Below are 288,358 nucleotides of genomic sequence, written 5' to 3'. Positions count from 1 at the left end.
TTGCATCATTTTTGAAGAGCAAATATTCATTAGATTTTGTGAAGCAATTTGACTGCTACTGTGTTAATAAAAATGAAAACTTGAGGTTCCCTAGATCACCTAGGTGACCAGAACTGATTAACTTCTAGTTCAGAACAACTCTGTGGCTGTAACCCATCGCTCTTAGCTTACTGTAGAGGAGGATATAAACTGATTCTCTATATTGGGTACTCTCTGACTCTCTGAGATTTGTTCTATTATTTCCAAAAGGCCACCAGAACCAGATCTTAACTTAGTAGCTGTACTGATAAGTAAATGCTTTTAAAGCAAAGACGTTTTATGTAAGTAGACTTACATCTCTAGAGTATCGCCTTTATTCAAATTGTGAACTCATATTCTTCCCTGTCTTTTCAGTCTCCTTTAAAATATTAATATATATTTCACCTACAAAATTGACCCCCAATCAGAAGTTCCTTTTAAATGATCTCCCTTGCCGCAAAGCAGGTGTTAGCTCAAATATTTTTATTCTTAGCACTACTGATATTTGGGGCTGGGTAATTCTTGTTGGAAGGCTCTGGACTGTGCATTATAGACATGCATCAGTATCTCTGACTTCTTCCAGCTAGATCTCAGTAACATACCCACTGTCCAACATGATAATCAAAGATGTCTCCAGACATTGCCAAATTGGGGGTGGGGTGGGTGGATGGATCAATTTGAGTTGAGAACCACTGCCCTACAATATTGATATTTAAAACTAAAGTTTTACCAAAATATTTGTAGTATGTTATAAACTAAGAGTAATCACAGTTTTTTGTTTGTTTATTTGTTTGTTGTTCATTTGCTTCAGATTTCAGCTTTACCATATTGAAAAATCAGGTCTTTAAAATCCAATGGGATATTACGGCAATGGGCAATGCTATGATAGGGTGGAAAGAACACTAACTTCAGAGCCAGACAGAACTGGATTCTAAACTACCTCAGCTGCTTACTTTGACAGACTACTAACTGTACTGCCTGAGGCAAGTTACTTTACCTCTTCACCCTCACTTTCTACCTCTGTAAATTATGATTTTTCTAGTGTTGCTGCTGGTGAGTAATTTCTTTTTCATTGAGTCAATTATTCATTTGGTGCGTACAGTATGTAATGCTCACTTTTTTTTTTTCTTTCTTCCAGATACTTTTTCAAATACAGATTAGATTCTTTCACTGAAGGCTCTGTTGCCAAGTTGAGGTGGCAGGAGGCGGGGATGCCGGGGATCCATTAAACTACACACATTAATCCACAAAATATTTTGTTTAATTTGGATTCTTTAAGATATTCCAAGTAAAATTCAATCTTATTTTGGGGTTGGGGGAAAAAGACAGATAAAAATAGTGCTTCAGATTTTTTTTTGTGTGTGTGGTTTATGTTGTCACATTTTTGTGTAAAGATTGAAGAGATGGAGTATCAGAATGTTTTTGCTGTTAAGACAAATAACAATCTTATAACCTTTCAGTTTATAATTTTAATTTTCCATATCAACTCGAATCAGAGAAATAAATATCCTTTTTATTTCTATAGTTCTAAAGGAATATTCACTGAGCAGCAGTTGTCAGAATCCATGGTGTTTTTTCAACATGTTCTCTCATTTGGCTTTCACAAGAAAGTCTGAGGTTTTTCCATTTTACAGATTCAGGAATCTCAAGTATTTTGAAATAATATGGATCCATATTCATTGAGTTAGAAGTAAATAATCCTAACTCTGTTTTTAACCATGATGTTGTGCTACCTCTGGTAGCCAAATGCAAGAGGAGAAATGAAGATTCTAGAAACGCCAGAGGATACTGTACTATCAGAGGAGCATGATATAAAATAGGAAGGAATCTTGAAGAAAGACAGAGGTTCAGGATGTGAAAAATAAGAGATGGAAATAAATGACAGAAAACAGGGAGTGGGATCAGAGGCCTGGATTTATAGATAATTCACAACACTTATCAGATTAAAGGAAACGTCTTTATTTTTAATTCAATAGAAATTCCTATAACATCTATTGAGTAGTACATGTTTAAATACAGGATTATAAATGATACCCTGCTGTCCACTCAGAGTTTACTTATGGGAAACAAACCACTCTTTGACACAGACACAAGCTTCTTAATCATCAGACAGTTCTAGCATTTGGACATTTATGGAACCAGGGAATTATATTTTAAAGCTTCTGCTGAGTACAGGAATGCTCAATGGCCATTCTGTCTCCGTAAGAAGCATAGATCTTGGATCATAGATCTTGGATGGAAAAGGCCTTTGAGACTCTCAGGTGGATTTTTCTGCCAGGGCAGAAGAAGTAATGAACACTATTATACAGAGACTCGGAAGGCCATGCTTCAGTGATGACTGCTTAGCAATGCCTAACACTTCATAATGCGTTTGTCCAGTGAAGACTGAGTGTATCCTAAGCCATTTTAGTGCTTGGCTCCCACTTAACCATCAGCTCTGTCCTCGCTCTCAGATTTATAGCCCACACTTTCTCCCAAGAATGGGGGGAGAGGCAGCAAGGGGAAAGGAAAGTTGTGAGCATTTGTTCAGGTTATATCATATTTCCTTCTAGGTAGCTTTTTTTTTATTAAATAGTCGGGGTTTGCATATCGAGGTGTTATTCACAGCAGGTATTAGATGGAGTGTAATCTTGACTTTGAGGACTTCCAATAGGGGCTAAATGTATAGTCCATAAACAGGTTTTAAAAAATTCTCAAGGAAAGCCAAAAATTTATATTTTGATGTCTTTATCTCACCTGTGATAATGATTTGCAACTGCTGTAGTATTTGGAAATACTCTACACTTCACACAAAGTTCTTCTGTGGTCTAAATAGATCTGAAAGCTGCCTCTTTACTCCCTGTGAAGACAAATTCAAGTGAAATCAAGCTCCTTTGGGCTAGATATTACACGGTGGAAAATGAGAAAGGAAGAATGAGGTTTGGGGTCAACTATTGTGGGAATGAATGGTTATGTGTCTCTGAGATAGCTAATTTTTATCATCAGCTATTTCATTATTGGACAAATAATATACTGGGATCTGTCTCACTGGGTTGTTGTGAAGGATGAATAAAACAGTTCTTGTAGCCCAGAAAAGGGTCAATGACTGTCAGCTCATACCTGTTTCCATTGTCCTAAAGAGTTTCAGAGTTTATCAGCGTGATCAAGTCTTGTTTTGGCAACTCAAATCATGTGGTGCCTATAGGAGTTTTACACACAGAGGGAGAAAGATGTTGGAAGAAACATGGTTCGAGAACATGGAGAGTGTCAGGGGTACTGGAGCACTCATTTCAGGAATCAAGTCACCTCTGCCCAAATCCAGCCATGTATTTGCTCACTTCTCATTGACTTCCCTGATCTCACCTTGCTTAAACTTCTTGTCTTATTTATCTCTTTAGGGGTTTAGGATTTGATGGCTGACACTTCAGAACTCCTGCCTTCCCCAGGGCAGAGCCCAATCTGCCACCCATTTCTGCAGCCTTTTCCAGACTGCTTTGAAAAGCACCATGTAGCCTCTATGGCCCTTGAGTCCCACGGAAGCATAGGGAAGCTCATGTTGTTAGCCCCTCCTCTGTCTGGCCGTGCATGACTGTTTTGAAGATTATTAAGAACTCTGCATCTTTACTTAGTTTCCTATTGAATGTGAAGGAGCACAATGAGAAAGCTGGTTTTTTTTTTTTTTTTTGAGACTTAATTCAAAAGAATTGGGGGCAGATGTTTTTCCAAACTAGGTCCCCAGCTTAGAAACAGTAAGGTGGAAGTTGAAAAATAAAATTGTGAATGCTGCTTTTTAAATGGTCATCTTGATTTCATAAGACCTCAACACTTTAAGGTAACATAATAGCAGGAATTTATTTGAATGCATATTTTATATTTGAAGAGGAAAATAAGCACATGCAACATCAACATATTTCACTGTCATATTATAGGATTCAGGTGTACTATAGTATATCTAGGAAGTCCATATTTTACTGGATGAAAAACCAATCCAAAATATAGATGCTGCCTGGAATTCAAATCTATTTCAGTTAAGCAAATCAGATGATGACTGAAAATCACTCAAATGTAACTATAAATAGTATTAAAATTCAATTTGCTGCAAAGCAAGTGAGCATATTTATTTGCTGCTTTAAAAACCAAGTTTTAAAATAAATTTGAAAGTAAAATAACTGATATTTAAAATATTTTTCATGGTACTGCCTCTAAGTACTAAACTGAGGTTTTGATCATACCCCCTTGACTTTGGTCCAGGGCTAAATGTCCTGCAGAACTTCCCTGAACTACCCATTTTAATGCTTCAATACTACTGTCATTTTTAACATTAGTTGGTTCCTGTTAGCCTATCAAGTGTTGACTGGTTCACAAAATTTCAAGGAAATATTGCTTTGTTCACTTATGGCTTCCTCTGCCTTAGCTCCAGAATGTTCTTGGCTCAAAACATTCTGTCAGTTACAATGTGTTGAGAAGCAGTCAAGAAAGGGCTTATTTGGAAAAACCTCTAAGTGGCTCTCAGAGAACCAGTACCTATTGTGGTGCAGGAGTGGAAGGCACTTCCTTCAAAAGTCATTTGAGATAAGCAGGTTGTTTATTTTATACATATAAAAAATCCCACTCTTCCATATAGAATTAAATTGAGTAAATACAGAAAAGATGCCTTTATCTTATAATAAGGGAATTGACTTTAATTTCTGTAACATACCTCTTTTAAACACGTGGAAAGGGGATGGGGATGGTTTAATAATACATGGGATTGTAAAATTTGGAAACATGATGTTTCTAATTGCAAGACCCATTTTCAATTGAAATAGAAAACAAAAAAAAAAGCTTGTTTTGTTTCTGAAAGCTGTCTGCATTTTCTATATTTCAATAAGTCATAAATTTAAGAAGAAAATTCTGCTGTGAATTTGAACTTTGTACTTTATGTTAAAAATCTTCGCTGGTGACACATTACAGATGATAAGATTTGGTCTTCTTCTTCCAAAGCATATACACACTCCTCTTGCAACTCCTTTGGCTGCTTTGTCCCATTTTATGGCAGAGTTGAAATATTTCAAACTAAGATAGCAAAGTCAAATTCAAGGTCTTCCTAGCACAACTTGGTAAACTGCCAAGCAGAGCAGCATGCTCTTGTCAGGTACAACTCCATCAGTTTCTTAAAAGAGAGGAGGATTTTCAGGATATGCCATAAAGAAGTAGAGCAAACTCTTTATATATAATATTGAATTATATTCCTTGACACATAGTGCTTATATCTTTTATAGAACCACTAAAAGAAGATGACAGGACTGAAAATCAAGTGCAAATCTTAGTCGAAAGCCTTCTATCTGATCAGTCAATATTATGAGCGAGTAGAAGATTTGGGGGACTTGCCCCAGATAAACACAGCAGTGCGTCGTTCCATGTGAATACTACTACTTGACCTTCTCTCTTGGCAGCCAGCAGGCTGCAGCCTCAGCCAGGCGTTGGACACTGCCCTTCAAGTTTCCAATGTGCATTTTTATTATGCTACTATCAAACTCTGTGGCTCATCTTTGGATGTGGGCTCATTGCTTATGAATGTGTTATATGAAGTTTAAGTATGTGTGTGTCATCATCAGGCAGAGCAGAAAATCTCCAGGGATACAGCCTGAATTATTTGTCAATCAATCCTCAACTTATCTAAGGTTTTTAAGTGAAAACCTGCAAGTTAGGAAATCAGCAGTGTTTTTCATTGTCGTAGCTTCCTAAGACTGCTCAAGAAAGCAGAAAATGCTGGGAAAATATCAGGGTTGATCCAGCACACCATTTACTTTTTTCTTAAAATGGGATCAAGGTAGCTTCTAGGCAACAAGGCAGCTTCTAGGCAACTGTGACCAACAAATGGGAATCTAGACTCTAAACTGGTGTGTTGCTGAGAAACATATTAGTTCACAGCTGCCCATTTACCTAGTGTGGATTATTTGTAATATCTCTTCTAATGCGTTGGATATTACATTGCACAGTGTCCGAACACAAGCTTGCCATCTTAATTACATATAATGATCGGAGAGAAATATTTTTTAAAGTAAGCATTCATCCCTAGGAACTATTTTGAAACAACCAAATGAACGTATATGCATACACTCTTGAACAGTGGGTTGAAATATTTAAAATTATTATTAAAGCAACCTACAGAATCTGAGTTAATTCTTGGAGAAACTGTACACAAGGAAAATGGTAGGAGCAAGGTGAGAAGGCACCGTGTTTGTAGGTGTCTTGCTTGAGCATGGGGCTTGGCAGAAGGGGATATGGGCATCTGCTTCCTTTCACAAATCGGAGATCAATCCATTGTATCTCGGTCAAAATCCTCAAGACAATGTTCTCTATAGGGTATGTTTCCTAATCAATTGTCCTTAAAGACATTTGTGAATAGATTCATAGTTTCTGATTCTCTACCCAAGTCCATAAAATGACTCTGTTCACAAGAGGAAAATTCTAGTAGCATAGAGGAGAGTGGGATAGGCTTTTGTTAATAACAAGATTTGTTAAACTGTCCTAGGTAATCCCTCAGACTTTACCTACTTAAGGCTTACATTCTCCATAATCTGTAGCTAGAAACCTCTTCTTTCATTAGTTAGTACCCTTAGCATTGAATGAAACATATTTTATATTCATAAATCATCATGCATGTGTTCTGAACTGTAAATAAGTCGTTAGCATTAGACAATTAAAGCAGAGGAAGACACAAAGTATAAAACTACCCTTGCATAAAAGTCATTAATCCAATTTGTTGCGTACATACAATTTGCATAGAAAAATATGCCTGACTAAAATGCTGTAATCCTGATTATCCTGACATTGCTTCCCCTTTTTTTGGAAACTTAACTTTGGAGATGGACTACCTGACTTGGATTCAAACCACACGTAGGCAACAGATAAGAAATATTAAAGACACTTGGTTTAGGGGACAAATAGATCTGGCTTGAAAAAGGGTTTCTTCCTCTAATTTGTACCATAACTTCTGGCATGTCACTTGGTCATTTAACGTCATTTTCCTCATGGAAAGTTAATCTTCATTTTCTTGTTTTCCTGATGTAATAACTTTTAGCTTGCACTGTTGATATTAAGATTCAAGGAGTAGCATCAAGTACGTAATCAACTCTTTGCAAGGCAATTGGGTATACTGGCTAAGAACCTAGTCTAGTTTGGATCTTACATCTGCCACTTTTAGTTCTGTCCTTGGACAAATTACTTCACTTTTCTGTGTCTCAGTCTGCTCACTGTAACAGAGGAATAATAGTCATAACTAGTGTTGCTTCAGGGATTAAATGAGTTACCATATCCAAAGTGCACAGAATAGTATTGGGCAAGCAGAAAGCAAATGCTGCTTCTTTTAAAATAAAGAGAAACACTTATTACTATGGTTTGGATAAATGTCTCCCAAAAGCCCATGTGTTAAAGGCTTGGTCCCAAGGGTGATGCTATTGGGAGGTAGTAGAACCTTTAGGAGATGGGGCCTGGTGGAAAGTGTTAAGGTCATTGGGGTAGCCTCGAAGGGGATGGAGGGACTCTACTCCCTTTCTCTTCCTCTTTCTTTTCCCTGCCTTGGTGGATTGCCACTATGTGCTTCCACCATGATGTGTCAGAGAGGCTCCAAGCAATGAGGCCAGCTGATCATGGACTAAAATCTTCAAAACGATGAGTCAAAATAAACTTTTTCTCTTTATATTTATTTATTTATTTATGAATGATACCAGGATTTATTTATTTATTTATTTATTTTTGATACCAGGAATTGAAACCAGGGACACTCAATCACTGAGCCACATCCCCAGTCCTTTTAAAATATTTTATTTAGAGGCAGAGGTTTGCTAAATTGCTTAGGTCCTCACTAAGTTGCTGAGGCTGGCTTTGAACTCATGATCCTCCTGCCTCAGCTTCCCTCCAAGCCCTCACCCAGCCTGATCTCAGGTGTTAGTTATATTGACAGAAACCTAACGCACTTATTATAATTAAGCCTTATGAATCTTAACCTAGGAAGGACAAATTGAACTATCAGTAGGCAAGAGTCACTAGTTCCCCATCTTGGAATTCCATCCAGTATATTCTGGAGCCACCCTGCACCATAATTCTCAGCTTAACTGTAAAGTTGAACAAGATGCAGAGAAAACACACTGTGATAACAGAGGGAAGTTTAGAGAGTTTCATTTAAAATTATTTATTTATTTTTCCCTTTTAACCATTAGAATTAATCTAAAAAGCTTTCTATTTGACAAAATATGTATATCTAAAAGCATTTATTCACTATGTAAGAATGAGCAAATGTATTTGAGATCTACTACATAGAGGCATCATGCTGACCTCTGGTACATAATTGGAAAAAATGGTTCTAGTGGTGATCATCGTCTGGTAAGGGAGAGAAATAATGTAGGAGAAACGAACAAAAGTGACTATGAAATTTTATAGCTTCTTTGAAACAGAAAGAGGGTGAAGTCTCTGTGAGGAGATCCTTCAAGGTGAAACCTGAAAGATGAGAAAATTTCAATCCTGCAAGCAACAAGAGGAAGAGAATTCTAAGCAAGAGAGACTGCATGAAACCCCAGAGTGGGGATATTGATATGCAAAGAAAATCAAATGCAAGAGCTCAGGCTAGACCATGATGGAGAGCGGGAGGAGCCTGAAATGCAGATCGAGGGGATATTGGTAGGCTCCTGTGAGCCATCAAAGGAAGAATTAGTTTTATTAAAGATAAAGCTGAATCCATGGAAGGATTTTACACAGGGGGATGACATGAGCCAATTCATGTTTAAGAAAAAAAAATAACAACAAAACATTCAGGTAGCAGAGATAAGAGTTGATTGGATTGGGCAGGTTGGAAGTGAGAAGACCAGTCTCCTATCTGGGCAGTGTGGTGGTCAGAAAGGGGGATATTTTTTCCTGTGTAAGAATGGTGGCAGGAGAGATGGAAAGAAGAGGAGCAACAAAAAACACACTCTCCCTAAATAGCTTCCAGGCCTCACTCAGCTCTTACTGTAATGTAATTTCACTGCCTTAAGAATTCCTGCCCAGAATAGATCAGGAACCACCTCCTCCTCATTATTAAAGTCTTCATAACACTTAACCACAGTGTGGTGAGTTATAATCCTTCAGGGCAAGGACTTGGCCTAGTTTGCTTAGTATTGTATCTCTGAGATCTAGCAGAGAACCTGGCACCTCATTCTAACTCAATAGGATATTTGTTGAAAGAGAGAATAAAATGAGGGCTGTATAATCTTCTAGGAAAGAGATAAAAGTCCCAATTTCCAAAGAGATGAGAGGAAATGGAATGTTCAGAGACTAAGAAACCCTTTGAATTGGTGATTCAAAGTTTGTTGAGACAGAAATTCTAGAAACATAAGGTCAATAAGGTCATCTGGAATCGATAAGGTCATCTGGAATCAATAGAGCTCATTCTGATCCCTGAAGCACCCCCCACCACCTCCCCTTCCCCCTGTGTTGTGAACAAGCACAGTATAGCTGGCCTCACTAGGGAGCTGTCTTTGATCCACTTGTGGAATGTTACTCAAGTCTGCAAGATCAGAAGGTGGCAGCTTGTTGAAAGCACTTCAGACCTCATTTCCCTCTCCTTGTAATCCCCTCACACTCCAGCCATGACCAGCACTGTCCAGTTACATGGGATACACCCAGCCAGGCCAGGGAAGCATGAGGGAGGTCTACCATCTAAAGCTTTAGGGAGAATATTGGAGAAAAATATCCTCAAGCAAAGCAATGACAATGCTGTGGCTCATGCATGCAACATTTTCTTTTTCTTTTTGTACCAGCTGCATTTCTTTGATTTAGGTTTTGCCAACTGTCAGGCTGTAGACTAGTCTCTGTTTCAATTACAAGCAGGGAGTCTTAAGGATTAAGAGTATATTTAGCTATCAACTTCTCACCTATGAGTTAGGGGGGGAAACACATCAAGTCTACCTACCATGGGTGAGGATTTATGGGGCTTCCGTGTGCACTGTTTGAACTCCTTTGACTGGTTCACCCAAATAACTTGTAGGAATGATTTATTTTCCACCAACTTAACCAGTAGTTTGAGTTAGGCAAAATGACTTTTGGTTTTTATGTTATGTAAACACAGACAGTTTTTGAATTATGAGTAATCAGTATGAAAACATAGTTCACTGAGATTAAAAATAAGTGTTTGAAAAAACTGCATGATAAAAAAATATTTTAAAACCAATCTTGCAATCACCCCCTTCTAAGAAAAACAGAAATCTCAACCTGTTATCAGCATCGTAGCATCTCATAGAACAGAAAAGAGATACATGCAATACTATCCACAAAAACTCAAACCCAGAAATGACCCAATGTAATTTAATAGGAAAATGGATAAAGGTCATATAAAAGAATTATATAGCACAGAAATAAAAGCACTGTGGTGGTATGTGACATTAGGAATGAATCTTAACAAGATATCCTTAAGTATGAGGTTAAAAATGAATGACATTTGTCTATGTTCATTTTAGGAATCTATATCTATCATAAAGTTACATAAAAATGAAAGTAAGAGACTCAGGATGATGATTGCCTCAGGTTGGGTAGGAGCAGAAAGATAGAATGGAGTCAGGAAACTCTAAACCCAAGATTAGAGGTAGACTATTGTCTCTCCTTAGATTTGCAGAGTAGGGATTTGCAGGTAAAAATGATAATTACTTTATTAGGAAGGTAGAGAGGAAGGAAAGAGAGAGGGAGGGAGAAACAGGAAAGTAGGTAGGGAGGTAGAAGGTCCTTACATATACTGATTTTTAGAATAGGTCATAAAATATAATTAATCAAAATTTGTGCTGTGGGAAGCCACTCCTGAGCTATTTATCGTCTTTACTCGGCCTTGAGCCAAGGAGATTTTGGTTTGGCATGCCAGGTCATTTTGTGGCTCCTCCCACTTATTGGATGATGCAATGCAGGTGACCTCAGTCTTTGCTCTCTTGGCTAGGGAGACTGCTCATGTGGCTCTGAAATTGTGGGTGACCCACTGAGCCTCCACAGCCTCCCTCCTACCTTATTTGGCAAAAGAACATTCTGTAGAAAACCTTTGAAGTTTCCCCCATATAAATAAACTAAAGGCAGGCTCTCTCTCTCTTCCCAGTGTGGAAGCTCAGCCACTAGAGCCGTACTGCCCTTGCTTTCTAAAATTACTTTCTGGGTAGTGTGTGTGTGTGTGTGTGTGTGTGTGTGTGTTTTCCCCACCTTTTTTTCTTAGCTTTATTTCCAAGCCAGCTCACCCCATGCAGAGGAAACCTAAATCCCACAGATGTGCAGGTTACAGGCAGGATTGTGCATCTAGGTAAAAAAAAAAATGTACAGAGACAAAAAAAGGGAAGGGGAGGAAAGAAAGGGAGGAAAAGGGGGGGGGGAGAGAGAGAGAGAGAGAGAGAGAGAGAGAGAGAGAGAGCGCGAGCGAGCGCACATATAGTAGTTGAACCAAAAGTCTTTCTTGGAACATGAGGCAAATGATGTCTCTTTCTCGGGTCATTTGGGGTATTTTTCCTGACTCATCCTTTTATCAGTAGAGTTAGAAACACCAACCTTAAGAAAAATAGTTTTTAAAAAATTTAAAAAGAAATCACAATGACCTGTCACTCCACCTTCCTCACTTCTATCTATGCCACACCCTCTATGCTCTAGCTTCTCGGAATCTCTCAAAGTCGACCCCAGCTCCTCATGTCTTGGGTCATGAAGCAGCCTCTTCACTGCTGTGTTTGCTTCTGGTTTCTGCTCCTAGGTTTGTGTTCAAAAGCTCATGCATAATTTTCTCTCCAATGTAAACTTTGGCACCAAGTCCTGATCAAACCCTTTCATGAAAGTGTAAGACAGTCAAACACCCTGGAATACCAACTCGGACCTTACATAATTTGGTTGTTTCATTCCTACTACTCCCCACGTTGACAGTGAATAAATTATCTTACCCAAAGGACAAGATTGCTCATGTTCCTGTATTTCTTCTTCTTTTTCTTTTGCTTATGTTCTTTTCAATTCTTGGTCCATGACTTTGGCCATCTTCCCTCACAGGATGAACTTCTGAATAGTGTACTTCATGTTTCCATATGCTATGGTGTAAGGGTCCAGCGAACGTCGGAGGAAGAGACCACCAAGAGACCAACTCATGCAATCGCAGAAGGGGGTTTCTTGAGAATCCAGCGCACTGGGCCTCCATGCTCACTCAACAAGGGGGAGCGGCCCAGACCCCAGAGCAGGGGTTGAGCAGTGCTTAAGTACACTTTTTGGGGAGGGCAGGAACTTTACATACGTCATGGTCCCCTTTAACAAATCATCATACACCGCGGGAAAATCAAACAACAATTTTTGAACATGATTAGTACATTCATTGGCGGGAACAGGTCGGGCGGGGGTGATAGGTCAATCCTAAGGAGGGGATACATTCAAACTGATTGGTTTGGGCCCTGAATGCCTACATGCCAAGCTGCAGAGGGTCCTAGGTTATTAAACAACTACATGGTCAGGGGGAATATCTACTGGGCAGTCCCAGGAATTGTCCTAACAGCTACAGGAATTTCAGGTTTTGGGGTGTAGCATAGGAACTTAACAATACCTGGTCCTTTACATTTTAACTCAGGCTCTGCAGCTTAGAAACTTTACAATACCCAGTCTTTTACACTTTAACTTCAATTTCTTTTACTCTTACAATGGGAAGCTCGTCCTGTTTCTGAGCATCAATTTTCCTTCTCCATCAATGCTGTCTGAGGTTGCATTACATGTTCTTGATGTCCTTTAGGAAGGATCCAAAGTTTGTACAAGCTTGGATTTTTCAGGCTGCAAACATACTTGCTCAGTTTGGAGACCTTTTATTTGCCTTGCATTTTTTTTTTTATTTTATTGTTGGTTGTTCAAAACATTACATAGTTCTTAATATACCATATTTCACAGATTGATTCAAGTGGGTTATGAACTCCCATTTTTACCCCGTATACAGATTGCTGTGTCACATCAGTTACATTTCCATTGATTTACAAATTGCCTTTCTAGTGACTGATGTATTCTGCTGTCTATCCCATTCTCCACTGTCCCCTCACCCCTCCCCTCCCCTCCCCTCCCCTTCTCTCTCTCCATCCCCTCTACTATAAATCGTTTCTTCCACTTATATAATTTTTCTCCTGCTCCTCCTTTCCTCTTATATGTAATTGTGTATAACCCTGAGGCTCACCTTCCAATTCCATGCAATTTCCCTTAACTCTCACTTTCCCTCCCGCCTATCATCCCTGTTTAATGTTATTCTTCTTCTCCAGCTCTTCGTCTCTACCCTGTCCTTGGTTACTCCCCTTATATCAAAGAAGACATTTGACATTTGTTTTTTAAGGATTGGCTAGCTTCACTTAGCATAATCTGCTCTAATGCCATCCATTTCCCTCCAAATTCTATGATTTTGTCATTTCTTATTGCAGAGTAATACTCCATTGTGTATAAATGCCACATTTTTTTAATCCATTCATCTATTGAAGGGCTTCTAGGTTGGTTCCACAATCTTGCTATTGTGAATTGTGCTGCTATGAACATCGATATAGCAGTGTCCCTGTAGCATGCTCTTGTTAGGTCTTTAGGGAATAGACCGAGAAGGGGAATAGCTGGGTCAAATGGTGGTTCCATTCCCAGCTTTCCAAGAAATCTCCATACTGCTTTCCAAATTGGCTGCACCATTTTGCAGTCCCACCAACAATGAACAAGTGTACCCATTTCCCCGCATCCTCGCCAGCACTTGTTGTTGTTGGACTTCTTAATGGCTGCTAATCTTACTGGAGTGAGATGGTATCTTAGGGTGGTTTTGATTTGCATTTCTCTGACTGCTAGCGATGTTGAGCATTTTTTCATGTACTTATTGATTGATTGTATGTCCTCCTCTGAGAAGTGTCTGTTCAGGTCCTTGGCCCATTTGTTGATTGGGTTATTTGTTATCTTATTATCTAATTTTTTGAGTTCTTTGTAATCCCTTTCTCTCGCCATGCACAAAAGTTAACTCAAAATGGATCAAGGAGCTCGATATTAAATCAGAGACACGGCGTCTGATAGAAGAAAAAGTCGGCTGTGATCTACATACTGTGGGGTCAGGCCCCAAATTCCTCAATAGGACACCCATAGCGCAAGAGTTAACAACCAGAATCAACAAATGGGACTTACTCAAACTAAAAAGTTTTCTCTCAACAAAAGAAACAATAAGAGAGATAAACAGGGAGCCTACATCCTGGGAACAAATCTTTACCCCACACACTTCAGATAGTGCCTTGCATTTTTTTAAATTTGTTTTTAGTTGTAGATGGACACACTACCTTTGCTCTATCTATCTATCTATCTATCTATCTATCTATCTATCTATCATCTATCTATCTATATATCTATTTATTTCTATGTGGTGCTGGGGATTGAATCCAGTGCCTCACATATGTTAGTCAAGTACTCTACTACTGATCCACAACCCCATTTCCTGGTCCTGCAAATTATTAATTAATTTGATTTTCTTCAAGTAAATTTTAAAAATATATTTCTTGTTCTTCTCCTTCAAGTTCTTTAAAGGAAACATCTACAAAACAGCATCAGTAAGTTTCTTCAAACCATGTTCTGGTAGACTGGGCCTGCCTGTTTGCTCTCCTCCTTCCCTCTTGGCTTTTTAGTGCTGGGGATTGAACTCAGGGCATCAGACATGCTAGGCAACTGCTCTACTGCCAAGCTACACTCCCGGCCCCTCATCCCTATTTTATAACTTACTCTTTTTCTCTAGTTCCAAGTTTCCATTATCCATGTAATCTCCTAAAACATCACAGAAATAAAATGTGTCAAATTTAGCCAAAAGAAGACCCAGACTCTCCACAAAGGCACACTTTTGAAGAGGACTCTGCATTGCAGAAAAGCCCTCAAAAATCCCAGGAAGGCATGTGCTGAAGATGCCAGGGCCACATAAGTCAAGGAGCCTTGTCACACCCAGAGGAGTCACCCCCATCCAAGAACAGTTGGGTTGAATGAGGACAAACTAACTCTCCAGAAAACCTATGAGATTTTAAGACCTTGACAGCTTAAGTCAGCCTCCCCTGAGTGCTTACAATTGCACTTGAGGTCTCTTAGGCATATTTATGATCTTTAGCATAGTTTCACTCAGAGATTTTAGCTGGCTTTCTTTAGTATTCCCAACCTGCTGCATTCAGGTTCTTGAGTTTTCAGGCGCTTGTTCTGCTCCTTAAACACCCCTATTCTTTGAGTTTCTTGGGCAAGCAGCTTCAGGCTTAACTGAATTTATCTGTTGTCATTCAGATTGTACATTATTTCCTCCTGAAGTTATTCAACATTCTTTGGAGGTTCTTTCAAGATCTGTTTTGCATCTATCACTTGACATAGGAGAGATCTTGATGCCTCTCTGAGTCAATTGTTGGAGGTAAACACCCAGCAACAGCACAGGAAATGAACTTTTAAGGGGGCCTGGCTTTTCTGCCCTTTCTCAAGGAAATCTGCTGTATCCTTAAGTGAAGCCCTGTGTGGAGTTTTATTAAGTGCTTCCAAACACAGAGTTTTTACCTTTAGAGGACCAGCCCCCCACCACAGACAACTTGAGGGGCTTCATAGTTTTCTGTAATTAGTCCAACTTTTCACTAATCTGTGATATTCTAAAACCTGGGCAGAAAATTGTGTGGCTAATATCCCCCATGCCCCTCCCCTGGTTAAAGCATATTGACTCTTAATAACAAAAATAACCACAGCAAGACATGCTAGGATCTCCCAGGGAAAGCTAAAGAGACCTGGGAGTTCTCTCAAGTATGAGGACAATACCAGCCAAGTGCCCCACAATTGCTCCAGGACCAGCTAGGAAGACTGGATGATGGGCCATTTGCATATTCTTTTTTTAAAAAAAATTGTAATTAATTATACATGACAGTAGAATGCATTTCAAACACCATACATAAATGGAGTATAACTTCTCATTCTTCTGGTTGTTCATGATGTAGAATTACACTGGTCCTGTAATCATACATGTATATAGAGTAATAATGTCCGATTCATTCTGCTATCTTTTCTACCGCACCACCCCTCCCCTCCCTTCACCCCCCTCTGCCTAATCTCAAATACCTCTATTCTCCCCCGCCTCCTTATTGTGAATTAACATACACAATGGAATATTACTCACCTTGAAGAAGTAGGAAGATGTTTTTGAGACAAACAGCAGGTCCCCTGTGGTTCCAAAGTACATCATAGCTCTACCTCTGATTCTCAGTATGTTGTGGGCCATGAATGACTTCATGGAATCCTGCAGAATGTTCTTTAAGGCAAACAAGTGCCTGGCAAGCAGAAGTGAACATCTGTTGGGCTGTTGGGCAGGAGGTAGCTGCCAGGTTCTATAAAATAGTACTTTCTAATTTTCTCTATTCACTGTTCATATGGAAAGTGATGGTCCTTATATAGCCATTTGAGGAAGTAGAAAGGGCTGATTGTGGCCAGAGACCAGCCTGGAGCTTGGGCCACCCTGGACCCCATCTGGCTTTGCAGCAAACTTAAGGGAGGAAAGCAGAGTGCCACTGCATACCCACTTTTGTGCACACAGACTGCAAAGGCATAATGGAATTGCATGTGGGGCACACTGCAGTAGGGGGTTCACATGCCTACATCTCCAGGTGAGGCCAATGCTCTTGAGTTAAATTCTCTTCTGCAGCAGAATAGGATGATTCCACCTACACACTTCCCAGGATCTCCCTGCTCCTGAGGTTCTCACTCAACATTGTATATGGTCAGTGTAGGCAGGCAGTAGAAGAGGACTGAAGGGTTTACCAATGGTATTAACCAAGACACCGCAAGTGCAATCATAAGAACTCAGGTGAAGTTAAACTGTCAAGGTCTTAAAATTTCTTGAATTTTCTGGGGGAGCTAGTTTGTCCTCATTTGATTCAAGTGTTTGTGGATGGGGTGACTCTCCGCTGGGTGTAACCCTGACTCCTGTCTTCTGTGGTATTGGCATCTTCAGACTTGTCTCCCTGGGTTGCTCTGAGGCTGTTCACCAAAGCACACAGTCCTCTTCAGAAGTGTGCCTCTGTAGAGAGACTGGACCTTCTTTGGGCTTAATTGCTACCTTTATTTCTTCAAACACCTTGTTCTCCTAGTGTCTGCCTAGCATACCCAGGTCCATAACCTCTCATCTATTACATGGGACTCTACTACGAACAGAACAGCTTGTCTCCAGGATGACTCCCAGGAGTCCCTGTCTGTGCTCTGTCCCAATTAAAAAATAGTCCTCTGGGTGGCCTTCTGTAGGTTCCACTCTCAGTTTGTTTTTTTCTGGTGGGAAAATGGCTGAGTGTTAAGGCCTGTGCAGGAGACAGTCCTGCTCACAGTGACTCCTCCTGCTGCTGAAATAAAAGGTTGGTGATCTAGACAACCTGAGAAAGGATGTGGTGCTCCTGGTGAGAGGGGAGATGCACAGCAATGCAAGGATGTTCTTTTCTCAGGGCATTCCAGACCTGAGGGCACCATGTCTCAGGCATGTTGAAAACTAGAAGTTGCTGGAACACGGACAAGTGAATGTGCCTGGACCAGCAGAGATGCTTGGAGGGAGCTTCCAGAATCCATGGCCTATGCTCATGTCTATTTACGGGGAACTGTTTAACCAACCGTGTGGAGACAGTGATGATTATAGTGGCTGGCAAATCAAAAATCCATAGGGCAGATCAGCAAGCTGGAGATTGAGGTAGGAATTGAACTTGTAATCGTGAGTCTGAAATCTACAGGGCAGGTAAGCAGGGGGAGGATTCAGGGCATGATTTCAATGTTAAAATTTTGAGGCAGAATTCCTTCTATTTTTTCATGTATAATTTTATTTCAAGTATACTAAAATGAGGAGGACTTTGTAAAGAAGACCAAAGGGCTTGGGAGATAGCCTGGTGGTGAAGCACTTGCTTGGCATGCACAAGGCTCTGGGTTTGATCCCCAGAACTTCAGAAAAAGAAAAAAAAGCGGGGGAGGAAAAAGAAGAAGAGGAAGAAGAAGTAAATAAAATGTGGCTGATATATATATATATATATATATATATGTAAATAATATACTTTTCAGAATTGACAAAGATTTACAATTCAGAGGTGACATACAGATATCTCAGAAAGCAACAGAGACAAATGCCTTCACTTGACCCAACTGGAAGCAGAGCTTACAATTCAAAGACCAGCACATGAAAGTTTTTATAGACTGCCAAACTCTGCCTGGGGTAGAGAAAATGATTAAGATTTTCAATCGTTAGAATTCCTGCATGTTTAAGAAAGCATTGCCATCTCCCCTGATTTTGGAGTAGGTGCTGTCCTGCAGCATACCTTATTTTAACTCTGAACCCGAGAATAGGGATTTCCCAGCACTATACCAGTGTGACAGAGGATTCACTCTGACGCAGTTGTTGACCTGGTTGGCCCCTAGGCTCACTTGGGGCAGATTTCCTGCAGGGAATTGAGTCAAGGAAAGTTTTTCATTGCTGCCTAATTTGTTTTATATTACCACATTGCCTATTTTCTTTTGAGGGGAGTGCACTTAACAAACTATTCCTTAGCAATGCCAGGATGACATTCACTGTCCCACCATGAGGATATTCTGTTTCTTTGTTTAAGGTAAGTTTGCCTGTTGAGATGTTTTGTTATTTCAGCAGTCTTCAAACACAGACTAAATAAATTTCCATTGGGTTGGCACTTCCTCTCATTTCCTGAAGGAGGGGCTGATTGTTTTGACAGCTCCCCAGGGGTATTACAAGCTCTCTCTAAATGAAATTGAATGACTCCCCTATGCATACCAGTCACATTGAAAACCCAAGGAAGGTCATTTACAGTATCAAAATGGAGGCTGGGGCTATCTACAATAGAATTTCTGAAGCAATCAATGGAGTTAGCACAGAAAATGGTAGAAAAAGTTTGATCCTGTTGAAATGCTCTTGCAGAATACTTTGCTTGTGTAACATCTGCAGACAAAAGAATAGAAAGGTTTGACTACTTCTGAAGAGAATGAGAACAATGTGACTTTTAACACAAAGAGCAGATACTTCTGCTCAAGACAGGGCAAGAACTATTAATCAGATAATCCTTGCAAAGATAATGGATGTTTCTGAAAGATGATTACTTCTTTTTAGGGCTTGCACTGCAATTAGGTTTGAGTGTATATGAAAAAGAAACAAGCAGAGGTACTAAAGCTGTATTGCAACCCACTCAAAATGATTGAATGATTATGTAAAAGAAAATTCCTCAGAAGCGTGGGATGATCATAACTCAATTGCTCCAGTCCTGATATAAGAAACTATAATTTGACAGTCACTTAAATTGATATTTGTTTCAATAATAATGAATTGCTCATTTTGTAAATGAACCCTAAATCGTTGGCCCTGGTAACTTACTAAAGTTTCCTAACACCCAAATTTCAGGGATTCAGTCATAATTAAGAAATGATCAAGGTAAAGCCCAAGAAATTAAGTATAAATTATCCTGAGGTTCAGTGAGTCTATGTAAAAATGGCAACATTATTGGGATAATCATTAAAATGGATTTATAAAACACTTAATTTCATAAGTGTTCCAAATCAGTGTGGTCTTTTAATCTAGGGAAAGAAATAACAAAAGAAAAGGGGTGGGGGCGAAAGTCTCTTCTTATTTCTTTTCTATCCAAAGCTTTAGTTGATCTGGTTTTTCAAGATTCATCATTTGTGAATGTTATACTCTCTCCTGTCAAATCAAATGTTATTCTATTCCTCTCTTCTTATGCCCATTGTTCAAAGATCTTCTAGCTTTCTTAGAAAATTTGTAAAGATTAAAGTACAAAAGCAAAATATCTTGATATACCAACCCACTATTGTGAAACATCAAATTCTATGAAAATAAACCCTGGTCCAAACATTAAATTCTGCAGATATCCATTGCAGTATATTGGTGGCTCACTCTTAGACCAATAAGTGTATTTGATGTAAGATTACGTGGATTTATTTGAAAATATGATTTATTCTGAAAGCAGCCATAGGAGTAACACTGACTGGGTCAGACATTTGGTTTCCACAATCACAGCTGTCTGTCCGCTGGCAAATTACTTTTCCCTGCCTCTCTCTTTAAATCTGACTAAGTGTGGATTATGGTACACCTACTCCATAGGATCACGGTGAAGATTATGTGAATGAGCAATTGAAAGCACTTAGGATACTGCTTAGCTCATGCTAAGAATTCAATAAATATTCACTGCATTGATATTGACAATAATTGTAATGTGCGGTAAGACACTTAAACATGTCAGTGGATAAAGACAGCTAGAAAATATCTAATTCTTTTCCTTGATGAGTTTATATTGATAAGACAATAGATAGATGATGATAATGGAAAGAGGAATATTCTGAAGTGCTTGATGTCACATCAAGTTTAAAGACTCACTAATACAGTACAGGATTCATACCTTCATTTCTACTTGGTGATCTATTAATTATAATTAAAAATAAGTAAACCTGTACTAGCTAATTACAATGAAAATGTCTAATACTTAACAGTTAGCAAGCCAGAATGCTCCCAAATTTATGATATTTAATATGAATAACTTTCAGATATTTTAAGGATAAAAGTTTTCATAATTTTCAAAGTGTGTTATCTTTGCTTTTCATGGTGGTTTAGTTTCAGCCTAATTTCATATAAGTAAACGTGCTTTTGTTTCTTAAATTCCTTTTTCCACATATCCATCAACCGATGATATTTCTTGAAAATCTCCTGCACAATTTTTACTATAACTGTCACTCAAAATAAATAGATTTTTTAAGTATAATAAGATAAGAACCCATAACAATTGATATTGAATGCTCCTTATTACATAGTCAGTAAAAGAACTTTTCTAGAGCAAATTATAAATAAATAAAGCAAAGTGGAAATATTCTCAATATTCATGACTGAAAAAAGTTAGCATCTTAGTATATTTTAAGAGCCATTTCAAATAAATAAGGAAAATATTTATAATGAATAAAAGGGAAAATACAATTCACATTTTAAAAATGCAGAAATCTTTAAGTATATCCAGTATGCTCAATTTTATTAGTAATAAAAAGTGCCAGTTTATTTTTCACCTATTATATTTGTAAATATTATTAGTAACCAGTGTTGGTGAAAGTACAAGAAAATGGACATTCCCATTCATAGCTGATTGAACCAGGAATTAATCCAACCCATTTTAAAACCATACTTTTGGGAATTTCCATAATAAAATAAACATCAATGTATATAACCACAGGGAAATTCTTTAGAGAATAATAAGGGAAGTAAGTCACTTTGAAGGCTACTTACCCTTGGCCCTGGATTTTCCACTAATGAGGCTGTGGCTTTATGTAAACCTCCTCATCTGTCTTCCACTATTAGCTGATTCCCCTGGGTCCTCCAGGCCACATAAGGAGAGTCCAGAGGAGACTCAAGAGTCCAGTTTTTCTATTTGAAATCTCTCCTGGCTTCCACATCATCACTGTCAAGAGGGCATCAATGTGAAGAGAGCACTGCAGAAGTGCACACTCTTCTGAACAGAATGACCCTCTTCTTCCACCTAAAAATCCAGGTGTTATGGTTTGGATATGAGGTGTCCCCCAAAGCTCGTGTGTGAGACAGTGCAAGAAGATTCAGAGAAGAAATGATTGGGTTGTGAGAGTCTTAACCCAATCAGTGAGTTAATCCCCTGATAGAGATTAACTGAGTGGTAACTGAAGTGGTGGGGTGTGGGTGGAGGAGGTGGGAATTGGAATTGGGGACGTGGCTTTGGGGTATATATTTGTATCTGGCAAGTGGAAATCTCTCTCTGCTTTCTGATCATGATGTGGGCTGTTTCCCTCTGCCATACTCTTCCACCATGATGTTCAGCCTCACTTTGAGACCGGAGGAGGAATGGAGCCTGTTGTCTATAGATTGAGACCTCTGAAGTCATGAGCCTCCAGATAAACTTTTCCTCCTCTAAAATGTTCTGGTCAGATCCTTTTAGTCACAGCAGTGAAAAGGCTGACCAAAACACTAGACCTCACTATCATTTCTGTGCCCTGAAATTACGAGAAGTCATTTAATCATGCCCTTTATCTTCTCTCCACAATAATTCAAGGACTTCCTGACCTGAAATGCCCAAGACCTTAATCCACATTGCCGTTTCTGATTCCCCTTTCCTTTCTTCCATCACACCTAAAATGCTTTCCCACTGTAATCAGAAAAATCCCCGGCACTTTAAACTCATTCTGTCTTCTCATGAGGAGCAAGGCTTCCTTAGCATCTATCTCAAGAGGTAACTGTTTTCCACATCCCTGGTGCTTCCAGACCAGGAGGGATCTTCCTCCTTAAACAATCTTCTCTTCTGCTACCTTCAACTTCCCCAGCTTTGATTATGTGTCACCAGATGCTCCACGACAGTCATCTACTGAACTCCTAATACAGATGTTATTTCTTGATGATTCTTACTCTTTCCAACTCTATATTTCCAACCCCAAAAGTCATATAAATCATGTAATATTCTGTCTTCTTGATTTGTTGATCTTATTTCCTGCAACATTTAATTGATAAACAAATGATTGATTTCATTCTCTGCCCTATCTCGTCCTCTCACTCCCACACCATGTGCTAGGCCTCATCATTATCAATATCTGCAATTTGTCTATATTCTCCAATGCATAAATGCTACTCTGAGATGTTTCCCGATTACTCCCTCTACTTACACCTAGTTTTTAGTTTATTTGAAAGTTACTATTCATTAACTAACCACCTCTTCATTACATTATGTCCCTCTGATGTAATTTAAATTTCATAGTTATTAATTATAATCCATCCTTTGTTTCTGATCATTATTTCTTCACAAAAACTGTAACTCTGGCTAAACCCAAGTTTCTAACTACTATTCATGTTCACACAAATACCTCTTTCAAGGTGGGAGTATCAACCCCTTGAAAATAGCCATATTCAACAAATTAGGAATCTTGTTTTTGTAGTGAGGTAGTTGTGAAATACTTATCAGCACATACTGGTTCCTCTTTGATCCACTTCTGGCACTAGCTGCCTTGGTTAGATTTCTGGGAAACAGACTCTAAGATGGAGATTTGTCTGTAGAAAGTTTACTGGGTTCTTGAAAACAACACTGGTGAGTGAGTGAAGAAAACAAGACTGAAGGAGTTGAAACAATGTCATCTTGCAGAAGGTGTCAGACAGTCTCTTGATGAGTTTCAGAGTTGGATGGCCCTACAGAGTGGTCCAGAATTGAAACTGGGAAGCTCTTCTTTCTGTACTTGCGTTGGTTTGCCAAAGGATGCCTGAATATTTTTGCTGAATAACCATGGCGAGGGCTCTCCTGTGAATTGTAGATTACTTAGGAGCACCACTGACCTCTACAAGTTTGTTTCTAGTAGCATCCCATAACCACCACCACTACCATCAATTGTGACAACCAAAAATATCACTGGACATTTGTTCCTTAGGGGCAAAAATGATCTCTAGTTTAAAACCATTTATGTAGATATGGATGCTACTCAACTTACAATAGGGTTACATCCCAATAAACTCATGGAAAACATCATTAAGTTGAACATTTACTCTCTGTCTCTAACCTACAGAACATCATAGCTTACGGTAGCCTACCATAAATGTTCTCAGAACACTTCTATTAGACTACAGTTGGACAAAATTATCTAACATAAAGCTCTTTTTAAAATATAATATAGTGTTGACTGTTTTGTTTGTTGATTACTGTATTGAAAGAGAAAAATGGAATTTTGGGATGATATAGGAGGCACAAATGGGTATTTTGTAGACAAAACAGATTGTAAAAATACAAAACATAGTATCCCAAATGGCTAGTAACACAGTACACTGTACAGTATCAGTTGTGTTGTCATGACTGTGTGTCCAACTGGAAGTTGCTCTTGATGTTCAGCACCATGAGAGAGTATATTAGGGCATTTTCCTATCCCAAGATAAGATCAAAATTCAAAATTTGAAGTATGGTTTCCACTGACTGTGTTGTCATTTTGCACCAAAATAACTTTGAAATATCATAACTTGGGGTCTATCTGCACATGTAAGAAATCCAGAGAGCACAGGAGACAGAACACTACATTCATTTGCCTACATTAGTAAAGGCTTCAGACATGCTGGGTTGTGGTTCAATGGTAGAGCACTCGCCTAGCACATTTGAGGCACTGGGTTTGATCCTCAGCACCACAGAAAAAGAAATAAATAAAATAAAAGTTATTATATCCATCTACAACTAAAAAAATTAAAAGGGAGGGGGGGAAGAAAAGACTTCAGACAAGAAGTAAGGTTTAATATTATTAAAGATTTTTTAGGCAATTGGAACATTTGGAAAAGGAGCCATAGAAAGCCATTATTAAAAGATACTCTGTACTGCTATTGATTGAGCTAACTGAATCATCAGGTGGGGCAGCTTCCAAATGAGTCATTATGTAAACTGAGGACTTTTATGTGGGTTTAGATTTGTAAGATGTGGACATTATAAAAAAATTAAAAAGTAATAATAGCTATCTCTTTATATCTAAAATGAAAAGTCCTACATCTTGCTTAAATTACCCCTTCTGGTGACCCTGAAATGTCAAACTACTAGAGGAAAAAAAATAAGACACAAATCAATTAATGTGAAAATGTCATAAGAGTGGAATTTTTCTCACCATTAGATTTGTGACTGCAAACAGATGGCAGCAAAGCATGAGAATGACTCTTGTTCATTGTTGCAGACATATATTCCAAAGCATATGCAATCTTCACTCAAAGTCTGATTCTAAGTCATATTTTTAGAAAATATTTGATCTCTTTTAATGTTACTTTTCACATTTCCATTTTTAGTTTCCTCTTTCATGTGTCAGTGCATTTTTATTTTTTGCATCTCAAAATTGATGTTAAACTCAAGGCATTGCTTATATAAAGTCAAACTGAGATAATCAGAAACAACTACATGATTGATTGTTCAGATATTTTTTTATTCAGCATCTTGGCCTCAATTAAATGTAGTACAAAATATGACTTTTAAACAAATTATGACTTTTCAGACTTCCAACACTGAACAACAAAATATATACAATGGTTCCTCCCCAATCACATTTTTTAATACTTGGGATCTGTTGTTGTTTATTTATAAACATTTATTTTCTTTTTGACATGATAACTATCTAACTTTAAGAAAATAGCATGGAATAAAAGTATCTTCTTATCTGGAGTGCATATAATTAATAGATACAGTGATATGGCACAAGTTTTGGACTTCTTATGACTCTCAATACACAGCTCTGAATCTTTTTCCCCCTGGAATAGTTCTCTGAATGATTATTACCTTGATAACTTGATTGACATAATCAGAAAATAACAATGATCATGTCCTGAACAAACTGTGGGAAAAGTCAAGTAGTTCAAGCTGATGATACACAGGAATTCTTCATATCGTATGGTTTTCTTCTTTCCCATAACAATGATGAGAGAGAATGACCATTTTGGAGTAGTCTGCCAACATTGTTCTGTTCTGTAAATAAATTTTAGGAAATTAGAAATACATGAACATGTGGGGTTATTGTATATGTTAACATACGTTTAATCATAAGAATATTATTAACAGTATTTTCCACACAAGGTTTTCCAAAAATAATTTTTTTTCATGAAGATTTTCCAATCGTAATTTCAATGTGTGGTTAATATTATGCTATAGAATAATCAATATAGGGCACTTTTCCACTCATACCTTAAATAAAATATCTATTAAAACTCACACCTTAGAACTTAAATTCTAGGAGGAAGTAGACACGTTTCTCACCTTTCTTCATCTAAGAACATTTAAAAACAAGAGCTCCTCTATATAAAACAAACTGAAAATTGTAGAGAAGGAAAGGTAGGGGACTTCAGGACTGGAGCTTTTCTTAGCCTAATATATCATAGACTTGGAGAGAAAGAAGCCAGTAACCAAGACCTACCAACTGCTGCAGATACAGAAAAGAACTCTAATAAAAGCTTGCTCTCTCTAGCCAAAGGACCATAAAAAGTGAAACCAAGCATAAAAACTTTCAGATAATAACCCTCCACTCTAGCAAAACTCCAGAACCCACTGATGCCAAGAAGGCTATGTGGTGAGCCTAGCATGACTTCCTCACCAGGCAGTTATGAGATGCCCCAGTCCACCACCAGGGTGGCAACAGAGGGGACAGAGTAGGGATTTGGAGATTTCATCCTTGCTGAATGGTAACCAAGCACCCCTCCTCCATGCACAGTCAGTGGAGATGTCATGGTGATCTAGGACTTCCAACTGCATCTGTCAGTCATGAGGCGCCTTTGCCTTCCCCACTGGGATGATGTCAGTAGACATCTCCTGGTGGATTTTTACTACAGCTCAGAGGCAATGAGACAGTGGAGGATACATGAAGAAGGTTAAAGAAGAAATTCTTACTCCTCTAGGCCAGGGTAGTTTCAGAAGATGATTAGAGGGAGGAAAGAAACTCACTTCTCCCCCAAGAGAATCAAGGAGCCTCTCCCATTCTGGTCTCAATAGATAGCGAGCAGGGGACTTGGCTTTCTACCATTGCCTTTTAATAATAAGGTGGTACTTCCCGTTTCCCTTGTTGAGAAAGGTATCAGAGGATAGAAGCTGAAAGAAAACATCTAAATAAGGTTCTGATTCTCATAACATAATGCACCACATAATCAGGTTTTCATTGAAAAATCGTTTTTCATAACAAAATATAGCAAAAATACATTTTGAATTTAAAAAGACAATTAACAACACAAACACTAAGATGGTAGCTATGTCAGAATGACCAGATAATGACTTCAAAGCAGATACCATGAAAATGTCAACAAGTAATCATGAATATTCTTGAAATAAATGGAAAGAAAGAGAAAATATTGTTAAAAAATATATAGAAGCTATGAAGAACCAAATGGAAATTTGAGAACTTAATACAAAAAGCAAAGTAAAAAGTTAAGTATATGTTCCCAACAGCAGAATGGAGGAGACAGAAGAATCAGCCAATGGGAAGACAGAACAAGAGCAATTACAAAATCATTAAAATGAAGAAAAACAAATAGAAAAAGAAAATGAACAGAGCTAAGGGATCAGAGGAATTATAACAAAAGGTTGACTACTGTGTCATCAAAGTAATGGAAGGAAGAAAACAGGGTACTGAAAAGTATTTGAAGAAATTATGGTTTAAAACATTTTAAATATATCAAAAGATGCAAAGACTACATTGGATGGAATTATTTTACCCAATTTAGTGACCTATACCTACAGTAATGAAGACTTTGTTCATTGATAGATGAATAGATGGAGAGATCCAATAAAACTGACCCAGAAATGGACCCAAATCAATATGACCAACTGATTTCTGGCAAAGATATGAAAGCAATTAACTAGAGGAAAGATAGACCTAGAAACCCAAAGAGTATTGGAGTCATTGGACATTCATTGGAGGAAAATCATCTCTCTAAACCTCACAGTCTATATAAAAATGAAATCAACGTGAACCAAAGACTAGTAAAGCACAAAACTATAAAAATTTGAGGACAAAATGAGAAATCTTTAAGATCCAAGGCTAGGCAATCAATTCCTATATATTCCCCAAACACTATAAATTTGATAAATTGTATACTTCATTGAAATTGCACTAGGAACGCTCCTATGAAGAGGATTGAACCATAAACTGCAGATGAGGAGAAAACATTTGCCAAATACATATCAGACATAAAATAACTAATGCCTAGAATATATAAAGGGCACACTCAACATTCAACAGTACAAACCACAAACAAATAATCCTATTTAAAAACGAGCAAAAACAGAGACTGATGATGAGATACAGATGGCAAATGAGCACCTGGAAAATATTCAACATCTTTTGTCATTAGGGAAATGCAAATTAAAGCAATCAGATATTACTACACACCTAGCTAAATGGCTTATATTTTTAAATAATTGTGACAGCAGAAATACTGGCAGGATATAGAGGAACTAGATCACTGCTGGTGAGGATGTGAAATGGTCCAGCCACTCTGAAAAATAATTTGGCATCTTCTTAGAAAAATAAACCATACGAGTATAGTGCAACAGAGCACCTGGTCTCAAGAGCACTCACCCTAGAGAAATGAAAACTTGAATTTTCACCAAAACCCTGTACACCAATGTTCATTGCTGGTTCATTGAGAGTTGTCCAAAACTGGAAACAACCCAGATGTGCTTCACGATGTGAATGGTGAACAAATTGTGGAATGCTACTCATTAATAAAAAGCAATTAACTATTTATGCACCCAAGCCTGGATAATCTGCAGAGAATTATACGGAATGAAAAAAAGGTTACAGATTTTTTGGTCCTATTCATAAACTATCCTTACAATGACAAAATCACAGAAATGGAGTATTTGTCAGGGGTTCTGGATGCAGATGGAAGAGGAATGGGGTATGAGGGAAGACAAAGTGAAATAGATATAGCTCTAAAGAGTGACATGAGACAATGATGGGAATGTTCTGAATCTTGCTTGTTTCAATGTCAACATCCTGGTAATGATAATGTACTGTAGTTTTGGGCAAAGCTGGGTAAAAGTTTGTAGAATTTCTTTATACTATCTTATAATTGCATATGAATTTATGCATCTATCTTAAAATTCATAAAGTCTGTAATTATTGGGCAGTTTTACTTTAGCATAATAGCAGATAAAATGATTATTTTACATTTGTGTATCTATAGATGTATTAACCATTGATGTTAGTTACACTGAGTATGTTCTAGAAGAAACTATTTGATTTCTCTAAAAAGTTTTTTTGTTTGTTTTACAGAATAAGGATGTATTCTAGGGAAAAAAGAAAGGAAATGAGATGGATTATTTTGGAGAAAATTCATCATTAAATTAATTCTCTACCTTTTTTCCCATTGACATTTTTGTCCTACCTTATAAAAGTGAATTATACTTGTGTATTATACACACTGACCAAGCTTCTGGGAAACTGAGAACTTGAAATTCTACTTTACCTAAATTCAATTGAATATTCTCTTTCCCTTGAAAAAACTTACTTATTTTACTTTACTTTCTTGGGTCCTTTAAAAATGATAAAAAGAGATTTCACTGAGCAAGCAAAATGTCTAAAATTTGTCCTCACAACTTTATTTATTAAAAACCTAATATTACACTGTTTCTTTCATTAATTTATTTCTCATCTTGGAAGTTTACAGGTCATTCATTAGTATACACTTCCTGTTTTCATTCACCAAAGCTAGAGTCCTTCCAAACCCATTTTCTTCCTCATGGATTTATATGGAAATATGCACAAAATGTGTACAAAACATTCCCCAAATGTTGTTCTTCTATATCCTAGTTAAATACCAAAATCATTCATGCTCTTATGCATTCATGGAATGTCTATGTTATACAGCAGAGATATCAATTTTTAAAGGAGAAGTAATATTGGAGAAAGGTTTATAGCTTAGAAATGATCTCAAAAACACTAAATTTATTTAGACCTGTTGAATTGTCACGTAAAAGAAAGAAATATGAACTGCTGCCTGGGCACTCATTAACTATCTGTTACTTATAAGCAACTGCTTGAAGCTGCACAATATTTTGGAAAGAAAACAGAAAAGTTTCAGGGAACCTATTTTCATTGTGCCCCTCCCACTTGCCTGAGACTGTTAGCTCTTAAGTAAATCCTTGTGATTCAATTTCCCTATCTTGTAAAAGCGTGATAATATATGCTTTGGTAATCTCCCACAGATTTTAAAATAAATCAGTGCTTATTATCTAGTTGCCATTGTACTGAGTACTTTACATTCGTGGCAGAATAAAATGATACACACAATGTCTTTTTCACTTCTAGAATTTAGAGCTCCCTCTCTGCTGTTTCCCACCTACTTTCCCATTTCAGGGAATGGCAGGGGGCGGGACCAGCTACACTTACTGTCCTCAGGGTAGCATTCTTCCACAAGCAAAGCAAGGAATCTGATGAGCTTTTTGCTGCTGCTGTTCTTGTTTTAAAATAGAATTTTCAGCCTCGTGGTGGAGTCCATGTCGCTGAGGAAATGCTTTTTTGAGTTTATCATGTATCTTTTGAATAGCAAAGTCAAGTTTCCCATACTCCACCAAAAAAAAAACAACAACAACAACAAAAAAAAACAGCGAATACAAAGTAAAAGCTGGGCTTTCTCTCCAACTACTTAGATCATAGTCAAGATTCTACTGGCTGGGAAGAGGAAGACAAACTGGAGAAGGAAGAAGGGCACAGTGAGTCTCTCTCTACACAGGCACCATGTTGAAGAGGATGTGGAGAAACTGGAACCCAGTGCACTGTTGTGGGGGTGCAACATGGTGCAGCCACTATGGAGAACAGTGTGGACATTCCTCAAAATTAAAAATAGAATCACTACAGGATCTAGCCATTTTGCTTCCCGGTATATATCCAAAAGGAATTAAAAGCAGACACTCAGAGATATCTGGACCCCAATGCTTAGAGCACCATTATTCATAATAGCCAATAGATGGAAGTAACGCAAGTGTTCATCAATGGTGCATAGATAAACAAAATGTGGATTATACATACAATGAATATTTTTCAACCTTGAAAAAGGAATGAAATTTGGACACATGTTACAACACGAATAAACCTCAAGGACTATGCTAAATTAAATAAGCCACTCATAAAAAGACAATTTATGATTTCACTTACATGATATATCTAGGATAGTCAAATTCATAAAGACAAATAGAAGAGCAATTGCCAGGGACTGGGAAAGGGAGGAGGAAATAAGGAGTTATTGTATAGAGTTTCAGTTTTGCAAGATGAAAAATTTCTGGAGTTTAATTGCACAGCATGACTATATTTAAAATTACTGACTACACTCTTGAAAATGATTAAGATGATAAATTTTATGCAATGTATATTTTGCTATAATATAATTATTTACTTAACATTAGATTCTAGGACATATGTAACATGTTCGAATACACATAATATGTTCAAATACATATAGGATTCACTATCTAGAAATCTTGAGTAATACATTATAACTGAGTCATATGTCATTTTATTCCTTCTGGATATCTATAATTATAAGTAAAAACTTAAGCATTTTTGAAAATAGATCCATTTTAACTACTTCATTTCCCCCACTTATTCAATGTCTTCAAAATACTATTATAATATTATTATAATCTTTCAGTGTATATTTTTTACAATTTTTTTAATGTCTAAATACTATGTACCCTCACCCATGATGCAACTTGTTTGTAAATTACACATAAGTTTCACCACTGTGAAATGGTAAAAGTCAAATTCATTTCTGAAAATGAGTAAAAGTGTATATGACTACAGTTATTAATCAAGATAGTCTGGGCCTATGTTGCAATAATACACCTCCCTCAAGTCTCAGTAGCTTAATACAACAAAATTTTATTTCTAAATCCACTGTGAGCCAGGGTAAGCAACCACCCTTCTTTCTTTTTTCTGGCCGATCACCTCAACTTAAAGCATCTTAAATAATTAATGTTGAAGGGCGTATTAACTTGCTATCACTGCTATTAAAAAAACCACCTTTGACCAGGTCACTTATAACATCAAAAACATATTGTCTCACAGTTTTCGAGTCTAGAAATGTAAAATCAAGTTGTTGGAGGAGCCATCTTCTCTCTAGGCTCTCGAGAAGTGTTAGTTCCATGTCTTTCTCTTAGGTTCTAATGTGGCCAATGGCCTAACTCCAGTACCTACCCTCATGTCACACGGTTCTATCTCCTAGAGTATTTCACATCATCTTTTTGTAAGGACACCAGCCACATTGGACAGGAAATCTATTCTCCTCCAGTATCACTTCAACCTAGCTTCATTACTTTCATCTGTAACAAACATTTCAAAATGAGCTCACATTCCATGGTACAGGAGATTAGGGCTTCAAGAGATCATGCTGGGTTGTATAATCCAAGTTACAACAAAGAGCAATAGAGTAGTGGAGAATCATGCAGTGGCCCCTCAATGCTTTGGTCAAATTGATACATATTGCTTCTTCTCACAAACCATTGGCTGAAACTGGTCACATGGTCCCATCTAACTACCAGGGATGGAGTCCAGTGGGAGAAGAAGACTAGATGTGGGAAAACTCCAGAAGTCTTTATGACTTTAAATTAACATTACACAAGGAAGAATGGTACACTATAATTTAGATATAAACATTCTTCATCTTTTAAACATTTTTAGTAGTTATAACTGGCATTTTCTAATGAAACTGATCTGATATGTATCAAGCTTAGTGATTTTGGATTCTATTGTGTGGTTTGATCTGAGAAATGCTGTCTGCCTCCACTATGGCTGTTTCATAGCATGTCTACAAATTACTTTGCCAAAAGGTGGCATCTCAAGTTCTTCTCTCTTAATATAAACCTGCTTCTGTGATTCACTTCTAAAAATTAGAATTTGAAGATGTGATGCTGAAAAACTCTAATGCAAAGCTTAGTCAGAAAGAGGGTGCATTTTCCACATGGCTCACTCTTTCAGGGCACTAGCCTCAGATTCCCTGAGCAGATATATCAACGCCCTGCTATCCCACATCCACCATGTTGGAAAGGCCCTGTGTCAAGGCTACAGAAACTACAGAGATGTGCTATGGATCACCACTGATGCTAGAAACTAGCTATTTTACGTTTCCTAGGCTCAGTGATCCCCCTCGTGATTCTCACTCCCAGCATTCATGTCTTCCATTTGAGGCCAAAACATTACGGAATTGTGCTGTACTCAGTCTGAATTCCTCACCTGCAGAATTAGAGCAGAAGAAATGTGCCATTGAGAGTTGGGTCCATTGGTTATATCTCCATAGTAGGGGACAGCATCATATTTGCATTTCTCTAAAGTATCAGTATTTGACAAAAGGGGTAAGAATAAAGGCACATGCTTCTCTTGTTTTCCCCAGAGGTGGAATGGTGGACTCTATGAAGAGCTGAAAACAAGAGACTTGCTTCTTATATTACTTAAAGATATTTGAAAACCATGTGAAAAGCTAATCTGCTATTTTTACAAATCTCTGCTAAAGGTATTCCAATCCTTCTCTTTTGTAAATAGTTTTTAGTATTAGGAAATGGTACATTATATGTTGCCTACTTCAATAAGGAAAATTAATCACATCTTCTGCAGCATTCTGACTTCAAAAGAAATATAGAACTGTTGCTTGCTCTTTTTACATGGAAATTTATCTTCTGTTTCAAAACAGTTATTATTTTCTCAAAGGGCCACTTATCACTTCAAAAAGTTATAATTCTAATCCCTTATCAATTTTTTTCTAATATTTTTTCTCCAAATTCTGTATAAGTTAACCATTTGAAATTTAGTTCCCTGAATTTACGGTTTTATTATGAAAAAAATCTCCAAATTTCATTCCATTCCTGTGGTGAACTTGAAATGGAAACCTTATTGTCAAAAACGTTGTTGGGAAACAGGCAGAAACATTGGAATACATGTGTAGAGTTTCTAAGTTATATTTTATAACTCTTAGTGGTTATTTTACTAGGTTATTTCTATTTGCTTATCTGAGCTGCTTAAAGTAGAGGCTGTGTCTTTCTCACCTTAGAGACCCTGTTTTCAGCAGTTTCTGATGTAAAGTGGGATCCAATGAATACTTGCTAAATAAATGAGAAAAGGATATTTTCATCAAGTGCCACTAGTTCTCAGATGCAAACATATTCCATTCCTAAACTCTAATATATAACATTTACATTATATATAAAAGTTTTGGACAACTTATATAAATTTAAAAAAAATGGTCTCATTGAATGTAGACTAAACATATATTTTTTGTTTTGTGACTGTGTCCTTATCTGAAGTTACATAAAATTATTCTCATTTAATGACTTGTACAAATTTGAGGTTTTGATGGATTGTGGTAATATTTTACAAGTCCAAGTTGATTGCTAACGAAGACTCTGCTCACTTTTAAAAATCTCTTTAAAAGAGACACTGTATTATTTCTTATTTGTTTCTTCCTTACTATTTTCTGTGGAGACTATTTCCTGTGAAATAAAAATTCATGTAATACTAAGAGAAAATCATCGTGGTTTCCTGTTGATAAAATATTAGTGCATTGATATTTTCTGTAATACCTTAGATAGAAAAGCGAAATATATGTTACGTTAATATTTTTCAAAGCTAATTTCTAAATGAAAATTTTGGCTGAGGAAAGAGCTAAATCTGAGAGAACTCCAAATTAAGCCAAAGTGCTCATAGCAATATCCTTTTGCTGTTCCTACTACTAAAAAGAAAAACAAAATTAAAATGCATTACATAAAATAGATTTGGGGGGGGTTTACTGAGAATCCATTTGATATTTTCACAGTGACTGAGAAAATTCGAAACATTTAATTTACTATCTTTTAAATTGTATTAATTATCATACCGCACAAGGTTGGGAATAATTTCATTACCTTTGCTATATCTGTGGCTGTTTTTCTTATATTATTCATATTTTATTTTATCTAGCAATGTTAATGCAGAAACATAAATAAGACATAAAGTATGAATTGAAATCTGCAGTCCTGTAGTAGTTGTTAGGAGATCTTGAATAGACCTACATTCTTCACCACTTTCCTCTAATATAATAACTTTTCTGTTATTGAAATATAAAAGTGCTAGGATTAGAGTCTGGGGAATGGGTTTGGTTGAGGAAACTGGCAAACAAAGGTCAAAGAGTAAGGAAAAGGAAAGCAGGTGTATATTCTTTAACCATAGTGAACAGTTGCTATCTATGTACACAAATATTGCCAGTTTCAGTTATGGTATCCCCTGGAGCTGTTCTTGCAAACAATCGCTTAGCTTGCCACCTATATTATTTCCTTTGTAATGGGAAAGCCATTTGTATTCCCCAGCTGAGCTGGAAATCATACATATCAAACATGTGAAAGTTTAATCATGCATGTGTCTTACTGTACTCCACAAGAAGATTGTGTCAACACACCAGATGCTTCTGACTGGTTCACTCCTTGTATGTACCCATTTAAAAATCAGAAAGCAGTCAGAGAAATGCAAATCAAAACAACCCTAAGATACCATCTCACTCCAGTAAGATTGGCAGCCATTATGAAGTCAAACAACAACAAGTGTTGGCGGGGATGTGGGGAAAAAGGTACACTTGTACACTGCTGGTGGGGCTGCAAAATGGTGAGGCCAATTTGGAAAGCAGTATGGAGATTCCTGGGAAAGCTGGGAATGGAACCACCATTTGACCCAGCTATTGCACTTCTCGGACTATTCCCTGAGGACCTTAAAAGAGCGCACTATAGGGATACGGCTGCATCAATGATTATAGCGGCACAATTCACAATAGCTAGACTGTGGAACCAACCTAGATGCCCTTCAATAAATGAATGGATAAAAAAAATGTGGCATCTATACACAATGGAGTATTATGCAGCACTAAGAAATGACAAAATCATAGAATTTGCAGGGAAATGGATGGCATTAGAGCAGATTATGCTAAGTGAAGCTAGCCAGTCCCTAAAAAACAAATGCCAAATGTCTGCTTTGATATAAAGAGAACAACTAAGAACAGAACAGGAAGGAAGAGCATGTGGAAAAGACTACAGTAAACAAAGACGAATGGGGGGAGAGAAACGGAGAGAGAAGGGAAAGCATATGGAAATGGTAGGAGACCTTCAAGGATACATAAAATTATAAGAGGCTATGAGGGGCAAGGGGGAGGGAAAAAAAAGGGAGAGAATTGAACAACAGCAGGAGAGATAGAGAGGGAAGATGGGAGGGGAGGGGAGAGGAGGGGGGATAGTAGGGGATAGGAAAGGTAGCAGAATACAACAGACACTAATATGGCATTATGTAAAAATGTGAATATGTAACAGATGTGATTCTGCAATCTATATTTGGGGTGAAAATGGGAGTTCAAAACACAATTTGAGTCTAATGTATGAAAGATGATATATCATGAGCTATGTAATGCTTTAAATAATCAATAAAAAATTAAAAAAAAAATAAAAATCAGAATCACTTTCTTAAGCTGGGAGTCAGAGTCTATGAATCCACAGATGCAGTTTCATGGACAAAGATATCCATGCCCTTCTTTAACTTGGGTTCTCTGACTACAGTTTGAGACATGCTCATGGATCAGGTAGAGATTTTCCCATTTGTCAAAATCATGCCTTTGATATCTATCATAACCCCCTACTCTTTTGTCAAAAGGATCATTTAAAAGATATTAACAAAATTTGTTTTAGAGAAACTTTTCTCTCTCTGGAACATCTTCCTTTCTAAAACTTTTTCTGATTCAATTTTTTTAAAGACAAACATTTATTTAAATATTTATTTACATGATAGTACAAATATATGCTATTCAATGTATGCTTGGTTATTTATATGACAAGTTTACTCATTTGTTTTTCTTATATGAAACAATATAAAAAATTTAACTAAAAGTCATTAAATATGAATGAACTTGGTTTTACTCTGACAGTGGTATATAGACAGAAGTTGCAAAAACACAGTATATTGTTGGTTACACATTGCTGTGTCCACATCTCACACTCAGTATTGGTGCAGGAAAGTCCACAAAGATGAATTACACACAACTTCAGAGAACTCATCAAGGAATGGGATGAAAAGGTATTTAAAAGTGTATTTATAATTTACTAGATAATAAAAATGCAGTTTTTGATATATTTTATATGATACCTTTTTAAAAAGTCTACAAGTATATTATATCAAAATAGAGATTATCTTTTGATTGTAAAAATAGTGATTATCTTTTGATTGTAAAATTAAAGTGGACATGCAATTTTATCCTTATATTTATTTATTTTCTGAAATTTTAGAAAGAAGTTATATTCTCTTTATAACTCAGCTTGAAATGAAAATAGTTTTAGAGAAAATTTGGCATAGGTTATCAATAAATGGAGGAGGAACAGGTTGACTACTCCAAAGGGAAACAGAACTAAAAAAGTATAGAGTTGAGAAAAGAGAAGGATTATTTAGGGAGAATGGAGAGTCCAGTCCAAATTTACTAAAAACCAGGAAGTAGTGGGAAACTCCATGAGGATTTTTATGACATGCTTTGAAAGTTATGAGGAGGATTCTTGTATGATTTGGAAGGAAATATTGCAAATATTTAGGTAGGTAACATAATGAAAGTAGTGTTTCATTAAGATTACTGTATTCCTGGTGCTTAATGTAATTATGATATATTTTATATGATACCTTTTTAAAAAGAGTGAAAAATGGAGGAGAGAAGAATAAAATAATGCAGAATTGTTTGCTCCTTGATTCCTAGAAAAAAAGAGTCAGGCCAGCTTTACTGAGGGTCAAGATGAACAATCTTAAAAGTAAGCCTAGCCTTACTGTATGTATCTTGGGAGAAAGAACCACACGTTCCTCTGTAGATTCCATAGAAATAATCTTGTTTACAAAGGAGTTAGTTTCTATATAGTACATTTTCCTTACTTAATAGCTTTACCAAGTAATAAGAACTAGAAAAAAAATTACTTATTAACTTTTTAATTGAAAAGTTACTTTTATGACTGGCACTTTTTATTACCAGCTGATTTGGCAATGGAAATACAGCTCCCAGTTCAAAAGAAGTGTTAGATAGCCTCAGTGCTTTTACTGGAAATATGCTGGGCAATTGAAAGGAATGAACAACAAATCAAAGAGAATTTAGAGAAAATATTTAAATGGGAAAATAATTTTGTTTATCTCTGAAAACTAGTTTTAAACTTTGTCTTAATAAGTGTGACACTTCAATCTATCAATTGACCATTCACCACTTAACAATCATAAACCTAATCTTCAAATCCACCTACATTTCTAAAAAAAAATATTTCTGAATTTAGAAAACTTTTTCTTAATTGGGGAATAAAAGTGTACAGTTCTCTGTGTTATATTTCCAAAATCCTTTCAGCTTTTTTTGTCTTTTCCTTTCCAAACTTCAATGATAGAAACCAGCTCTGTGCTTCCAAATTTCTGGAATAGTTGCAGATGAGTCCATATAAATGCCAACTTTCTGGTTTGGTCTACTGTCATTATTTTGGTAGTAACTTTTGATACTTGATGCATTTGAATCCATTTATAGGAGAAATGAAGTTTTTCTCTTTTGTTTTTATGGAGAAAATACGCTCAAGCAAGGCATGTTTTTCTAAGTTTTTTTTTTTTTCAGTGTCAGAGAAAAGAACCAGTAACATCTGTTTTCCTTCAAGTCTGTATGATTTTCCATGTCCATTCCTCAGTTATTACCAACAACTGATTGAAAAATGGGTGATTTTTCCTAGGATGTATTCTAAAGAACAGGAATAAACTTGGGAATATAATGTTTCTAAACCTATATAATTTGCATTATGGCAAGCAATTAGCTTGTAACAAATCAAGCTATGACCTGAGTTAACTTTCTATTTTAGTCTGGGTTTCGCTTAACTCATTTCATCATGGATCAAGGTCTCTATGTTTCTGGTAGTAGGAAAATGTGAAAGACACAAGAATGACATTGAAGGTAGCATTAAGGCCCCAAGGGTCTATGTAAGACTTGAGTTTTGGTGTCCAGTAGAAGACAGTTTTTCTAAAATCTTCATTGTCCTGCCATTAACTTATTTAAAATCCTGAAGAAGATATCTAACTTGGGTTTTAAATTTTATTAGCTTTGAGAGTATATATATGTATATACATTATTGGTATTTTCTGAACCTTAACAAATTTATATATTAGTAATTTACTGTACAAATTCATAAAAATGTGATTTACACTAGAATCCACTCTCCTAAAAAATAAGATCATAATACAATCAATAGGACATTTCTAGAACTTATCAGTATTGCATGTGAACTCAAATTTTCCAGATTTTCAATTAATTTTTCTCCTATCCAGATCACATTCTTCCACTAAATGTACATTGACATTAGCTAGTATAGCCCAAGTTTGTAACTACTGCTATATGCAGTATTAATTTTACTTATTCATCTATTAATGGTCTGTTGTTCTGTTTTATTTAGGTGTTGTGGAAACGAAGGTGAAGACACAATAGATACTTCATAAAAGGGTACTCATAAAAGAAACATGCTGAGTACCTGAGGTAATAGTGATTGAAGTAAAACCCTGTGCTTATAGCCCACCTGCAGTTTTGCAGAAGGTAAATTAGAGCTTGGGGATTTGTTTTGAGGCCCCTGTGGGTATAAAGCACAGTACTAGACACTTTCATATTTATTTGCTCAATTAATTCTCAAAATCCTTACGGAATGTTTTACTTCCTCCTATTTTTCCAGATGTAGGAGTTGAGGTTCCGCATGATGAACGGCTACATCTTTAATCACAGATGTGTTTGGAAGCAGAAGTGGAACTTAAAAATTCTCTTCCTGACTCTAAAACTCCAACTCAGTGCATAGACCACTTTCAATTCCTTAAGAGCTGAAATTAGCTCTCTAAATTGGAAAGAATAAAAGTTAATTGATGGATTTTGTTTGAAGTTTTAGCAAAGAGATTCCCTTGATAATAATGAGTAAGGCAGAACTAAGATGATCCTGTATCCTTCTTCCACTGGTCTTCCTCTGTGATTATGTAGGAGACAGAAGATTATCTATGTGGGCCTAAGCTAATTACTTGAGCCTTTCACAATTTTCTTCAGAAGAACTAAATCTGAGAAGTCTATATGAGGGAAGTTAACCACTGATGCGTCAGAGGATCCATGGGGTGAGACCTGAGAGTGGCTTCTGTTTGCTCCAAGCATCCCTTGGCCAACAGTCAGCAAGAAAACGGGTCCTCAGTTCTCCAACAGCAAGCCACTGAATGAAGTCTGCCAGCAATGGGTGGGCTTGGAAGTTGATTCTTCCCCAGCACTCCCAGGAAAGAGCCCAACTCAGCCAATATCTTGAATTCAGCCTTGTAAGACTTTGATTAGTGGAATAAACCTTCTGAACTTCTGACTGCAAGTATGTAAATTAATCCATGATTGTTGTCTCAAGTTGCTCAATTTCTGTAATTGGTTATGCAGCAAGCGAGAACTAGCTCATTGAGTTATGGTGGTCAATGGAAGATTGCACATAGTTACACACGTTATTGCTCTTGACACAATTCTTAATCATGAACTTGGTTGTCAACTTGGATAACTGGATTCATTTGTTATTGTTTTCTTTTAGGAAGAGATTTTTTTTTTCCACCGGAAGTCTTGTTCTCCTTTATTCAAGCAGGTCAACTTATTTTAAGTCAGAATAATGAATTGATTCTGTCACCTTTTAGATTTTAAAACATCATTACTTTTAAAAGAGGATAGAATTTTGTCTAAAACATAAGATTTTCTATATGCACAAATAATGGGTCATATTTTTAATAAGGGAAACAAAAACTTACCATCTAGTAAAAAAAACTGCTGTCTATAAAATATCTGTTTGTGGGGGAAAAAACAAGTTATCACAAATGTCTGGTGCATGGTTAAGAATTAAAAATGTTTTAAATCCACTGGAATATCTGGCAACTTTACTATAAAATCTTGTTTTCATTAAAATGGTTTGGGCTGGACATTTCTTTGATAATTTAAAATTCCTTTCCACTCTCCCTCCTCTTTCCTGATCCAACCCCCATGCTCAAAACATCACTGGTATTTTGGCAAATCAGGAAAACTTGAAAACAAATGACTTGCTTACATTTTGTCCAGCATATGTCTAACAATCACATAAGAGCATGTTGATGGCCATGTTTCTTCTGTGTTGCTGTTGTGCACGTATTTGATTTTGCCCTTAAATCTTCAAGAGCTGTTTATAATGCATATAGCACTAACTGATCTCATTATCCCCTTCCAGTAGCTTTACATCCCATGAAAAAACTAATTGCTGAAATGCTCTAGGCTTATAAACAATAGCAGTTGTAGTATTGGTGTCTAGTCACTTCTCCAATGTTTCTTTAGTCACTTCTTCCTTCACTTTTGTACTCTTTATTCTTGTTTTGGTAACTAGTGCTTTGTTAAAAAAAAAAAAATCCTAAAACTTAGTCCTATAAGACTGCAAGAATTGTATCATACTCACTGATTCTGTGGGTCAGGAATTTGGATAGGGATGGCTTATGTCTGCCCCATAATGTCTGGAGCTTCAACTGCAGTGGATTTGAATATCTGAGAGCTGAAATCATCTGGAGACTTTTTTCACACAAATTTCTGGTATCTGAATTGGCATGACTCAAAGGCTAGACTCAGCTGGGACTGTTTACTGGAGCACCTACCCATTATCTGTCCATGTGGTTTAGGATACTCACAATAGAGTGGCCAGAACTTGGTGGGGGATCATACCAAGGGGCAATATCCAGGGTGAGTGCTTCAAGTGACCAGACCATAAGAGAAGTTGTGGTATTTATGACTAGTATAAAAAAATCACATAGCAGCATTCCTAATGCACTCTATTAGTTGAAACATCTGAAAGTTCACTTTTATTTAACAGAAGAGGACATAGACTACCCTTCTTTATGGGAGATTAGCAATGAAGATACATTTTAGAAAAGCATTTTGGATGGGATATTTTTAGTGACTATCTTTCAAAGATACAGTGTGTCACAATTTGTCCTCTGGCCACAGTGAATAATATCACACCTGAATACAAATAAAACTATCCTCTCTCAAAGCTTCCAAACTCTCATTCTGTTTTGGTCTTCATCTCATGCTCATGGTCCATAATTCTGTCATCTAAATTAGGTGATATGTAGAAGAGATACCCCATGTTTATTTCCTCAAGCATGAGTTCTTTCAATCTGACCTGTGAATGTAAGAAAGAGGTTATATGTCTCCCAAACATGAAACTGAGAAACCAGCCTCTAACTCAGAGCAAAGCCTGCCCAAGGAAGGGAGTGTGACCCTTGTCCTTGGAAAAACCCACAGAGCACTCCTAAGCGCATACCCACCCTGCTGAGTTGTTTATCTACAAATAACAGGAGAGATCTGCAGCACCAGGTGTCCCTGACTCAGTCAGGCTAGGTGAGGACCCATAGCAACCCCCTAGCAACAACCAATCAGCATGAGATAGGGAAAATACCTGGGATGCCAGATGACCCTCCCAGTAGTTGATGGTGGTTGATAACATGTTGGGAAACCATGTAGTTCAGCATGTACACCCCTTGTGGCTTAAACCAATCAGTTCAAAGGAATCCCCCTCTTGTACTAACCAATCACCCCTACCCAACTTCCGGCCAGTGAATGTGCTCATCATGTTTTAGAGTTGTTTTATGATTTTTCCGAGGTGTGTGATGATTTGCTAAGAGATGCTATGATGTATGTGAAGTCCCTGCCTTCCCCAAAGAGTGTATAAAACTGCTGCAAACCCTGGGCTCGGGGCCTCTCAGCATCATTAGTTGCTGTGAGTGAGCGGAGGACCGAGCTAGCTCGAAATAAACGCCTCTTTGCTGCTTACATCCATCTTGGTCTCTGGTAGTCTTTTGGTGGTCCCGAACTTGAGCATAACAAAACATATAACAAACTCCAGTTCAAAATGGAATCACTGTCTCATAGTAATCCTGAAATCCAGCAGGGAGCATGCTACCAGTTCCTTGACTAAGACATGGAGATCTGTGTCACAAGCTGTCCATGGGTTGCATGTGGGACTCTGTGCATTGAAGACTAGTGAATAGAAACATCTGGTATCTGGAAATGACCAGTAGAAATTTTCTCTGGTTGATTACCCAGGGAGACTGTGAATTTCTATCCCTTTCTGCTATGTCCCACACAGCACCTCAGGTGGGTGTGACCTGCCAAGGTGCCAATCAACCTGCTGACTGAAAGACATCACAAAGCAAGACTAGGCCCTTGAAACCTTATCCCTGCCTTTGGTGTAACCCCTTAAATAAGCCACCAGAACCATCTTTCCTTTGCCTAGTTCCAGCTCTTCTGTGGACTGGATGTATCAGGGGCTCTACTTTTGTAAATATATTTCTGACTCCTTAGTCTTTTGTTCTTCACTAATTATTTTAGACTTTAAGTTTTCAAATGGCTGACATCCTCCTCAGCAGGAAGAAGAACCCCACAATGAGATACTGTTAGATCTACACCCAAAGAGATGCTCTCTATGACTCTTGGGATCATTCTGGGTTCTTTCTTGTACTGCCTACTCAGTCTTCCTTTTTATAGCCCAATGCTGCTATGTGATTTTTTTTATAAAAGTTGAGAAGATTTGTATTTGTTTACTTCTTTATTTTTTTTTTCATCCTATATTTTGCCTGTAGAAAGTGGTACTGTCTCTGTCCTTTTCCATCTCAGCTGATATAATTTCTTTAAAAGTCTTTACAGATGAGTGGTGTATCAATTAATAAATCTATTCATTTAAACCAAATCCAAAACTGACAAATATCTTAGAGATAAATCCATTTCTACTTTGGATCCCTTCTGGACTTCTGTGGAATAACATTCTTAAAACCTTAAGAAGCCCTAATATATTAGTCTTAACAGAAGCAGACCTTGAAGACTGTGGGAAAGCTTTTTGTTTTTTGAATGTGTCCACAAGGCACATGCACAAAAATTTCTGAGGTCTCTATAATAGGGATTGGAGTCTCCTATGTTTCATCTTGACTCTAGGACAATGTTTTTCTGCTAGCAGTCTGTATTTAATATTTGAGAAGTGCTTTCTATATGAGAAGACAAGCCTAAGCCCTCTATAGTTGTATCTGAAAATGAATAATTTGTTTTTTTTATCACCCTCTGCTCTTATATTCTACCATACCCAACTGGAGCAAGCCACGTGCACCTGAGTTCCTATTCTCAGATGCCCTTACCTACTTGCTGAGTCCATCAGTACATCTCTTGCTTTTCACATCACTGTGGGCATCTGTGTTGTCAATCATTCTACCATTACATATGCAAGTTCGTTTCCTTTAGCTTCCAACAGCAAAAACCCCATTCTCATTCAAACCTTTGCAGACTTTCCTATGACTGCAATAACAAACTACTACAAGCAGGATAGTCTAAAGTAACAGAGTTATATTCTCTCATAGTTCTGGAAGACAAGTCTAAAATCAGTTTCACTGGGCAAAATCAAGGTATTCCCTCTGAAAAGTATTTAGTGGAATTACGGATTAGATATGAGATGTCTCCCAAAATCTCATGTGTGAGACAATGCAAAAAAGTTTAGAGGTGAATGATTGGGTTTTGAGAGCCTTCGCCTAATCAGTGTATTAATCCTCTGATCTGGATTAATAATGGTAATTATAGGCATGTAGGGTGTGGCTGGAGGTGGTGGGTCCCTGGGGGTATTCATTTGACATATATATTTTGTCCTGTTGAAATGAGTTCTCTCTCTCTCTCTCTCTCTCTCTCTCTCTCTCTCTCTCTCTCTCTCTCTCTCTCCTTTCTAGTTTCCACCCCACTCTACTGCCATGATATTCTGCCTTACCTAAGGCTCAGAGAAATGGAGTTGGCCATCTATGGATAGAGGCCTCTGAGACCATAAGCCCCCCAGAAAACATTTTCTCCTCTGATTGTTCTTGTCATGTATTTTGATCACAATAGTGGAAAAGCTGACTAAAACAGCCTCTTCCAGTTTCTGGTGACTGCACTGCTCCAATCTCTGCCTCTGTGTTTTTATTACTTTTTTCTCTCCATCAGTATCTCATCTCCCTTTCCCTTTCTCTTTTAAAGACATTTCGGATGGCATTAAAAGCTTGCTTGGATAATTCCCCTATCACAAAATACTTTATTGAATCACATCTACAAAGAACTTTAAATCAGGTAACAATCATGAGTTTCATGTATGAGAATGTAGAAAGAGTTTGAAGGAAAATTCTTTATGCTACCATGACATCTTTTGAACATTTACTTGACACATAATCCAAAAACAAAAAATGTCCACCTGTTTTTGGTATTGCTTTGGCAGTGTTTCATCACTGAGTATGCAATTCTATTTAACTTAACCATTACTGCACAAAGAAAGCACCCCAAACTTTGTTCATTAAGAACAAAAAAGTTTATTCTCCTCATAAGTGATGTGGTTCAGTGACAGAAAGATGCTTTGTCACTGGTCCATGACAAACTGCATTGATTTGAAGATCAGTGGCTTGGTATCAGTGTAGAGGCTTCTTCCTGCATGTCTAGCACCTGGGCAGAAGTGCCTTTCAGCCTGGGCTCAAGGGAGAATGTCAACCAGAGCATCCACGTGTGACTTCTCCATGTTGCCTAGGCTGGTCACTCCACGGAAGCAGATTATAAAGTGAAGCATCCTAAGAGTGTGCTCCACATCCACTGAGCTTCCTTGATTGGAGCAGTCACAGTGCCACCTTCTCCCTATGGAAGAAGATGAGACTTTGATGGGGCAATTTCAAAGCCTATACTCCTTACTGTAGTATGTGAGGCAAAATACGCTAACTTCAAAAAACATACCTTTTACAACTTTCTAATTTTTTTTGCTTGTGTTTCTAATAAGTGCTGAGTTTAGGATATTTCTTTAAAATTTGCTTTTGTTGTTTTGTTTGGGTTTTTGTTTCTAAGCCATTACCTAAAGTCTATCTTTTTAGGAAAAAGGACCACAGAATCAGCAGATTCAGCATTCACAATGAACAGGTGTAAACAGCCTCTAGGTTAGCACCTTGAGTCTGCCTTTAAGGAGTACAGAAGAATATTCTGTTTATGCTTTACACTCAAGAGTCGGATAGTTAAAAGAGTAAACTCTGAAGCCAGCTGCCCTAGGTTGAATTCCAACTATAAATATACTCTTAATTTTTTGTTGTTGTTGTTTTAGTGGACACAATACCTTTGTTTTACATATTTATTTATATGTGGTGTTGAGGATTGAACCCAGTGCCTCACATGTGCTAGACAGTCACTCTACCATTGAGCTACAACCCCAGCCCCAATTACATTATTTATTAATCTATAATTTAGGGATTTTTTAAAAAAACCTTTCTGTGTCTTAGTTTCCTCATTTATGTAATGGAGACATTACCAACATTACATATCATAAAGATTAAATTAATACCTGTATGTAAAACACACAAAATCACCTCAAGAAATAGAAAATAGTCAACAAAGATTTTATTTAAAAACTCCATTTTTCAACTCATCTTTCTTACTAAATAGCTAAGAATACACCCACACAGAGACACCCCAAATATACACACTAAATATATGAAACCTTGAATCACTGTCCTGTGAAATAAATGGCTAAAGAAAAGTGTGGCGCTGTCCTGAGTGTTAATGCCTGAGAGTTCCGAAAAACACTCTATGACACAAAATTGCAAAGTCACTGAGAAAAAAGGAAATGTTTTTATAATACCTGAATCTCATCATCCTTTTTTGTTTAATAATTCTCTAAAAGTTGAGTGCTTTGGAAGATGTAAATAACTTCTCAAGATGTCTGGAAGAATTTCCCCTCCGTTATTTCTTCCTCAGAATCAGTTTTTCTCTATTTAAGGACATGGATTCATAGAATTATCACAGCTGCATGTTTTTAAATGAAATACTTAACGAGGGTTTGAATAGTGTGCTCTATAGTTATTTCTCAGTTTGTGCCTGTGGAAAATATGTTGAGTTTACAGTAGAGAGAACAGGGGTCTCTCACAAATAGATAATTATTTATCTTACTGTTTTTCATGACAAATTTTAAGTCATCTTCCTTTTATGGACTGAAACTACAAGATTGTTTTTGTCATATTTTTTGTCTCTGTGAGGAAAACACCTTACAAGAACAGTTATGGAGGAGCTCACAGTTTCAGGGGCCTCAGTCCATAGACAGCTGATTCCATTGCTCTGGGCCCAAGGTGAGGCAGGACATCATGAAGGCAGAAGGGTGTAGGAGAAAAAAAACTCAGTATGACAATCAGGAAGCAGAGAGAGCTCTGCTCACCAGGGACAAAAGATATAAACCCCAAAGACATGCCCCCAGTGACTCTCCTCCTTCAATCACACGCCACCTGCCCACAGTTACCACCTAGTTAATCCAAATCAGTGGATTAATACACTGACTAGGCCAAGGCTCTCATAACCCAATAATTATACTTTCTTGTATTATCTCACATATGAACTTTTGGGGAACACCACATATCCAAACTATAACAAACATTCTAATAAAATATAATCATTTTGAAAGTGAGGAGTGAAAATTATGATGATACAGGAATATAATTAATGAATGAATTAAAGAAAAAAGTGCAGGTTGGGAAATATTGGAAATGGTAAATCCTGGAATGTAAAAATGCAAGACTGACTCTCTAGATAATTAGGTTAAAATTTCCCCCTTATAGGAAATTGGCTGCAAACTTTTTTAGGTATAGTTTTGAAGTATCAACCCTTGGATACGTAATTTGGGGTTTTCTCATGATTTTTGATCTCTATCAAACTCACATTATTCCAACGCTTCCAAAATGGCATATTAATGTCATCAATGTCCTTTCAGGGAGGAATAACCCTCGTTCCTCAAATCTCCTCTACCACTGACTAATATATGAATATTTTGCTATTTGGAAGTCTTCCAGTTTCTTCCTGAAGAGCAACTGGCCACCTTATCTCTCTGACTGCACTCTCAAAGTGAAGTAATTCAGAGATTTGTGGCTAGAGGAAACTCTGAAACTTATTATTCTTTTTTGGTGGCAGATGGCAGGAGTTCTGTGGCTACCCAGGCTCTGGGTGCCTTTATTTCAGCTGTGGTGGCTTTGGTAGTCACCTGCATGCATTCTGAATTTTATCTCACTACAAGCATTGTGGTTTTATTTTCCTTTTTTGACATGTATGGACGCCATTAGAACCATAATTTGATCTAGTAGTTTGTGACCCTTGAAATGTTCTTTGTGTATTTTTCTGTCAAAATTCTGTCGGGTTGAAACTGAACATTGTTTTCTGGGATTTGTAATGGCATGGGAGGGAGATTAGATCTCTCACATAATTATTCAGGATCTGGCAGATTCTTGAGCAGAATTTTAAGTGATTAGAAGTGAAAAAAAGGCCTTTTTGAGTAATATAATGCTTCATTATCCTGATTTTAGAGTACATTTGCACTCAGGGCAGATAAAATATGTATGTGAACAAAATGATGTAGTCACCACTTCTGAGGTATTGAAAACTCCCACCTATTTGTCCTAAGTTTTTGAAGAAGACTGTCCCAAAGAGCATTAGACTTTCTGTTTGACATATGCCGTAACTCTAACCCCAGTCCTAATCTCTCCTCCTCATGCTTTCCTCACCACTAAAAATAAGTTCCTGCTTATTCTCTACTTCAAAATTTATATTCTTTAGGAGAGCTATAAAATAATTTGTGCCCTCCGCCAATATTTTTTTAAGATAAGACCAACCACAGGCTTTATTTTATTTATTTATTTTGAGAAAGAGAGAGAGAGAATTTTAATATTTATTTTTTAGTTTTCGGCGGACACAACGTCTTTGTTTGTATGTGGTGCTGAGGATTGAACCCGGGCTGCTCGCATGCCTGGCGAGCACACTACCGCTTGAGCCACATCTCCAGCCCCCAATATTCTTATTTCAGGCAAAATTTTGATCTTGTTGGCCTATACTTTGAATGACCACCACAACCTAGAGGTAGTTGCAATTAGTATGTTCATCTAATAGATTTAAAAAAAAAAGAGACAGATTCAGAAAGGAGGATTAACCAGCATTTTCCAAATCTATAAATGGGAAAAATTATAGCAAAATTGTTAGCATTTTGGAGAATTAAAATAAATTGGTCTAAAGTACTAATGTAATGCCTATAAATCAAGAATGATTCATTCTAAAAATATAAATACAAACAACTTTATTGAGATGAAAATCTCTCCAGATTGAGTATGATTCTATATCATTTGAAATGGACTCAATTTATCCCCTTACATATTAAGTTTTTAAGAGCTAGAAAAATTCAGGTTCTAGAATTCCTTTCCTTTTTTGGGGGGGGGGTGCTGGGAATTGAACGCAAGGCCTTATGCATGCAAGGCAAGCACTCTACCAACTGAGCTACATCCCCATTCCCTATTTTTAAAAGATGGAATTCTTTTCAACAGAAAATAGCTTGTTATTCTCTATGTAGTGATTGCATGATACCAATAGCCATATCATTTATTAAACAATGGTTTGTATATATTATGACTTTCTATTTTCAAGATAGAAGTTTTGGTATACAAATATATTTTTTGTCTAGAATTTGGCTGTGAAAATAATATTTGAGTCACTTCTCTTCTGCCAATCTTTAATTCCAAGCTTTTTGTCCTGATTTGGCTAAAAATCATTGAAGTATACACAGAAAAGAATGGAAGGCAGGCTTTGGCTCCTCTGCCCTTTAAAGTGGTGAGGGTTTATCATCTGTTGACCAGTCGAGAAACTGAACAGCAACATCTTAGAAAAACACTGAAAAGCAGGATATGGAGAGAGTGCCTTAGCTTTCTGAGATCTGTGGAGACCTGTAGGGAGACCTCTGTCAGCCTCAGGTTCTTGATCTGATTCTCAAAACCCAGGAGAGGGGCCCAGTGCACAGGCTGAAGCTTCACCATGTTGAATTTAGGGAAAGTAGGATTCCTTCAGTTATTTCTGCAGAAATAGACAACTTCCTATCTACCTAAAATGTGTCACAGGGATTAAACAGGAATATGATTTCCCAATTAAAGAATTTGGAGATAATTTGCAAGAGAGGTCAATCACCTTGAAAGCTTGAATTAATCAGGAAAGCTTGAATTGATTAAGAGAAAACATAGTACAAAACCCAGGGGAAATGTATTAAAATGCTGAGAATCATGAGGGAAAAGAAAAACACATTTAGGAGGATAGACTTAAGAAGCCAAATATCTGACTAAAAGGAATTCTAGAGAAAATAAAATTAAGACACAATAAGTCTACAAATAAGATTGTATTAAATAGCTGTTGTTATGTTACAAATTATGCCCAAACTAAGAGGTGACAATATACTTCTATTACACTATACTTTTATTATCTCATAATTTCTCTGGGTCAGGAATCCTGGTTCTGACTCCAGGTCAAAGACTGAGATCAAATTCTTGGCCCAGGCTGTACTCTCTGAACCTGCCCATTGTTTAAGTATCCACTTTCAAGTTCACTCAGTTCCTTACCTTATAGGCTTCCCCATAGAATGCTTCACAGCATGGCTTTGCCCAGAGCAAGTGACCTAAGAGAGAAAAAAGGAAAATGTGTACAAGAGTCCTCAAGGCAGAAGCCAAAGACTCACAACATAATCTTGGGAATGTCATACAAGCACTTCTGCTACGTGCTGCAACAGTTCAAACTTGGTACAAGGTTTGAGGGGACTTCAGGAGAAATACCAGGAGGGAGGAATTGTCGGGATTCAACTGAGAAGCTTCCTGCCACAAATATTAAGAAGGTGTACCTGTGGAACTGAATAATGTGAACCTGAAATTTCAAAGCTCTCACTCAATTCTAGGCAAAAACAATAAGAAAATATGTGTACAGATTCTATACAAATGTCTTGAACACTAAATATCAAGTGAAAACAAAATCAGCTTTAAACTCACTTGTTACCACCACGGGGAAAACATCAAACTGGCATGAGACTTATCTCTGCAAGAACATTAGCCGGAAGACAGTGGAACAATATCTGCAGACTAGTGCAACAAAAGAATTGCAACTCAGGAATTCTAGATCAAGCCAATCACATATACCTAAAAAAATAAGCAGGAGTATAGAATGGGTATCGTTCATCTACTTCATGACAAAAATAATTGATAAAAGACATTAACCAACCATCTAACCTTATGAGATAAAGAGTCTAAGACAGGGAAAGATAAGAAATAGACATAACCAAGAAATACTTTATTTTTTCAGAATTATCAATTTGTTTCTAGGGTATGTGAACAATGGAAACCTTAAGGGAGAATGCAATAGTTAGTGAGGTATTAAAAACAGTTATATAACTAATAAAAACACTAAATCAACTTAAAAAAAAAGAAATAGACATAGCATAGGGGTATGCATATTCATGAGAAAATACAACACAAATGATAAAATATTTTCTTAAAAGGGAAGGATAGCTAGACTATATTTGGTAGCAAACAACCCTCAAAATACGGTGGCTTTTTATTACAAAAACTTACTTCTCATGTGCTCATACCAATCCTCTTTCCACTGGGGAAACTCTACCAGAGACTCAACCTCCATAGGCTTTTAAGATTTTAAGCCACTTAAATTTTGTGGCTGTACCATCTTAGGACAAGAGTTCCTTGGAGATCTTGCTGGGAGAAGAAGAGAGAGGTTGTAAAATTGCAGAAAGGCTTTTTACCACTGCCTCAGCCCAGAAATCACCCACAGGACTTGTATTTCCAGGCCATTGTCCAAGACCTCCACTGAGTGCCTGGGAGCTAGGAAGTGAAAGACAGAAAATAAAGAACTTCATTTGGACAAGATCTAAAGTTATCTACGGTGCTGTGAAATAATCACAGCAAACCTAGCAGTAAGAAATGGCCATTGACATGAAGGAAGTTCACTTCTGCCACAGGGAAAGAGGAAAACAACACATAAAATCCTGTCACTTGTGTTTGGATAAATGAATCAGGAGAACATCAGGTGAAGTGGAATAAGCCAGGCTCAGAAAGACAAATGCCACATGATTTCACCATTTGTGGAATCTGAAAAAGCTGAGCTCTTAGAAGTGCAGAGAGAAATAGTGATTAGAAAAGGCCTGGAAGGGTAGTGGTGAGAGGGAAAAGGCTCTTGGTCAATGGGGAAAAATTAGAGTAGGAAGAAGTTCTGGCTAGTGTTCCGTGCAGTAGGTGGACTACACTGAGGATTATTACATTGTGTATTTCAAAATAACTAGAAAAGACAATTTCACAGGTTCTCACCACAAACATGATAAACATTTGAGGTGGTGTATGCTAAATACCCTGATTGATTTGATCATTACATAATGATATATTAAAACATCCCACTGTAACCCATAAATATGCACAGGTATTATGTATCAATTAAAAATAAAATAAGACTTAACTGAGGTGGGCAGGAGGATTGTGGGTCTTCCTAGAGAAAACAGCTTTTACATTGTTTTATGGAATAGCAGAATCTCTGTTAGAGAATAGAAAATGAAATTATCAGTAAGGAGGCTGGACATTGGAAATAAATTTTGATCCTACCAAAAAAATAAGGAAATAAGAAATGATATAAAATAAATGTTAAAAGGAGGTGTTAAATAAAATCCATTTTACAAGACATTGAAATAAATAGGATCTATTCAAATTTTGTTTTTCATAAGAAGACAAAACTTACATGTCATTTTCAAGAAAGTTGATTAAAAATGGATGAAGAATGATTTAAAATAAAGAGGGAACTGCAAATCAAATTGAAAGAGTAGAGGGATTAACATCAAAAAATATCAGTCTATAAAATTTTTAAAAACTGAATGGAATAAAGGGGAAATTGTATAAAACATTTTCATTCTCAGTTATACTTAAAGTACACCACTCTAATAGGCAAAAATATATTGTTTATAATTCATCAAGTTGTTGAAGTCTGAGGAATTAACACTGTGTGCTGGTTGTAGATACAAAATAGAACTAGATGCTTCTGTTCAAATTGTACCCTTTTTGCAAATATTCAGATCCTAAACATTCTGATATTATGGTATTATGTTTTCCATCTTGGTAGATGCCTTTTGCTATAATATTTCCAATATATAAATATATGATTATTTATACAATTATTTCAATTTGTGTGAGGTACTAACTTATAAAACTAAAACAAATTTCTTCATTTGCCCTTTGAGCTCTGCCTCAAATTAACTCATCAATCCCATGAAAAAAGGTCCAATAAATCAATATAAAACTGGAACCTTCCAAATAAGAATAATAGTAACCTTCTCCTTCTATGTGTTCAACATTCTCAAACTTTTTCTATAGCTTTGAACTGAAATTCAATTGTGACTACTTAATTTCTAGTTGAGCCAGACTTTGTGTTACACATATAGTTCTATCAGGCAATGTATCAAAACCAGGAAACATTTAAATTGAACCCATTCCTTTTGTATGAGGCAGTTAAATTTTTTCTTTTAGATGTTATCAGCAAAGCTAGCTTGCTGAGTTACTTGATGATGAAGAGAAGGTTTCAGAGGATATAAAATTACATGAAAACGTCTGGTTTAACATAATTAGAACTATGTGACATAGGACCTTATGAGGCTATGAGAAAATAAAGTTATCTTGGTTTTGAAAACAGGCTAGGTCAACAGGCTGCACATAGGAAAGAACAAAGTCGGTTAGGAAATTGGAGGATTGAAATGACCTTGCAGGGCCCAACAGGACTCAAGATGAGAAAGGTGCTGTCTAAAGTCCTGAAATTCTGTGTCATCTGTAGAAAACTTGTGGGCACAAAAGTCATAAGATTTCCTTGGTGGTAAGAAAACAAATTAGCGAACAACGTTAATATCTTTAAACTGAGTAATTAAGTTAAGCTTCGGATATTTGGTCTAAGGGACACACAATGATATAATGGTTAGAGATTTATTAGGAATTTTACCTTAAAATCAAGCTTAGATGGCTTAAGACTACTTCACATAAAGGCTTGGTCTCCAGGCTACTGAAATTTGGAACTGATGCAACCTTTGAGAGGTGGGGCCTATGCCCAACCTGAGATCAACTGGGGTGTTCCCTTGAAGGGGACCCTGGAATCCTGGCCCTTTCCTTTCTTTGTTTTGTTTCCTGAAGACGAGGTAAGCGGTTTTGCTACACCAGGTGCTCCTACCATGGTGGGTTGACTGACCACAGACCCTAATCAACAGGACCAACCCATCATGGACTGGAATCTAAATCTGTGAGCCAAGAGGGGAATCTCAGTTATTTTATTATAGTGACACAAAATTGACTAATATAACATTAAAATACAAAAAGAGGAGGGCAACAGGTAAGAAAGAAAAATAAAAGTTCAGAGTATTTCTGTCCTGGTTTTTCTCGTTAAATATGACTGTTTTTTATGGCATTACATGGAAGGCTGTCAGGCATAATGTTTTAAATCCACTCTGTTACCTGAAACTTTATTTGACTTCTGCTTGAAAAATATTGATGGCATCATCACCTGAAAAGCCATTTTGTGGTTTGAAGATGTCAGAGGTTACATTCCTGTTCCTGAGATATTTTTTATCCTGAGTAGTCTGAGCATTGCTTTTTTTCTTTTTGCTTGGTGCTGAGGATCAAACCCAGGGCAGGAGAGCTCTGTCCCTTCACCCACCCCACCCTCCACAGAGACCCTCAGAATCTAAACAGATATATTCTTTTGAAACTTCCTAGACCTGCCACTTAGAGGTTGAGTTCAGAAAGTACATGTGAAGGAAAAGGAGAAAAGATTGCAAGTTAAAAGTTTCAGGGAAGGCCAATATGTTAATCTTCAGCATATCTATAGTACTGCAAAGTTATGGAAAGGAATATAATGAGAAAATACAGAATGCATGCTTGCATATTCAAAGTTACGCTACCTGTTTCGTGTTCTCTTTTTGCAAACATTTGACTTGACCTTTTTGTTTGATTTTATATACTGAGGGCTGTCTCCTTGAAAAGAGAAAAATTGAATTTTTGAATCATCATAGCTCACATGGCCTTTTGAACCCTATTAATAATATATTGGTCTACTGAAGTTACCAAAAACTTACTTTTGTTTTTCAAACCTGTGAAATTATATGAGCCAACTTGGTCCTCTCAATGTTATGTTATTATGCAAAATGAATGAGTGCATATTTACTTAATGTTCCCTTCATATGCAGTGACCCTGTGGACAAGAATCACATGGGAAAATTTACTATGAACTCTAAGAAAAATGACAATGCTTTGGAAAATCTTGGTAAATAAGAATAAAAAAAATATGAATGATTTTCCATTTAGGTCTGGACAAGCCAACACTCAGTTTTTAGAGGAAACATAATACAAGAATTTTTTTCAGATTTTTTGTTTTGCCATTGACTTAACTCTTTAATCCACTTTAGTGAAATAAAAACTTAAAAGCTGACAAAGAACTATTCGTCTTGTATCTGCAAGAATATGTATAATACCCCACTTCAAAGACAAGGTCTTGCTTCTACAATGGAAGTCTAGTGTGTATATAAATAAAATTACATACAATAAAAAATGTGTATATAAAATAAAATTATATCTAAAGCAAGATTCTATTTTGCTTAATGATCCTTGCTTGTTATTCTGATTATTTAAGTTATTCTGATTATTTAAGATGGGACTCCTCTGTTTCAAAAAATTTCAGTCTTCCAAGCTACACAGAGCTTAACAGAATCTAAAAGCATTTATTTTAGTCTTCAAATATGGACAATGAAAATTTCATTACTTATTGCTGAAAATGATGCCAAGTGGTATATATCTATGTGGTTAGACAAAAAAATACCAGTTGAGAGTCTGTAATGACTGTCACTCATGCAGAGCCAGTCTCTCTCCTTTTTTTATTCCTCCTCCCACTCTATGTTTGAATCTCAATTAAACGTGCGCACACTCTTTGGTCTGTGTTTTAATTTTAAATTATCACCTCCCATCCACCGAGCTCTCACAATTCTACACTATTAACCTTTTACCCTTTTCAACAAACTGTGCTTTGAACCACTTTGATTGAGGCTTCTATTCATCTTCTAGAAAAGTTGCCCTGGATTTCAGGAGATCCCTACATCTTTGTCTTTTTGCGATTGGGAAAGAATAAAAAAATTAAGTTCAAATATGCTAGAAATGAATGAGAATTCCCAGCATAGCTATTCCTGAGTTGTATTATTTTTTTCTAACGACGTGTAATAGCAACATCTGAACTTATGAGCAGCTTATATATTAAGGACACAACACTGCTGGTTGTGCAATGTGGAGCACAGGGATTCTAGGAATTGCTCAGTGATACTTTCCAGACTCTGTTGCCTTTAGATTTCCTCCATAGTGGATGTCTGGAATGTTCTAAATTAAACTGGATCTGTAAGGGTGAAGAACAAATTGTGTTTTATTAAAATGAAGGAAATGTCTTCTTAATCAAGTAGAAACTTGAATATAAAGTTTATTTCTGTCTTACTATCATTAGTATTCAGATGCTTTAAAATTTTTCATGTTTCCTTTATATTTAATTTTTTTAATTGAGTCAAAACTGACCCCATTCTTGAAATATTTATCTTAACCTTTCATAGCTATCTTTCAGTTTCTGTGTGCCTTTTCACATATTAAAAAGTGAAGAGGTGGGATTGACATATTTAAAATACAAAGTTTCATGACCTAAAAGTATGATTGAATTCCAAAATGCATTATACTATTGTTTTGTATAACCACAGTGGTGATAAATTCAGAAATTAAATTTTAAAATGTGATATTTGGCTTAATCTAATATTTTCTCAAGTTTCTTCCCCCCACCTCAAAATTTTCTGTTGGAATTTGCAAATAAGGGTGAATTTAATTCTGGTTAGGAAGAGGATTTGACATTTGAAACTGCCAAAGTTTATGGAAATTACATATTGTGGTCTTATTATGAATCAGGCACTGTTTGAATCTTTAGCATATTTGCCAATTTTGTAACCAGTTACCAAGGAATTAAGGGATTACTCTTTGAAATCAATCATATCTTTGTTTTCTTGGTCACCTGTAAAACCCCCATCAACATAAGATGGAATCATTAACTTGTACCTTTTGCTTGAAACATCATTTATAGATTACCACAGCCATTTCCAGAGTTCCTTTCACTAATTTAATAATTCTAATGGCAATGTATAAAAGCATAAAGTGATTGTTCTGAGTTCAATATAAGCTCATTGCAATATGAAGTATCTTGGTGTACAAAGTATACAAGCAGACTATTTTAATCCAAGTTGAATGTAAAATCCAGCTGAGCCACATTCATATTATATTGTTTTTACTTTCAGATCAGTAAGGCTGTTTTCCAACAAACTCATGCTGGTAAGGTTCCAGTATAACATAAAAGTTCTTGAATTAATTATTTTTTCTGCAGCCCCCACCAGATGATGAAGTTCTTGTTTACTTTTCTCCAATTGTAGGATCCAATACAATTCAGATACTGTATCAGCTTCGGAATACTTTCTTTGGTTTAAAGATGTTTGGTTTATATTTGACCATCTCTTGCCAATTAAAATTTGCACGTAGCCTGGCACAGTGGCTCACGCCTGTAATTCCAGCAACTCAGGAGGTTGAAACAGGAGGATTGTGAGTTCAAAGCCAGCCTCAGCAATGATAAGTTGCTAATCAACTCAGTGAGATCCTGGTTCCAAACAAAATTAAAATAGGGCTGGGGATGTGGCTCAGTGGTTGAGTGCCTCTGAGTTCAATCCCCAGTTAAAAAAAAAAAATTGCAAATATAGAGGAGCTTCTACAGACCTAATTTCTGGGATATTCTGTTACAGCAATTCAAGTAGACTAATACAGGAGGAAAGCATGTTTGAAAATGAGCGGAAAACAAAATTCAACTCAAAGTTTATCAAGGAACTAGGCATTAGACCAGAGACTTTGCACCTCCTGGAAAGAAAATGAAGGCCAAAATTTCCATCATGTCAGCTTAGTAACTGACTTCCTCAGTAAAACTCCTAAAACACAAGAAGTAAAATCAAGAATCAAGAAAAACCAAAAAACTTTTTCACAGCAAAGGAAAAAATCAAAAAGGTGAAGAAAGAGCCTACAGAATGGGAGACAATCTTTACCCCATGCACCTCAGATAGAGCATTAATCTTCAGGATATACAAACATTTAAAACCAAAACACAAATAACCCAATCAATAAAAGAGCAAAGGAACTGAAAAGACATTTCACAGAAGAAACACGAATGGTCAACAAATATATGAAAAAAATGTTCAACATCTCTAGCAATTAGAGAAATGCAAATTAAAACTACACTGAGAATTCATCTCACTCAAGTCAGAATAACAATTATCAAGAATACAAGTGACACTAAATGTTTGCAGGGATGTGGGGGGAAAGATACACTCATACATTGCTGGTGGGACTGAAAGTTGATGCAACCATTCTGGAAGGCAGTAATGGAGATAACTCAGAAAACTTGGAATAGAACCGCCATTTGACCCAGCTATCCCACTCCTCAGCATATAGCCAAAGGATTTAAAAACAGCTTACTACAGTGAGGCAGCCACATCAATGTTTATAGCACCTTAATTTACAATAGCTAAGCTATGAAACCATCATAGGTGTCCTTCAATAGATGAATGGATAAAGAAAATGTGGCATGTATACATAATGGAATATTACTCAGCCACAAAATAACTTTATAACTTTTGGATGGGGCTGGAAACTATCATGTTAAGTGAAATAAGCCAGTCCCCAAAACCAAAGGCAGAATATTCTCTCCAATATGTGGATGCTAACACAAAATGGCGGGGGTAGGGACAGAAGAATAGAAATTTATTGGGTTAGACAAAGGGAAATGAAGGGAAGGGAGAGGGTACAGCAATAGGAAAGACAGTAGAACAAATCCAACATAACTTTCCTATCCTGGTTCCTAGCCTAGAACTTTATGGGACATATACTGAATGTCATTGGAGGAGCAAAGAAAATATGACTCAAGATCATTTTCTCATGAGCTCTGCCATTCTCTGCCCAGGTGGTTCTAGGAAAACATTTAGGAATTCAGGGCTATAGATACTTTATTTGTAAAAATGAGAGATCGACCTCTACATTTCTAAAACCCCTTCTAGTACTAATCCACATTTCCCAAATAGCATCAGAAGCAGAGACGAGACAGGATTTTTCAAATGAACTTTGCAACGTCCAGTATCTTTTCATATATTGAAGCTCTAAATTCATGCAGCACAGGGAAATACAAGTACCCACATGATTCAGATGAAGTAAGACTTCTCTTTTCTACACGCTCTGAAAAGTGAATCGTGAACCTGGTTGCACACCCAGATGTTACAGGCACACGAGAGCTTATAATCTCACATGGAGGGCAAACAGTTATATAACTTCTTAGAAAAAAAAATCACAATGAAATTCTCACATGATCTGAAATGTCATGTAAAAACATCTGTTTTAAATCCAGAGATGAGGAAATTTTTTATTTCCCTTTGACCTTCTCAAAAGTAATGGACTGTTATTTGATTATGAAGGAAGTGACATTCAGAATATCCATGTGCACAAGTGAAAGACTGAAGCTAATTTATTCCAAGTATTTATCTGTGCTTTATTTCAGAATTTTAGTGTTGAACTCTTCACATAAACTATGATGGCATTTATCTCACTCACTAAGGAAGTCCCATAATCCGATTTCAAAACCGCTCAGCAGAGAATGTGTTTGCCTTTGTCATTTTCTTGTTTGCAAATTGCAGAAATGTTTCTATGTCTTTCAAGAAGTCTCCACATTTTGACTATCCCTGTCCCAAAGAGGTTATGAGACGTCTTCATTTTTTTTTCTTTCAAGTCTAGTGTTCCCACTTTTTCTCTCTTATTTTTCCTTTCTCACCCTTTCTCATTCACTCCTATCCTTTTCTTCCCCACTCTTTTTCTTGATTTCCTTCCTCTCTTCCTTGACTCCTCCCTCTCATTAGCAAATGCATGTGTGAGTCTATGATCCTTTTTTTTTCAGTGTGTGCTCTATGAGAAGCATAAGCTTCCCAAGTATCATCAAAATTAAGAATCAAATGAATATCAATCTGTCAGTCCAAAGCCCAGGATAGAATTGGAGATAGCTGGGGATGTTGGATCTTATGTACCAAATCCCAAATGATTCCTGCTGTGCCTCTCCTTTCTGTGATAGCATATGGCATTGCAGCTTGCCAAAAAAATATGGTGGAGCAGAAACCTCAGAGCATGAGAGTAAAGAAAGACATAACCAGGGGTTAAAGGTTGTTACTTAAGATGAGTAGATGATAGAAAAATGTAGTGCTTTGAGAAAAACTGTGATACAAAGGAAATATGAAGTCTGGAGAATGAAGTGTCCTAGAGGGCTCGTTCCACTGGAGAAAGAGCTCTCTGATCTCTGTGGACACTTGCTCCAAACAAAAGAAATTCTTCATAAATTGAATGAACCTCGTTACATTTTCATAGGTGTAATACTATTCCTAGTAAAAAAAAATTCTACTGAACCTACATGTGTACATTTGAATACATGGAAGATTAATTTTCAAAAAATAAAATAAGATGTATGGCTTCCTTGAAATGATAATAAAGGTTTCCCACATGATTGTAACTACACACTTCTTAACTTTTGGTTGTAAAGTCACTGTGTGTGAACTCGTGAAAACCTCTTTCTCTGTTTAAAGGTATTGAGGTAAATTACATCTTTAAAATTAAATAGTTCTGTTTGAGACCATTTGGAATTTTTTTTAGAGGCAACCACTCATTATTTAGTAGATTTTAAAGAAGTTTCAAATGGTGGTCTCACAGTCATTTTTATAAAATCTAAACAGTGATAAGCTGTTTCAAGTCTGCTACATAATCAACCCGGTTGGTGTTAAGTCCAAGACAACACCCAACGATTTTGACAATTATGCTTACAAAATTGTTGATACCAGATCCTGGTGATGGAGGCCCGCAACACCTAATCAAATCCTCTCATTGGAATACCAGATGGTAAGAACTTTTGAAGCAATTTCTGCCTCAAAGCCCTTTTCTGGATTAAGTACTACACATAGGCATCTGACTAAACTTTGGGAGGAGTGCACAATAAATCTTAATTTTTGCTATTTTATGAAAACTGCATGTTTTTTTTCCCCTCAAGATGTGTAAAAAGGAAAATTTTCAGTCTCCATATGGGACCACCTTTGATATAAAGGAATCAGGGAGAATGATACTCTGAGCTATCTACATTTGTTAGGATTTAAGTAGAATTAGAATGAAAAGCCTAAGGGAGACAGATTTTTCATTTATAATTTCTAACATGAAACATAGTTCCTCTTAATGGGGTCACCAATCTCAATAATCGTGCTTCCCTGAAATTCTTTTAAAATGTACTTTCTGGTTTTGATTTCCCTTTGTATGTAGTTCAGAACAAATTTTGGAACTTCAAAAATGAGACTGTATACACAGTTTTAACCCAGTTCTTTCCTTTCACTGTTAATGTGCTGAAACTCAGGGGGTTTGGTGATTTGCTCAGGGACACAGCAGAAATGTCAATTTAAAATTTGGGCTTATGACTTCTAGTCCAGCGTTCATTTGCATTAGATCCTTCTACTGCATTATGCTTCTTCAAGCAATGAGTTGTTGACTATGGAACTTGAAGAAGTCATATGAAACCTTGGTTTATACTTCAAGAAGTTAACATGGTTGCTCCCTACTTAAACATATCCAAGATTTCAACAATTCAAACACAAAGACAGATTAACTAGTAATGACATTACAAGCAATTATTACTTTCCATTTTGCATGTCACAGACTTAAATAGCTCTTTGGGTATACTACATGCAATTTTAGTATAAAATAATGTTTTATTCAGAACTTTCTAGAATTCACCTATATACAAAAATCAAACCCCTCAAAAAGTGTCCTTTGAAAAATCTAATGAAAGCTCCGACCCCGGGCGACAGCATAGTAATGTAGGAAGTATGAGCCCAGAGACCTATGTTCACTCTGTGCTAGCACAGACAGACATACCAGTTGGGGGTGTTCACAAGCTTTGGTGCTGTGTTAAAACAGTCACTGCAAGGTGAACTCTCTCGCCTGACATATCTCCTTCTTCTCCCTCTCCCATTGAATGAGATTCCTGCAAGAGGATCAAGATGTCCTTGGAGAGAGCCTACAGTGCTAGCGTTTATGTTCATGACCTTCCATCTTCCCTTGAAGCACACTGTTGGTGAACTAGGTCTCACATTCACACCACTCAGACATTTGTTCTTAGTGGTGTTGATATGGAGGACAGAGATTATTTTTAGAAATTCTAATAATGGAATTTGTTTCACTTAAGCACTTAGTAAATGTCATATAATCTCCTTCCCCCCAAAAAAAAATTGAAAGCTAAATCTTAAACAACCGCTTACCAAAACATGTTTTCCCCTCTCTCAACTGAATGTAGAGTATTAGGTTTCTGGACATAAAATTCTATTTATAAACTTTCCAAGTTGTGGAAATATTAACTGTTGCTTTGGGCTTCCAGTGTTTTCTCAACTTTGTCCATCGACTGCATTGGTGTCTGGGGACTCTTTTACAGAACTTACGCAAATTCCTACTGTGTTTTTTCCCTTTTTGCTGAATCATATTTGCTAATATTATAAACAACTGCTTAGCTTTATCTCTATTCCAGCTTAACAGGCTACACAAAAATCTCATTCATTACAATGTGTTGAAGTGGGATTTTTATGGTTCACCTAAAATTGTTTGCAAGGATCTGGCAATATATTATTCTTGTCCATGCTACTCTTTCTTTTGAGTCAAAATTTATTACACCTCTAGGGACAAATTTTAATGTTATTTTTTTGGCATGTTTCTAGATTTAAATTTTGGCCTACAGATTTAATTTTTTTTGTTAGCTTATACATTTCAGAAACAGAATTTGGATTATTTTTTGATCTAACACATAATAGTCATTCTAGTATTTGTTGCATGGTCTCAGGAGGCTTACTTAGAATTTCTTTTTTTTTTAAATCAGGCAAATTATATTTCAAATGTATTAAATCTAAAAAAGGATTTGCCAGACTGATGGTAAAGATTAAAAGGATTGTTTTCTTTCCTTTTTTTTTTTCACTGAAATGAGTGAAAAATAATTGTACTAAAGAGTAGCTGAATTTTAAAGGTAATCATTTTGTGTTCATCCCATCAGAGAAAATGTTATTTATATTGATCCCAACTTTCCTTCTGTAATTCCCCTTGAATTTGTTTTTCTTTTGAAGAAATTTTAAGAACTCTTTTGTTAACTTTATTCTTCCTCCTTCCCTCCCCTTTCCTATCTTAAGTTTGAAAACTACCTAGACCTTAGTAAGTACATTGAATCTATAATACTTTAGAAGATTCAGAGTAATCTTTACTAAAAAATTGGAATAGTCCATAAATGTATAATTAGATAATTTTGGAAGACTGTTTTTGTTTGTTTGTTTGTTTTCTAACACATGAAAAAGTCTGACTTCATGAACTGAATGTTGTATGGAGTATGTTACTGGAATTCTGCAAATACCACTTATATAATCTGTCTTAAAAGTTAGTATGGAAATTGCTCAGGATTATTTGTAGGCATTGACCTCCTATTTATACATCTTGGTAAAACAACACACTTTTTTTTTTAAACACAAAGATACTAATATTTTGTATTGCACTGATTAGTCATCCATCCACACCAATTAATGATGTTTGGTATATTAATTTTGCTACCTTCTAGAGAGTTCTTTATATAACTTGAGTAAAATAGTTTCTTCTTTAAGGACTAATTTTTTATATACAGAAGCTATGTCACACTAATGTGTAATTAATTCTCTGTCAACATACATATTATTTATTTGGATGTATTTTTGCAAGCAAAATATTTGTCTCCACAGCAAAAAGTACTTCAGTGTGATGCCCTTTTGGAAAAATGAAAACGTGCAGACTACATGGCTGAAATGTTTCCTTTTTAACCTATATGAGTATTAAATTTTATTTCTAGTTTAGTTTAAATGTATTCACCAGGAGCACTTCAGTTTGCAAAAAAAATATTTTAGCTGGTCAAAATAAATTAAATATTAAAAAGAAAAGATTCCTTTTGATTTTAAGGTAATTTTAAGATGTACTGAAGGATTTTATACCAAACTAAGAGACTGAATGCTTCCACTGCACTAAATAACTATCAATCACATGGACAAGCTAAGCAGACTTATTTCAAAAGATGTTCTGTGTTGATTCATTTAATCCTATAAATTCAAAAGTTTCATGTGCTGAAATGTTTATAATTATTAACTATATTTAGATAAATTTAAACAAAATGTAATAGCATATTAGTGTCCCTCTGAAACTTTCTTTTACATTTTTTCATAGCAATCAAAATTTGATATCTGGTTATAGACAAGAACAAGGGCAGCAGAAGATCAATGTTCTCCTATCAGTTTGTGCTTTGAATGTATGATGGCAATGAACTAAACTTACCAACTTATAATACAATTTTCATTTTATTTTAAACATATTTTTGCATGTTATAAAAATACTGATCACAGTGAGCTTTACCAATTGTTATTGCTATAAAAATGAATGCGAAACAATATTTTTAGTGGAAATAAATTATATAGTCATTCTTTTTTCTTTCTTTCTTTTTTTTTTAAATCACAAGAGAAGAACCTCAGGTGGTTGGTCATTGGCAGAAAACCAGTCTTTGAAAGAGGCATTTTATAGGTGAGCTCCAGTCTATTTCCGTGAAGTTATCCACATGGTTCAGGAACACAGACTTCTGTCTTTGTCACCCCGGCCCCATAGGGTCTCTCTGTTCATAGACAGTTCTAATGTGAAGACAGTTTTTCATGATAGAAAAATGATGAGCTGGAAAACAGGACAGTCTTAGTTCATATGTGGTCTTTTCCAATATGAAGGGACACAGCGACACACTTCTTCACTAAATGACAGTCCCTGCTCACAGTGCTTCAGTCGGTTGCATGGCCTTCTGTAACAACTAGGAAAACAAAACGGAAAACATTCATCAAAGACTGAGGCAATGAGTTCATTATGCTACTAATGTACTAAATTATTTTTGACTAAGTTTTCTAAATTTAAACAAGAAAAAAAAAGCTTACTATTTTTTTTTTTCAAAAAGTCATTCATAGGTTGATAAATGTTTAAGTTTGTGCTTATAATCACAAAATTTTAGAGGAATGGAAAAGCCTTTAAAAACATGTCTTGCTTGCTGATGTAATAAATGGAAGGATGGGATATTGTAAGCATTAGTTCTTTTGAAGTGCCTTCTGCTTTGTGGATGAAAGTAACATAAGACAGAAATTATGAAAGTGAATATTTAAGGTCTGCTGATTTACTGTGATCATATAAGCATAGCAGAATTCACAAAAGTCTGGGACATGTATGGGACCCAGACTTCCAGGCAATTAAACCCAGCCATCTTGGCAGAACTGAGGTCCTCAATGAGCAGCCCACCCTCACTCTTCTGTTTCTACTCGGCAGCTGGCTGCATGATGGTGGTTAACTCTCCTTTCTCCTCCTGGGCTCCATGTGAAACAGATTAGCCCCAGGCAAAGGAGGAAGAGGGGAAATACTGACCGTTGGGGGTCTCTCTTTTTCCAGCCTAGATTTCCAAATTCTAGTGGTGGTGAAAGAACAAATTACCAATCCATCAATCTGCTGGAAGCCCTGCTGCTCAAATAAACTGCACTGTCTTTGAAGAACTTTTTGGAAGAAGAGTATGCCTAATACGTGGAATGGGTACATAGGAAAAAAAATGCAAGACAACTTGAGGTGGAAATCAAAAAGGCACTCTAAGACTATGTAGACACTTAATACTGAATTGTGTCTCTTTTGTTGTAGAAAAGAAAGCATATCTAGTTAACATTTTAAAACACTTCTAAAACCCAAATTCATAACCATAAAATCACTGATATTCTTTTACTACAAAGTGATGCAATTCTCAATGACTAGTGAATTTTGCTGATTAAAGCTGTAGATGAAAGAAAACATGCTCTGCCCTCCACACTTTTGGAATGCATATGCTCCATTTGCTACCACAAAATCTGGAACGGTACCCTTAGAAAGAAAAATAAGCATATGAAATAGTTGCAGTAAACAGAAAGTCATCAGACAGGATGCATCCTATTTAGAGAAATATGATGATAGAAATCTTTTCTACAAAATTAATATAAGAAATCTGCAGGAAAATATGATTGCTGGTTTTATAGACATAAAAACTGTAGGTTTTTTTTTCAATATGTACTAGACCCACTTAAGAAGGATTCAATATAAAATATAGTTTAATAAGGTTAAAAAAAGTCTTAGTATCTATATTCTTCTAGGATAGTAGTGTAATTTCAAAATCTCTTTCTGGTAATTAAAGTAGAAATACGAAAGTAAAATTGGAACATAATTATTGCTTAAGATAGTCTAAAGTGCCTTATAAAAGCCCCATAAGGCACTCTGCAACAATAAGAAACGGAAAAATATGATCAGTGAGATACATAGATTCATTGATACCTCTTATTGCTGTCACTAAAATGCTGGGGTAGACAGATCTTCAGAAATGTAAATTAAAAAGAGAGCACAAAACTCTTTTATCTGTTGAAAAGGCCATTATCAACCCATATTTAAAGAATGAATAGAAAAAAAAAAAAGAATCCAGTGAAAGCAATTAAAACAAATGGTCTGAAAATGTAGTGGACAACCAGGAAAGCACAAACCACATGCCAGACAAAGAGGTGAGCTTAAGAAAGAGGTAACAGAAAGGCTGACTACAGAAAGACAAAATTATCCACTGGATCTGGCAACTAACAGGCTACTGGTGGCTTAAACATAACCTGAACACAGAGGGCGTTAATCAGACTGAATAAATGGGAGATGAAAGTGGTGAAAGCCAGGGCCACATGCTTAGCTTCTGAGAAGCGCTGAAGCATGCTCAGCATGGCTATAAGATGCTGGTAAAATAGAAGGAACTGCAGAAGTTTCACAAATGAGGGAAAAGGAAGATAGAGTTGAAGATATTAACATATGGAAGCAAGGAGGCAGGACTAACGTGGCAAAGCTGAAGGAATTTGGGAGAAAATGTCAAAAGTCTCAAGCCTGTTTTAAACAGCAGTTCACCATGTTCTCTGAGACTAAAGAAGAATAAATTCATAGATTAACATTGTAAGTCCTTGAGTGCAGGAAGCTCATTTATTTCTTGATGAAGAAGAAAACAAAACCAAGGCCTAAGAAATGAGTCTTGAGTAACCATTAATAATATATTAATTCATTTCTCAAATTCTGTTAAATACTTAGTGTAAATATTTTCATTTCTGGATAAAATTCTACCCTAGATGGTACCATCATATCCCTTATGTGTAAGTTGTTTTCTTTTTCTTTCTTTCTTTTTATTTTTTACTTTTTGGTACTTAAGTGACATATCTTTTTTAAGAAGACTTTTTTATTAGTGCATTATAGTTATACACATTAGTGGGCGTTGTAATTACATACTCATACATGCACACAACATAATTTACATCAAAACTGTACCTAAAACAGTTTGTTCTAAATTACATCTTAAAGATTTCATAATTTCTGGCAGGGGAAGGTCTGGATGGTCCAGTTACATTTTTTAAAAATACTACACAAGTCCTCTGACTCATGTTAAACAACACTACCTTAGCCTCTGGGGCAAGGATTTAGTGTATTCTGAGCTTGGATCTGCTTTTGGTCTCCAACATAATGGTCTTCCTTTTTTGGGAGCAAAGTCGGTCCTATGAAAGTTTAGCATTGGATAAAAAATATTTTTATTTTTAGTTGTAACTCTGCCAATATGTCTACCTAGAGGCCTGTTACCATTTCTGTCTTCAGTGAAACTTTTGTCCCCAATAAAGAATTACATTTTTTTTTAACAGGTTGAGTTGCTGTCGTGTATTCCTGGTTATCAAAAATAGTCATGTAGCTTTGGGATTTTGAATTGGTGAATATTCATGACATGTGGAAAAGCATCATACACACACTATGATCTCAATAACACAAAATGGGATGTTGTATCTGTCTACACAGGACCTGGAGGGATATGTCCAACTAAGCTGCTTTTGACTAGATAACTTTGTTCTTTGCTTGTGTTTTTATTTTTCCTGTAATGCACACATTAACTTAAAAAAATCTATCTAAACATTTTTTTAAAAATCATAATTTGTCTTCCAGACCTTATTGGCTTCATTCTCATAAACAAGTGCTAATTTGGTTAGGAAAGGTGCTCTTGGTTGAGAACATGTTTCTAGTTAAGAAGAATTCATGCTGTTTATGAAGATCTCTTACCTGCACGTCTGATGTTGGAACTTCTTTCCTTTTAAGAGGCATTTCTGGGGATTTTCTGTACATTCACAGGCACATTTTCCAGGATTTAGGGGTTGATTTCTTGGGCAGGTTCTTTTACATACACACTGGCATGTGTTTTCATCAAATTCTCTGTTGGCCCCACATGAGCTGGGGGAAAGTTTGTTTTTACAGACGCACTGGCAGGAGTCTCTGTCTAGTTCTTTATGGGGTCCACAGCTGGCAGGCTGAAGCCCCCCTTTGCAGACACACTGACAAGTCTCTTCATCCAGCTCCTTGTTGGGCCCACAGATGTCGTGGATTCCATCTGCTGAGTCTAGACAAACACAGGACATCTTCACTCTACCTTATTCAGTTCTGGGTGTGATGTGAAACAAGTGTATTTAAAAACATTTTCCTTTTATGGTTTTCATAACAAAAATGTGCACAAACATGGGTATGTTCCTTTACAAAGAAGCTAAAAATAATACTAATATGAAGTAGGAAGTGTCTTGTTTCATAGTCTCTTATTTCAAAGAATGATGATCTGAATATTGTACATGAGGTTTTAATACTAAAGTGTGTTAATCAAAATATAGACCATATATGTACCAAAATAAGATTCTACTTACCATCTCCAGCATTTGAGGAAAAAATGAAATCTTGCTGAGCTAGGCATCTACAGATGTGATTATTCCATATATAATTTGTGGGGCAAGTCTTGTTGGTTGCTTGACACCTTTGGAAGAAAGAGGTAAGGGTAAGCAATAATCTAACCAGATCATTGAAAGGATTATTGTATCTTTCTCACATACATATTGCTAATCAATACATGCTTATTAAAAAGATTTAAAATACATAAGAATATATAAAATGAAATTTGAATGTTTCCTCTCAAAAACTAACCCTAATGACATATACTGTCAAATTCTAATACCAACGGTGCTCATTGTTAGTTATGTAGTCTTAAATGCTTCCAAACTTTTATCTTTTTAAGACAGATACATTTATTTGCATAATCACATAGTACTTTGGCTTCTGGAAAAAGTATAATAAAAACCTTTTATATCATTCTGAATTCTCCCTTTTGTCCCACTAAACAATATGAAATAGACATCTTTATGTCATTTCATAAAGTCTTCTCCATTACTTTTAGTGGCTGCATAATAATCCATAAATAGGCTGCACTGTTATTTATTTAATTAATCGCTTAGGATAACTATTTAAGTTATTTCCAGTTTGGGGCAATCTCAATGCTGCAGGACGTAATACCCACACCCATACTTGCTTACTGATTTACTTCTGAAGCAGAGATCTCCATGGGTGTAAAATTTCCCTTAATGCAAAACTTCAACTCTATATTCCCACCAAAAAAGTATCCATGTTCATGTTTTGCTTTGTCATTGTTGTCCTGGTCCTCTGCTTCCTTCTGTCTTCCTTTTGTCCTACTCTTCCACCCACCTGCCCACCTGCCTGCCTGCCTGCCTTCCTTCCTTCCTTTCTCCCATCTTCCTTCCTTCTCTCTTATCTTACTTCTTTGTTTTAATAAAATTATGAACATGAGGGCTTCAACCAAGTACACCAGTCACTCCTTTGATGTTCCAGCTGTCCCACTGTTGGCTCATTGGGACCTCTGCAGGTAGGTGCCTGTACGACGTGAGCCCTTCAGTTCCACAGGTCTGCTCTCTGGGATGAACAGATATTACAAGCTCATCTCACTTATTTTTTCCCCCATCCCTGTAATCAACCATTCCTTCAAGGATCTCTTATTATCTTTTCTTTGGAAAATAGCATTTAGAGGTTATCCTTTGTGATTGGGTGTGTCCAGTGCCATCAGATGACATTACTTTTAGATCTTTTCAGGGAGGCAGAGCTAGAAAATGCAGGTATGTTTCCAGAATGTTTCCCAAGTTAATGTTTATGCATTAGAAGGATTCTTGGCTGTTAGTATTCTAACTTCAGCGTATATACAAACTTCTAACTACATTGTCATGAACGTTGGTGTAGATACCAAGTGGAAACACTTATTTATCCTCTTGAATCTTTCATCTCAATACAAAGTCATAAACAACATGATGTCATGGGAGAACGTTGAGTTGCCCTGCAAGTTGGCAGAACACAAGGTCACATGTAGACCTCTTACAAAGTACACCGAGTGTAAACAAGCACACTACATGCTTTGGATGTTGCTAGGAAAATGTGCACAGAGTCAGATTCCATGTGATTATACGCCTTTCAAAAAAGATATCTCTTACAGCACAATACAAAGGAATTTTTGACGGAACTACTAAGCCAATCTGCCTTGTGTAACCTTGTCTTCCTTCTGTTTGAACACCACCTCTGAGGGTTTATCAAAGTTTTATTGTTCATCAGTCTCTACAGCAGCTCTAAAACACACAGAATCTCCATTCATTCCTCTCAATTTCTCTTTGCCTAAAACTGTCCCTTTGTCCTTCCTGCACACGGTCACCTACAACAAATGGCAATTGCTGCTTTAATCCTCACTGCCTACTCCCTTCTTCACTTTCGTCAAGAGACATGTCTCCTTTGGTTTGATAGTCTATAAGAGGGTGTTTTCTTGAATTTATTGCTATGTGGTCTTTGCCACACTACATCATAAATAGCTTCTCATATGGCATTCAAACAACATAAGTAACTACCTACAAAGCAACTGTGTTTTAGTGACAGTCATAATTGCTGGGTGACTAGGAAACAACGTTTAAATATTTTAGATCCTACTGTGATAGTTTGTTACTCTTCCATAGATATCATTGTTTTTGTTGCTTAATAGAAAATCAGTGCTGTTTGGAGTTAACTTACAATTTATTATAATTTTCCCATTTAAAATGATAATAAATGTACTTGCAATGCATGTTTTTGGGAACAGATTATTGATTTTAAGCAAGAGAGTCTTATTCATATTTTTTGGGGGGAGGGAGAAAAGAGCTCAGTTTGTTATTTCTAAGTCAGATTCAATATGACTGGTATTTTAACTGTATTCCTTTTACTGATAAGTTCCATATAAATTCTGATTTATAACAATTGTCATATAAACATGTTTTCCATATCATGCATATATTATTTCACATTTTGTCTTTAATTTTAATTTCAAAACTGTAAGATATTTATGTGATTTCAGAGTTAAGACTATGAGAGAATATATACTGAGAAAAGTTCATATGCTCCATATCCCAAGCATGGGTTCCTTTGTCTTCACTATTTCTTTTTGAATAAGAAAATATAGTATGGATATATGTGTATTTTTGTCATTTTGTTACATATAAGATGATATTATGCATCTATTGTTTTAAATCAATCTCTCTCTTTTTACTTAACATTTCCTGGAGAATATTATACCTTCTTAAAAAATTCAGGTAGGAGCTGGAGGTTGTGGTTCAGTTGTAGAGTGCTCACCTAGCATGTGTGAGGCACTGGGTTTCATCCTCAGCACCACATAAAAATAAATAAAATAAAGGTATTGTGTCCATCTACAACTATAAATAAATAAATAAATAAATAAATAAATAAATAAATAAATAAATAGAATTTTCAGGTAATCCCAAGGGCAAGTGCCTATTCATTACAGGATTTTGCCTTTATTTTCTGGGTTAATTGTGAACATATATTGTTTCAGATAAATTTACAAATACTTATCACTTTCCACAGTTTAATATGTATATTCTTTATCATCCTTCCATCAAATATGAAGCAATTTACAATTAGTTTTATAACAGTAATTCAATGAATTCTGGTGGCAAAAAAAGGTCCTTTAATTCTCCTATAGATGGTGGTAAAACAATTTTGGCCATATTGCCTCGGTGTTGACCTCTACATGGCTTAAATAACACACTGCTGCACTGGCTTTGGGTGGGCACAATATTATGGTGGTGGCAGTAGCAAGACATTATTCATTTTGCCAATGCTTAATTTTATTGCCATTGCCTGAGGCAGTGTTTTTCAGTTGTTGCTTGTAACCCATTTAGTGGATCATGAAATCAATTACATGAGTTGGGAAATACATTTTTATCGTAATAGAATAACATATAATAAAACTCAAGCTACTAGACTTTATGTGGTAAAGAATTCTCTGAAATTTTTTTCAATTATACATAAACACACACAAACATGCTTTGTAAACACTACATACACACCCTCCCTGTCTTCCACATGTTGTGCATGTGTATTTGGCGCAAGATCAGATCCACTTATTTTTTAGTTGTAGTCTTGAAAACTGAGAAAACACAGATCTAAGCTATTCAAATGACAAAAAAGTGACGAGAATTATCTCAGTTGCTAGCCTATGTGATACTAGTGAATAATGAGATCCTCTACTTCAGGAATATTTATTAATATTCCTGAGTTTAAATATGCATAATTTTTTTCCTAAATAATATTGAAAATAAAACAACTTCCTGACTCATACACAGGAACAAATACCAAATTTCAACATCTTCAATAGCATAAATTAAAAAGCAAGAACTTTGTGTGTAGAAACAAATATAGGAATCTAATTCTAGAAATGTTATACTAACCAGCAAGATATCTAGTTTTATGGTATTATATAATGATTTCATGGGGTTATACTAACTCTTTTGTCTTTGCATGTTCATGTTGAATAGAAATACAGACCTCAGAGCAACACTTCCAATTATTACTCAAACGTTTTTGGCAACACAAACTTTACATTACCACCTAATTATAGTTTGCTCAAAGGGAAATAAATATTTTAGTCACTAATAGACTTAAAACTTAATTTGAATTTCTAGAAAAGTATGACTCTAGTGGCTTTGCCAAAAATGGGAAACTATTGCTCATCAATATTAAAACATTTTAATGTTGAAATTGGAAACCCTGCTGAATTCTATTGAATTAAAGAAACATGTATTTATGTAGAATACATTTTCATAATTTCTAAATGAAGCTCTCTGCTTCAAGAGTAGCAAGTTATTAGCATTTATGCTTCTAATGTTAAAAAAAGGGAGTCAAAATTTCTAAAATATTGCTTTTTCAAAATGAAAGGAAATGTTTTCATAGTGGGTAGAAGGTTTAGCACAATGTGCTTACCACTTGTGTGCTTTAATCTCCAAAGAATTCTCATGCTATTGAAATTTCTATTCAGAAGAAATTATTTATATGTTTATACATATCAACATTTTTTATAAATAAGTTGCTTTATACATCATATTTATAAAAGTATACTGACTCAAAGATGCATTTTTATTTGCAAAGCAAAGGGTTGCACAACTATTTGCAAAGTAGATCTATGCTGAAAATCATGTTAACAAATAAACTTTTGTATTTCTTCCCTCTGAAACATGATTGTGATTTTTATGAAGGATAAGCTAATATTAGAAGACTTATCTCAGTAATTATCTCAAAACTTTATTCAACTTTGGTTTGGTAGCTACTGATTTTGCTGATTAAAATCAGAGGACAAGAATTTAAGGGTATATGTATTTCTCAACATGGAGAACAATGCATTCAATAATAAAGTCAATCTTATTTTGCCATTTATCTCTCTTTTGTTAGATCATTTTCTAAATGTTGGATAATAATTGCTAGTGTTTATCCTTTGAAACTTGCAGTAGACTATTTCTTGCATGATATTTTTATGACTTTCATATTCTCTACTTTTGTCACTGGGGTTTTTAGATACTTGGATTCTCTGGCTCCCCAAATCCACATCTAAGGAATAAAAACACACTACCACCTTTTGATTGGCACTGATTAACACTGAGCTGGAACGTTACTCTTTTTGAAACAACTATAATCTTTGCAATATAGTTCCTTTTAAATGAATATGTTTTTTTCCAACTTTGTTGAAGCACAATTGACAAATTGTATGTACTGAAGTGATGGTTTGACATGTATATACAGTGTGAAATGATGACCACAAACAAGGTCATTAATATGCTTATCACCTTATATATTTGCCTTTTTATTTTGGAGGATGAGAATGAGGAGATCTACTCCTTTAGCAAATTTTATTATCAACACATTATTATTACCTGTCATTATCATGTGGGAGATAACTGGCTTCTAGAGCTTATTTGTCTTATAGCTAATTGCAAGTTTGTACCTACTGATTAATATCTCATTTTTTTCCCCATTCTCTGAACCCTGGTAACCACTCTTTAATTATTTTTTTCTCTAAATGAAATAAGGTCTACTCTTTTAAATTCATATATAAACAATATCATGTAATATTGGTCTTTCTGTGTTGGCTTATTTGACAAAGCATTACATTATGTAATAGCATTAACAGGATGTGGCAAGATCTTTTTAATATTTCTAATTTAAAATATTAACTGCAAGTTGATTTATGTTAAGCTACTTATTGATCTATGTTACTAAATTGCTCCTTAACATACATCGTTAGATCATCAAAATGAATGGTAACATAAATTTAATATGAATTTAACCTGTAACACATAATGACTTCAATAAGAAAATGATTTCTCTGGATATGAACTGTGTTATTAATCAAGTACTTTCTATTGTGGTTCTTTTAATAATATATTTTCATAAGAACCCAACAGATTAAAATTTTACTGACTGGGTGTCACTATAATCCAGTTATGATCCTCAAGTAGCTATACTACCCTAAAGCTTATGAAATGTGGGATGTAATCCATTAACATTAATGAAACCATGTTTGAAAGCAGCTACTACTCTTGAGCTCTGACACCCTCCTTCAAAGCATCCTCACATCAATCTAATAGGATATTAAAAAGATGCTCTGTATTTCATCAAGAAAACACATATAGGGAACAACAGCTTTGTTCAAAATGTCTTTGAATTATTCTGTACATTTTGAATTTGTTATGCATGGCTTTTAAACACATACTGATTTGCTTATATTTTTACAATTTTCATTATCAGTGAATAGAAAGTAGTTAAGCAAAAGTTGCCTTTAATTAGGGGCTTTAGGTTTAGTACCTCAGTGGTAGAGCATGTGCTTCACATGCATGAAGTCCTGGGTTCAATCCCTAGCACCAAACCAAACCAAAGAACCACAACAAAAACCTTCTTGGTACTAGGCATAGAAATCAGAAATACATTAATCTTGAAGTTCTGTATAAATAGTTAAAAATAAAAAGGTACAATTTTAACAGAAATTTATCAAAATAAAATGCATATACTTTTCTTGACTTGCATTTAATTTTATTAATTTTAAGGAGCTTGTGCTTATATGTTTATGCTACTGTTAGCTGTGTATCATTAGTCTATGAACAGAAAAAATGGTGGACAGAGCTGGGCTTGTTTGGATTAAAAGGAAGAGATGGGGGTTAAGACTAATTATGAAAATTCTGATTTTAGGAATTTCACTAGACTTAATACTAAAATGTCTAATGAAAAAGTTACACTAGTTTTAAAAAGTTGATTGATATATCTAATATTTTCCTTTTTGTATGATTCTAAATGACTGTTTTCAAGCAGGAAGCTGCCACTGAGAAGCTTACCCACTGTCTGAAACTTGGATACAAAACATGAGTCACTGTGGGGTCACCAATTTGTCAAGTACAGAGCTGCCTGAGTCCTGAACTGGATGGCCACCAAAACTGGGGCATGGGAGAACAAGGAGAGCAGGACAAATATAAAAGCCTATATTTTTCTGCTATTTTTTATTTGCTTAAATATATAAGGTTAAGAGAAGTGTTATTTGGTTGAAACAAATAAATCTAGTAATTGCTGTATTATCAGCTTGTTAGTTTTTATTTCTGCATTTTAATTCAAGGTAACAGTTTTAGACCAGCAGAGTTGTCTTTACCACATCAAAGCCACACCTCATGAAGAGGAAAACAAACCTGAAATGACAACAAAAGCATTAGAGGGCATCAGAGTGTTGACCTGACATTTAAATAACTGGCGCATGCCAGGAATATGGGCAGAGGAGAAATGAAGAGGTGAATGCAGGATTTTTACAATAGTGGAATGATTCTTTATGATACCTTGAGGGTGTATTTACATTATTAGACATTTGTCCAAAATTTATAGAATGCATAACAAAATAAGGAACTTTAATGTGATCATATCAGTATTGGCTCATTAACAGTAAAAAAATACTAAACTAATGCAAAATGTCAATAAAAATGGTGAATATATTATTAGACCAATTCCAGCAGTCGTTTTCTAAATATTTTAGTAGACATTATTTTTTGAGCAGTTTCAGATTTATGGAAAAATTGAGTGGAAAGTACAGTGAATTCCTGTGCACACCATTATAGACTCACTGCTCCCAGTTTCCCAGAACTTTGTTGTTCTTTCTCCAGTCTATCAGCAAGCCATGGGACTGTTGAGATCTTAATGATCATCTTTTGAAGGTAGAAACCAGACAAGCCAAAGGTAGGCACACTACATTGCAATTACAAAACAATATAATGCTTCAGGGTCTAAAATCTCTTGCATGAGTTCCACTGGTAAATCTATTTATATCAGAGGATTGATAAGTGTGAGACAATATTTACAAAAAAGAGCTTTGTGGAAAAGAAGATGAACAGACACCAAGTAAGATTTCAAAAATAACTGCACATGAACTTAGGGATTTTAAATTTGCAACGAGGATATTTTAGGACCAGAATTAAATGTACATTACAAAGTGCTGGAAGTGAAATCGTTTCTGATCAACAGGAGTGGGGCCATCTCCTGATTTAGTTATGGCAGCTCTGTTCTTTCTACATTTGTGTTCTGATATGCCTCAGTAAATTAATGTTATCAAGCTATTCTGTTCATTTCTATTTTAAGAAAAACAATACTGTATCATCTTCAAATTGAAAGAATGGAAAATTGAAATGGGCAAAAGAAAACTCATGGATATTCAAGCTTCTAAGCATTTGGAATGAGAACGCTTTACAGATTGACAGACACTGAACACTCAGTTCCAAACCTAAGGTTGGCTATAAATCCACTCTAGTTCTGGGAAGAGAGATGCAACCTTATAAGAACAATGGTTTCCTTAAACCCCAGTCAGTATAACTTCTTCTTTTTTTTTTAATTATTTTATTGTTGGTTGTTCAAAACATTACATAGTTCTTAATATACCATATTTCACAGATTGATTCAAGTGGGTTATGAACTCCCATTTTTACCCCGTATACAGATTGCTGTGTCACATCAGTTACATTTCCATTGATTTACAAATTGCCTTTCTGGTGACTGATGTATTCTGCTGTCTATCCCATTCTCCACTGTCCCCCCTCCCCTCCCCTCCCCTCCCCTCCCCTTCTCTCTCTCCATCCCCTCTACTATAAATCGTTTCTTCCACTTATATAATTTTTCTCCTACTCCTCCTTTCCTCTTATATGTAGTTGTGTATAACCCTGAGGCAATAGTGTGTACATTGTTATAAGAAAATGAAAATCAGCAAACAAAACCACAAATTAACCTTCAGGACAGATTTACCCATTTTCCTCATCTTTCTTCACCCCTTCCTTTTCTCTTTCTCACCAATATGACTCTTCCCTAGAGACAGACCTAATTCATTATCAAGTTGAAATAACATGTCTTCTGTTTTTATATCAGTAAGTTGGATTGTTAAAAACAATCCAAGACACTGTAGCTGTGCTGAAACTTGTCTTGTCTCTCCTCCACCTGCAAAACTTCCTAAGCTACCAAATCCTCTGCAAAAAAAGTTAAATTTCCCAGGCTGGTGCTCAAAGCTTCAGAAACATAGTCTTAGCCTTTTAAAATTTAACACCCTTTTGATTTTTCACTTTAAAACTCAATTATATTATGCTGTCCTGTTAATTGTCCTTAGAATGTATTATTTTCTTATGTTTTTAGTCACATTGTCCATACTAACCAATGAACCCATCAATAAATTTACCATCATTAGTTTCAAGGCACTTGTCTCCTATTCCTATGTGATATGTCTATATGTCTATTGTTCCCTCTCTCCTTTGACTGCACTCTTTTAATGTGCAGCAGATAGACTTCTGTACAGTATATTCTCATAGCAAAAATAAGTAAATAAATACTTATTTAGTTAATGGAATATTAATAGCCACCAAATGAACAAACTAGATCTACAAATAGCAATATGATTACATCTCCAAAACATAATGTCAAGAGAAGAAAAACGATAGAGATATTTTAGCATATAATTTGGAACATGCAAGTCCCTATTGTATAATCTCTTGTGTTAAGATAATTCACTCCTCTGTCATAAACACAGAAAATAAAGAAGGAGTGTAATATTATTTCAGTTTAGGGGTGACTTCTGGGAATAGATGAATGATGACTTGGGGTTTGTGTTATATGTTAAATAAATATGAGGAAATATTTCTCTTTTAAAAAGTTTTATTCTAATTTATTACATATGTAGAATGCATTACAATTCATATTATACATTTAGAGCACATAAATATGATGAAATATTTCTTAAAATTTCAATTTGGGATGTAATGATGCTTTTTTTTTGTCTTTTTGTACTTTCCTATGATCATTTTTTTTAATTTAAAGAAGTTAAAAATGCAGTAATGACCAAATCTCCCCCAAAAGTGGATTATATGTAAAAAAAAAATTTAGTTTGAATCTCTGCTTTGCTACTTTTTTAGTTGTATGTTGTTGGGGGATATTTACTTTCTCCCTCGGATACAGTTAATTATGTAATAGGAATAAATAGAAATTTATCTCTGCCCCTCTACTTTGCCTCTTTCCCAAAATGCATTCTTCCTCTCTGAACCTAGTGTGGCAGGTTATTAATAAGCAAACATCATCTGCATTTCATGCCCTTCAACTAATGGAGATGGTCCTTGTCCTTCTTGAACTTTCTGAATATCTGACCCCTCTCACCACTTCCTCCTTCACGGATAGTCTAGCTTTTTTGCCTCAATTGGCTTTCATAGGATCTTCTCTCCCAGTCTTTATCCTGTCTGCTCTTTCTCAGTCTCCTATCACTCTTCTCAGTCTCCTGATAGAACCCTGCTTCTATTTCTTAAATATTGATTTTCTCATAGCTTCCTCTGCTGCTGTTCCTCTTTTCTTACTTCCTCTATTCCCCTCTACCATTCAGATTTCTTACAGATACTGCAAGCACTCAAACTATGCATGCAACAACTTAATTATTTTTTTTCAAACTGTTTTTTCCTACTGCTACTGGTGAGTTGTGTTCCCTGTTATTTTGAATGTCACCTATATGGCTTCATTCTCAGCTTATGCCCTTTGAGTACTCCCCATATGTAGCTCCTAAGTCACAGGCTCTCTTACATTTGAAATGTCTTTTCATCCTCAATCCAACTGGCTAGGCCCATGTCTTTATTACTTCTTTCTTGTATTATTTTAAAAGTTCCTTCACTAATTTTCCTATTTCCTGTTTAGTTCCCTCTAATCCATATATCACACTGTTAGCAGGTTGTCCTTTTTCAAATAGTAAAGTGCAGATTCCACACTCTGACATGTATTTTTTAGCAGTTCTCACAAGACTTGAAGGAAAGGCATGCCCTCAGAGTGGCATATGTGATGGTGAGTGAAGACCTCTTTACACTCAGGTACATCTTCTCTCTCTCATTTTACTATGGTAGCAAATCCAGCATGCTTCCTTTACCTCACTCATTTCAGTTGTATGTTTATATGGCTGAGTTGTGTGTGGGATTCCTGAGTGGCCATCTTACCTTTCTATTTTTCCATTTCTACAGTCTTGCACACCATTATCCTCCAGCAGGCTCACAAACATTGCGTGTTGAATGACTGAATGAAACACAGCCTAGGGTTTTACACATTGATTATGCTAGAAATATCTGTGTGTTTGTACTCTGGTACATGAGTTCTGTTAGCTAATAAATTGCATTATTCATTTTTCAAGACCCAGCAGTTCCTAGTACAATGTTAGAAGGATGGAAGACTCAACATAAATATCTAATGAACAAATGAATACTACTTCTATTAAGTAGAAAAATTCAGGATATTACTGCTTAATTACACATGGCTCCCTCTTAAAAGGAGAGTCTGTGTGGAAGGGGCCATGGAAATACATGGAACTATTCAAAGAAAAACACGAGGAAAGAATTGGAAAGAGAATTACCTGTGAGAATCTCCATATGAATATTAATATATATATGTATAATGTTATATATAATATTTGTAATTATATGCAGTTTTATAGGTGAATAAAGTTTAGTCACAAAAAGGGTTATAGAACTTATTAAAATCTGAAGATCTAGTAATCCAAGAATGAATTGTCCAAACAGTGAGTTGCTACAGTGTCTATGCACTTAAAATGTGCTCTGTGGTGTGTATCATGAATGAAGCCACTGCCAGGACTTATAGGAACATGAGATAATATGTGGAAGAAGCTTGGTGCTTACCAGTATTTGGCAAAATACAACAGTTATAACATAAATATAATACTTATCATCCCCCTTTGACTGGGAGTGCTCTGAAATTAGAGGAAGGCAGACCAACACATCTTAGTTTTCTCACAGTAGCTACTATATTTGTCTATTTCAGTGACTCTACAAATATATGATTAACTAATTTTATGAATGATTCTTTTAATTATATAATTTTGCTTCATAAATAATGCAAAACAAAAGGTGTGCTACTCATTTAATTTCATAATAATGCAATTAATATTCCATACACTTGAAAAGGCATGTTTTGTCTTCCTCCTGACAATGGCTGGTAAGAGCAAAGGATATTGCAGAACTGGGACTCAGTCTATACAGCATGGAATTTCAAACACTACAGAAGGGACTTCTCGGAAACCCTACACACACCAAAGGAATCCCAAGAGTCTTAAAGATTTGACTTAATGTCTTAAATATGTTTGATGTGAAGATTTTACAAATCTATAATGTAAGCCTAAATTAATTTCAAAATTATAGTTAATAAAAGGGGAATTTTGCTGGGTGCAGTGGTACATGCCTGTGATCCCAGCATCTCAGGAGGCTGAGACAGGAAGACTGCAAATTTGAAGTCAGCCTCAGCAGCTTAGCAAAGTCCTAACCAACTTAATGAGACCCTGTCTCAAAACAAAACAAAAAGGGCTTGGGATGTTCCTCAGTGGTTAAGCACCCCTGGGTTCCATTCCTGGTACCAAAAGTGGCAGGGGAGTTCCTCTTGGTTTTTAAAAATCAAATTTATTTTTGATAAATAATTCTTACATATTAAAATGCTCCAATTTTAATTTCACAGTTTAATTAAATTCATGTAGCCATATAACGATGGTCACAATCAAAATACAGAACACTTCTATCAGCCCTCAATGTTCCTTGCACCTTCTAGTCATACCCACTATCCTAGTCATACCCACTGAATTTCTGTCAACCTACATTATATTTGTCTTTTCTAGCATTTCATGTAATTTAAATCACATAGCACATACTCCTTTTAGTCTATCTTATTTCACTAAACTTCATATAATTGAGGTCCATATTATGCATGTCAACAGTTCATTCTTTTTTATTGCTTAGCAATGTTCTACTATATGGATATACTGTAATTTGTTTATCCATTCATTTTTATAGACATTTGGGTTACTCCTTATTACTGAAAATAAAGATCTGTGTACAATTAATTGTGTGGTTTTTCTTCTTAACTCTTAACCAAGGTTAGTATTTTATAGACAGCTATTATATATTCATTGTAAATACATTATTATGGTGCTTTTTAAAAATTAAATTGTGGGCTACAGTTCACAATTGAATGAGGGCACTATTTTAAAAAGTGAAACAAGAAAAAATATTTGGATGAATTATGGGTAATAAAGCAGGCACTCATAATGAGAGTAGAATCCCTAGGGATAAAAATCAGGCATAGGGGGAATGGAAACCTTGAGATTACAATGAATTTTGGTCTCCCCAAACTATTCCTTAGTATTTAATTTACATTGGATTTCATTGGCTATTGAATAAGTATTATTGGCATTGCAAGACAGATACCCAAGTGTATGGGGAGAAAACTGCAAAATGATGGTAAATAGATGACTGTTGTTGGAGAACTTTCTCTTGACCAACTACACAATCCCAAAGCTGTACAGTGGGAAGTACCTGTGTGTGCCACTGTCTGCCATTGGCTGCCTTGTGGGTATTGCTTGTGCTTAGTCCTTTGTGCCTTCAAGTGTGCCTTGAATTTGGAAGTCAAAACAGTCCATATTTTATTATTAATTCTACAAAGTTATGCACACTATCATTAGAAAAAGTTTGACAATATCTAAGTTAATGTCCACCAGCTAAGTTAGTTGTTTTCTCAGATCAAGCAAAATTAAAAGTTAAGTTCACTAGAATGCTTTTTAAAGAGTAATTAGTTTTAAGATTATTTTACTTCTTCTAGAAAATTAATGATTTTAAATATTTTTAAAATTGTATTTGTATTATATATTCATATCATTTGCTACTTTGCACATGTAATTTGATATGATCTTAATGTTTCTTAGTAAATTAGTTATGAAGTTACACAAGCTATTAATAGATTTGAAAATTTTAATTTAACTTTTAGCTGAAGATTTTTATTTTGTCATTTTAAATTTACACTGAATCAAAAGTAAGTTTGATACTTCCTTCTTATATATAAAACACAGATATCATACAGTACACAAAGAGATATATAGTATTTTTGTGGTATTAAAAATTTAATGGTGGTGGGGCTGGGGATGTGGCTCAAGTGGTAGCGCGCTCGCCTGGTATGCGTGTGGCCTGGGTTCAATCCTCAGCACCACATACAACAAAGATGTTGTGTCTGCTGGAAACTAAAAAATAAATATTAAAAAAAATTCTCTCTCTCTCTCTCTCTCTCTCTCTCTCTCTCTTTAAAAAAAATAAAAAATAAAATAAATATTTAATGGTGGAACTATTAGGAAAAAATTCTAAAAAATTCAAAAAAATCAAAGAAGAATCCTTAGGGGCTCATTATGAAAAAGGTTGAGCAATATCACAATAAGGGAAAATAATTTCAAACAATGTAATTTTATATTTATGTAACTAACTACATGTACAATTATATAGTTGTCTATTTTAAAACATTATATACTATATATGTTACATACATATAAAATACTTGTTTGCATATGTATATATTTATACACATGTACAGATTTATCTACATACTTGTAATATTACATGTATTTCTTACTGTAGGTGGTGCTAAACACACAAACACACACACACACACACACACACACACACACGAAAACACAGGAACCAGGAGATAAATCAGACCTGGATCATAATGATTACAATAAATCTGCTCTTTATGACTGCCATTTGGATGCCAGATACTATGCTAAGCACTGCATAAGCATTCAGTATTTCACTCAATCCTCGCTACACTTTTACATCGACAATCTGTAGTTCAGAGATATGAAAAACCTACCAGTCATCAAAAGCCAATTAGTGGCAGACCTGATTTCTGATTTCTATCTGGCTTACTCTAGAGTCTTCTTGCTATAACTTTCTGTCTCTTCTTGATCTCAAATAGTGCCTAGCATAGTAGTTATATGAACAAATGATGATGAAAGCATGAGTAACACTTGCTCAATGCTTAAAATGAATATAGACAAATAAGTTTTTTCAGCTAACAAGCATTTATTGGTCAATATAGAACACTGTTAATTTCACAGCTTTGAAGTGTGCTGCCTGTTTCATCTGTCAAATAAGATGATACTACTGACAGATAATTTTTGAACTACTGACAGATAATTTTTGAGAGATCATGTATGTAAAGGTCTCAGAACACTGCCATGACTCAGTTATTCCTGAGTATTAATTATCAGGTTATTAGTGGGATATAAACCTACCTGAAAGGTTCTCACAATCCAGTTTCCCATGCAACATTCATAGACCCTGATACAGTCATGTGAGGACAAAGTAAATCCAGTAATTGCTATGGGTATTCAAGAAGCAAAGGTGGCTGTGGTATTTTGATGAGACAAATGCAGGAGAAAAGACCTTGACCTGAACTCTGCAAAACAGATTGGGCTTTGGAAAGGCAGAAAAGAAAGGGGACTCATTTGAAGCCAGGGCCAGAATAGAAACAAGATACAGAGCAGGAAATGAGCTTGGTATTCAGGGAATAGGACTTTGTGAAACACAGACTTGGTGAATAACGGAAGACAAAATGAGGAGGAAAGGCCTTTAGCAGGAAAGGACGGTGCAAAATTTGAGTTCAATTCTTTGAGTAGTGGACAATCACTGTTTCTGGTCAGATGAATGAAACAATGCCTTTAAAAGTTTACTTATGGTATCATATAAGAACGGGAGAAAGTCTTAGTACTAAAAACTGGTAACAACACTGCTGCATTAAATTAGACATACAGGCAGAAGAAAGTGGATGCGGGATGAAAGTAATGAAAATGATATATGTTTCCCTTCAAAATAATCAATTATGTTTGGAGGGATAAAAGAAGTCACTAATGACAAAAGTGTATTTCAAGACCTCAATGAATATGAGAGAGAACACTGCTATGAATAACAGAGAAATAAAAGGAATTTAATAAATCTTTAATTTTGTACTTGCAGCTCGTATACAGCAATGTAAGGTAAGTTTAGACAAAGTTATACAAATCAAGAATATGGCCAGAGCTTCAAATGCAACTTTGGAAAACATGAGCACAAAGATAAAGGCCCAAGCTCTCAGAATGAATGAGCTGCCAAGGGAAATAGGGCCAAGACAATTAAACAGAAGTCTTAGGATTTCAAGGATGAAATCACATATAAAACATCTGCTTTAATTCAGGTGGTAGTGGTTCCTGCTTGTATCAGCATGAATTTATTCACAAATATAAGATCTAAAAGATCTATAAGATCTTTTCTTACATGTCAAGGAGGACAAATATCTGTCAATCAAATGAAGCTATCCCAAAGTGTCCCTAGACAGGGCCTATTATCTGGCACACTAAGAACTGTAAAGAGATTCAGTGGGGAAGATTCCTCTTAGCATATTATGATTGCTGTTGAGTCACCTATGGTGCAAGGTTTTCTGAGATTATTTGTAATATATGTGTTTGTCCACTGATTTACTTATCCTTTTGTTACCAATGTCAGAAATATGTAAGTTTCATTTATATGCACGTTCCCCATGCACTGGAAATCCTAAAGTACAAAGAGCCACATTCCTATTTTGGGGTGGAGAGTTTCTAGGTTTCAAATGGCAGTGCATATTGATTCAACATAAACTATTCACAGAGTCAGGAGTGATGCTCTATCCAGATCCTTCTTATGATGAAATACTGCTATTTGCCAAATTTAAAAATAAGATGGAAGGTAACTTGAATAATAAATAATAGTCTGAATGTTAATTTGAACAAAATGATGAAAAATTCTTTCAATTAATCCAGCACTATTTTAGTCAATCTTTCCTGGAATAAGAAATTGGAATTACATATTTCAATTAAATTATAACTATATATAAGAAATTATAAAAAAGGTAACTGAATGCAAATAGATGTTCATTTATTTTTTATAATTATCCTTTGCTTTGGACATAAGTCTTATCAAGGATTAAATGATTTGAATTTTAACATCATTTATGAATTAGTGCATTTGATTTCATGAACATTAAATCAGTTCAGCTACCTTACTCCTAGAATGAACAATTGTGGGATGTATGTTACTCTATGGAACTATTTCTTTATTTTGTGAACTATTTTGCCTATAAAATGGGATTCCCTGTTTCTACTTAATTTTATTTTCAGAGCATATTATAGAAAATTTTGTCTTTGTTTTGTATTTGATGCAGAGTATAGCAAATTTCACAAAAACTTCTTTTAATAAACTTGGGTTCACTTAAAAATAATTTTATATTAGTAGAGGATGCAAAAAAATAGATTTAATTCATACTCACTGTGGTAATGTTGCTGGCAGGGAACGTCTAATAATTGAGTGAACTTGTCTGTAAACATCCAGTTTAGACATGCATCGGCAGGAAGTGTGATTGGCAAAACTGATTGTTACTGGTTTGGGGCCTTGAGAGAGAGGCACTGTAATTTCAAACAACTACAAAGAAGGGACAAAAAGAAGAAAAAATTATATAGATTGCTATAAAGCACTTTTATGGTAAATGTTGGTGTCCAAAAAAAGAGTGAGATTAGTTCTTTATGATTAGGTGGTACTGCATAGCATGCAGGACACCACTACTGCTTTTTATGATTACAAAGTACAAATTGTTTTGCTCCTAAAAAGTATCTTTTATCAGAATAATAAGTAGTTTATAGGTTTATCTCATGTTACTACTAGTTATAAAGCATATTAGAATTATGATAACCAATTAATTATTATAAAGCAGAGATGTGACAGACCAATGAATATGTTCAAGGAAAAAAATTATTCCAGAATCCAAGATTATTCAATATCCAAGTTCAAAATATTCTAGGGATTTAAAAAAAAAATGGCACAAATCAACTTTAGTAAATATCTTTGTGATTTAAGAGCAAAGTTATTGGCCACACTACCTAGAAATGCCTGGCTAAGTCCTATTTTATGTAAACTGAACACACAGACATAAACTACATAGATGTAAAATTAATTTTCATTCCATATTAAATTTCTCCCTCCAAGTAGATTTACGTGTCTCAGATCTCTTATTGAATTTATTATGTTTAAAAGAAAAACAAGCACATTTATTATTAAATAAAGCTGTGTTTCTGAAATCTTGACAAAGGTCTTATGAAAATCAGCTTACAATAAGGTAGGGAATTTATATGATTCCAGATTAGAGTCTTAAAGTTCAGTCTTATCTATAGGAACATCACTTGTTCTCCAAAGAAGAAAGAATTCTAACAACAAAAACACCCAAAAGTTTTTAAGTGAACACACTAATTATTAAGTAAAACTAGTGGACTTAAATTTCTAAGATTCTGAAATTCCAAATAATTATCAGTAAAAAATGGTAAAAGAGAAATCATGTCCATAAATGCTTGAGGAGATCAATTTGTAGTAATGTAAGGATAGGTAAGCCAGGTATTATTTGGTGATTCAATGGCAGTCTGAGCAGTGCTAAACAGAGGATATATACTGAAGGGGTCTTGAAACTTGGCTCCTTGCTATAATTTCATACTATCAGTTGAGGATCATTGAAAATACTGAAGGGACATAACTGGTTGTCAATTTTGTCCACACCAGTAGGGAGACTTTTTAAAAGAATATGACATAAGGAAAGACTGTCATTTGCTACAACATGGATGGAATGGAGATCATGTTAAGGGAAATAAGCTAAGCAGAAGGACAAGTACCAAATGATTCCACATATCTGTGGAATATAAAATAGCTGAGCTCATTGATTACCAGAGACTGGGGAAGAGAGGGGAGAGGAGGAATAGGGAAAAGCCCATCAATGGGATTAAGTTACAGTTAGGTAGGAGCAACAAGTCATGGCGTGACATGGTATAGTGAAGTGACTATAGATAGTGGCAGTGTATTGTTTATCTCAAAAAGCTAGAAAGGGAGTTTTGAATGTTTTTGCCATAAAGAAATGATATATGAGGAAATAGATAGTTTAACATGATTACGCAATGTGCACTTGTATTAAAACATAACATGGTACAGCATTCATATGTGTAACTTTTGTTTTTACATACCATTTTTTAAAAAAAGTATAATAAGGGGCTGAGGTTGTGGCTCAGTGGTAGGCGCTTGCCTAGCATGTGTGAAGCACTGGGTGTGATCTCCAGCACTACATAAAAAATATACTAAATAAAGGTGTTGTGTACATTTATAACTAAAAAAAGTTTTAAAAATAAGTATAATAAGTGGAAATACCTAAATCTTTAAAAGCACCACATTTTATTCATTTGAATTGTATTCATTACATATTCATTAAAAAAAATCAATGACTTTATAAGCATAAGGACAACAGGTTTCAGGAGAAATTGGCACAGGGTTATACACAGGCAGGGTACTTTTATTAGCTCCCACACATATAAATTTTTGAATTTGGAAAAGTAATTCAACTTTTTTTCTGCTGTATTTTCCCTTAATAATCAGTAAACCAAGGATAACAATCCTGATGCATTACTTCATGGGATTATTATAAATATTGTATAACCTAATGTATATGAATGCAATGTGTACATTGTTTGCTATAAAGATGAGAGTTGTCATTATTAACACAAATTCTCAAGATACTATGCATTTTCCAGAATACTGTCTATAATACACAGATAGTCTCAATGTATGACTGTAATCTATGCCAGAATTATGATTTTGATCAGTTTGTTCTAAAATAACATTTGTTCATGTGGTTTGGATGAAACCTTTTATTGGTGAAATGATGCAATGGCAGAAATCTTTTGCACTAAAAATAACTATTTTATGAGAAGGAACTCTGGAGGAATTATATAAACTGCAATTTTTCTATGTCTTAGGACATCTATAGAACCTACATTAAGAACTAGTACTATAGTAGATATATAAAGCAACTTATAAGAAATTTCTAATATACTTATAAACTTTTATTTATTCTTTTTTTTTTTTTTTTTTTTGCAGGGCTAGGAATTTACCTCAGGGCCTTGCACATGCTAGGCAAGCATTCTAACACCAAGCCACATTCCAAGCCCTTAACTTTTGTATTCACATAATTTATGATTTGCGTTATTTATGCCTTGAAATAGTGTAAATGGCAGGAAGGTGTGCAGGTCGGCAAATAAAACCCCAAGGATTTGTCTACTAGGCAGTTAGATATATGTGTCTAGAGCTATAGGAGGCATGTAAGTGTCATAAACATTGTTAACTGAAGTCTTGGACATTGGTGAAACTACTTAGTGAATCTTTGGAATGAAAAGTGTCTAAGAATAGAAACCTGGGGCAGAGGAGCATTTAAAGGTTGAGAAGAGGCAATGAACTGGTAAATATGTATGGGAGAGAACATGGAAGAGCAGGGTGGGTGCTGTTAAAGATACGGAAGGCAAAAAAGAGAGAGGAGGGCTTCAAAAAGGTGTCACAGGGTCAGCTGCCTCTGGGAAACCAAATATATAAAAAGCTGAATGGAGACAGGTCCCAGAAGTGGCCCTGAGGGTTGTGGCTGAGCCAAGAGTGCAGGAGAGGAGTGGCAGTGGGAAAGGAGGGATGAGGAGGGAGGCCCCATATGATGGGACGGAAAGGGCTTAGATGGCTCAGACAATGAGGAACGGTTTTGCTTACAAGAATTCTTGCAATCACTGCAAGATCTGGCATTGTCTCCTGTGACAGAAGACCATGCAGGGCCTGAGAGTGAAGGATAAGGCATCATTTGAGATAACAGTGACTGCAGAAGAGTTGATGTTTTCCTATCCCTAACCCTGACAGCATTACTTCTGCTCCCAGGGATATCTCCCATTCTCAGTTCTACCCTGGCCTGTTTTCCAAAGAGGAAAGAGGTCACGATGAGTAGTATCAGTGATCATGGGTAAACATCATCCATTATAGTGTGGATAACGTCTACAATCGGGATCTTCCCACAAGTATCAAGTATGTATGTAGGAACAAGAGCTTTGAAGAATGTTCTAGTGAGATGGAAAACAGTTAGCTATATATCAAGAAAACATATTCCTGGAAACATAAGGCCGTCCTTCGCTTTTAAAGGTTGGAAGAGATTATATTGGTGAATTCACTGAATAAAAGGATACAGAGAGAGATAAAGAGGAATTAAAAAGAAATCACTGTTCAGAGGTTAAGTTGAAGGGATTTTATAAGCTTAAAACTATAATACAGTTTGAGAGAAAAATTTACTTGCAGGCTAATTAAAATTAGGGAAAACGGTCTTAATTACTGATGTCTAACCTCTTATTTGGCTCTACACAGACAATTGTCCAACTCAGTTAATTTCATCCAAAGGAATAAATAGGCTGCCAAATTAAAATAACAGTCTTTTTTTTGTGTGTGTGTGTTGAAACATCCTCTATCCTCAAGTTCTGACCTGAGTTTTTCAAGCTATCTTTTCAATTCTCAGTTTAATTATGTCAGTGTGGAAAAAAACTAAGGGTCCAGAGAAAGATGCCTTTGACAAATATGAAAAGTGGAAATATTCCTGATAATTGAGTTTTGTTCATCTATTTACTTCAAAAGATTGTAAAAACACGAACTTAGAGTACAACATATGTGTGTGCACTAAGACATAACGGTGCCTATGCTAGTTGCTGGATAGTCAAGGAGTCACTTAATTTTCCAATTTTTGTTCTTCCCTGGTCTCATTTGTATAATTGACTGACTTGTTTTTTTTTTCACCACTGAATTTTTTTTTGTAAATAAAATTACTACTCTTTTCAATAAGCATAATAAATTCCATTTTGTTGTTGAAAGACCAATTTGTTGAATTTTGTATAGCTATAATTAAATACTAATGTTACTGAGAAAGTGTCCAGAGGTATTTTTTCCTAATCAGATAACATAAGATTAGGAAATATAAACTTTTTTAGAAGCCATAAAATAATTAATAATTAGGAGTGTCCCCCTTTTCAAATAACTGTCAACTTCTCTACTTGGTTATTCTCTACTCCAGAAGAAGAACTAAGAACATGGTTTCAAGAAACAGATGACTTTAGTTATGAGTCCTGGATCAGAAATTTTTCTAACTTCTCTAAGCTTCTGTCTAAAATTGGCATAATCATGGTGGTGACTTCAAAGTGGTAATGTTGGGATCCCTCCTCTTCTACCTCTTCTTCCTCCTCTTTATCACAGGATCATCATCACAGGCCAAGATTAAGTTGAATCTTTGTTAAAGGAATTCTGAGGTTTTAAATTTGTTTAAAATCTTTCCTGTGTAGTTTTTCAGTGATTATTTACAGAATACTTAGAAGTACCAAGCTCCTTGCCAGAATCTGAATAATATTTATCAAGGACTCTTGTCCTTATGCAGCTCATAGTTTACAAGAATGACAATGACAGCTAGGGTGAATTAGATATGCATGCACACACTCTTGCAAGCACACATACACACAGATAGATATGATGTTAGAACTTTTAAAATACCACATAGTTTAAAATAAGTGCTGTTTATTAGGCAAGAACCTGCAATTTAACTTCCATATGAAATGTATTCTTGCCATTATATGAAAATCTGAACCAAAACCATAACTAATTTTCTCTCAAAAGAGTTAAGATCTATTCAAATACATTGGTATTCAAAATAATAAGGAGATTATTTTATATTTTAATAAAATATGAATAATTATGTTATTGTCAGACTGTCTTTTGCTTTAATGTGTGCACAATAGTATTTTCTATTGTACACTTAAGTTTATAGAGTACATAAATTATATTTTATTTTCAGCATTAACTTATAATCTCATATGTTTATTCAGTAAATACTGATGTTGTAATTGACTTGATAAATCAATTATAATATGATATTTTGAAATATTTTCCTAAAATGGTTTTTTACTATAAAGTGAGTAGTTCTTAACCAATACATGATATTCACTTAGGATTTAAGTAATAAAAATATAATTTATTATGGAGACTAATTACATATTTTTCTATTCTAAGAGTATATGTTTATTCAAATAGTTTTTGCTTTGGGAGCAGATCAAAAAGATTTATATAAAGAGGGTATTTTCAGTTGGGTACACTGGCATATGACTCAGGAGGGTGAGGCAGGAGGATTAGAAATTTAAAGCCAGCCTCAGCAATTTATGGAGGCCCTAGGTAACTTAGTGAGATTCTGTCTCAAAAGAAAAAAAAGGCTGGGGATGAAGGTCAGTGGTTAAGTGCCCCTGGGTTCAATTCCTGGTACCAGGAAAAAAAAAAAAAAAAGCACTTTCAATGAGGCTGGAAATTGAAAAAAGTCAGATTGTTTTCTCTGTAAAACTATTATAAAGAAGAGGAAATGGAAAGTGTTTCCAACAGTAGTTTCCCAGTTGTTACCCACTGGCACTCTTTAATACGAATATTTAATAGTCAGTTCTCATCAACAAAAATGGACTTTAAATAAAATCGTGTTATAAAACAATAGGTTGTTTACCCCAGCATAGCAATAGCTATAAAACAACAATTCCTGTTTCTACTTATTTTATAGGCTATTCAAGAAAAAGGTGTGCAACTCACTGAGAATATTCTAGGAAACAGTGTAACTACTAAATTCAAATGTTTGTGTGGAGACAAATATGACCACCAAATTCCTGCCTTTAAAACATCTTTATACCTAAAATACAATCAGTTTATCTTCTATAATATTTAATTTTAACTTAAATCATCATAAATTAATTTAAAATCAATTTAAATATTCGATCCAATTTCCTAGATATGAAAGAGTGAAAAATATAAAATAAAAATAAATATCCCAACTTTGAGTTCATTAGATATAAAAATATATAGCCCTTTGAGGGTGTGATCAGTAATTCCATAATTTGATGAAAAGATTATAAAATATTTAAAGAAATAATCCCTAAAAAATGGAAAAGGTAAAACCTGAGGGTTCATGTAGTATTTCAACTGGACAGCACATGGACAGCCATCAGGGGCCTATGGAACTCAGACTGGGCCTGGAAATGAAAAATTTTGCCATTTTTTTTTTTGGTTTTATCTCCTACAAATACAACTTTTCATAAGAAAATGCACTTACTACATGTGTTTATGGAAGAGGTCAAGAAGACAGCAATTTCAAAGTCACTCATGTATTAGTTGTGGGAGACTTTGAAGCAGTTGTTATCGATTACTTCACTTAGGAATGCTTAGTGCATATGGTTTTACTTTTCAAATAATGGCTGGCTTCCTCACACAGTATGATAACCTGCCCTTCACTGAGCCCCATAAAAACATTTTTATGAAGCTTCTATTAAAAAACAACAACTTGAGTTTATCATTACTTAAAGTACAGTGTCCTTAAAATTTATTTGATTCCAATCGATGACTGTTGGTTAAAAAAATGTGTCTGGGACTTCTAACAACAACAAAAAAAATAAATAAAACAACTTTTTTTCATTGACTTCAGAAAATTTAATAGTAGGAAAATTCTTTTATAAATTTGAAGAAAATCCTCACATACTCTCATTTAAACTACAATATAATAATTTGAAAAAAAAACTTAAGCATGAGCTTTTTTGAGTTGCTGAATTAGTAAAAATGGAAACATCAATGAACATTGCCTTTGGGAGTTTCCTACCTTGCTTTATAAATCTCCTTGAATGCAGTTCCATAAACCTTTGTATTTCTCTTTTACAACACTTAGACTACTTTTAATTATTTTATTAATGTTTATTTTCTTGGATAATTTGCAAACTCCATTTACCTACTGCAAAACATAGTATGAAACACTACTTAATCAAATTCAAGTTATAATTTTTCTTTTATTATTAACAAACACATCTGAGTTGATTGAAGAGAGGAGCATGATATCACAAAATTCAAAGGAAGAAATGACTGATAAATATTGGCTCTCCCTTGGCATTACCTTTTGCTGTTCTGAGGTATGACTTCTCTGTTAACAAGCACACAAGGGCTTCGAATAACCTTTATCAATATGATGCTTCCTTCTAAATCGAAACTGAGAGACCCATTCACTTAGCCAAATTCTATAATTATGTGATCAACATTCTTCTGGGATCTATACCTAAATAGATTCCAATTCTCAAAATCAGCATATTCAAAACCCAACTTTTGATGTTGAATTAGTTGCCTTTCACTCAAGCATTAATTCTAAATTCTCCAAATCTTCACTATGTACCAATGATTGCTGTTGCTCACAATAATAACCAAACATAGTGTTTTCTTTGATGTGATTTAGAATCTAGGGAATAAAACTATCTGACAGATGAGGTAATGATGCTAAAATGTGAGCAATAAAGGGTAATATATGAGCATGAATGATGACTTGGAGGTGACGTTTATATCTAGGTCTAAGGATGAGGAGAAATTAACAGGATAAAGGAAGATATGGGGATCATTTCCACAAAGCAAAGCTTTGTAAGAATGTGGAAGTGAGAGGTGCTGACATAACATAAGAGCTAAGAATTTGGGAACTGATGAAAAGTAGCTTTTAAAGAGAAGAGCAGTAACAAATGAGGCTGGAATTTAGGGAGCAGCTAGATCATGAACCACCCAATAAATATAATGTAAAGGAATTTTATTTTACAGAGGGTGCCATTCAAAATGTTTAGCACCTAGTGTGTTTGCACCAATCAGAACAATCAGATTTCCTGAGCAATCCAATTAGCAAACACTAGCTAATCAATACACTGGCTGTGTGCTAGCTCAGTTTCAAGCAAGCAATGCTATGGAAAGTTTTAGAAAATGAAATCACTATTAAAATATGGCTAACAGATTGGATTGGAATAGAATGACATTAGGGACCAGTTATCAGACTGGTCCAGGTCTAGGTGAGGGATTAACATTAACGTGGCCTATGTCACAGTGGGATCAGCAGAATGAAGACACGAGATGCATCCTAGAGATGTTTGGAAGGCTTTTTAAAAGAAGATCAAGTTGGTTTAACTAAATGGATGAATGACAATGTCATTTTCAGACAGAGACTCTGGAAAAAATGAGATTCATTTACTTGTTTGCTTGTTTGAGGAGAAGGGGCTTGGATGTAACTCCGGTGTGAGACAGATTAGTGTCAAAACTGTTTAGGCAAAAGCCAAATCACAAATTCAAGTAGGTAGTATGGTTATCTGGAGAGCAGTCTACTAAATAATACTTGGGAGTCTTCAAAATGAGTAGATGAAGACGTATAATGTGAGTGTGCAGAATTGGATGAGAGGTGTCCTGAGAAAAATGTTAATTTCCACCCCTAGTACCTTCAATCTCCAAGTCCACAAATGTAACGGAACTCGAAAATGCCTCTGATGCTTCTTCCAACTGATGAAATAACATCCTCTCTGTTCCCCTTACTTCTGTTTCTCCTCTTCCAAATCTGTCCTCAAAGCTGTTCCCAGCTTGATAGTATAACAAATCTGAATAGTCAGTTTCTACAAAACATCTTATCTTAGCCTTGGATAGCTGGCTTGTTTCTTCCTCTCCAGTGTCATCTAATGTACAGAGCCCTTGACCTCACTTTTTGTGCTTCCAATACTATGAGCTTCTTTAATTGTTGGGAACCAATACGCATTCTCTGTCCCAGGGTCTTTGCATACACCTTTAAGTTAATTTTAAATACTAATTTACAACTACATGGAAAAATGCAGTCAAAGGAACTGAGGCAGTAATTTTAACTTTCAGTCCCATTAATATTATATTAAAATAAGAGTAGGTTTAGCTAGCTATGATCAACTAAGATGTACATGAAATTAAAATGTGACTTGCTGTCATTCCACATCATACAAGCAAATTTAACATCACATTTTTCAAAAATTCCATTTTTCATTTTAACCATCAAAACATAGTTTTGAATGTAGTCAGAATACTATATTCAATGATAGTCCACTTATCATAAGAATGGAAAAGTCTTTAAAGCAACTACAGTTTTGTCTTTCTGGGATATGCTTGCATTAGGCCAGCCCACAGTACTGCCTCTGTGCAGGCAGTCAGCACCCACATGACTTCAACCAACACTTTAACATCATATTGGATGGACTTTATGGATTATTCAAAATATTTGAGATTTAGTGTCAGAATTATTTTCCTTGCTTTTGAAAGGAACACAATAATTTTTTAAATGTAATGGCTTATTTCAACACTATGCCACTGTTTCACAGAACACATGGATATAAGTATACATTTTGGATAGGTAATTTATGTTATATACAACCAGAAGATATAACCATTTAAAAGAATTTTAGTTTTAAATGAAAATGCTTATTCTTGAAGGTCAACACATGCACACACACATATCCATATATTGTACACACATGCATAAATTTATACATATATATAGTACATACACACACACACACACACACACACACACACACATATATATATATATATATATATATATATATATATATTGCCCACACGAATCCACACACATACACACACATATATAGTGCACACATATATATCCACACACATATACACATACTGTGTACACACACACACACACACACTGCTATTTATCATTTTCTTCACTAGGTTTTGATTCCACTATATATGAACAAAGTTCATACAACATCAATTACTTTCTTCATGATACTGTTTTATCCCAAAACAAAATATTAGACCTTTACTTCATTCCCCTAAGAAATATTAAAAACTCTGACTTGAACAAAACTACTTCAGTGGGACCAGAAGTTTTAGTCCCACGTTCCCAGAGTCAAAGGCTCTTCCTGAGAGGGCTCTCAGAGCTGAAATAGGAAATACCTACCGTCTTGCTGAGGTAGCCTGTGCTGGTGTTCATGCACTGTAGCCCCTCACTGTTGCAGCAGCCCCCACATCTGTAGACGGACACACATGGAGGTTTAAAGAAGGTGTTTGTTGCTGCTCCAAACTCCTTCCCCACATCTATACACACCTCACGTGGCATGCATTGAGTCTTTCTCCACTCATTATCAATACCTGTCGAGTCACAGGGAAGTCTGTAAGTTACACAGAAGCCACCAAGGGGGAAAAAGCCCACAGCAGTTGGAAGCTATTCACATTTGATTTCAGATTTTATGCTTTAAGTACAATATATAAATTTAGGGAAATAGCTGCCATGATCCTAAATTGCCCTGTAAATAGGAATATGATCTAGCTCATACCAGCTAAGGATATTTTCCTAAAAAAAACCTCATTTCTAAAGCCATGTAACAAGCAAAGTTAGGACTGCACTTTTTAAAAAACATTAAATCACTATTCCACAGCAGTTATGTTTGATTTTTCTTATTTAAGAGAATGGGAATTTAATATATGGATGCTTATATGATTGCAGAAACAGAGACATGTTCATTTGCTGTTATATACTGCTTTTGTGGTCTTGAAGCAGATGTAAATGATATGATTTTATTTTCTTTTTAAAAGGAAATGTAAAAGGAAATGTAAATGAGAAGTTGGCTATGGTTTTGGATTCAACTCAAAAATCATTTTCAGGCAGGCTACCTGACAATTTGGGGTAAAATCATGGCAATAGCTATGTGAAATTCAAGGTTAATTTCCACCCATCAGTCTTTGTATCTAAACTAACTTTATTTTTTTTCCCAGGAAAATCAAATTTCCTATTACTTTCTTGCTTTTTCTTGGAATTTTTACCATTTTTTTTAGTGGCTTCCTATAACACTGTTGACTCTTTTACTGTACTACAAATGATGTATTTCCTAAGTGATCTAGTTTATTTCTCCCATATTTTCCCTAAAATAAAATTTTGGGAAAAAACAACTATAAAAAGACATAGACTATAGGTTATTCAACCATGAAGTCATTTTTGTTTGTTTTTGCTCTCAAAATACTTTGTAATATCAAACCTTTCAAGTAATGTCTAACAACTAAAGGGAGCTATTTTTTAAAATTAGCTCATCAATTGATAACATGCTCTTTTATGCAATATTGCAGTGTTTTGTGAGATGTATGCTAGATATCCCATCAGCTTCACAAAATCCAGCTCTGACCCAGCCATCTATCTACAAAGTGGGAGACAACAAGTAGCATTTGAAAAGGTGATCTGGGTTTGTTTTCAGAGAAATTAAGCATTTCTAAGTTCAAATAAGAAAGAAAACTTAGGTAGAGTTATTTTGTAAGATATAATATACTTTAAATGATTAAACTTGCCTAGTGTGTAAACTGTATCTAAATGTTTTAAAATTTATATTTTATTTTTTGGTACCAGGGATTGAACTCAGGGGCACTTGGCACTGAGCTGCAGGCCCAGCCCTATTTTGTATTTTAATTAGAGACAGGGTCTCACTGAGTTGCTTAATACCTCACTGTTGCAGAAGCTGGCTCTGAACTCACAATCTCCTGCCTCAGCCTCCCAAGCTACTGGGACTACACCACATCCAGCAGTTTTTATAATTTGACAATGGGATATTACCCCAATTTTAAAAAATGTGTTGATACACCTGTGCCTTTCTAGCTTTGAATTTCAAGAAAACTCAACACTCCAAGTGAAATTAAATAATGTTGTATATTTAAAGTATTTTTAATTTTCTATTTTCTTGACACTCATGCCATAAGGTATAAATGCTGAAATTCAAGAGCCATGCTGGCAGCCTTAAATAATTTGATATATGAGGCTCAGTATATATTTTCTTTCTCACACTTACTTTTCAGGATCTCTGCATTATAATGTGCTGCAGCAAATTTTTGTGTCTCTTCTGTCCTTGTGTTGAGGTTGGGCTGTTCTTTACTGTGTTGCCAGCCTCCTTTCCTTAACTGACACTTGTACATTTTCCAGTATTCTGGGTAGAGAACAGTCATGAGCTCATCTACACTCGACACGGACCGCAACTGTTCCTCCAGGTCTTTGCCTGCATATGCCTGTCAAGGAAAAATGCAAGATCAATTACTTATCAGACTCAGGATATGGAAACAGATACATTAAAAAAACCTTTAGGCTTAATGTTATTTATGCTATATTTGCTAATAAAAATATTGTCAATGACAACTCACCTACTTTAATTTCTTGGTAAAATTATATTTATATTTTAATTAGTCTGAATTGCAATTAGCAATATATACTTTTTTTAAGACAAAATTTTTGATATGTGATTTTTTTGGAAAGCATTACAATTCTTATTACACATACAGGGCACAATTTTTCATATCTCTGTATATAAAGTATGTTCACACCAATTTATGCCTTTATACATGTACTTTGTTGTTTTTTTGCATTAAAATTCTTAATTGATTTTAATAATGATTTTCAAAGTGGCTTATTTTATTTATCATTCTTTTACATAATTGGCAAATTTGTTAGCTTGAAAATGTATTCAAGTTTGTACTGTCCATTTACATAAAAACTATACTGAAATTTATTGTTTCCTTTTTAGTTATAAGCATTGATAAAATATAATTAAGTAGGATGCTAAAAACTTAGGGATCTTACTTACATGGAAGCTGTTGAAGAATAAAAAATCACATAAAATAAGATTTCAAGAGTAGTGCCACAATAAAATTTATATTTTAGCAAAACCTCCCAACATTTCAAAAAAATTTTGTAAGCAAAATTAATTTTGCTGTGAAAAAAACATGAGATAGTTTAAAGCAGACTAAATCCACTTATAAATTGTTGCTTATTATAAGTATATCCAATTAGGGAGAAAATTCCATTGCATTTAATTAATTAGCATATCTAAGAAAAAATTAATTTTTCTAACTTATGCTTTAAAATGAGAAAAAGTGGAACTTTTTTTGATTTATCTATCTTTGAAGTAAAATTCAACAGTAACTCTTTATTTTATATTGCCATTATCAGTCTATATTTTTTTTAGCAAGCACAGGAATCCATTGGAGAATTGTTAAAATTGCAGTTAACTGCTTTCACCTCCCCATAAATTTCTGGGTAGGAATCAAGACTCTATGTTCATTTCAACAAGTTATAGTTCTCCTTTTCTAACTTTTGAAGAATAAAATTAACATATTTTTCTTAACAACTGAAATATTATTTAATTGAAAGTTTCTCGCACTGCATTTTAAGTAATTCAAATTATCCTTATAATTTTTGTAATACATTTTCTTACATAATTACAAAACCTCCTAAAAATAAGGCAACAGATTATGAAATGTGTTCCTTTCTATTAGAGAATGAAGTTGGCAATTAATATTGGGTGTCCACTTTCTCTACCATTTACTGTGTGATTTGAGAATGTCATTTAATTTCTTTTAGTTCTACGTTATTTATATTATAAAAGTGCTGATATCAATCCATTACTTTCTGTAATATGTAGGAGGGTTCTTGATACACCATACAATTCTACAAAATAGTAAATGGAGAGGAGATCTTAGTAAGTAACATAATATCATATCAATTTCCCAATTAAATATTTATGAAATATTTGCCTGAAGAAAATCTTACATATTACATAAGACACAGGAATCAAAAGTGTTTCAGAATCTAAAAGAATAACTACTTTAGAGAAAGATTATAAAAGTAGAAGTTTATAAAAATAACACATGTGAGGTGATGAACATGTTGACTGTGGTGATCATTTCACTATATATAAAAATATATATTTATATATAAAAACATGATATTGTATAGCTTGTCTTTAAAGTGTACATTTTTATTGTATAAATCACATCTTAAAGCTTATATTTAAGGCACATAATTTTTTTTTTATCCATCATACCTCAATAAAATGGGGTGGGTGAGGGACAGCTATATTTGTGGTCACTGCTACCTTCTGTAAAACATCATGGCTGGGTTTTGTTAGCCTTTGCTTGTTCAATAGCCTCAAAACACAAGAAGCAACAGAGGACTGCCTGTGAGTGGAGGGTTGCTGGAGCTCTTGCCTTTAATACTCAGCTAAGATTAAAGTTAGGCTGTGGCCTAAGATAATCACATCAATTTCCAGAGTAGGGCTGAGTGCTCCCTCCACCTAGAGGAGCTCCAACACAAAACCAGCACACAGCTCAGATCAAGATAACATGGAACACTAAGAAATGGGATGGTGATGAAGGATATTCAGCTAATTATTTCTTGAAGTTTTAAGATAGATAAATTACTCTTGTACTTAAAAAATAAAGAAATGAAAAACACCACTATAATGTTTATATCTTATAGAGAAAACAATCTCCCTCAAAAGGTCAACAGGAGAAAAATATGCACATAAATTCATGAGAGAGACAAATGTAACATAAAAAATGAAAAAAACAATAGAAGATAAACATTAGCATATCTATATTCTTGGGCTGAAAAAAGGTCTTCCTAAAGGTGGTTATTAAAAATGTATAATTTGTGTATGGTGGAAAACATGGTTGAAAAAAAAAACAAAGAAAATGAAATAAGAAAACTTTGCAATATATAATAGATAGAAAAGATTAAGTTCTTAATATATCGCAAAAACATGTTAATGAAAAAATTAACTAAAATTAATAGAAAAATGGGCAGAAAATTTGAACAGAATAATCATAAAGAAAAAAGGTAAAAGTAATATATATTGTATAACAACAAAAGTGAAGGAACTATAATTCTTTCCAACTCTTGTAGTAATATACATGAGTAAAGTTATTCATAAAAAATACTGTATTGCAACTTAAAAGGACTTTAAACATGCCCAATTAAGATAGGAAATTCATTTTAGAATTAAACTTCCCATACAAAGAAGTGATGAAATTCTTTTAGATATATGTAAAACTCATTGTGAGGCTGTTTATATGATGATGATGACTATGACAACTACCAATATAAACAATAAAAAGTGATCAAACAATTTACGGAAAAATATAAATTAGCAGAGAAATTAATATAACAGTATAAAATGAAAATAACAGTTTTATATTATAGCCGTGAAAAATTGTTCACAACAGATTCTTTGAAAAAGCAGGGAACACAACTTATAAATTACACACACAAACAAGGATCAGACATAGAGTTTCATATTGGTACAGTCTTTACAAAAAACATATGGATACATTGTCTTGAAAGTAAAAGCTAGTTAGCAATAAAAATTATTGTCTTCAAATTGTAGGATGGAGGAAATTATGCTCTTTTTATGTACTTCTGTATTTAATTTTAAATATAATTTTATAATCATAATAAAATGTTTAAAGTAATCATCTCTAAGCATATTGCATGGAATTAGTTCTCATTTCACCCTTTCACACACATATATATTGTTTGCTGCTCTTATATTTGCATAGAGCAAGCATCTGACATATTATTTAAGTTACAACATTCATTGGCAAAAGCAGAGATTATGATATTGAATAAAAATGTCTTGAAGACTAAGTAATTCATTATTTTTTTCAAACTAGATGATAATTACTGTATTATATTTATGTGAAATAAAAACAAGTTTTAGTACCAAGAGACCCAGATTTCTATCATGAATGAGAATATCATATTTAATTGGGAACCATCAGACGTCATATCTTCAAACCTCATTTTATTCTATAAAATAGAAATAATGATATCTCTATCATATGAGTTTTTGTAATGATTCAAATATAAATTTGATATAGAAGTATAATGTATGTTTATTTTGAGTTCTTTTGGATAAATACAAAGGAGTGAGACAGCTGGATCATATAATAGGTCCATTCCAGTCATTTGAGGAATCTCTATACTGCTTTCCATAGTGCTTGTACTTATTTGCAGTTCTACTAAAATGTATAAATACACCTTCTTCCCCCACATCCTTGCCAGCTTTTATTATTACTTGTATTCATTTTTAATTAATTTTTATTTATATATGACAGTGGAATGTATTATAATTCTTATTACATATACAGAGCACAATTTTTCATATCCCTGGTTGTATACAAAGTATAGTCACACCAATTCATGTCTTCATACATGTACTTTGGATAATAATGTCCATCACATTCCACCATCATTTCTAACCCCATGCCCCCTCCCTTTCCCACAACTCCTCTGCCCTATCAAGAATTCCTCTATTCCTCCCATGCTCACCCTCACTACCCCACTATGAATGAGCCTCCTTATATCAGAGAAAACATTTGGCATTTATTTGAGATTGGCTAACTTCACTAAGCATTATCTTCTCCAACTTCATCCATTTACCTGAAAATGCCATGATTTTATTCTCTTTTATTGCTGAGTAATATTCCATTGTGTATATATGCCACTTTTTTTCCATTCATCTACTGAAGGGGGTCTATGTTGGCTCTACAGTTTAGCTATTGTGAATTGTGCTGCTATAAATATTGATGTGGCTGTGTCCTTGTAGTATGCTGTTTTTAAGTCCTTTGGGTATAGACTGAAGAGAGGGATAACTGCATCAAAAAGTAGTTCCATTCCCAATTTTCCAAGAAATCTCCATACTGCTTTCCATATTGGTTGCACCAATGGGCAGTCCCACCAGCAATGTATGAGTGTGCCTTTTCCCCCACATCCTTGCCAACACATGTTGTTTGTATGTATAATAGCTGCCATTCTGACTGGAGTGAGATGAAATGTCAGAGAGTTTTGATTTGCATTTCTCTAATTGCTAGCGATGATGAACACTTTTCATATATTTGTTGATTGGTTATAAATCATCTTCTGAGAAGTGTCTGTTCAAGTCCTTGGCCCATTTATTGATTGAGTTATTTGCTTTTTTGGTGTTTAGCTTTTTGAGTTCTTTATATATCCTAGAGATTAGTGCTCTATCTGATCTGTGAGGGGTAAATATTTGCTCCCAAGATATAGGTTCTCTATTAACCTCATAGATTATTTCTTTTGATGAGAAGAAACTTTTTAGTTTGATTCTATCTCATTTATTTATTCTTGATTTTAATTCTTGTGCCAAAGGAGTATTATTAAGGAAGTTGGGACTTAATCCCACATGATGGAGATTAGAGCCAACTTTTTTTTTTTTTCTATTTGATGAAGGGTCTCTGGTTTTATTCCTAGGTCCTTGATCCATTTTGAGCTGAGTTTTGTGCATGGTGAGAGACAGAGGTTTAATTTCATTTTGTTTCATATGGATTTCTAGTTTTCCCAGCACCATTTGTTGAAGAGGCTACCTTTCTCAATGAATGTTTTGGATGCCTTTGTCTAATATAAGATAATTGTAATTTTGTGGGTTAGTCTCTCTGTCCTCTATTCTGTACCACTGGTGTACCAGTCTGTTTTAGTGACAATACCATGCTGTTTTTTTGACTATTGCTCTGTAGTACAGTTTTTAAGGTCTGGTATAGTGATGCCACCTGCTTCACTCTTCCTGCTAAGAATTGCTTTAGCTATTCTGGATCTCTTATTTTTCCAGATAAATTTCATGACTGCTTTTTCTATTTATATGAGAAATATCATTGGGATTTTGACTATAATTGCATTAAATATGTGTAGTGCTTTTGATAATATGGTCATTTTGATAATATTAATTCTGTCAATCCAAGTGCAAGGTAGGTCTTTCCGTCTTCCAAGGTCTTCTTTGATTTCTTTCTTTAGGATTTTATTCTTGATGGCTGCTATTCTAACTGGAATGAGATGGAATTTCAATGTAGTTTTTATTTACATTTCCCTGATTGCTAAGGATATTGAACATTTTTTTATATATTAATCGGTCATTTGCATTTCTTCCTTTGTGAAATGTCTGTTTAGTTCTTTTGCTGGTTTATTGAATTTGTGTGTGTGTGTGTGTGTGTGTGTGTGTGTGTGTGTGTGTTTGTATGTGAGCATGTGTGCATGTGTATTAAGCAAAAAAGAATAGCAGGCATATTTTCTTCTGTTCTGTAGGTTCTCTCTTCATGCTTTTTTTTGTTTGCTGTGCAGGTGCTTTTTAATTAGAAGTCAACCCACTTATTTATTCTTGATTTTATTTATTGGGCTTTAGGAGCCTTCTTAAAGAAGTCAGTGTTTGTACCAACATGTTGGAGAGTTGACCCTTTGAATTGAAGAACTAAAATCAACTTACTATAGTGATACATGCATACTGCTCTTTATAGAAGCCCAATTCACAATAGCCAAGATGTGAAACCACCCTAGGTGTCCCTCAATAGACTGATGGTTTAAGAAAATGGAGTTTTACTCAGTCATAAAGCAGAATAAAATCATGATATTTGATGGTAAATGTATGGAACTGGAGAACAGCATGCTCAGTAAAATAAGCCAGACTCAAAAAGTCAAGGGTCAAATGTTTTCTCTTAAATCTGGAATCCAGAGAGCAATATGGAATTAAAAAGGGCGGGGGATTCTCATGAAAATTCAAGGGAGAACAGTGGAGCGAGAAACGAGAATGAAGGAGAGGAAGAAGAGATGGAAAAAGGGAGAAGCAAACTAAAGAAATTAACCAAACTATGACATGTGTACGGATGAACATCACAATGAATCCCACTTTTATGTATAATGCACCAATTGTAAAAATAAATCAATTAAAAACCAAAAACGGAAAAGATTACTACTTTCTGGGTTGGCAAAAATTAAGAGTGATAACAGACAGAAATGTGGAGACAGGGTTTTTTTTTTAATGTGGAGAAAGGTGTACTTTCAAAAACTATTGTAGGAAATGCAATAAGGTATTACTAACTCATTAAAGCAAAAATTAGCTAATGTTTATAATACATAATGATCAATCCCCCCCCAAAAAAAAGAAGTAGAATCTACTTTTGCAGTCAGAGAGGGAATTATTTTCCAGTATAACATTCTTAGAAAATAACAGCTCATTACAGAGGTTGTTTTTTTTTTAAATAGCTGAAATTTTTACGCCATTGTGAACTAAGTACTTCATATGTTCAGGTGCAATATTTCTTTAGATCTCTTTTCTGCATTTTCAAAGGACTAGTCACCTAGGAATTCATCATTGTCAGCTAAGTCATATGGCTGTGCAGTGAATAAAGCTAGAGCTGTTTAGGGATAGACAGTAGTAGCAAGCCACGGCAAATTCACTTCATATTCTACTTTTCAGGAATTTGCAAAGGCTCTATTAATCCAGAAAGAGTTCTGACGAGGGACATATCAAAATCTTTCAAGTAGAAGAGCTTGCACATGAAAGTCCAATTTCTTCTTAATGCACTTCTGAGTCTTTATCTTCAATAATGTTTTCTAAAATGGTGAGGTCCTTTGTTTGAATATTAAGAAGTATTAAGAAGTATTCCTTTTATGTTCCAAAGGGGTTTGTTATAGTTCAAAAGAGAAAATGCCTTACAAATGGATATTCAACTGGCATCAAGCCTGGAGCAATATAAAACTGAATCTAATTTTTATTCCAATGTGGATGAATCAATTAGGTGGTACTAAAAATAATTGATATGTGACTTTTATGACAATGAGGGAAGATGCTATGGAAGGCAAAGATGAATGTGCAATGTCATCAGCCAGAAGATACAGAGAATCAGAGATAATAATTGATACAAGGTGATGTCTTGCATTCTCTAGTGAAAGCTACTTGTTTGGCTTTTATTCTGAAATTAAATTCTGTTGACTTTATTTTCTTGCACAATGGCAAAATGATCTCAGAAATATTAATGCTATCCTTTTCCCAGATATTATTGCAAAAACGACACTGAACAATTGAGACCAAAATTAACAAATGCAATTGTTCTACCCAGGGATGACTTTCCACTCCCTGACTCCCATTCCCCTGAGATGGGAACAGAAATTGTCACATTTTTTTTTGTTTTCATAACTGTGCCAGGCCTGCTGCTAAACACGCTGTAACACACAGGACAGTCTCCTACAGAAAAACAACTATCCAATCTAACATGTAATGGTGCTGCTGTTGGTTAACAGTGCAGTTGAGTAAGAGTGGGTTTTTCCAGGATAATTTAATTATATATGTCATTTATTAGCCTCTGAAGAATAGGCCAGAAGGTTGAAAATTTGCAAGAATTTCACTCGCAAAATACCTTACAGACATTAGAATGACTATATGAATGAATTTAAAGTATCACTAGCAGTTGGACTTAGTAACTGTAATATTCTTGGTGAGATTTATGTATTGGTCAGGGTAACATATCATTTTCTTTTTATATAGGCATTTCTCAACAGTGTTTCATTGTTTCGTGAGAATTTGATACTTGATATATAGTATTCCTAGGTAAGTAAAATCAATGTGTTTCTCAATTATTTTCATTCCATGGTTTATTATTTCAAAACAAGTTTTACATGCTTTTAAAAATATATATTTAGAAAATCATTTTGAAATTAAAATATGTAAGTGATTATTAAAATATTTATGTTTTAGCAAAATTGCTTTTCTTCTTGGATATTTTAAGCTTATGCTATTTTCTACTGAAAGTAATATTAATAACGTGATTTTTAAAAATTTAATTAATGAAAACTATTTATTTAAAAAGGTGAGTAAATCATACATATCCAGTTTATGAATTTTTACAAATTGAATTCTTATAATCAGACCCAGGTCAATGTATTGAATCCTGACTATATCCAAGCTTTCTTTATTCCCTGTCTCTTCTAACGCTCCACCAAACGGGAGAGGGTAGCATTTTTTGATTTCTTCTAATGTAAGTCTTTAAAAAAAAAAACAAACTCCTTTTCTAATTCACACAGATGGAATTACAATATGCAGTCTTTAGGTTTGGGCTCCATTTCTCAACCTTGTATTTCTGAAATGGATCCTTATTGAAGCAATTAGATTTGCTGTTCTCTGGTTTTCCATTGTATGAACTACTGAAATTGATCTAGTCTAGGCATCATGTATCTTTTTCTGAAAGTATCATGCATTTAGGGTATTTATTATCACAAATGGAGTTGATGGCTCATGGAAATAAGCATATACTTAACTTTACAGATATGGCCAAGCCATTTTTCAAAGTAATTTTGCCAATTTATATGAAGAATCCCCTTACGCATATCTTTGCCTATAGCTGGTATTATTGTTTTTAATTTTCATTCATTCCAATAGGTACATTGTGATAATCATTGTGTTTAATGCATAGCTCCTATATTGAATACTCTTTCATCTGTTATTTGGATATTTGGTTTGTCTCTTTTAAGAAGTGCCAACTAAAAGTTTTCATTCATTCATTTCTATTGGTTATTCTGTTATTGATTTGTTGAGTGTTCTTAATATAGTCTGGATTTAAGTTTTTCTCAGATGTGGGTATATATGTTGAAAACATGTTCCTCTATTGTTAAGTTGTATCGTTACTCCACTCAGTAGTGGCTTTTGATGACCAAAAGTTCTTAATATTAATGATGTCTGAATATGTTCTTTATGGTTAATGCTTTTGATATATTCTTTTAAAACTCTTCAACTATCTCAAGGTAATGGGACATTCATCACAAGGTAAATATTATCCTACATTATCTTCTAGGAGCTTTATAATTTTACTTTTCATATTTGGGCCTACTATAAACTTAGAACTAATTTTCTTAGTATAGTGTGAGGTAGGGGTCAAGATCCTTCTTTTTCTCATATTTAACTCGTTCACCATTATTCACTGAAAATTCTCTCCTTTGGCCACAGCACTGAACTGGTCCCTTTGCTGTGAAACACATACTGAATTTTTTGGACTTTTAAATTTCTTTCTTTTATCTTTTTTTCGACCCTTATGCCAGTGCCACACTACAACAGCTTTATAATTAACCTTGATATTAAACATATTATTTGGTTTATACCTGTAGTGCCCCAAGTTTTAATAATGTCACTGACTTACAAAATTTTGAAATTTCATTTCCTTTCTCTTATATGACTAATCTGTTATGGCTTCTGAAAAAAAAAAACTTGAGGAACTTGTTGGTACTAATTAATATAAGTAAAATAAAAATCCTAGTGCCTTGTATATGCTGGGTGGTGGAGAACAGTTACACAGTAGTTTGTAATATAGTAATAGTAGCAAATACATGGAAAATAATTACATTAAAGAAAATTCACTTGACTTTAATAATTACATTAAATAATATCCATAACATGTTCAATTCTGTAAGTATAATTTATTATTATTTTTTAAAACCTATATTCCTTGTGAAATATTAATTTTCCCAACCATGTGTACATGTTATTTAAAAATGACATCTAGCATACCCCAAAATACATTTCTAACACAATGTCTGGCTGAGTTATGAGTTTTCTCAGAATATTATGAACATATATTTTGGGCATAGATACACCTGCATTTGAATCTTAGCTTTTTCTACTTACTCTGTGTGTGTGACTTTTGAGGTTCATCTCACCTGAAATATGGGGAGAAATGTAACAATTAAATGAGCTACTGTGAAATAAGGTATGGGAATAGCCAAATGCTTATTTACGGTAAGACTATTTTTAAAGTTCTTTTCTATATTTATTTGTATTTTAAGTTTGTCTTTTTCCTTTTTTTCCTCCCCTGGTTAAGGTTGAGCTGAATGTACTAAATCAACCACTTTATATAGACGGAATTTTCTTCTCTAATTTTCTATTTTTTTTAAAAAAATTATCAGTCCTCAATTATTTTTATTTAATTATGTCCCTTTATACAGACAAGCTGTGTCTGCTTGCTGAAAAGATTCACACAGGAGACATGTAATAAATATGCCAAACACTTGAACTTTTTCTCAGATGGGTATAATGTGATCAAAGACAAGGTAATTTCAAGAAATCATTGGGCTCCTCATTATCGCCAAAGGGTCTTCTTTGTGGGATCTAGAGACCTGGATAATCAGGGGCCATTACGCCTATGAGGATGTAGGAGAAAGAATACAGGCAAAAAAATTAATAGAGAAAAAAATATACTGGAAAAACATACCCTGACTTCTCAAGAGAATAAATAGACAGAATCAAAAGATTCAGAAACTGGAACTGCAGCTCCTGATTTTTAGTGATTTCTAAAGTGGTTGTCATGCGGCCACTCTTGTGCAAAGTGCTGGGCTAATACAAAAATGCTACAGCTTCCACCATTTCTGCACCTGTTACATTTTGGCAAAAGAATCAGATGCACCCTATATTGAGACATTCCTAAGTCCTCTATAGTCCACAGGGATTGGTGTCATGAACATACTTTTTTTTAAAAAATAAAAATGACAACAGTAAATACCATCTTATGCATTTAAATACAATGAATGCATTTTAACCAAAAAGCAAGAGCCTCCTCAGGAGTTTTCCAGAGTTTACTGAGAGTGTCTTCAGTGGTGGTCAAGATCAAAATAAGAGCTGTCATAAGACCTGGCATAAATGGTGATGGTGAGTGAGATTAGAAGCCTACACACTCTTGAAGTTTACGCTTTAATTACCTTGTAGGAATTTAAGGTGACACCTGTTTTTCTTATTATTCTCATTTCCAATGCATCCTATGCCCACATTTCCAGGCATCTTATGTATCTTATTGTTAAAGCACAGTTATAACCACTTCCTTAATTTCTCTAAAGTCTCTCTTGGTATCCCATTAACTAATGAACAAAGCCCATATACATTTTGTTGTTTGGGATTTTCTTTTTTAAAATAATTTTTTTAGTTGTTGATGTACCTTTATTTTCATGTAGCGCTAAGAACTGAACCCAGTGCCTCACACATGCCAGGCAAGCACTCTACCACTGAGCCACAACCCCAGCCCTGGAAGTCTTAATAAGTTTTTTTAAAGTGTAGATGATGACGATGATGATCAAGATAACCCCAAGCTTAAGTTTCCCTGTTAATAAAATGTAGATAATGAAATGTACCTTGAGAAGCTGCTGTTAAAATGTTTACAATGATATTTGTAAAGCATAAAAGAAGGTGGCAGCAAAATAATCAGTCACCTGCCTCTAATAAAATATTTTAATTAAATGTCAAAGGAGAGAAATATTATGATTTTATGACTTTTAGTTAATGCCAATATGTGCCAAGGAATGTTCTAAGCATGTTATTTGGAAACACAGCCTCTTTTCTCATAAAGTTTATAAGTTAGGCATTATATGTTTATTTTGAAAGCTGAAAAAATGATCAGTCCCTTGAATTCATTCTTTCCAAGGAATTTGCAAATTTTAAGGCATACCTGTTTTGTATGTTGCAATTAATTACAGATGAATTTCTTGTTTCTTATGTGCTTCTGTGTCTAAAGGATTCCAGGTTAGTTACTAAAGTGGCAGAGAGGGGAACTTGTTGCTACGAAACAATGTTGAGTAAAACAAAGTTGATTATTTAACCAGAAGTACTTTGTCTAAAAACATAAAAGTTCATTTTTGGCTTTCTAATAACCACTGAGCTATGAAATTTCTCTGCAGATAAAGTCCATTTAGTAATTTTCTTTCGAATTAACAAAAATATAAAGTCTCTATATAATTTTCTCCATAAATTAATTTACTCATCTACTTATATTCTATAATACGGGCTTCAGACCACAATTATACTCTGGTTCTGGAAGGAATGTGTGTGTGTGTGTGTGTGTGTGTGTGTGTGTGTGTGTGTGTGTGTGATGTGCAGTTGTAGGCAGCTGGAATATATTTAAGTTATATATTTAGTAAATAAGCAAGCTAGAAAAATTGAAGATTGCCACCATATCTAGCTCATCATTAAGAATTTTAAAAATTCTTTCTTTTGTTTTGGGTAATGGGGCACTTCACCACTGAACTACATCCCCAGAACTTTATTTACCCCTGTGGTAAGTATATCTTATTATTTTTAAATTCTTTTTAGTTATATATAACATCAGGATACATTTTGACATAATCACAATCACAGAAGCATGGAATGTAACTTGCTTTAATTCAGTCCTCAGCACTTCCCACTTCCTCTCTTCTCCCTCCCCTTCCCCTCTTCCCTCTAATCTACTGTTCTATAATTCATAGTATTTTTATCAGATTTTTTCAGGCAGGATATTACTAAGTTTCTGAGATTCTTGCTAAATTGTTGAGGCTGGTCTTGAACTTGCCTTGCCTTAGTCCCAAATCCTAGGATTGCAGGAACTGGGAATACAGGTGTGTGCCACCATGCCTGGTTTAAAAGGTTTTTGTTTGTTGTTGGGTTTTCTTAATCCCCCAGCCCCATGTTCACCCCATGTCAGTATCACTTAGGCAGTTTTGGCTAAAGAAATTACCTTCGGGAAACCAGACACTCCTTCATCAAGCCAGGTTCTCCTAAATCCTTACCTGCTTACTTCAGGAACAGCTTCACAACCCTCTGTCTAGTGTCAAGATTGCTTTATGGAAACACCCTGTCAGGATGTATTTCTCAATTTTGTGCTACTTCTAAGTTAACCATGATATCTCAGTTAGCAATGCTATTTAAGTTAATAATGATTCCTCTATGCAATTTGCCTTTTATATTTCCAGCAGGTATATCCTTATAGATAACAGTACAGATAGGGGGAGCATAACGGAAGAAAATTCCTCATTTAAAAAAATGAAATGTTTAAAAACATGCTGATGAATTCTAGTAATGAGTATTTGCTGCAAATATCCTGGTATTGACAAATCATAATCTAGATAAATAAGTACTAGACTGAAGACTTAGCTCACCTTTAACACCCTCACCTACCTCTCAGAAGTATGTAGATGAACAAAAGTGCATTCACATTAATGAAACTTTTGATCAGTCTTCATAACCTGAAGCTTATATTTCAGTTTATGGACAATGCAATTGTAGGCCAAATGTTATTCCAATTTTAAAGTAATCTCTGAATATAAGTGTTAAAGTTAAATATTTGCATTCTATAACACCGTGTATCAATAAATTGAACTCCTGTTTAAAGTTTCACTAGAAGAAACTATCCTTTTAAAGGATACAAAAACTTTAAACATTTGACTCTCTTCTACTTCTGTATGCAATTAGCTTTGTGACCCTAAAATATGACCGCAGCATTAGCGAACTCAGTTAATCTAATTCAGGTAGTTACATTCAATGTTATTACTAATGTTTGTTGGAACCTTTCTGTATGTCAAGTGCACTTAACCAAACTCAATTTCATTTTATGATAAATGGAACTAATGTTCTTTACCTTTTTCCCTCCCTCAAAAACAAATATACTCTCAAAAAATCAAGGGATCTAGTTGACTTCATTGAGAGAGGGGGTGGTGGTGGTGGTGGTGGTGGTGGGTATCTGTCCAGGGGAAAAGTAAGCCAATCATATTTACTCACCAATGAAATTAATATTTATTGGATGTTTAAATGGAAGAAGTGCCATGAGAAGTCTAGAATGAAATCAGAAATACTTCCTCAAAAAGGGCATGTGACATGCACAAAATACAAGCAGAGAGACAGTAGTAGGTACCATAAAGGAACGACAGTAAAGTTGTTTGGGATTTCTGAGGAAGGGCAATATTTCTGGTGATGGCAGTCAGGAAAGGCTCTTGAAGCAGCTCACTCTGGAGTTCTTACTTCTAATACAACAGAGACCAGCTGTGTGCAGGTGAGGAGCAGAGGCGCATACACCAAACAAGGCCATTTTCATACAAGTGATACGACATTATTGTCAATTGCTCTGAAAATATATGATTTTTTGATTTTTGAAAATGGGTATATAAAAATTTAGAAATCTTGATTGTAGTTAGTTCCATGCTGACAATGTCTCTTTTCTGGGGCAAACTGTAGGCAGGCTCCTCTGAGGCCTTTTCTTTGGACTTCAGTGTCCATCTATGAAGAATTGAGTTGCTGCAGTTTGGATGCTGATGTTCCCCAAAGGCCCATGTGCCAAAGGTCTGGTCTCTGGTGTGGTGTTCTTGGGAAGAATTGGGCCTTTGAGAGAGGGGGAATCTAGTAGGAGGTCTTTAGGTCATTTTGGGTATGACCTTAAGGAGAATTGGGACCCTGTCCTCTTCTTCATCCTGTTTTGCTTCCTGGCTCATGATGAAGTAAATAGTTATCTTCTGCAAAGAGATTCTGTCATGATGTGCTGCCTCACTACAGGCCCAAAAGCAATGGAGCCATTTGGTCATGGACTGAGCACCTCTAAAACTATGACCCCAAATAAACCTTTTTTCTTTATGTTAACTTCCTCAGGCCTTTTGCTATAGTGATGAAAAGCTAATACATCACTATTAGCATGAATCCTAATTCAGTTGAGAGAGACTCTTGCCATCCTTGATATTTGACTGCCCTGAATATCTGATCAAATCATCCAAATTCCTCAGCTCCCCAGCTTCCAGGTGATATGTGATCCTGCTGACCTGCCTTCAGAAAGTCACTAGTTAAGTACACTTATCAAGAATTCCCCTACTCTTGATGTCTCCTGTTAGTAATTTTCATCTGTACCCAAACTGCTTCTTGACTATAAATTCACTTACTCTTACCGTATTCAGAGCTGAGCCTGATCTTTCTCCCCTGTAGCAATCAATACTCTGACACGTACTGCAGTAGTCCTAAATGAAGTCTTTGTTTCCATTTTATCAAGTGTCAGAATTTTTTTTAACACTGCTCACCATCAGTTCACGAATTGCTTGCCAATTTATGCTCATCCTAATTCCATACCATCTCCACTTGCTTTGATCTCCCATGTCTGCTTTCATTGGACAAACTTGCCTCATACATCATAGAGGGAATAGGAGATTAAATAGAAACTCACATACACACATCCCACCTCCCAAGCTCCTCCTCCTTTGAGGACAAATAATCAAATGCTTCTCCTCAACCTCTCCAAAGCCACTAATACCACAGGCACTTGGATCATGTCTGTTCTTGCTGTAGCAACACTTGACTCCTTCTGTTATTGCCCTCTCTTCAGCATTCTCTTTCTCCTCCCTCTCTCTCCCTCTCTCTCTCTCTCTCTCTCTCTCTCTCTCTCTCTCTCTCTCTCTCAAATATAGTATTCTATTGGCAGGGAGACTTGTTTTTTTCACAAATTAAAAAAAAATCCAGAATATGCAAAGAAAATACCAACAACCAGAAGGAAAACTCTGTGTAAGTCCATATCCTCAATGAACTACTACCATTTTTGTTTTCAAAGCTTAAATTTTTGAGTGGACAGCCTATACTTCCACTAGTCTCCATTTCCCAGCCCCTTTTCAGCCCCTGTTCCCACTATTCTACTGAAACTCAGTCCCCCAAACTTCCATTGAAGTCTTCTTTGAACCACCCACTTTACCTCTATTCCATGGGCCACTGTGCTATTATTATTCTATTAAAACCATGTGTTCTTTCTCTCAGTAAGACCATGTCCCTCTACTATTTCTTCCACTTTAGTGTCTATTATTATCAGCAATCTATGTTGATTTCTCCTTTTCATGATCTCAAATTTGAATTCTAATAGTTCCTGTATTTTCACCTTATATTCATTTGTGAATACTCTCATTCATTCCTGACCCTCCCCAAATGATCAATCTGAGGACTAAAAGGTGTATATATGCAGCCCAACTCTTCCTTAAAATCATAAGCCATTATATTTCTCAAGATCTCATTCCTAAAATCTAAAAACAGAATTCATCAGTTTCCTCAGTCCATTTACATCCAGTTTTTCCCATCTAAGTAAATCTTACTAAACCATTATTCAAAAGCTTGGGAATGACACCTACTATATCCCTTTCCCTTACTTCTAAATATATTGTATCATAAAATCTCTGTAATCCTACTTCTAAAATATGGCAAAGCTCCAATCAGCTTTGGCCTGATTCAGTTGCTCTGTGGATCCCTCCAATTCTCTCTCTGCACAGAAATCAGAGGATCCTAGATGGACACCATTGAATGATGCCACGTAGCAGTCTAATCTGAGCTGGTGGGTTACTATCACAGGCCCTGGATGATCTGGCCCCTGATCCAGTTTCATCTCACAACATTCCCACCCTCACTCATTGAACTTCTGTGTCTTAAAAACTCCAAGTTTAAGATTAAATCCTTATCAAAATCTGCTCCCTTTCTTGGAATTATATAGTCCCGGCACTGTGGCTGGTGCCTTCCGTAAGATTTCAACTTAAATGCCAAATAATCAGTGCAGCATTCCACCCACTGTAACCAAATGTCCTGATTCACCTTCTTGTTCCCTTCATATCATTTCAGACATTTTAATACTAGCTCATTTATTCTTTGTTTTATTTCCTCTTAATGACTCCTCTATGTGGCTGATTTGCTGCCTACTATAGACACATTCTCTTATAGTACAGCTGCCATATGATATTCACAGAAGGAATAAATGAAAGAAGGGTTGGTACAAGCAAATTCCCTTCATTTTAGATGTTATTAAGCAACTTTACAGCTAATACTTTCCTAAAAAACAAAGTACAACAGAAAAAACATTTAAGGGTAATTTAATTCAAATTGTGTTAAATTTGCCAAAAAGTAACTATTCATAATGACATACTTATTTTTTATTTATTTCTGTTGTTGGGGGAACATCTACATTAGCATTTTATAGTAGCGCTATTCACAATAGCCAGGATTTAGAATCAACCCAGGTGTCCAAGACATATTTATTTTCTTAAAGTAATGTTTCATTTTAGAAACTGTTCTCTATTTGGTCTGAATTGAGAAATAAAAACTAAATATTGTTTACTTTTCAGAGCAAATACTAAAAAATGGCAGCATATTTGCATTTTAGCTAATATTTCCATCACAATAATACTGAAGCTCTTAGACTATTTAAATCCAAAGGTAGGAAAATAAATATATGATATTTATATTCCTTTCATCTGATTTTTCTTTATTTTCAAACTCAAAATCAAATAGTTGTGCATTAGAAGTTTTAAAATACTCGAATTAAATAGAATGCAATAAAGAAGAAAATAAAATGGATGGGAGAAAGGAGTACATGAAAGTCTGATTTAAAGATGCTTCATAGAAAGTAACAAAACAATATTTTTAAAATGTGAATATTAATTTATGAAAGTTATATTCATGAAAAAACCCTTCATTTTACATTTTTTTACATGTAAACTTTCAAAACACTAATTTCTTCCTCTGTACAATGCAAAGAGAATTAAATTAATAGATGGTCTAAGACATGTATTCTAAAAATCAGAAGTTTGGGGATAAATAGGAAAGATATAATTATACTGCACTGAAATATAACACATCTAGCTCCCTTTACCTCTCACCCCATAAAACATAAGGTTATCAAAATCATCACAGAACTTTTTAAAGCTGCCACTGATTCATTGTCAAATAAAGCCCATGATATTAAAGAAATACCTTCTTTTGTACTATCTCTGTACCTCTGATACACAGAGCTTTATTGGATTGTCACTTACCCAAGTGGTCCAAACCTCTTATTAGCTAAATAAAAAATAGTAGTTTGTTACTACTGCCATTCCATCTGAACGAAAAGCTGAGTATACTAGAAGTAAAGGTGAAAAGAATATAAGGCAGTGATTGCAAAAGACCTAATGCAAAAATGTGCCAAAATGAAGAAGCAAAACCAATAATCACAAAATCTGCCTGGAGGTAGGGAACATAAATCCAGCATCTATGAAGAATAATTCGTATAGCCTAACCTTGTATAGAATAATTGTATAGCCTATAAAACCACAGACACAACCTCCTTCTAAGTTGTTTTTTCTTGCAACAGTCCATGTGCAATAGTAGTCATTGGTCATGACAAATACATAATGTTAAACCTTTTTAGTTAGTTTTCTTTTTTGCCAGACAACTAATGTTTCTACACATATTTTTTAAGCTTGCTGGCCTCAGAGCTAAAACTAAGCCAATTATAGATAAAAAATTAATCTTTCAATTCCTGGTTTAGTTTAGAAGATTGGAAGCAGGTATATAGCTCTTCTTCCTTTCCTAACTGTACTGAAGTAAGAGTAATACATTATAACCAGAGACAAGAAGTAAGGAGACAGAGGTATGTGAAAGAAAGTGTATAGTTTTATAGATGAAAAATCATTAATGTTACTCAAAGAGGAAAAGTTGAATTCCATGAGTCTGCAGATGGGGACAGCTTTAAAAGGAAGCATGCTCCTGATGCACAGATATATTGACTCACAAGGTACTATGCAAAATGGAGATGAAAAAACAGACAAAAATGGGAAGTTTGATTAAATTTGCACAGAGACTAATTTGGTCTTTGGATCCCTCTTCTACCAACCCATCCAGTCAAACAACTACACTTCTACCCACTCATATATTTATTAGATCTAAACAATAAATAAGCTGAACTGGTAAGTAAAATCTTCCTAACATGGGAAGTCCAAGCCCAGATGGACTTGACTGGTAAAAATATTTAGGGGAGAAATAATACCAGTTCTACACAGCCACTTTCCATCAAATTGAATGGGATTAAAAACTCATCTTATTCGATGAGGTCATTATTAGCTTGACAGCAGTTAGAGAAATACATGGGGGGAAAAAAGAGACCTCAGAGGCATATGTTTTTAGAAACACTGGAGCAACAACTCGACTAGCAAAGCAGCAAAATTAATCTATAATATATAAATGTGGATTATAAACTATGAAAAAGTGGGATTTAGCCCATAAGTGCAAGGTTATCTTAACATCTAAAAATCATTTTAAAAAATGAACCATATTAACAGAATAAGGAAAAATATCACATGAACTATTTAACAAAATACAATATTCAATCTTCATAAAAACTGCCCAGTAAGCTAGAAATATAATGGAATGCCCTCAATATTAATAAGGGACAGCTATGAAACATTCACAGTTAATATCATACCAGATGGAAGACTGAATGCTTTCCTCTGTAGTATGAAGCAAGGCACAGACGTGTGCTTGCACTGTTTTGATCCAACATGTAGACTATAGATAATGCAATTATGCAAATGAATCAATGTAATGATACTATCTGTATCCATGGACTACTTGATCTTGCATATGGAAAATTTTAAGAAATTTACAAAAAAATTCTAGAAATGATAAATAAGTTAGCAAAGTCAGAAGATATGAGACCAATATACATTTCTACATACCTGCAATGAACAAATTGTAATCAAGAAAACAATTCATAGCAATGTACAAAAGAGTAAAAGTCTTCGGAATCGATATATCTAAAGATGTACATGACCTATACAGTGAAAACTATAAAAATTAACTCAGAGAAATTAAAGATCTAAATAAATGGATAGTTCTGTTCATGGATAGGAACACTCAATATCACTAAGATGACATTTTTTCCCAAAACTGATCAATGAATTAAATTCAGTCTCTATCAAAAATATCAATAGGAATTTTTGTAGAGATTGCAAACTGATTCCAAAATATGTTCAAAGAATCCAGAATAGCTGAATTAATTCTGAAAAAGAGCAAAGTTAGAGGACTCATATCTGGTCTCAAACTTTCTCTAAAGTAACATAAACCAGGACAATGTGAAATTGGCTTAAGGACAGATAAGCAGAAAAGACTTAGAGAATGTAAAACAACCCCTTCTCCCCACTCAAACCTTATATTTATGGTTGACAGATTTTTGACAAAGGTACCAAGACAAACCAAAGGGCAATGGATAGTTTATTCAACAGATGATGCCAGGACAACTGGTCAATCATATGCAAAAGCAAAAGTAAGCAAGACAACAACAAAAACACACCTTTACTTCTCACCATACTCAGAAATTAACGAAGACAGATCACATACTTAAATGCAAGAGTTCAATCTATAAAACTGCAACAAAATGCAAATCTAATCTTTATAACCTTGGAATAGGTAAAAATTTATTAGATATAACATCAAAAGCAGAATTCGAAAAAGAAGTCGGACTTCATCAAATTTGAAGTTTTGTTCTTCAAATAAAACCATTACAAAAATTAAAAAACAATCCAAAATTGTGGATAAAATGTTTGCAAATTGTATATCTGATAAAGAAATTATATCTAGAATATATAAAGAACTTTTCCAAACCAATAAGATGACAAACCCAAGTTCTGAACAAAAAGACAAAATATTTGAATGGCTATTTCACCAAAAATTATATCCAAATGGCAAATAGGCACACTAAAATATTCAATATTAATGATATTCTCAGAAACCTCACCAAAGGATGTAAAGAGATGGCAAATAAATAAGAAATATGATTGATTATTAGGGAAACACTTATTAAAATCTTAGCAAGATACCACTTCATATCCACTAGAATGTATAAAATGAAAAATACAATGCTAAGTGCTAACAAGTATGTGCAGTGATCAGAATTCCCATATATTGCTGTGACAATGTAAAACTTGGCAGCAACTTTTTGCTAAAGCAGTTGGGTAGTTCCCTATAAAGTTAAATATTTACTTACCAAAAATTTCACTGGAGGTATTTATTCAAGTGAAATGACCATTTATGTTGACACAAAGAATTCACATAAATGCATTTATAAACTTTATTTATAATCATAAAAACCAAAAAAAACACCATTTAATAGGACAAATAGGTAAAATATATTGGCACATTGATACAATGGAATACTATTCAGCAATAAAAAGCATCATACTACTTATATTTGCAACAGTATAGATAAATTTCAAATGAATTAATAATGAATTAAAGAAGCCTGATTCAAAATGCTATATACTGTATGGTTTTCTTTATACACCTTCTGTAATAGGCAAATCTATAGGGAAAATAACTGAGAAGTGGCTGCTACATGCTGGAGGTGAAGAAAAACATCACTAAGTAGGACAAAGGGATTTTTTGGAGGAGAAAGTGCAGTGATTGAACTGTCCTATATCTTGATTTTGATGGTGGTTATACAACTTGGTGTATCTGTCAAAACTCACTGTAAAGGGTAAATTTAGCCATATATAATTATGCCTCAATTTTTAAAAAATGGTCCCCAAATCTAACTAAATTGAAATATATATAAACTGAGAGTTAAATCTAAGTTAAAATTTCATCTAAAAATTTAAACCAATAAAAACTAGGAGGAAAAATTTAAAGGGGAAATATAACCTTAACATTATCAATTTTTTTCTGCAACATAAATAACTTAAAGAAAAGGAATGATTTTATCTTTTTTTCCTAAAAAAGATAAAATAAATTGCTTGGTATACAAGAGTTTATGAAATTTCTCTTCTTCTTTTGAAATGATAAGATATTATCTTCCACATTGGTTTCTGAATTGGAAGCAATATTGTGTTATGTTGAAAGACGAGAAAATCAGAAATCTGGGATCAAATTTGGGTTTTGCTTTTAATTACTAGCTAAGCAACTGTGGAACTGTTACTAAAATTTTCTGAGTCTCAGTTTCTCCATTTATAAGATAATGATTTTAACATCTATTTAAAAATATATTATATTGTTTTGTGTTTATCCAAGCAAACTGTAATAAATATAAGATTGAATAAGAAAGCTACACAACTACTTCAAGGAATCTACATGGTGGTCTGCTATATAATTATTTGTTATTTTAGCATATCTTATAAATAAAAGCACATCCAATGGTTATTTAAATAAATAAAAGAGTCACAAAAAACTAGCTCTTAGCATTGAATCTGGTTCACTACGAGTTCAGCAAATAGGAGGCACTATAACATTTTTTTATGATAGCTAGATAAGAAAGATAGACAAGAATTTCTAAAACAAATAATGCTCATATTTTATAACCCAAAGTTAACTTTTATGGATTATGCAAGCCAAATGTGAGCTCAGCATTGACTGTTTTCTTTTTAATAAGTGAAAGAATTTTATAGACTTTAAGAAAACGCTAGAATTAGAAAAAGTTAAGTGGGAAAAAACTAAAGTAGTTTAAAACTTATTTGAAAAGAAAATGTTTAGAACACATGTGTGTGTTCATTTATGTTTATGTACATATTCATTACACATTAAACAATTATATCCAGAAGTTAGGATTTAATTCATGAAATGGTTGTGGAGAAATGTTCACCCAATTTCTAGACAGGTGGCTTTATAATAATAATTTTAAGAACGCATTTGAACACTAGTGTAACTTTACAAATTTGTATGAAAGCAAAAGTTTCATGTGTGATTTCAAAACAGTTTTATATTTGTGGGGTTTTGTTGTTGACGCTTTATTTATTTATTTATTTATTTTTGTTGTTGTTTTAGTTTAAATGGCTGACAAAGCAAGTATTTCTGATTTGGCTACAGATTTCATCTATAGCTGTTTTAAGGGCCAATTCTTGCTTTAATATCTATTTATTTTCTTTCCTTCTTTAGTTGTTTCCCTGATTTTCAAATTTTTATTTTTATTTGGTTTACAATGTGAACTAAATTTTATTTGGTTAATCTTTTTTTTCTTGTAAATCTTAGTTTACACAATTTCATTTAAAATTTCTAATATATTTTATCATTTTATATTGGTATTCTTTCATTTAGCATTCCCTTCTTTCTTTTATTTTTTCCCTCCTTCTCTTGCTCCCCTCTTCCTCCCCTCCTTCTTCTACTCCTCCTCCTTCTTGTCAGAAGGCATCTATTCTGAGTAGATTCCTGTCAGAATTTTATTGTTCTTAGTTTATTGGAAACTCCTTTTCTTTGATATATACTATTCTATCTTCAAGTTGTTTTCTACATCATTTCCAAAATGTAAAATGATCCAAATAAAACTTTAAAGTCTCCAAGTTCTACTATAATTTGCCCAGAGCAGTCTTTCAGGTATAAATGAAAACTTATCTTCAGGTAACCATATGACTTCAGATATTTTTTAACCATCAATTCTCTTTTACCTAGCTCTTTGATATAGCATTTTTATCAACACTATTAGAGTCAAATAGAAAACTGCTTTGTCTCTTCTTGTTTCACCAAGGAAGGTGAGTAATTGTGTTTTATTTTAAAAAACTTAAAATTGTGTTGTTGTTGGGAATATATCTCAGGGATAGAGTGCTTGCCTAGTATGCACAAGGCCTGAGCTACATCCCAGATTGAATGAATGAATGAATGAATGAATGAATAAACTGCAAAATGCATTGAATAAAAGATTGAAGTATTAAATAATTTACTATTTAGTAGGGAAAATTAGTTCCACTTTTGGATGTAAAACGACAGCATTCTGACTTTTAGGTCTTTGAACCAGTCCTATTCTTTTCACAGATAGAACAGAAAAGGAAAGAAAAAGAAACAAGATATCCATAGGTATATGCCACTACTATCTTTTCTTGTTTCAGCACTGTGTGTTTTGGACAGAGGCTGTTAGAGGAACTCCTCCCAGAAATTCAATGTCTACTTTTTCCTATTTGGGTGCATTAGAAGAGTTCAGGGTAGCAGGAAACAGTAAGACATAAAATTTAATAGATGACAAATGCTAGCTTCTGAACAGGGGCATTTTGACCAGAACACTGCAAGTGTTCCCTAGGACTGCAAGTGTGAGTGAAAACCAGGCCAAGCAACATCTGCCTACTGCTTGAAAGAGGTGTCTGTCATTGAGGTCAATTGCAAAATTATCCTTTGAAAATACTATTTGAATGGGGTATGCAACATTCTTTCTCACAATCTTTTGAATTTCATGTAAACTGTCACATATATAGCCTTCCATGTTATTTAAATTAGCAAAAGCTTTGAAAATTAACTTACCTTAATGAAGACAGAAGTAACTGTTCATGAAAAATATGGATTTATACCCATTTTTTTTGTAAAGGGACTATCTCCACCATAGAGTATGGAAAACACCTGCCTTATTCTGTAGCAGAGAATTTTGTGAGGGCATTGGGCCTGGAAAGTGTTCTGAGAATAAAGAGAAGAGTGGAAGTAATGTGCACTCAAATCATTAACACAAAATTAAAAGGATGCATGGTTTTCATGGTTTCAGACAATGAAAACTTTGAATTTGACTATTAAAGTTCACCTATTTTTCAGGGAAACTTTCATAATGATGAAGTGATCATTTTTATATAAATATTCTGTGGATAATCTTTGCATTGTTTTCTCTTCAATAACTTTAAGTAACTATTTGTCTATGCACCCATATATTATAGTCAAGAGACTAGATTTTAGCCCTAGCCTGAGAATTGTATTCACCTGCATTAATTCTCAGTTGTGGAACTTCAGTATATTATTAAGTCTCTCTATGCTCCATTTGTTCTACTGCAAAGCAAATATAAAACATGCACCTACCTCATGATTTGTTAGGATGATTAAAAGAGATGATGTTTTTCTGAAATTCAGTATAAGGCTTAGTTCACATAATGAAGTATTAAGCCATGTTCCATAAGGTGCCAAGAAAATTATGTATTTCAAGTTGGAAATTGTACACAGAGGAGGTATGAAAGACTCTTAGATATAAATATTCATTTTAATGAGAGTGTTTCTTATAGTAATTTTTAGTTTGTTCTTTTGTAAAATTGCTAAATACTTCATAATTGCCTCAATGTTTTTCATATTCCTAAATAATGTACTGTTCACCAAAATAAAAAAAAAACATTCTTGAGTAAACACACAGAGATAGACAAAAACTATAGACTAAATATTTATCAATAAGCTGCACAGTGGAACATAACTCATTTTGTTTTTAAGGATACATTTTAAAATAATGATTTTTTCAGTTCAACAAATGATAACAATTTTTAAGTATTAAGCAAAATATCTAATGCAAAAGTGCATAAATTTTAAATAGTTACACAAAACCTGCACTATTTGTAAACCTGAATGGTAACATTAATTAAAAGACCACCCACTTTGCCTCATGAACTAAAATACACTCTAAAGACAAATATAAACCAACACTGAAAAAGAAATGTAAACTCTGTTGACTGATAATTGAGTTAATCGAGGCATAAGGGATATAAAAAAATTTATTTGAAAATACTGTGAAAAATATTTTGTGCTTACTCATTTAATAGAGAAATGTTAAATTTAAGATGTTTCCCATATCAATAAGAGATTAATCTAGAATTACTGTAGTGCTCATGCAGTTCATGTGATATTCAAGACCAAAAATCATTTGAACAAAAAAATACCTTTCTTCATCTGATTAAAGAAAGTCCCCACATAACAATATAAACTCTAGTTTTGAAAAGAATAATTATATACTTTCATACGATAATGTTTTTTTTTCCCCAATAAAATCTTCCTTGGAAAAACACATGCATACTTCACAATTTATGTTAATATATTTCATTGCTTCTTAACTATTTATAAATCATCAATGACTTCAGTTCACATTATATATGTCTGCAACATTTGTTTTAATATATATATATTCATAAACCTAGGAAGGTGCAACAGCAGAAAGCAGATGAGCAAAATATGTTTTCCTAACTTATTTATTTATTGGCACTGGGGATTTAACCCAGGGCCTCCTACAAACTAGGCAAGTGCTCTATCACTGAGCTACAACTCCAGCCTCTTTTATTTTAGGACAAGGTCTCAGTTAAATTACTGTTGGCCTGCCTCAAATCTGGGATCCCCTGGCCTCGGCCTCCAAAGTAGCTGGGATTACAGGTAAGCACCACTATACCCAGTCTTGTTTTGGTAACTCAAAATTAGAGAGATACTGTATCATATTCCTTGTGGGCTAAATCACAATGTATTGGTTATGATGTTGACAAAAATAAATTGAGCAAATTCTACTTGACGTCCACTTGAAAGAATGAAATGCTATCATGGGCAAAAGATAGAAATTAAAAATATGGCTTGAAATTATGAGAGGAAGGTTTTGAAATCTTTTAAGAAATAAGACAAAATAGTAATGGATTGATGCTTACAAGGCCAGGCTAACACCAAGCTTATGTTAAATAATTTGAGCAATTTGCAATGGACAAGTAGCCCAGGAGAAATTTTGCACAAAATTTGCTCTGAGCCTAAGGGCCTCAAGCAAGTATCTAAAATTAAACTTGCAAGAGTTTAGAGTCACTTTGTGGATTACTTTATAAAACAAACCATACCACATATGAAGTAAGTCATGACTTGGCAGTTTCCTGATGGCACTTACCTATTTGTTTATAGCTTGCTGATGGTAAGGCTAGTCCTGGAAGAAAGCAGCCTCCAGCCTACTTAATTTAGAGAAGGGAGATTAAGTGAGCCCTAGGGTTTCTCGGCTAAGCTGTTGGGTAGTTTTGTAACTGGAGGCTGTGAAGAAAGCCTGGGAACATGCCCAAATCAGAAGTTTGAAATTGTTTCAGAACACAGAAGAAAAAACAATCTCATTATTTTATAGTTATATTGGCCCTCAGATCAAAACTAGCCTTCCCTAATAACTGGAACACTAATGTATTACCCTTGGATCCAAATGACTGGTCATTTATGTATTTGGAATCATTTAGATTTTTCAGAAGAAAACACTGTGATAGATCATGAAACATTTTTAAAAGTAAATATTCCAAAACTGTGTTAAGCAAAGACAAACCTATTGCCTCCAAATTCAGGTATTTTTTTTTCACTGCGTCTTTTTTTTTTTTTAAAGAGAGAGTGAGAGAAGAGAGAGAGAGAGAGAGAGAGAGAGAGAGAGAGAGAGAGAGAGAGGGAGAGAGAATTTTTTTAATATTTATTTTTTAGTTCTCGGCGGACACAACATCTTTGTTGGTATGTGTGCTGAGGATCGAACCCGGGCCGCACGCATGCCAGGCGAGCGCGCTACCGCTTGAGCCACATCCCCAGCCCTTCACTACGTCTTAAACAGCTATTTATATTCAATAGGATCTCACCGAAAACTTATTGATTGAAATGAATAACTCAATGTTCAAGGAATAAACAGCAAGTACTCAACAAAACTTGGCTGTATAAAGTTATTAATCCAATAATTAATGAGGTTGATAAGAACTCAAATTTGAGAGACCAAATGAACAAACAAACAAAAAAGCTAAAGGACATTTAGGTGTATATTCTTAGTCTATCAATGTCATTGTCCAGTGTTTTACGGATCATGTCGTTTTTTTGCCACACAGAACAGTTCAGGTACTTAGTTTTGTACTGTGTGCTCCATTTTGATTGTTTATCTTTCTGTAAAATCATCATCTTCTAATAAATTGGAAAGTTACAGAACACAGGGAAAGTTGTTAGTTTTACATAAATCCTAACATTGCAACAAGAAAAAAAAATGCTTGTGCTAATTCCAGCTGATTTAATTGTTGGAATAATGACTTGCTTTATGTTAATCACTTTAGTGCCCAGGGCAGTGCCAGCTGGACAATCAACATTGATGAAGATTGTACTGGGACACTCCAAAGGCACATTAAAACTTGAGAAATCTGGGCCAGAGCTTCCATTTGGGGGCTTGATTTATTTGTTATGGTTGTCTTTAGTATCATAGCAATTGGAAAACGGCCAAACAGCTACTGAACTATGCTGTGTATGTGATGCCTTAAGACCTCTACTTCTGATGTTAAACTGATAGATTACATAGTGTCCAATATAATCTAAAATATATTATGCTGTAGGTAATAAAAATAATAAAGGGTAACCTTCACTTGAAAAACCACTTAATATATTTGTAAATTGAAATGTTTCCTGCAACTGTATTGTTCATTAAGAAAAATAATCTGGACTGGAACCAAGATTTACATAAGGGAAAGGAAATGTGAATTAGAGAGACCCATATTCTACAATGTCTTGGCAGTTACCTTCTTTAGAAAGAAAACACTATAAATAATACTGTATTAAATTAATTCTTTTATTTGTTTCTTCTCCATTATATGGTGACTTGAGTGCATAATTTAGGAGGACAGTCATGAGTTGGGGATTACCTAAATCTTGAATCAAACCCTCATTCTTCTGCTTTCTTTTTTATTTACCTTCAAATAATTATTAATAAACATTCTGAGTCTCAGCTTTATTATATCTAAATGGTTCTCATAATAGGAATCCTTAGGACTATTTTGAAGATTAAAATACTCAGTATGTTTCATAATGGACTATAACCATCTTTGTGTATTTCATTAGCACTGCATTTTAAGCTGTAAAATTTTAAATATCAACCCTATTCTTGACCAATTCTGTTCAAATCTCTCCATGGCTGGCAGCATGAGTCTTGCCTATAATGATGTAAAATGCCAAATATTAAGTTTATTCCAACAAATAATTTATTTGTCAAGAACTGAGCCAGGTGCTGAACATAGCAGAGAGATTATGTGCCCTAATCTGAGACAATAGTGATGCTTATATTAAGGAGACACTACAGTGACAAGCAGTGTCAAGCAATACTACATACTGAGGTCAGCTAACTGTAAATGGAGCTCATATTCATATGAGTTTTGGATCAAGAGGCCACAAAGAGGTAGATACTGAAAGATAGATATACTCAACAAAATAATGGCTCTCTAGCAACAATCAAATGATTTATATTTTTATGCTTTTATTCATATGAATGACAGATGTGTCTAGGCCTTTAATAATATATACTATTCAGTGATTTTTTAAAACATTTATTTTGCATGCTAAATAAATTTCATTTTCTTAAATTCTTCATAATATTTCAGCAATGTAAATGTAGAACAAACAGTTTCTGACTTGTGAACCGCAATTTCCAATCTATACTTAATTTACCTATACTTAAGTTCACACAAACTTACTCATATTTTGATATCCTAAATTTCTGGAAAGGAAATATAGCCACAGTTCCAATAAACCTTTGTTCTGCAGTTGTTTTTGTTGTTTTAACTTTTGGTGCAAGGGATCTACCCAAGGCCTGTGTATGCTAAGCACATGCTCCACACTAAGCTATACCCTTGGTCTATGAATGTATTTGAAAAGAGAGGTGATCTATTCTCAAATTCATTACCCAGTCAAAACTTGTCAAGCTTCCACATTAGTCAAATTTGAATTTAATAAAAATCCAATTCTAAGAATGAAATGTCACTTTGTGTTGAAAATGTTTGACAGGAATGAATCCTAAGCACTCATTCCTGTGATCTATTCATTCTGTCTGGTTGAGAAGTTACAGGTTATATAATCATTTTCATGAACTCAATTATACAATACCACTTTCTCCTCTAAGGAAATAATTTATTGTTAATAGAACCTGTAATAAATAAAGTTTTGAGTTGTAATATACAGAATGCTCAGACCATCCAGAGAATATGGGATAGATATCATATACAAAATTTAAGAAGAAATATCTTATATTCTTAGAAACCTTAAAGTTTCCAGTGCTAACATGTCCTTATAAAATATCAAGGCTCTTTTCTGAATGAGAAAATAACTCCTCCTTCCCTTTACAACTCAGGGTCCCAGACATAGCCCTAAAGGGATAATGTTCAGTCAGGCTCCTTCAGGGTCTCAAGATCCAATATGGTGATTAGCAGCAAAGATTTCAGCATTTCTAGCCCAGTGTTTTAGTAATGTTAATGTAACAATAACAAAGTCATTGATGTGGCAGAGAATACCAACGAATAGAATGTGTTATAATAGTTATTAATATTTATTGTTCTTGATAAATAAATCTGTTTTATTGATAAATCTTGATCTGTTAGTTTTTTTTAAAGTACATTATTACTTCTACAATTCTTTGAGCTAGCCTAATATTAACCCAATTAACTTAAAAAGGGTAGGCATTTAGTCTGAAGGGAAGATACAAACCAATGTTTCTATGACTTTTGCATGAGATTTCAGAGCCTGTGATATTTATGCACCATATTACATTATTTCTATACTAATTCTCAAAAGTCCTAATTTTTACAATTTTATAATTCCTAGCTGTAGTGCAGCCTGGGTAACTGGGTGCCAGCTTTTCTCCTTCTGCCTGAATCAGCAACTTCTGATAACTAGCTTTCCAGTGACCCATATAAACAGGTAGATTAAGTGCTAGGAACACTGAACAAGGTGTCCTGAGTCTAACACCAGACACTCATCCTTAGGGATTTCTGAAGGTCACTACTTCCCTTAGGAAGTTTCATCAATTCTGTTAGGGTCAGTCGATTGCCGATTACTTGCCTGAACATCCACTGCTGCCACCCTCACTCTACAATGATGCTAAAACTTTTGGTAAAAAATGCACACACACACACACACACACACACACACACACACACAGAGAGAGAGAGAGAGAGAGAGAGAGAGAGAGAGAGAGAGAGAGAGAGTTAGTTGCTGTTAAAGAAATATTCAAATTCTCATGTTCATTTCCTGTAGATCTGGTTTATTAGTTCTAGGTCATTTGACAACCATGTATTCCACGTGGGCTGCATCTCTGGACTACTCATTGCACAGCATTCCATGTACAGTGTGTTCTCCTTGAACCTGCCAGAACTGTGGATTTATCTGCTGTTCCATTGCCTGCCTATCTAATGCCAGGAATGATCATGTTAGACTGTGTCCCCAAATAATGTGGCAAATATACTGGCTTACTGAGAGTTCATGGGATAAAGCCTGGGGGCTGCTTACAAGTTCATCACAAGCCAAATCTGTGATATCCTGCTAGAGCTGTACTGCAGCTGGTTTGGGTCTATCTTGGACAGATGACAGATGTGGAACTGTGTTCAAATGTAACTGACACATTTGCAGACAAAAAAAGGCATGCTGCAGATGGGGATAACAGGAACTGTATGAACACTGAAAGCCTGTATAAAACATTGTTAACAGCACTAGAGATATGGAAAATATAAACCTAAAAGAAAAAATCCTTTTGTAAACAGATATTGTATGTTGACCTGTGTCAAACATGCTTTCAGTTCCTTAGTGGGCATAGCCTGAACAAGTGTACAAAGGCAAAATTTAGGTTCATTGCAAGAAATAGTTTTCTAAGATCTAGGGCTTCCCAATAATGTAATGTAGAGGAATAAGATCAACATCAAACAGAATCCAGATAACATATGGGAGATGGTAAGGAAATATCACCTAGGGTGGTATAGAAAACATTAAGACCCAAAGATAGTACCATAGACCACTTTCTATTTATTAGTAACCAGTAGTTTTCACAATTTTTATAAATAAGGCAAGAAAGGTGTCCTTTTGGCTCACAAAAATACCTTACTTCCACCCCAACTCAATCTGTCCTACCCCTGTGTTCTCTGTCCCCATATGATTGATATAGGAATAGAGGAAATTGACCCAGGGTAGACCAGTAATAACCATCATCATAGGAATTCTAAACTTTTAAAGACAATTAGAGAGGTGGACAGTCTCTGTAACTAAACAACCTGAATACCAATACATATAAAAGAGAGAGAGAGAGAGAGAGAGAGAGAGAGAGAGAGAGAGTGAGTTTTACTGCTAAGGTGACCAGAGGGTGGCCAGGAACTTTCCAGGTCTGTGGCTATGAAGTTTTACTTTGTTCTCTGCACTATAACCATGTCATTTTTTAAGGGAAAACTATCCCTTATAATATACTTTAGAAAATTTCTCATTCCTCCTTATTTTTATATTGATTTATTTTCTCCCTTTGTGATTATATTTTGGGAAGCTGTAAAAGTTAGGATATATGTGATAAAACTGAAAAACATACAGCTTTTTCTTGGTTGATACTGTGATTTCCAATATGGGCAAAGAAACCATGAGGAAGTTTGTTACAATATTAAAATCCACACTAGCACCTAAATAATTTAACACTAAACCACTACTAAAATTCTAAGCAATCACAAAAATCATCAAAGGTCATCATGCATCAGTTGTTCATATAAAGCCACTAAAATAAGGCAGATGCCAGATGTTGATAACACTTATTTGCTGAATTGATTAACTAGATGCAGAAATTGACTTAGTGCTTGAGTGCCTAGATGTCAAAGTGATACCCACTTTAAGAATATGCAGATATGGAGATAAACAGTATCACCCCCCCCTGTGCACAGTACTGCATGACAATCCATACTGAATTAGTGGCATGCTTCTGCTTCCTGTTTTCCACTTAATGTAATTCAAAGCTTTGACAGGATGAAAATGTATTATGGTATTGTGTCCTGTTACACCATACACAAGACTTAACAGTGTGGTTATGTAAGCATTTAAACTAGAAGCATAGGGAAAGGAGATGCACTTTAATACTAATCACGATGTTTAAAAATTGACACTATAAATTAAAAGCACTCCTCCTCGTTAGTAGGGCTATGTATTACAATAAATTCACTTGAATTATTTACATATAAATGATGATGCCAATGTTATTTTGAATAATTGATAATAGTAAATATAAAGGCAAAAATAAATTATATGAAAACAAATCCATTATTTTTTTAAAGAAATACCACAATGAAACTGCATTCAAAATTTTTAACAAATTTGATTGAAAACCCTGGGTCAGAAGCAAAGACTGGATTCTTGCAGTACACCGTGTACTTAATTCAAGTTGTGCTTCATTAAGCAGCTTGTAAGGAGGGAGAATAAAATAAGGATCCCAAGCAAGGGAAAAGCTGGAACCAAGCAATAATTACTTTGCTTACATAAACCTTGAATTTAGACTAATATTTTTAAGATTATTTAAAATGTATATGTTAAAACATATAAAGTTTAATGTTTTAATATGTTAACACAATTCCTTTAGCATTGGCAAAAACTTCTAAAATACATACTGAGGCATTTAAAGTGTTGAACAAAACTCCTGGAAAATTCAGACTGCACGTAACTCCATTGTATGGACCCCACATTGGCCTATTACTATGTGATAACATAATTAGAATCTGATTTAAAATAAGATGAAAATGTTCTGTGATTTAGAAATAACTCACAGATAACTGTTGAGATGAAGAACAATGACTGTAGCAAAAAGCATAGCAAATCAACACAGAACAACATAGAGCTTGGTTCTGGAATGAATCCAAATCTGAGGTTTGCAGGGTCATAGGCAATAAAATCTTCTATACATTCAGATATCATCTAAACTCATTAAGTCTTAGTTTCTTTAACCATGAAATGAAAACAATAAAATCCATATTACTGGGCAAGTTTGTGAAGAAAACACAGAAAAGTAATTGGTGTGTGGGTATTTTGGATACTAGGCAAATGATATAACTACACAAGGAAGGAAGGTGGGCTGCTTGATTCATCATTCATAAAGAAATATAATGGGCATAAAACTGCACTCATTTCAAAGTAAATCTTCCAGGAAAATAACTGGCCACAATAAATCCCTAAATCCAAAGCAGACAGAGATGCTCTGTGAGCACTACTCACATATGTTAATCACAAACCTTTAGCACATTTAAGAGATATGAACTTTAAATGTAAATTTCTGAACATAATTACATATTTGTTGACATATTCTACTGGAAAATGAAAAGGTGCTCATATACTTTATAAAAATTATTTTAAAAACTATTTGAAGGACGATTGAATGAGAATTTAAAAACAGAAGACAGGAGAAATCTTGTTGGGAAAAAATGGGCTCTGATGAAGAAAATCACATAAAATAAAAATTGATCTAAATAATTGGACTGTATTTCGTCATTTAAAAAAACAAAGGTATTGCTATTATTACAAAAGAGTTTATGATGCAAAGTAATAATGTAATGATCCTAACCTAATCTTGTGGATGATGGAAAAGACTTAGGGTAGAAGAGAGGAGAAATCAGAAGCTGACTGCAGACTTGGTCTCAATAGAGAAGAAAAAGATGGTAAGTCACCTTAGTTTGACACTAAAAAAAAAATAGAAAGAAAAGAAAAGAAAAGAAAGGAAAGAAAAATGTAGGAGAATGGATGCAATAGAAACCTTGGAAATACTCTGTTCCTCTCCCCACATTCACAATTAAAAGCTTTAAAACATGGAAGTTAAACTCAAAGGGAAGAATAACCCAATTGTTAATTAAATACACTTGGGTCAGTCTCTTGTTTGTTTTCTACAGTAACATGGTAAATAATAACTCAAGCAAAAATAAACTCTAGAAGTTTTACCTAACTGACCCACCATGTGTCCATGTGTTCATAATGCAACATATTACTTATCTTTAAAAGCAAGTTTAAAAAGTTCATATATTTTAAAAATATACTCTTAGCTTCATATTAAGTTGTTAAAAATTATAATATAAATATTTATTAAAATGTATGGCAAAAATGTAATATTAAAAGAAACTAGATCAGCAAGTAATGTATAATTAATGGGAAATCCGAAAAAAAAACAAACCTAGATTTTGACTTCTGAAATTAAATATTCAGTTTGGAAAAAAATCAAAAGTTAAATAAATATTGAATACTTTAAAACTAATCCTTACACAAACACTAAAAGTAAATAGCAGAAAGATAAGTAGAGAAAAGAATAGGAGAGGAGAGAGAAGAGGGGAGAAAGAGAATTACTGGGAACTGAATTAGAGCAAATTATAATTCAGTCTTTTAAAGTTATGTCAAAATGAATCCTAATGTTATGTATAACTCAAAAGAAACAATAGCAAATAAAATAAAAGGATTTTATATAAAAATTAATCCTTATAGGAAGTCGTCATAACACTAGGTGCATACATTAGTATGACCTGTGAAACTAAGTTTATGTAGATAAATATCTATGTTTATGTGGATAAATGAGGTCCACAGTCCTTATTATGTTCCAATATATCATTAATTCTAAGGTGAACTTATCAAACATTGATTCAAAACAGAAATGATAAATTTGATTAAAAAACAAAAACTATATGGTGATTACAAGAATCATATCTAAACCAGGCACAGTGGTGCACGCCTGTAATCCCAGAGGCTCAGGACACTGAGACAGTAGGATCACAAGTTCACAGCCAGCCTCAACAAAAGCGAGGCACTAAGCAACTTAGTGAGACGCTACCTCTAAATAAAATACACAACAAGGCTGGAGATATGGCTCAGTGGCCAAGTGCTCTGGAGTTCAATCCCCAGTACCACCCCACCCTACCCACTGGAAAAAAAATCACACCTAAAATTATATTTGTTTTGAAAATTTGAAATTGAAAAATTGAAAAAGAAAAAAAATATAGATAATAACTATAAAAAATTTTACTCAGCAATATTAATGTCAGTAAGAAAAATTAGGACATGTATTAAGATGATCACAATATAGTACTTATTAGCACATAGTCTACTAAGAGGTCATTTTGATTATACACCTATCATTACTGTTTCAAACTTTGAGGAATTGCAAATCTAAAACCTTAATGAGAAGCAAAAAGTCTAGTAACAACAAAAACATTCAACACAGAATTAACAAATTTCTTCTCATAGATATAGATTTCTGCCTACAAATAAAAAATGAAAACCTTTTCAGATACACACAAGCTATTTATAAAAATCAACCATTACAAAGTCTTAAAAGATGTCAAGCAATTTTAAAGAAAAAAATTTACAGAACAAATATTTTTCAGAACAAGTATCTACAATTCAACTAAAGTAAAAATAGTTCATTGAAAGTTACTGTAAAAAAATCTATATTTGTTTTAAAAAAGGGGAGGAAAATCTCAATAGGATTGAGAAACAAATAAAAACCAGAACTTTAGAGTAGAAGTTCCACTTTTCAAACTTGTGTGAAGAAGTAAGACAAAGCATAAAAGCCATAAGACTGGAAATAATAAATTCGAGTTTACTTCAACTCAAAAATTTAAGAATAAGAATGTACTCAAGCAAAGAAGAAAGATATTATCAAACAACAACATCAAATAGTAAAATATAAACATAGAAATAATGAGGGGGAAAAAAACAAACAATGTTCTTTGAATGGACTACAAAGTTGGAGAGTCTTCTAATGAGACTAAATAGAATGAAGGAGAAAAGTCATAAAGAAAACCTTTTTAAGATAAAGGTGGATGTGACTATATGTAAAGTGGATAGGAAAAAGCATAAGGGACTATTATGTATTTATTCATACAAATAGATTTTAAAACAGACAAAATCAACGACTTTAGAAAATTTAAATGAGTAAAATTGAAGGCATTTCAGCTTCATAATGGGCAAAGGATTTGTATAATACAGGATGATTGAAGAATCTCTAAAAACAAAAAAGCAAACATACAATCTTTCTAAGTTTCATATAGGAAACAAAAATGTATACTGAAGCAATGGTTGTAATAGAAAAATGTCTAAATCAAACCAAATATCCACCTCCCAGGGCAGTTAGTCACAGATTACACAATAGATTTTCATATATGTTCTAAAGCTACAGGCATCAATAATATTCAATTCCTAAATTATTAACCAAAAAAGTAAATAACATGTTGAAGAATGCATTTTGAGTGTTGCACAATTTACAAAAAGTTGTATAGAAAGATCAAGGATGTGTGGTAAGAGTACAACACCTCAAGCACCAAATCTGAAACATTGGTTAAACCTGGTATAAGGAAGGTGGATGAAATTCACCCAGACTCACACAGCACTCTTCAATGTTGTCTGTATTTTTTTTTCTTAAAAAGAATTGCTAGAAACATAAAGAAAAATGTTAGGAATTTGAGCTCGAGCATGGATGCATGAGGTTTTCAGGTACATTCAGAATATATATATATATATATATATATATATATATATATATATATAACAACAGGAAAAAAAAGCAATTAGATGGATAAACTTCACATTTCATGTTATGTCTTGCTTTTTCTATAAGATATGACTCACAGGATAAGCCCTATTTAACTTACAATCTGTAAAGTTCAACCTAAAATCATTACTAAAATATAATAACATGATTTTTAAAAATATTTTTTTTATTGGTTGTTCACAACATTACAAAGCTCTTGACATATCATACTTCATACATTAGATTGAAGTGGGTTATGAACCCCCAATTTTACCCCAAATGCAGATTGCAGAATCACGTCAGTTACACATCCACAATTTTACATAATGCCCTATTAGTAATTGTTGTATTCTGCTACCTTTCCTATCTCCTACTATCCCCCCTCCCCTCCCCTCCCTTCTTCTCTCTCTACCCCATCTACTGTAATTCATTTCTCTCCTTGTTTATTTTCCCATTCCCCTCACAACCTCTTATATGTAATTTTGTATAGCAATGAGGGTCTCCCTTTATTTCCATGTAATTTTCCTCTTCTCTCCCTTTCCCTCCCACCTCATGTCACTGATTAATGTTACTCTTTTCTTCCTACTCTTCCTCCCTGCTCTGTTCATATTTGCTCTCATTATATCAAAGAAGACATTTGGTATTTGTTTTTTAGGGACTGGCTAGCTTCACTAAGCATAATCTGCTCTAGTGCCGTCCATTTCCCTGCAAATTCTATGATTTTGTCATTTTTTATTGCTGCATAGTACTCCATTGTGTATAGATGCCACATTTTTTTTATCCATTCATCTATTGAAGGGCATCTGGGTTGGTTCCACAGTCTAGCTATTGTGAATTGTGCTGCTATGAACATCGATGTGGCAGTATCCCTGTAGCATGCTCTTTTAAGGTCTTCAGGGAATAGTCTGAGAAGGGCAATAGCAGGGTCAAATGGTGGTTCCATTCCCAGCTTTCCCAGGAATCTCCAAACTGCTTTCCAAATTGGCCGCACCAATTTGCAGTCCCACCAGCAATGTACAAGTGTACCCTTTTCTCCACATCCTCGCCAGCACTTGTTGTTGTTTGACTTCATAGTGGCTGCCAATCTTACTGGAGTGAAATGGTATCTTAGGGTGGTTTTGATTTGCATTTCTCTGACTGCTAGAGATGGTGAGCATTTTTTCATGTACTTGTTGATTGATTGTATGTCCTCCTCTGAGAAGTGTCTGTTCAGGTCCTTGGCCCATTTGTTGATTGGGTTATTTGTTATCTTATTGTCTAATTTTTTGAGTTCTTTGTATACTCTGGATATTAGGGCTCCATCTGAAGTGTGAGGAGTAAAAATTTGTTCCCAGGATGTAGGCTCCCTATTTACCTCTCTTATTGTTTCTCTTGCTGAGAAAAAACTCATAGCACAAGAGTTAACAACAAGAATCAACAAATGGGACTTAATTAAACTTAAAAATATTTTTATTAGACTGTTAAAATTGTTGACTTGCATCTTTCCTGGGATGGTTATATCCGTATCCTTAACACTAGACTGGAGGTGTTCACAGGGATAATGGACATGTTTTTGAAATGTTAAAGACTAAACTAGTGGAAAATGTCGGATAAACTGCCCAGACTCCAGTAAGATGCCAGGAAAAATACAAGGCACAATTTATGGAAGACAGAAGTCTGAAGGTTGAATCCTCCTCCTTGGTGGCATGGCTTTACATACTTACTGGATCTCAAAGACAACTTCCTGACTTTTCATAGCCTGAACCTAACAGATGAGACCTACTGACTCTAAGGGTACTAACAAAAACCCACTTCCACTCTTCAGTTTTCAAGAGGAGCATGATATCATTTAGATATAGAGGGATGAAATGTAAAGAGAAGTATTCCTTCTATTCACCATTAAAATGGATATTTATTGTGAAACTTTAAGTCAGTTCAATAGTCAGGCAAAGATGAGGACATTCTCTAATAAAACCATCCTTAGAAGATAATAATGTGCACATTTTATGTAACAAGCAAGGGTGCTTTTCACACATAACTATTAAACACCACTTCCCATCAGGTATGTGATGTGGATAATGAAAAGGTAGGCCAAATACCAAAAGAGCCCAGACTCAGGTCCCCTGGCTAGGCCACTTGCTAGCAAGATGCATGACTATCAGAAGTCTCAGCTTGCTCATTTACAAAATAACAATAGTACTTATATCCTGATGTATCTTTAAGGATTAAAACTATAGCGTATAGCATATATGATGTTCAAAAAAATATTCAGTCTTGGTTTATTAATGAAGGGCAGGAAATAAATGCATGGAAACAAGTACAAAACAGCTCACTGACCTTGACAGCAATTAACTAAAATGAATTTTTACATATCCTGGCATTCCCTGCCTCTCTCTTCTATCTCTAGCCTGATCCTGCTGAAACACTGAGTGACAGGCTGCAGCTGTGGCATTCTAAAGGACTGTTTGATGATCGTACTGTCTAAAAATCAAAGAGAATTGTTTGTTATTGTCTTGTTGGGGCTTATTTTGGGAGGGGCAGGAAATGTCAATGTTGTCAAAGAATGATAGAGTCCACAGGGTAAAATGCTTGAGCACCAGTGCCTGATGCCTAGGGCTTAAGAAGAGAAGAGTCACCTTATGGAATTCATTAGCTGTGTGGATTCCTCACCCATGAGTCCCTGGCAGCCTGCAGTACTGCATCCAAGTTGCTCAGCAGGCAACTCTTTTGGTCACTGGCAGCTAGGGTGACCCTTTCATCAGAGACCGTTTGTTCTTTTCTGTGACCCAAACAAGTCTTGGCTAGTATTAAGACAGATGTGAAAGGCAAAAGAAAATACAGAATACTATTTTCCAAATATTATTTTTTAGGAAACCTAGAATTAGAACACAGATTTATGATTCCTCCAAAGTGCATGTTGCAGAGAAGTAGTAGTTCGATATCTGATAGTGCATGGAAATGCTTCTATTCCCACACGATGAAACTGTTTAACAATATTCCTCATTAAGGCATAGAAAAATGCAATTTAACAAAACATGGCATAAAAATAAAAATAGTATTCTGTACTGTCATGAAACAGTCAATCTTCTAAAAGAGTTATGACTTGCTCACTTTAAGTATAATATATCTTAGTTTGATTTAGAAATACTCAGAAATCTATAAATTGACTAGAATTATGTGACTTAATTTGTGTCTTGAGTATTTGATTCTTTGCAATCACCTCTTTTGCACTACTATTTTGTAAAAAATTCAAATAAGATTGTATATTATTATCTTGTAGGTTAGCATGTATTTTCATGTGATTTACCCAAATTGATACTTACAGCAAACTTCTGAAAGAAGCAAGAATATTATTACTGTTGTCACATACCTGATGATGAATTTAAAGCTAAGACAACTTAAAAGTTACCTGAGATCAAATAGAAAGTAACTAGGCAGAAGTCCAACCCAGTTTTTCTTACTAAAATTTCAAATTCTTTCTAATGGGCCACAGCATTTATCACTATGTAGTTGTATAGACATTTAAAATATTGCTATGATTATTTAAATATAGGATTTATCTTTTTTTAACTTGACATGACATTTCATCTGTCTTTGATTAATCAGTATATTCATTTCCTATTGTTGCTGAAATAACCACAAATTTAGTTGCTTAAAACAACACAAATATATTATGTTAACGGTGGTGGAGGTAAGAAGTTTAAAGTCCTTCTCATAGGGTAAAAACCAAGGTATCAATGGGGCCTTTACAGAGACCAGAGAAAAATCCATTTTCCTGCCTTTTCTAGCTTTTAGAACCTGCCCACCATTTGTTGGCTCATGGTCTCCTTTCATCTGTAGAGCCAGTACTGACCAAATGAGACTTTTCTAGATCTTGTCACTCTGAATCTGACTTGGCTGCATCTCTCTTATAAGGGCCCCTGTAATTATTTCTGGCCCACCTCCATAATCCAGGATTATAATCTTTCTGTCTTAAGATTCTTAACTGAACCACATCTGCAATATCCCTTTTATTATGTAATATTCACAATCATGGTTTCCAGGGAGGACATAGACATCTTTGAAGGCCACTATTCTGCTTATCAAGATAGTTTGAATTATCAATGTTTACAGTAGTGCAATTTATAATAGCTAAGCTATGGAACCAATCTAGATGCCCTTCAACAGATGAACAGATAAAGAAAATGTAGTAAATATACACAATGGAGTATTATTCAGTCATAAAGAAGAATAACATTATATGCCAGGCATGGTGGCACACATCTGTAATCCCAGCAGCTTGGGAGGACTGAGAGTTCAAAGTCAGCTTCAGCTGAACTAACTAACTTAGTGAGACCCTGTCTAAAACCCTGTCACTAAAATATAAAAAGGACCAAGAATGTGGCTCAGTGGTTAAGTACCCCTGGATTCAATCCCTGGTACCCCCCCCAAAAAAAAAGACTTTATATCATATGCTGATAAGTGGATGGAAATAAAGACTATACTGCAAAGTGAAATGAGCCAGACCAAGTAAGTCAAAGGTTGATAAATTCTTCTCTGATATAAGATGTAATCTTTTTTAAAATAAGCGGCAGCGGGGAGGGAAGGAAAAAGAAACAGTGGGGAAGAGTACACCAAAATAAAAAAGAAAGATCAGGAGAGTAGAAGAAAGGGATTGAGGGGGAGTGAGGAGGAACAGAATAATGAAAAATCAGTGGAATGAATCCGACCTAAATTTCCCATGTACTACAGTGAATCTCACTATTATGTATAAGACACTAAAAAACAAATAAATGTAAGTAAATGGCAGAGAGATGTGCAAAGTACAGGAAAGAAAATGAGGAGGGAGGAAGAGAGGGCAAAGGGAATACTGGGGACTGAACTGGAGCAAATTATATTTTTTTTCATTTATTATTATATCAAAACGAATCCTAAATATTATATAAAACTAATATGAACCAATAAAAAAATGAAAACAATGTATAGCTGGGAGTGGTGGCACATACCTATAATCCCAGCTACTGAGAGACTGAGGAGGAGGACCAAGAGTTCCTGAGCAATTCAGCAAAACTCCATCAAAACAATACAACCCAAAAAAACAAACACACAAGAAAGCGAATTAGTTATATGAGTGTGGGGTCAGGGTAAATAAACAGGGAAATGTAGAAAAGTTTCTCAGGTTATCTACTGATAAGTCCAGAAGAGGACTATTATATATTACATAAAAATATAACTTTCTCAAACATGCCTACAATTCCTAAAGCGTAGACTGTCACATTGTCTACATCAACATAGGCATTCAGATAATAACCCATTTACTTGGAGTATTGTCTCCATGTTCTATCTCTGATGTCATATCTAATTCACACTTATATTTCAGTTTTCATTTAGCTACTTTTCATCCTTTGCTACCAATTCATACACATCTTTACATTCAAAAATCCTTCACAAATCCATACAAATTACCCTACCTATATGGGCGGTTTAGAAGACCCATCGAATAGCCTGCCTATGTGTCCCTGTCCTCCTAATTCCAGTAAACACAGATGACCTTCCATGTCTCAGCATCGGAATTTTGTTGTCAGAGCTCATAGTATTCACTTATGGCAGGAAGGACATGCTGGGAATTACACGCCCCAAAAGAGTCATCAGGCAAAAATTAACAAGAGTTTGTGTATAAATATAAATACCTCAGTTCCCTAGGCCCTCAGTCGGGATAACTCTAAAGTGCATGTTCCATACAATGTCTCATAAATCCCCAGTAGAACTAAACTCCAGAAATTGAACTCCATGGTTTTAGTTTCTGTAGAATTAAACCCATTGTAGGTAACAGATTGCTTGAGAATATACCATTTTGGAGTCCTTTACTATTCTGTCTCGTTTTACCATTTCCCTGTCAGGTATCCTCAAATCCCCTCTCAAATAAACTCCTTGCCTTAAATATCTGTCTCAAAATCCATTTCTAGTTAAAGCCAAATTAATTAAGACTTTCAGAAATATTTATAGATAATTCTCATTGCCTATTGACACGCTAAGCAAGTACTAAACTACAATATATGTATGATCTCATCAATACACACGCATTCATATTCATATGCATGTTCATGTTTTAGTCTTTTTTCTGCTGCCATAACAAAATATCTGACATTAGATATTGTATAAAGAAAAAAAAATATTTATTTAGCTCACTGTTTTGAAGGCTGAATGTTTAAGATCAGGAAGCACTGATTAAACTCTGGAGAGGGTCTCCTGGCTATGCCACAATGAGGCAGATGGCATTGCACATAGAGAGTGTATGGGAGAGAGCTTGGAAGAAGAGAGAGGAAGCAAGAGTGGGGAGGCACCAGGGCCATTCTTTTATAAAAAACTGGTATGAAAACTAATCTATTCCTGGCAGAAGTACATAATCCCTTCTGAATGTGGTGCCCACATGAACTTTTATAATTTTATAGTTTGACAGAGCTGAGTTGAAATTCTGACTCTAACAAGGAACTGATTAGATAAGCCTGGGCAAGATATTAACCCCCAAATCCTTGGCTTTTTTAATCTAGTAAATAACAATAACAATATTAAACTTAGGTTGATACTCTCACAGTATATGAGAAAATGTTTTCTTATTTAACAAAAGTTCTAAATGCTTATAGAAATTTTTCAAAGGTCAGATATTACTCTTTCTCAGCATTCAGCTGTAAGCAAACAGTTCATAGTGCCTAGAGTTTTTAGTAGGTAAACAATCAACTAGGAAATATACCAAAAAAGATATAAGAAAATAAAGTGGTGACAGTAAACTGGAGGTCATGATATAAGCTGGGTGGCCCCTTGGGAAAAGATAAATGAAACAGTTCACCTAAAAAACTGGTATTGAAGCTAAGACCTCAACAAAAAAAAAAAAAGTCAGCCATGCTCATATGGGGAATATTCTGGGTTCTATGGAAAGAATGTGATTACAAAGCAGAAAGAAAGGGCTAAAATACTTTGACAAGAGCAGATGTGGCATAGCATGGTGGGGATGAAGTCAAAGTCTCAGGGACTAGATCAGGATAGCTCTTAACCCTCCATGCCAGGATATTTGGGTTTAAGTCCAAATATGAAAGGAAGAAGCTATTGGTAGATTGAGATCTAGGAATAATGTTATCTCACATGAGAAACACAACCTGGCTTTCATGAGTAGATTTATGTTTAAAGGATGTAAAGAGGGGAAATAACAGGACAGTGGGGTTCTGCTGCACTCAGGGGAACATGGGACAAGTACAGCTCCATCTAGGAGGAGTAACAATTGAAATGCAGAGCAATAGGTGGATTTGGGATATACTTTACGGGTGAGAAGTTTCGCTGATATATTGTGGAAGAGTTTGTGAAAGAGATCAAATGAAAAAATCAAAGATGTTTTGTAGATTCATATGATTTACACAAAAAGCACGATGCCGAATGCCTGGCATATATCAAATACTCAACAAATAGTATCCAGATGTGGAAGAAGAGAAATCAAATGTAGACTGGTAAATGGGGGGAGGGGTTGAACAGAGTATACCAATAGGTAGTAAAGACAAGTATATGAATGAATAGTTTCCTTATTAACATATTTTCCTGAGGACCATTTATAATGTAGACTTATATAACTAGTTGTGAATGTTAAAGGCTATGCCACACATATGACACCTATCTTCAAGGTAATACATATTAAGTGCCAATTGAACTGAGTAGGTAGTGATTTCTATACAAGTTAGATGACAAAGGATCTCTGGATCTGTGCTACATGAGCACAACATCATCCACCTCTTTGGAGAATGCACAGGGCATTCGAGTGCAATACATAGTTTGACTCTTTGTTAACAATTATTGTAAATAGACAACAATAAAAAGCAACACTGCTAACACAATAACATTGGTACAATCATAGGCAATTATTTCCTAATGTAAGTTCTAAAGTATACCTTAGCAGGACTAAAGAACTGGAAAGGTTATAACAAAATACCTATTTCATGTCCTTTATTAACATGTCTTATGCTTACTCAGAATCTGGAGTTAAATTTTAAAATTTATTTCTTACATTCTGCTCCTTGTCTTCACTGTCTTCCTTGGGTTCTAACTCATTTTTTCACACATTTTATTACATATAAATATTCATATGTTCAATGAGCAACAGTTGTCTTTAACCTACCTGAAATTATAATTATCTTAATGATTGTGATATGTTGGGATCTTTTAGGAAAATGTACATTCAGAAAACTTATAAATTCAGTCTCTTTTAAGGAAACATTTATTATACTTATTTTATTGCTTTGTCTTGATTTTCATAAAGGCAAAAGTATAATTTCACTGGATACTTCTTGTATTTCAGAAGTTTCAAATTATGTATTATACTTTTTTGGTACTTTCTTTGGTAAATCATCCCAAAACTCCTTTTTTAATCCTTTGGAGGAAAATGAATCATTTAGATATGATCCCATTAGAGTGAGAAATAAAAATATTAACAACTAAGTTAATATCAGAGAGAAGGAAAGATTGGTTAGAAACAGCAGAAAAATAATATGCCATAATATGTATGAGGGCTCATTTCTGGAGGACAAATATGGTTAATTAGTTCAGTTTTTTAATAAGGTTTATTTCTAATCATTCTGAGGTTTGGCATACATTTGTTACCTTGCTGGTCTTCTGAGCGAATATACAGAATTTTAATTTATTTCCCAGTAGTAAATGTATATTTAGATGAACAAGTACCAAGCATCAATCACACCAGACACTTCCTAGAGCCAGGGCATACACATCCTTTTAGTCTTGGCAGATGGTGCCAGAAAAACTCCTTCATACTGACTAAAACTGAATTAAATGTGGTTATCAATCTTGATCCATGTCAGAAAGGATACAAGGTACATTAATAAGTAGTTTCCTAAATCAACACGATTCTGGACTTGAAGATTTTCTTGGTCTGGGTAACTTGTTTCCAGAAAAAAGGCTCTTCTTCTAGCCCTAGTTATTAGAGACCACAGTTTAAATGCAGTCTATAACCTTTCCATGATACCTGTCTCTTGTCTTATAATGCACTCAAATATGATTTTATTTATATCAATAATGCCAAACCTTCTTCTCATTAGATAACCCCAGGTTTGGTCCCTTTTCTGCACTCATGACATGATCCTAAAAAAGAACTACGGCTCTTCTGCATATTTAGCCTCACTTGGTATTTACTTGGTCTGTCCTAGACTTTGTGAGTTTATCCCACAACTATCCAAGCCTTGTGATACCTCAGCCAAAAGATGTTATCTGAAAATCCACTGTTACTGAATTATATTTTAATTCCCTGAGAGAATTTCTTATTTTAAAAAATGAGACTTTCTGAAAAGCTAAAAACTCTCTCTAGAAGTGAACTGTCATAGGATTATCTACTTTCCTAAAGGAAAATCAGTAAAAAAAAAGTCACAAATAAATTGTAAAAAATTATAAATACATAGCTAAGATAACATCTGACTGACGTAAATATTCAAAACTATGCTGTATATTGGAATTTAGAATTGTCAGGATGAATTTCATTCAATTTGTATTTAGAAATTAAATTCATTGGTTTACTTTTGAAAAGATTTCTTAATTCTGGAATTCTGGAAGTTGAGCCAATGTATTTGAAAGGGTAAAATGCAAAAGGGAACTGGTGGAAAAATAGATTAATGTTATTTAAATATGAGTGAAGTATACTAAAACAGTTCATGAATATAAATGTCATGTTTTGTATTTGCTTTGCAATCTTATACATGTAAGTGGAAGCACAAGTGCATATTTTTAACCATTCCTCCAAGATTTTCTCCGAGTTCAATACAAGGATAGAGTTATAATTGTATTTAAAAGAGGAGACCAAGCTAAAAGAATTTAAAATTGTTTCAACTATATTTAGACCCTAGAAGATTAAAACATGAACTCATGTATCAAATATAACAAAACCTACCTTAACTTCTATCAGGTAATTTTCATTTATTTATAAGGATGAAGATCAGAGAACATTGTTAGTTAAAAGAACACACTAGTTATTTGGGAATTAGAATGACTTTTTGAAAACAAAATTACTAAAAACACAGGAGATTATCTATAAAATCCATGCTGTGTGTATTTTAAAAAGGGTAATAACACAAAGCCAAGAAATTTGATGAAACTAAAAGCACAACAGACTACTTAATTTAAAATTATTAAAGTGATACCCTTTAGTAAATTGTGCTGTGAAAAATGTCAGTGAAACAAAAGATAAGTATAGCAAATTCTTTCAGATTTCAGGAGCAAAAGTAAATATTAAAAACAATTCTGTATGAATCTATATATACCATAGGAAAGCCATACCAAAAAAAAGAGCTGCAGAAGAAATTAGTTTAAAGAACTAATACTAATGGTAATAAATAATACTAACAATAATTCAAAGTTAATTAAAACAATGAAGGTAAAATGTTTGCTTAGTGCCAATCTGAGCACCTGTGAAATTTTACAAAAGAATATGGTGATACATCCTGATGAAGTATTTAAACTTCAAGGATAAGAAGAGTTTTCCATAATTTGTAAACAGACAAAAATAAAGAAACAAAAACTGTCAAAATACCCTAAAAATAGATAAATGCTTATATAGATAAAATTTTAACTTCAGACTTCACTACCATAAGGACTAAAAGAATAATTTAAAAATGTTTATTGAATTTGTTGTTACTGTTGGAAAATGGTGGTAAAGAAAGGAAAAATGAATAGCCTTACATGGGTAAGAATGGACAAATATAATCCATATTTCTATGCTTTCTTAAACATTTGCTTCAAAGATATTGGTTAGCTGACTGTAAAATCAATGAAAATAATAACAAAATAATTGATAATGAGTTCATAAATCATTACACAGAGAATTTACTCTAAATATATGCATGTATAAATGTGGTTGTAAACATATGTACAATGTGGTTGGTGGGTAAATATAGGTACATAAAAATTACATGTGAACTACATGCAATGTAATTTATAAATATGTGCACCTACAAAATATGTGTGCAATGTGGTGCAAAACCTTATTCAACTTTTTATTAAAATGATTAAAAATGTAAGAACATAATAATTCAATTAAAATGATCTAAAACTTAAATGTAACACCTATTGCTACTAATAAAAGAACTACTAGAAGAATATATTAGGAAGAAACTTCTTGACATTGGTCTTGATAAAGAATCTTTGAATATGATTCCCAAAGCAGAGGCAACAGAAACAATTTAGTTGGATCAAATTAGTAAACTTCTGCATAGCAAAAGAAACAATGAACAAAGTCAAGGAACAATTTATAGAATGTGCGTAAATATTTGCAAACCAATGATAATAGGTTACTATCCAAAATAAATAAGGAATGCAATAGCAATTCAATAGCAAAAAAATGAAGAACCTAATTGATAAATGGACAAAGTACAAAAGACATTCAAAGAGCCAATAAGTATATTAAAAGGTATTCAACAACAAGTCATCAAGAAAATGCATTTTAAAACCAAAGTGACACATCGCTTCATGTTATGGTTTAGATGTAAGTTGTCCCCCAAAAGCTCATGTGTGAGACAATGCAAGAAAGCTTAGAAGTGAGAGGATTGGGTTATGAGAGTCTTATCCTAATAAGTACATTAATCCTCTACTAGGAATTAACAAGGTGGTAACTGTGGCTGGAGGAGGTGCATCATCAGGGACATGACTTGGGGTATATATTTTGTCCATGGTGTCCTGGTGTGATGTCCTGAGCTACTGTCCTCTGTCACACTCTTTCACCATGATGCTCTGCCTCACTTAGGGCCCAGAGCAATGGATTCAGCCATCTACAGACTGAAATTTCTGAAACCATGAGTCCCAAAATAAACATATCTTTCCCTAATTGTTCTTGTTAAGTCTTTTGGTTGCAGCAGGTTTTAGAGCTTTGTTTGGAATTTGTGGGAGGAATTTTGAAAAGTTTAGCAATGCAAGATAGAAAAGCTTTAGAATTCTGTAAGTGGACCTTCAATGGCAATTCTGGTGGAAGCTCAGAAGATCATAATGCTGATAGGACTGTGGACAGTAAAGACTGGGCTCAAGAGGTTTCAAATTGGTAAATGGAAATAAAGGCAACTTGTGTTACATTCTGCCTAAGAAGTTGTCTACAATTTGCCCATGTCCTGAGGCTTTCTGTGAGACAGAATTTAATGGTGATGGACTAATTAATCTGGTAGAGGAAATTTCAAGGCAGCACAACCTTCAGGGGGTAGCATAGGTATGACTGGCATCTTTTACCAAATTTATTGTGATCATCAGGAGCAGAAAACAAAGAAGAAAATTTTGAAAAACTTTTGGTTTGGCTAGAAAACTAAGTAAAACCTGGGCTAAGGAATGTGTGGTTGTTAAAGAGATTCCAGTCACTAAAGAAACACTAAAGACTTTGCCCTAAAAGAACTAAACAGATACATCTTTAAAAGAAACACAAATGGCCAAAACAAATACATGAAAATATGTTTAACATCATTAGCAACTGGGGAAATGCAAATCAAATTCTCACTGAGATTTTATCTCACACCAATCAGAATGGCAGTTATCAATAATACAAAGAATATTAAATGCTAGAGATGATGTGAAGAAAAAGAAACACTTTTACACTGTGATACTGCAAATTAGTACAATTGCTATGGAAGTCAGTATGGAGGCTCCCCCAAAGACTAGGCATGGAACCACCATATGATTCAGCTATACCACTTCTTGGTATTTATCCTGAATAATTATAGTCATTTTACTATAGTGATACATGTATACCCATGTTTACAGCAGCACAATTCACAACAGCCAAATTATGAAACCAGCCTAGGTATCCATCAACAGACGAATGGATAAAGACAATGTGATATATATATATACATACATACACACACACACACACACACACACACACACACTCACACAAAATGGAGTTTTATTAAGCTATAAATTAAAATAAATTTATGGCATTTACAGGAAAATGGATGGAACTAGAGACTTTAATGTAAGCAAAATAAGTAAAACTCAGAAAGTTAAGGGTCATATGTTTTCTCTAACATAGGGAAAATAATGAGAAAAAAGGAAAAAGTGGGAGTAGATATCCTAAAAATCAAAGGGAGATCTGTAGAGGAAAGGAACTAAGGGGTGGAAGGTAGGGAGGGAGGAGGAAAGTGCTTGGAGTGATACTGGTCAAATTATATCGTTATATTGTGTGCATATACAAATATGTAACAACAAAACCCATCAATAAGTACAAGTATAATGCAGTAATAAAAATGTGGGCAGGGGAAAAAAAAGACTTTATCCAGAGGAAACAGGAAAGATGGCTTTAGGGCATCTCAAGAATTGGCAAGACCACACTGGTCTCAGGCTCTAGGGTGTGAAAGTAAAATTACCCTGGGAAGAGAGCAGTGAGGAACCTGCTTGCACAGGAGGGTCTGGGAAGTTATTTCACCATGCTTAGCAAAATATTTTTAAGTGAATTTTACATGTATGTTCAATTAGCTTACAAAACAAACGAACAAAACAGGTTTTTTTCCCCTAATAGTTGTCCCCAAAATAAAGAATCTATCCAGGCTAAGTCATCTTTTAATGGTTTGACAATTTATCTTCTCAATCAAGCCTTGCCAAAATGTCTTCAGATGTTCTTAAGCTATATTGCTTACATATTTTTAAACAAATATTTATCATCAAACTAACTGAGAGTTCCTTGGAAGAACAGGTAAGAAATATAACAAGAATTCCACTCCACAACAAGCTTTTACTGTTTTCTTTCCTCATCCAACACTCCCCTTCACAAATCTATTCCAGAATTTTTTGCATACGAGCTAAAACTGCTCTGTGAAACAAGGAAAGGAAGAATAGTCCTTTCTCTGGCCAATTTTTTCCCATGCATGTGATTTTGCAAGTCCTATTTATCCCCCAGAAATACTCCACTCTTTAATGATTTGCTGATTCCAAAACAAAGCATTTTTTTTTAAGAGCTGAACAAACACCATATTGAGGCAGTTTCAAACAGCATCGATCTCAGGATATATTCTACATTCGTAATTGCTCACTCTTGGTTGTTCTGGACATAGCAAAATCACACAAAATTCACATAAAGAAGTCTGGCACACAGCAAGTCTGGCCCAATGAACAAGGGGCAGGGATACATGAATTTGAAGTGATTAGTTCCTTGAAGCTAAAATGTTCTGTATTTTGTCACTATTGATCTCATAAAAGCAAGGAAAAATTTTTTTAAGGAAATAAACTAAATATATGATTACTGATATTATATGAAATTGTTCTAACATTGCAAGAAAGTTAAATACAATTTATAAAAACAAAATCTATTTTCCTCTTCTTTCTATACTTTTCCTTTCAAGTATATTGAGATACACATTCTAGTGTATCTCTGAAAATAAAACAGCTGATATATAAACCATTTATTAACTATCACATGCATTTTTTAGTAAAAAACGGTATGGTTTTTATAGGTGCTTTCTAAAAAAAATAAGACAAATTGTGACAAAGTTTTTTTTTTTTTTGATGGTCCTTTATTTTATTTTGCTTAATTATATGTGGTGCTGGAATCGAACGCAGTGCCTCATGTGTACAAGGCAAGCGCTCTACCGCTGAGCTACAACTCCAGCCCCATGACAAAGTTTTATTAGGGTTATAGTAATATAATGTTGAATATTATACCAAGGACAATAAACTAATATCTGTGTATGTGTATTTTCTGTCTCTCACTTTCAGCCAGTTTCCCTACATTATGAACACACCTACATAACTCTAGAAAAATAAACACATACTTAGCACTTAGGTTAATTATACCTCATGGAGCACAAAAATAACAGAAAGGGAAGTGCTTCCTGGCAGATGGAGGGAATTGGAGTGGAGAGGAAGGCATACAGTGTAAAATGAAACTGCAGAGATAGTGGAATTCATCCAGGGCTGGAAGAAGCCATCACAGACCAAGAAGAAAATGGTCAGAGACTGAGAAAGGAAAGAAAATGATAGAAAGTGAGCTCAGCTATGTCTCTTTTATTACTATCATTGCTATTATTATAGTAATAATACTACTATTAATATTAATAACTATATAATAATGCCTCTGTGCCAGTCAAACCCAGGGAGGAAGAGAAAATCTTCTATTTCCCTTTATAGCTGTGAATGAAAAGGACACTCATGAGTCTATTGCACCACTGCAATTGGTATCAGATGCAGAGTCAGAACATGAGTCCTTAATATTACCTGGCCTTAAGGACAGTCCTAATACGTCTTGTAAAAATGAGTCAGTTGGTTTTTTATATGCTTTGAAGGTCTGTCCCCTACAAAACTCATCTGGAAATCTAACTGGCAATATAAGGGTGTAAGGCAGAGGGTCTTTAAAAGGGTTGAGTACCATTTTTTTTTTTGAGAGAGAGAGAGAGAGAGAGAGGAGAGAGAGAGAGAGAATTTCAATATTTATTTTTTTCGGTTTTTTTAGGCGGACACAACATCTTTGTATGTGGTGCTGAGGATTGAACCCAGGCTGCACGCATGCCAGGTGAGCACGCTACCGCTTGAGCCATATCCCCAGCCCAAGTACCATTTTTAAAAGGCTTTCAGTAATGGGTTCCTTCTCTGCTCTTTTCCTCTTCTCCCGTGTAATGAACAGAGAGAGTTCCACTGCTCTGGAAGATGCGATGTTCAAGGAGCCATCTTACAAGTGGCGATAGAACCCTCTCCAAACACCAAACCTGTTGACATCTTGATTTTGGATTTCGTGGTCTCCAGAAATCTAAGAAATAAATCTATTTTTTATATATATTATCCAGCCTTAAGTATTCTGTTTTAGGAAAAAAACTCAAAGTAAGATATCTCTAACAGTTATAAAAGATATTAGTTTAAAAATGTATATCTATATACATACATACCCTATGTACACATGTGTGTGCATGTGTGTGTGTATATGCGTGCATGAACATAAACATCTAATAAGAAAGTCCATGTTTCCAGGGGGCCAAAAATGAAATGAAAGATGGATTTACAAACTAATCAAGCAATCGAGTCATATTCACCCTGAAGCAGGAGTTTTGGCTGGTGAGCTTAAGCTTTGAAGTTGACCATCTCATGGAATATAGAACCCAGAATTTCCTAACATTGAGACTTTAATGGAAGATCCTTGAATTAAACTAGAATCCCTGAAGATTACAGTGTTTGTGTTAGTCAGCTTCCCATTACTGTAGCAAAAATACCTGAGACAATCAATTTATAAAGAGAAACTGATTTACAGTTTTGGAGGTTTCAGTGCATGACTACCTGGCTCCAATTCTTTGGGCTCAGGATGAGGCAGCACATCATGGTAGGAAACATGTAATGAAGAAACTATTCAGCTAATTGCCAGGCTGCAAAAAACAGAAAGAGAAAGAAACCAGGGTCTCTAATCCCCCTTAAGAAATGCCTCTCATATCTAAAACCTCCCACCAAGTCCCACCTCTTATTAAAGTTTTCACCAACTCTTAATAGCACCAAGCTGAGGACAAAGCCTTCATAACACATAGGCCTTTGTGGGTCATTTCAGATCCAAACTAAAACAAACAAAAGCCAATAACAATTAAAATATAATAAAAGAAAAAATTAAAAACACATACTCACAGAAGGCGAAAACAAGGAAACTTGTAAAATAAGTTGCAAAGAAAAGAATGTAACATCAATTCAACTACATGGAGTTTAAACGCAAGTGAGTTCACCAAAACACAAAATATTTATAAGGAACATAGGCATCTAAAGTAAAAAAAAAAAAATAGTAATATTCTATTTATAACTTGAATGCTGTTAAACTAGCATTTGATTTATTGTTATAAATCTTAAATATGTGTTATATGTATTCTTTTACATGTAATTAACACTTATCAGAAATATCCTTAAATGATTTAATTAATATTAATCCACTGAGAATACAGGAAATGTTATTTCCATTTTCAGAAATGTATGGTTTAACCTCAAAGGTTTCATAGGCTGTCTGTATCATTTGAGGCATACTTATGAAATTTACTATGTGATGAATATGTCATGAATTCTGTATGTGTATACTTTCTAATTAACCCCTTCAATAGTCAAAAAAGTATATATTTTCTGATTATAGAAGATAAAATAGAGCTTTAAATGGAAAAACATATATATATATATCTCAAACGCAATAAGAGAAATTTGAGCCAAGGATCTATTCAAACATTTTACCCCTTTATTCAGTACTCATTCATAGTCACACAACAATTATTAAGATGGCCTACACAGTGACTTCCACTTCTGACCTTGATGGAATAGCTTCTAATAAGACAATGCTCCCACTGAGAACAACAAGAAATTATAAGATGAAATTAAAGACAACAAATGTCTCTTTGAAGAGAGAACTGTAGAGACAGCCAAGGTTTCAGTAGCCAAGATCTTGGGCAGAAAAAAGCAAACAAAAACCCAGAGAGGTGAGCTGACATTTGGTGATACTTTTACCCTCGGATACTATGACTGTCCTTGTATGGTTAAGAGATTGAGAATACAAGCAGAAAATAATACAGAGGTAGAAAAGTAAGATTTTTAAAATTTTCATAAGGCTCCAAAGATAAAATTTTGGTGTTTGAGACTTCAAAGGCAGTCGGATATGAGGAGCTCAGATCATGGAAAGTAGATGAGATAAGAGATGTAAGTCTGCCTGATTCTGAGGATTTCATCTTGAGGAATTGGCTAAATTTTCAAATTCTCCAGGGCAAGATACAAAGCAGTGAAGAAAAAAAAATCTTCTAAAGAGCACAAGGATGTTTTTAACACACTAATAATGCTCAGAATAACAAAACTGGAGTTCACAACTCACCAAGTCAGAAGGATCTCATAAATCTGCTGACTCTGACTGGGTCTCCACAGTGGCAGACAATCACAGTACTATGTGACCTGACCTGCACAAAGCTTCACTGACTTTCACAAAGCTACAGGCAATCTCCAGCCACTTTGATGGGACAGGAGCTCTGTTCCCATTTTAGCTAATTACTAGAGGATATATGTAACCCTCTCTAGAAGAACATGATTTAGACAATTATACTTTTTCACATACAACACCATGCTTTCAATAAAAAATTTTCAGTCATACAAATGAGACTAACAATAGCAGCAAACAAAAAGAAAATAAACAACAAAAATAAAACTGCAGATGAGCTAAATATTAAAATGGATATCACTGAGCACTGCGATAATATGCTTATGAAAACAGAAGGCAATATAAATAATTTGATCAGAGAAATAGGATTTATCTTTTTTAATAAAAAAGAAATTTGAGAAATATAAGTTGTAATAACCAAAAATAGATGTCAACATACTGAATCAATAGCATTACAGCTAAGAAGAGAATTAGTGAACTGGAAGGCAATTCTGTAGAAAAGATACAGAGGAAACAAAGAAAAAAAAGCACAATAGACATAAAGAATATCAAAACTGACAAAGATATAGAGGTGACAGTGAAAAGGTTTACCACAGGAAGATAGAGTCCATAAGGCAGAAGGAAGGTATGAAGAAATGATTATCTAGAACTTGCCAAAATAATAAGAAGGGATTGTTGTAAATCCAACAATTGCTATAAACTGAAGAAGGTTATATACAAAACGCAGCTACAACTAAACATCTACAGCAAAATAATAGAGCTACTGAATTCCAAAGAGAAGAAGAAAATCTTAAAAGCCAACAGTGAAAATAATTTCTTGTTCAAAAGAGCAGTAATAAATTGACAGTAAAAACATGAAAGTCAGAAGATAATGGGGGGACTCTTAAACATATGAAAAGAAAATAAATGTCAATCAAGAGTGACACATCCAGAAAAAAAAAAAACTTAGACAATGAAATACAAACACAAATATATTTGCAAAAGCTTCAAAATTGTCATATACCTAGTTAACAATAAGGAAGATATACAAGGCCTTTACTAAAAAGAAAGACTTTAGAAATTCTATATAATTAGAGAATATAGAAATACATGCTCACATAGAAAGCTCATTATTTCTAATATGTCAGATTTCCTAAAATCATTTTTCTAGATTCAAGGCCATTCCAACATATATAGTCAAGGTGATGTTAAAGAGTCACACACTGGAAGTGTCTGTGCAATATAATAGGACTTAATATGAAACTATAGAATTTAAGACAGCATATGAACTCAAATAAATTTATTACTGTAATAAAACAGTCCAGAAGGAAACTATAGAGACATCATTTATGAAAAAGGTAATACTGGGACAGGGAGAACAGTAGAAAGAGAAGATGCTCAATTAGCCAGATATCCAAATGAAAATGTAATCTCCATCCCTACCCTCTGCTCTGCACAAATATCGGTTCCAGGTGGGCTATAAATATAAATGCAAAACTTCAAACAATATGTCTTCTAGAAAACTATTTTCATGACAGAGGATAGATAGAGATTTCTCATATAAAACATAAAAAGCATTAACTATAAAGTAAAAAAAAGAAAAATCATTCTACCTTACAATTAAGAAATTCTGGCCATTAAAAAAAAAAGTGGAAGATAATTGCAACCCACATATCTCACAAAATTCTGACATTCAAATAATGTAAAGAGACTTTAAAAATAGATATATAACCAAAAGAAAAATGAGCAAAATTCTTGAATGGGCATTTTATAAGTGAACATCCAAATGGCAATAAACTTAAAAAGAAAAAAAAAAAGTGTTAAACTTCATTAATCTCCATGAAAAGGCAAAATAAAATCACAGTGTAATATCATTCCATAATCACCAGAAGGGGTAAAAGGAAAAAGACTAACAATATCAAGTGTTGGGGATGAAGAAAACATGGGTTGGGGTATTGTCATCCTTACTCTCTCCCTCCTCATCATAGTTATGGGAGTGTGCCCAGCAATTTCTAGGATTGATAACATCATTCCCTCCCTTTTCTCCCCGGGACTAGGGTGGTTCAGACTTCCACTGTTGCTGGTCCTTGGGTGCTCTGTGTTCTGTTGGTTTCTGTTTCTGAACACTGTCCCTGTATCTATAAAATTCAGTAATCATGAAATAATTTTCTGTTAAAACACTGCCAGAACTGCTAATAATTTTAAAAAATATATTTTTAGTTGTGGATGGACACAATATCTTTATTTTTATTTGTTTATTTTTATGTGGTGCTGAGGATCAAACTCTGGGTCTCATGCATGTGAGGCAAGCACTCTACCAGCCCAGGACTGCTAATAATTTGTAGAAATTTTGGCTTTTACTTTTTGTGAAATAGGGAGATACTCGAGGACCTTATATATAATAGGATAGGGATGAATGTAACTTATATTCCCAAAGGATTATTCTGACTGCTTCTTGGTGACACTCTTGGGAGAGATTCAGAGTAGAACCATTGAGAACAGTGAATAGCGAGAGTCAATGGTAGCTCAGACCAAGCAGGCAGTAGTGGATGAGGAGAGAGATGCTTATATTCTCATTGTATTTTGAAGTCTCAGTCAAAAGGACTGAACTGATAATTTTTTTTTGTTTGCTTATTTAGTTGTCAATGGACCTATATTTTATTTATTTATATGCGGTGCTCAGAACCAAACCCAATGACACACACATGCTAGGCAAGTGCTCTACCACTGAGCCATGGCCCCAGTCCCTGGAATCCTTGGTAATTTGATGTGGGTAGTTAAGAAATAAGCCAAGGATACCTTCATGGACTTGGATTTGAACAATTCGATTAGTAGCTGTGGACTGAGGAAGGGCTGTGTGTATGGCCAATCTGATATGGGATGGGGAAGACCAGAAGTTTGGTTTTGAAGGTGTTATACTTGAAAAAAATCAGAGTGGAAACACGAGATACAGAGTTAAAAGGGGAGTTGTTTATGTTTTGAAGTTAAGAAGGGAGACTTGGATTGAAGATAAAGATTTGGGGATATTTAGAAACATGGGTCTAGGTTAAATTACTAAAAATAAGTGAGTAGAGATCAAATAAATGAATAAAAAAAGGACAGTGGGCACTGTGGACACTTCAATATTAAAATGTTTAAGAAGAAGAAAAGTAGCCAAAAATGGAGACTGAGAAAAAGTAACCAGTGAGGTAAAGCAACTGCAGGAAGACAGAGTCACAAGGCAAGATCAACTGTTACGTCAAGTGAAAGGATGCATTACCCATTCTTTAAAGTTTTCTCTGTATTGTATTATATTTTGAACTCTTTAAAAACCTTCTGGCTGGGGAGTGACTGCTCCTCCATACACCAGCCAATTCTCAGACATAGCATGGGACTCAGCAGGGAGATGCCTTTGACAAGCAAAACCACCAACACAGAGCCACACCTCCTCCATCTGTCCCTACATCTCAAGAGGCAACTTCCTTTGTCTTATTTTCCCAGGGCCATCAAGCAACCAGATATCAACTATAGAGTTTAGTGCCTACTGAAATTATTCAAACTAGCTAATCTTAAACTATTTACCATATACTGCCTCACTCAGGCCCCTAGAACTTCCAATAAAGGTTGTAGCCTAAACTCTCTTCACTCCTGTTTTCAAAACCTGGTACTTTTCTCCAAGCTATAGAGAGCCAAATGTACCCTTTCAAAACTCATACATTGAAATCTAAACCCTAGTGTGTTGGCATTAAGACATGGAGCCCCTGGCAGATAGCTAGATCATAAGAGTGGAGCCCTTGTGAACGGGGCCAGTGCCTTTATGAGACTGAGGAAGCCTGTTTACTCTTTCTTCCCTTCCACTATGAGAGGACACTGCAAAAGCTGAGTCTATGAGGAACTGGAACCTTGACTGTGGACTTTCCAGACTCCAGAATAGTGAAAAGTCTCTGTTGTTTATGGGTAAGTCTAAGGTAATTTGTTACAACAACCTGAATGGACTAAGACACCATGTGACACACTCCTCTATAAGACCTGGGAGTGTTATAAACTTCCTTCTCTTGTGCCTTTCCTGTGTCTCCTCTGCGGCCTCACCCGATTGGTCATTACATAAGAGTACACAGAACTAGAGTTCAAAGACTTATATACCATCTTCAGCAACGTGGAGGTCACTGGTGTCTCGAAAAGAGCAATTTGTTTATATTTAATGAATGTTCATTTACAAAGCAGATATTACATGAATAAATGGATGTTTGGATGAACTTTATTCCGTCTATGGGCCTTCAATCACAAAACCTTATTTAGAACTCTGAAGACAAGGACATGATCCACACCGATGGAGTTAAAAATTTAGGCTCCTGTTTTATTAGTAGCTAACATGAGTCATTATTTAAATGAACTCTCTCCAATGTTGTAAGGTATACAGTATTTCCCAGTTTACAGACAGGAATGTCTTATTCAAAGGGGTTAGAGTCTATGTCCTAAGATGTTAAATTCAAGTCTAGTTCTGACTCCAAAGTCCATGTAGTTTCAACTACCCTATGCTCTCTAATAATACAGAATGATTAAAGAAGGTACATTTGAATTGTCTGAGAGTCAAATCTGGGCCCCTGCACTCCCTAAAAAAGTTATTTTCTTAATAATCCATACCAAAAAAAAAAAAAAAAACAGAAAAACAAGAAAAACAAAAAAGAAAGCCAATAAAACATTCTTACAAGGTTTGGAAGAAATCTCTATTAATTAGAAAGAAGTCCTGAGGCAACTTAAAAAACACCTGAAAATAATCTTAAAAACAGTAATTTTGGAAAATAAAATTCAACCAGGTTAAAAATTCAAACTTCCCAGTTATAGCTGGATCTGATTCTTCTTTTCCAAATGAACTCAAGATATTTAGAAAAGTTATACTAGCAAAATCCAGGTCATCTTCTCTCTGCAGCTACCTAATGATTTCAATCAATATTATTGCTTAAAATTAATAAACCATGTCTTTAAAAATTTTTTTTGATTTTTTAAAATGCTATCTAAAACACACTCAAGCAAGTATGTTTGGCTACTCATAAAGCCTTAAAATTTGGCAAGCTATTTCCAAATGAAGAGTAAATCCTAACATTAACAAAACTGTTATTAAGGAAAGATTTTAAGATAATAGTCTTAAAATAGAACAAAAGCAGAGTGATTTTTCTAAATATATTTAGCAGGTTTATTTGGCTATATATGAAGTAGCTTTTACAATCTGACATGGTATTTCCAGTGACCTAAATAAGGTATTCCTCTGATAAAACTGAACAGAATAAAGCCTCAATGCAGACTTTCCAGACAGAATAAAAACAGTATCCAATATATTTTCAACTTTGAAATTATCTATTGCTATTAGAGTGTGCTCTGCCCACTGTCCCTGAAAAATAACCAAGCTCCTATTTTAGAAACTTACATTCTCCCGAGGTGGTGTAAAGAGTTCAACAAAAAATTATGGGCATTCCACGCATCTGTTTCACACTGAGGCTTGTCACACACTCTTCTTGATTCTCGTAGGATGAGCACCTTCTCCACTGCCCCCATCAACCACAGAGTAGCCGCCTGACTTGACCTCCGAGGTACTCAGGAAAATAATATAGCCTGTTCTGATCTCTCATCCAAATAAAGGTTCAAATAAGTGATAAACATGCAAAATTTACTTCTCCAAGTGGAATTTATTTAAAATTTAACAGGAATCATCCTTGAAATTTTAAAGAATTCTAACGTTGACTCTATCGAAAACATCAACATACGCAACAATTATCCATCAGACACATTAAGAATAATAACAATGTTAAGGACAAATAATCTATAGCAGATGAAATTTTAAAATAAACTGCTCCAGTCCTAGTGATTCAGATGCTGACCTATCGAAATTAACAGAGCAAATATTTAAAGTTCAGACATACTAAGAATAACTATTTTCCGATCTCTTTTAAGTGTCTTTCCATGTCAAACAGCAATTAAATTTTATATATAGTTTACTTAATAAAAAAATTATATAAACATATGTATATATACATATGTATATATACATAGGATTACAAATTTGAATAAGATCAGTTAAGTAAAATATAAAGGGTAATAAATAAGTAACAGAAAAATAAGTTTGTGGTTTCCATTAACATCATAAGCGAACTAAATATGTTTTTTAATTATTTTATTATTTATATATGATAGTGGAATGCAATACAATTCATATTACACATATAAAGCACAAATTTTTCATATAATTGGTTATATACAAAGTATATTCACACCAATTTGTGTCTTCATACATGTACTTTGGAAAATGATGGCCATCACATTCCATATGTTTTTATATTTAGTCCATTTACGAAGTTATCTTTCCCTGTTTTCTTTCTTAGTAAAAGTATGAGACACAGGAAGAGGGAAAGGCAGACACACTGTGACACACCTGTAAGGATTTTGGGGTCTCATACAAATGCTGTGAATTTTCCACCTGCGCAAAAGACTCACTGTTCTCTTGGTGAAGATGATGCACTGCACCGGTACCAGGTGTGTCACAGAAGGTATGAAGAAATGCTCATTATCCATCCCCATGGTACCTTAGCCTTTCATCAGGATCATATGCTGTGTCATCTTTCAACTAACATAGTAAAGTCAGGATTACTATAGTCTCCATTATCAGAACTGCAAATAACCATCCCCCTCTTTTTGTGCATACAAGTGTGAAGAATGAGCATTTTGGCTCACGAGAACCTTATTATAGTTTACACATTAAGCAATGGAGAGGAAACCTTAAGAAAGAAATGAAGTAAAACTTGAAACTTTTCTGATTTCTAACTTCACAAAAGAACTATAGAGTAAAATGAAAAGTAATGCTGACATATATCAAAGAAAAAATTTAATGTTATATTTATTCAGTTTAATATAATTTGTTTTAGACTGAAATCTACATTATTGAATACTTTTCAAAAGCAGTAACCTTCCCAAGGTTTTCCCTTTTCCATTATACAGGTACTTTGAACAGTAAAATTAGTGGACAGTCAAAAGTCAACTAGAAGTCACTGTGACACAATGTTAGAAACACCACTAGTTGCCTACATAAAGTCCACTCTGCTTTTGTTCTTTACAGAAAAAAAAATTCAACTATGGTTTGAAATTATATATACTTTGTTTCCCAGTTTCTCTTGTACTTAGAGGTGGCCAAACGACAGTTTTGTTCAGTAAGGGGCTTCCTCCACCACCCCGTAACTGGGATTGAACCCTAGGGTGCTTAATCACTGAGCCAAATCCCAGTCCTTTTTATTTTTTATTTTAATACAAGGTCTTACTAAATTGCTAAGGACCTTGCTAAGTTGCTGAGGCTGGCTTTGAACTTGTGATGCTTCTCCACAGCTGCTGTGATTACAGGCATGTGCCATCAGGCCCGGCTCAGTAAGGGGTTTCTGAGAAAGATATGCTTTCTTGTTAAGGCACCAAATTCTCCTTTCCTTATTCTTCCTTCTTTGAAATCAGACATGGTGCTCTGGAGGAATCAACTTTGCTGCAACCATGAAAAGAAAAGAACAAGGAAGAAAATGATCAAGTGAAACACACAGAAGTCCAGGACACTGATGATATAATGCAGCTCCTCTTTGCACCAGCCCTTAACTGCACACTGAGGTCTTTTGGTTATTGTAGAAAAATAAACTTCAATTTGCTTAAACCACTGCAGCTAGATTTTTGTTACATACAAGCCTAATCCCATTTTAATGGATACTCTCAAAATAGTTGGTTAAATCACCAGAGGCTGAAATAAAATTCTTTTATGGTTTGGCAATAGCTATTAAAAATAATAATAATAAAAAATCTTCCTGGCATCAAAGAACAGAAGTATAGAAGAAACTTGGAAAAAGGAGACCAAAGAGAAACAAATAAAAGCAAATCTTTTAAAAGTGCTAAGGTAAATACAAGGGTAAACTATGACAGCACTAACATTAATGAAAAGCAGCAATAATTCTTGTTCTAATTTTATTTGAGTCATTAAGATGAGGTTATGCTTCATATACTTTAATGAATACAATATAAATCTTGATTATTCACTTAAAAATGCTAATCTTCAGGAGTCCAGATCATTCACTTATAAAAACAACTTAATTTCTTTAGAATGTTGAATAAATTACAAGATAGTATTCTCTTCTTGTGAAGTCAATTTGTTCCCAGCAAATTGTTAGGAAAAATAAAAAATAAAAACAGAATCAAGAATACATATTGTACAGCTGATTTGCACCACACCATTATTTGCAACTCTTAAATAATGTATATTGTAGGACCACTTCATACATATATCAGCATATGATTTTAATAGAATGAAATTGCACACCAAATAAAAGTCCCAATTGATGTCTGAGTTATTAAATTCAGCAATAATTATGAAAATTAACTTTGCTAGTTTTTAAATAGGATAGAAATCAATATGCAATTAATAACCTCAGCAGCTTCAGTGCCAAGTGAGAGAAACACTTCTGCCTGTCACTCAGCAACTGTGTTTAGTTATGCCAATTAGTCAACAGGGGGTGGAGTCTGTTGAATGTTTATTTTTGTGGCAAGCAATTATGTTTGCATATAAATAAAGTGGAGAAACAGGTAAAACAGAAGAATATAAAACTAACAATTTAAACTTCAAAAAACTAGAAAATGGAAAAATACAACAACCAAACCTAGAAATGAAAAGGATCTCCCTAAATAAACTCAATACGGGTAAGTACAGTTCATGATCTGGAGTATGTCTTGAAGAAATGCTTCAGGACATGTGCTTTGATGTTACTTCCTGCATGTGACATGTCTTGCTGTTTATCCTCTAAATTGTCAGGTGGGAATACCCTAGAAATCAACTAGTCCACTCTCAGAATAGGACTATCTTTTAGCATAATTTATCAGATTGAAATAACTGTCTGGTCAAAGTACCTTGAACATAGAGAAGAGTCCTGCATAAATATTGCTCACTCTGATATTCTAACAAACCATCAGATGGGAAATAATACAACACAAGTGACTTAGACATTTACCCTGGAGAGAAAAATCATAAATTCACAGCTCAAAGGTGAAGCAAATAACCTGCAGGGAAAAGGCTTGTCACATATAAAATCTTTAATTATTTCTGATATACTACAGCTTGGCCTGTGGACTCCAGTTCCCAAGTTTTATGACTAAGAAAACAACTAAATGAAAGAAAAATACATTGAATTTATAGATAAATTATTATTAGGAAAAATAATTTAAACTAATATCATATATCTCTTATCTATTTTTTGATGTTAATCCCCCTCCCACACACACACACACAAAAGTTAACTTGAAACTCTTAAATGTAGAAGAGCTTGTACACATTTAAAATTATTTTGGATGAAGCATTTCTTAAGAATGAGTACTCTATGTGTCAGCCAATCACATTTTCTAAATCACCTCTAAACATTCCACTGAGTTTTATAATTGCAGTTAAAACAGTTCATGTGACATCTGCAAGCAGTTGTTGACAGATGAGGAGATAAGCCATAAGCTGTGTTTCCAGCTGTTTTAAATTTAAATTAACATTCTTTTCTAATTTTCCATCTTGATGGCTATGATGACAAATCCAGACTTCCAAAGGACTAAAATCCAGCACAGTTTCTGAATAGTCCAGGTGTTTATTCATTAACTCGAATGAGGCACATAAAACTATTTTCTTCTTTGCATATATTTTCCTGTCAGTTCTGAGATTTCTCATCCAATTTCTCTCTAAATCCTGTAAAAATAGTCTTTCTCTATCCTGTCTAAGTTACCATTTTCCAAACAATTAGAGTTGGTCAGGGGTCATCCCCAGGCTATTAACACTTTTAACTATACAATGGGCAAAGGGTATACTCTCACCAAAGGACAGAAACTTTTTATTTATTTGAAATATGGCAATTGAGTAAGCTTTTGTAACACATGTATGAAATATAAACATTTAAAAAGAACATTCTAAAAGAATCCATTAGCTAAGCTAAGAATGTTGGATTATAAAGATACAAATTATTTTAACTTTAACAACGTTAAAAGCTAGAAATTATTTTAACTTTAAGAAATTAAGAAAGTCACTCCGTAATCAAGGGCTTGCATTAATAATTATAAATGTCTTGGTCCACATATGGCTGAAAGTAGTTTTTTTAATAAGCAAAAAGTAAACTTTCAAAATTATAAAATACTTTCTACTTTTCAGGGAAGACAATAAGAGAATAGGAAGAAAGGCAGTGGGCCTTGGCAGAAAACCAAAAGTTTTCCATAAATTCCTACTAAATTGTCTCTCATATTTTATTGCCCAGAACTATCCTATGATAATACTAGATTCAAAGGAAGATGGGGAAATTAGTTATTTTAAACTGGGTACCATGACCTCAAGGACAGTTTGGTTCCAACTACATTTAAAATTTCCAATTAACACCTTGACTTAACACTAAGAAAATTAATCTGAGCCCACACGGCCAAGGTGTAACACACAACATAAGACCTGTGTTTCTCTGTAAGGAGAAATAGCAAATCATCCGCGCCGCATGGTACTTCACGGCTGTTGCCAAAGCCTGCAGCAGACTCAATTTATAAATAAGGGGGCAAGGAGGAACATGGAAGGACAGAATGTTCTCCCATCCTGACCCCCAGCAGAGTAATTCCTAGCTCTAGAGCTGTCTTCTTTGAAGTGATATATGATGCTATGGCCCAAAACTAGTGGCAAAAATAGAAATTTATTACTATGCACCCAAGTTTTAGGTTTGTTTGCTTTTGTGTGTGTGTGTGTGTGTGTGTGTGTATATATATATATATATATATATATATACATATATATATATATATATATGAATTTGAATGTTAAAGTGTAAAGCCTTACACTATTATACTTACTCTTACACTTACTATTTATACTTAATGAAGTATTTATCTTTTAATTAATGTTTAAAAATTATGGATAACCTAGTTAATCTTATTCTAATATTTCATAATAGAAAATAACACTTATTATTTAGCATAAATGAAGGAGTGTTAACTTCACTGAATTTTTAAAAACACTGCATACTTGGGCTTCTTAATTGGCCATGTAACTGGATTCTGTTTTTTTTTTTTTTTTTTTTTTTTAGGAAATCCAACTTCTTACTTCTCGTCTATATTTATATCCCATAAAAAATGAATTATGAAACTTTTAGATACAAAAAAACACTTTACATCTTGGGATCTATAGAATGGTTTTGTTCAGATTTTTTTTTTTTTTGTACTGATGATGATTTAAGGGTACTTTACCATTGAGCTACGTCCTCAGCCCTTTATGTTTTTTACTTTGAGACAGGTTCTCCTTGATTTGTTTAGGTCTTACTAAATTGCTGAGGCTGGCTTTGAACTTGTGGTCCTCCTGCTTCAGCCTCCCTAGTTGCTGGGAGCACAGGCATGTGCCTGGCTCAGATTTTATTTAATACCTAAACAATGACACATGGTGAGCAATGACTACTTACTCAAAAAATTAACAATGTTGGCTGCCAATCTTACTGGAGTGAGATGGTATCTTAGGGTGGTTTTGATTTGCATTTCTCTGACTGCTAGAGATGGTGAGCATTTTTTCATGTACTTGTTGATTGATTGTATGTCCTCCTCTGAGAAGTGTCTGTTCAGGTCCTTGGCCCATTTGTTGGTTGGGTTATTTGTTATCTTATTATCTAATTTTTTGAGTTCTTTGTATACTCTGGATATTAGGGCTCTATCTGAAGTGTGAGGAGTAAAAATTTGTTCCCAGGATGTAGGCTCCCTATTTACCTCTCTTATTGTTTCTCTTGCTGAGAAAAAACTTTTTAGTTTAAGTAAGTCCCATTTGTTGATTCTTGTTATTAACTCTTGTGCTATGGGTGTCCTATTAAGGAATTTGGAGCCCGACCCCACAATATGTAGATCAGAGCCAACTTTTTCTTCTATCAGGTGCAGAGTCTCTGATTTGATATCAAGCTCCTTGATCCATTTTGAGTTAACTTTTGTGCATGGCGAGAGAAAGGGATTCAGTTTCATTTTGTTGCAATATGGATTTCCAGTTTTCCCAACACCATTTGTTGAAGATGCTATCCTTCCTGCATTGCATGCTTTTAGCCCCTTTATCAAATATAAGATAGTTGTAACTTTGTGGATTAGTCTCTGTGTCCTCTATTCTATACCATTGGTCCACCCGCCTGTTTTGGTACCAGTACCATGCTGTTTTTGTCACTATTGCTCTGTAGTATAGTTTGAAATCTGGTATCGATATACTGCCTGATTCACACTTCCTGCTTAGAATTGCTTTTGCTATTCTGGGTCTTTTATTTTTCCATATGAATTTCATGATTGCTTTATCTATTTCTACAAGAAATGCCGTTGGGATTTTGATTGGCATTGCATTAAACCTATAGAGAACTTTTGGCAATATCGCCATTTTGATAATGTTAGTTCTGCCTATCCATGAACATGGTATATTTTTCCATCTTCTAAGATCTTCTTCTACTTCTCTCTTTAGGGTTCTGTAGTTTTCATTGTATAAATCTTTCACCTCTTTTGTTAGGTTGATTTCCAAGTATTTTATTTTTTTGGAGGATATTGTGAATGGAGTATTTTTCCTCATTTCCGTTTCAGAAGTTTTGTCGCTGATATACAGAAATGCCTTTGATTTATGTGTGTTGATTTTATATCCTGCCACTTTGCTGAATTCATTTATTAGTTCTAGTAGTTTCTTTGTAGATCCTTTTGGGTCTTCTAGGTATAGAATCATGTCGTCCGCAAATAGTGATAATTTAAGTTCTTCTTTTCCTATTTTTATGCCTTTAATTTCTTTTGTCTGTCTAATTGATCTGGCTAGTATTTCAAGGACTAAATTAAATAGAAGTGGTGAGAGAGGGCATCCCTGTCTTGTTCCAGATTTTAGAGGGAATGCCTTCAACTTTTGTCCATTCAGAATGATGCTAGCCTGAGGCTTAGCATAGATAGCTTTTACAATGTTGAGGTAAGTTCCTGTTATCCCTAGTTTTTCTAATGTTTTGAACATAAAGGGATGTTGTACTTTGTCAAATGCTTTCTCTGCGTCTATCAAGATGATCATATGGTTCTTATCTTTCAGTCTATTGATGTGGTGAATAACATTTATTGATTTCCGTATATTGAACCATCCTTGCATCCCAGGGATGAACAACAAGTGCTGGCGAGGATGTGGAGAAAAGGGTACACTTGTACATTGCTGGTGGGACTGCAAATTGGTGCAGCCAATTTGGAAAGCAGTTTGGAGATTCCTGGGAAAGCTGGGAATGGAACCACCATTTGACCCTGCTATTGCCCTTCTCGGACTATTCCCTGAAGACCTTAAAAGACCATGCTACAGGGATACTGCCACATCGATGTTCATAGCAGCACAATTCACAATAGCTAGACTGTGGAACCAACCCAGATGCCCTTCAATAGATGAATGGATAAAAAAATGTGGCATTTATACACCATGGAATATTACGCAGCACTAAAAAATGACAAAATCATGGAATTTGCAGGGAAATGGATGGCACTAGAGCAGATTATGCTTAGTGAAGCTAGCCAATCCCTAAAAAACAAATACCAAATGTCTTCTTTGATATAATGAGAGCAACTATGAACAGAGTAGGGAGGAAGAGCAGAAGAAAAGATTAACTTTAAACAGAGACATGAGATGGGAGGGAAAGAGAGAGAAAAGGGAAATTGCATGGAAATGAAGGGAGACCCTCATTGCTATACAAAATTACATATAAGAGGTTGTGAGGGGAATGGGAAAATAAACAAGGAGAGAAATGAATTACAGTAGATGGGGTAGAGAGAGAAGATGTGAGGGAAGGGGAGGGGGGATAGTAGGAGATAGGAAAGGTAGCAGAATACAACAATTACTAATAGGGCATTATGTAAAATTGTGGATGTGTAACCGACGTGATTCTGCAATCTGCATTTGGGGTAAAATTGGGAGTTCATAACCCACTTCAATCTAATGTATGAAATATGATATGTCAAGAGCTTTGTAATGTTGTGAACAACCAATAAAAAAATTAACAATGTTATACAGTGACAAATATAAAAGTGACTTTATAGTCAAACATGTGCCTAAAATCCTGGTTCTTCAGCTTATTTTACACGAAATTAATAGAAGTTAATATCAAATTCTAAAATAATTCTTAAAAATCTAAGGATTTGATATCTTTTCTGTGTATAGCTCAAGATGAAATAGTTTTCTATTTTTTCTCAATTAGAGTCACCAAAATATTGAACTTTAATCAGAATAAAATGTAAATGTAAAGAAAAATGAATGTGCTAAGAGTTACAAACAATTTCTACTTTTATTTGCTCACAATTCTAATTAAAAGCAAGAAAGACAATGCCCAAAGTGAAGAAAATACATTTAGGATAAATGAAGTAAATAGAATGCTCTTCCAGAAAAAAAAAAAAAAGTATTCCTTAACATGACCTAATTTCTTTTCTCCAGTAATCCAGAGCCAGAAATTCCAAATTACTTAGAACTACTACTTGTATTATAATCAAATGTTGAATCAAGTAGAAATTATTTAATTAAAAATGTTAACTAAATTATTTGAGAGTAAGTCACTTTGATGAACAACTACAAAGGCTTAGAAGCATAACAATCCTTATTTATCTCTTAATTACCAGTTTCATTGAATACAAGTCAAGTTTTGATAACTAAACATGACCCAGATGTATTATCACATGTTTCAACCCCCTGCTGCTAAACATTTGCTCTGATCTAAAACACCCTCTGATCTGCACGCACAAGAACTAATTCCTCTTAATTCTCTGTCTTCATAAACTCTAAATACCCCTAAAAATTTCTGATTATTTGCAATATACACCATATATTTAATGTATACTTCTATATTTATAGATACAGTATATACTAGATTCTTCCAGTCATAAAACCAAAAAAAGTACATTAAAATTAAAGCCATCCTAATAGAAAAGTATCATCTATGAACCAAAATAGTAGGAAGAAACATACTTAGAGATGAAAAGGCAACATAGTCTGTGGAGTCTGATTTTCCCAAAGAATCAAATTTCATATTTAAATTGAAGAGAATGCAGCTAAATAAAAGTTTTAATGTACTTAGTGTGATGACACGTATATATTATAACATAAGGTGGCATCAACAATGAGTTAATTCCTGGCAGTGATGGGTATAGTTATTTTATAATTAGTAAAAGTAGTTTGAAGACTACTAAAATAGTGCATTAGAGTAAAAGATGATATAAAAAGTAATAAAAGAATATGTAATTTATAAAAAGATTACATACCATGTGGTGTGGTTTAGAAAAGGAAGAATACCATATCTAATCAGCATCCAGAGCATATCATCCCCTGAGATGCTTTGCTCAGAGGTGCAAAGATATGCTCTAAATTAGGTGCCTTTTTAACTTTCAAGAGAGACCATTATCCTAGAATTTGTACATATTACTCCTCCTACACTTGGAAATGTCAGTAGGAAAAAGGAAAGATTAGAAAAAAAATATGGATTTAATGAACTAAAATGAAAAATATCTTAGGCTTAGAAAACCGGAAACTGTTCTGGAGAAGATTGAACTTAAATATGGAAAGGAAACAATATTCCAATGTCCTGCTGGACAACATGCAGCTTCAGAGAGATGTGTGTCATTAAGATGGAATGAGACCCATAGTCACGCATATTAAAATCCATGTTTAAGATATTTTAGTGATGTTTTATTAAAAAAATGAAAGGTTTTAAACATAAACGTCTTTCACTTGAACTCATTATAGTTCAGAGTAGGCAAATGACTGTTTGGTATTTTACAAAAGTATCTACCAAAACTCACATCTATCTCATTCATCAAGCAAGTATTTAATACTTACGTGTGATACCCAGTCTACATAGTACAATGCATAGTTCACCTCAATATCAGAAATTTAATTTTAACATAGAAATATCTTAATTTATAGAATATCACTTCAATTTTCAATCCAAATTTGTTATAACTATATATTTATATTAAATTTATGTCCTAGGTTTAAAACTATAAAGAACCTCACTGTCAAACAATATATGGCACCAAAGTGTAATAATCATTTTAAAGTTTTTAATTTTTTCAAGTTTTTTTTTTTTTTTTTAACTTTTGGCAGTACTGGGGATTGAATGTAGGACCTCACACTTGAGAGGCAAGCATGCTACCACCAATATGCATCACCACATTTAAATCTTATATTGAAGCAGAGTCCAGCTAACTTGCTTAGGTGGGCCTACACTTGTGATCTTCTTGCCTCAACCTCCCCAGTAGTTAAATATTTTATCTTTAATTCACTAAGTTATCTTTAATTCACCATGTGTTACATTAGTACTATAATAACCGCACTGTGCCCCTTTGGATGTGACACAAAGGTGCGTTTTCTAAAGTAAAATTGATTTGGTTTTCAGCAGAGTAGTCCTCACAGCTACCAACATTATGGAAGAAAACAAAATCTTGTATTAAAATCTATGACATCATTATTTGCTTAATCTGTATATCTAAAGCAGTTTCAAATTACTCAATGTGAAGTGTTATGGTCATGACTCACAAATAATTTTTGGCCTTGATAAAATTCTAATTTAATACGGAGGAACTCCAAAATTAAAAGAAAGAGAAAAGACTCAAGGAGAACAAACAGTGAATCACTATCATCTCAAATGTAAAATTTGGCTCTGAGACAAATGGATTAGTTTATTTGGGGGGGAAATCATAAATGTCATGACCCATAAGCAAACATGAATCTAAATAAGTGTTCCATTTTTTTCAGAACATAAACTTGGAAGAGGACTTTAAAAAGGATAAAGTAACTAAATACTCACAACAGACACAAACAAAGAGAAAGAATTAAAAATATTCCATGTAGGCAATGATACTGTAGTGAAGTAAACCACAGTGGTTTAAAACAGCCCCACATCTGGTATTTGATATTAACTGGCTACTTCCAAGTAACTTAGAGTGAGTGGAAATAGCAATGCCTCTTACAGATTATAGGAATTCAATTTTAGGATCCATGGCAGCTGTGTGGTCACTCCAGTTAAAAGAAAATCAAACCCATCATCTTTAAGATTTCAATCTAATCAATTTGCCAGATTCATTCACTCTTTGTATGTGAGGTGAGGAACTCAGGGTGGGGGGAATAGAGCTGATCTAAGCATAAACAAAAGAGAAAGGGAAGTAAGGATTTTCTTGATGAAAGTTTACAAGGCCATTACCAACACATCTTTTTTTTTTTTTTTTTTTTTTTTTTTTTTTTTTTTTTTTTTTTTTTTAAGAAAGAGTGAGAGAGAGGGAGAGAGAGAGAGAATTTTAATATTTATTTTTTAGTTTTCGGCGGACACAACATCTTTGTTGGTATGTGGTGCTGAGGATGGAACCTGGGCCGCACGCATGCCAGGGGAGCGCTATCACTTGAGCCACATCCCCAGCCCCCAACACATCTTTTTTGAGTAATGTAATTGTTACCCATTTCAGAAAAGGCACTAAACCTCTGAGAAGGCAGATAATAGTAAGCTCCCCAGGCCCCTAGTCAGTTCCCAGGAGGGAGAAGCATGTTGATCTGAGTAGTACACTCATACATGTTTGTTGGTTTGTTTTCTTTCCCCCATAAATTGTTCATCCTTTTCCAGTATCTTAGCAAGTTGGAACCAAACATATCGATTTCATGAATATTCCTTCTATGTACAAGATAGTATTAAATGAAAATGTTACTTTAATCTTGTTTCCAACCCCCCCACCCCCCCCAAAGCACAGCATATTTATTAAAAAACGAAGTTTGTGTGAAAATGGAATATTACTGTGAAAAAAATTACTTCACATAAAAAATTAAATCTGAATACTCTATAACTAGGAAAATGTAGTACCACTCCAATATAGAGTTTCATTTTTGCAACTATATATAGTTCTAATCTTGAAATAAAACTATGAATTTTACTTTAAAAAAAAAAAGATGATACCAGGATCTGCATGCCCATGTATATGGATACTGCAGGATTATCTAAATGTTTATTCATGCACATATTGCCTGAGTGTCAGTCCTTTGTTCCAGATTTAGCAAGAAAAAAAAATTCTCTGTTTAGAAATATGGTCAAAAGTTCCTAAAATACTCCAACTAACATCTGTACTGGAATTTAAGGAAGTGAACACTTTCAAGATGTTATTCAATAAAAAATATGTTATTCAAGAGCTGGGAATGTTGTACATCACTTATTTTTAATTCCTTTTTCCTGTACACTCATATCCCTCCAGTGCCCAGCACCATAAAGTGCTGAGGACACAGAGACCAAGAAGTTCACAGCACTGACTGGCAAAATGACAAAACAGAACCATCAAACAAAACCAACCACAGTAAATTAGAGAACCCAAGTAAACCAGATTTGCCCTCCAAGAAAGCATCTACTCCATGATTCACCTCCACATGTACTTTGCTAGGTGCCATGAAGAATAAGAGTACAAAAAGGGCAATACAATTACATTTTTCCAGACAAATTCACAAAAGTTGAACTCTTACATATAACTTTCTACCATTAAATGTTCTTTTTATTTTCTTCGGTGAAAGAATATTTGTAATGTTTTAAGTATTCTGCAATGCTTTCATTGTAGACTTAGAATGCACATGTTTCTGTGGACAAGACTTGAAATGTTTACAGAAGCAACATTAGCATGTTTCATTAATAGACATTTTAAACCTGAAAAGTGCTTAAGCTTTGAATGTATTCAGGATGAGTTCACATGAAATTATCTGGCATTATAGACATTTTAAACCTGAAAAGTGCTTAAGCTTTGAATGTATTCAGGATGAGTTCACATGAAATTATCTGGCATTATAAAAATGCTCTATGTAATAAGCAAATGACTTAAGTATGAACACTTTAGGTGATTAAGTGATGCCCATTATACAATATTGCTTTGTTTGGTGTTCTACAGCCAGAGTTGTCACAGAAAAGAAAAATCCAGGTACTCAGCATAGGTAAAATCATATAATAAACAACTGTAATATGTATGTAGCCTCCATACACTGAATGATTAAACGTGCAATATTTCTTCCAGCTGCCTTCAAATCAAACATCAATACTACATTCTCTTATTTTAGAAATTATCAGTAAGCTTATATTAAAAATATGCAACAAGTTACTTTTGCAAAGTATTAGAAATTCAACTACTTCATGGACTGAGGACATAATACATGCTGATTTTTTTTCTAATCGTGAATCCTATCTACGTAACAAAAATTTTATAGAAAGATAAATATGCACCACCATAAATATAACCTTAAGAAGTAAGTACCAAAGAAGCACAAAGAAGCTAAATAATTTGTGTGCAGTCACATAGGTAGTAAGCGGCACTGGCAGGATGTAAACATACATACCTAGATTGTGAATACAGAAAGTATTTCAGAGTCTGTGCTCTCAACCACTACACTGCATCTCCATCTCAACATTTATGTCACTGAAGCAAGCGACAGTTAGATAATTGAAACAAGCAAAAAATACTGACAGTTCTTCACAGCATTGTCATAGGAAGTGCAAAGCAAAGTACATAGAATCTGCACTCAGGAAAAGGCTAGTTTTGACAACAGCCTTAACCACTCATGACTGAACACATGCTTTACTACTGCAGGAAAGGAAGTGGTAATTTTGGAACCAAGCCTGAAGGTAAAATTCATTACGAAATAAACATATAAAAAACCTCTACAACTATACAAGTCACAAAACACACCTTTCTTATCAATCCCAAAATATTCATTTCCTATCTACCTACCCAAACAAGGCAAGTGTTGAAAGCTGACCTTATAGAAAAGTATGCTTTTTGCCGGGGGGTGGGGTGGGGGGGCGGCAGTCAGTATCAGAGATTGAACTCAGGGGCACTCAACCACTATGCCACAACCCCAGCCCTATTTTGTATTTTATTTAGAGGCAGGGTCTCACTGAGTTGTTTAGTACCTCATGGTTGCTGAGGCTGGCTTTGGACTTAAGATCCTTCTGGCTCAGCCTCCTGAGCTGCTGGAATTACGGGCGTGTACCACTGCACCTGGCTGAGAAATATGCTTTTTAAATGCTTCAATACCACTACTTGTACAAGGTTGCTCATCTGTATATTTCCTTTACCAATTATGTATTTTTTTTGACTAGATGTCTTGAGTTTAAATAAATTTTTTCTATGTTAAAAATCAGTTATAACAAGAGCTACAAAGTATTTATACTATTTATTTTGTTTATTCTCTACCCTGTCTTTCTAATCTTACTGTTAACAGGAATATTTTGTTTGGTTTGGACATGAGGTGTCCCCCAAAAGCTCCTGTTAATGAAGGAATGTTTGGAAATGAAAAGATTGAATTATGAGAGCTGTAACCTAATCACTCCATCCTGCTTAGAATGAACTGGCTGGTAACTAAAGGCAAGTGGGGAATGCCCAGGGGAGGTAGGTCACTAGAGGCATGCTCTTGAAGGGTACATCTTCCCTGTGATCCTTTCTCCCCTCTGTCTCTGTCTCCCCTCTTCCTCAATGGGTCATGAGCTGAGTGCTTTCCTCCACTGGGCCCTTGCACCATGATATTCTGTCTTACCTCAAGCCCAGAGCAATAGTCAGCCATCGGTGGATGTGACCTCTGAAACTATAAGCCCCCAATAAACTTTTCCTCCTCCAAGGTGTTTTTGTTGGATATTTTGATCATATCAACACAAAAGCTGACTAAACAACATTTAAGCAAAATTTTCAAAAAAGGAATTTCTAAGACACTTTTGGATTATCTCTTTTTCTGATAAAATTGCCAGCTGACCTGCACCTACATGTGGTTAAGATAGTCTCAAAAAATTATAAACTAAATCATAAATTATAAACTCTAAGTCTCATACACTTCAGAATTTTCTTTAAGGTTTTGTTTCAATGAATTGTCAAAAAATACTTAGCCATGAAAGAAACAATTTGTAACCCATGGTTGCCAGTTTAAACAATTCTTAAGAGGTGAAGTGTGTGTGTGTGTGTGTGTGTGTGTGTGTGTATCTAAGCATGACCACTGTTTACACTGCTTACTCTGTTTGGAATGCAAATCATGATAGCAAAGTTGTCTGTTATTAATATGTTTTATAAATGTATCCAGATCACACAGTAATGGGTGTTTACATAAGTCAAAAGTAATCACCACTGTAATCATCAGAAATCAGAGGCATATAGAGGAGTTCAAATACCACACATGGGTGGTCATGGAATGAGAAAGATAGTCACTGCTAAACTCACAAAAGCCAGAGTTAAAATGGCTTCTAGTTGATTTCTTTAGACACTTTTGAGCAAATTAGCCTTCTTATATCCCACTTTCAGAGTCACATTCAGGAATCTGTGGTGGCTCTTATTGCTTTAACCCAAACTCAGAGTGGATCTTGCGCGTCTCACATTCCATAATGCCCTCTTTTTTCCCTTCAAGCTCTTGACTCTTCAGTGAAAGAGACCCTTCCCAGTTCCCAAACACCCCTGACCATTACTACTTTCATACTTTTTGGTCACTCTTCAATATCCAAAATATTCCCCCTCCCAATTTCTGTAATCAGCATCTACTCTTTTTTTTTTTTCATTTAATCTCATATCATCTCAATTCTACCAGGCCTGCCCAAGCAACAACCAGATGCCTACCCTACAATTGGTGATAACTCATGAAACTCTCTCACAACAATATTTTATATTGCCTGTATTTATAGTTCAATTCATTTCTGTGCTGGGAATTGAACTCTGGGCCTTGTGCATTCTAGGCAACCACTCTACCAACAGAGCTCTATCCCCAGTTCCCATTTCTGGTATTTTTAATGAGTAAATTTGGTGTTTCTCAAAAATGATTATAAACTTGCTATTGACAAGAATCAATCACTCCACATTTTTTTTACATCACTGATCACATTATAATCTCCTGCTTTGAATTGAAGCTGCCATTCATGAGAATTAATTATAGTGCCCCTGAATTAAAGGAGACTTACATATGAGAATATGGATTTGTAAGCACATAAACAAGGTACTAATGGGTAAAGTTTAAGTGTTAGGAGCATCTATAGCACTTCCTTCATGAGGTCTTCAATTTCCTTTCCCTGCCCCTTCCAGCCAATCCCTAAGGAAGGCTTCTAAAAACAACAGGCCTACAATCCACTCCCTAACCCTAAACCCTTGGAGGACATCAATCTCAGATGCCAGAATTTTTTAAGAAACACAGTGTATATGCATTTAATATTCAACATCCTGCAACCAGCAGGATCTATAGCAACTTCTCATGAATAAATATGCTGCTATTTCTTCAAAAAAAGTTTAGAAATATTTAAACTTATAGAATAAATAAAGACAGTAAATAGTAGTTTGTCAATTCAGGATAGTGTTAAAGTATCAAATTTATGGGAATGAGCTTTTGGATTTCACAATTACAAAAAAAAAATGAACACTTGAAAGCCCCAAGGATAAGATCAGTATAAAGAAATAGTAGGAATCCATTAGCGAAAGATATTTTAAGATACCTACTTGATTTCTTCTATTATGGATGCCCAATAAAGCAAATCAACACAATCTCTGCTCTCTTAAATTATAAACTCTGAAAAAAAATAAATAGATTAGGGATAGGAAGCACCCAAACAATTTACACAAGAAAATTTCAGAAGAAACAATTACACAGACATACTTGAAATAGTTATACTAAAATTTAGAATTACATTATATATCAAACTCCTTAGCATTCCTTTTTGTGCAAAATTCTCAGGGTTTTTTTTTTCTAACTTGAAAAAAATCCATGATATCTGAGTGTGAATTTACAAATGTGTACTTACCAATATGTATACTTAACAAATGGTAGGCCAATGTAGTGTCTACAGTATGCATGTCTGCCAGGAAATATTGTAACTGGCAAAAGATGAAACAGTATATGTTCAGAAGTTTGCAGAGGTATAATGGTTCTGCCAACTAAAGTTTGTTCTTTCCAAATCTACTTATTTGTGAAAGGTCATTTGGCATAGGTAAAATTACAGTCTTTCACTGAGGTTACTTTAGCACAACTTAGAAAAACTGCTTAATAACTGTCAGGAATTCACATTAGGCTCTTAGCTAAGTAGTTATTCTTTCAATACTTCCATAAATTAGGTCATTCATGATCTATCTTTAGTCAAAGGGGTAGCATGTCTGGAAGAAAGTTCACGTTCATTGTAGTTTGTTCCATTATAGGGAATCTGGACCTAAGCAGTTTTCACAGGGCAGCCATAAATGTAGAGTGATACATTCTCTTTGCCTTCTTGCACATTACTGCCATGTGCAGGGGGGGAGAGGCGCAATGATGCTGAAAGGAGAACAGATCATATGTCTTTCACCAACCCAAAAGACCCAAACCCATCACCACATTTCTCCAAGGTGTTCTCTAAATGTTGCAAAAGTATTTTTCAAAGAAAAAAAAACTATTCTTGATCTTTGTTAAGAGATCTTAGATCCATTATTCTTAATGACACATAACGTATATCTCATGGAGGTGTAATAGAAAACAAAATATAATTAAGTTATAAGGCCCTAGCAAGGTGCATAGAACAGGCAAGTGCTTAGGATGTCACAGCTCATTATTTAAATTCTGACTCTTAATATACAGAGGAATGGATGGAACCTGGAGGATAATCTGAACCTTCATGGAAGAAGCCTGGAGGTGCTGAAGGCAAGAGTAGTTTAAGTGTTTTTTGACAAAAACACTTAATCGTACACTCTGAGGAAAATTATAAACACAGCCGTTATAGGCCAGCTATTAAAGAATCAGAAACTCTGGATAAAGGGACATGAATCCAATTCTTCCATGATATAATCATTTGCCCTACTCAGAGAAGGGCTCATAGGAAGTCAAATTCTGAGCCTGTAACATAAATTGTTGTCCAGTGAAGCAAAAAGAGTTTAAAGGTTTCCTCTTCCACAAATATTTCATGTTTCCTTAATCTTGAACCTCCTTTCTAAAGACTGATTGTGGGGGGAGAGAGATTCCTACCGAGAAGTATAAGCACTGCAAGACAGAGCTCAGAGAAGCCTCCTAGTAAATGACTAAAAATTACAGACACTTTTGTGGAATTCTACTTAGATAAAATTTATCTCTTAGTCTGGCGCCCTGACTCACACCTGTAATCCCAGTGGCTCTGGAGGCAGAGACAGGAGAATCACAAGTTCAAAGCTGGCCTCTGCAATTTCGAGGCACTAAGTAACTCAGTGAGATATTGTCTCCAAATAAAATACAAAATAGGGCTAGGGATGTGGCTCAGTGATCGAGTGCCCTTGAATTCGATCCTCAGTACCAAAAATAAAAATAAAAAATAAAATTTACCTCCTCATCTTTAATGAAGGGTAACAGGATAGGCATACTCTTAATTTTCCCATAGGAATTGTCCTTAACACCTGTTAAATGCCCAAATATTTTAAGTATATTATGCAGTTCACATCCTGTTGACCCTAGTCAGTTATTTCCCTTCAGTGGAATGTAAATTTATAAAGTTTACTTTGTTTCTGCAAAGATGTCCTATTGTCTACTAAATACATTTTTTTAATGGAAGAATGCTGTCATCATCAAATATCCATCCATGAATACTAGTCTCTTCTCTGAAATACCCTAATCCTACAAGTAGAACCAATATGTTCCTATGATTCAAACATTGAGACCAGGGTGAATTCTCCCCTTCCCTTAACTCTCACATTGATCAGTCACCAGATCTATGGGTTCTTTGTTGTTAAAAGCTCCTTAATCTGTTCCCTCTGCCAACACTCAGACTCTTCATCACTTCCTATCTATAGATTATTTCTGTTGCTTCTTAAATGGATCATCTCCCCAGTAAAAGTCCTAATGACCTCTAATCAACCCCAGGAATAATTTCAATAGTCTTCTTACTATGTTATTCAGTTGCTTGGGTCATGAATAACCCTCTCTGATCCATAGCATGAAGTTTAGACTGCTTAAACTGGCTCAGGCCATAAACAGTAATGATCCTAATTATCTCTTAACTTATTCTTACTGAGGAGTCTTCACTGTTACCCTATACAATCCTCCAGTCAAAGTGTCCTTCTTGTATTCTCATTTTCTCATCCCACTCAAGAGATCAAATAGACTTCTGGTTTTGATGAACTGTCTGCTGGAAATTCACATCCAAGTTACAACTCAAGCTCTGTTCTCAGGTCAAGGTTCCCAGATAATCCAGATCACCATGATGAGTCTCTCATCCAAACTTGAGAACACAGACAATGCTTTAGTGCCAGTTCCCTCACAAAAGGGCAATGTATCTCATAGTATTTTTGTTCATAGATCTTTATTTTTTTAACCTGAGTTATTAACTCCTCAAAGAGAGGGAAAATGGCATATGTCTTTTACTATGCCCCATGGCTGACAGATTATTCTTTAGACTCAACAATTATATAAGGAAGATGATATAACCACCGAAATTAGTCATAGAGACACATTATAGATAAGTGCAGATAATACTTTCATTGTGAATGAGAATGACTGAGGATACTATTTTAAATGTGTTTTCCTAGTTCCAAGCCAAGAGTTACAGTTGGTATAAGGTTAAGGAGAGAAAGAAAAAAAACCCTTAGGGAATTCTGATGTAGTTGGCACACAGACACTATTTTGAGAAATGCTGCTCCTGATCTAGATATCTAGATCCCACTATAATCCACTATATTTATGGAGTAAAAGTTTCATAAATATACTTCATATGAAGTAATTCTTCCCTTTTTTTTTCCTTTCCTTTTTGGTCATAAACCAACTTCTTCCTTAAAATCAAACTCAACTCCTACCACCCAGAGTGAACTCTATCTAAACTCTTGTTGTAAATCACTAGATTTAGAGATTTAATGTGTTTTCTAGGTTTTGCAGTTTTGTTAGTTGGATAACAATTTAGATACTTCTTCTTTTCACACTTTATATTCAGTTAATTTCACTTTTAACGAACATACTATTCTGACATTGATAGTTTGTACAAACGTCCTTCAGAGAAACATTTTAGAACTTTTCATGAAATCATACAACACCAATAATTAGAAATGGGAACCTACTAAATACAAATATAAGTCAAGAAAAAAGATCTTGATTCCTTTTCTGATTTCGCTTCCAATATTTTGCATGGCTTTTCGGACCACACAAAGGATTGGATAGCTAGCTTTGGTTCATAGTTTGTGAGTAGCTTCATATTAGTTATATATTTTTTAAATTACTATGTTAAATGTTAATTACCAAAAATTTCCATCTACTGGGATTAGGTATATAAGGCATCTTTTATTTACTTTCTGAAATATCATGCTGGATTTTACTGTTCATAGAAAATTAACAGTTGGTCCCTCCCTGGTTCTTGCACGCCTTCATCTAAATGAGGTGCTTACATAGACAGACCACTAGGGAGAGACAGGGAGTCTTTGGATCAGTTGCATCCAAGTTTCACAGCAAGGATAGAACAGTTTTACTGAAGTCATTAATGACATATATCCTGTCAAGGCTATTTTCACCACTGGGGAAAAGTTTAGTGCAGCAATATATACTGCTGTGTAAAACTCAAGAGATTTAAAATAATGTTTTATCGTGTGAGGAAAGAATTCACATCACATACAGAATATCAATCCATATTCCCCGTATAGAACAGAAAAGATGGTTAAATATGAAAAGCCACATTTACCAACAAAAATGCAGAGAGTTTCAGAGAAGGGAAATTTTATTACTTCACCACCAATTGAAAATTAAAATAAATTAACTATTTTTACCCTCCGATCCCATACCAAAACACAGCATCCCTCCTCCCTCCATCCTCACCCACTTATGCAGAACATTCATTCATGACTGACCCAGAGTTAGCAAATCTCATCTAGGATATTGTCTTATCCGGAAGTGCTTCTCATTTTACTTAAAGTATCACACTTTCTTATTGTAAATCGAAGTTACCATAGGCAATGGAGAGGTGTTGCCTTACTAAGTTATACTTAAATTCGTTTGAGTTTTCAGACACAGAAAGTGAACAGATGTGGCAAAATTCAAGGACTCAAATTACAGATGGCATTACTGGGTCCAATGCTACATTTTTGTGGTATTTAAAAACAGAAGGACATTTTCATTACTATAGCTATAGTGATGTATTTGTGTTGAATTGTAATGCACATAATGTACACTGTTTTGCAACTTAATGTATATAAATAAGTGCAGATAATACATTGTGAATGAAACTGAAAATTTCATTTTTTTGTTGACTTTAATTATCAAACTACAAATTCTGATATATTTTAATTTTTCCCAAATTTTAAAATGCAAAAGTAGTTAATTTTAAACCTTAGTCTTCTTAGTCTTAAAGTGCATCTCAAAATATAACTGGGAAGACAACTTAATTTCTACACATTCCGTATATGTTCATGAATAAAGTCACTTGAAAGTTGAGAGCAACATGTATCACTGGCACTTCTCATTTGCCATCAGTTGAAATAAACCACTGCAGTGTAGTTCCAGCCAGAGGCACTGCAAGTGTTTGAAGTAAGATATCTCATAGTATGTTGAGTATAAAATTTCAGGAGTTCAAGAACTCTATAAAGCGTACTCCACTGTTATGAAATTTTTAGGTTAAAAACATACTCTTTAGAAAAGCCCAGTAAGAACAGACACAAACACCATAATGCCGTTTTTTTGAAAATCAGAATGCCTTAAAAAGCATCTTAGCAACACTTTTAGGCAAAAGATAAACTCCTCTAACTTAAAAGCAAAATAAATAAAATAACTCAAACAAGAAAAAGACAACTTAATTTTAATATTTCATGACCAGATTTTCGGAAAGAAGAATTTATAAAGTTGGAATAAAAAAAAAAAAGGCTTTGTTTGATTCTGATCTAAATGAGCCTAACTCCGGTTACATTCCAAGTTTGACCAACTTCAAGTGAACTTTTAAGTCTCAAGCCCTCAAGCCCAGTTCCTAAATTCCCTTACACTTTTTCCAAAATAGCGCAAGGCGCCGGCTGGGTGCTCCACATACTATGAACACTTCAGGAAAATCAGACTCACTGGACTCGTCATCCTTACCCTAGAAGCTGTTTGGAGTCCCACAGATCAGCCAGGGAAAGAAAGAGCATTTCTCCACCAGAATTAAATGCTCTCCTGAGCCACTCCAACTGGCAGGGTTCCAGATGCCCTTGTTGTGCCAGCGGAGACCACTTTGAAACAGACTCCGATCTCTATTACTAGACACCTCTCCTGGGCCTCCGCTTCTGTAAATTGCTTTCCTTTCCAGTAACAACTTCCTACTTAAAAAAGAAAAACTTTTCTCCAAGGAAGCGTGCACTGGGCTCAGTAACTTTGACTCCACGAAGCTAAAGGGGTACACACTTAGCTCTTGTGCGCAGGTTCTTAGCAAACTGAGCCGGCAGCTGGACTTGGGCCCCGGTCTGGCCCCAGACAGGCACCCTCGGCGCTCTTACCTTGACCTCGCCCCCGTCCGGCTCCGCGTCGGAGAAGCCGAGGCCGGACTCGAAGGCGGCGGCGGCGGGTGCCTCGCGCGGACCCGGGAGCAGCGCAGCGGCGAGCAGGGAACACGCCAGAGAGAAGAAGCCCAGCAAGTGCATGGTGGAAGGACCGGTCCGCTAGCGGGGCCAGGGGTGGGGGCGCCGGCGCCCCAGCGATGCAGAAGTCCTCTCCTCGTCCCCCTTCCCCCCGATTTCCTCTCCGTGACCCCCCGCTGGGCGAGCCGGAGGCGGCGGGAGCGTGTCCGGGGCTCTGGGTTCCCAACTTTGCAAGTCGCTGGAAAGGCGACGGGTGTCAGGTAAAAGCCTCACAGGAAACCGGACATCCGAGCTCCCCTCATTCGGAGCCGGCGAGGTGAAGCGAGGGCGAGGGAGGACAGCTCCTCTGTTCGCGTTTTTGTTTTTGCCTTTTGGGAAGAGGAGGGGAAAGCCCAAACACCCCGCAATGTTCTGCTCCTCCAGAGCCACCAGAGCCTCCGTCCCCCTCCTCCCTCCCCTTCCCCGAAGTGAAGCGAGCCGGGCACCCGGAGCGGCGTGAGGGGTGGCGGTGGCGGTGCGGGTAGCGCGAGCAGGGCGGCGGGGCGCCGGGCGGCGGCGGCGGCGAGGCCCGGGAGCACCGCGGCGCACGAGCCTCCAGTGCGCGCGGGGCTGAGCGGCGGCGGCGGCGGCGGCGGCGGGCGCAGGGGCAGGGCATGACTGATGCGCCCTCTGCCTGCGCTTATGTGAGAGAAAGCGGCCGAGGGAGGGAGCGTGCCGAGCCCGGGCTGCCCTCCCCTCTCACTTTCCCTCGGAAGCTCTCTCCCAGCGGCTCCCCACTTCCCTCGCCTCCGCCCCAGCGGCCCCACCTCCTTCCCGCTCCCCAGCTTTTCTTCCCCTCCCCTTCCCTCCCTGGAGTGGGCGGCTGGAGGTGCAAGTTCATCCTTGGGGCGGGTGATCCGCAGGACCAGCCTTAGAGGTTAAGTTACTACTCTGGGCAAGTTGGAGCAAGGAGAAAGCAGGTACCTTGGGTAGAAAACAGCCTCCGACCCTTTGTCCTTGTCAGCCCCCGGGCTCTCATCCTATTCCAGGCACGCCTGGGCCTCAGGACCGGAGCACATTTCCAAGAGAGTTCTAAAAGTTTCAAGAGAAAGTCATCACTATGGCACAGACCCAACCGGACCTTGGAAAATGCACTGCCCCCCTTTGCCTTTTTCTGGGTAACTTGGTGAAGCCAGAACAACAAAGGGAGTTCACAGAATGCTGTGTAGCCTGTTGGGATAGATGCTAATGGCCATTTTGGAACCCCAAACTTCTGGAAGATGGAGATAAAGGCTAGAATTTTTATGAAGAACTAAAAGACACAGTCTACTTCCGCAACAAATTTGGTTAACAAGAGAAACTGGATGATGAAGAGGAGCTCCTGATAAACCTATGCTAGAAGGACATGGCATCTTCAGAAAAGTGCTGCATTCCCCATTAGAAAAGTACTCAGGGGCTGTGATGCCTGTGGCACCAGCCGTCCCCAAGCAGTAGAGGATGTAACTAAGGAGTTTTGACAGCATGCAGAACATGAAAAGTCTCACTTTTGCTCCCAAACCACTCTAAATATGCTGATCTTATCGGTTCATAAAATCCTAGATGTGATTCAGACCTTTAGGACACTTAGAACTCTCCTTACCCATCCTTTATTTGAAGGCTTAAATACCTCCAGCAACAGGGAACCCTCTGCTTTGTGTGCTTGTCCATTCCCTGTTTTGAAGGTCAACATTATGGAAGTGTTTCCTTGTGTCTATTACTTTCGACTTCTGGAGTTTTTACATGATAAATCTAATCTACCACATGTAAGTTCCTCAGATATTTTCAACATACCTATCATGTTCTCACAGTGCTAGCCTTCCTCCCAGCTAAATTTCCTTTTCCACTATATGACAGCTCCACTTTCTCATAAAGCATACTGCTCAGACCATGGCTCAGTACTTAAAGTGTTCCAATAAACATGCAGAAAAGGCTCTTCCGTGTGCAGATGGAACATATTTGTTGATATAGTCTTGGATCAAATTTACTTTCTGGCAGCCAAATCGGAGTCCTGACTCAAACTGAAAAATTAGGGCTTTGAAGGAGGACCCAGTCTTGTCCTGACTCCATTTTGCTCCTCATTGTCTGTTCTTCCTGTCAGTCATTGCTCCTCCCCAGAAATTCCAGGAACAATGAGCCTTGAAGACACATCACCCCATCATATGAACGAAAGCTGCCCCTCAAGCAGGAGCAATCATCTCATGAGGGACCAAATTGCTCTCTCCCCCGTAACAAGGATTTTCCCAGCTCCAATAAGACTCCATATAACCAGCCTTGAAACTGATCAGCTAGACCATAGCTTTGCAAATACTACTTGATTGTGCATCCTCCTTGCTTCCTGCACTAGTTCTTCACTTATATAATCTTGGTACTTTGAGTACCAAGAAGACATGGATTTGGAGATTAGTCCCCATTTCTTCTCAGTATATCCATATTGAATAAACTTCTTCCCTTCTTCACAACCGTTTATCTTGTGTCCACAGGTGACTGAATCTGGTCTGTTGGGATCCCCAGACTTAGGTCTCTGCCCTAGGATTCAGGTAGCAAAACTACTTAAAGTCAATTAAGTTCCTCTATAATTTTTCATGCCTACTGCTATATACTCACATCTGCATTTCCTTGCATCCCACATTCGTGGGGTCAGTTTACCATGCCCAAGTTTGAGTTTTGTTCTTTGTCTTTATGAAAATTTCTCCTGTTAGAGTAAGTTTATCACAACTTGTTGAGCTATTTTGGGATCTTTACAGGGTCAATCTTTTAGTCTTCTTTCTGTCTTCTTGCCATATACATATTTGACCAATTTGCTATATTTGTCTTTAGAAATTGGTGAAGCTATGGAAAGAGAAGAGCTAAGGACAGACTAGGATAAGATTTAAATAGACATTAGAGTTGCTTTATAAACTTGCCTGAGTACAGTGAGTCTCCATGTTGATTGCTTTGGAATCACAGATGATTTCAGAAATTCAGATTTTTGAGTCCATCATCAGAATCATAGTTAAACTATTCTGGGGTAAGACTCAGACAGAAGCATTCTAATAGGCAAACAAAATTGAGAAGCTCAAGCAGTTCCAACAACTGGGCTTAGCATTGTATAAATACTGCAAAATCCACAATTTAAAATGTATCAAAATGTATTATATTTATAGGATAGAACAGTAACTCATAGTAACATTTCTCTTCTGAAAAAAGTTTATTTTCCTACTACTATTCTGTTAAGTGAAATGTGGGCAAAAGGTGAATGTGAGTGGAAAAAAAATAATTGCAGTCTTTGAAAACAATATTGCATTAGGTTTTCAAGAATGTTTCAAAAAGTCAAAAGGGGGCAATTGCTCAGGACTTTTTGTTTTTCTTAACACCTAGATAATTCTTTATCCCACCTGCATATTTTGAAGTTTAAGAAGGAGGCTGAGGTTGTGGCTAAGCAGTAGAGCACTTGCCTGGCACACTGGGTTCGATCCACAGCACCACATTAAAATATATATATATATATATCTACCAAAAAAAAAAAACTTTAAGAAGGTTCTTTGTACTGATTGTGAGTCCATCACTAGCTTAGTGCAAGACTTATTTTACAACAGTGCTTCTAAACCAGTTTGGGGTTTTGTTGTTGTTGTTTTATTTGGTGGGCTTTTTTTTTGTTGTTTTATTTTTTTATTTTTTCCAGAAAATATTCTTCAGTCAGTGGAAACTGAGAAAAGAGAGTTGGGTAGCAGGGGGCCAGCCAGAATAATACTTCTTTTCTGTTTTACTTACTGCTTTCTTTGAAGATAATGTTTGATGACAAGTGACAATACTATGCCCACTGTACATTCTCTAATAGCCATTCTGGTCATCTCTCTCACTTATTTTCTGATATCAGTTATTTCATTATTTCTTTATTTTTTGCTTCTCTAGGTTTGCTTTGTTGCTCTAATTCAAGTTTTTCTTATTGAATGATCAGATCCCTTGCTTTGCATCTTTTTAGCTGATGATGAATATATATTTTTTGAAAAGTTTTGTTTTACATTCTGCCTTACTTATTTTTTTTAAATTTTGATCTATACTGTTGTGTTTGACATTCAGTTGTAAATATATCCTAAATGATTTATGATTATTTTATCTAAATGGGAACATTAGGTAATTGTATTTTTTCTTGTTAGTTTACATAGAATTTTCCTTATTAATTTGTATTTTTTATATTTAGTCATACAACAAATGATATTGATTTTAAAAATGCCTCAAGGCTTTCTTTGTGGCCAAGTACATGGTGGATCATTTAAACTAATTCTGTGTGTTCTTTCTTGTTGCGTACCAATTTTGAGTTTATTTTTTGTTTTATTGAAATTTTTTGTGGGAATTATTTTTAAAATTTTTCAATTATAATTGTTAATCTCTTTTTCCATTTCTGTAGATTTTTTGCCTTATTTTTAAACAAATTTGGTGTTGTTTCATTTTTATCTAATTTTCCATTTCAAACATATAATCTCCAGTTTTGAAAGTCTACTTTTTTTATATATTGTAGAGTTTGAGAATTGAGACCATTTCTGAACAAGACTTAGGTAAAACTATGGACCATTTTTGTCAGCATGACTTAGTTGTTTCTTCTGGGAAGCTTTAGCCTGGGAAAGATAATATTGCAAACAGGTAATTAAATGCACTGTTTGCTTCGGGAAATGTCAGCGAATCAGTATATTGAAGAAAACAATAATTTTACTCTGAACAACAGCCTGTATATCAATAACAATTTACCTATCAAGACCTTTACTTAACTGTGTGGACCAAACCTAAACTACTATATTGTTAACTTTGCCCAGTCCTTTTCAGTTTCCAATTTGAAAGATCCACCTTAAAACTACTTGAGTCCAGACCCCAAAGCCCTTAAATTTTCTACCTCTGACTTACCCCAAGACAGGGCTAAGACTCTGTTAAAGTGATATTCTCCATTACTGTGATCAGTTCTGCTAAATGTAGCTTTTTTATTATTATTAAAATGTTTTCTCTGATATTTTGGGTAGTTCAAACAACCTGGAAGTCCCAGTGAGATCATGTTGATACCTCCCTTACTGCTCAAGCCCAAGACCCTCCATTCAGAAATAAAAGCAAACCAATAATGCCATTGAGAGTTCTTGCTCAGGGTGTATCTGTGACTATAATTATGGAATATGTCTCATATTAGATTTCAGTTACAATTTCTTTTCACCAAGCTATCACTGGCCGTGTATTTTGTCCCTTAAGATTTATTTCCTTTCAGGAATCCTTCAATCATGTGATCGGATTTGAAAGTATTTATCCCTAGTAGAAATTTTCTACATTATTAACAACATTGCTTTTTGTCAATGCTCTTTTCATTATTTTTTCCTAAGGGAATGGACAACAGGAAATTTATAAGAAAGTTTCAAACTAAACCATGTTTACATCTCCTCCAAGACAAATTCCCGCTTCCTACATATATTTACACTGTAACTAAAACATGCAACTGTCTTTTAATGGCATAATCTTACCAATGGTGATTTAAAATTTCAATGACAATTTTGGACTGAGAAAAATAATAAAATTATTCATTTGAGAGATGCTTTAGACTCAAAAGGGAGTGAAATTGCACACATTATTTGACCTGTATTTTATGATTAGTCTGGGGAAGCTTACAATAGAAATCCAAATTCTTCAATGACTTTAGGGTTTCTTCCATGAAAGAGACCTTTAAGAATGTGAAAGACATATTCTACTGTAGATCTGCTGAAGTCACAACTTTAATCTTTAAACTTTTATCTTACTATTCTTCTCCCATCCTATGTTCCTTCATTGTCATAATACTTCTTCTCTGACTAGCTTCCCTTTCTGCTGGTCAACCAGAAACTCTGAAAGTTCAAATGGCTTGTAAAATTAGCCAAGTCAGAATAAGTGTCTAAAGGTGGGTTTTTAAGCCTGTCATTTTCAAAGACTTTCTAAAGCCTAAGTGGAGAAGGCATACATTTACAGAGAATTGTCAATGGTTCTAGGAACTTAGAATTCAGGATTCCCCTATCCTATCTCAATCAATTGATTTATATGATCAATTGATTTATATGAGATTAGGACCTTCATATAAAATAAAATAGAATGGAAAAGGCAGTGTAAATACCTTAAGTATTATGGACGAGATCCCCAATCCCATAGTAAAACCAGAGGAATTTAGAAAATCCATTAAAAGAAAACTTTTGGAGGACCTCCACCAAAACAAAGGGATGGCTGTGTGGGAATATGTAGGGCAATACTTTTACATACCTTTAGAACTCACTAAGGAATAGATCTTGAAGTGGATGGAACCCCAGCTCTTGTCTTGCTTTCTCCCAATGACCCTAAGTCAGAGAAATAGGAGACTTAATATACAGGTGGAAACTAGAATGGAAAAGAGACCTCCTGCCAGTCCAACACTCACTGAGCAAAACTAAACAGAAAATGAAGCAAGGAAATATTGAAGCTGCTCCAATGGGTAACAAGCACTCAGTTTCCCATTTACCCAGAAACTCCCCAGGAAAGCCTAAATATTAAAGAGTGTCTCTCTACATTTTTGTTTGATACTGGCACAATAATACCAACCAAAAGCACCATCAGTGTCACACAGCCTCCTCCCCAGAGTTAATCTTCTCACATGACAGCTATCTCTAATAATCCAGATCCTCCCCTTGTTTCATCCTGTGACTGTAGAACTGTTACTGGGGATATTTTTTGTGGCACGGTCCCCGTATTTCAGTACAGAAAGATGTGTTGGGGGAAAAAAAAAAGGCATGAGGATAATCTGTCTGTTTCAGAATGACTCTTTGCTGTCAGTAGAGGCCCTCAGTTGAATCTTTGTAAACATTTTACATGAATTACCTATCCAAAGGAAGACAAAATAATCATGGCACATTTATCAACATTGGTGGCAAAATTTTACCAAGATTGCTGAAAACTTCTCTGGTGACATGTTCTATCTGCACCAGCATACTTCTATAAAGGTAAGATGTGAATAAGAGCTCACTTGTCAGAGCACCTTTGGACACTTAAAGTGGGTTTCATACAATATTCCCCTTGCTGTGGATTTTGGATAAATAGTCAATGTTCACTAATTTTCAAAGATAGTGAAGCTTTTTTTTTCTGGAATGCTATAATCTGACTGTAATAAAAATATTACTTGATTTGGGGCTCTCAGCTTGGAGAATTCCAACCTCCTTCTCCAGCACTGACTTAATTACTAGAGACCTTAGCAAAGCCTTATTGTTTACTCAGAAGTTTTATTGTCCCTATCACCCTTAATCCTCCAGAAAAGTACAGAAAGCTAGTAGGATTTTAAAACTAAAATTAGTAACCCATTGACTTGCCACAAGAACACATCACAAGTTTCCCTTTGATGTTGAATATTTTCCTCCAATATTGGGATCTTAAACAAAGACTTTGTCATATGGAAAAATGGCATAGAAGAAATCCCTGGGAACGACATTGGGAAGAAAGAGAAGGAAATTTTGACTAGAACAGTTATTAAGTTGGAAGGAATAGATACCTGGCCTCATTTCCCAACTAAAAAGAAACAAGGTTTAACCCACTGACAACAGGATTGACATTCTGGGAAGAAGGTTTAAAATTAGGAATTACTGAGAATTGCTTAGAAGCAGATGGCCTTTGGACAAAGGCATCTTCTGCCACAAAGTATGTTTCCAGATGGCAACTACAAGACATGGAAAGCTTCTACATAACACCTACAGATCTAGGTCTAAATTACTGGGGCCACCATGGCCATACTTGAATGTACATTTTTTTTCTTTTCTTCAATTTTCTCCATAAGCTCTTTTCTTTCACCATTATAGACTTGAGGTTCTGGGTAGTTAGACCATGATTATTATTTCTTCCCCAGTCAAAATTTAAGGTATCTAACATTATTTTCTGTATCTTTAGTCATTCCTTGGGATGACTCAGACACTGAGAGCAATGTGTACAATTTGGCCAACACAAATAGTTGAGCTCTGTGTTGTGCACACACTTCCCTGTGATTGCCAACTAGCAAATGCCAATCATTTGTTACAAAATATTTGGTTGTACTCATAATTGGAACCAGTAACTGACTTTTTAATGTGGAAAAGGACACAACAGTATAAATAACCAAAACCAAAACTCTCTAGAAAGAAAGGTTTCTGCCTCCACTTAGACCACACTCAAGGACCCTTTCTCAGAGATAACATCTGTAAACAAACTTTCATAGAGGAAAGACTCAAAAGGGGAACAAGGAACAGATGGTTTTTATTTAGGACCTGTCTCACATTCACAAATCTTACAAAGGCTTACTATATAGGTAACTGATGGCCTATCACATCTCCCCAGGGTGACCTTTGGTGAACCCTACCTTGCCACATGGGGCTTGTGTGAATCCTAAATAAGTAAATACAGGTAAAGATTTAAAAATAACATTTGAAATTCAATTGTATTTCAATAAATTTTGGATGGAACATTAATGATAATTACCAATAAATATTTAGTTGTGTTATTAATGTCCTCTCTGATATATTAGTCCTTATTTCTTATGTTTAATATTTTTCTATTATTTTACCCATTTTTTAAATGATTATTCAAGTGGATATAAAATACCAATATCACATTTTTTTTCTTAAACACTTTAAAAGTGTTCCTTCATTGTATTCCTCTATCAAGTATCATTCCCAAGAAATCTAAGCATAATAATATTTTATAGGCATATAATGCTTGTCACATGTCTAGCCATATTTTAATGGGATTTACCATATTTAATGGGATTTACATATTCTCTATATTTTGTACTCCTAAAATCCTATGATATAGAAATTATTATGACCTATTGTTGGGAGCTTCGCTGAAAATACATGCCCTTAAGTCCTGAGTAAGAGATACTGAACAATTATTGTGCCCTGCAATAACTTGGGCTTTACCTCCACTGGGATAATGAAGCATGGCTCCAGGAGAAGGAGTCACTCAGTGGGGTTGAGTTACACTCACCTGTTCCTTTGCAATCCTACCCCTATATACTTTTTGGGATAGTATGTTCCAATGGACTTCCCTTTATGTGTCCCCTATGTAAGAATAAAGAGTTCCAGTGGCTTTCCCTCTTTCCATGGATCCCTAAGATCAGAGGCAGTCCTAGATTTTTAAAAGGTACTTCTGTGTGTTTGCATGCTTTCTTTTGCCATTTTCTTAAGTTATTGGAAGAGTCAGGTTTGTGAACCCAGCGTAGGTCACCAGCTAGGATAGATGGCAATAATCTACGCTATATAGATGCAAAGACTGAGGTATGGAGAAGTTAAATGTATTGCTGTATGTTCTAGAGCAGTTTCACAGAGTCTAGATTCAGGAGATTGAAGTACTACATTGGACAGCCTCTTTAAGAATAGTAAGATGATCCTTCTCTCTCTCTCTCTCTCTCTCTCTCTCTCTCTGTTGTTACCTGATCTGTAATTTCTTTGGGGGGACATTTTAGAGGTTTTCTCTGTATTTTTGGTGTTATTGAATATTACTTTTATATGTCCATTGTGATTTATTTGTAACCTCTGGCACACTTTTGCACTTTCAATCTGAGCACACTCTGTGATGAGTGTGTGTGTGTGTGTGAGTGCAAGTGTGCTATTTCTATGGAATCATTAGTGAAATATCTTCAAGTAATATATACAAACTTCTTCATATTATTATTTTCCTAAAACATTGTATACAGATAATTCACATTTCAATATTGTTTTCACATATATGTGTTAACTTTTTCTTGTATTTTTTCATCTCTTCCTCCATACTTAATACATCCTAGAATTTTTCACCTGATTTGAACTTACTTTCAATTACTTATATCAAAGATGTCTCTCTTTTTCTCTATGTACATATACATATATAATTTCCCTGAAATAGTTTACATAATGTTATATAACTCATTTTGACACATCCATGTGATTATTCCAAGGATTACTGAAATTGTCCAACTCACTATAGTGATTTCACACCCAACTCTCATACTCAAGAAAGAATATTGGAAAAATGATTTACTAAGCTTGATATTGTTATAGAAAAGCCCTGATCAAAATTTTTAAGTATATTATTTACAAATATGGGTAGTATAATCATTATGATTAAATTACTTGTGACCCATCTTACAATTAATTAGAACAAGTGGTAGTCAGGTTACTGTTGAAAATGTCCTTTTGCTTAGAGAATCAATTCCAAACTGTTTATTAAGGCCTTCAATTTCTTTTCACAATATGATCACAACCCACCTTATTGGTTTAATTTCCTATTAATTTTCTAATATATATCCTGTTTACTGACAATGCAAGAAGAATTTTTATTCTCCAACCACACTGAGTAAACTCTCTCACTTCTGGGAATTTTTCATGCCATTTCCATGGGTGGAAGAGATCTTTTTAGTCTTTATGTTCATTGAAATACATGTTTATGCAGTTTTTAAGTTAACGTCAAATGTTGTCTTCTAATACATTCACATTCTTTCTTCTTGTGTGCCCTTAGAATACTATACTTTTTGTTTTGTTTTGTAATTAGTTATACATGACAGGAGAATGTACTTTGACATACATAAATGGAGTATAACTTCTCATTCTTCTGGTTTTAGATGATATAGAATCACACTGGTCATGTAGTCATATATGCACATAGGGAAATAATGTCCAATTCTACTATGCTTCCTACCTCCACTCCCCTTCCTCTCCCTTCACTCCTATCTAATCCAAAGAAATTATTTTCTTCCCTATAACCCCCACCCCTTATTGTGAATTAGCATTGGTATATCAGAGAAAACATTAGGCCTTTGGTTTTTTGGGATTGGCTTGTTTTGCTTAGCATAATATTCCAAATGGAATGGATTCAAACTAAATAGTTTATTCTCAGCAAAGGAAATAATCAATAATATGAAAATAGAGCCTACAGAATGGGAGAAAATCTTTATCACATGCACCTCAGCTAGAATATTAATCTTCAGGATAATAAAGAACTCAAAAAACTTTAATACCAAAAAAGCAAATACCCCAATAAATAAATGGGCTAAGGATCTGAACAGACACTTCACAGAAGAAATACAACTGATAAAAAAATATATGAAAAAATGATCAAAATCTCTAACAATTAGAGAAATGCAAATCAAAACTACTCCAGGACTTTATCTCACTCTAGTCAGAATGGCAATTATCAAGAATACAAGTAACGATAAATGTTGGTGGGGATGTGGGTGAAAAGGTACACTCAGACATTGCTGATGGGACTGCAAATTGGTATAACCATTATGGAAAGCAGTATGGGGACTCCTCAGAACTTTTGGAGTGGAACCACCATTTGACCCAGCTATCCCACTCTTCAATTTATACCCAAATGACTTAAAATCAGCATACTACAGTGACACAGCCACATCAATATTTATAGCAGCTCAACTCACAATAGCTAAATTATGGAACCAACGTAGCTGTCCTACAACAGATGAGCGGATAAAGAAAATGTGATACACACACACGGACACACACACACACACACACATACACACACAAGAGAATATTATTCAGCCTTAGAGTGTTAGACTTTTGAACAATTTGTACTCTACATGTGTATTTATTTCTTGGTATACATTCTTCTTAAGGTTATTTTCCCAATGATGAGCCTAATGCCTTGTATGTTAAAAATATTTATTCATCAATTTGCTGCTGACTATAACACAATACTACAGAATGGATTCATTTTAATGAAAAGAAGATTATTATGACTCAGGATTCTGGAGGTCCAAAATTGAAGGGCTATCTCTGGGGATGGCCTTCATCTTAATAGTCTCCCAATGTGGTAGAAAGCATCACCTGGCAGGAGATAGGAAACACAGACCTATCTTCTGATCTCTTTATTCTTTTCTTATAAAATCACTAAGAATCATAAATGAGGGCTCTGCCCTAATGACTTTATCTAATCCTAATCATTTTCCAAAGTCCACATCTCTAAACATCTTACATTAAAGTTTCCACCCTTCAAACCTCAAAATGGGAATTCAGTTTCGAAGCTTTGGGGGCACCCTCAAAACATATCTAAACTATAGCACTTAGTAGATGACTGAAGAGTGAAGGTAGGGCTGTTTCTTCTCTCCCTCTTCCTCCATATTTCTCTCCTCAAATAACAATCTGATAAAATTGTATTGTCCTTGTTTTAACCTTTAACTCTAAACAGTTTATATAGAGATTAGATCTCACTCATCATATATATATATATATATATATATATATATATATATATATATATATGAACACACGGAGCACGTAGTTTGTTGAATTTAATTAGAAGTGAACAAACTATTTGAAAGATGTTTATGATTTTATCAGGTTTCGTGATATATAACTGACATACAATAAAAGGAACATATGTAAATTATACTACTTGATACATTTTAACATTAGCATCTACTCAGGAAATAATCATTGTGAACATATCCATCATCCTCAAAAGTTCCTCTGCGTCACTCCCTTCTGCTACTCTCCTGCCACTCTCTCCAGAAAAGCATTAGTCTGTTTTCTGTCTCATAAGTAAGTTCACATTCTCTAGAACTTTATATAAATATAAGCATACAGTATGGACAGATGAGCGCTGATGAGTCATCTCTGGATTTTCTGCTTAATTGATTAAAATGTTTCTTTTAATTTTGGTGATAAAAGTTGGCTTTAAGTAGATTGAAAAGAGAAAAGAAAAAAAAACAAAATAGAGAAAATGACCACAGAAAATGGTTTTGGAAAATACGGATATGAAAAGGAAGAGTTAAGTGATAGCAGGAATGGGAACTTAAGTCAAATGTTGATATATTCAACTTTAAATGTTATGTGTGCATTACATTAGGTTTCCAAAGAATATGAAATTTCCTTGGCAGATATGCAGCATAAAATGAGAAATAAAATATGAAAATGTATGTGTATGGATATTATCTTAATTGTTAACTATGTTAGAAAAGGAAAAATGATTAAGAGAATGCAAAACTTTAGCATTTTATTTTTGGATTTAGAGTGGAGGATAACTTTACATTGTTATTTTTGCATTTCACATTTATTTTTTTTACAATTAGTGCACATTGCCTTCATATTTATAAAAATATTTTTTTCTGAGTCTGGTGTGGTGGCACAGACCTGTAATCCCAGTGGCTCAGGAGGCTGAGGCAGGAGGATTGTGAGTTCAAAGCCCTCAGCAATTTAGTGAGGCCCCAAGCAACCCAGCAAGCCCTGGCTCTAAATAAAATACAAAAAAAAAAAAAAAAAAAAAAAAAAAAAAAGGACTGCTCAGAGTTAAGTGCCCCTGGGTTTAATCCCCAGTACCAAAATAAATAAATAAATAAATAAATAAATAAATAGGTGTGTGTGTGTGTGTGTGTGTGTGTGTGTGTGTGTGACAAAATTGCAGAATTCAGGGGAACAGAAAACCAAATTAAAAGTAGACAAACTTAAAGACACTGGAGCTTCAGTGTAAGTTTAGTTATGATCTTGTTTGTAATGAGTCAAACTGATACATTTTCAACAGTGAAGTATCCATGATAAGAAGTATTCTTGGAAAGTGTATTTTTATCATAATATGGGCCATAAAAGAGGTATGTTAGGAGATAGAGAAAATGGAATTGAAAGTGGAGAAGTAGAATAATAATTCCCCTCTGCAACTTAGGAGGCAGATGACAAGAAACTAAACCAGGTTGATTATGTAAGTTTGAACTTAAAAATGATATTTAAGTGACTTAAAGGTAAACGCAAGTATCCTTGTTTATTGAAGATCTACTGAGTGAAAGAGAGATCCACTGGATAAAATAGAATTTTTACATGTGTCATCTTAGAGTATCCTAACAGTCTGATGGGGAGGGGTGTGGCACAGAGTTATTATTTCATTTTTTATGGATGAGAAGACAGAGTGGAAATATTATATTATTGAAACTCACACTGTTCTTTAAAATTCATGTGTCTCGTTATAAAAATGTGTCTTATTTTTCTACTCACCACGTTATGTAGGAGACTGTGAAGTCAGAAGAAACAGATTAAAAATAGGGAAGTAGGGAAAACAAATTAAGTTTAGGTTCTGTTGAACTTGGAGTAGCAGCAGGATACATAATGGAGTACAGGAATACTTTTGGGGTCTTGTCCAAGTCATTTTTATTGTTTTGGTTTGCTTTGGTTTTTTGGTTTTTCCAGAACCCAATCCAAACATTTTATTACCCTGAAATATTGATAGGATTTCCTTCTTTCCTTTCCTCTTATTTTCTTCTCTCACTTGCTTCTCTCCTCCCTCTCTTTCTTCTTTGTTATCCTGCATTTCCCTCCTTTCCATGTTCTTTCTTTTTTGTAGAACTCGTCTTATCTGTGCATAACCCACCAACAAGACTAGACACCCATCTATCTATCTATTACCATTTTTCTCAAACTTTTTTTTCTAGTGAATTTATGGCCATTTACTACATATAAAAAGTACATAAATTAGAATCAACTAATTGTAAGAAATATGGTTAAGAAAATAAGATGAAGAATGACTATGGAGGAAGGATTAAAAAGCTTGTGAAATAAATATCAAATATTCTTGAATGAGTTACTTTATCAATGATCTTTTTTTGAAGTCAACTAAACAATTTATTTATTTGTATTTAAATACAATTATAAGTTCTTGACCTAGTGCAGGCACTAAAAATACAACGTTTTTATAGGAATTTCATTATAATAAAATAGTTGTTTTAAAATTAGAATGATTTCATCCATCCTTATTTTATTTTAGGATGTAGATAAGCTGTAAGAGTAATAACAGGAAATGCCTCTTTTCTGAAAGAACACCATAAAATACTGTAGATAACATCTCTTGCTATTTGTGTTGAATAGGTCATTTAGAGTTGACAGCATGCATGAATAATTACAGTTTATCTTATATTTTCTACAGTAATCTATTGTTTAGTACAAATAACTTTCAGAGAAATTCACACAACATTATAGTGTAAAAATGATGGTCATATTCTAAGAAGGCTCTAGGGATTCTAAATGTTTATAACAGTGTGAACAAAAATCATGCTGGCAAAGATTTTGATTTTAAAATATGCTATGAATATTATAATTTTAAATTAATTTTTTAGCAGAGGCTGTCTCACTTCATTTCCCTATATGATACCAGCTTCTAAATTTATTTAGATACAACAAAAGAGCAAGCAGTGGGAAAAATATAAGAGGAAAATGTAGAGGTCACATACATAAATTCTGGAAAGTCTATATTAAAACCATTCTAGAATTAAGATATGTAAATATGCTGCCTCCAAAACAACACAGGTAAGCTTAAATAACCACCATCCTGAAAAGAATTATTTCTATATGCCTAATTTATATTTGCCTAATCCAATCATATACATTCAAAATAAATTTTACCTCAAACTTCCCTCTTTTTTGTGTGTTTTTGTTTCAGTATTCACTTTTTCAAAATTCTAATTTGTTATATATGACAATAAAATGCATTAAAATTCATATTATACATATATAGCACAAATTTTCATATACCTGGTTGTACACAAAGAAGAATCACACCATTTATATCTTCATACATGCACTTAGGTTAATGATGTCCATCTTATTCCACCATCTTTCCTACCTCCATGTTCCCTGCCTTCTCCTCCCTCCCCTTTGTTCTATCTTGAGTTCTTCTAATCCACCCGTGCTCTCCACCCACAACCCCATTATGAATTATAATCTTTATATCAAACCAAACATTTGGCATTTGGTTTTTTGGAATTGGCTAACTTCATGTAGTATTATGTTCTCCAATTCCATCCATTTACCTGCAAATGCCATTATTTTATTCTCTTTTAATGCTGAATAGTATTCTATTGTGTATTTATACCACATTTTCTTTATCCATTCATCAATTAAAGGGGATCTATGTTGGTTCCACAGTTTAGCTATTGTGAATTGTGCTTCTATAAACATTGATGTGGCTGTGTCCCTGTAGTATGCTGTTTTTAATCCTTTGGGTATAGACCAAGGAGTTGGATAGCTGGGTCAAATAGTGGTTCCATTCTCAGTTTTCCAAGGAATCTTCATACTGCTTTTCCATATTTAATGCACCAATTTGCAGTCCCACTAGCAATGTATGAGTGTGCCTTTCTCCCCATATCCTCGCCAATATTTATTTATATTCTTAATAGCTGTCATTTTGACTGGAGTAGGATGAAATCTTAGAGTGGTTTTGATTTGCATTTCTCTAAATGCTAGAGATGTTGAAATTTTTTCATATATTCGTTGATTGATTGTATATCATATTCTGAGAAGTGTCTGTTCAGTTCCTTCACCCATTTATTGTTTGGGTTATTTGATTTTTTTTTATTTTAAAATTTTTGAGTTCTTTTTATATCCTAGAGGTTAGTGCTCTATCTGATATGTGTGTGGTAAAAATTTGCTCCCAAAATATAGACTTTTTACTCACCTCACTGATTGTTTCTTTTGCTGAAAAGTTTTTTAGTTTGAATCTATCCCTTTTAGTGATTCTTGATATTAATTCTTACACTATAGGAGTCTTATTAAGGAAGCCTGGGCCTAATTCAACATGATTCTCTTCTATTAGGCAGAGTATCTCTGGTTTAATTCCTAGGTCCTTGATCCATTTTGAGCTGAGTTTTGTGCATGGTGAGGGATAGGGGTTTAATTTCATTTTGTTGCATGTGGATTTCCAGTTTTCCCAGCACCATCTGTTGAAGAGGCTATCTTTTCTCCAATGTATACTTTTGGCACATCTTTCTAATATAAGATAACTGTAGTTATGTGAGTTTTTCTCTGTGTCCTCTATTCTGTACCATTGGTCTATAAGTCTATTTTGATGCCGATATTATGCTGTTTTTGTTACTCTTGCTCTGTAGTATAGTTTTAGGTCTTGTATACTGATGCCACCTACTTCACTCTTCTTGCTAAGGATAGCTTTTGCTATTCTGGGTCTCTTATTTTTCCAGAGGAATTTCCTGTCTTCTTTTTCTATTTCTATGAGGAATGTCATTGGGATTTTGATTGAAATCGCATTAAATATGTATAGTGCTTTTGGTAGTATGGTTATTTTGACAATATCAATTCTGCCTACCAAGAACAAGGGAGATCTTTCCATCTTCTAAAGTCTTCTTTAATTTATTTCTTTAGCATTCTGTAGTTTTCTTTGTAGAGGTCTTTCACCTCTTTTGTTAAGTTGAAGTTGATTCCCAAGGTTTTTTTTTGTTTTGTTTTGTTTTGTTTTGTTTTGTTTTGAGGCTATTGTGAATGGAACAGCTTTCCTCATTTCCCTTTCAGAGGATTTGTCACTGATATATAGAAATGTCTTTAATTTATAGGTGTTGATTTTAAATCCTGGAACTTTGCTAAATTCATTTACCAGTTGTAGAAGTTTTCTGATAGAATTTTTGATCGTCTAGGTATAGAATCATATCATTGGCAAATAGTGCTAATTTGAGTTCTTCTTTCCCTAATCATATCCCTTTAATTTCTTTCATCTAATTGCTCTGGCCAGTATTTCAAGAACTATGGTAAATAGAAGTGGTGAAAGAGGGCATCCCTGTCTTGTTCCAATTTTTAGAGGGAATGTTTTCAGTTTTTGTCCATTTAGAATGATGTTGGCTTGGGGTTTAGCATAGATAGCTTTTATGATGTTGAGATATGTTCCTGTTATCCCTAGTTTTTCTAGCTTTTTGAACATGAATGGGTGCTGTATTTTGTTGAATGCTTTTTCTGCATCAATTGAGATGATTATATATACCATTCTTACCTTTAAATCTATTGATGTGATGAAATACATTATTGATTTTAATATGTTGTAACAACCTTGCCTCCCTGAGATGAACATCATTTGATCATGGTGCACTATCTTTTTGATATGTTTTTATATTTGATTTGCCAGAATTTTATTGAGAAATTTTGCATCTATGTTCATTAGAGATATTGGTCTAAAGTTTTCTTTCTTTGATGTGTCTTTGCCTGGTTTTGGAATCAGCATGATACTGGCCTTATACAATGAGTTTGGAAGTGCTCCCTCTTTTTTTATTTCACAAAATAATTTGAGGAGTATTGGTATTATTTCTGTGTTAAAAGTCTTGTAGAATTCAGCTGTGTATTCATCCAGTCCTGGGCTTTTTTTTGGTAGGCTTCTGATGGCATCTTCTATTTCGTCACTTGAAACTGGTCTGTTTAAATTTTGTATATCTTCCTGATTCAATTTGGGCAAATCATATGACTAGAAAATTTTCAATGCCTTCAATATTTTCTATTTTATTGGAGTACAAGTTTTCAAAATAATTTCTAATTATCTTCTGTATTTCTGTAGTGTCTGTTGTGATATTTCCTTTTTCATCACATATGTTAGTAATTTGAGTTTTCTCTATCCTTCTCTTTATTAGTATGGCTAAGGATTTGTCAATTTCATTTCTTTTTTCAAAGGACCAATTGTTTGCTTTGTCAATTTTTTCAATTGTTTCTTTTGTTTCAATTTCATTGATTTCAGCTCAGATTTTAATTATTTCCTGTCTTCTACTAATTTGAGTGTTGGTTTGTTCTTCTTTTTCTAGGGCTTTGAGATGTAACATTAGGTCATTTATTTGTTGACTTTTTCTTCTTTTAAGGAATGAGCTCCATGAAATGAACTTTCCTCTTAATACTGCCTTCATAGTGTCCCAGACATTTCAATATGTTTTATCAGTGTTCTCATTTACCTCTAAGAATTTTTTAGTCTCCTCCTTGATGTCTTTTGCAACCCATTGTTCATTCAGTGGCATATTATTTAGTCTCAAGGTGTTGGAGTAGTTTTTATTTAATTTATTTATTCATTTATTTTTTGAGAGAAAGAGAGAGAGAGAGAGAGAGAGAGAGAGAGAGAGAGAGAGAGAGAGAGAGAGAGAATTTTAATATTTATTTTTTAGTTTTCGGCAGACACAACATCTTTGTTTGTATGTGGTGCTGAGGATCAAACCCGGGCCTCACGCATGCCAGGGGAGTGCACTACCGCTTGAGCCACATCCCCAGCCCAGCTTTTATTTTTAATTTTATCATTGTTTTCTAGTTTCATTCCATTATGATGTAATAGAATACAGGGTAGTATCTCTACATTTTTTGTATTTTCTAAGTGTTGCTTTGTGGCATAATATATGGTCTATTTATAGAAGTTTCCATGTGCTGCTGAGAAGAATGTGTATTCATTCCTTGAAGATGAAATATTCTATATATGTCCATTAAGCCTAAGTTATTGATTGTGTTATTGAGTTCTATAGTTTCTTTGTTCAGCTTTTGTTTGGAAGATTTATCCAGTGGTGAATTAAGTGTGTTAAAGTCACCCAGAATTATTGTGTTGTGGTTTATTTGACTCTTGAAATTGAGAAGAGTTTGTTTGATGAAAGCAGATGCTCCTTTGTTTGGGGCATATATATTTATAATTGTTAGGTCTTGTTGGTGTATGTTCCCCTTGGTCAGTATGTAGTGTCCTTCTTTATCTGTTTTGATTAACTTTATCTTGAAGTCTACTTTATTTGATATAAGGATGGAGACCCCTGCTTGCTTCCGCAGTCCATGTGAGTGGTATGATTTTTCCCAACATTTTACCTTCAGTTTGTGGGTGTCTTTTCTTATGAGATGAGACTCTTGGAGGCAGCATGTTATTGGGTCTTTTTTTATTATTATTCAATCTGCTAATCTATGTCTATTGATTGGTGAGTTTAGGCCATTAATATTTAGGGTTATTATTGAGAGATGATTTGTATTCTCAGCCATTTTTGTTTATTTTTGGTATTTAACTTCACTCGGGTTTCTCCTTTGATTAGTCTTTCCCTTAGTGTAATACCTCCCTCTGGTGATTTTCATTATTGTTTTTCATTTCCTCTCTTTGGTATATATTGATAAGGATGTCCTTTCATGCTTTCTAGTTATAAATTCTTTTAACTTTTGTTTATCATGGAAGGTTTTTAATTCATCATCAAATCTAAAGCTTAATTTTGTTTGATATAATATTCTTGGTTGGCATCCATTTTCTTTCAGAGCTTAGTATATATTTTCCATGATCTCCTGGCTTTGGGGGTCTGGGTTGACAAATCTACTGAGATATGAATTGGTCTCCCTGTATATGTGATCTGATTCCTCTCTCGTGCAGCCTTTAAGATTCTATCCTTATTCTGTTTGCTAGGCATTTTCATTATAATGTGCCTTGCTGTATATATGTTGTAGTTTTGTACATTTGGTGTCTTGTAAGACTCTTGTATTTGATTTTCCATTTCATTTTTCATACTTGGGAAATTTTCTGATATTATCTCATTGAAGAGATTGTGCATTCCTTTGTTTGAAACTCTGTGCCTTCCTCTATTACAATAATTCTTAGATTTGGTCTTTTGATGTTATCCCATAATTTTTGGAATGTTCTGTTCATGGTTTCTTACTATCTTCACTGTGTGGTCAACTTTATTTTCCAGAGTGTATACTTTGTCTTCATTATCTGATGTTCTTTCTTCCTAGTGAGCTAATCTGTTGGTTATGCTTTCTATTGAGTTTTTTGTTTTATTTTTTTTTCTTCATTTCAAGGATTTATGATTTTTTTCCAGAGTCTCTTTCTTGAAATAATATTTTGCTACTTATGTTTGTTCTCTTATCTCTTTATTGGAGTGATCAATTTTTGCCTGCCTTTGCTCATCTAGGTCATTCTTTAATTCACATATCATTTTAATTATGAACATTCTGAACTCCTTCTCTGACATTTCATCAATTTTGCTCTCCATGGGTTCTGTTATTGTAGTATCCTGGTTTGTTTGGGACACTTTCCTCCCTCGTTTTTTCATGTTGTTTATGTGTTTTCCTTTTTTGCAGTGTGGATCTGAAATATTATAGTTTCTACCTTATAATCTTAGGGTATCCTAACCTTGATGTTAGGCTTCTAGACCCTGCAGCTATCCATCAATGTATGATACATTAAAGATGGTGGCAGCAATAGTGGATGAATCCCAAGATAGCACTGAATGTATCCCAAGATGGATGAAATGTCTTTCAGAGATGGAGTTGAAAGGGTGGGCCATACATTGCCTTTGGGATGACTGCTCTGTGATTCAGCTGCTTCTACGTTCTCTCTGTTGTCGAAAGGTAGAGGCTACTGTGTGGGGAAGGCTATGGCAATGTTTGCAGTATCCCAAGATGAAAGTGGGTTAGTTCTGGACTTCCAGTTGGGGGTGAGGTGGGGTACTTGTACCTACCCTGGGCCTGGGTCCTGTGCATGTTGGTGGATGTGGTCCTGTGCCAGAGCCTGTGCTCTGTTGGTTGTCTGTTGGTGTCAGATGGACCCGGACCTACCCTGGGCCTGGGTAATGCTCCTCAAACTGCACTCTTTAGAAGATAAAAGCACTGTCACTTTTTAAAGGACGGATAGATTACATTCAACTCTTTATTTATTAAGCTGACTTGAATTTATCATTTAGTCAAATGTTCTGTTCTTATTGAGCCTTTATTTTTTTGTCCTTTTGCCTTGTATCACTTGAACTTTTATCAACTGAATTCAAAAGTGTTTCTATCTATTGTCACCTCAATCAAAGCAATCTTTATTTCTAACATTTTGCCAACTGTGGCATTATTTCATTTTTAACTGTCGATTGGGACTTATTTTCTCTAGGACATTGGTTCTCAAAATGTGGTCCCAAAGCAGCATCAGCACCTGAGATCTTATTAGAAATACAAGTTTTCAGGCCCTGCTCACAGGCTATTAGATTAGAAACCCTGAGAGTAACAATTCTGGTGCAGACTGAAGTTTGAGAACTAGAGGAAAAATTCCAATATCTGAGCTCAACTTCACACCAATTATATCAGGATTTCTAAGGATGGGGCATTTTAATTTCTGAAACCTCCCTTGGTGTATATGTGTATCCATGGTTAAAAATCACTATGACAGGTAATAGTGATTTAGGCAATTTCTGAAGTCTGTGATTCTGGACTTCTGATCTAGTGATATTTCTGACTCCTATTTATTTTATATCTTCTGCCCAAAACAGGTGAAAGGAATTCCTGCTATATATGTCAAGGAATTGCCCTAGCATGTTTACAACTCTATCAGGAAATATTGCAAATATTTAGGATTAAGTTGATTTTTTTAATGGTCAAAATTGAGATCAATACCATCATCAAATCACCTTTATTTACTCTGAAAAAGTAAATCAGTCCCCAACTTTTCCCTTGTGTCCCTCATTTCCCCTCTTCCCCAAACCCACGTGAATAGTGCAAAATAGGAGCTCATCTTCCTACTGATAGACTTTACTCTGGACTTCTTGATCCATATCATTGGCCTTTCTAAAATCCATGTCTGATTTCTTTTTTGCTTAAATCCATTCAACAGTTCCTTATCACCCACAAGATAAAATACAAGCATCTTGTATAAGTGTTTTCTTCATGAACCATTTACTCTTCCTTATCCCCATAATCATTCTTTTCCTTTTCCTCCTTCTTATTCTTCTTTTCCAGTTTTTCAAATTATGGCCAAATATATATAACATAAAATTTACCATCTTAACCATTTTAAGTGTACAGTTCAGTGGTATTAAATACACTCATAATGTGCAACAATTCATCTTCATAATGCTGATTATCTGGTAGATCCCAAACTCTATACCTTTGAAACAAAAATACCACTTTCTTCCTCTATCCATGTTATGCTTTAGATATGAGGTGTCCTCCAAATCTCAAGTGTGAGACAATGCAAGAAAGTTCAGGTGTAAAATGATTGGGTTATAAGAGTTTTAAACTAATCAGCACATTGCTCTCTGATAGGGATTAAATAGGTGGTAACTATAGGCAAATAGGGTGTGGCTGGAAGAGATGGTTCATTGGGGTGTGCCTTTGAGGTAAATATTTTGTCCCTGGCAAGTGGAGAACTCCCTCTCTCTCCCTCCCTTCATCTGTCTGTCTGTCTGTCTCTCTCCTTCCCGGTGTGATGTCCTGAGAAGTTTCCTTCTACCACACTCTTCAACCATGATGTTTCATTCTCACTTTGAGCCCCAAGGAATAGAGTCTGCCCTCTATAGACTAAGACCTGTAATTGCCAAATTTTTCTTCTCTAAAATTGTTCTTGTCAAGTCTTTTGGTTATAGTGATGAAAAAGCTGACTAAAACAGTTACCATTTCCCTTCCTTGACAACCACCATTACATATGATTCTTACCTCATGTGTGGGGGAAACAATAAGTATTTGTTTTGTTTGTGATTTACTCATTTCTCTTAGCATAATATCTTTAAGGTTCATCTATGGTACAGTATATATCAGAATTTCCTTCCTTTTCAAAGTTTAGTAATGTTCTATGATCCATTATATGTGCATATACATAGATATACATATGTATATGTGTATGTATACACACATTTATCCATTTTGCTTATCAGTTCATCAGTTGATGTACACTTGGGTGACTTCCACATTTCAGCTATTGTGAATAATGCTATTTTGCACATGGTTATACAAATGTCATTAAGATCCAGCTTAAATTGGAGGGTTGAGGGATTATATATTCTGGAAGTGGAATTACTGGATTATATACTAATTCTATTTTTGTGTTTTAGAGGAACAACCATAGTAGCTGTACCATTTTACATTCCTACCAATAGAGCAACAATGTTCCAACTTGTCTACATTCATGTTAACACTTGTTATTTTCTTGGTTTTGATACTAGTCATTCTAATGTACATGAGAGGGTATCTCATTAGAATTTTGATTTGTCTTTCCCTAATAATTAGTGGTATTGAGCATCTTTACTGACCATTTGTATATCTTTTCCAGAGAAATATGTATTCAAGTCTTTAGCCCATCCTAAAAATTATTGTTGAGTTTTAGTTCTCTATCTACACTAGATATTAGTACTATATCAGATATATGATTCAAAATATATTCTCCCATTCTGCAAGTTACCTTCTTACCTTATTGATATTATCCTTTGTTGCATAATTTAAAAAAATTACCTGACATCCAATTTGCTTGTTTTTTTTTTTCTTATATTGTTGTGCTTTTGGTGTCATATCCAAGAAATCATTGCCAAATTCAATGTCATGAAATTTTGCCCTGTGTGTTTTTTTTTAATTTTTATTGTTGGTTGTTCAAAACATTACATAGTTCTTGATATATCATATTTCACACTTTGATTCAAGTGGGTTATGAACTCCCATTTTTACCCCGTATACAGATTGCAGAATCACATCAGTTACACTTCCATTGATTTACATATTGCCATACTAGTGTCTGTTGTATTCTGCTGCCTGCCCTGTGTTTTTTAAAAGCATAATAGCTTTAGGCCTCTGATCCATTTTTGTTTGTTTGTTTGTTTGTTTGTTTGTTACCAAGGGTTGAACTCAGGAGCACTTAACCATCCAGCCTTTTTTTGTATTTTATTTAGAGACAGCACTGAGTTGTTCAGAGCTTCACTGTTGCTAAGGCTGGCTTTGATCTATTGATCTTCCTATCTCAGATTTTGGAGCTGCTGGATCTTGCTAAGTTGCTTAGGGGTTCACCAATTGGCTGAGACTTGCCTTGGACTAGAGATCCTTCTGCCTCAGACTCCTGAGCTGCTAAGATTATAGGTGCGCAAGCCTGTGCCTGGCCTTGTGTTAATTTTTAATATGGTTACTATGTAAGGGTCCAGCCTCCTGCTTCATTTGTATGGATATCCAGTTTTTCTAGCAATTTCTAGAAAATTCTGTCCATTTCCCATTAAATGTCTTTACGATCTTCTCAAAATACACCTGACCATATATGCAAGAGTTTATTTCTGGGCTCTCTATTTTATTGCATGTGTTATATTTATGCTAGTACCACATTGCTTTGATTACTGTAGCTTTATAGTAAGTTTTGAAATAAGGAAATTGAATCCTCCAACTTCCTTCCTCTTTTTCAATATCTTTTGGTAACTTAGGGTCCCTGTTCCACCTGAATTTATAGATGCTATTTTCTATTTTAGCAAAAATAAAATGTTCTCAGGATTTTGATAGGGATTTATTAAATCAGTAGATCATTTGGGGTACTACTGACATCTTAATATTAAGTCTTTCTATCTATAAACATATTTATGTCTTCTTAATTCTTTGAAAATGTTCTGTACTTTTAGTGTAAAAGTCTTTGATTTCCTTGATTAAAATTCATTGTATATTTATTCTTTATGGTATTATAAATGGAATTGGTTTTTAATTTCCTTTTCAGGGTCTTCAGTTTTGCACAGAAATGCAACAGTTTTTAAGTGATAACTTTGTATTCTGCAATCTTGCTGAGTTTATTTATTGGTTTTAAGAGTTTTGGTGGAAACTTAGGGGTTTTCTACAAGATCATATCATCTCTGAATCCAGATAATTTTACTTCTTCCTTTCCAATTTGGATGCCTTTTATTTCTTTTCTTGCCTAATTGCTCTGGATAGAACTTCCAAGTTGAATAGAAGTGGCAAAAAATGGGCATCCTTGCCTTTTCCTGGATCTTTTTTCTTCTTTTTTTTTATTAGAGAGAGAGAATTTTTTTAATATTCATTTTTTAGTTTTCGGTGGACACAACATCTTTTATTTTTTTTTTTTTTTTTTGTGGTGCTGAGGATCAAACCCAGCACCCTGCGCATGCCAGGTGAGCATGCTACTGCTTGAGGCACATCCCCAGCCCTTTCCTGGATCTTATAAGGAAGAAAAGTCATCAATCTTTAATCACTGAGTATGATGTCCACTGTGAACTTTTAATATATATAGTTTTCAGTATAATGAAGTAGTTTCTTTCTTGTTTTAGTTTTCTGAATGTTTTTATCATAAAAGGCTGATGATTTGTGACTGTAATTATTTGTTTTGTTTTGTTTTCCTGTGTAACAATGGACTACAAAATCAAAGTACAGAGGTGGAGGAGAGATATACCTCTTAGTGTAGAGAATTAGGGGGCCAGTAGAAGGACACGCCTCACAAGAGGGGGTGGAGAATGTCATTAATACATCAAAATATTCTCTGAAAAGTCTGGAAGAGTCCCCACAGCTTCAGAGAGGAAGGCAGAGGCTGCCTTCTCTGTGGAGTCCTCTCTACTTAAGTGTCCCAAAGAAGGAAAATGGTAGCTTTTCTTCCTTCTGTGACAACAGCCACTCCATAGCCCATTCAGATCATTTTCTTCCTTAGGTAACTAGAGTGCTGGGGGCTAAGAGGGCAGAGATTCATTTGGGTGAGTTAAAAGTCAGCATTTCCAGCAGCAGCTAAGCACCAGACTTCTGAGTCCATGACAAGACCAAATGGACCAGGCAAGGAGACCCTCTGTGGGGAAAGGACCTTAAGGGCCAGTCATCCTCCAGAGGCAGCGTCATCAGGTCAAATATTTTACCCCACTGGTCAGTTTCAGGGTATCCACAGAAGACAGGCCTTCAATAAAACAGCTCTGCAAAGAGACAGCCAACACTCCACATGTCCACAGGGGTTGCATATGTAGAGAGCAAAAGAACTTTGGCAGTGCAGTACGAGAGTGTAATAGCCACAAGTGTGAGGGCCATCTGGTAGCTATAAATTCTGACCAGGTCTAAGTCAGCCAGCTTGAGTAGCCCAGCACTTGTCACCAGAATGTTCTTTGGCTTTAGGAGTTGGTAAATGATGTCATTGGCCTCAAGAAAACCTAGGCCTCTTAAAAACTGGTGCATCAGCCAAAAAGTCTGGTGGAGATGCCTTGTCTAGATAGGTCCTTAGGTCTTGGATCTACATGATCAAACACTAGGGTCACCTAAATTTCCACTTCTGGGAAGTGGCAGAGATGCCGATCTGCCATACAATACTGGGATGTTTAAAAACCTCTAGTCACTTCAGTATGGCCACCTCATGAAGTGTGCTCAAGTCCCCTCCAGCTCCACCTCCACTACGGACTCTCACAGTCTTGAAAGTCACAAAGTGGGTGAATCCCACTGTGGGGATCACAGGCCTTGTACATCCCATAGGCACCAACACCAGTTTCAGCCACTGGCACATAAGGAGAGGCAGCCATTCTCAGATCAGAGGAGAAATGTCTTTTGGGATCTGTTACCCATTTTTATATTGAATGGTTTGGTTTTTCTACCATTCAGCTATGTGAGTTAATGGTGTATTTTAGGTATTACTCCTGTATTTTCTCCCATTCTGTAGCTTGCCTATTCAATTTGTTAATTGTTTCCTTTGCTGTACATAAGCTTTTTAGTAAAATATATTCAAAGTTGTCTATTTTTTCTTTCTTGCCTATGATTTTTGGTGTCATATGCAAAAAAACATTGCCAAGATGAACATCAAAGAGGTTTTCCCTTTTTCCCAAAGATTTTTATGGTTTCATGTTTTACATTTAGGACTTTAATCCATGTCCTTAACTTTTGTATATGTTATAAGACAAGGACCCAATTTCATTTTTTTTTTTTTTTGCATTTGGATATCCAGTCTTCCCAACATTATTTTTGGAGAAACTTTCCTTTTCTCATTGTACATTCAAAGGTTAGTTGACTTTATATGCCTGTGTTTACTTCTGGACTCTCTATTCTGTTCCATTGGTCTTTATGTCTGTTTTTATGCCAGTAGGTATTCCATTACAGAGTTTTTAACATTTAAATTCCCTCTTGAACTCAATAAACAATATCACATAGTACGTTTTCTTAAAGAACCACAACAGGAATTTTTCTTTAGCCTCATTATTAGGAAAAGACATAGTGTGCCAAAGTAACTGGTTTATTCTTATCTTATGGTCACTATGAATATTTCATCAAAATGTGTTTCCTTCTTTTCTCTGACTGCTGTGAAGCTCAATGCCAAATATTTGGCCTGGCTCTAGCCACAGTGAAATAAATTATGTATCATTAACCAGGCTTTTCCTTAGCTTCATACTGTTTCACTTTTCTCTTTGGCCTGCTCTTAAACTGATGCCGTCTTTCATTGTAGGTTTTTAGCCTGCATTATTGTATCAGTATTTTTCTGTAAAGACAGTGTCATCACAAAGAAAATGATGACTTCTTGAAAGGAAAGATTCTATGAAATTATTTTTAGAAAATACAGCCTTGTTTTTGATGTAGGAAAGAATGTGGGAAAGAAAAAAAACGAGTCATGTGATTAAAAAAGGAGAACTGTTTTATCCCTCTTGAACATGAGCCATAACTAATCATTGTGAGTTGTTTATTGTTTGAAAAGATGTGTTGGAGGGTTGGAGGTGGTGGCTTAAAGTCAGCTGGTGCCCTAAATCACTGATCATCAATTCTGTTACCTTAGAGTACAAGGGGAATGTATATGTTTAGTGTATATTTTTAAAAATTTAATATGTAATATAACCTGTAACATGATTTATGGCCTGGCCTAACATTCTCTTTCCAGGTGAGAAAGAATCTCAATTGGAACTTCTTTGGGGAGGTAGGGGAAAGACTAAGGGTTAATAGAAGAGTGCCAGTTATTGTTGCGCTTCCACATTTTATAATTTTAACCAATCTAAATTCAGAATCTGGTAATAAGTGGGGCTGAAATTTATTCCCAATATTCTGTTCTACCCAGCACTTATCTACCTTAAATAACTTTATTTATGTTACTATATTATCCAGTTACATATCAAAACCATAAAAATATATGACCCTGAATTTTTTATGTATCAATGTTCAGTAGGAAGAAAGGACAAAGTAATTATCTGAAATCATTTAAGCTTTTTGACAGTCCTGTCCACAGAAATAGAAATCACAAATTTCAGGCCACAAAGGTAATTTTAAATTTTCTCATATCCTTCTTAAAAGTAAATAGAAGCAGGCAAAAATAATCTTAATGATGTATTTTTATTTTACCCATCATACCCAAAATATTTAGATTTCAGCTTGAAACCAATATAAAACTATTAATGAGATACTTGTAGTCATTCTGATTGTTCTACTTTTTAAACCTGGTGTGTATTTTACATTTATAGCACATCTCAATTCAGACTGTATACATGTCAAGTATTCCATAGCCATGTGAAGCTAGTGGCCACCACAGAGGACTTCACAGTTCTAGATCACTATTCTACCCCTGCCCAGGTAGTGCATCCCCTGCCATCTAGCCATATTTCTTTTTTTCACTGATCTACACCGTTTCTTAATGCGGTCCACTTTAATTGAGAATTTTGCATACTCAGATCACTGTTTTATCTTTCACCCTAATCCTGATTTAGCTACATGATTTCATTGTTTATGTATATAAGCAACTCATGTCCTGAATTTCTCAGTTCCTTGATCTTTTCAGTTCAAAGGAATTTCTTCTCTCTTTGGCTTCAGTAATTCTCTCTTAGGACCATACTATACACTGTTTAAGTGAATTCATTTTACCTTGAAGTCTTATACATTTGATATAATTCTCCTGGACCACAGTCTTCCATGATTTCAACTTAATCAATCCCCAATCCTTGTTCCTCATCCACATTGAAGCCACAGTCCCTAGCCCTCCATTTCCTCTTGTCAGACTTTTTCTTCTGTCTGACCACATTTACTGAGCATAGATGGCTAGGTTGGAGGATGGTCTAAGGGACTGAAGTCATGCAGAACAAAAATTGCCTCTAGTATAAGGAGCTTTGCGGCCTTCTCTTTGTTTCCTCTTGTAGTGCACCTGTAATAGACCTGTCCCACACCATGCTACTTGAAAGGTGCTCACACACATCTGTGTGCTAGGAATAGGTCTATTACTGGTACTCAGGAATGAGGTCCCTGGTCCAGGTTCTTGGCATCTCTAACAAAGAATTGAGTAATACACATAGGAGAAGCAGCCATGGCATAGATTTTTTTGAAAATGAAAGTACAGTCTGGGAGAGCTCAGTGGGTAGAACTAGCAAAGTAGTTCAAGGGCCCATGAAGTGGAGCTTGCTTTTATTGAGTGTGCTAGTTCTCCCCCTTCTCCCCTGAGTGGATCTGGGATTGATTGACAACTGAATTCGACATGATTTCTTTTCTATTGTGCCTGTGTAAACCTTTTATTTTCCCCCCAGAGAATGCACAGAAGGAGAGCAAACTGTGATGTTAATGATATGTTAACTAGCTAGCAGCAAATAAACTTTAGGTGCCCAAGATCAAGTGGAGGCTTTTTCTTTAGTATCTTGTATTTCCCTTGTAGTCATCTAGCTTCCCCCCTTTAACTACAAAATGTCCCAATTTCCCCTTACAGGGGTTTCAGGTGGAGTGTTAGGTGAGGCTGAGTGACCCCAAGGGTAATACCCTACCCTGCAAATTTTCTGTTCCTTCCCCATGCTCTATCTTCTGCTTAACAGGTCCATTTAGTTTCAAACTTCATCACCACCAAATGCCTCTGATACCCTTCTTGGGTGATTCATCAGCTTCCAGGATTTGAGGTAATGTTCATCATGCTAGCTCCAGCACCAAGACTTTCAATCCTGTCTTATCTCTTAAAGCTCACATATGTCTGGTCTCTGACTTGATTTCTCTAATTGTTATGGTCTTCTTTCTGCTTCTCTTACATTTCTTCCTTGCTAATGTCTATACTACTAAACTCAGCAAGTAGAAAATTGGAGATTCCTTGGAAAGCTGGAAATGGAACCACCATTTGACCCAGCTATTTCTCTTCTTGGTCTATACCCAAAAGACCTAAAAAGAGCATACTACAGGGACACAGCCACATCAATGTTTATAGCAGCACAATTCACAATAGCTAGACTGTGGAACCAACCTAGATGCCCTTCAATAGATGAATGGATAAAAAAAACGTGGCATTTATACACAATGGAATATTACTCAGCACTAAAAAATAACAAGATCATGGCATTTGCAGGGAAATGAATATCATTAGAGCAGATTATGCTAAGTGAAGTTAGCCAATCCCTAAAAAACAAATGCCGAATGTCTTCTCTGATGTAAGGGGGGTGACTCAAAATGGGATAGTGAGGAAGAGCATGAGAAGAAGATCACCACTAAATAGGAAAGAGAGGTGGGAGGGAAAAGGAGGGAGAAGGGGAATTGCACAGAAGATGGAAGAAGACTCTCATCATTATACAGAATACAGGTATGATGTTGTGAGGAGAAAAAAAAAGAAATGTGTCACATTAGATTGGGTAGAGAGATGTAATGGGAGGGGAGGGGAGGAGAAAGGAAGGGGGGATAGGAAGGGCCACAGAATAAAATAGACTTTATTATTGCCGTATGTATATAGGTGACTTTATGACCAATGTGATTCTGCAACCTGTACAATCAGAAAAATGAGAAATTATACCCCATTTGATTAAAAAAAAAAGAAAATTGGGAGTTAGCCTCTAACAGCATAATCCTTTCTCCTCACCTATCTAATCACTCATTAAACTGGCAATCTTACTTCAGAAATTTCTCCCTTGTTCTCTCTGTTCACAGTCAGTACCTTAGTTCAGACTCTGACCTTTAGACTGTTAAAAATGGCATTAGTATTTATTGTCCTAGGCCCTGATCGCACACTACCTGCCAAGCTGCTATTATCGAATTCTGTAAATTATTGAGCTGATCATCTTTTCCTCATGCTTAGAACATTTTATCAGTTATCTATTGCCTATACTAAGGTTTCCCCATGCATTATTATAGATGAGAATGATTTTAGAAATGAAATGAACAATGATTCTCAATATGCAAAAGAAAACAAATGTAGCAAAGAGCCACACCCACGATTAAATTTGTAAAAGTGTCCCTTTGCTGCATTTTTTCAGATAGACTACGCCAAAAATGTCTATGACCAATTAGAAATAACCTATTGTTGCTTCAGAAAGAGCAGAGAGGCAGAGATCCTGGTATCAATGAATGGAGCTACAGAAAGTTGAGATCAGGGTGCATAGAACCTATTTTTTCTGAAAATAATGTAAATTTGTAGATCTTTTATATTTCTGTAATTTAAAAGAAAATGATGACTCCTTTCCAAATGGGCTGCTAGGAACTAAAGGGAACAGTGTAATTTGGATCCATGGGATGCAGATGTTGAAACAATCCAGGCCCCGTATTCATGAGGTCAACTGTTCTGAGCAAGGGTTGTGAGCCACATTTGTACAATGTTATACTTTAAATTTTTTCTCAATTCTTTTTTAGTAAACATTGAAATTATTTTATCTTCTCGTAGTCTGACATTATTTCAAGTTTTGCTTATTCTTTCAAAATACTTTTGATAAACAGCTATTTTAAATTTAGTAGAAGAGGAAAATACAGATTCTTAAAATTTAGAATGATTATATCTCTCTGAACAATCTTTCAAACTTTTTGCCTGAATGAATTGATTTTGTTTTCATGGACTGAATTGTCAAAATGGTCTCAGTGATTGTGAAAGCAGACAACATTCAGTTTAGAGGACGTAACTTGGCATAATTATTTTTTTTTAATCAAAATATCCAAATAGGAAACCTTTTCAAATAAGAAATTAAAGTCTAAGTATATATCCTTTAGTAGCTAAAACTTAATCCATTTTCTATATTACAAGATTACAAAGATTGGGTCAAATGCAAAGTTTTTTCTATATTTTAAAGGTTTATATTTATGTGGCAAATTCATGTTGACTTTCTAAATAGAAATTACTCTTCCCCAATAGTTTATTTATAGTCACTGTATTTAGTTTAAGGGAAATGTTAGGAGCATGAATGTAGAATCATTCATGGATGAATTTTTCTTCTGAAATGTCCTTGGCAAAATTGATGGGAAAAGAGCAGGAGTAGACTCTCTGAAAGAAAAATCATTTCCACCTGAAGTTTCATGTTAAATGTTTAAAATAAAAATCCCTTAATTTAAAAGTTTTTGCTCTTAATAGCTTTAATCAGTAGGTCAAATGAACCAATTTTGGAGGTTGACAAAATTTGTTGACTGATGGACCACCACTAATTTCTGAAATAAAGAACAACTCAAGATTTGCTACAAAAAGTCTGGGAAATTTTGCAAGAGCACAGAACTGAGAAAAAAGGATCAAGATCCCATATCTTCTTTCTTTTGAAGAAATACTAACAAATATTAGTAAGCAGGAAAGGTTACCATTTTCTCATGGGGAACTTTTTCACGAGTTGATGCAGGCAGCTAGGAATAATGCCATGGCCTAGATTATTGTAGGGGAAGGAACAGTTGTGGGATTGATTTTCCCAAAGCCAGAAATCTGTGTCCAATCTCTAATACACTTGCCCAATGTTAAGGCCATACTTCGTACTTAATAGCCATGCACATTTAAAAAAAAATGTAAAAAGAGGAGACTAGGTATTCTTTTTTCTTTTTTTTTTTTTGTTGGTTGTTCACAACATTACAAAGCTCTTGACATATCATATTTCATACATTAGATTGAAGTGGGTTATGAACCCCCAATTTTACCCCAAATGCAGATTGCAGAATCACGTCGGTTACACATCCACAATTTTACATAATGCCCTATTAGTAATTGTTGTATTCTGCTACCTTTCCTATCCCCTACTATCCCCCCTCCCCTCCCCTCCCATCTTCCCTCTCTACCCCATCTACTGTAATTTATTTCTCTCCTTCTTTATTTTCCCATTCCCCTCACAACCTCTTGTATGTAATTTTGTATAGCAGTGAGGGTCTCCCTTCATTTCCATGCAATTTCCCTTTTGTCTCCCTTTCCCTCCCATCTCATGTCTCTGTTTAATGTTACTCTTTTCTTCCTACTCTTCCTCCCTGCTCTGTTCATAGTTGCTCTCATTATATCAAAGAAGACATTTGGTATTTGTTTTTTAGGGATTGGCAACTTCACTAAGCATAATCTGCTCTAGTGCCATCCATTTCCCTGAAAATTCTATGATTTTGTCATTTTTTATTGCTGCATAGTACTCCATTGTGTACAGATGCCACATTTTTTTTTATCCATTCATCTATTGAAGGGCATCTGGGTTGGTTCCACAGTCTAGCTATTGTGAATTGTGCTGCTATGAACATCGATGTGGCAGTATCCCTGTAGCATGCTCTTTTAAGGTCTTCAGGGAATAGTCCGAGAAGGGCAATAGCAGGGTCAAATGGTGGTTCCATTCCCAGCTTTCCCAGGAATCTCCATACTGCTTTCCAAATTGGCCGCACCAATTTGCAGTCCCACCAGCAATGTACAAGTGTACCCTTTTCTCCACATCCTCGCCAGCACTTGTTGTTGTTTGACTTCATAGTGGCTGCCAATCTTACTGGAGTGAAATGGTATCTTAGGGTGGTTTTGATTTGCATTTCTCTGACTGCTAGAGATGGTGAGCATTTTTTCATGTACTTGTTGATTGATTGTATGTCCTCCTCTGAGAAGTGTCTGTTCAGGTCCTTGGCCCATTTGTTGATTGGGTTATTTGTTATCTTATTGTCTAATTTTTTGAGTTCTTTGTATACTCTGGATATTAGGGCTCTATCTGAAGTGTGAGGAGTAAAAATTTGTTCCCAGGATGTAGGCTCCCTATTTACCTCTCTTATTGTTTCTCTTGCTGAGAAAAAACTTTTAAGTTTAATTAAGTCCCATTTGTTGATTCTTGTTATTAACTCTTGTGCTATGGGTGTCCTATTAAGGAATTTGGAGCCCGACCCCACAATATGTAGATTGGAGCCAACTTTTTCTTCTATCAGACGCCATGTCTCTGATTTGATATCAAGCTCCTTGATCCATTTTGAGTTAACTTTTGTGCATGGCGAGAGAAAGGGATTCAGTTTCATTTTGTTGCATATGGATTTCCAGTTTTCCCAACACCATTTGTTGAAGATGCTATCCTTCCTGCATTGCATGCTTTTAGCCCCTTTATCAAATATAAGATAGTTGTAACTTTGTGGATTAGTCTCTGTGTCCTCTATTCTATACCATTGGTCCACCTGCCTGTTTTGGTACCAGTACCATGCTGTTTTTGTCACTATTGCTCTGTAATTAATATAGTTTGAAATCTGGTATCGCTATACCGCCTGATTCACACTTCCTGCATAGAATTGCTTTTGCTATTCTGGGTCTTTTATATTTCCATATGAATTTCATGATTGCTTTATCTATTTCTACAAGAAATGCCGTTCGGATTTTGATTGGCATTGCATTAAACCTATAGAGAACTTTTGGTAATATCGCCATTTTGATGATGTTAGTTCTGCCTATCCATGAACAGGGTATATTTTTCCATCTTCTAAGATCTTCTTCTACTTCTCTCTTTAGGGTTCTGTAGTTTTCATTGTATAAATCTTTCACCTCTTTTGTTAGGTTGATTCCCAAGTATTTTATTTTTTTGGAGGATATTGTGAATGGAGTATTTTTCCTCATTTCCGTTTCAGAAGTTTTGTCGCTGATATACAGAAATGCCTTTGATTTATGTGTGTTGATTTTATATCCTGCCACTTTGCTGAATTCATTTATTAGCTCTAATAGTTTCTTTGTAGACCCTTTTGGGTCTTCTAGGTATAGAATCATGTCATCTGCAAATAGTGATAATTTAAGTTCTTCTTTTCCAATTTTTATGCCTTTAATTTCTTTTGTCTGTCTAATTGATCTGGCTAGTATTTCAAGGACTAAATTAAATAGAAGTGGTGAGAGAGGGCATCCCTGTCTTGTTCCAGATTTTAGAGGGAATGCCTTCAACTTTTGTCCATTCAGAATGATGCTAGCCTGAGGCTTAGCATAGATGGCTTTTACAATGTCAAGGTAAGTTCCTGTTATCCCTAGTTTTCCTAATGTTTTGAACATAAAGGGATGCTGTACTTTGTCAAATGCTTTTTCTGCGTCTATCAAGATGATCATATGGTTCTTATCTTTAAATCTATTGATGTGGTGAATAACATTTATTGATTTCCGTATATTGAACCATCCTTGCATCCCAGGGATGAATCCTACTTGATCATGGTGCACAATTTTTTTGATGTGCCTTTGTATCCGATTCGCCAGAATTTTATTGAGGATTTTTGCATCTAGATTCATTAGAGATATTGGTCTGTAGTTTTCTTTCTTTGAGGTGTCTTTGTCTGGTTTCGGAATCAGGGTGATGTTGGCCTCATAGAATGAATTTGGAAGAGCTCCCTCTTTTTCTATTTCCTGAAATAACTTGAAACGTATTGGTATTAATTCTTCTTTAAAGGTTTTGTAAAACTCCGCTGTATACCCATCCGGTCCTGGGCTTTTCTTGGTTGCTAGTCTTTTGATGGCTTCTTCAATTTCATCCATTGATATTGGTCTGTTCAAATTGTGTATATCCTCCTGACTCAGTCTGGGCAAATCATATGACTTAAGAAATTTATCGATGTCTTCACTATCTTCTATTTTATTGGAATATAGGTTTTCAAAATAATTTCTAATTGTCTTCTGTATTTCTGTAGCATCTGTTGTGATATTGCCTTTTTCATCCCGTATGTTAGTAATTTGAGTTCTCTCTCTTCTTCTCTTCGTTAGCATGGCTAAAGGTCTGTCGATCTTATTTATTTTTTTGAAGAACCAACTTTTAGTTTTGTTAATTTTTTCAATAGTTTCTTTTGTTTCCATTTCATTGATTTCCGCTCTGATTTTAATTATTTCTTACCTTCTGCTACATTTGCTGTTGTTTTGCTCTTCCTTTTCTAGGGCTTTGAGATGAAGTGTGAGCTCATTTATTTGTTGGTTTTTTCTTTTTTTGAGGAATGACCACCAGGCGATGAATTTTCCTCTTAAAACTGCTTTCATTGTGTCCCATAGATTCCGATATGTTGTGTCTGTATTTTCATTTATCTCTAGGAATTTCTTGATTTCCTCCTTTATGTCTTCTGTAACCCATTTTTCATTCAGTAACACATTGTTCATTTTCCATGTGATGTAGGATTTTTCCTTCCTTCTTTTATCATTGATTTCCAGTTTCATTCCATTATGATCAGATAAAATGCATGGTATTATCTCCACCCCTTTATATTTACTGAGGGTTGCCCTATGGCATAATATATGGTCTATTTTTGAGAAGGATCCATGTGCTGCTGAGAAAAAAGTATATCCATTTGATGATGGTTGATATATTCTATATATGTCAGTTAAGTCTAGGTTATTGATTATGATATTGAGTTCTATAGTTTCTTTATTCAACTTTTGTTTGGAGGATCTGTCCAATGGTGAGAGAGGTGTGTTGAAGTCACCTATAATTATTGTGTTGTGGTCCATTTGATTCTTGAACTTGAGGAGAATTTGTTTTATGAATGTCGCAGCACCATTATTTGGTGCATAAATATTGATAATTGTTATGTCTTGTTGGTGAATAGTTCCTTTTAACAGTATATAATGACCTTCTTTATCCCTTTTGATTAACTTAGTCTTGAAGTCGATTTTATTCGATATGAGGATGGCCATCCCTGCTTGCTTACGAGGACCGTGTGCGTGGTATATTTTTTCCCATCCTTTCACCTTCAGCCTGTGTATGTCTTTTCCAATCATATGTGTCTCCTGGAGGCAGCATATTGTTGGATTTGTTTTTTTAATCCATGATACCAGCCTATGTCGCTTTATTGGAGAGTTTAAGCCATTAACATTCAGAGTTACTGTTGATATATGGTTTGTACTTCCATCCATGTTTGATTGTTTATCCTTTTTTTAAAAAATTTAGTTTGTTTCTCCATGATTATCTTTCCCCTGGCCCTCTGTCTTTACTGAGGCACTTCCCACTGATGGTTTTGGTTATTGTTTTTCATTTCTTCCTCGTGTAGTCTTTTGCTCAAAATGCTTTGCAATGCTGGTTTTCTGGCTGCAAATTCTTTTAATTTTGTTTATCATGAAAGATTTTTATTTCGTTGTCATACCTGAAGCTTAATTTTGCTGGATACAGAATTCTTGGTTGGCATCCATTGTCTTTCAGTGTTTGAAATACATTGTTCCATGACCTTCTTGCTTTCAGTGTCTATGATTAAAAATCCGTTGTTAACCTTGTTGGTTTACCCCTGAATGTAATCTGTCTCCTTTCTCTTGTAGCTTTTAATATTTTCTGTTTGTTCTGTATATTGGATATCTTCATAACAATGTGTCTTGTCGTTTGTCTACTGTGATTTTGTGTGCTCGGTGTCCTGTATGCATCTTCAATTTGTATATCTGTTTCCTTTTTTATTTCTGGAAAGTTTTCTGTAATTATTTCATGCAGCAGGATACTCATTCCCTTGGTTTAAAACTCTGTACCTTCTTCTATCCCGATGACTCGTAAGTTTGTTTTTTTTATGTTATCCCATAACTCTTGGATGTTTTTCTCATGATTTTTTACCAGCCTTTCTGAGTTGGCTAGACTCTTTTCAAGATGATATATTTTGTCTTCATTATCTGACGTTCTGGCTTCAACTTGCTCCACTCTGTTAGTGATACTCTCAATTGAGTTTTTAATTTGGTTTATCATTTCCTTCATTTCTAGAATTATTGTTTGATTATTTTTTATAATCTCTATCTCCTGATAAAGATGCTTAACTTCTTCTTTTATCTGTTTATGTAATTCATTCTCAATGTGTTCTTTCGCTGCTTGAATTTGCTGTCTTGTATCCTCTCTAAGGTTCCATTCCATCTGTCTAAGGTGTTCCTTGAGTTCTTTATATGACCATTTTTCTGATGACTCTAGGTCCTCCTGAATATTTAGGCTGTCCTGCATTGTTTGTACTCCTTTTCTTCCTTGCTTTTTGAAGCTGCTCATGTTACTTCTTGTTCTGTTTGACTGCTTAGTTACTGTTTACTCCTATAAATTTATTAGATGCTTGGGATGAAAGGTATTTGAAGGGAAGGGAAGAAGTCACTAAAGAGAATGAGAGTAAGCAGGTAGAATTCAAGGAAGGGGGAATAAGAAAAATGAAAAGACAAAAGAAGAAAAAAATAGGAAATAAAAAAAGAAAAAAATTTTTAAAAATAATAATAAAAAAATTAAAATTAAAATTAGAAGAAAAAAAATTTAAAAAATTGTAAAAAAAAATTAAAAAACAACAAGAAAGAAAAATGAAAATGAAAGAAAAACCCAAATCAAAAAAAAAAGAGAGAAAAGAAAAAAAGGAAAAAAAAAACTAATAAATGCAGTCTTAGAGTTTGATTAACTTCTCTTCCAGTAGGTGGCACTGTGCCTACCAGGTCAAGTTTCTCCTGTCGATACGCGGGAACCAATCACTGTGCAGCAGCTCCTCCCAGCCTGGGCGAGTCTCCAATCCTGAGTGTCTAGGGCCTCCTCTTGTGTCTAGTCACTTCCCACTTTTCCTCTAGCCAGGCCCCTCTCACGGGTGCCGCTCATCACAATACTGGCTACACACCAGGTCTGCTGCTCCCGGGAGCCCTGTTTTCATGAACGACTGGGCACACTCTCCCTGTTTGCCATTCCCTCAGACCCTAAGTTTGTAGAGCTTGGGGCTGAGAATCCTCAGCAAATTTTACTTGCCCTCCGGTAGCCACTCCCCCAGTAGCTGGTGCAAGAGACCTCAGCAGTCAGCCCTGGTGGGAGCGGTAGTTCCGCGCCGTGGGTCCTGCGCCACCTCTGATTCCCTCGGGCTGAGCCTAGGTATTTTTGAAGTATGGAGTGATGATAGCTGGGTATAATTGTGGAATGGGAAGAGCAAGGAGATCAACTTAGGGTTAATGTCAAATGGTCTTGTTAAATAAGCAGTGAGATGACCAGACTTGTACAGTAGTGAGCAGGAATCATGTGTAATATTTTTCACATATAATAGTGATTTCTGCTTACATATTTTCCCTTGAGGTACTGGAGCCAGTACTGTCCTGTGCATCAAGCTTCTTTGACAGTGATAGTTTCATGAGAGCTCTCTGATGCTTCCCTGCAGTTTGTAATGGTACATAAACTTGGACTTCCCAGTGATCATCCTTGGAGTTTCCAGCTTGGTGGTCCCTGCTCCAAAGAAACCAGCCACCATCTCATGAAATACTAGTTTCCTCCAGAATCAAGATGGACCTCCTGAATTCCAATAATGCTTCTAATTCAGGAGAAACAATGAGTTCTATGATTAACACTCCCAACTAAATTGAATTAAACCAGGAGGTTAGAGCCACATTCATTTCACCAGGAAGAGAAATGTAATGTTTTTGGTCTCCCAAGCTGACGAGTCATGACATAAGGGCTGTGTACATATTCTCCAGGGATGGAATTTATTAAAGTGAGGAATTTTGCTGTTTATTATGGATTTATCCAAGAAGAAAAAAATGTGCTTGACTCAATAGAACATCTTGAAGATATGCAGGCCACCTACTTTCTTGCTTACATGAATGAATTAGATACATCTGAGAATTTCAGTTGAGAAATACGATTAAAGATAAATAAATTTATCCTTAAACTTAATATAGATTTTAAGATTAGAGAGTGACATAGAAAATTCTAAAAATTAATTTACCAATCTTCTTTTACATGCAATTGATTAAAAATTTTCTATTCTGTGCTTAAAAATTGGTTTGTCCTTATAGTATATACTATATGATCTATAAACCTTCATGATTTTTCAGTTCAGAAGGACTGAGTACTCAATTTTATCTTGAGTTTTGCTTCTTTATTTCAAGAAATTTTATAAAAGGATATGTGGTGTTATCTCAAAGAAAAAGAATTTAACTGAAAGTATTCACTATGCCTTATGTTTAAGAGAAACCACTGAACCACTAAATTTTTAAAGCAGATACATTTTTTTTCTTTGTTTTTGTACCAGTGATTGAACCAAGAGATGACTAGCCACGACTAGTCACCACTGAACCACATCCATCTCCTTTTTTTGTTATTACTTTTTATTTTATGACAGGGTCTTGTTAAGTTGCTTAGAACCTTGCTAAGTTGTTGAGGCTTGCTTTGAACTTGTGATCCTTCTGTCTCAGCTTCTCTAGTCACTGGGATTACAGGTGTGCACCACCAAGCTGCCTTAGATATAGTTTTTTTTTTTTATTGGTTGTTCACAACATTACAAAGCTCTTGACATATAATATTTCATACATTAGATTGAAGTGGGTTATGAACTTCCAATTTTACCCCAAATGCAGATTGCAGAATCACGTCAGTTACACATCCACAATTTTACATAATGCCCTATTAGTAATGGGCCAAGGACCTGAACAGACACTTCTCAGAGGAGGATATACAATCAATCAACAAGTACATGAAAAAATGCTCACCATCTCTAGCAGTCAGAGAAATGCAAATCAAAACCACCCTAAGATACCATCTCACTCTAGTAAGATTGGCAGCCACTATGAAGTCAAACAACAACAAGTGCTGGCGAGGATGTGGAGAAAAGGGTACACTTGTACATTGCTAGTGGGACTGCAAATTGGTGCGGCCAATTTGGAAAGCACTATGGAGATTCCTGGGAAAGCTGGGATGGAACCACCATTTGACCCTGCTATTGCCCTTCTCGGAATATTCCCTGAAGACCTTAGAAGAGCATGCTACAGGGATACTGACACATCGATGTTCATAGCAGCACAATTCACAATAGCTAGACTGTGGAACCAACCCAGATGCCCTTCAATAGATGAATGGATTTAAAAAATGTGGCATTTATATACCATGGAATATTACGCAGCACTAAAAAATGACAAAATCATGGAATTTGCAGGGAAATGGATGGCACTAGAGCAGATTATGCTTAGTGAAGCTAGCCAATCCCTAAAAAACAAATACCAAATGTCTTCTTTGATATAATGAGAGCAACTATGAACAGAGTAGGGAGGAAGAGCAGGAAGAAAAGATTAACTTTAAACAGAGACATGAGATGGGAGGGAAAGAGGGAGAAAAGGGAAATTGCATGGAAATGAAGGGAGACCCTCATTGCTATACAAAATTACATATAAGAGGTTGTGAGGGGAATGGGAAAATAAAGGAGGAGAGAAATGAATTACAGTAGATGGGGTAGAGAGGGAAGATGGGAGGGGAGGGGAGGGGGGATAGTAGGGGATAGGAAAGGCAGCAGAATACAATAATTAGATATAGTTTTAATATTGGCCTCTAATGGTCTTTGCAACTGGAAACAGTACGTACCTGCCATCAGTACCCATGCTATGTGATAATGCAAACAGCAAAATAAATGAATGCAATGTATCTGCCTTTTAAATTACTATCATATTTTACTTTTCTTATTTCTGTATGTAAATATATAAAATGTTACTGCAGCTAATCCTAAGGATGTGTTTTTTGTTTGTTTGTTTGTTTTAATCTAACAGCTCTAAGAAGGAATCTGAGCCATTTTCTGCTGAGCCATGATCAAGTGGTGTTAGGGGTTCAGGATCTCTCTGTTGTGTTCAGTTAAGTCACTTCCTACACTGTAGCAACCATAACATAAAGGAGAAGCTAAAATTCCTTGTTGCCTTTGCTCCTAGAGTTAGTAAAGGCAAAGAAAAAGTGGAATTCTCTGAAACTATCCCTGAAACATCTCAGATCAATTCTATATTAAAGATTAAGTAAAAGGGGCTAATCTTAAGTTTTAGGCTTACCTGACCCTTTCCTTGGTCTCTTTACTTTCCATTTTGACTGAATGCCATTAACACTCACAAGACACACCATCTTAGTGGCAAGTCCGTTCCTATTTATCTAGAGGAATTATCACAAGACAATAAGATGAAATGGAAATGTAAAAAAAAAAAATGCATACAGAATAAAATAGTAAGCATAATGTTTTCTTAATGATTATTGACTTCAGTGGTGTTTAAGAACTAACTTAATGTTCTGTGATTTGTCTTTGTTTTTTCCAAGTTACATCATCTTAAGTTTCATGATTTTTTGGTCAAGTGAATACCATAAGAAAAAAAAACTTATCTATTCCGTTAAGGATAAATTAAGACACAAAAAGCTGTTAACCAGTGATCATGGGCAATGCAAATGTGCTTTTATAAAATTTTAATATAGAGATGTTTAATTTTGCTATGTCAAAACATTGCTTTATTTAGCATAATGATGTTTTAATAGTGTTCTGAAAATTGTCAAGTGATACTTAAGGTGAGTTATTTCTATCAATATAAGTAATAGGCAACAATATCTTGTCTTTAAAAAAGCTGAATTCATTGAAATCCAGGTTGAGACCTGAGGTTTGAATTCCAACTCTTCGACTTGCCAACTGATGAACAATAGACATGTTATTTAACTTTTTTGTGCTTCACTTGTCTTATCTATAAATAATGAAGAAATATTATAGAACTAAATCTTAGTCAGTTATGAATTAATACTGCAAAATACTTAATACATTGCCTGCACACAGCTTTGTAAGTGATAAATAAAACTTTAAAAAATTCAACTGCAAGATGTCCAGAAATCAACTAAGTGGTGCACTTAAATCTTACCGACTCTAGTTTACTCCTAATTCCACCTGAAGTGATGTGGTTATAATCAGAACAGTGTTCAGAGTGAATTTATCCAAAGTTCTGAGTTGAAGCAGGAGGGATGGGTCAGCAATTTGGGACACATGCGCTGTTCAGTGGGAAATTTGCAATCAGGATAAGATATAAAGCAACACCATATAAAACCAAGTAAGGGGAAGAGTGTAAGAAATTTATAAAGTAGTCTTAGGAGTATAACAGCATGGCTAACACTGATCAGACCTCCTTGTCTGGGGTAACAGAACAGGTAGCTTCTCATTACAGCTCCGTGGTGGCTGCCATATGTGAATCCTTAAAACCACTTTGGCCCTTAAAATTTAACAGCTCAGTGCAATAGCTCCTCATTCCTTGCTTTGCCTATGTAGACTTAAAGCCCACACCCCTGCCCCCAATCTGTGAATCGGACACTACTCCCACTATCAGGTGTTCCTGGCAGGGACCTAGGGGATGAGGTAAAATTTGAGAAGAATCCCCAGGTTCCTTGGATTAGGGTCTTGGCCTTTGCCTGTTTTTCATCACTAATGACACCTCTATTCCAAGGAGATTGTCAATAAATAACTATATTGCTTTTGCCAGAACTTTGTCAAAACAATGAGTTTTTTGGTAATTATGTTTGAGAATACTTGGAAATAAAATAGGAGTGCTGATAGGAGCAATATCTGGAATAGACCACAAATACGCTTGTATGCTGGAAAAAATCACTGGCAAGTAATTTTGGCAGTCAGTTTGATAAATATTTGCTAAGTTACTATACAAATAATTTGATTTTCTAAGGGTCACAGAAAGCTCACATGGGAATGTACTATAGGAGAAAATGGATAATTGATAAAGAAAATATAATTCATTAAAATGATCATCCACAAAAATAATGGTGCTGACTTAGCAAGACAGAGCTATATTTACTCCACAAACAAGAGCCTTACTTCTTTATAAGAATTTCATTCTCTAGTAATATAGTCCTAAATCAGAATTTGGTTTGAAAGTAACAAGATTGGGGCTGGGGATGTGGCTCAAGTGGTAGCGCGCTCGCCTGGCATGCGTGCGGCCCGGGTTCGATCCTCAGCACCACATACAAACAAAGACGATGTGTCCGCCAAAAACTAAAAAATAAATATTAAAAAATTCTCTCTCTCTCTCTCAAAAAAAAAAGTTTTTTTTTTTTTAAAAAAGAAAGTAACAAGATTTTACTCATAAATTGAGTGCTTTGAATTACATTGGCAAAATCAATTAATTACTACTAATAATAACATTGTTTAAAAATTGCCACGATTTTTTTATCACATTGTTCACATTGCTATTTTAGATGTCTATTCCTTAAAATAAGGAGTTCTTTTTATCCGCTACAGAACTAATAATTTAAAATTAAATTAAGCTACTAGTATATTTATTCTTTGTTCTCAAAATTCATAATTCTGATACTTATTACAATTCAATTTTTCAGTTTCACTCCATCATGCCAAATAGATGAACAGATAAACATGGTGTGGGCATGACTAGGAGGCAGTCTGTGTTGGATTCAGGACAAATCCAAAACCGGAACAAAATCCCTGCCTTCCACAGCTGATGTCATGGAAGGAATGAAGAGAACAACAGTTCTGTTTCTTATGTCCCTGTACTAACTTCTGATAGGAACTACCTTGAGTTGGATCAAAATTCAAAGGTCAAGGACACACTCCTCTGCAAGACAGCCTTTGGACTTCATGATCCAGGTGCAAGTTTGATGTTCCCCAAGCCACCTTTGTTTCTGACCAGCTGGCTAAAAATTTGAGAGGTCCCAGTATCCCTTCACATTTGATTTTCTGGAATGACTCACCAAAACTTAGGAAATTAATGTATGTATTGCCGCAGTCTGGCTGGGCACAAAATAACAGAGCCACCAGGAGGCACATGTAGGTTCAAAACCGGAATTCCTTTATTCTCTGAACCCCCCACGCCACCCATGCAGCCCTTCTAGGAACCACCAACCGGAAATCCCTCCTCCAGCACTTCCCCAACCAATTCGCACTCTCCAGGAATCCCGTGAGAACTCCAAAGTAGTGGGTGTATTCTTAGTGCTCCACTTCTGTCCCCAGGGTCTAATATACAATTGAATACACAGCTTAACATAACCATCATCATCTCAATGGCTTGCTGGTGTCACCTCTCAACCACTCCCTTCTGTCACAAATGGCTTGCGGCTCTCTGCAGTGTATGATTACAGTTTTATTATAAAAAGGAAATCAGAATTCCACAAAGGGAGAGATTTACATGGTGAGATTGGAGAGGTACCCAAACAAAGCCATTGACCTTTCCTGTGAAATTCCGGATGTATTATCTCCTCTGGAGACCTCAATAAGTGATAGTACTCAGGAGTGTTGACAACAAGGGAAGGTCATCTGAGCTGCAGTGTCTATAGATTTTGTTGGGACTCCATTGCCGACGTCCTGTGCGGGCCATGGAGACAGAGTCCCTCTGTGTGGTGTAGCCTGGCAGGGAACCGAGGAAGTAATATTTTTGTAAAGTGAGGGTAGGATGGCTCTTCGACCTCAAGGGTCAAGCTGCCACACTGGGAAGAAGAACTCTTGATACCTTTATTTATAGGGGGATTAACAAAGGATTTTCGATAGAAGTTCTTCACCAAATAAGACAGGGGGTGGGCTGTCCAAGCCCCAGTGGGTAATGCCCCCCTCAGAGCTGTGATAAAGCAGACTTCTTGGCTGAGTGAAGGTAGAGGCCACATCATCCTATCATCAAGTGGGAGGGGCCACAAAACGGAGTGCAATGCCAGACCAAAACCTCTTTGGCTCAAGGCTGAGAGAAGATCCTCTATAGCTCAGGGGTCGCCCCCCAAACTCCATCACAGAGGCACAATTGATTGAATGGTTGGCCATGCTCCTCAATCTCTATTTTCTTACCCTCCCTGTTGATTAGGCTGACATCATGCATTCAAAACTCCATCCCATAATTACCTGGTTGGTCCTTCAGGTAATCTGTCCTTATTCATCTCTTAAAACAAATTACGTAGGGCTCACCATGTGTCACCTTGGTAGCATAAATTATCAGGGGTAATCTAGGAAGCCAACATATATAACAAGGACATTCCTATCACTTGGGAATTAATTCCAAAGATTTAAAGGCTATCTCCCAGGACTGGGAACAAAGACCAGTCAGATTCTTTATTATTCAGTTCTAACCAATTAAAGGTCTCTGCATTCCGGAAGAAACAGGTTTAGTATTTGTCTTATTTATCTTAACAATTTCAGTTAATTGAGTATAACCCCCTCTTTATGACTTCTGCTTCCTTTTCTAGTGATGTCTAACTTCCTTCCTTCCTCTAAGACTTTGAAACTAAGGAGAGAACTAGATAATACAATAGAAGACACTTAAGAAAAGTTTCATAAAATAGGTATATTCTTAGTGCTCCACTTCTGTCTCTCAGTTAAGCCATCATAACAGCCATATGAGAATAGTACTGTTGCTATCCCTGTATTAGTTAGGATAAGATTTCCTGCATGCAAAAATAAAAAAAATAAAATTAAAACAAAAACAATAGCAAGAACAAACAGTTTTTTTAAATGCATAAGGGTGTATTTTTTTCACATATAAAAGTTGCAGAGGTAGCTAGTCTAAAACTGGGATAGAGAATAACTTCACAATGTAGAGAAGATATTCTTCCTCTGTTGCTGTTCTTCCATTCATTGTGTTTCACAATACAGACTGATATGACTTGCTTTTTGACAGCTTATCTCTTACTTTCATGATAGATAATGAAATCAAGATGCATAGATAATGAAAGTAACTCTTGAAGAAAGGCATTAATCCCTTTATGAGGGCAGATATTTCTCATGATCCTGAATGCCTCTTAAAAGTCCCACCACCTCTCAACATTGTTACTTTGGGAAACAAGTCTCAACATCAGCTTTGGTGAAGATGAATCATATTCAAGTCATATTTCGTCAGGCTCAAAAAAAAGTACATATATAACCTTACATTTAAAAAGAAGAAAGATTGTAAATCAATATCCTAAGCTTCTACCTTAAGAAATTACAAAAGGTGGAACAAACTAAGGTCAAAGTAAACAGAAGGAAGGAATTACATAGATTACATAGAGATAAATAGGACAGAAAAACAATAGAGAAAAATCAACTAAGCCAAAAGTTAATTCATTGAATAATGAATAAAATTGAAAAAAATTAGCTATACCTAGAAAAAAGAGAGAAGATACAAATTACTAAATCATAGGAAACATACCAATGTCTGACAAGATATCACAAGATATCACAAGATATCACAAGACTAATATCCCATACAAACACAGTTGCCAGAAGTGCTCAACAAAATACTAGCAAACTGAAACTAGCAGCCTATTAATAGTTATGTACATGTTATATACCAACTGGAACTTATCTCCCTGAACATAAAGGTTGTTCTGAGAAAGAAAATCAGTGTAATATGCCATACTAATAGAATGAAGAGAAAAACCATGGACTTCTCTATAGATATGCACACAAAGTGTTGATAAAATCCAATGTCTCTTATGATAAAAGAAAATGATAAGCCATGACAATGGCCATGCTAGCCACTTCTATTCAACATTATACTTAAGGTTTTAACCAGGATAATTAAGTAAGTAAAAAAAAATAAAGTAAAATAAAAGACAGGAAAGAAGTTAATCTACCTCTACATCTAGATAACATGACCATATATATATATATATATATATATATATATATATATATAAAATCCTAAAGAGTACACACACACACACACACACACACACACACACACTCAGAACTAAGAAACAGGTTCAATGAAGTTGTAGGATACAAACTCACTATACATAATTCAATACATTTCTGAATGCTAGCAATTAACAACTAGAAAATAAACTTAAAAACAATTCCATTTATAATGATATTAAAAATAATAACACACTTAGGGATAAATTTAAACAAGAAAGTGCATATTTGTGTATTGAAATTATAAAACATAGTTGAAAGAAATTAAAGTGATATAAAAATAGAAAGAAATATTGTTAAGATAGCAATAGACCTTGAGTTAATCTACAGATTCAATGCAGCCTCTATTAAAATTCCAACATTATTTTTATAGAAAAATATAATAAAAAAATTGATCTTAGAATTTGTATGGAATTTCAAGTGACTGTGAAAAGCAAAAATAATCTTATAAAGAGCACAGAGGAAAAACTCACACTTTCTGGTTGGAAGACATATTATAAAGAAAATTGATAATTATAGGAGCAGAAAGATGGACAAACCCAAATATCAAGTGATAAGTGGATTTTTTTAAAAGTGTGGTATATTTACACAATGAGATCTATTTAGGTATAAAAAGGAATAAAGTACTCAGGCATGTTTTAATATGGATGAACAATGAGTACTGACATAACGATAGACATATAGATCAATGAAATAGAATGAGAATACAGGAATACACCCATGCTCTATGGTCAAGGAACTTTTAACAATGGAACTAATGCTATTTGATGAGGAAAAATAGTATTTTCAACAAATTGTTCTGGAACAATTGGATATCTACCAGACAAAGAATGAATTTGGACCCCCTATTTTACAATATGTAATTAAATTAACACTAAATGGATCCAAGATTTATGCATAAGAGTTAAGATCATAACAAGCTTAGAAGGAAGTATAGGTATATGCCTTAGTGACCTTGGATTAAGCAATAATTTTGTAAATATGACAACAAGAGCATATGCACTGAAACAGAAAATAGATCGAAATGACTAAATTTAGAAAGAGAGAAAATATTTTCCATTTATATATCTAGTAAGGGTCTAGTATCTAGAATATAAAAATAAATTTTACAACTCAACAAAAAATAGACATACAATCCAATTAAAGAATAAGGAACATTCTTGAACAGATATTTTTCCTAAGAAGTTTTACAAATAGTCAATAAGATCATAAAAAGTTGAACATCAATTAGTCATTAGAGAAATGAAAATAAAAACTATAATGAGCTACCATTTTATACCTCATGCCTATTATCAAACAAAAGGAAATAATAAGTATTGGTGAGGATATGCAGAAACTGAAACCCTCATACTTTACTGATGGGAATGTAATATAACGTGGCATGGGCACTTTGGGAGAGAGTTGGAATAATTCTTTAGAAGGTCAAAAACTGAGTTACTGTATAACTGAGCAATTTCACTCCCAGATATATTTGCAAGAGAATTCAAACAGGTATTCATGGGAATACTTATATGTAAACACTCCAAGTAGCTCTATTTATAGGAGCTGAAAGGTGGACAAACGCAAATATCAAGTGAAAAATGTTTTATTTTTAAGTGTGGTATATCTACACAATGAGATACTATTTAGGTATTAAAAGGAATAAAGTACTCAGGAGTGCTAAAACATGGATGAACATTGAAAACTTTTACTTATTATGCTAACTAAAAGAAACCAAGTACAAAAGGTCTCAAAATGTGTGATTTACTTTTTATGATATACTCAAAATAGACAAATCTGGAGATAGGCAAATGCAGAAAACAGGCAAATCCAACATGGTTCTCAAAAGCTGAGAGGGGGGGAAATGGAAAAATGACTGCTTGATAGGGATGTGGCTGATGTTTGGAGTGACAGAAGTTACAAGGAAATAGATGGTGGTACATTTTGAACATACTATCAACCGTTGAAATTATATACTTTAAATTGGATTAACATGGTGAAATTAAGTTATGTGAACTTTATTTTACTTTTTAAAATTCTGCTGTGAAGAAAAATCTTTGCTTCAGGTATTTTATCTTCCTCCTCACTCCAAAGCCCTCACCGTCTTCTCTCTTCAAACTTTTAAACTTCCCTAAAAATAACAAGTGAGAAAAAAAACTGCTTTTCCAAATATCACAGTCAAAAATTTCAGAAATGAGAGCTTTGTGTTTTGCTTTAAATGGGTTTAGGATATATTAGGAAGATGAACAAAATTTGAATAATTCTGAATAAATTACTTTAACGGAGTGAACTTCTTGCTGTTTAAATGCAGAGAAAATAATAAACTTCTAAATTTGGATCCATTTAAGCTGTTCTTTCTAAAGGTTGCCAGACTAATCATTTATGTGCTGTAACTTCCTCAAGACTGCTTTCTTATGGTGGAAGATTTGTTTTTCTTCCTTTTTCTGATCAAGGCACTCCATTCAACAACATTCACAAAATGAGTGAGCCTGTGCCTTTTCCAGAACACCTTCCTCTGGAATGTCATGGGATCTTGTCATCCTCTAGTGGCTGTCTTCAAAGCTGCATTCCAGATAGAGGACCACTTGAGTTCAGCCAACAGTACTGCCTTGCAGTTTAACCGCAATACTCTGAGCAGTTTGTACTTGATGGCTTCCTGGTGATCCATCATCTTTGAGGCTCATGAATGGCTGCCTTAGCTCTGCTCTAATGAAATCAATGAGTCTGTTAGTCTTTCAGTTTTCTCTTTTATGTCTTTATTCTCTATGAGACCTCTAATATACCAAAAGACCAAGAGAATATTGGTTTTTGATTTTTTTTTCCTATTGAGCAATAACTCATTATTTGAGATGGGTGTCTATCAATATTATAGCCTCATAATATGTTTTCTCAATAAGGATAATCATAATTAAAACTATTTCAGTCACCCTATATATTATATTAAAACTTTTTCTCTTCTAACCACCTAGCCACAGTAGTTTCTTTTAGCCCACATGCAGCCTTCTCAAAAAGCTTGTGGGTTTTTAATCCCACAAATATACAACGAGAAGTCAAGAAATAGCTTATATTTTATAAACTTTTGAATTTGGACTTACATTTTGTCACTGATTAAAAGAAGAAAACAAGAGGAAGAGGAGGAGAAGGAGAATAAGAAGAAGAAGAGGAGGAGGAGGAGGAGGAGGAGGAGGAGGAAGAAATGTAGCTTCCTTTAAAATTCATTTTATGAAATGGAAATATCCTGTTTTGGCTTAAAATTTAATTTATGAGGTGGTAAAACAAATAATATAAGTGTCATATGAATGTGTAGAAATAGCAATATACTATTAGACAATTAATGAGCTCTTTTAAAAATAAATTTCTTTTTAAATTAAATGTTCTCTTTTGGAACTAGTTTAATACCATCTTAATAACTGAAGTAGATGAATCCCAGAATACTGCTGAAAATATCTAGAGGCTAATATTTTGCTTAATATTAACTATGTCAATAATAAAAATATATTCTTTTAAATATTCTCAGGGTGTCTAACTTAAATAAGGTGTACGGCATAGTTATTTCTAATATTTAATACTTACTACTGTGGTTATGGACACCACAGTAAACAATTATACATAATCTCAGAGAGAGCAACATGCTATAGTAAATAATATTCTATTGTTTCACTGGCTCTTTGTTAAATGCCACACTCCCAATTATATACCTATAAATTATATAAATTGTCCCTGGTCTAAATTTTTCATTCTTTCTGTACTTTATGGTCTTGGTAGACTGAGGCTACCATGACAGAAGAATTACTTCCTTGAAGGGCAGTTAGGTCGAAGAATAAATATAATGTAATTGTATAAGTGTATATGAATTTTCACTTAGTTTTGATTATCAATTTTGCTATTCAAGATATTTGAGTTGGACTGTATTATGGTAAAATTATGTACGAATAGTCTTTTTAATATTTTTTTAGTTGTTGATTGACTTTTGTTTATATTCTTCTATGTGGTGCTGAGAATTGATCCCAGTGCCTCACACATGCTAGGCAAGCACTCTACCAACTAAGCCACAACCCCAGCCCACAAGTAGTCTTTTATATCAATATATTTATAAATATTTGATTACTTTCTTTAGTGTTTTTCCACTGATAAATCCCTATAAATTTGTAGTTGACTTAATTGACATTATTTTCTAAATACTCCTATAATATTGAAAAGTGATTTGTATGTGTTTTATTTTTTGCAATAAGTTGAGCTAGTGATGAGACTGCCCGCTATTTAAGAATGTCTGACATGTGTTTTTATTCTTTGGATTGCCCACAATAGGCAGTATTTGCTGAACTGAAGTTACACCTTGTATAACCACTACATAATATATTTTGTTTGAAATAAACAGATTTTCATATGTTAGAACTGCTTAAAACTGTATTCAAAACAGAACTTTATCTTTGTGTTACAATGAGTTACACAGTTTGCTTTTTAGTCTATATTAATGAACCAAGACTCTGCCTTATGTCACAGCTGGGCACTGAAACTCCTTTAAGTTCCCACACTGCTAATTCCCTGACTGGCCTCCCTAGGAAGGGATATTCTTTTAAGTCTGAGGCTGTGCTGTAAACATGCTCCTGTTTATTCCAGCTAATGAGGAACAGGCTGTCTGGAGATGTGTCTCCGAAGGAAATGCTGAGCAAATCCTTAGAAAATGAAGCTCTCCGGATTGATTAGAAAGATAACTTTTGGTAACACGTTGTAAGCAAAATTATAATATCAAACTCAAAAAAGGCAGATAAGATGTAAAACTTGCTTGGCTGTATTAACTTAGCTTGGGAGATGGCAAGTAAAGATGCTGAGATTTTCACTATCTTCTGCCTCCCCCCCCCCTACAGTTGTTTTTTGTTTCACTCTAATTTTGCTCTCCTGCTGGGAATCCTTTTCTGTGCCTTGTTATCTCTCCTTGGGATCAGCCAGGCTGTCTCTTCCTTTTTTCTTCAGTTATAAGGTGTCTAATAGTTTATAGCCTTTTAATCTTATGGCTCTTCCTGTAGACAGTTTCAAATGGCTTCTGCAGCTGCTTTAGATCCTTTAATTTGAAAAGCTACTAACTTTTAAATCATAGGCTTTATTATTGAAAAGTTTTCTAAGGCTATGCCTTACTGAGCATTGATTTTGTCCTTGGATAATACTTTTATTCAAAATATAAATTATGTCACTTATTCACTTAAACTACAATGAATGGCCAATGATGAACAAGTGACAAGTCTTATTTTTCTGTGGCTTCCAATCAAATTTTAAATTTCTTGAATCTCTCTTCTCTATATTTGTCAACTCCTTGAAAAGACATGAACTACTTATTGGTCATTAACTTATATATAAATGCAAGTAGAACTTTCATTCCCCTTACTCACTTGGAGGATACTGTAAATTTATCTCCATCGTTGATTCCTTTCCATCATGAAGAACCCCTGAATCTCCAATTGCTTTCCTGATGCTACTGAAAGATCTCTACTGTCAGTGACCCCTCATTAATCATATAATACTCCTTCAAGAAACATTTATGGGTTTCAGTTTAGTATGGGAAGATAGAGAATTCCACTTCAAACTTTATTCACCAATATTATTAGGTTATTTCCAGTAGTAAAAAATGTCATAGGTATGATAAAAATTTTTCACTATTTTATTATTTTTTTCCATTTGATAGCTGAAGAATTTGTGAATTTTGACAATATTACACATGATATTTAGGGTTGTAGGTCCTAAAAAGAACTGAGTTTGGAAAATAGCATGGTCATTTCCCTGGAGGAATAAATACTTTCACTAGTACTATTACAGTGTCATGTTTTCATCCCTCTATAGCTTCTATCACTTCCAATATAATGGCAGAAGAGAATCAAGCCTCTTATTGTGAAACCTTTTTTATACTTTTTTCATTTACACTTCAAAATTGCAAAAATATGCAGCAGATAATACCAATGATATTTCAATAGGGATTCTAAGTAGTTAAATAAATTATTTGATCAAGTTTACTAAGTTAGTGGCAGAAATTTTCCAGTTTCTATGTTTGTGATCTATAAATTGCCAATGGGTCCAAATATATGGGCCATGGACCATCAGGGTTCTATAGGCTTATTTCAAAAGGCTCACATACCTACATATATACCAATAGCACAATTAAATTTTTGTTAACATTTTCACTATGATAAAGTTCAAATTTATTTTTTAAATGTAATTGGATTCAGAATAAATTTTGTCATTAAGAATCTTTAAAGCAATTATTACTGAAGAAAAAATTACAATCGTAGTATCTGGATTCTTTTTTAATATTAAAAAGGGATTTTTATGCCAAAAAGTATTGGAAAACACTGTATTAAAAAATCATGATTGGGGTCTCTGGGCCACAAATAAAGCTGAGAAGAAAAGCCTTGATGACAGATAATAAAGCTTCTTTTGTTTTCTTCTTGTAGCTTTTGGTTCCATCCATTGCACTCCCATTCAGAGTCTATCTTCCCTTTCTGATGACAACAAACAAAATACTCAATCACCTACTTAAAACGATCATTGTATTCATTGTTTGCCTTACCTAAGTCCTTGAAAATGCTCATCTTGCTCGATTAACTAAATCCATGGTGAAATTTCTATACCAACCTATTTTCATGCCCTATATTTCTCTATAAAAATAAAACATTGATACCAAAGTGAATAATTCTCCTGGCAACTGTGCCTTTATTAAGAACTGTAAATTGGTAATTGTTACATTTTTCCATCTCTAAAAATTCTCAAAACTTGAAAAGATAATAATATAAAATGGTAATACTTTGTCAAATATGGCTAGTGTTCATATATACCCAACACCTGGGAGATCTGTGAAGAGTTCCAAAGGAACAGAGATTTTACATTACTTGAAAATTATCATGATAAACTGCCACACTTTCACAGATATTGGTAGAGACACAAGATTCCTGGGTTGGAGACAGACAACAAATGTGTTACCCTGATCAAATCAATAGCTAGCATATCATTGTTTTCTTATATATAAATTGTTTAATAAAAATTTTTGTTGAATGTCTATGTTGGGCCTGCCTATTTGCTAAACCCCTTATAAATATCAACCTATTTTATTCTTACATCAGAAAGTTAAGGTAATGTGTAAATCTGAGCTTCAAAAACAGTAAAGATTCCAATATTACACATTTGATGAACTGAAATTCATGATCCAACATTAGGCCTGACAAATCTCAGGTGCATACAGTTTTTCAAAAGTAACACATTAAATTTGTACACTTGTGAGGTTTACATATGAAGTTAATATGAAGTTAAGAGACTTAGATCATTCTAGAATATAAGAATTAATTTTTGCATTTCAAAGTAGCATCTGCTCTTTTGAATGTTAGGGGCTCTGTCTTATGTTCACCTTTGCATCTCAAGCACTAATGAAATATCTAGCATAAGTTAAATGCCCAGTAATGGCTTTTGAATTCCTTCCTCATGATGTCTACTTTTCCTGCATTTGGTGGATCAAAATATACTGTTGATTATTTATCAAAAATGCCTTTCAAATTTGACCTTTTTCTCTTTATTGGCACTGCATTTATATAAGCTATTATATGTACTGAATCCTGTCCTCTCAAAATTCTTACAGCCACATCCCGAATGTGAGTGTACTTTGAAGAGATAATTTATAGGCAAATAACTGAGAGTGTGGTATTCAATACAAAGTTGATAGAATATCATTTAGAATAATGTCGCTTTTTCTGGGTTTAAACCTAACTATTTACTATAATACATACTCTATGCCACAGTAGTAATACAGAACTATTCAATGTCATATCCTTATTCCATAGTAGTTGAGTATAAAATATTAGGTCATCAGAATGGGGCCCTCTTCTAATATTACAGGTATCCTTATAAGAAGAATAATAAACACCAAGAATGCATGAATAGAGAAAAGGTCATGGTGAGGACACAGCAAGATGGCCATCCACAGGCCTAGGAAAGAGACCTCAGGAGAAACCAAATTTGCTGACACCTTGATATTGAACTTCCCACTTCTAGAAGTGTAAGGAAATAAATTTCTGTTATATTAGTCACTAAGTCACTAAGTCTGTGGTACAGACAGATGGATATAACCCCCTTGAGTTACAATGAGGTTATATCCAGATAAATCCATTGTAAATTGAAAATACCATAAAGAGAACATGACTTTAATACAACTAACCACCTACCAGCACACAGTACACTGTAGAGTGTTGGTTGTTCACCCTCATGATCACATGGCTCACTGGGGGCTGAGGCTGGCTGCAGTCACCCAGCATCTTGAGAGTATCATATCACATATGGCTAACCAAGAAAAGATCAAAATTCAAACATTGAAATATGGTTTCCACTGAATGTACACCATTTTCACACCAACATGAAGTCAAAAGATCATGAACTGAACCATTCTAAGTCAAGGACAGAGGTAATCTTTTGAAGCAGGACTAGTTAGTTAATATAATCCTCAGAATTTGTCTTCTAAGAAATTGAAACCATTTCCTAATCTTTCTATTCTTCCTAGCTTCTTATTAGGTGGGAACCTCTAATTTTTTCATTTAATTGGGGTAACTTCTGATCAAGGAACACAGTTGCCTCATTTGCAGGAGGCGGCTCAGGTCATTCAAAAAAAGTTGGTTGTGGGAGGTGGTCACAGTTCCTTAGATTGGTTTTCAAATCAATTTCTTCCTATGTCTTTTATATAATATCATGGACACAGAAATTATATTTTAACAGCATTTTTTTACATCTATTTTTTTAAATTTTTTTTTTATTGGTTGTTCACAACATTACAAAGCTCTTGACATATCATATTTCATACATTAGATTGAAGCGGGTTATGAACCCCCAATTTTACCCCAAATGCAGATTGCAGAATCACGTCGGTTACACATCCACAATTTTACATAATGCCCTATTAGTAATTGTTGTATTCTGCATTTTTATAAAATTGTCTCTCATTATTTGATCCTTAAAACGAATCTGTAAGAAATATCACATAGAACCCTCCAATTCATACTTGAAGAAATAGATTTAGAATCTGACAGACACCAAGTGGCAAAAACAGCATAGAATGTAATACTTCAGACTCAAAGCTCACTGCCCTTTCCACTCTATCATATTTAAAAATGACACAACAGATTATATTCATTTGTTCTGCACAGTGGAGTTGCAGCAAACATATATTTAATTTATTTGAATTAAGTTACAAGAGAAAGCCCATGGTAGATATCATTTAAATTAAACATAGACTATTGTGTCAGACATCTTACTGAATAAGCACAGACCCCAGGCAATGGAGTCAATCAAGCTTGAAAGAGTAATTTAGGTTCAGTGAATCTTTTGAACAAAAATGATTCATTTCAAGGGGTCTCAAGCATTGATAAAGAAGTAAAAATATGTTGTTCAACCCTATGTTGATAATAGAGAAACTGAATAAATTAATATTGAGGAATATAGACCATCTTTGCTTAAGGGAACAATACTATATTCTAACAAGTAGATCTTTTCCTAATCTTTGAAAATTAATCTTGGAAAAATTAATAGATTGGCTTTCCAGCTTCTGTATCTATTTCTTTTGAGTGTGATTGTGTGAAAAGCATAGACAGCTTTTCCAGGATTTAATCACCTCCTGTTGAACCAAACGCCTTCAAGTAGGCAATTTCTCAACCTATAAATCCAAGGACTAGCTATTGGCTCCCTGTTAGCTACAAAGACATAAATATCTCAGACAGGATGCTGGAATTCCTCTAGACAGCTTCTTTACAATAAACAATAAGTGTTCCAAAAAGAAAAATTTCCATGTAATATTTTTTCTTACTGATATTCTCTTTGTCACTGGAAAATGGATGCTCCTGCATAGTACCTATCTATGCTACAACCTGGAAAGTAATTTTGTGAATTTATACACGCATAGGAAGAACATATTAAGAGCATAGCCTAAACTACTGTCATGATATTACAAAGGAGGTAGGTTATCCTGCATTCTACATGTCACATGAACTCTGCCTTAGTTTGGATGAGTGTGCCCCCACAAAGGCCCATATGTCAACAACTGAGGCAAATTTGGGAGATGATGGAACCTTGAAGAGGTGGGCTTCATGGAAGGAAGTTAGGTTACTGGTAAAAGGCCTTGAAGAAGATATTGGGACCCTACATGCTCCCCACCTCTCTCTCACACACCCCTCCCCCACATAGAGTCTTCCATATATTCTCTTGCCCTTCTAATTTGTTCTTGTACTGAGGATACAAATAAATACAGAGCACCACAAATCTTTATCCAATCTATTTTGAAAAATATTTTACTATGTGTCCATCTCTTTGTTCTTTCTTAGTATCCACATGACAAAATTGAAATGAAATGAAATGCTAATATGGTCAATCTGTTTTTTGTTTTGGTTTGGTTTGGTTTTGGTACTGGGGATTAACCACTGAACCACATTCCCAGCCCTTTTGTATTATTATTAATTTTTTTTTGAGACAGGATTTTCCTAAGTTCCTCACTATAGGTCTCACTATGGTCAATCTGGTTTTTATCTGACTAGTTTTATCTGTTTTTATCTGACTAAATTTTCATCTTTACCAGGAAAAAAATATAAAACTTGTCATTCCCCAATTTCTTTTTGTGTGTTTTATGTCTTTTCTCATTGGACCATTTGACACTCCTCATCCAGGGTGTGTATTTATAAATTCAACTAAGTATGGACAGAAAATGTTTTTGAAAATAATTGTGTCTATATTGAACATGTACAGACTTTTCCTTGTTATTGTTCCCTAAACAACATGGTGTAACAGCTATTTACAGAGATTTACATTGTGTTAGGTATAAACAACCTAAAGATAATTTAAAGTATACAGGAGGATGTACATAGGTTATATGCAAATGTTATGGTATTTTATATAAGGAACTTGAGCATCTTCCAATTTTGGTTTCCATAGGAGTTCATGCAACCAAACACTCACAGATGCTCAGGGGTAACTGTGCTTCATTTTCTATTCCTAAGTACAATAAAATTTAGTATAATTATATATTTTTTATCTTAGCTATAAATATGAGCTGTGTTAAGGTTTAGATATTTCACATCTAAAATCAATGAAATAGTTTCCTTGTGAATGTAGACTAGTGATGTCATAGATGGAGGTATTTCTTAGTGAGAAAACAAGCTATAAGTAGTTTTTTTTTTTTTTGGTACCAGAAATTAAACTCAGAAGCATTCAACTACTGAGCCACATCCCCAGCCCTATTTTGTATTTTATTTAAAGACAGGGTCTCACTGAGTTGCTTAGTGCCTTGCTGCTGCTGAGGCTGGCTTTGAACTCGAGATCCTCCTGCCTCAGCCTACTGCGCTTCTGGGTTTACAAGTGTGCACCACAGCACCCAGATAAACTATAAGTATTTATGTAAATATCCATGTTTAAGCATGAAAATGTCATGTTAGACATATCGAACAACATTTTACATAACATTTAGTATTATTTAAAGAAAATAGAGATATAAATTCTGATTATTAAAAGAGGAATGAAAGGAATATTAGGCTAAGAAGAGTATAGATACCATTGCATTGTTTATAAGAAAATGTATCCAACAATTTGTGATAAAAGTGGTTTTTGCCAGCACATTAAAAAATATTTCACTGAATCCTAGGGATGATACAAGAATGATTTTAAAAGCTTGAATGTAAGTAGAAGATTGCTTATTTTAATTTCAAATCTGTTGTGGGATTTTTTAATGGTAAATACATAGTATTTTTATTTTTTGGTCAATATGATAAGCACATTAGAAATTACTCCAATAGTGGTTAAAAGTAGACTTTAAATTATTAACTTATCTTTATTTATCTATTCTACTTCTTAAATAAATTCAACTTTAGATAAGTTTGCATCATTTCCAATTGCAACTTTCTATCAAAAAGGGAAAATAAACAGGATACACTTGACATCTTTATTAAAATGCAAAATGACTACTTTTCTGAATATTGGTCATAATATTACATTCTTAAAAAGATATTTCTTGAGTGACGAAAATTTGTTAGTTAAGACTTAAATACAATCAGATACAAAAATTACTTCTATAATTACTAAACTATGAGTACTTACTATATTCAATTTATGGATGCAATTGAATCTTTTCTTTGCCGAATCTCTCACTAACTTGACTCAAGTGTAAAATATTTTCATAGTGGGTGATCTTATAATGTAGTTTCTCACTACCTATGGATAGCACCAAAAGAGTAAAAATATTAAGTGATTTTTAAAACTCATTGCTTAGAACTTATGTCATGAATTGTGTATAAGTTTTCATTTAAACATAGTAACAATATCATCACTTAATTTCCAGTTTAAAGCATTCCACTACAATGACTGTATGTTTCTTTGTGGTATAATCATGGGAAGTTCACCTAAGGGTAGAGTGGTAAATGTAGACAATTCTGGCTTATTGCAACACATGGGGACAATATTTGGCCTTCCAATAAAGGATTACTTGGTCCAAAATTTAGCACGCAGCATCTGGTATTCAGGATAACATCATGTTTTTCTAAAAACCCAAGTCAAAGTTCTGGCAGAGTAGCATCCCAGCGTACTTGCAGTGTGTTTGCCAGTATTTTTTTTTCTTGCCCAGGCAAAACTGCATTGTCATTATGCCAGAGATATTCATTTAATACCTAATAATAGCCTACACACTCTTGTAGTCTTGAAAATGTAAGATTGTTGCAGGATCAGAATAGATATGAGCATAAACTGTAACTAATTAATAACCCACAAAAATTGCCATGAAATAATAGCTTCATGGGTGCTCGGAATATAATCTAGCATCAAACTTGTAGTGTCAAATCAATCTTTTGACAATCATCTAACTTAATTTGAAATTTCATAATTGAAGACTGTGTATAGACTTTCTTTTATTAAGTATAAGTTAACTTGTAAACCATAGAAAAATAACTGTCCCCATGATTTTGTGCTGTGTGATCATATTGGAAAATTTTCCTAAAGTGTTAAAAATATTTGTTCAATAATGGATAATCTTGGAGAGCTTATATTTTCAGTGCCCCTTATTGAGTCCCATTTTCCAATTACTCTTCATGAATAAATTTCCACAAATCTGCAGTTCAGCCTCAACAACAATGCAATCTCTGGATCAAAACAGGTCTGAGTTTAATGTCTGTATCCTTAACTCTAGATGCCAAATTCCCCCTACTAAAGCTGGGTTAATACAAGTGTATTATCTCTTATTCATAATTCCCAAACCCCAAAACTACTGAAAGCAATTTTTTTTCTTAGTTGACAGAAAAATCTGACCTGATCTGAACCCATTGTCCACAAAAATCTGTCCTGACTCAACCTGACAGGAAACTCTTTAGAAGCTTTGCATATTCCATTCTGTGTAGATACCCTCACATTTGAGTGAGGAAGTTATGTTTATAACAGAGAGATAAAATATTTCTGAATTCTGAGACATATTTATCCTTAAGGAACTCATATAAGGGATTATGGATCTGTCATACCAGCGGTAAGGACTGAGATGCCAAGTAGGAAAGTAATGCATATCAGTAAATGGTGTTTAGCACAAGACAGGTTTTCAACAAACACATTATTCTGTTCTTTAACAACAACAAAAAAATGTTCTCTGCAAAATTATATTCAAGTTACAGATTTATTTCCTTCTATATCCCTCCAATAAATGAAATGACATCATTTTTTAAAAATTCCAGTTCAGGTCTATAAGATATAATAAACAAATTACAATCACCAATGTTGGAATCATTCTATCAAAATATTTTTTTTATTAGTAGTATTGTATCACTGTCCTAGACCGGGAATGATTTCTGTCTTACCTCAAAGGGCTCTCAAAGAACTTGTAGTATAGTGTGACCATCATACACTGGAAGACCACTAGGTCCCTGAAATACTGGAAATAACTAAGTTTAAAAAAATCCAAAAACCAATAGAAAAAAGTGTGATACTATCTGGAGATAGTGCATATCTTGTAGCTTAAGGTCTTAGTCCTATAAGTCTGCCCATCCCTTCAGGTGCCAGTAACAAATCCTAGGCCTCTGGCACTACTGACTACCTGGCTAAAATTGAAGCTTCCCATATTCCCTTCCAAAGGATTGATAATTTGCTAGAATGGCTCACAGAGAAATCATGTTCCTTATATTTACTGGTTTATTATAAATGATATAAGTGAATAGCCAGCTAAAGAGGTACCAAAGATATGGGGCCTGAAGGGTCCCCAAACACAAGAGTGGTTATTTCCATGGAGCTAGTGTGTGTCATCCACTGGTAGGTGGATGTGTTCACTACTTAAACTCAATAAATTTCATTACAAAGTGTTTATATGGTTCAATATCCAGTTCCTCTTCCCTCCCTAGAAGACTGGGGAAGGGCTGAAAGTTCCCTCCCTCTAGCACTTGCTATTTTTGGTGCCCAACCTCAGCCTGAAGTTTTCCAAGGACTCCATCATAAATCACCCTACCAGCATAGACTCAGGTATGATCAAAGTGACTTCTTGTGATCAACAGATGATTACCCTATCATTCAGGAAATTCCAAGGTTTTGGAGTTCTGTGCTAGGAGCTGGGATAAAAGCCAGATAAATTATACAGGACATATAAAAATATTTGTTGAGAATCCTTTTATTTCCAGATCAACTATAACATATAGCAACTATGTCAGTATGGTTAATATTGGACCTCACACAATAAGAGAAAGAAAACTATATGTTTTGTTATACTAAAACTCTTGAGACTGAGGGATCTATGAAATAATAGGTTAATTGAGACATTATATATAGTAGCTAGGAAAAAAAAGGCCAGATCCTAAAGCAAGTTTCTGTAATTTTTCCTAGAAGCAATCCAGGTAGCAGTTGAAATGTCTACCCAACCTGGAAAGAAGAGCATTTTTATAAAATTTGGAACTTGGGGAAGAAAATTACAAGGTGTTCATATTGAACCTGCATTGGCTATAGATAAGCAGGTGGGATTTTAAAAAAGCTTTTGGCTGAGAGGACAGTTCATACAGAGGATTACTTGCTGCTATTATATGAATTTGGGTTAACGTTCCAGAAAATTTATATATATATTGCAAGGTGCTCAGCTGTGATGAGAGTTAAGTCAAGGTTTTACATATTCAGAAATGTGAAAAAGTATTTTTTGTTGGTTTTGCCCATTGTTGTTAACTGATTAACTTTTCTTATTTCTTTCCCCTTCTGTCTTCTGGCCTTTATAATTAAATTTAGAGCAATCTCAGAATTTTTCTTAATGTAAGTTTGTAGTAGCAAAACAACACAGAGAGATAAGTAGAGTCTGTCTGAAAAGAGATTTTAACAAAATACAAGTTGTTGTTAATACCTAGCAGTTCTTGGATTTCATGACTCACAGACCCTTTAAAAGCTTCCTTATTTACTTGTAGAAATGTTTGACCTGAGCTTTGAGAAATATCTTGTGTTCTCTGGTTGGCTTTCTGGGCCAACTTGGCCAGGCCATAGTGCCCAGTGATATAATCAAACACAAATTTAAGTATAGCTGGGAAGGTGCAGAAGGTCCTCTACATTTTTGGATTTAATTAATCACAGATGAAAAATATTAGAAAACAGTGTCTGTACTGAACATGTATGAACTTTTAAAAATTGTCTTTTTTCTCTAAACAATATCTAAGTATAACTATTTTGATAGCATTTGCATTATATTAGGTATCTAGAGAAGATTTAAAGTATACAAGAATTTGCATACATTGTATGCAACATTGTGACATTTTGTATCAGGAATTTGAGCAACTTTAGATTTTGGCTTCCAGGTGGGGTGCTGGAAATTATTCCCCTCAGATATTGAGGGATGATTATGTTTGTCAATGTGGTTGATATTTACAATCAGCTGACTTTAAGTAAAGGAAATAATTGTCAATAATTTGGGTGGACCTAGTTAAATCAGTCGAAGACTTGGGAATCAAATTGAGATTTCCTAAGGAAAAAATTCTGCCTTAAAACTGCGAGATGAATTCTTGACTGTTTCTAGTCTGCAGGGGGATAAAGAAGCAAACTTTTATCCTCCTCTTACCATTCAGTACAACACTTTTGACATCAGATGTATGGAAAATGTTTCCCACACACCAGGTAATTTTCCAGAGGACACCAGCTGAGTGTCCTGTGATCAGACCAATCTTGGCACTACCTACATGGGGACAGCATCAGATCTAACAGGCATAGCCTTCAGTGACACATAACTACTCTACTGAACACATAAAAACATTAGGTGCCAATCACAGGCAATAAGACACCTATACTTTTTGACTGACTGCTTTACATAGGGCTCCCTCCACTTCCTCCTTGAGATCATTAGTTTACTAGAGTGTCTCATAGAACTTGAGGAACACTGAAATTATGTGAAAGGGTACAGACAAATGCAAATGAAAATATGCATAGGGAGAGTTCTGGAGCTTCAGTCACTACAGGGTTGAGGTGTGCCAACTCTATACCAGCATGCTGATTTTTTTTTTTTTTTTTTTTTTTTTGCTGACAAGGAAGCTCTCCAAACCCCACAGTTCAGCATTTTTTATGGAAACTTCATCAAGTAGACATAACCAATTATTAACTCCATTTCCAGCCCTGGTCTGCTTTGGGGGGAATAGGACTAGGGTGTGGCTGAAAGCTTCAAGCTCAAACACAACTTTGGCTTGGTTGTTCTGGTGATCAGCCTCATCCAGGAGCCCACCAAGAGTCATCTCATTAGAACAAAGGCACTCCTTTCACCCAGAAAAATTCCAGGGGATTTATGTCAGAAACAGGTGTCCAAGATCAAATATTAGAACAAAAGATTCTCTTAGTACCTATTACTCAGGAAATTGCAGTGGTTTTAGGAGCTGTGTGGCTGGGACTGGGAGCAGAAAACAGCATGTATATTTCTTATTACTATTGCACCTTCCCTACAAAATTTTAGATTTGATAGCTTTATGATCACATCAGCCAGTTCCTTGTTTTTCAGAGGAACCCCGACAGAAATCACTATCAATAGCTTTATTATTATATTTCATATTCAAGAAATGTAAAGACAGAAATCATAAACATTTTCAAACATCTGGCAGTAGAACCATTCTCAATCTTGTATAGTTGTAGAATAATATCTTAAGTTTGTACTAAAGCACAGACTGATAGGAAGTTAGGTGTATTCATTCTGGTTTATTGTTGAATAAGATTATTGATGGATTAATCAATTAAAATTTGTATTTATAATACTTCAGAAAATTTCTTCCACCACACAGCCTTTTAAAAAATGTTTCTGAAATGGAGAGAAAAATTGGAAACTCAACCCCCAACTTTAACATCAAACATCTGCTAAGGAAACAAAACAGACAATGTAGGTATATGGCACTGCATTGGGTTGGCATCCAAATAATGTAAACATTGTTAAAACCGGTTTATAGCAAATTAAACAGACTAATTTTTTAAAATGCAATTAGTCAACTGTTTTTCAACCTCGTTAACTTCTTCAGAATGTAAAACAAATCATGAAATCACATATAGGCATCCTTTATAAACATTGTTCCATATAGAGGCAGAAAAAAAGTTTTGAAACTCAAAAGACCTGAGATTGAACTCCAAATTTCATCTGGGTAAGCCAGGAAGGAATTAAGTAGTCACTTTCAGGTTCAGTTTCCTCATCTGGAAAATAGAGAAAATGAAACTTACCTCAAAGTTTGGTTAGAAGGACTGATGACATAGGCAAAAAGCACCTAACAAGGATAGATTTTAGTCTAGTTTACTTCCTCTGTTATAACTTGCTAGTCCTCTAGCATTTGTATTTAAGATTAGAAGAAGCAAAGCTAGTGACCACTAGAGGAACACCTGTCACAGGAGCACAAGCAAGCCAATACTGTCTCTAAGCCAAACTGAGTTAGCACCATGGTTCCCTTTCTTTTTTGCCTTCAAGGACACTGTTACTCTAATGTGATTTTCCTGCATGCAAATTTGTTGTGATATAGGTTTGCTTCCTTTCTACTTTTGATTCATTTAACAGGTTTTGGCATCAGAGTTCTTAAGGTCTCTCATGCTGGATTATTTTCCCTGACCCTGTTTTGTAATATTCACTTGTTATTGTTTTCCTGCATTCTTGCTATTATGCAGCTCAAGATGCAAAACATTTTTAGATATATTTCCATTCAAATTTGTCACATTAAAACTGAAGAGGCATAGTGTATCATTGACTTATCTTTCACTATGAAAAGCACCACGCTATTAATATTAATATTAAAATCCAAAAGGGCTAAAAAATCACATGTATATTCTAATGAGAATACATTCAGTATATTTCCTCAGGATTACTTATGATGTGTTCAAAGATATTCTAACACATATTGTGTAAAGTATATGTGTTTGAGAATCTATATCAGAAACGTTCCTAATAACAACTACAAAACAATATTGTTGCTCATTCAACAATATTGGTATTCCCTTTCTTCCCCACAGCAAACATTTTGCTTGGTATGGCCAAATTGGTACTCATAAATAATTTACCCTAATATGCAATATCTAAGAGATTCATAAAGTTGCCTTATTATTTCCTGTTGATGTTTTCTTCTTTCATATTCTCATAGCATTCAATTTTTTTTGTAAATTCAATGATATTAGAATAAGACTCTCCCAGTTTTGTTTTTTTTATCTTTTTTTTGAGGGGGTAACAGGGATTGAACTCAGGGTCTCTCGACCACTGAGCCACATCCCTAGCCATATTTTGTATTTTATTTAGATATAGGGTCTCACTGAGTTGTTTAGCACCTTGCTTTTGCTGAGGCTGGTTTTGAACTCATGATCCTCCTGCCTCAGCCTCCTTAGCCACTGGGATTACACGTGTGGGCCATCCTACCTGGCAGGATTCCAAATCTTAAGCTAAAGATACTCTTCTCAAAGTTAGAAAGATTTAACAGAAAAAAATCCTAAAAATCCCTTTTCAAAAGGAAATAAAAATACTAGAAGTAAAATAAATCATAGTAATACAACTGCAATGGATATTTAATAATTTAAATTCATTAAAGATGTCACATTTATATGACTTTAAAAAAATAAGAAAGGAAGCCTTTCTTTTCTCTGAGCCAAGTTCTGTCAAGGCCTTTGGCTGCTGTACTATAGATAATTTTCTCCAGCAAATTACAGAAACTTTACAAAAGCCACCAGGTATTATAAACAGGGTGGAATGATATAATTGTTTTGTGATTAGAATGAGAGGAATCTTCCCAGGGAAGCCTAATCCATCAGCTCAAATAATGCTTATAACCTTACAGCTGATATGCTTAAACTATAATACAAAAGCATGTCTGAAATATTTTAGTGAAATTCCTGTTTCAATGTTTCTTGGAGTATGTTTTTATTAAAATACAATATTCCAAAGGATAAAATCACTATAACTTTTACTCTGAAGTTTGGTATCAAGCTGCTCTACTTTTGTTTAATTGCAATGGGAACTAGTTGTCTTTCAACTCTTAAAATGGGGCATTGTTGATGCTAAATAAAACTATTAGGGAAAAGTGAGTGTTGTTTTGTTTATGTAACATTGAGTCAAAAGAGAGATTTTAAGTAAAGACTGGATGAGTAGGTAGCAGAATAGTTCCAGAGAAAAGTATACTTTAATATAATGTAATATGGAGGGTGGGAGAAAAAAAGAAGAAAAACTATTTTCAAAGTCTCTTAACTTCCTCCACTCAACTTTGGTCAGATTAACTTTTTAGAAGCTATAATAAAGAAATAGCATCACAATGTTAATAATGAGTCAACTGACACAAATAAGTGGAAAATGTTTAGTAAGTTTCATGATCAATCAGTGGGAGTGATAGGGTAACTAGAAACAAGCACCCTATTACATAGAGTCCTGGAAATCTGAAAGTAAGGGCTAAGATTATTTTAAAATTTCAAGAAAGCTAAGTAAAAACTAGATTACTTGATTAATTGCAAAAATCACTGCAAAGATACCACAACAAACACAAGAGAAGAAGATGACTTAGGTATTAAAGACAAGCAAAGGTGTTTAAAATAGAAAATAATGTATTCAATGTGGCCCATTTGTGATATATTTCAAGTAACTAACTTTCTTTCCCAAGAGCAGTAAAGACAATTTAAAGGGTAATAATTCTCAAAATTTTGGGAAGTATGAAAATGATTCTTGTAGCATATACCTCATGTTGGAGGAAAAATTGAAAAATTACAAATAAAAATTTAAATGACTATAACTTCTATACATCAGATAAATTGACATTCTACTAATGTCATAAATTTTACAATCATCTAAAATAGGAATTTACCTTATATGTGCATATTATTTAAATAAAGGAAGTACATTTTTTTGCAAATGATAATTTTTTATGGAATGTAAAATGTATCATTTTTCTTTTCCCTTAAGGTGTTAGACATGACCTGAGGACTAAGAAATGTCTGAAATCATAGTTACTTAAGTGCCGTATCCCCAGTTTTTTGACAATGTTGCTTAAATGCCATATTCACCTTTTAGCCTCCAGTTTCTTTTCCATTATTATATCAAAGTGCTTGAGACTCTTCTAATAAGAAACACATCATTTTATGCCTTAAAATAAAGTTCATTTGACCCTTTAAACATCTCAGGAGAATGTAACCACCCGTGAGTTAAACTACATTTAACATCCAATATTAGAGTTTCCTAATAATGACTGCTTCCTGAGATTAGCTCATGGACTATTTTAGAAACTAGGGGCCCTAACATTGACTTTTCATAGGATTTAACTCATAGAGAACTGTCATGGTTTAGATATATGGTGTTCCCCAAAAGCTTACATGTGAAATAATGCAAGAAAGTTTTGAGGTGAAATGATTGGATTATGACAGCCTTACCCTAATCAGTGTGTTAATTCCCTGATATGGAACTGTAGGCAGGTACCTTGTGGCTGGAGGAGGTGGATCCCTGGGGCCTTTGGGTTTATATTTTCTCCTTTTTGAGTAGATAGCGCTCTCTCTCTCTCTCTCTCTCTCTCTCTCTCTCTCTCTCTCTCTCTCCTGGTGCCAGGTCCCTAGCTGCTTTTCTCAACACGCACTTCTTCCCTGATGTTCTGCCTCATCTCAGGCCCTGAGGAAGGGAGTTGGCCATCTGTGGACTGAGACCTCTGCAAACGTGAATCCCAAATAAACTTCTCCTCCTCTTTTTTTTCTTGTCAGGTCTTATGTCCACAGCAGTGAAAAAGCTGACAAAAACAAGAACATACAGAAGTGATAGAGACCTGAAATAATGACATTTAAAGATTAGTGTCTAGAAGCCTGAAACAATTCCTAAGTTCAAAATTTCAGGTAAAAAGTGTTAGAGGAAATGATTTCAGCAAAGGAGATAAAAAGGCATCATAAAAAGTATTTAATTAACCTCCTAAAATGCAGGATAAGTGGTATAAAAGTAATAAAGAATAGAAAAATAGAAAAAAAATTATCAGGATGATAGATTTAAAACTAATCATATTAATAATTTCAGCAAACATAATTGTTATAAATACCACAAATCAAAGTCAGAGTTTGTTAAATTGGATCAAAAGACTAATTCTATTACTCATAATATCAAACTCATACAAAATTGGGTTGACTCTGTCATGATGTCATATCTATCATTCCTGATACTTGTAAGATATTGATATTTGTAATTTTGTTCTGTTCTCTCTTTTTCTGATGAATCTAACTAGAATTTTACCGAGTTTTATTGATCTTCTCAAAAACTGACTTTTAGTTCCAATTTGTTCCTGTTTTCTGGGAGATAGTGAAGGATGTGACTGATTTTATTTCCATGATTATGTTGCTTACATGGCCAAGGATTTTATATTTCAGTTGTCTCAAATCAGGTAATATTTAATTATAAGAGAGATTACCCTACATGGGCCTCTCTCACTTTGCAAAAAATTCAACTCACAGTGAATCAAGAACCTAGGCATTAGCTCAGAGACTCTGTTCCTATTAGAAAAAAAAGTTGGCCTAAGTCCCTACCATGTCAGCTTAGGAACCAACTTCCTCAATAAGGCTCCTAAAGCGCAAAAAGTAAAATAAAAAATTAATAAATGGGATATAATTAGCTTCTTCACTGCAAAATAAACAATCAAGAATGTGAAGAGAGAGGCCATAAAATGGGAGAAATTCTTTACATCATCACCTTAGATACAGTATTAATCTTCAGGATATAAAATAACTCAAAAGACATTACACCAAAAAAATAATAATAACCTAATCAATAAATGGGCAAAGGAACTGAATAGGCACTTCGCTGAAAAAGAAATACAAAAAAAAGGTCAAAAAATTTATGAAAAATGTTCAACATCTCTATCAGTAACAGAAATGCAAATGAAAGCTACACTGAGATTCATCTCACCTAGACAGAATGGCAATTTTTCAAGAATACAAGTGACAATCAATGTTGGTGAGGATATGCGGGAAAAGGTTCACTTATACATTGTTGATAGGACTGCAAATTGGTGCAACCACTCTGGAAAGCAGTGTGGAGATTCCTTAGAAAACTTGGAATGGAATCACCATGTGGCCCAGTTATCCCACTCCTCCGTTTATACCCAAAAGGACTTAAAATCAGCTTACTACAGTGATGTAGCCACGTCAATGTTTATAGTCATTGCTTCCTGTGAGAACATTTACTCAGTTTCCCCAAACTGGGTTGATGAGGGGATTGGAATAAAGACAAGCAAACACAGAAGGAGAGAAAGCAGTACCTGGTGGTTTAGCTGACCTCTGACAGAGGAAGACTGACAATAAGCAGACTCTGCTTTTCTTTAAGAGGGTTTTTACCTCAAAGGGTTTCACTTTGAGAAAGTTATTTTAAAACAGAACCAGTGTCAAAAGTTTGAACAGCCCAATTACAGTCACCAGCTTGTGCCCACAATTCTCCATCCCTCAGTGTTTCTGGCACCTGAACCTTAGGTCATGAACTGATAAACTCCATGGCAACCATGGAATTTCCCTTTAAACAGAGAATCATCACACAACTGGGCAGATTTCTCTGTGCCTTTGCACCAAGAAATTAACAAGGGAGGTGTCAGCCTCTGTCTCTGGGCAGTTCAAAGCAATGATTCATTCACTGCTTCTGACATATAGCAGCTCAATTCACAATAGCCAAGCTTTGGAACCAATCTAGGTGCCTTACAACAAATGAATGGAAAAATAAAATACACATTATATTATAATATAATTGAATATTACTCAGCCATAAAGAAGAATGAAATTATGGCATTTACTGATAAATGGATAGAACTGGAGAATATCATTCTTAGTGAAATAAGCCATCCCCCAAAATAAAGGCAGAATGTTCTCTCTGATACATGGATGTTAACCCAACAAGGAAGAGGAAGATAAGAAGTTCATTAGACTAGACAAAGGGAAATGAAGGGAAGGGAGAGAGGACGGGAATAGATACGACAGTAGAAAGAATTAGACATACCTTTCCAATCCTTATATATGAATGCATAATCAATGTAACTCCATATACAACCAAAATAATGGGATCCTAATTGGAACAAGTTATGCTTATTCTTTGCATGTATAATATGTCAAAATATAGCCTATTGTCATGTATATCTAGAAAGAAAGAATGAATAAATAATTTGTACTATAAAAATGGGATCCTAGTTAGAATAAGTTATATTCCATGCATGTATAATATGTCACAATACATATTCTCATGTCTATCTGTCACCAGCTGGCCGGACTGGAAAGATAAACTGGGTTCATCGGAGCTGGCTATATCAATAACTAAGAAAACAGGGAAGAAACCACTCAGCACACAAACATGAGTTTCTAAGTTTGAGGGTGGGACTGCTCTTTGGCCCCAAGGGTCAGCCTCATGCTGGACAGCACTAGAAAGAGAGAGCTTGCACCCAGATTCTTTTTATTTTATAGGGGTGGCACACACAATGGAGGTTCAATGGAATGCTCTTCATCAAATAAGGCAGGAAATAGGGTTTTGAAGGTGGAGTCTTGCTTTGTGATGTCTTGTGGTCAGCAGATTTGATTGACATCTTGGCAAGTCACTCCCATTTCAGGTGCTGTGTGGGATCATAGGCAGAGCAAGAGGCAAGGCACTCTTGCATTGCCCAGCCCAATCAGCACGCAATGCCAGACCAGTCCCTTCATATGCTCAAATGCACATAGCTCACTCACTCAGCCCATAGATGGCTCACAACATATATCTAAAAAGAACAAAATAAAAAAGAAGCAATGGACTATCAATAATATTATAATATAAATTAATATCAAAACAATTATGCTGAGTCAAAGAGTCCAGGCCACATGAAAAGTACAGATTTTATTATTCCATCCATATAAAAATCTAGGAAATACAAGGTAAAATATAGAGACCAAATCCAGGTCAGTAGTTGTCTGGGGACATGGAAGAGTGGGGTGGGACAGGAGGTAGGAACTAACAAGAGGCACAAGGAAGTATTTGGAAATGACAGATATGTATTTTTTCTTGGTTAAATTTACTCATCAGGATTTATTAGGCATATACATATTTTAAAATTTATTAAAATGTACGCTTAGACATATGTAATCATGTTTCAATTTTGACTGCATAGAATTGCTTTTTTTTCTCTTGAATAGATTCTAGAACTACACAAAGACAGAATGCAAATATATTAACTAGGCTCATACCAAGATTTATCTTAGCCAGGGTAATTGTGAAAACCTGCTATTTGGCTTTGGCTTTCGTTTAGCTTTTTGAACTGATAGACTTTTTTTTTTAATTGACTTGAACTTGTTTTCTATAAATGATTGTAAGATCCTATAGGCTGTCATGAAATTGAATCTCAGGAAGAAGAATGATTGTGTCATGCAAATTTATGATTAATGTGTGACTGCATACTTTCCAACTTAGGCACGTGCAACCTGGAATATTTTTCACATGATGTAATTCAAGTCAAGTGAAGTATAGTAAAATTAAAATCTATAATAATTAACATTCATTATGAAAGTTGTTAATTTTGTTACAAATCTGTTATTGAGAAATTTACAGTAATCAAAGAGCAAAAACACTGGCAGTTAATTGGGATATAATGAAAGGGAATATAGATGGAAAAACAATTTTTGTTTTCATGAAATCCAATTTAATTATGCTTTTGGAACACTTCTACATCCAAGATATATTGACAATTTCTTCCCAAGTGATTGAACAAAACTCTGGAAGATAGTAAAATACGAATAAACAATCTAAGTGAGACAATAATCTTAAATGTGCTTTTGAAAATACTTAAAAAGCATTTTCTCCAGCAAGGCATAAAGTTTGACTGTGTGGTATTACCACAAAGAAATTGCATCATTATCATCAACCCAACTATCACAACTTCCTGAGTTAGAACAAAAATAAGTCTACATTTAGTTAGTATTCTTGTAAAGAAGAAGAAAAACAGAATTTTTATGAAAACATCACCAAGAAATTTATTTTAAGACTTGAGGATTCATGAACTTTCAAAAGTTGCTAGTTCATTTTGTGCAACTATAATATGGAAAAACTAACACGTACAAGGAAAGATGACATTTTCTCTGTGGCTCACATTCTCTTCTTAGCACATCAGTACAGAGATTTAGGCCTTTTCTGCATTGTTCAAAGTCTATTATTTTACAACCACAGACTAACAATGTAGACTTTTAAAATTGTAACTTCCATGTTGGGCCAGCAATGCTTTCAGTTCTTGTTTTGTAGATTACAAAATTAGTTACCATTTAACATTGTTCTCAAAATTGTCTCAGTCTAAATTCCATTGAGGAATGCTCTCCACCCTTCCTTTCAAATCCGTGTGCTCTTAGATAATCACTTCCTTTCTTTACCACATAAAGTTTTCACTTCTTTGTTATGCAGAATAATTCTCAAATTCCCAGACTGGTGTACACACACACACACACACACACACACACACACATACACACAGGATACTCCAATACTCAAAAGTCAAAACTCATAGAAAGCAGTAATAGATTCTGAACAATATTTTCTCCTTGGTACACATCTCCTCTGAGGGAAAAAAAATTGCGTGTTCCCTTGGGAAAGTAAAGCATCACATTATCTGTCTCCAACTCTCATGAAGAAATAGATAGTAATATGACAAATATTATTTGAAGTGTGACAAAGCTTTCTTTTTGTCCGTGGGCCACTGCTAACTCAGGTTATAGCCCTTTTCCTGCATGAATATTTCTTATGCACAGGTTTATAAAATAATTCTCTCAGTTACCTCCCTTACCACAAGTTAGACCAGAAGCCCATCTGTAATAGAAGAGTGTATTTGATCTTCATTACGATCTGAAGAAACAATATTTCTTCAAAGATTATAGCATTAAATTTCAAAGTTGCTAAAGAGAAAACGAGACTTGTAGGCAATATTCTTTTTTAAATTCTTAAAACCCCTCCTCCCTCTTAACTTCTTTAGCCTGGGGTGAGGCGGGCACACGTGTGCTCTCACACACATACTAACAATGAAAACAAACTTCACCCAGTGGGTGACCTAGACTATTTTGGGGTCCTCCATTCAGTACACTTAGTCTGTGTCTTGATGACACAGGGGCTCTTTCATGTGTCAGGTGTGGGTAGCCAAGCGATTATGGTTTTTCTGTTCATGAATGTCAACTGTTCACTCCCGGGAAAGACTGAAATAACCATAGTTAAAAGCTACTTCAGGAAGGGAAACACCACCCTTAGTCTAGCTTGTGTCTCAAAAGGTGAGATCAGAAATAAATGATTATGGGATATGGATATTGGATACTGAATAGCTTAAACATAGACTGCAAGGATCTGATCAAGATAGAGCATATTCATCATATAATTGTTGTGAGTTGGTGAATATAGTGAGGGGGAGATCTTGAAGTGCCTTGATAAGTAAACAGTTGTATGATAGAATGCTTTTAGCTCAGAGGAGCAAAGTATGTGAGCAGGCGGCCATTTATATTTCTAAATTGAACTGTAACTTTCACAGTTCAAATAAAATTGGCTTTCAAGAATTTTCTGAAGCAAACATTGGAACTATTTATGAACTATTTCCTAGAACATATGGTACAGTTATATTGATACAGGTGACAAAAGTCCTCAGTCCTGATAGCTAAACCAAATGAACACTGGCAGAGCCAGTTATTGTGAGCAATACAGCCTGATTTATGAAGCAAATTGGAGAAATGATCTTTGTTTATTTCGAGGGACTTTTGGGTTCAAGCTGATCTACTTCTTTCAACCTACTGTATGCCAGAATGACAACCTATCTTGGACTTTCAGTCTCCAAAACTGTGAACTTAGCAAACATCTTCTTTATAAAGTTACCCAGCCTCAGGTATTTTGTTATAGAAATACAAAATGAACCTCCCCACAGTTTCACTCTCTGTGGCTTCAGTTACCCATTGTAAAATATAATATTAAAATATTAAATGGCCAATTCCAGAAAAAAACAATTTATGAGTTTTAAATTGTGCAGGTTCTGAGTAAAGTAATGAAATATCTTACTCTCCTGTTCTATTCTGCATGGGATGTGAATCATCTCTTGGTCCAGAATATCTACCCTGGGAAAATTTGTGCTACTATAGTAGCACATCTATCTCCAAATTATCCATGCTTCATATGCTATCTGCCTGTTGGTCAGCTTTGTAGCTATCTTGGTTAACAGACTGATTGTAGAGACATCTTGGTGGTTATATTCTAATAACCATTACATAGAAGCCTCATGCTATGTCATAGTGCCCATGTCATTCTCCTCACTTCATTATACAAGTCCTGTGTCATCTGACATCATCACAAAAAGGGTGAGTATAACATATTTTTAGAGGGGGAGAGACCACATTCACATAACTTCTATTGTAGTGTATTACTGGAACTTTTATGTCATTGTTAGCTATTGTTGTTAATCTATTACTCTGCTTAATTTATGAATCCAGCTTTATTATTGGTATGTATAATGAGGAATAAACATAGTATATATAGGTTTAAGCACTTTTTGTGTATCAGGAATCCACAGGGCATCCTGAAACCATCAGAGGGGATTACTCTCAGTAAATACAGGTAAATGGAGACTCTCTGAACAGAGCCTGATACCTGGTATTAACTGTTATGATATTCATTTTATAGCATTTTTGTGATAGTTAATTAAATTAAATATTATACAAAAAGCAACTAGAACAGGAGCAATTTTTTGCTACAATTACATGTAGCTAATTAGCATGTGTTAGCTCTTTTTTGATAATCATAATCCCATCCAGATGTCAATGTAGGTGATTAGTGGAAGTTTTAAATTTTAGGTGGCAGATATATTTTAATTTAAAATTAATTAGTATAAAATATATGAATGTTCCCTTGCACATAACATATGCCAATAAAATGTTTCCATGCTATAGAAAATAAGATTTAGAATAAAACAACCCTGGGAGCAAATTCTTAGATTTTGTGATCTTATACACTAAAATATTAATCTCTTAGTCTCATAAAATTTCTAAGAAAATGTGACTCATAATTCCAAATTCATATATGTGGCGCCAAGATTAAGTAAATAACAAAGAATATGGTTGTAGAAAAATACTATTTCCTTTTCTGTTCTTCCTTTTACTTCTCCTAAGCTTCATTTTACCTTTCTATAAAATCAGGAAGTCAAATTAGATTCTATTAAAACCCTAAAATTTTCTAACTCTATACTTCACTCAGAATGGCTTCTCCCTTTTCTGAACTATATGAGAAACCCTTTAAATACATGTAAAATTTAGCTATTTAGCACTTAAAAGTAGGTGGTCTGGGTTCATTGTCCAGGAGGGTCATGTGAGTCCTAGATCCTGCCCCAAAGAAGACACTATCCTGAGGATTTTTAGTGTAGAATTTATCATGTCAAACAGTGCTGAGCACACACTAGTAAATACTGGCTTATCTAGTATTATAAAACCATACACAATGAATCAGCAACCATTGAAGGGTGCAGATACTCTGAAGAGTTATGCCAAACAAGTGAAAAATTCATTTCCTTCTATTCTAGACATTCTTGAACGCTTTCCTTTGGGTCATTGAACATATTTAATGTATTCATTTAAAAGCATAGCAAAGGTACTGCTTTTCAAGGTCTTGGTGATAGATTTTAATGAAGAGTATAATTGAGAAATCCATAGGTCTGAGACTCAAACAGGAGATAATAGAGTGCAGTTGAATACATTAAGCATAGACTCCAAGGCTTCAAAACTCCTAACTTTAATGATGTTATATCATTTTATCCTACTTGAGCTCTGTTAGAAATTTCTCATTTTGAAAGTGACTGAGGTTGGTATTCTTGATAAATGGCATCTTATCTCTCAGTTTTTACCTCCTTTCTCTCTTAGCTCAAAAATACAAGAACTCGAGAGATAAAAGACTATGATTTCAAATACATAGAATCTTGCTTTTGGTGATTTTCACTTGGGGCCAGGGGAAGGTGGGCAGGGACTCTGTGGTTAGTGATGAACTCTACATACTTTAATCTTGCATAAATATTTCTTTTTCCTCTCGTATTCATTCAATGCTAGATAATTTATGTCACACATGATACGTGAATTGGGTACTGAATCTTAATAGATATATAGCAACTAATAAAATGCTGTCAAAGTTATTATTTTAAAATAATGAAATATATTGGAAGAAAAGTTTTTACTATTTATGAAATCATTGCAAAGTTGTAGATTTATGTATAAAGTTCTATTTGTTCTAATAGTGGCCCTTCTTGGTATCAGATAATCATGGATATTATTTTAAATCGAATATCCTCTTGTATCTTGAACATATTTAATATTTTGTGTTGTTTAAAAGTTCAAAACTCAAATGTAAAAAACCTAACCTAGAGCCCTTAAATTTACAGTTAATATAGATAACAAAAAAAGGGGGGGGGCTGGGGATGTGGCTCAAGCGGTAGCGCGCTCGCCTGGCATGCGTGCGGCCCGGGTTCGATCCTCAGCACCACATACCAACAAAGATGTTGTTTCCGCTGAGAACTAAAAAATAAATATTAAAATTCTCTCTCTCTCTCTCTCTCTTAAAAAAAGGGGGGTGGGACAACTGAAACAGATTTGGTGTTCAACACAAGGTTTCTGAAAGAGAACAGATCTCACTGTTACCATTTAGGACTCATTAAATTCAGAAACACTGGTTTTTCTATACAAATTAAGTGGACCTTTTCTCCTCAGTATATATACAAAGGATTTAAAAATCAGCATACTACAGTGAAGCAGCCACATCAATGTTTATAGCTGCTCAACTTAAAATACCTAAGCTAGGGAGCCAAAAAGAAAAACTATATATATATTTCAATCATGGAGTATTACTCAGCCATTAAGAAAAAATGGGAGTTCATAACCCACTTGAATCAAATTGTGAAATATGATATATTAAGAACTTTGTAATGTTTTGAACGACCAACAATAAATAAATAAAAAAATTAAAAAAAAAGAAAATCAACTTTATGACATTTGGCAGAAAATTGATGAATGTGAAGACTATCTTGCTAAGTGAAATAATCCAGTCCCCAGAAAACAAAGGTCAAATGTTTTCTTTGATATGTGGAAGCTAACCTACAATAATAACAGGGGCAGGGGACAGAGAATCAAAATTCAGTGGATTAGACAAAAGAGAATGAAGGGAAGGGACGGAGGATAGGAAAAGGAAAGGCTGTGGAATGAACTGGACACAATTTTCTTATGAACATATATGAATACACCACAGTGAATCCCAACATCCTTTATATCCATAAGAATAGTGTCCTAATTAGAATATATTTCAAGGTGTATAATTTGTCCAAATGGACTCCACTGTCATGTATAACTCAAAAGAACCAATTACAAAAACAAACAAACATGTGGACCTTTTGATTAAGGAATCACACATGCATGAAAATGGATTCTATATGATGATGTAATTACCAGTTCATCTCTGATAAATTTCAAAGATTGTCAAAAAACTGATGTTTGGTATGAAATCAACAGACTTTTGTAATTATATAGAAGAATCAGTGGAAACCTGAGACCAAAAACAAAAACAAAAACAAATCTGAAAATGGCTCTCATCTGCAATCTTCCTGGACAGCCTCATTCAGTAGCTTAGAGGAAGAGCCTCACTCCCTGAGACTGTGAAAGCACTAGTTCTGTTAGTTTTATTAGGGAGACAGATTCAGTCTTCTTAATTGGCATGCCAAGCCTGCAGTTGTAAGATAAATAATAAATTTCTACTTTCTATGATTTTCCATCAAAGTTGGTTGATTAGGGAAAAAACACAAACAACCTGAGTCCAGAATCCGCTTTTAGTGACAAAGATTGCATTAGCTCAGCTGCTTTCTGTTTAGTGGAGTGTAAACTAATTGTTTCTTTGGCATGCCTTCCCCCAGATTTTATGAAGTTAATGAATGTAAGATGATGTAAAGGCAGACTGCTCAGGCCTGGAAGCTCAAGTTTTAAATAAGGTCATTTTAAAGACTATTTTTTATTAGCTAAAAGAGAAAGCCTTTTTCACAGGGAGATCTAATTTCTTTTAATCTCTCCTATTTAGTCTCTACTCAGGAGTTTTTCTAGAATTACTGATTATCAGTTCAGGTTCTGTTTTTCTTACACTCTTTTCCCATCTCTACTTTTATTTTTCCATTTGAATAATTGGATCTTAAAATACAATAAATCCTGTTTGACCAAACTTGTTTTCTTGAAAAGTTTTCAACAGTATAAAAAAGAATAAGAAATAATTGTCACTATAGAACCTACACATTTTACACAGTAAAATAGGACATAAGAAAATAAAACAACTTCCACATATAAATGAGGCTTATTATATCCACTACTGTCTGGTAGATTGAAGATTATTGAAAAATCTGATCACTTCTCTCCCCTCTCCCCTCAGAACTCTGCTGTGATCCCTGTCAATCCTACACAGTAAGTCTCAGAATCTCATTTCCAGAACTTTTCCCATATTCAACTCACTTCTTTTGTCTTGGCCTCCTCCTTCTGTTCCCATTGCACCTCAACTAAATAAATTTTAAAGAGACAATGTTTTCCCACAGCTGTCTTTACAACTTTTTGGTCATCTTTATGCCTTCTGCAACCTCTTGTCTCTCTTTAGTGCATTGAAAAATTATTCATCAGAAAATTAAACCTATCTTCTTGTGTAAAATATACCCTAAAGAACTGGCAGAAACACATAGTTCAAAATATCAAAAGACAAGTGCAGCATAGGACTATGATTCTGTAACAAAAGATTGTAAAATGGAGAGTTCCACCCATTCATTTGGAAACTTTTAGTAGTTTGTTTCATTTTGTTTTTACTAAGTTGATTGGTTTGGCAAATTATTTTATGGTCTAGGCAAGGCTCTGTTTTCATGTTGCCAACCAACTGGTCAATCCATTAAAGAATCACTCTGATGAATTCGTTCATTTCATGATGACAAAATAATTTGCTGAGAGATCTTTTCATCTGTAAGTCAAAATTTTGGGTGTCATTGATCAGATATGTGGAATGTTTGCTTCTTCCATAATAAAACAATATTAGGCAATGTTATAGTTATTGTGGAATTTCTTTAGATGTGCAATTGTTTGCTTTTATCGTTTTCATTTCTTATGACTTTTTTTTTACAAATATCTTAGAATTTTGTAGATGCTTAATAAAAATTATTAGGGTGATAATGATATGCCTTTTTTGCTGTTCTTATTCTAAAAAACTTAAGACTGTTGGAAAGCATTGACTGACATTGCTTTCCAAATTTTCAACTAAGAAAATTATTAGTTTTCTGTCTCCTATCTAAAAATATTTCATTTTCTATAAATTACAATGACTTATTTAGAAGTTCTTTGACAAATGCTGAGTACATGCATGGAAACTTTGCTTTTACTGTGTGGCACTACTATTTACATCCTTATGTTTCAGAGCTATGCAAACCAAGGCTCAGAGAGATCAAATGAATTATTCAGCCACATACTTTCTGACAAATCCTCACTCTATCATAAAGCTTTCTATCATAAAGCTTTCTCTAGTCACCTCAAAGTATTACCTCTCTTCATTAATCTTTTATATGATTTAGCATTTGTGAAATTCCTTGGAAAATTGGATCCATGTATAGAATTCTAGAACTAGAAAGGATATCACATTTCATATTTTGGTAGTAAATTCTCTTTCTCATTTCCTGCAATGAGAAAAATACCATCCTTCCCCCCAACCCCACAACTGCATCTATTTGCCACCAATTTTTAACACTTCCTATTGTCTTCAGAAAATGGAAATTACCAGACAACCATTATTTGATTATTTCACTACCAAATCCACTGAACAATCTTCAACTACCTTCAACTTTGTGAAGATAGAGAAATTAATTATCACATCTTGAAATACATTTATTTTTTTCTTGAGACAACACTTTTTCCCTTTTGGTTTCTGTGAAGTCACCTCTTAACTTTACTAGTCATACTTTCTTTGTCTCTTTTCCTGCCTCCCTGTCCACTCCCCTATTTATAGAAATTGGACTTCCTCATAGCCCATTCTTTTTCCTCTTTCTTTGGCTACATCAATTCCTTAGAAAATCTCGTTTTCTCCTGTGGCTTTAAAATCCACTATGTGAATTATACCTGTATTAGATAACTTTTCATTGCTATGACTAAAATATCTAAAGACAATTTAGAGAAGAAAAAGTTTATTTTGGGGCTTATAGATTCAGAAACTCAGTCTGTGGTCATTCAACTCCATTGCTCTGGGTCCAAAGTGAGGGAGAACCTCATGCTAGAAGAGTGTAATGGAAAAGTGCTATTCACATCATGGTGACCAGGAAGTATAGAGACATAAGGAAAGGAGTTCCAGAGAAAATGAACTCTTCAGGGTACACCTCCAATGAACCACCTCCTTCACTCATTCAATCCATTCAAACAAGGATGCCTCACCTGCCTACCACTCAGTCAGTCCATTCAAACAAGGATGGAATGATTATGCTATAGATCTCATAATCTAATCATTGCATGTTTGTTTCTGCATTGACTCAGGAGCTTTTGCGGGATACCTTTTATCAAAATTATAACAATATCCAACGAAATCTTTATCTCTTTGCACTTTCTGAAGCCTAGACTCAGACATCAAAACTGCATACTTGACATTGCCACTTCAATATTTAATAGACATGTAAAACATCCCAAGTAAGAATATGATTTCCTCAACTCCCAATCATCTCTTCTTCCTTTATTATTACCCATTTCAATTTATGTTGTCATCATCTACACACTTACTGAAATCATAAATCTGTGGATCATCTTATACTGCTTTTTTCCTTTTACTTCTTAATTTCATCTACCAGAAAATGCTGTTGCCTTTACTTTGAATATACATCCTAAACAAGACCCAGTTATTGCATCTTTCCTAATACCATGATAATCTAAGCACTATTATCTAACACCTGCATGACTATAATACACTCCTTGTGCCCTCATTCCTCTAAACTACATCCTCCTCAACAAATTCAAAGTCATTCCATCATAAAACAACTAGTTGTTGAGAATCTACCAGGCACTAGGAACAGCCCTAAGCATTGGAAAGTAAGCAGCCTAACAGTCAAGCTCAATTAAGAAAATTTCTGTCCATTTTCATCTGTTTGACTTTATGTTAAACTAATTGAGAATCTTGAGCTTCCAAGCAAACTTTTTAAGATGTGAAGAAATTGTTTTGGTCACTTTGTGCAGAGTAAGGGGCAAAGGAAAGCAAGCAAGCCAGTTGAAAAGTTTCAAAGGACACTAATCCAGGTGAGAGGTTATGGAAGATTGCTGGTGCTGCAGAGGAGACTACTGGTTAGAGTTTGTATATGTTTGTAGGTAGAGCCTGTAGGTTTCCCCTGGTAAATTGAAATGAGACATCAAGGCTCTAGACCTAACAACTACAAATGATTTTTTAATGAATTGTAGAAAACTATGAGAGAAGCAGGTATTGAGAGAGAAAATAAGGTTTGATTTCAGATACAAGATGTCTGTTAGATATTTAAGTGAAGAAATCCAACAGATGTTTACATGAGTAACTTGGGATTGAGAAGAGAGGTAGAACTACAGATAATAATTTATGACATGCCAATGAGCAGGTGGATTTAAAATGAAAACTGCAGTTGGAAAAAATTCAGATCAGAGGCATTCAGCATATACTGGCTGTTCCCCAATATAGAAATAAATTATCAGAGGCAGGGCTGCATAACTATGTGAGAGAGCCATGGGAAAGCTCAGGAGTGCAACACAAGTCAACAGCCAGTTGAAATCCAGACTTATTTGTTTTTAGAATAATAAGAGAACTGATGAAAAAAAAGTAGTCTGCACTAGTGCTAGGCACGTGTTGCAACTTGGTAAGAAACTCCTCCATCGAGAGCTGAAGCAAACCTAGGTTATTTCAAGAAATATAGACAACAGCTTAAGCATAAACTAGATTTGGATTCTATATAGCAAGGCTGCAGAGGCAAAGAGATTAATTGCAAGTCCCTATGGTTTCGGTGAGATCCAGGAAGGGGGCACATTTAAAAGAGAATTCACTGTGCAGATGTTCTGCATGGGAGGTCAAGAACTTCTACACTTTCTTTTTTAAATGAATGTCTCCAAAATCTAAAGGTCATGTTTTCTTTACTTTCATTGACTTGGTGGGCAATCAGTCTGAGTCTTAGAGTAAGACTTTGGCAGGGACATTTTGAAATCTCTAAGCAGAACAGTGTGTTTCCCCTTTGAAATGGGCAGTGTAAGCTTCATGTAAAGGAGCAAAACAGTCTGGTTATGGACACAGGATGGGACTAATCACGGTAGAGATGCAACTGGATCTAGTGAGAAGCTGGCTGTCCCCAGTGCCCTACCCAAGTGCAACCCTGCTGCCCAGCCATGTGTATCCCTCATGCTGGGAAGCTCTGGAGTATCTACTGCCATGACTTAGACACTTGCCACCCTCCACCACCAGCACATGGACTGAAGATCTCAGGGTGTGGGTGGTGATACAATCCAGATTAGTTCACAGGGTACATGGTGAGAGGCTGGTGGCTCCTGCTATAAACACATCCACAGCCTTGGTACCAAAAAAAAAAAAAAAAAAAAGGATACAGAAGGTAAATTTTGTCTGCAACCATCAATGTTCTCTAAATACTTGCTGGAAGACAAGGAGAAGGCGTGGAAGAGCTCAGCATATAAATTCCCCTGAAAGCTTTGGCCTGTTTGGGTCAGAGCTCAGATGGAACAAACTGCACAGCAGCGTGTTCCACGAACCTCCCCATGGCTCACAGATTGGAAATTCAAAGACCCAGAAAGAAGCATCTCACTTAAACCTTAATAAGGAGAGATGGTCATCTTTTTATGATCATTGTTGCATTTTCTTTTCTTTTTTTCCTTTTTGGTTCTAGGTTCTATTGTGTTTTCCTTCATTATTTTTTCATAGTCCTAATTTTATGTAGTTCTCAATTAGTTTTCCTTAATACTTCTTTTTTTCATTTTTATTCTCCTTCCCTCCTGTTTTTTCTTCTTTTTCTACTCATTTCTTCTTTAGCATCTCTTCTCTCCCCTCACATTTTTAACCTCAGCAAGGAACAATCTTAATCTTTATATGTTGATTATTATATTTACTCTTTTTGTAAATTATTTTTTGTGTTCCCTCATTATTTTTCATCATTCTAATTTTATAAATTTTTCAACTAATCAGATTTTTTCTTCATACTTCTTTTCTTCTTTCTCATTTCTATTCCTTCCTTTCTTTTTTTTACCTTTTTTCTTCAATTATTTTATGTATTCTTCCCACATGCCTTTCCCCCTTCTGCCTATATAATTTAGTATTGTGTATACTGTTATTAATGATTAATTCTTCAGCCCATTCTATATTATTTCTCATTGATTAGTAAAGTTGTAGAGATCATTATTAATAAGTTTTTAACTATCTGTTGATACATGGTTTGTACTTAAGTTACTGCTTTTACTGGCAATTACTCTTTTTTTTTTTTTTTAAAGTGGTACTGGTGGCATTTTGCTAATGCTAGGTTTGGGTGCTTTGACACTGAGATATACGCCCAGCACAGAGCATATTTTAGAGATAATATCTCACTAAAAAACCCTCTCATACTGGACAAAGAGAAATCCATTACAACAGATGAACAAGCAACAACATAGAATCAAAAGAAACATAAAACAACAAGATGTCTCCAAAAGTTCGTAACTCCTCAAGAGGTGAATCCATAGGTAGAAAAGAAGATAAAGTGCCAGATGATGAGTTTAACAGTTCATTGTTAAAGTGGTCAATGAATTAAAAGAAGAACAAAGAATAAACTAAGGGAGAAAATACAGAATATGAAGGAACATTTCAAGAATTAGAGGTTCTGAAAAAGAGCCAAACAAAAATTTTGGAAATAAAAGCTCAATAAATCAAATTAAAAAATTCAGTTGAGAGTCTCACTAATAAACTTTAATCAAGAAGAAGAAAGAATATCAAGGCTCAAAGACATTGTGGTTGACTTAGAATATTCAGACTATAAAAAAGAGAAAAAATAAGAAATTGTAAGCAGAATATCCAAGATCTGTGGGACAACATTTAAAGAACAAACATAGGACTCAGGTTTTAAGGAAGGAGACATAGACTAATGACATAGGAAAATTATTCAGTAAAATAATAGCAGAAAAATTTCCTAATGAGATGTACATGCAAGTATTAGAGGCAATTAGAACTCCAAATAGTCTGGGCATGGTGAAGTATGCCTATAATCCCAGTTACTTTGGAGGCTGGGGTAGGAGGATCACAAGTTAGAGGACAGCCTCAGCAACTTAGCAAGATCTAAAGTAACTTAGTGAGAACTTTTCTCAATATAAAACATAAAAAGGGGCTTTGATATATCTCTGTGGTAGACTGCCCCTGGATTCAATACCAAGTATATATAAGAAAAGAACTTCATGGATCTTAAAAATCTTCAGAAAAAGTACCAAATCAGTTATAAAGCAAACCCATCAGAATAACAGAAGATTTCTCATCAGAAACTCTAAAAGCAAGAAGGGCATGGGATTACACATTTCAAACCCTGAAAAACAATAACTGCCAACTTAGACTACATTATCTATCAAACCTGTCTTAAAAATCAAAGGAAATACAGACCTTCCAAGGTAAGAAAAAACTAAAGGAATTCATGACTATTTATCCAGCATTGCAGAAGATACTTAAAGGAATTCTTCACACAGAAGAAAAATATAAATATAACAAAGAGAGGAAAGAATCTCACAAAACTAATAGATGAGGAAATGAGAATTAGGAATGATTTAAACATTAGAAATAAAATAAACCAGACACAGTGGCACATGCCTGTAATCCCAGCAGCTGGGGAGGCTGACACAGGAAGATCGTGATTTCAAAGCTAGCCTCAGCAATGGCAAGGTGCTAAGCAACTCAGGGAGACCCTGTCTCTAAATAAAATACAAAATAGGGCTGGTGATGTGGCTCAGTGGTTGAGTGCCCCTGAGTTCAATCCCCAGTACTAAAATATATTTTAAAACAAGAAAAGAAATAAACAAGAAGTGACATTTATCTCTCAATATTATCACTGAATGTAAATGGTTTTAATTCTCCAATTAAAAGATATCAATTGGCAGATTGTATTAAAAAGCAAAAAATAACACACACCACACCGGCAAAGCATTTACAAACTGAAAATGAAAGGATGAAAAATGATATTGCATATAAATGGAATTCTAAAGCAAGCAGGAAGAGCTACACTCATATCAGATAAAGCAGATTTCAAACCAAAATAATTATAAAGAGGCAAATAATGAAATTATATGGTAGTTAAGTAAACAATATAACAAAAATATAATAATTATAAATATATTTCCTCTAAATATAGGTGCACTTATCTTCATAAAACAAATATTTCTCGAGATAGAGGGACAGACAGACTCTGATATAATAAGGGGGGGGGGATTTTAATATCCCACTCTCACTAATAGGTAGGTCATCCACAGAGAAAATCAACAAAGACACAATGCATTTAAACTCTATTATAGATCAAATGTACTTAAGAGAAACCCACAAAATATTTCATTAAACTAAATTAACTTTCTTTTTAGTCACTTGTGGAACTTTCTCCAAAATCGATCATTTATTTATTAGGGCATAAATAAAGTCTTAGAAAATGCAATAAATAAATAAATAAATAAATGATCTTTTGCACATTTAAGACTATAATAGAATGAAAATAGAAAAAAAATTAGAAATTGCACAAGTACATGGAGATTCAATAATACATTTGTAAGTGGTGGATGGGTCATTGAAAAAATCAGAGGGGAAATTTAAAAATACTTGAACAAAAATGGAAACATAAAATATCTTTCTGTATCTCTGAGATGCAATAAAGGTATTTCTAAGAGGGAAATTTATAGCCAGGAGTGCCTACCTTAAGAAAACAGAATGATCTCAAATAAATAACTGAAGGATGCATCTCATGGTCTCAGGAAAACAAGAGCAAACCAATCCTCAAACCAGTAGAAGGAAAAGCAAAAAACAAACAAACAAACAAAACATCAGAGTTGAAATTAATAAAACAGAGAATAAAAAACACATAGGATAAATAAAACTAATAGTTCATGTGTTGAAAAGATACTGAGATTGATAAACCCTTAGCCAAATTAACTGTAAGAGAGAATACCCAAATTAATGAAAAGTAGAAATGAAAAATGGATATTACAAAAGACATAACTGAACTCCAGAGGACCATTAGGGACTTTTACAAAAATCTATATTCCAATTAATTGGAAAACTAGAAGAAAATGATAAATTTCTAGACACATACCCCCCCAAAAAAATTGAACAAAGAGTATATAAAAAACCTAAAGAGACTGGTGACAAGCAATGAGAGCAAAGCAGTACTAAAATCCTTTCCAACAGAGAAAAGCCCAGGAACAGCTGAATTTTAATAGATATTCAAAGAAGAACTAATACCTATGCTCTTTAAATTGCTCCATGAAGTAGAAAAGCAGGGATAACTTCCAAACTCATGCTATGGAGCCAGTATCATCCTTATACCAAAGCCTGATAAGAAGGCATCAGGGAAAGAACACCAATATCCTTGATGAATATAGATACAAATTTTCTTGATATAATACTTGCAAACTGAATTCAGCAACACATTGAAAAAACAAGCATCATGATCAAGTTGGTTTCATCCTAGGGATACAATGATAATGCAACATTTGTGGATGGATAAATGTAATATATCACTTAAATAGAATCACAAAAATAATATGGTAATTTCAATAGATTCCATTTTCAAATAAGAAATTTGAGTGTATTTTTGGACATTCTCTAAATTTCTTAAAAGTTGATTTAGATAATTCCTATGAAATTTTACTATTGTGTGGATTGGGGGTGTAGTTAAGTAGTAGAGTGCCTAACATGCATGAGACTCTCAGTTACATCTTCAGCAATGCAACACACACACACATACACACACACAATAAATATTTATTTTGTTTCTTTATAATCTATTCTAAGGTTTTTTAAAACTCAAAACTCCACAAATAAATTCACCTGTGAAAATTCTAATGTTTTCTTGACTGTTAAAATTCATAGATATTCTGCCATAAAACAAACAAAAAGATTCCAAAGACCCTCAAACAAAGTGTATCATGTACAACAATAGTCCATACATTAAAATGGCACCTTAAGTTGGATACCAGTTTGGGAATAATAAATTATACCATTTAAGAGAACCTTAGAAGACACACTGTAATCTAACATTAATTAGTTTTGTAATATGAATACTGGTTTACTTATAAAATATTGACATGTGAAAACAGAATCCAGTCTCTTAGTTTCTTAAAATCACATATAAAGATGAACCATTTAAAGTCTTTTTACTGAATGCTTTCTAATGGACTTTCATTCAGAAATAAATGATTTAGCAGATGGAATATTTTCCCTCTTAATTTAATATATTAAATTTTAGATATTTTGTTGCTATGATTTCTTTTGCCATTTTTAGTAGTAGCTGTAGAACTAATTAATGTGTACTTACTTTTGAGCCAAAATATTAAAAACAGAAACTTTAACACCTTGATTCTCTTAGTGATCCAACAGCAATCTTACCTAGAACAATGCCAAAAATGCATGCTAAGCAGAAAAAAGAAAAAAATAACAAAGTTCTTAAGCAGCTGAAATATTCATTGAAAATTCTTATGTCTCTCTGCTCCTCTTAGAGAATCTATTGGAAAAATGGCCTGGATAATAGACATGCTCCACATCTGTAAAAGGGATGTTAGTTTACACCCAGTGCTAAAGGGCTTCATTTGACTTCCTGGTCCACAGAAAATGAGTTTCAAAAACACATAAGAAGATCGGGGAAGAAGGAACTGTTAGGGAAATGTCTTTCTCTAGTGGGGCAGAGAGGAGTATGAGAAAAAAGGGAATGATTAGAAAAAAACATGTTTTCATGTTAAGAACCACAAAACCAAAACAATTTTGGAATATATGTTTTAAAAGAACACCCTAGTGGCACTGAGAGTAGCATAAAACTTAAAAACTGTATTAAAGATATTCTTGGTTTATACTAAAAACTTAATCATTTTCAGTGTCCCCATTTAACCCAGAGAAAAATGATTAATGCAAATGATTCATACCTTCATAATCGGCCTACTATATTTGGAAATAACTAAAGTGGGACACAAAAAGGCTAGATTTTTACCTTAAAGTAAGCTGTATTCTGTACCAATGCTATCCCGATATTCTGTACCAATGTTCTCTCTAGAATAAATGCAATGTGGGAGCCACACTTAAATTTTCTGATAGTCATATTGAGTAAAATGAAATAAGCAAAAATTATTTTTATGTAGATTTTGTTTAATTCAATATATGTAAAAATATTATTTCAATATATGATCAATATAAAAATGTTTAATGAATTATTTATGAGGTTTGAGTTTAGTTTATATTTTATACATACAACTAAATATCTCAATGAGATACGAAATTTTCATCTGAAATACTTGATCGGCATTTAGAGTACATAATATTTACAGTTGAAAATATATACTCAAATTGCCAAACATACTTGTCTAATAACTGTATCAAGCATTAGTTTTTAAACTAAATTTAAGTTAATTAAAATTAAATAAAGTTAAAAATTCTGTTTTTCAGTTGCACTAGCCACATTTCAAATCTCAATCTTGGACTGTGCTAACCTATATGGATGTCTTTAGACAGGCTTTCGAAGCACCAGAAAAAAATGGGATGCAAAACCAAAGATTCAAGTTTCTGAAGAATTTGACTAGTATTTATAATCAATCTATCATATATTCATAACTCAATAAAGGAGTGTTAAATATTTCCACATAAAACTGTTTACTTTTTAAAATTTTAAATAAATGAGTTAGTTTTATAAGAAATTATTTGACATGAGACTTACCAATGACACCTGATGAGTAAAATGCTAGTATTTAGAATAAATATCAGAAGAATCTTACACAGGTGAGCATTTGCAGTGAATCTTCTGAAGATTTGAAACTACTTCATTTTTCTTTGGGGGGAAGTTTAATTTTAAGGAAACAGGAAAGAATAATTTTTAAATATAAAACTATTAAGCATAAATAAAACACTATCTGATTAATTATTAAATAGGTAAAAAGGGAAAATATTCCATCCTGCCTTTATATTAGGGAAGTACACAGTTAAAAACATAATATATGCTATCACATTTGGTGACTTTTAAAATTGTAGTTCCACATGTATATATGTGATAAATAAATTCTTTACAGCACTCTCCCACAAATGTGGTGGTCCTTAACTTTTTAGTGGTGAAGATTTTGTTATGCTGCTTGCATTTCATTCACATATAAACTTGTTTTCTACAATTTTATCTTGCTATATCATGTCTTAGCTTTAGTGCAAATTTCAGTAATGTTAAAGCTCACACATTATGGATGTTTCCTGAAGAAAAATGATTTTCTAAAATGCTGCTCTTTGCTTACTAGTTCCCAAATATCTGAAGTAGTTTTGTAAATAATGTCCTAAAATATATAATATTTACAATATTAAATTCCCTGAAGTCAAAAGAATATTTTTTTCAAATTAGCAGCAAATTTTATCACCTTACATACACACAGATTTCTAGATAAATCCATTGTATAAATTTCCAAGTATATATTTCATATGTATTTTAAAATTTGATTCATATCTTATTTTTCTATGTTTGCAGAACCTTGACTGAGACTCTGGTTTCTAGGTGAAAGGAAGTCAGGCATAAGTAATTTAAGTGACACCTAGCATGGCTTTTAGCAATAGAAATAGAGCCAGAACCCAAGCAGAGAAGCCAGGATTTCCTCCATAATCCAAGAGCCAAGTTGCAAAGTAATTTCAGCATTTCTACTCACTTCTTGGTGCTTAAAGCCAACAAATAATGATTTATATAAAGTGACAGAATTAATGTATTCTACAGAGAGAGAACTGGGTCTAGGGAATTTGGAGAAGGATACAAAAATCTCTTCACTTGACCTCTTTGTTTGAGCTTCTTTCCAGGAAACTGCTGTTCATTTTAGTTTTTACTGACTCTTCCTTTGTAGCCCTAGGAAGTTTATTTTTCCCATATTATTTTTCTTCTGAATGGTCTTGGGGAGCAGGGGAGCAGTGGTGTTATAATCCTAGACTTTAGAATCTAACAGATATACCACACTTGAACCTTTGTTACTGGGACCACTGCTCAAGGCTCAGGCTTTTGTGATTCAAACAAAATCAGAATTTCAGTAGTAATCTGTTCCTCTCATAGCTGAGACGCTCCCCATGAAGTCAAGGAGGACACAGGTCCAAGGAAAAAGCCAAATGAATTCCTACCTCAGCTTTTTCAGACCACACTCCAGAAACCTGGATTAAGAATTCTCTGTTCAAATAGTTCCTGGATTGATTTCTTCTCCAAATCCTGCCTCCGTGTGTCATGCTACTGACATATGATCCTATAACCTGTGGGGTGGCCAAGGGTGGATATTTTGTTTGATTCATGTGCAGATGAGCTCGGTGTGATGGTAGGGATGTCCATAAATGTTTGCAGGTGGCCACTTATGACATATGACAGAGGCAGGGCTCGGGAGAGAAGAAGAGGTGACTTTCTTTTTCCAGAGAATACTAAGTATTTCAAGAGTTCTATATTGATACCTGGACTTCCAGGATTTTATGACGCAGTACTTGTCAAACTGAGAGTATATGAGATATTTTGTTCAAAAGTTTATTAGCCTGACTGAGTAATTAGAAGTATGGTATATGAACTTCCATTTACACTTTTTTCTTTAGCACTAGAAAATATTGGAGATAGACTCCTGCAAAGAGAAGAGCATCTGAATCCTAGTTCAACTATTTTCATGAGTTTAAGAAAATACCTAGTACAGTGTTCAAATTATTTGTGTGAAAAATAGGCATGCGATATTTTAGATTTTGGCCTTTTAGATTTGGCGCACTACACTGTGGTAGATGTGGAGTGGTTACCTAGTGCTTAGAACAGTTAAGTGCCTTCTTCTTTGGGCATAAACAATTAGCACATTGTCTTTTTCTAGGTTAATTGCTAATTTTTTTGGACCTTGTGGCATTTAATTACAGTTGTATACAGAGAGAAAGGTGAAGTTGATTCCTTTTAGAGTAGAACATCAGTGGCCTGCAAATGGAATGTTAACTGACAGTCTTAACCTCCAATTGACATGTCTTTATCCAGGACTGAGTAGCAGGACCAAGGTAGGTGAGGCAACAATACCACCAGAATGGAGGATGGATGAGCAGTAGCTGATAGGATGGATGATGCAGAAATAGGAACTTCCTTTCTATTTCTGGGAGAAAGAAAAACATCTGTGGTAGCCATGAAGGACATGGAAAGTTCTTTCTTAAGGACTGGTTCCCAAGTGCTGTGGCTTTGATCAGAACTTCTATGCTTCTGTTCCTAAGCAGAGAACATGGGAGATTCTGAAGCAAAAGATCCAAGAATTACAAGGAAGAGGAAAAATGTTCCTAATGAGATGGCAATTTCATACTATGTTCCAAAGGAGAATAAGCAGATTGAAGGAAATTAAGAGATGAAGTAGGTGGAATGCGGCATTGATTGGGCTACCCTGAAAAAGGATGGAAAGAAAGGCTGAACCTCTAGGGAATGTAATAGTACATCTCCAAGGAAAGGTGATAAATACAGAAAGTTCATTTGTTTGTGTGTGTATGTGTGTGTGTGTGTGGGGGGGGTGACTTTGTTTTCTGCTTGTTCAAGTGTGTCTACAGAGCCTACCTGTGGGGATGAGAATTTTGATGCTGGTGACAGTTGGTTAGCATTTGTGGGCCCAGGGAGAATTTTTAAAAGTTTATTTCCATAACAAGCATACTTAAAAGGAAAAACTTCACTTTTAATTTATACGGAAATGATAAATGCTAGTTTTAAAAAAATGGTTTCTTTCTGGTATTTCCCTACAACTTTCACCAAAAATATTTTAATAAGCTTCCTTTCTATTATCCTAAATTTTTTTGCATACAGTACTGAGTTCTTGTTTCAATGAAGACTTTGAGCTTGAAATAAAATTCTCCCTATGTGATTAGAGCATCAATCATTGTTGTACACTAAGGTGTTAAATAACATTTTAAGCATGATCTTTGGATTCCAGATTTGGGTGACAATCTACATTGGCTCGAGGAAAAACTTGCTCAGCATTATATCTGGAATTTAAACTTGGAGTTTTCATTTAATTGGGCATTAATTCAAGATTCTTTAAAATTTTTTCTTTCTCCTCTAACATACCATATGTTTGATATGTTTGAAATATGGTACAGGAAATTGACTTTGTTTCTCAACTATACAAAGTATATTATCAGATAACAGACCAATGAAACTAAGAGTCAAGAGAAAATAATCAATTCATCAATGTCGAAATTCCAACCAAAAGTGCAGAGGTATTTTTTAAATAGATTTTGACAAGTTGATTCTAAAATTTATATATAAATGGAAATGGCAAACAACAGCTGAGTCACTATTGAAGAGCTGTCAGAGGACCTACTCTACCAGATATAAAGATTGATATTAAACTATAACATTGGTAATCATGGAGGAATACATAAAACAAAGGATAAGGGCAGAGAACCTAAAAAGAGTGGCATGTGTTTAATTATGATAAAGATAATATTACAGAGAAGAATAGTAAAGACAACTTTTTAATAAAAAATCATGGGTAAATTCCAAATCTATAAGAAAACAGAAAAGCCTGACCCTTTAAACAAAGAACAATTGCAAAGAGATTCTAAACATAAATGTAAAATGCTAAAAAATAAATATTTCCAAATATTAGGTAGAATATGATCTTCAGAGTGGAAAGAGATTTCATAGGACATTAACAAAACAAGCCTTCATATTTTGTCAAATTTATAACTATAGTAAGACAGTGATGTGGCAAACTAGAGCAGAAAAAATAATTGGTCTCTAGAATATATTAAGAGCTCTTGCAAAACAATAGGATGAAGACAGTTACCAACAGAAAAATGGGTCACAAATGGAAAAAAATATATTTATTAGTGATCAGGGAAGTTTCAATTAAAAGACAGTAAGATACCATTACACTTTCTCAAGGATGACAAAAATTCAAAAGGACAATCACTATCAAATGTAAAAATTCTCACTCACTACAAGTAAGTATTGATATAACCACTTTTGAAAAACTGTTTATTATGAAACCCAAGGTTTGTAAGTTGGCATAGTCTGATTCAGCAATTTCACCTCCAGTTAAATAACCAACAGAAATAGGTGTACATGTGCAAAAAGAGATATGTACAAGACAGTTCCGAATAGCATTATTTATTATAGCACTAAGGGTCAAACAACCCCAGACACCCATCAAGGATACATGAATATATAATATTGTGTGAAAGAAGCCATACATGCAACAATAGATATTATCTTATCCCATTTTTTTTAAAAAAATTGGAACAGACTACAGTGTTCGAAGTGAGGATAGTAGAACAGGGCAAAATAGCATGTATCTGTAGTCCCAACCATGCTTGAGGTGGAGGCAGGAAGGCTGCAAGAAGTTCAAGGCTAGACTAGGAAGTCCAGTAAGACCCTATCTCAAAAACAAAACCAAAACAAATCAAAACAAAACAAACAAACAAACAAACAAAAAACTAGTGATACCCATGGGAAAGAGGGAGGTTCTGGGTGATTGGGAGGAATCATAATGGCAGATTCAGGGGGCATGTATAGAGGTACCCCACTTTTCATTAATGCATTAACTAGTACATATATGTTTTTGTGCTTTTCTGTCGGTATTCACTGTTTTAGTTTGTTAGGACAGCTGTCACATAGTACTCACAAACCAAGTTGCTTAAAACAACACAAATTTATTTTCACACAGTTTTAGAAGCCCAAAGTCCAAAATCAAGGTGTTAGCAGGACTGTGCTTGTTCTGAGACTCTGGGTATCCTTGCACCCTAGCTTCTGGTGATGACCCTTGATTCTTGTCACTCTAGTTTCTGTCTCTGTTGTCTCTGATGCTTTCTCTTTGTGTCTCTGTCTTCACACACTACACTTCCAAGGTCCACCCTATGTAGGATAATTACCCTATGTCCAAATATGGCCACATTTCTGAGGTACTTGGGGTTAGGATATTAGTATATCAGTGAGGAGAGCTTCACAATAGCTCAGTCATTTGATATATCCACAATGATTATTTGAAATAAATTCTGACATGTAGAAATGTGTTAAGTTAATACAGAATTAAATACATTTTGATAATCATTAACCAATGCAAAACTGGTATATTTGCACCTGTTTCTGTTGATGACAGTGGTGAGGATGCCTGTTCCTCACACCCACTCCAGTGTTATTAGCTGCCTTAAATTTTTTATCAATTTTTTATCAAAAGTATTTTATAGCTTTAATGTGCAGAAACAATGCTTGCTTCTTAAAAGTTCCTTACGCACACCTGTATAACTCTTCCAGTTTACAAAGGTTCATTTGTATGCATTGCATACTGCTTCTTGTGCTTAATTTGGGAGGCTTGAAATTCTAATTTTTGTACCCAGGACTACCATTTGAAATAGTTCTCAAGCTTTTTACCATGTCTGATTATGTATGCTTATTCTTAATATTATCATTAAAGCCTCTGTGTCATTTAGAAAATGTTACTGGATCCTGAATTTAAATCTCTGAATAGCAATCAGTGAAGATAACTGAGAGAGCAAAGTCTCACCTTGGAGAGAGAATCCTCTTACATTGCAGTGCAATAGTTTGGATCTTAAATGTGCCCCAAAGGCCCATTCGTTAAAAGTTTGATCTTCAGGGTAGTGCTATTGGGAGGTGGTGGAATCTTTAAGAGATAGGGCCTAGCAGTAATCCTTGGGTCATTAGAGTTGTGCCTTTGAACCACAGATGGTGGGACCCTGGTCCCTTCTTTTTTATTTTTTTTCTTTCTTGGCCATGAGGTGAGTGGTTTTGTTCCACCACATGCTCACTCCATGACGTATAGCCTTGCCATAGTTCCAAAAGCAACAGGACCAATCCAACAATGCACTAGAACTTCCAAAACTATGTGCCAAAATAAATCTTTTCTCTTCATAAGTTGATTATCTTAGGTATGTGTTATAGTAACAGAAAGCTGACAAACATAAGTTGAGTTTGTTTTACTCCCTTGGAAAATATTCTTAGGAGTATTTTAATTCCCAAGGCAGTTATCAGGCTGGGAAGATTCTATACTTCTATGTCTATTCTATACTTCTATATGTCTATCCCAATAGATGAAGAAAAAACTGCCCAACAGAATTTATCTCTACTCTTGCCTTTAAATTTCACTGTGTGGAGTTACTTTAGTACTTCATAAGCTCATTTGATTTCTCTAAAATTTTCCAGATTTTGCCACTTACTGAGAAAGAGTTTGTTTGCCAATACTAATTATCTGTCATTCTCTATGATTAGAAATGTCCTGTAGACAAAAGTAAACATAGTTCTGGCTACTGCATTTTATCTTTAAGTTTTCATATGGCCTAATGCCAACACAAACTCTCCTATTACCATCTTTCAAAATGATTCAGGAGTATAGTGATTCATGCCAAATTCAACATGAAAATAAGGCACAACACATTCTGTTTGGGTTGATAGACCAATAATATATTGTTGTTTTTCTTCTGTCTGTACATAGTCTCTAATTTAGGCAGTTCATCTCTAGTATGTCCAGCCAAATTTTGGCTTCTGACACAGGCTTCGTGTTTCTTTGGATGTTTATTGTATGTTCCTTTAATAGTGAAATGTGTCTTCCAAGAAGTAGCCCTAGATCCTATTAAACATATATTCATCTTATTAAACATACATATTTTCACCAATCCTTAACCATTCTTTAAGTTCACTGTGAGTCTAGCACAGCACTGATTTAGTGGCAAGCATTCGCAAGGCATTTGATAGATAATTGCTGATAAAGTAAAAGCTAGTTTACAAATTTACAGGAAATGAGTGTATTTGCTGAGCAATGTCATGCAAATTTGTTCTACCACATTTAAAAAGACACCCTAAATATCCATAACCAAGAAAGCTCACGATAAGATTTGACTTATTAGGTCAAAGTTTTCTAAACTAAGCCAGTAAAAGCACATTTAGGAAAGGTTTAACCTCACATGAAGCCATGAAGATTTATGGCATTAGAATACCACATCCGTTAAAAATTCCATCAATCAGTCACTTGAAACAACTGCTCTTCGAGGTTGAGTATCCCTTGACTCAAAACCACAAGAGAAATTTTAGCGATTGTTACGAATGAGTTTATAATGTTCAATAAAAAGTAGAATAATCTTAAACTTGAAAAATGTAATGGATTACAAAAAAGAAATTTAATGGTTTAGAAGGTAAACAGACCTTTGACCTACAAGAAGGCAAGTTGGCCATATTACAAACAGCATCTTGAAGAGGTATATCAGTAGTTGTTTTTAGTTCTCTGGGAGGTGGAGATTACTTCTCTTCAATTGTTGTCAGAAGGAGTGATTCCCAAGACTTGCAGCCCTTCTTTTGTGTCCTGGGAATAGGACATAGCAGGAATGGCCAGCCACTGCAGCAGCATCTCAGTCTCAGATTTCTGCACTACCCCTGACAACTCTTTAGGGACAGCTGGAGCCCCCTGTAAGCCTTAACCATACCACAGCATGTGAGCCAATAATGCCCACTACTTGCAAATGCAGGACTGTGTAGGATATAATGGAGAATTAAGGTAGGGTGCTTAGCTTAATTTAGCTATGGGTTAGTTACATGATATGGAAATCAGTCTGAAAAATGTTCAATATCTCTAGAAATTACAGAAATGAAAATCAAAACTACATTGAGATTCTATCTCACATCAGTTAGAATGGCCATCATCAGGAATACAAATAATAAAAAAATGCTGCATAATGTGGATATGGAGTAAAATGGTACACTAATAAAATTGTTGGTGGGACTGCAAATAAGTACAATCACTCTGGAAAGCAGTATGGAGAGTCCTCAAAAAACTAAGAATGGAACCACAATATGACCCAGCAAGCCCACTCTTCAGTATATATCCAAAAGATCTAAAATCAGCATACTGAAGGGATATAGCCATGTCAATGTTTATAGCAGCATGATTCACAATAGTCAAGTTATGGAACCAGCCCAGGTGCCTGTCAATAGAGGAATGGGTTAAGAAAATATGGTATATATACACAAAGGGATTATACTCAGTCATAAAGAAGAACGAAATTATGGCATTTGCTGGTAAATGGATGGAACTGGAGAACATAATGCTAAGTGAAATAATTCAGACTCAGAATGTTAAGGACCAAGTGTTCTCTCTCATATGGGGAAGCGGGAGCAAAGTAAAGAATTAAAGGTGGGGGGCAGATATAATAAGAGTAGAGGGAAAATAAGTGGAGGAGAAGAAGGACCAGAGAGGGGAAGAAATGCAGAATAAACCTGACAAAATTATGCTATGTGCATGAATAAACATACTGTTGTGAATTCCATCTTTATGCATATCTACAAAGCACAATTTTAAATAAATGAATTAATAAGTGGAAGACCAGTAGAATAGAAGAAGAGAAATAAAGAGTAGGAGAAAGGGAGAGAAAGAAGAAGCAACTGGGACTGAAATGGAGCAAATTAAATTTCATGCATGTCTGAGTATGTCAAAATGAATCCAGCTATTATGTATAACTACAATTCACCAATAAAAGCAGTTTTTAAAAAGTAAAGAAAAGATAAGAGTTGAACAGTTCAGCTTCCATGTGGCTATGTCTCAAACTTGGTGATTATAGGACTTTGGGTCAAAATTTAGAAATGTATTAACAAGTCATTCTGTGAGAATTAAAAGTGATTGTGCATTAATAAATTCAATAAGTCCAGAGATTATTTTAAAATGGAAAATTGAAAAGTATCCCGCAGGCCCTCAGTAAAATAGTGATGTCAGAAAGGTTTCACATTTTAATTCTAGGCTTTCCTTCTATGCAGTTTCTCCTGGGTATCTCTATTTATTCTTTTCAAGTTTGCAAGAAAGGGAGCAACACTAATCTTAGAAAACATTTGTCAGCATTATTATTTATCCTGGACAAAAGAAAAAGCAAATTATTTTACATATTTCTGTGTCAACTTTTTTTTTCCATTTACAAAGCCATTCATTTTAAAGAAAATGGTTAGCCAGATGTGGTGGCACATGCCTGTAATTTCAGGTACTTGGAAGGCTGAGGCAGGAGGATTGCAAGTTTGAGGCCAAAATTGACAATTTAGAAAAACCCAGTTTCAAAATAAAATAAAACAAATGTGCTGGGGATTTATCTCAGTGGTAGAGTGCTCCTGGGTTCAATGCCTCGTACTGGAGGGAGAAAAAAAAGAAAGAAAGAAAGAAAGAAAGAAAGAAAGAAAGAAAGAAAGAAAGAAAGAAAGAAAGAAAGAGAGGGAGGGAGGGAGGGAGGGAGGGAGGGAGGGAGGAGTTTAAAGGAAGAGTTCTATCTTGTACTCGAAACAGACTTTTCTCTCTTTAAGCTCAATGACAGATTAATCCAGAGGCAACAATAAGTTAGTAAGAAGATTGGCCTGAAGTTTTCCTTCTCACAATATATATATATATATATATATATATATATATATATATAATTGCCACCCAGAGCCTCAATTCTCTTATTTTTGAAGATATTCTAATAATAATGTGGTTCCTAAGTGCACAAATAAATAAGTACAGAATTATTGGCAGAGAGAAGCTGATCAATAGGGGTTATTCAATCTTAATTATTTTGATTTCAATTTATATTGAATTGGTTTATGTATTCAAAGTGTCAGAATTGTCATGGATAGTAAAGAAGGGAGGTGCTGTATTTCTTTTAATTGCTTTTGTTCTCCCATAATTTTTAGTATAAAGTTGAAATAAGGGATATCCAATTTACTATATCATCTAAGATAATAATTTCACTAATTGATAAAATCATAAAATGGTGGTAAAAACAAACAAACAAACAAACATTGAAGTGTAATAGTCTCTGAAATCAGTAATCTTCTGTAAATTTTTTTTAGTTGTAGAGGGACACAATACCTTTATTTTGTTTATTTTATATTTTTATATGGTCTGAGGATTGAACCCAGTGCCTCACACATGTGAGGCAAGTGCTCCCACTGAATCACAACCCCAGCCTCTCTAAAATCAATAATCTTAATATTGATTTATAATAGGATATCTGTTCCAAAGACAAATAATTCTTAAATTATAATCATTTTATATAATTATATTGTGAAATATAATTATTTTTTTCATTTATAGTATGTACATTAAAGATGCGTTTTAAAAAATTGCATTTCTAATTTTTTTCCTATGGAAATCTGGAGGACTCTTGTCCATAATGTATGAAAGTCCCACTACCACTCAGTGATAGAATATCTCCTTATCCATAGTCCTTTTCAGACTCACTGTTTCATAAAGTTTTAATTTTCCTATATTAGGTTCTCTTAACCACCCAAACAAGAATCTGAGCTTGAGGGTAAAGGAGAATATTATTATTGAATATGTCTAATTCATAGCCACAAGGCATGGAATTAATTTAAGTCTCAACTGCTTTGGGGAGACATGTGAATTATTTATAACATATATGCCAACTAATCAAGATTAGGTTATGAAAGATGGCCACAAAGCAGTCTTCTGGCTGCGTTTCCCTCTCCCAGCATCATAAAACTCTTTTGTTTTCTTCATGGATTTTTGTGTGTCAAACATAATATACAATCAGTAAATATTGTATGCTATTATAATATATAATATGTATTTATAAATAATCAAGGCAAATTTATTTGCATACGAACACATACCATTCTTTACTACATGAAGCCTCACTCAACCTTTCCTCCTAATATTTAATATTTCCCTTCTAGCCTCTCTCTGTACTAGTTTATTCATGTTTCATCACCTCTAATCCTCCATTTTTCATTGTGTAATATTGGATTTTTTGACAGTACTGAGGGAAGAGGGGAAAAAACAGATGAGAGGGGAAGTGTCTTTTTATCACCCTAGGACCCCTGTTGCCACCTCTGCCCTTCCCATCCTGAGTCGTCAGTCTTTCAATGACTTGTATTCTGTAGCGTCTCTGAGAGTATATATATTTATTAACATCCTGTCACCCCTCTTTCATTCATCTGACCATATGCCACAGATTTTAAAAAGGAGGCTAGAGACAGCTTATGAAAAATTAAAATTAGAAAGATTATGAAATTTTTTAAAGGAAAAATGAGAATGGGGAAATCAATGAAGATGATGGTAATTTAAGTGAAGAAAAAAGTGCCACCTAATATCAGAAGTGGACAGTAATTTTGGCTTCAAGTTTCCTAATTGTCACATGAAGAGAAAACTTCTTATATGAGATTAGCAGTCCCCATCATATGCAAGGTAAAGCTGAAGAGGGAAAACAGGAAAAAGGAGAAAGTTCTAGAAAGAGGAAGTAAAGGTTTTCTTGATGTTCCTTCTTCCCCACCCACCTCTCCAAAGCTCCTGAGAGGTATTCCAGTTGTTAGTGATAGACCTGGTACCATAATCCCACCACCCTCCACTTAAACCATGCTCATTTTCATTAAAACTTCAGTTCAGTCCCATTATTTACCTCACTCAGAGAAACTATTTATATTTGTATTCTCAGACATGTGTTCCTTTCTGTACTTCAATGACCTTATACCAGCATCTATCATTCTAATTTCTTGTTTCCTAACATTGAGTCTCTTACTTCACCACTTAATTTCTTCTCCATCTGAGTCAAAATAAGAATCTATAACATCAGCTCACACAGTCACACTTGCTGTGGTTTGGACCAGGAAAGGACTTTGTGCCCAGTGCCAGGATGATAGTCTTGATAAGGGGACATTTCAAGGTCCCTGCATATTTACCTTGTGTGATATTCCATAAGAAAAGTACTATAAAACTGAGTCTTACTAGGCAGAAATCATTTAGGAACATGATCTTGTATTTTTAGTTTAACCTTAATGCTAAACTTTGCATAATTTTCCAAAAGCACTTCTATTTAGGACCAAGCTTTCTTTTCTACTTTTATTTTTATCTTATTTTTTTAGAATAATGTAAATGTGATCATGCTTGGTTTAAGTGTTGGCTTACTATTTGGCTATTGTTGTTAGAAATTATAATGTATCATTCATTATATAGAGAAACACACTTGTGCAAATGAAGCATGTAGCAAAAGAAAATTTAACTTCTTCCAAAAGCCATAATTATGATACTTTTATTTAGTCCACTTGACATTCCTTGACCTTTGCTATCATGACGAGCAGCATACGTTTAAAGAATCTGAATCACCATGCATTTTAACTTCAGAGTACAACTTGGTGGTGAATTGAACATTATGGTATTGCTTGACAAACATCATACATAACCCCAAGAAAAATTGGAAGTATGTATGGTCTTAAATTTCACAGCATACAATATGAGGCTGAGTTAGGATGAAGTCCATCTTACGGAAATAATTCAGTAAATGATAACTTTGACCTATCACCTGCAAATTTGGAATATATGATAAAATAGTAAAAAAGATATTTGGTAATATAAACTCTAGAAGCATATGGAACTAATTTAAATATGTGTTTTGTATCCATAGTTTCTTTTTATGGTACTTATATGTGAGATAGAGGTAAGTAATAAAGCAAATTGTTTTTAACACATCACTTGTACGGAGTTTAGTTATTGACCAAAGTGAAAGATTAGAAGTTCTGTTTCAATGCATAGAAACTAGTCAAAAGAGAAAAGTTCCTGCAGTGGATGTTTTACTGTAATATTCCTACAGTATTGTAATGTAGTTTTTGAACTTGAGTTTTGGTTTGTTTATATGTCAGAAGATATGCAGGAATATTACCAAACACTAAAATGATCCATCGAGTTACATTAAGACAAAGAAAATGTTAATTAATGGCATTAGTATTACTTATGTTTACATCTTACACAAAGCCCTTCCATCCTAATTTAAAAAATTATTGCAAATGAATAAAAAGCATTATGATAAACACAACAATATATCAAGATTGACTTTTGTTTAATGTCAAATTGTGCATTTTTCTTTTATGATCCCTAACTGGTGTCTTCCTTTTTCCTTTACTTCTAACTCAGTGCATTTTCTTAAACACACCCTCTTTACATCTTTGATTGGGATCTTCCTAGTATTCCCAATTGAGTTGCTTGCTGATTTGAAAAGAAATGCCAGACAAAACACAGTCTCTCCAGGAAATTCCTAAACTCTAACCTTTCAGGGTCATAGAGGGCAGCAGCATGTTGTTTTAGAAAGTGACCTCAGTTCAGCTCCTCTCCAAACAAACCTTCAGATGTTATCTGTGTATTATCTCAGAAGACTGCATGGCTAACCCATACTGATCAACAGTAGCACATTTTATCACTTTTTAACTTTCTATGAATGACTCTCATAGGGAGGGAAATATATACATCATGTAAAAATAACTCAAAGATTCTTGAAGACTTTTAAAAATTTCCACATTTAATATTAGAAATCTATAAGAAACTAAAAATGATATATAAAACTCAAGTTTATAAGAATAAGTGGTGTAACTTTAAATTCCTAATTAAATCTATACAAGTAATAAATTTCAATGATTTATATTTTCTTTAGGTAGCTAATCTGGCAACATAAAATTTCAGTGTTTTGAGTTGAGAAGATCTGTTAGGATATCTTAAAATTGCAGAGTAATTTTGGAGTCACTGAACATTTTTATAATGATAATTCATTTTAAAATAAACTTACTAAGCAATCTTTTAAAAAATTCTAATAGCATGAGATTGGGAACTTGAGTTTTACTTCCTTGTGAAGTTTAGCAACTTATTCACTCAAAAAATCAGCTTAGTTAACTAGGGTTGAGGCAAAAGCAACAGGGAATTCTAGAAGTATGGTAAGAAAACAACATTTTAACTTTTATCTATTTATACTGAAAATCAACTTCACAAAGGTGATTGCTGTTTTATGCATCATTTTCTCCCCAAAGCACAGATTTAAAGACCCTCAATATGGCCCCAGCTGTAAAAGCACATCTGCCTCTTTAAATTAGATTGACGGCTTCCTATCTTCAAGGAGCAAGTTTTGAGCCTTAAGACTAATTTCACACTTGATCAAAAAAGTCACATTCCCAAATTAATTTTAAACTAGAAAATTAAGGTTACTAGCTAAATATTTGAGACACTTTATTAAACATAGTTTTGGTACCTGACTTCAATATATCTTATTTCTATTAAATTGATTTCTGCTTTATATATGTGATTTAAATTTCATCAACTTTTAGTTGTATTTAGTCAAGTCTTTGTTAACCCCCCAAATTATATTGTTATTTGGGATATGATGAGGTTTTTTAATTGTTACTCATAAATATCAGGTGTGCTATCAAAGAAAACTTGAGTTATATAATTTACATATTCAATTTGGCATCTGGTATATGGAAATACATAAATGTGACAAAGATGTGCTGACAAAACTTGTATGTGTTTTGTAAAACATGTTATATATTTTTGCCCCTTAAAGCAGCCTTGTAATTCAAAAATAAATTCTCTAAAACTGGACACTGAGAAGCAGAACCATCTGGCATTTCCCCAGGAACAGTTGCCAGATTATCCTGCCTCCCTCAGCACTTGCCACTACTCCCATATTATTAATGAAGCACTAATAAAATCAAACTGCTTGACCGTCAGATTAGTCAGCAGTCCACAATGACAAAGTCCAGCTTTACTAGAATCTTATTAGTTACCAACATCTAAGCAAATCAGTGTTAGTGCGAAAATCTTAAGGCAGATGGATTTGAAAAACTCAAAGGTGTTTAGATGCAGCAACGCACCTCAATGTAATGTGGCTAAAAGAATCTATAACTGTTTTCAGTAGTAAATTCTATTAAAGGCCCTCTAATTTTTTTGTGTGTGGCAAAGAACATCTTATTATGATGATAAAGATTAAAGCAAATTTAGAATTCATGTTCTTTGAATCCAAAGATGAATTGTATCACCATGTTGTTTTAAAATTACCTTTTATTCTCTCTTTGAATAAATACAATGTATTTCATTTGAGTTTCTTGCCAAAGTGTACAGCATCACTATTGAAAGGCAATAATTTTACTTTTTTCTTCAAAGAGTTCACATTGGGCTCTTTGTAGTGATTTTAGATCAGAAAGATTTGTACATTTTCACCTTTCTTAGATTTTTTAATTAGCTTTTTTCTCTCTATGACCAAAATACTTGACAAGAACAAGAAAGAGGAGGAAAGGTCTATTTGGGCTCATAGTTTCAGAGGTTTCAGAGGTCCAGTCTAGGGCTGGCTGATTCCATAGCTCTGAGCCTAAGATGAGGCAAAATATCATGATAGAAGGACATGGCTAAGAAAAGCAGCTCAGGACATGGCATAAAGGAATCTACACTCACCACTGACAAAATATATATCCCAAAGGCACATCACCCACAGTGGCCTAATTCTTCTGCCATACCCTACCTGTATACAGGATGTCACATATGAACTTTGGGGGGACAATACATATTCAAACTATAAAATTAGATACTGTCAAAAGAGTGTTTCTGCCTGGCATGGTGGCACATGCCTGTAATCCCAGCCAAAATTGGGAGGCTGATGCAGAAGGATACTAAGTTTGAGACCAACCTCAGCAATTTAACAAGGCCCTAAGTAATTTAGTGAAACCCTGTCTCAAAATCAAAAATGAAAAGAGCTGGGGATGTAGCTCAGTGATAAAACATCCCAAGGTTCAATCTTCAGTAACAACAACAAATTATTTTCTTTATCTTCTGTATCAATTTTGGGGATTATAGCACTTGATAAGGAAAGAAAATTAAAAATTTGGAAGACAGAATTTAGTTTTATTTTTCAGATCATCTTCAACCAAATTATCTTTTGAGACAGAGGATTTCAATCATATCATTGAGACAATAATGAATTGCTATAAGTCACTGAAAATAATGTCTGTCTAGCGTTCTGTGAATTGATTTCAGATCTTTATTATAATTATGGCAGTCTCATTGAAAGCATTCCAGAGACTGTCTCAATTGGGAGGGTGAAGAATATAGATGGTGCAAGTGCACTTCGAATTTGTTCATTTCAGGGAAACCACTTTATGCTGCAGGTTAGAGTGAGTGACTATAATGTATACAATTACTTGTTGCAGCAGTTATGAATTATGGTAGGATTTTTGAGATGTCATTTTACAGTTTATTCTAATTTTTAAAAATTTCATTAATGTTTAAAATTTGGATAAGGAAGAAAACAAAGAGATACAAAGAAAACAGAAGTGCTACTCAGGGTCTAATGCATTGCCACAAAATCTCTTTGCATGCCAAGGTATACTGACAACAGTTGTTTGCTACAAATGATTTGGAATGGCTTCAATGACTTATAGATATTAAGTCCAAAAGAACATGAGGAACACTGAAAATTTACTCTAAAAATATTGTCATTATGTCATATGAATTAGAGTGTTCCTAAAACAGATAGCTATAATCACTATCTCAAAATAAGTGTAATGAAGTAATTAAATGCTTAATATTTCTACTCAAGTTAATAGATGTTAAAAATCTTTAAAATTAAATTTTCTTAGAGACAATGATATATAGTCAATTTATTTTTTTGATAAACATTCTTGCTTTCCTTACTAATGCTAACTATGAAGTTTTGAGAAAAAAATATTTTATTTACT

At 34.8% G+C, this 288,358-nt stretch overlaps 1 protein-coding gene across 1 annotated transcript; it reads right to left on the bottom strand.

Annotated features, from left to right (window-relative positions):
* Window positions 1-63,874: 63,874 nt before the first annotated feature.
* On the bottom strand, window positions 63,875-181,440 carry VEGFC (vascular endothelial growth factor C). The gene is made up of 7 exons (XM_081269502.1): window positions 181,294-181,440; window positions 97,715-97,928; window positions 95,842-96,032; window positions 85,474-85,625; window positions 68,328-68,434; window positions 67,699-68,032; window positions 63,875-64,387 (listed from the first exon to the last, which is right to left on the bottom strand). Exons 1-7 carry the CDS (start codon window positions 181,435-181,437, stop codon window positions 64,276-64,278), a joined length of 1,254 nt encoding a protein of 417 aa, XP_081125628.1. The 5' UTR covers window positions 181,438-181,440; the 3' UTR covers window positions 63,875-64,275.
* Window positions 181,441-288,358: the final 106,918 nt, after the last annotated feature.

Source organism: Spermophilus citellus (assembly GCF_964194105.1).
Source record: "Spermophilus citellus genome assembly, chromosome: 16".
Classification (NCBI taxonomy): Eukaryota; Metazoa; Chordata; class Mammalia; order Rodentia; family Sciuridae; genus Spermophilus; species Spermophilus citellus.
The sequence above is the reverse complement of the archived record's forward strand: the minus strand, read 5'-3'. Positions and strand labels throughout refer to the sequence as shown.

Bases quoted from the DNA above. Each gene is read 5' to 3' on its own strand.
- VEGFC (XM_081269502.1), bottom strand. From the start codon at position 181,437: ATGCACTTGCTGGGCTTCTTCTCTCTGGCGTGTTCCCTGCTCGCCGCT. The intron at 85,626-95,841 runs GTAGGTATTTCC...CCTTCTTTGTAG, and splicing joins CAGGCTACCTCAGCAAGACG to TTGTTTGAAATTACAGTGCC. The intron at 64,388-67,698 runs GTAAGAGATCTT...TTGTTTTCCTAG, and splicing joins TTCCAACATCAGACGTGCAG to TTGTTACAGAAGGCCATGCA.